This window comes from Adiantum capillus-veneris, chromosome 10 (assembly GCF_014529385.1).
Source record: "Adiantum capillus-veneris isolate H3 chromosome 10, ASM1452938v2, whole genome shotgun sequence".
NCBI lineage: Eukaryota > Viridiplantae > Streptophyta > Polypodiopsida > Polypodiales > Pteridaceae > Adiantum > Adiantum capillus-veneris.
Genome location: NC_140940.1, coordinates 104,339,009 through 104,627,366, shown reverse-complemented (window position 1 = coordinate 104,627,366; position 288,358 = coordinate 104,339,009). Strand labels below are relative to the sequence as shown.

Genomic DNA, 288,358 nt, shown 5'->3' with positions numbered 1-288,358 from the left:
AAAGTTTCAAGCCAATTGGTGTAGGAACATGGATTGCGATCCATGAATCCTTGTGATATTTTGACGAGAATTTGATAACATTAGGTCCGATGACAGATCATTGGATAGACACTTTTGGTGAAAAATTGACATTGAAAACTCATTCAAATCAAGGAACTGGAAAAAACCTTCAATCCTTGGAAATTGACCAAAATTTGGGTCTTTTTGAATTTTTGGAATCCAAACCAAAGAATAAGTGAAAATCTAACCTCTACAGGGTGCAAGCATATAATTGATTCATACTCAAAAGTTGTCAAACATCCATGTCCTCTTTGATTAGCTGGAGCTAAAATTTGAGCAGTAAGTAGCTGACAACATTTGGGACAACTTTTGTAAATGTCATCATAGCAAAGAACAACAAAAAGTTGACCAAATCACCAAAAGACCAACTGCAAGTCCAAAATACCGCAATGCAGATACAAAAATTTTATTTTGATCAAGAATTTTTTTTCCAAATCCAAAAATAAGTGGTGGGGTAGACTCCTTAGAATGCTGGTAATCTCCTAGCCAAGTTTGGGGTCGGATATGATGGAACATGGATCGCGATCCATGTCCCCATGTTGATCTTTTGGACAGAGACTATACAGCCTTGTAGCAGAGACCGATACAAACAAATTATCCAAAAGCAAAGGTATCAAAAAACCTTAAATCTCATGATTGCATGGCATTAACATTCAATTTCTATGACTTGGGGTAGAAGGTTTATATACACCGAGAGTCTTTGTAGGCTTTGTGGTTTTAGGAAAAGTCAAAGTGTTGACATCATTTTTTCTTACAAAAAAATGATTCTTGTTAAGGATTGGGTGAGCATTGAACTCTATATGACCTATGGGTAGATGAATAGTCTATATAGAGTATGGAGCTTGCATTATCGACCTCCTTTTTGGTTGATAACATAAACAAAGTTGCAGATGTATATCTTGCATATTAAGGCTAACATGTGACTATTTTAAGTAATGTAAATAATCAACTAACAAATGCTTTAAACAATTGGATCAATAAGATAATTAGATTTGGATCTGATTTGGCTAAAGTAAGATATCATTTGACATATATCTCAATCGCTGGGGCATGCGTGTATGGTGTTGTAATTGAGTCCAAGCTTGCTCAAAATATTTTTCACTTCATTTCTTGATGTAGGAAGGACATTGTTTGAGGCTAAGAACTTTTGAGATAGTAGCGTGCAACATTTTGAGCAAACACCACATACAAATTAAGTATTAAAACATTAAAAAATAATACAATAAACATCAACAAACGGAGAAAACATTTACTTTAATAGTGCCAAAATGGATGTATTACTCTAAGCATAACAATTTTGGAGATTTAGAATAAGCAAACTCGTGCTTAATCGTTACAAATTTGTGCCTTTGTGATTTGCTCAAGCACTTTCGCTCTAAGAAAACTTTCATTATTACACGCTTCACTTGCTTTGTACCAATCATGAATAAAATCATCCATGCCATCATCGTCATAGAAAAAATCATTCTTTTTGTCAAAATGCAAACCATATAGTTTCTTTAATCTCTCATGGCTATTTGGATCACTCTTACAAAGGAGTTTCATGCACTCAATTGACATATGTGAGATTCCATGAGAAGGTAGACACACATCATTTTTAACATTATACTTTGGAATCTATCACATAGACACAATTATAAGCATTTTATATAAAAAAATCAAACTTCATATCTTGTAAACATACTAGCATTTACGGAGGAAACAAATTGATTAAGCAAAAACTAAATAGTATCAAATATAGACGTGTAAATTTTAAAAAAATTGATAGATAATCCACAAGTGTACATTTTTTATATACATTTTTACATATTCAATCTAGAGGTGGAGGTGCTCTTTTTGGCCTACAAAATCCGTAGTTCACCAATAGTTCATCACTGGTACGTAATGATCGATGGCATTTACAATAATTATCTTGGAACATCTTTTCTCACGTACTCCAATTCATGTCCATTTTTGCATTCCACAAATGTGCAATTGCTTCTTGCATTCCTTCCTTGACTACTATTAATTAAATTAGCTATGTTTTCATGATTATATGGTCTACTATACACATAAAGACTTTGAATTTCTGCATGGGTAATGCCTCTATCTGAAAGGGATGCTGCATTGAGACACAAACCATAAGTTGTCATGCTATGGATGTAGGAACTGATGACAAGGGCCCCATCCAATATGGGTCCACAAAAAGCACATAAGGGTCACCTCTGAATGTGGTGGGACTTGTAGATTTTGTGCAATAAGTAGGCCGTGTCCTCCATTCAGAAAGAGGAGCTATCATGTTAGGAGCACCCCAAAAGCTAAAAACCTCTCCATCTCTAGGAAGAGATGTTCCATGCATGCCATCCCCCATAGTGTCTCCAATTATACATCTGCACTAAAGACAATAGATGATTGGGAAATTCATAATCGCCGCGAGTCTTGCTCTCAAGACCGAGAGGCAAAGGTTGTCGCAAGATGTCCATTTACAATTTTTGGATTGCATGACCATGATGTGTGTGAGAATGACAAGTAGCTTGATCATAGATGGTATCCTCATCATCAACTAGAGATGCATGTCTCTACGTGTGAAATATTATTTATATTATTGACACACATAGCTATAAGAATTTAAATAAATATGAATTAAAATAAAGAATACTAACCATAGGTTGATCTCGGTGTGTGAGCGTTGGTGCATGAGCATAAACACCCCAATCCACCTCATGTGAATGACATTGATGTCACGGCCTTGGATGTAAGCCTTGACATCTATCATAACAACATGGAATCTGTTCCTCTTTATAATAAATTTGAAGACGCTCTCTTTGAAGGCTCTTAATGTCCCATCATATGAGAGTGGTCTCCATGGCTATAACATGGACGCGATGAGTACGAGATAAATCTGAATCTATATAAAAAAGAAGAAGTTAAATTTAATTTGACTAGATTGTAGTGTATGTAGAATGCTCTTGAGTGTGTACTTTTTGATTCAAATCTTGTTGTTGAGAGAGAGAGAGAGAGAGAGAGAGAGAGAGAGAGAGAGAGAGAAGAAGAAGAAGAAGAAGAAGAAGAAGAAGAAGAAGAAGAAGAAGAGAATTTTAGCGTCATAGGAGACTATCCCAAGAGACCTTAAAGATCTATCTAGACAAGAGGCTTGTGTGTGTGTGTGTGTGTGTGTGAGAGAGAGAGAGAGAGAGAGAGAGAGAGAGAGAGAGAGAGAGAGAGAGAGAGAGAGAAGAAGAAGAAGAAGAAGAAGAAGAAGAAGAAGAGAATTTTAACATCGTAGAAAACTATCCCAAGAGACCTTAAAGATCTATCTGGACGAGAGCCGCGTGCACGTGTGTGTGTATGTGTGTGAGTGTGTGTGTGTGTGTGTGTGTGTGAGAGAGAGAGAGAGAGAGAGAGAGAGAGAGAGAGAGAGAGAGAGAGAGAGAAGAAGAAGAAGAGAATTTTAACGTCATAGAAAACTATCCCAAGAGACCTTAAAGATCTATCCGGACGAGAGCCTTGTGTGTGTGTGTGTATGAGAGAGAGAGAGAGAGAGAGAGAGAGAGAGAGAGAGAGAGAGAGAGAGAGAGAGAGAGAGAGAGAGATGAAATGATATATTAACGTCTTCAAAAGGCCAAAATGGCCTATGAGATAGAAGAGTTTAGAAATGGTGAATCGGATACAATGTGTGTGTAAAAGGCTGAAAAAATAAAATCTAAAAAATTAAAATTGAACTCAGCTAAAGTGAAATGGAACTGAGCTAAAGTGGTTTTTGTTTCATGCTTGATAGTTCATGTATATCATGGTTGAGCAAGAAGCAGCCTACTGTTGCCACTTTGAGTTGTGAGGCTAAGAACAGGGCACTCTTCACAGCTACAGTTGAGTGTGTATGGCTCAGACGCCTTGTGGCTGATTTGGGTGTTGGACAAGACACTACGCACACTATCTACACTGGCAGTTAGAGCACATTGGCAATTATGAGAAACCCAATTTTTCATGCTCGTAGAAAGCACATTGAGGTGCATTACCACTATGTCAGGAAGAGGCTCTCAGAAGAGAGATCAACTTGGCTTATGTGCCAATAGGACAGCCTTGCAGATCTTTTCACAAAGTCATTGTCTCGTGAGAAGTTTGCAGATTTCTGCAAAGCTTTGGTATTACTCCCCTTTGTGGACTGATCCTGTCCTCAGAGCATGGCACTTCCCTTTACTCTATGTGCCAGCTCTCCTTCACCACATCACTCCAGGGGGGATTTGTTACCATATACACGTGGTAGTGATGTGTGTGAACACACTTAGGACCGTTGGGGAATTTTTTCCTTCACTAAGAGGTTTTCCCCCCCGTGCATTATATATAAGCCCATCACTCTAGGGCTAACTTATCTTTCCATTGCACACTAAGTAATACACTCTCTGTTGTGTGCCTTGAGCTTTCTTCATCTTCTCCAAGCTGTGTCTATTTTCCTACAACCCTAATTCCAACAATTGGTATCAGAGCAAGTTGCGTCCTCCCAAGCTTAGTCGCCAGCAGCTCCAACACACGCCTGCTCACTTTCTCCAATTTTTGTGAGCTTTGGCTATTTCATCATTTTGTGCAAATTTTTGTCAGTGCCATTTTTTGCATAACAGGTCCGTTATAGTCTTTGATAGTTTGTGTTATATAGCACGTGTTGTTCCTACTTTGTTTCTCCTCTTTTTGGGAAGTTTTCACATTAGGTGCAAGCATTTGTCATGGCGACAACAACAAAGATGTGTTCAAGCTACTGAGGACAGATTGGATGGGGACAATTACCCTATGTGGACTTACATGATGCAACTTATTTTTGTGTCAAAGGGTGCCGAGAATATTGTACAGGGCATTGATGTACGTCTTGGACGTGATGATGTAGGCGATGTTGAGGATGTTGTAGTCTTGCTGCAAGGATTATTGTAGTTAGATTTATTTTGCCTACAACAGAACAAGCTTGTTGGGATGTAAAAGATGCACACACTCATGCATTGATTGTGTTGTCTATGAAGAACACTATTGCTCCTCACATTCATTCAACAAAATTTGCAAAACAGGCTTGGGATATTCTGGCTGGTCTTTATGCAAGTCGCAATGAGGCAAAAATTGCATTGCTACGTAAAGAGCTGGAGTCAAAGATTATGCATGAGGCAGATGATATTGACACTTTCCTTACTGGTGTCAAGGATATCAAATGAGCAACTTATTTCTGCAGGTGAAGTCATTTCAGATAGTTCCCTTGTGTAGATTGTTCTTGATGCCTTGCCAGATTCTTATCAGACTTTTGCTAGTACTTGGAGACTTATGACCCTAGGAAATCCTGAAGTTGTCAAGTTTGATGCATTATGCACATTGCTATTGCAAGAGTCGCTTTCCAGAAAATATACGACTAGACTGTGTGAAATTGAGTAGGCCTTTATTGCTGCTCAAAGAAAAGGTGGTAATAGCAATGCATCCACTTCTTATGGTTATTATGCGAGTGGAAAATCGCATGTTCCTAATGCTTCTGCTGGCAGCAATTCGTCTTTTGGTGATAAGGGCAAAAAGAAGATGTGTTGCCATTATTGTAAAGCTAATGATCACTTGATCAAGCAGTGTCCTAAGTTAAAGTCCAAAGAGGCTAAGAAGAAAGAGGGTGGTTCCACTACAAATGTTGGTTCCACTACCAATGCAACTATTATTGAGTCTCCTGTGAAAGGAGACTGTGATGTTGATGTTGATGCAGAATGGGCTTTTAGTGTAGAGTGTATCTATAATCTTGCTATCCATGATGGATGCATCTCAGTTGCTACAGATTCACATGTGTGGTATTTTGACAGTGGTGCTACAAAGCACATTACCTCACATCGTGATTTTTTCACCTCTCTCGAGTCTGTCCCTCATGGGAGTTCAGTCACTTGTGCCAACAATGCCTCTTATCTAGTTCAAGGTGTTGGAACGAGTGTGCTTACTGTTGCAAATGGCAGTTCTTTTACACTTGCTGATGCAATTTATGTACCTGGGGTCAAGAAGAATCTTTTAGCTGTTTCTGCACTTGCCAAACTTGGACTTGTAGTCAAATTTGTGGATGACAGATGTACGGTACATGATCTCAATTTCGATGATAAAATTGTTGCATCTGGAATATTTATGTTGTGGGATGTATAAGCTCACTTTGTACGACAAATGTGGGTAGAATTTTGCAAATGCAATTGTGGATTCTAAGGCTATTTCAAATGGAAAACTTTGGCATGCACGTTTTGGGCATCTAAATTTTTCCAGGCTCCGTTTGCAAAAATATAATATGGTTGCTTCTTTTCCACCTCTTGAAGCACTTGTCAAACATGTTTGTGAAGGCCGTATTTTGGGTAAGATGCAACATTCAAAGTTTCCAAAGAATGGTTTAGTTAGGGCCACATGTAGGTTGTAGCTTGTGCATAGTGATGTTTGTGGGCCCAGGCAAACTCCATCCTTGGGCAATTACCTTTGCTTTGTGACTTTCATTGATGATTACTCCAGGCATGCATGGGTGTTTCCGCTTAAAACGAAGTCCAAAGTTTTTATGTGCTTCAAACCATTTCTGGCTACGGTTGAAAATGTCTCGAAATGTACTATGGGCACCCTCCGTTCCAATCAAGGGGGGGGAGTATATGTCTCATTAATTTAATGAATTTTTGACTAGTCGTGGGATAAAACACCAATGTACAGTGCCTTATACGCCTTCGCAAAATGGTGTTGCTGAGAGAAAAAACAGGTCATGTACAAAAATGACATGATGTTTGGTCAAAAGTAAAACTTTGCCGTGTTTGTTTTGGCTTGAGGCCCTAATGTGTGCGAATTATGTACTAAACAAGTGTCATGTGAAGTTTATTACTCCATATGAAGCATGGCATGATAGAAAACCTTCTATTGAGCATATGTGTGTTTTCGGTTCTTTGGCATATGCTTTGGTGCCACAAACACAATGCAAAAAATTGGATGGCAAGGCTGTCAAATGTATTTTTGTTGCTCAAAGCAAACATTATAGTTTGTGTCATCCACAAACAAAGCGTATTTTGGTTTCACAAGATGTTATGTTTGTGGAAGATTCTATTCAACCGTTGCTGTCATGTACTAGAGACAATAATGTAAGCTCACATGACATTTATGACACTTTGTTGCCTCTTTCCAGTGGTGGAAGTTTGAATGTAAATTCCAATGAGGAAAATGTACAGCCTATGGGGGTTTCTGAAAATGTTACATATCAGCCTATTACTGATGCAGATGTACATGATGTACTTGATGAGGAAAGGGTTGAAAATGAGCGAGCTAGAGGAATGCCAAAATGGATGGTGCATACATTGCGTGACAGTGAATTGGATGCACCTTTGTCTAGTTGCACTTGTTCAGGCTCTTGCCATGCATCTTATGAAACAGATTGTTATGCTTTGGCTATGTCTAGCTTGCATGATGTTGAGGAACCTCTGTCTTTTGATGAAGCACATAATTCAAAAAATTGGATGGCTGCCATGCAATTAAAATATGATGCACCTATAAAAAATGACACATGGACTTTATGTGATTTTCCTCCTGACAAAAAGGCCATTGTTACAAAGTGGTTTACAAGTTGAAATGCAAACCGGATGGTGAGATTGATCGCCATAAGGCTCGACTTGTTGCAAAACATTATGCACAACAAAAAGGCATACATTATGAGGAGACTTTTTCTCCCACTTGTTGTATGACTACTGTGAATTTTCTATGTTCACTGGCAGGTCATTTTGATTGGGACGCACATCAGTCAGACATTGTTACTGCTTTCTTGAATGGTGAGAAATTTGAGGACGTTTATGTAATGCCTTGTGGATTCAAAGGCTATTTCAGATGAAAACCTTTGGCATGTGCATCTTAATTTTTCTAGCTTGCTGTGTTTGCAGAAATCTTATATGGCTGCTTCTTTGCCACATCTTGGAGCACCTTCTAAGCATGTTTGTTGAAGGCTATATTTTGGGTAAGATGCAACGTTTAAATTTTCCAAAGGATGGTTCAATAAGGACTACATGCAGGTTGCAACTTGTGCATAGTGATGTTTGTGGGCCTATCCAAACTCCATCCTCAGGAAATCACCTATACTTTGTGACTTTCATTGATGATTACTCCACGCATGCATAGGTGTATCCGCTTAAAGCTAAGTCCAAAGTCTCAAAGCAATTTCTAGATATGGCTGAAAATGTTTCTAAATGTACTTTGGGTACCCTCCATTTAGATCAAGAGGGGGACTATATGTCTCGTGAATTTAATGCATTTCTAGCTAGTCATGGGATAAAACACCAATGTACAGTGCCACATACATCTCAACAAAATGTTGATGTTGAAAGGAAAAATATGTCACTTACAGAGATGGCATGATGTATGGTCAAGAGTCAAGCTTTGCCACATTCCTTTTGGCTTGAGGTCATCATGTTAGCTACTTACGTACTTAACATGTGTCCTACAAAATCTTTGCAGCCTATGACTCCTTAAGAAGCATATCATGACAAGAATCCATCTATTGATCACATGCACATTTTTGGTTGTTTAGCTTATGCTTTGGTGCCACAAATGCAGTGCAAAAAATCGAATGATAAGGCTATTACATGCATTTTTGTTGGTCACAACATTGAAATCAAAGGCTATAGGTTATACCATCTCCAAACAAAATGTATCATGGTTTCACGAGATGTTGTGTTTGTGGAAGATTTTGTTCAGCCTTTGTTATCATGTAACAAGGACAATAATGTAAGCTCACAAGACATTTATGACACTTTGCTGCCTATTTTTTATGGTGGAAACTTGAATGTAAATTCCAATAAAGCAAACGTGCAACCTATAGGGGTTTCTAAAAATTTTACATATCAGCCTATTAGTGATATAGATGTACATGATGTACTTGATGTGGAAAGGGATGAGAGTGAGGAAGCTAGAGGAATGCCAAAATGGTTGGTGCATACTTTGCGTGATAGTAAAATGGATTCACTTGTGTCTAGTTGTACTTGTTCATATTCTTGCCATGCATCTCATGTGTGAGATTGTTATGAATTGGCTGTTTCTAGTCTATGTGATGAGAATGAACCTCTTTTTTTTGATGAAGCACATAATTCAGAAAATTGGATGGCTGCCATGCAATCAAAATATGGTGCACTTATAGAAAATGACACATGGACTTTATGTGATTTGCCTCTTGGAAAAACGGCTATTGGTATGAAGTGTGTTTACAAGTTGAAAAATAAGTTGGATGGTGAGATTGATCGCTACAAGGCGCGACTCATTGCAAAAGGTTATGGACAACATAAAGGTATAGATTATGAAGAGACTATTTCTCCCACTTATTGCATGACTAATATTTGTTTCTATGTGCATTGGTAGCTCACTTTGGATGGGATGTACATCAATCAAACATTTTTACTGCTTTCTTAAATGGTAATATATTTGAGGAAGTTTATGTAATGCAGCCTCGTGATTTTGTCAAGAAAGGACAAGAAGATAAGTGTGCAAATGTAAAAAAGATTTGTATGGGTTGAAGAAGTCTCCTCATGCTTGTTATGAGAAAGCTAGCACTCATTTGTTTAAATGAGGATTTTGTAAGAGTCCAACAAAAAACACTTTGTATGTAAAGCGTGAGGGTGATGTATTTGTCATCGTTATTCTATATGTAGATGATTTGCTGAATATGGTCCAAATGAGACACACATTGCTGAATTCAAGACCGATTTGAATGCTACTTTCAAGATGAAAAACTTAGAGATTTTGGATCATTCCTTGGGCATTTAGTTTAAAGTAGTGTGATGGTGGTATTGCCTTGTGTCAAACAAGCTCCATAGAGACATTACTATGTATGTTTGGCCTTGAGGACTATAAACCTATTGCTACTCGAATGGAAACATGTTTAAAATCAAGCCTTCATGATGTTGGTGATCCTACCAATGCCAAAGTGCTATTGAATGCCTTATTTATGTATGCAATACAAGGCCATATATTCTGTTTGCAGTCTCACAAGTTAGCAAAATTATTCATAGCCCACGGTCTAAGCATTGGTAGGCTATCAAGTGGACTTTTAACTACTTGAGTGGCACTTTACATCTTGGCTTGTTTTATCCCAAGGGAGGATCGTTGCCACTAGATTTACATGCCTTTTTTTAACTCAAATTAGGCTTGTTGTTATGACATGCAATTGTTCACAAGTGGTCACTTTGTTTCATGCTCAAAAGTTCATGCATATCATGGTTGAGCAAGAAGCAACCTACAGTGGCCACTTCCAATCGTGAAGCTGAGTATAGGGCAGTCTTCACAGCTACAATTGAGTGTGTATGGCTTAGACACCTTATGAATGATTTGGGTTTTTGGACAGGACACTACCAACATCATCTACACTGACAAACAGAGTGCATTGGTAGCTGTAAGAAACATAGTTTTTCATGCTTGCACAAAGCATATTGAGTTGCATTATCACTATGTCAAAGAGAGAAACTCGTCAGCAACAAGAGAACTCAACTTGTCTTATGTGCCAGCAGATGAAAATTTTGTGGACCTATTCACAAAGGAATTCCTTTGTGAGAAGCTCAAAGATTTTTGCCACAATGGGCTTACTCCCCAGTGTGGATTGATCATGTCTTCAGGGCATGGTACTTCCCTATACACTATGTGCCAACTCTCATTCACCGCATCACACCCATGGGGGATTTGTTACCATGTATGAGGTAGTGATGTATGGGAACACACTTAGGACCGTTGGGGCTTTTTTCCCCTCACTAGGAGGTTTTTTTCTTGTGCATTGTATATACACCCATCATTCTAGGGCTAACTCATCTTTTCATTGTGCACTAAGCAATACACTCTTTGTTGTGTGCCTTGAGCTTCTTCATCTTCTCCAAGATATGTGTGTTTCCCTTCAACCCTAATTCCAACATTTATTTTGAGAGAAGAAGCTAGAACAAGTCACAAGCACATCAATGAATAGAGAACTTTTGAAATGTCCCATAGATGATCCTTTGTACTTTAGTGTTCAGTAAAAATAAACATATGGTGGCTTGGTGCTTTTAGAATAGTTCATTTTCTTCCAAATTTGCAACTTCAATGAGTTAACTTTTGTACTAAAATTCTATGTTTAATTTCACATCACATAAGTATCAATCTTGCAGGTAAAGAAAGAGGACCATGAAATTTTATTTTTGGTCTTACATCAAACCCCTCTTCCTAATATAATTGATAGAAAAATGAATTGAGGAGAGGTTTTGGCCCTGCATGGAAGGGAAGACTATCAAGTCCAATGGCAGCTTGCAGGTGACCTCAAAATATTGAAGTGTATGTATAATTGTGGAATGGGTGCTATGGAAGGTCTCCATGATTTCTTTGCATGGATATTGCAAAGTGTGATGAACCCAAAGTGGTGGAGAAAGGCTCCTACTTGTCACAATGAAGATCCTAATTTTTGTCCAATTTTGCACATTCCACTTGTTAATATCCACATTTATAATATGCATGCTCTTTGCAAAATTGTGGAGAAGTTAGTATATCTTTACATTGGGTTTGCTTGGAAAATCAAGAAGTCAAGTGAGCAGCAGGTGGCTCTAGAAGCTCTTGAACTAGTATTGTCAGATATGGGTCTCCATGGAGGCAACATCACCATCCATCAAAACAAAAAAAGATCAATCAGCAACAAGGACGTGCCTTGCAAACGAGATAGTCAATAAGAAAAGTGAAGAAAACCAAGCAAGATAAAAAGATGAGAAAAAAATTCAAGCAAACAACCTTAAGCTTTCATAACACACCTTGTAAGCATTAAGGCTCTTACCGTGATATCTCTTGAATATAGATAACAACTTGGAAGCAAGATAGCACAAGCCATAAAGACTATTATAGTTTAGTTTCCTTGAAGAGAAATTATCCACCTACATTAGACAAATGGATACACTTACTACCACTTTAGATACATTTTTCAACATTGGCTAACTCAGAACTTCGGGGGATTCACCATGGAAAACTTATCGCACCACATAAGTGCAGGGGAGGGGTTTTTTTTAAAAGTTACATAAGCGTATAAATTAGGGGCAGGCCCCCATTAATTTATCTCCCAAGCTTAAAAATATGGGAGGGGGGGTATCACATTTACGGGGGGGGGGGGACTGACCCGGGTTGATTACTTGTAACTATTGGTCACTAGTGTGCACTAGAACTTGGATGAATTTTGGGGAAGTTTTTTATCATGTCACACATCAAATTTTGCATCAAGTTGGTCATAGATAAGGGTTGATTTAGAGCAGGTCCTCAAGGGTTGATTTTACACCTTCTTTGGATGGGTCAAAATTGGACGAGTAGCTAGAGTGCATGGTAATCGGGCACATAGTTTGAAATTCAAACTATGACACATTGAGGGTACATCTAGTTATCAATAGAAGTGGTTCCTTAGTACATTGGCAGTATCTATGCTGCACACTCTTTGACTATTTTTACTCAGTTAGATCATGTGAGACCTAAATTTTATATGTAAGATAGGGGTATGATAGTTTTCTTCAATGGTTGTTATATATGCGTAGAAAGGGGGGTCATATTCCCTAATATGAGTCGTATATAGGGGTTTTATCAAAGTTGTTCGCTCGCAAGTGGCGTCCTCTTTTGTATATAGAGTGAATCCCCCGGGCTCAGAACATGCTCACCCATATTCATTCTAATTTAAAACACTTTGTGTGCATGCACATAGTCTCGTGACAATGAGACTTTCTATCCGTCACAACTAAAAGACTAGCGGTAGACAACCACATGGGATCCATAATCTTTCCCTTCATATTATGCACACTCTAGGCTTTAGGAATAATATCTATGTTACTTCATACAAAGATGATAGTCAAAATTGTTGAATTGTTGATCTACTAAAGTAGTAATCAATTGTTCTAGGTGCTCACCCTCCAAGGGAGATTCAATCTCAAAACTACCACATGTAGAAGTACTACACCAATTTTTTTTTTTTGGCTAATTCCTTGGGCTCATAGTGTCATGCATTGTTGCTACATTTTTTGGAGTTCAAATAACATGCACCCTATATCATGTCATAGTCCACCTATTGCAATGCTTCTCGAGTTTACAAATGAGTTTCCAAGCTTCTTATATGAGACTAAGATTGGAAAAGCTATTTTCAATTTGTTTGGCCACCAGTGTTCATTTTTCAATGCAAAATCAAACCTTACATGTTTGCATCTAGCATCAAGGTGACATGTGGCAAGCTGATATCATAATACCTTTTTTCAAAAGTTCACATTGCATATAAAAGAAACTAGGAGAATACACCGGGTAACCTTATGGACCCTTTGAAAGCATTTCCTTAGGTTAGGATTCATAGGCTTACAAAATACACAAGAGCGTTGGTGTTGGTGTGATATAAATAGTAGATGTGCAATTGTTGTTTGCTGCATACATGTGGTGAGGGGTATTGAGGATCTCACTACTTCTCCCCCCTCAATTTTCCTCCTTTATTATGTGCACTTAGTGATTGCACCTCTCTCTCTCTCAAATTAATGAGTTATAATCAAGCATGTGTGGAATTGTAACATTAATGTGTTTCTTGTTCATTATAGATGAATGCTCAATCATTGCTTTTTCTTTCTAAAAATAAAGGATAAATTTAACTTTTGGCAAGTATAAATGGACTAAGTTAATATCTGCAAATAAAGGATAAATTTAACTTTTGGCAAGTGTAAATGGATTAAGTTAATATCTGCAAATACATAAATGTTAGAAGCTATGCATCAATAATGGATTTTCACATGAGAAACACATAATTATTTTAAGCAAAAGTTGTAGTTTCCATGAAAACCCTATGTAAAGCTGCGAAATCTTCTCAATGATTCTACACATTGCATGCAATGTGCACCGGTGGACATTTGAGAGGGAAACATCTGTACGTCTTAAAATTTTGGATCTTTAGAGTGTCTAGTTTGGGACTTGTTCCAGCTAGTTGGACTTGGCTTGTTTGCTATACCCATACAATAGATACAACGGCTTTTGGCATTGGCACCCTTTTCCATATTGTACATACACTTTAATGTCTTACCTATCACCAAAATCTTTTGTAATTATCACTTGCAAAAAAATTGTTCCCTTGGGTGTCATCCCAAATGAATCTTTAAAGTACTAGGATCTCAAAGTGGGCTATTGAATTATAAGAGTTTCAATACTCTTTCAAGGTAGAAAATAGTGTGTGTTCACAATTGGCAGAAACTCTTACTTAAAGAGTGCATGAGAAGGAGATTAAAAAACATGAAGTCAAGACCCTACCGTTGCCACCACCCAAAAGGCATACCTAATGCATTTCACTTGGTTCTTTAATGGATCTGTTTGATGAGGTATAGGTACATCAAGAGGAGGGCTAGTGCTGGTCAACTCAAATGGAGAAGATATTAAGAAAGAGAAGGTCAAAATACCAAATTTTACCAACAACAATGAAGCAAAGTACAACATACTACTCTATGGCTTGAAGATGTGTATAAGTTAAGGGATATAAAATCCCATGGTAAAGGGGATGCACTTCTCATTGTGAAGTAAATTTTAGGCATTTGGGCATGCAGGAATGAAATCTTAAAGACAAAAGTTCATGCCATCCGTAGGTTGTTTAATCAATTTGAAGATATACAATTGTATTATATTCCTAGGAAATAAAATGAGGATGCTGATTTACTTACACAACAAGAAGTTACATGTGTTGAGAAAGAATTGCAAGTCATCATGGTAGCAGCAATTCTCAAGAAACCGGAATGGAGTCACTCACTTCCATTGTTGGCTACATTTTGGAGAGCAAGTTTCCAAAAGGCCTCACAAAAGCTCAAAAGAGAGGGCTCATGAAGAAGACAAGTGTTGGGGTATGTGACACATTCGCACAACCACAAGTGAGAACCCTCTCTACATTCGAAGCCTACACATTTGACATCATTGCTTACATCATCTATTGCTCTCTCTCAACTCTATAAGAGAAGCCTAAGCTAGATAGTTTGTATCCACTTTTTGCATCCCCGCTCATTACCATCACTCTAGCCAATTTTGTACTCACTTACATGTTGGTTATGATTTGCTCATTCCATTAGTGTCTAATACCATATACATGTGGTAGTGATGTGTGTGAGCACACTTAGGACCGCCGGGGCATTTTTTCCCTCATTAGGAGGTTTTCTCCCCCGTGCATTTTATATACGCCAAACACTCTAGGGCTATCTTATCTTTCATTGCACACTAAGGAATATACTTTGCGTTGTGTGCCTTGAGATTCCTTTGTCTTCTCCAAGGTGTGTATGTTTTCTTGCAATCCTAATTCTAGCAATTGGTATCAGAGCAGGTTGCATCCTCTTGAGCTTAGTCGTCTAATTAGCTCCAACACATGCATGTTCACTTTCTTCAATTTTTGTGAGGTTTGGTGAGCATCAGCGAGCTTGGTCAACTCAAATTTTTTGTTTAGACTCATTTTGGCCTCCATTTCCCTATAGGCAAATAGACAATTCCTGGTTTTGAGGATGTAGGCAATGTTGTAGGTTTTGGTGGTAGGAATATTGTTCCTAGAGCTGTTTTGCCTACAATTGAGCAAGCTTGTTGGGATGTAAAAGGTGCGTAGGCCCATGCTTTGATTGTGTTTATTGTGAAGCACACCATTACTCCTCACATTTGTTCAGTAAAATTTGCAAAGTAGGCTTGGGATAATCCGGCTGGTCTTTATGCAAGTTGAGATGAGGCAAAAATTGGATTGCTACATAAAGAGTTGGAGTTGAAGATTATGAGAGAGATACCCCTCCCCAGGGGTCTATGCACAAAATATACAATTTTACACTTTTATACAATTTTCAATATACATTAGAGTTGCGGAAGAATTTGCATAGGGGAGGAGTTCTCAATGCCCAACCAAGCATGGAATTTAGGCCATGAGCCGGACTACATCCAGAGTTACCTAGCGACTAGTGCTACCCCTGAATGGGTGTTATGAATGAAAGCGTACTCAAGAAAAATATAACATTGTGGAGGGTGAATATATGTGTACATCACGTTGCAGGAAGAGAGAGAGAGAGAGAATATAGTGGAGGGTGAAATAGAGTGCACAGAGACATAAGAAATTGACAACAGAGAATCTTTAAATGCCCATCTAAATGGAACAGGAAACCATGTATTAATGCAATTACAAAATTTGGGTATACCATAACATCAAAAAGTTTATGACAAAACAACTACCAGATCACCGAACCCTGTGTAGGGATCAATCGGTCCACCCATCCACTTCCGCTCTACTATGGACAGAGAGAATTTCACTTCGCCGAGAGAAGGCCAGAACACCTCAAGCCTGAGCTAGACATAGGTGAGGCCGCTCCGTCTCCCTCCATGAACCCGAGCTCTGAAAGGATCTCAAATACCAGCAGGTGGTAGGGTATCAACACCAACCATACCAGTTTAGGCGCCCCGTCTCTTTGATGCCCAGCATCGGGTGTTTAGGCGAAACCGTGGAAAGATCCTCGATGTGTTATCCGTGTAGGTCATTCAACCCCCGACGCACTAATTGTGTAGATGAGCCTAACAAAAAGAAGAAAACCTAGGCAACACCTTCGATCCATCAAAGCCCCAAGTCAGTGACCCTTTAGTCTAAGGCTAAGTGATATAGGTGATCCTAGTCTTGTAGCAACGCTGCTATGAGAAACATAACACATGAGTCCAACCACAATAGCTCTTCCTAGATGCACAACAATCCTTTTCCAAACAGTTAGACTGTACAAGGTCTCTACCCTTACACGTCTACCATAAACCATCTTGATCACTTCATGATCCAATCCAAAAGCCATAAATCATAAACCATCCTTTTCCAAACAGTTAGACTGTACAAGGTCTCTACCCTTACACGTCTACCATAAACCATCTTGATCACTTCATGATCCAATCCAAAAGCCATAAATCATAAACCATAATCTAATCCAAAAACCATAAACCATAAACCATAATCCAATCACATCACATGGGTGAGCTCTCCACCCTACTTGGGTGAGGCACGACCAATCCTGCATAACCACTTTAGAACATAACATGGCTGCAAAAATTTTGGTAGTATTTTCGACAGCATAACCCAATCTAAAAAAAAACACCATAAGCCACACCGGCTTCCACCATAAAATATCAACCATAATCCATGAGGGAATCTCAGCCCTTAACCATAAATCATAATCACACTGAACCAATTCCCACACTTGGAGTTTGACACATCCCCTGCAATCAATCGGAGTCTACACACATATGACCCTTGAGATGTGATTCTTTCATGCATAAAAGAGTGCGACCAGTGACTAATCATGATATAAAAATCCAATTTTGACAACATCCAACCATGCAAAGTTGATGCATCACATCTGCACTCCACCACTCTAGCACATAGAGCTAGTTTTGACCTAGAAAGGTGGAAAGCAATCATAACCATGCATATGAGGCATTCACATAATCCATGAATTTCCATACATCATATAATAACATTCCAACACCATAAACATGATGCAAAACAACTCCGCCCTTTAGGTCAACCATAAACCATAACTTCACACGTATGCAAAAACAAATTTTTGACATTTTTGGGAGCATGCAAAACATGCATATGAAAGTGTTTGACCTCAACCCAATGCATCAAGTTCAGCTATATAATATAGACTATCACTCCATCATGTCACTTTGACCATATGGTACTCACACAACAAACGTTAACCCCAAAAGAAAGTCACTTTATTCATGCCTGCGTATGCGGTTCGAAATGTTTAACCATATACTCCCATGTAAGTTTAGGGCCATATAATAATTGAAATCAACTCACCAAAACAAACCATAAAACATATCAAAACGGCTCGGTTAACTCACGATGTCATATGGTATCCCCCTTTGATAGCACTCCTACGCGTGTAGGTTAAACTGATAATAGAGTGATTAATAACTCGCATTCTTGAAGAGATAACGGAGACATAAATACATTTATCATCAAGTTTCATGAAGATTTTCAATTGATTAAGAGGTTTTGCCCATCCAGTGAATCATATAGGAGTTAAAATTTTTGGTTAAGTGTAGTGGGCAGCAATCTGTTTTTTGACCATATCTCTTAGCTCGTGCGTGTTTCTCCCGTGACACATAAGAGAGGAAATGTTCTAAATGATGATGTGTTTTATCTATGGTATAAAGGGTTCGAGCTGATTCATAACGGTTTGTGATTTATGACCAAAACAGTATTCCTATCGCTTCTATGATGTGAAACGAAAAGCACTTTTTTATACACGCGCGTGACCATAACACATCATGTACATAAATCAACGTGTAAAACATGATGAAACAATCCTAAGGCAACCTTGTATGTACTTGGTTAATCCATTCATTCATGCACTCGTATGCAAAAAAACAATTATCGAGAGGGTGACTACGCAGAGAAACAACATAGAGAGAGAGAGATGATGGCTATGGAGTTTATGGTTTCTCACTGTGCTTTAGAATCGATTAGGGGTTGTCGAAAGGCTTCTTGCTTTGCCGCAAGAGAGTGGTGATGAGAGCTACGTAGAGGTATCCGCCATGAAAACTTCTGGAGAGCGCGTACATCGTGAAACGAGAGAAAAGATAATAAGCAAATAGAGCGAGAGTATCCTTCTTCTTCTTCTTCACGAGAGAGAAGAGTTTATGGAGATGGTGATGAAGAGCTTGCACCACTCTGTATAATAGATAAGTAATTCTGACGTCAAGGCAAGAGAGCTTTTGCGTCTGAGAGTGTATCTATCTCCCCAAGTGAAAGAAGAAGGTCTTTATATAGGCTCTCAAGGCCAAAAGCACTATCTAAGAATAGACTGAGCAAGGAGAGACAAGTTCGTTGTTTGGAGGTGATAACAACATACAAGTGCCCACCCAGTCAAGGCGCCCGTTGGGTCAGCCGGCCAAAGTTTTGATGTGGTCACATTATAGATCCGATGTTTAATACATCAAACCCTGTAAAAGGCTAATGACAATCGTCTATGTCAAGTCTAAGTCAAAGATGTAATTTTTCCAATGATGTATGTAAAGGTCCATGAGAGGTTGGCCGCCGGCCACTTTAGAAATCCCTAGGTATATAATACACTAAGGTTAGTGGGAAACGGAGATTATTTTTTGAAGATAAGTGACTATTACGTTACGCACAGAGAGCTGCCTCTTTGCTCAAACTTGTAATCATCGCTTCTGTGGCTACGGTAGTTCAAATTCACTTTTGTTTCTTGCATTGTGTTCCTCTTACTCTGCTCTTTCATTCAAGTGTAAGCATTCAAGATTCGGTGAAGGTTTCAAATGCATCCGTTTAGGCCTTAAATCGTTGTTTTGAGTGTTTATATGCATATTTTATGTTGTTTTGACCCTAGGAGAGGCTTTAGGGACCCAAAAACGACCCTTTAGGATCATCCGTTTACTATTTTTGCGTACTGTGGGACGAACGATCGCGATCTTTGTAACTCTCCAGAATGCTATGACAGTGATAGGGTATGTTCTTGATAGTCCCCTGTAGCTTCCCTTCAAGTTTCGTGCGATTCCGATATGATTTGCATGGTAAACGGGCGTGATGACTGTAGAGCTGTGTAGAAGGACATAGGCAGATTACTTGGCTTTAGTGTGTTTGATTTGCTTGTAGAGTTAGTAGTTGCATCTCTTCGAGTTCGATTCATTAGGATTGACACCCTAGTGAGTTTCCATGCTTCATCCGAGTCGCTTCCTCTGTATCGAGAATTTTATGTTGATGCTTGAGAGCTATGCTATGGACGTCCATCGCGGCGACCCGCAAACATTGGCGCCGTTTCCGGGGAATGAATCTTAGGTGATGAGTGACTGAGTGCGTATTCAGAGTTTTCTTATTGTTCCAAAAGATAATTTCCATTCCATTTACATTTCAGTGAAGCATTTAGACAGGGGTTTAGTGCTTAGTGGAGTCTAGGTTCGGGGGACTGGCTAGATCTACTCTTGAGAGATATAGGGAGTTGTGAGTGAGGTTGCTTTAAGCATTTTTTCTCTTCAAATTTCTTTGTATCGATTGAGTACTGATCCATTATCCGTCTTTTATTCTGTTTGTTTTGTTTGATTTATTTTCTTATGTTCTTTCATTTCTGTACTTAGGAGTAGGATAAGTAAATCACATTCTAGTCAGATTTGGGGCAAAAGATAGAGTCAAAAACACCAGAAAAACCATAAATTTAGCAAAAGGACCATAAGACTATGAAATTAGAGAATCTGACCAAACAGAGTTGACATTGATTCAAATCAAAAAGTGATAGCACCAAACACTGGGAAATACTTGTCAGAGAGAGCCTGTAAAATTTCATCAGATTTGGCCCAGGTACTACGATCCCGATCGGTGTACCTCAGTGTCAGAACTGTACAAGATTTGACATGTGCCTTCCTAATAAGATTCTAAACAAGTTTGTCTAAAGCAACCACACCCAGAAACATAAAAAATAAAGAAAATCAGGCCACTTGGACAAAACCAGCTTAACAGACCCAGAAAGTGCAAAATCTTGGCTTTTAGTGATCCAAATGCAAAGTGACTTGGGGAATAGCCTTAGAACACCTGTGTCTACAAGCACAGCAAAATTGGTCTGATTTGGCCTCTGTACTACGATCGCGATCGGTGTACCTCAGTACCAGAGTTGTACAAGATTTGACATGTGTCTTCCTGATAGTATTCTGAACAAGTTTGTCTAAAACAACCATACCCAAAAACATCAAAAATTAAGGAAATTAGGCCACTTGGGTAAAACTAGCCTGACAGACCCAGAAACTGTAAACTCTTGACTTTTGGTGATCCAAATGCAAAAAGACTTAGTGGATAGCCTTAAAACATCAGTGTCTACAAGCATGCCAAATTTGGTTGAATTTGGGCTCCAAAGTACGATCGTGATCGGTGTACCTAAGTGCCAGATTTTGACCAGATTTCATTTGTGGGATCCTCAGGTGTATACAAACATAAAAGTCTAAAGGACCTAGAGCCAAAAACCACAAAAAACTGGTCAAAACCATCTGAATACAGATCCAGGTCAAAAACTGCTAAACTGGCATAGAAATTGACTTTCAGTAGACCAAAACACATCAAAACTAGGAAGAAACCATACAGAGGGATAGCCTGTACACAGGACAACCCCAGATAGCTTTCAAATCCCAAAACAAACACCAAAATCAAGTCAAATTGACAGATTCAGGAAATTAGGCACTTCAGACCAAGAAACTGTAAATTCTTGACTTTTTTGAGTCCAAATTCAAAAAGATTTGGCAGGTAGTCTTAAAATAGCCTCGTGAACAAGCTGGTGAAGTTTCATCCAATTTGGGCTCCAAACTACGATCGCGATCGGTGTACCTTAGTCCCAGATTTTGACCATACTTTACCCACACATACACCTAGGTTATATAAGATACCAGGAGTTTTCAAATTTTAAACAAAAATCACCAAAATAGCCAAAAACATCAGACAGTCAGGAAACCACTGCAGCAGACCAAGATCTGGTAAAAAGTTGACTTTTTCTTGTCCAAATTCAAAAAGATTTGGGGAGTAGACTGTACACATCATTGTCTACCATATCCACAAGTTTCATCCAATTTGGGCTCAAAACTACGATCGCGATCGGTGTACCACATTGACATTTTGAGTTGAGACTTGGTGAGTAGGTAGCTGATAACTAGACAAACAACTTTCTCAAAAGAACCAGGGTCAAAAAACCAAAAGACAGATGTCAAATAGGGCAAACACTGATCACTGATCCTTCAGACCAAAATTTTGAGAAAATTCAAGTTTTTGTGATCCAAATGCAAAATGGGTTTGGGAATAGACTAATCATACCCATGTCTATCAACTAAAATTTCATGCAAAAAGGAGCTGGAACTACGATCGCAATCGGTGTACCCCAGTGACATTTTGGACTTAAAATTTATGAGTAGGTAGCTGACATCTAGTGCAACATATTTTCCAAAAAGAGCAAGGTCAAAAAAGCAAAAGAAAGTGGTCAAAAGTCCCAGTTACACAATCAGGCCAATAACCGCAAAACCACCTGGGATTTGGGTTTTCATTGGTCAAAACATCTCGAAATTCAAAAATACAAAGACACTTGGTATTAAGACATCAAGGGCTAGCTACCGTGCAAAAATCTTCCAAATCTGTGACATGGGGTCAATGATCGCGATCGGTGTACCTCTACGTAGTGGGGGTATCTGCCTTCATAAGTTTGTAGACCTACTTGAGTACATCCCAAATCTCAAGTTTGAGTGAAAAATACCCTCTGGAAGCCAAGATACAAGCCAAAGTTCCTGTGTGCTGGTCCTGAAACTGTTTTGAGTGTTGTTTCAAGTACAATTCACCAAAAGTGCTCTAACTTTTGATAGACAACTCCAAATTGAGTCAGGTATAGCTAGGAAGAAAGCTTGCAGGCAATAGCTGAATTTTTAGAGCTGAATTTTTCTAGGTTTCCTAATTCCAAACTTTTAGGGTACCCATAACCAGATTCCAGAGACCAAAAAGTCACAAATTCCTGACTTTTGAGAGACTTGACCAGGGGCAAAAAGGGATTGTGTGCACTAAGCCAGGGTGTTCTTATCAAGGACCATCTTGAGAGTATTGAGTGAGGCTTAAACATGACAACTCATCCATCATTAGGGTTTCCCACTCAACTCAGAGCTATGACACCTACACAAACAGCCAGAAATACTGCAACACCTATAACAAGAGGGTTGAGACAAGACCATGAGGCTTATCAATCATATCAAGCCAAACCTCAAGGCATGGCTCATGGATATTTTTCAAGTGATCATGTAGCTCCAATCAACTAAAATGCAGGAGTTTGAAAGAGCAAAAGTGGAAATTGCTGGAGATTTAGAGGAGAAGCATCCTCTAATCAACAAACCCAACGTGAGGTTCATCAAAACCAATGAAGACACGAGAGTTCTAACGGATTACACTTATGATGGCCTTTATAGGTTACCTATTGGGGATCAAAACAACTTCTACAGATGTTTAAATTCCATCATTGAAGAGTTGACAGACTACAAGAACCTCTATGCCTTCACATACACAGATGACCAGGGAGTGCAAGTTCTAATGGTAGACAAGTATGGACGAAAGTACAAACTTATCAGCCCAATTGAGCTAGAAAGATATACATACATGGGTACTGCAATCTCTACTTACTACTTTCAACCGAGTGTAAGCGTACCAGGGGTTTTTGAGACTGATTTGCAAGAAGCTAACATTGAAACTATGGGATCAAATGGACCTCAAACATCCAAAATAGCTATTCACGGGAGTGTAGCTCCTACCTCATTGGGTGGAACCAAGAGACCACCAATTAGACTTACAAATCCATCAACATTTCCAAAACATGTCTCAAACGGGATTCCACCAGGATTTGCTCCAAGACGAGAAGAAGGAACAAGGGATGTCTTTGTGGGAGACCCCAACACGCTAAGATACATGGTTGAACCAGAACCAATGAGACCATATCAATTGGCCAAACGTGTCACGAAGAAGTATGATGGAGTAAGGGATCCATATGTACATGCATCCTTGTTCAAACAAGTGTTAAGAGCCGAACAAGTATTTTATTTTCATACACAGTATGAGGGATTTGCCTTAACCTTGGAAGGGATAGCATTGAATTGGTTCCAACCGTTGGACAAAAATGCATTCTCAAACGTTGAACAACTGTTGCAAGAATTTGTTGTGGAGTCCTCTAAAAGGGGAATCAAGCATAACACAGTGTCCTAAATCTATGCATTCAAGCAAAAAGAAGATGAGAGAGTGAAGGAAGCATCGCTACGCTTCAAACAATATATAGAGAGATGTCCGGAATGCGAGTTACCACAAGATGAAAGATTATCAATTCTCTTCATAGAAGGTTTGAAAAATAAAACTCTCAAGAAATATTTGCACTTAAAAGGATGTACTTCCTTTGAACACGTCACGAGAGAAGCGTTATACCTAGTTGACAATTGTAAAGCCTATGGCGAGGAAATCGGTGATACAAAGATCACTATGGATAATGCTACTTTAGCATTTGGTGAAACCAACACAAGGCAAGTGGTTATGTCTCAATTAATGACCAACCTAGATGAGCTAGCAGCGCAAGTAGCACAACTAATAAAATGGTGTGCCATTGAGCAAAAATGGACCAATCATGAGATGAGTGAGTGCTACTATAATCAAACCTACACGAGGGGGACACTATTTGGACATCAAATATAAAAACAAATGCCATTACCAAATTATCCATTATTTCAAAATAGGGTTGTATCAAGGGCTATACAAAGAGCTGAGGTATCACAACCTAGGCTAGGGCAAGAACCTATGAGAAAACTCTATTCATTGAATGAGGACACTCTGATGTTCATAGCTAATCAAGAGTGTAGACCAGAGACCATTCTTGCTAAGCAAGAACAACCATCAATTGTGCCATCAGTGACTCAAAAAGATAGACCATGCTACAAGTGTGGAGGTAATCATTGGGCCAAGAATTGTTCTCGTGTGGAGATAATTGGATATTGTTTGGAGTGTGCCATTACACACGTTGTTCTAATTGTTCAAAAAACCCAAACAAACAAGGGAAAACAACAATGAATGTTGTGGGAGTGTTACCTTCTCCAAGTGGATCAGAGGCAGAACCCAAAATTCCTGTGAAGGTAGTGACTAGAGCCCAAGCAAAAGAAAATGCTGAGGACCAAGCTAATGAGGAGAAAGATCAACAACCCAAACAAGGGGAAACAACTAGTGGGTCAGTGAGGACTGGGAGAAAATCCTGGAAAGCCAAAAGAGACAGAATTAAAGCAAAAACAATTACAAATCAAACTGCACTACAAATAGAATTACAAGAGACAAAGGAGCAGTTGAAACAGGAACGAGAAAACGAAACGGGGGCGAGCGATAAGAAACTAAGGAAGGCGTCTTCCAGAGGATCTGTGTTGGTAGACAAAGTCCTAGAGCCATTAGATGTTGCACTGGAAGCATATGAGGCTAGATTGAAACCCAACCAAACCCTAGAGCAATGAGGGATGAAATATCCTCATGCTGAGGTAGAGACTGAGAGGTTGAAAATGTGTAAGGAATTGGTAAAAACTGCACATGCAATGATGGAGCCTGAAGCACCAATTCCACCTCCAGAAACAAAACCAAAAAATGTTGGATTTGAAATGCCTAAGGCAAAGGTTGTTGAAACATTAACTCAAAGAAACATTGAGCTAGAATCACAAAAGGATGTGCAAGCAAAGACTGCAACACAAGAAACCAACAACCTAGAAATTCAACTAGATGATCAAGTAGTGGCCAACACCACTAATGATACAAGGTCAAGATCACAATTTATGGCACCTATCCCAGAGATAGATGAGCCATGGCCAAATGAATTGTGGGAAGAAATTAGAAGTGCAAAAGATGGAAGTGCGACTTTCCAATCTGCACCCATAACTGAGGTCAATACAGGGCATGAAGTCTATCAGGGAGACATTCAATCTCTAAATGGAGATGCAGGGACGGAAGTTTCAATTGAAAGCAAACCAGAGTCCTTGAAGACCTTACCCTCATACATAGGAGAACATGAGGCAGACTCAGAGACTAGAGTGGTGCCATCTCAGAGGAAAGCCATATCCAAGATGATGGATACAAAGAGTATGCAAGAGTTGATGTCAGCTCCAATATAGTGCACCATTACTCTATCTAAACTGCTTAAAATTAGACCACATGCATGGGATGAAGTAGGCAACAATTTGGGGCAGATGGGATTAAAGATACCTCTTCAAGATCTACCCTCAAATGAACAATCAAACAAAACTCAACAAGAAAGTGCAAACGCTAAACCTGTGCCAATAAACAAGGTGAGGGAATATTGCGAAGGAGAAGAAGGAAACACCACCTTACCTGTGGAACACAAAGGAGTTAAAACATTGGCTATACTTGATAGTGGGGCTGGAGTAGCCATAGCCACAAAAGACATTTGGGAAAAATCGGATAGACCAGCGCTTAGGAAAACTAGAATGAAGCTGCAACTTGCAGATGGATATAGGGAAAAACCTCTGGGTCTCCTAGAGCAAATATTGTGACTTCTTGTGGAATTGAATATGAACATACATTTGCAATAGTAGATTTTGGAAAAGGGAACAATTTTGATATCATTTTAGGAAGACCTTTCATGCGTCAACTTAAGATGGTTCAAGATTGGGGCTATGACTATATCTACTTGAGACATAAAAATATCACCACAAAAATAAGCATAAAAGACCATAGCTATAGAGATGTGAATAGAACTCCTTTAGAAGAAATTGACTCTACTATAGTCAATGGGAAAGAGATACCTGCGTGGCTACAAAGCAAACAAGAACTTTGGATGTGTGGTGCTTCAAAGTGTGGAAGCTTAGTGAAGGAGGATTGCATCCTAGAAAGATCAATGGACGATGAAGCTTACATACCGGAACCCTTTTCAGAGCAATTATTTGAGCCATTTGGATGGACTCAAATATTGGCAACCTTGGATGTGTGTGTAAATGAGCTAACTCCAACCAAGTTTTGTAATGAAGAAGGCTACGACCTAGTTTCATGTTTTATGTTGAAATTGTTGAAGGAAGCTAATGAAGTTTGTGAGTGTGAAAGCAGAAAAAGTGAGACAGATAGCTACATCCTAGAGCATGAGGCAAAATTGAAAATGAAGGAAGCAGAGCAACCACAAGAATATGTCATTATTGACATACCTAAAGAAACAACAAAAGATGTTTCAAGGAAGCCGACTCTAGACAAAGTGCAATTAAAAGTAGATGAAGGAGAAAAGCTTCCAAGTTCAATGGAAAATATTCAACAAACACAAGATCAAAAGAAGAATAGGGACAAGGAAGAAGATGGACTATTTCCTACGATGATCAAATTCAATTTATGCGGACAAATAGGGCTCAAGGTTACATGTTCGGTCGTAATAGATCCAGAAGCAACAAAGAATCTAATGACTTATGGAACGTGGATCATGATGGGAAATCCACCAATCAATGAGCTAGAAGAAACAATTCACACAAATTCAAAAATGCCGATTCCTAGCTTTGGAGTGGCAGAAGCTGTACTCAAATTGAGTACCAGGGAGTATAAAGATACTTTCCACATAATCAACTCCCATCATATCAAAGAGAGTCCGGTCCTGACAGAAAGCTGGAGGAACATCTTCTTTCGACAACAATCAAAAGCTTCAACAACAACAACAACGGTAAGACTTCATGAAGCTTCTCAAATCCATGCAGAGAAGAAATCACCAACCATCGAGGAAAAAGGTAAAGCAAAGGTAAACATTGAAGTATATCAACCTCGCCAGAAAACTTTACCTTCAACGAGCTTCCATAAAATTTCCCACGAAGCCTCTACGTCAAGAGCCACACCATCAACAATGGAATGGAAACCAAAGCAAAAAGTCTATCCACCAAAGTTTCCATCAGAAAAAATCATCCAGAAGAAGCCTAAGAATGTCAACCAAGTGTTGGTATCCAAAGTGCACTTCCAAGTCAAAGACCTAGTCTGGATACATGAAGCACGAGTTCAACCACTACAGCAAAAGGTGACAGGGTGGGTAGCATCAAATGAGTCAATCATTGCTCAGGGCTACTTCCAAGGAAACGCTAATCTGTGGGCCAAAAAGCCTAAAGTAACAGCCTGGACCTACCCACCTCAATCAACGAGTTCTACAAGGAACAAAACGTGCTATCAATGGAATACAAAATACTCAGGCAAGCGAAAGAACACCAACAAAAGGCAAACAAAAAGACCTTCGAAGCGGGCAATGCGACAAGTTTGGGTACCAAAGCCACTCGCTAGTCAAATTACCCAACGCAAACAGGTGAATCAGCGAATAATTTCAGTTAAGCTACTCGAAGTACAAGGATTTTATGAAGGTAACACACAAATATGGTTACCAAAAATTGTAGCTCAATCGGGAACAATGAAGAGAAATCAAGCAACACAAGCTCCTACCCAAAGCAAGCAATGACAACCAAAAGCCAACAGAAGCCAATTACAACCAAGGCTGCTGCAATCTACAGATGGATACCTTGTCATCAATTACAAAAGCAAGGCTTTTACAACAGAAATCATTAGGTTTGGATACCAAAGCCTAGTGTCCATCAAATTGTAGAAGAAGGTAAAATGCCAAAGACGGTCACACAAGGACCAAAAACAAGATGGGTTCCAAAATTGCTAGTGGAAACTCAATCAGAATCCACACATCTCAACAATCGCTTCTCATGGAAATTAATGCAAAGGCTACATCAAGCCCTATCAGAGCTGAAGGACTTGTTTTACAAAGAAGTATCAACATACAACAAGCAAGTCAAGAGGAGCCAAAATATGCCAACCTACTTGACAAGATGGTGGCATCCAAAGACCAACACAATGATAGAGGCCTTAATCTCAAGAACTTATGGATTTGGTTTTCAGGCCATGAACAGTTATGTCCAAGTTGACATTAAAAAATACATGGCATAAAAGTCAAGAGTCGGGCAGCTGAGCCACTAAATGAGCAAGGCATTAGTCCCAAAGCTTCAAGTAATATTCTCTGTGGTCTAAGAGTCTTAGCTATTCTAGGTACTGCTCAAGGTGGAGGAGTTGAGCATATTTATGTTGTGTCACTCATGCCGGTATAGGTGAGCATAAGAGTCCAAGTCTATGTATTTTAAGTTTGGTAAAGTGAAGAAGAGAGTCCAAAAGACACTCACGCACTATACATAGTGAGTAATGAGTGGAGAAGCTTCAACATCAAAAACCCTTCTTGGAAATGTGGAAGCTATTGAGATGTCCTTGGATATCACATGTGCTACATTTGTTCCTTGAAGCACCCAACAACTCATTTTTCACACCGCATGATTTTCTTGAAAGAACTCTTGTGTGCATATAGAGTGTCCCATAATTGGCACTTGCATTACGCACTCTTACTTTATTTCTCCCAAGCACTCACCTTGCATGAACAGGTACTCAACTTCCAAGTGTTCAACCCCAATAGAACGTATACCAAAGGCATTTTTTCCCACTGGGTTTTTTCCTTTAGTCATTCAGGTTCTAGACCCTAATTTAGAAACACCCATCACTATTCTATTGTATATATTCCTTCCATCAAATGAAACCAATAAAGAATTTGCTACACGATCTCCAAAGAGATAAAGTGGGGCCACATTGTTCTCAACTACGCTTCGACAAGAGCAGCTCTAATCTTCAGAGATACCAACAAAGCTCTATCGACAAAGTGGCAAAGAAAATCAAATTGGAGATGCCAGTGCACACATGTCAAAGTCTCAAACATTTTGAGATATGAGCTCCAATAAAAAGTCAACTGCACCAGGAGGCAAAGTATCCAAAGAAGTAGGTATCATCGACCAACTGCACAAATGGAAAGGTAAAGCAGGATGTGCAACAACATGCACAAATGCCTCATCCACAACATCCAAATCACAAAGAACACATGTTCATCAATCAAAGGCAAATGGGCACCCCATTTAACAAGCAAAACATGCTAGATATAACTCAATCAAGGAAGGGGGGAGTCTCATCAACAAGAAGACCAGACTACAAATGGTCGTATCAAGGGACGACACAAGCTAGGAAGGGGGGAGTGTTTGGAGGTGATAACAACATACAAGTGCCCACCCAGTCAAGGCGCCCGTTGGGTCAGCCGGCCAAAGTTTTGATGTGGTCACATTATTTTTCCGATGTGTAATACATCAAACCCTGTAAAAGGCTAATGACAATTGTCTATGTCAAGTCTAAGTCAAAGATGTAATTTTTCCAATGATGTATGTAAAGGTCCATGAGAAGCTGGCCGCCGGCCACTTTAGAAAGCCCTAGGTATATAATACACTAAGGTTAGTGGGAAAGGGAGATTATTTTTTGAAGATAAGTGACTATTACGTTACGCACAGAGAGCTATCCCTTTGCTCAAACTTGTAATCATCGCTTCTGTGGCTACGGTAATCCAAATTCAGTTTTGTTTCTTGCATTGTGTTCCTCTTATATGCTCTTTCATTCAAGTGTAAGCATTCAAGATTCGGTGAAGGTTTCAAGCGCATCCATTTAGGCCTTAAATCGTTGTTTTGAGTATTTATATGCGTATTTTATGTTGTTTTGACCCTGCTAGGAGAGGCTTTAGGGACCCAAAAACGACCCTTTAGAATCATCCGTTTACTGTTTTTGCGTACTGTGGGACGAACGATCGCGATCTTTGTATCTCTCGAGAATGCTGTGACAGTGATAGGGTATGTTCTTGATAGTCCCCTGTAGCTTCCCTTCAAGTTTCGTGCGATTCCGATATGATTTGCATGGTAAACGGGCGTGATGACTGTAGAGCTGTGTAGAAGGACATAGGCAAATTACTTGGCTTTAGTGCGTTTGATTTGCTTGTAGAGTTAGTAGTTGCATCTCTTCAAGTTCACTTAATTAGGATTGACACCCTAGTGAGTTTCCATGCTTCATCCGAGTCGCTTCCCCTGTATCGATAATTTTATGTTGATGCTTGAGAGCTATGCTATGGACGTCCGTCACGGCGACCCGCAAACATTCGTGCACGTTCGCGGCTCACTATTTTTTTAAAATATTTTTTAAAATTTATTTATTTATTTATGAGGACATGGATTTTGATGCGCGATTTAGAGACTCTAAGAAGAAGCTTGGCTTCCAAGAAAAGAGTTCTAAACTAAGCTCCTCCTCTCTTTTCTAAAAGGACTCTTTCTTTCCTAAAAACAAGCCTTTGCTTTTGGTGGTCAACTCTCCCACTGTTGGACGGATACGCCGCGACGGACGTCAGCACAGCGAGAACTCACCTAACATATAATGTCATCTAAGGACGAAGCTCGACCCGCAGGCGCGTGGAAGCAAGCATAAGGTGTCAACCTTTTACACTCGACCGACTCCTAACTAATTCCTACAGAGGTCTCTACCAATTGTCTAAGTCACAGCCTTCAAGAGTGCATAAGAGGAAACTTCCTACAACGCTTTCTAGAGCCGAACACCCATCAAACAATCTCGAAACACCATAGAACTTGAAGGAGACCCTACTAATACCAATAGGTTGCTCTCCCTAAAGTCTATGAACCAAAATCCCAACCCAAAACACATGGTGCAGAAACATGTAGGATGTCTGACCAAAATCTGCAGGTCTTCATTTCCGAAATCTAAAGTGCCTAATGTGTAGTTCTACTCAATGTGAATGCATGGATATGCTGCAATGAAAAATCGGACAATGTATGCTCACCCAAACACTAGATGAAGCTCGTAGAAGGAGCTCGCAAAACCGGACCGTACGCGCGCAATGTAGGTATCGGCGCGTAGCTCTCGTCGGGGGCAACACGTTGCACTTCTCCGCACTCGATTCTGACCACCGGAGCACACGTAGCGTCAAGATGAAGCTCACACACGTTCTCTCGTACACAGTACGCTCACTCACAGACTTCAAAACTTGTTTTAAAAAATGACAAAAGGGTCTTTCATTAAGGTCAAAAAGTGGTATATATACCTTACAATTTCTCAAACCCTAGCATTCCAAAATCAACCATCTACTCAATCTAACTATCAAAAGTGGGATACAATCTGGAAACTTCTGTAAGTCCCAATATTTACAAGGTGAAAAATCAGGTTTTCCTCAATGAATGAATAATTACAAAAAGAATAATCTTCCGAATAGTTAGATGCCGTGGGGTGTGTACAACTTCTAATACTCCCCCCCTCCTTGCTCATGTCGTCCCCGACATGGCCGCTGATCTGCTTCTTTATCGTATCGTTTCTCACATGTTTAGCAATGATTCATATCTTGCATGCAGGTTCATCATTGTCGGGCCAAAAATGTCAGTGTTGATGGTGAAGAAGCATGTGTAGAACGCTTCTTCAAAAGCCTGGAGGTGATAGGATGGTAGAAACATTATCCTTTGATACAAGGCATGTATCACCTCCTTGGAAGGCTGACCAGACAGATCATAAGCGCATCTGTATGTATCTTGGAAGAGAAAGACGCTGTCGGTCACCTGGCCTGGCTTGAAAGTCTTGAACACTGCTAAGATGGTTCTACAGATTTTCCTCATCATAATGCATGTAAGGTCAGGTGAGCCAGTGAACAACTTTATGGCGCCCGTTAGGGTTTTCACCATGTATTGGACACTTATTCTCTCACCTGCCTTCAAGCCCAACAACTTAGGGTAGTTCAGCCAAGTGGGTTGGCTCCTTTGCAATATTTCCTGCGCTTTCCACGTCCTAATCCTTGGTAGAGGACAAAAGCTGAGGTTGTCTCTGATATATTTCGGTGCCTCTACCAAGTGGATTAGGTATTGTGGGTACTTTGTAAGCCAGGCCTTCCTCCACTTTGGCTGAGAATCAACAATGAGCTTGACCCCTTCTGGTTTTGAGGTATCTGCATTGTAAAGGGGTACGGTTTCTCTGATCCGCTTGTTTATGGTAGCTGCCTCATATTTTAGCAATGGATATGGGAGAGAGGGTTGAAACCACTCACGCTTGAGGTTTCTGGCGTCGATCTTCTGCATGGTCATAGTCTTGAAGACCCTCTGCTCCCACTCCAAGGCTTCCTTTGTGGTTTCTCTGAGGTCCACCTCTATTGCTTTACGCAATTTTTCTTCCTCTTCCTGTGTTAGATCCTGTGGCTCTTGAGAGGATCCTTCTAGGATTTCCTCTTGCATAGGCGTGTCCACCGGATCTGCCACATTTTCTAAGTCAATGTCCTCATTGGCCACTGGCCTTGTGCTCTCTGGCTCTCCTGCTTGCTGTCCTTTCAACTCCTCAATTTGCCTCAGGAGTTTTTGTTTTTCCGTTTCCGCTTCTTCGCCCATATTCACGAGGAGGTCATCAAGTTCGGCGTTTATTCTTTCCGCCTCCTCGAGCTTTCTCTTCATGCTTTCTACTTCCTCTTGTAGGGATTTTTGGCCTTCTTCCATTCTCGTTTGCATGACTATAGATCCTTCTGCCATCATCAATCTCTACTTTTTCTCTAGAGTCAGCTCTTTCTGAAGTTTTTGCATTTGCTCTTCATAGAGTTGACTCTCAGTCGTGACTTGAGTTGAGCTAGTAGCTTTGACTCTAGCAGGTGATGCTCGCAGCCTCTAGATGGTCTGATCTTTTACTTTGAGTTGGTCCTTGAGCTCAAGGACCTCATCTTGGCTTGCTTCTTGATCTATCTCTGCTCTTTCCTTGGCGTTTCTCATGTCTTCTACTTCTTTAGATTCTTCTGCCAGCTGTAGTGTCAAGTTATCTCTTTCCTTCTCGGCATCTAGCAATGATTTGCTGAGCTGCTGACACTCTTCTTCAACTGCTTGCATTCCTTTTGCGGCTGCTTGATTGGCTTCCTCCATTGCCTGGCAGCTTTGTAGTGCCCTTGCTAGGCTGGCTTGTAGCTCATCTTCTCTCTCCTTTTGCCTTTGGCTTTGTCCTTGCAGAGCATCTACTTCCAGCTTAATCTTTACTTCAGTGGCCTTGAGAGCTATCATCTCCTTTTCTGAAGCCATGGATTGCGCTCTCAATGCGGTTAGATTTGTCATCAACACATCCCAGTCGTTGGAGGGCGGGTGCAGGTCCACTGTATCTGTGGCAATTTCCTTTAATTCAACTAGCCTGATGCCTTGCATCTGTTCTTTAGGCCCTGTCCTCGCCAAGTTGAATGCGACTGTGGCGGCTTCTTCCTTCGTGTATCCTGAGGCTAGCAGGTCCAAAAATGCATAATAAGAATCTTCTAATTCTTTTTGCTCGCTTTGAGGCTTAGCCTCTTCTTTTGGCTCCGGCTCTTGTCCTTGCTCTTGCTCTCCTATTTTTCGTTCTTCTGCTTTGTCTTCAGCCTTCTTATCTTCTAGTGGAGGGCTGCTAGGAGGTGGCGAGGGCAGTGGTGAGGGTTGTGGGCTGGGTTTAGGGCTGGATGGTAGAGATGCAAGTTTGCCCTTTAAGTCCCTGTCGGCTTTAGTTTTTCTTTCTCTGTCTTGGATTTCTTGCTCATCTAGCAGTTTCTGCCGTATTTGCTGTACTTCCTCCTCTATGAAAGGGACATGTGGAATGTTCTCTGATGCAGCATCAAGAATCTCAAAATTCTTGATATAGTCTTCAAATCGGTCCCTTTACACTCTTCTGGATGATCCCGACATAGACTCTAGAGAAGGCTTCCAGAGTTCACTTAAATCACCCTTGAGGGCTCTCTCTGCTCGGAAGCTCTCCATCAGCCTCTCTAGTCTTGCCGCTTTTTGTGACCTTGTTTCTTTGGAAGGCACTTGGGCAAATTCCTTCTTCCCTTTCTTTTTCTCGGGCTGCTCCTCTTGAACGGGCTTTAACCATCTTTTTAGTCTTGTTGCCACCCTTGGTGCTCTTTGCGGCTCATCTTCCTTGTCTTCTTTTAGCCTTAGCTAGTCGTTCTGAGACGGGGGGTCAGGCCACCTTCCTTTTGCGTGTAGTGCCCCATAAATCACCTTGGTGATTAGTTCTCCTGGACCTATATAGGTTGGCTTCTTTTTGCCCATCTTTACTAGGTTGTCATGCATATTGCCCACGTGAATGTCGTGGCAATTGCACTTGGCGACATCCTGTACTTTTTTGGCCTCTTCGTGCACATGTGGAAGTACTCGTTGTATAACTGGCTCATGATTGCCACTCTTGGGTTGGCAATGTCTTCAAAAGTGTAATTCCCCTTCTTCTCATGGTACACCTTGACCTCATCCCTTCTTTTTGTTACACTATCTCCCTAGAACTAATGCAAATGGGGATTAATAAGCCTAGGTATGAGCCATCGACTCTGATACCACATGAAAGAGAACTGCACTATGGTAGAAATATTAATGAGATGTTCATATTGTGGTCAGTATGCTAATTACACAAGAGAGATTAGAGAGAGAGAGAGATTGATACTGTTGGAATTAGGGTTGCAAAAAAAACACACACAGCTTTATCACCAAAATTCCCAAATGAAGTGCTGCCAACGAAAGCATTAGGAACAAAAGATTTTTCACTCGCAGAAGAACCATGAGAACTGGTTACATTGCTATTACCACATTTTTTTTTAGCAACAATAAAATCATATTCAACTCCACATTGTTTAGCCCTATTTTTCTGGAAAGTGGCTCTTGCAACAACAATGTGGATAATGTATCAAACTTGACAACTTCAAGATTTCCTTGGGTCATAAGTCTCCAAGTACTAGCAAAAGTCCGATAAGAATCTAGCAAAGCATCAAGAATAGTCTCCACAAGGGAACTCTCAAAATGACTTCACCTACAAATAAATTGCTCATTTGTATCCTTGACACTAGCAAGGAAAGTGTCCATTTCATCTTCCTCATGCATAATGTAAGATCCCCAATTTTTGGGTCTCTTCTAAAAATAAGAAAATAAACTTTCAATATCTAATTTGTCGAATTTTGATTGACAGTATTGGATAGTCATAATTATGTCGGGATGTTACGGTGTGGCGTAATCTAGCTACGGTTTTCATTAGTTGGTTAGATACTACTCGGATGGTCAAATTTGATGTAAAAATTGAATGGTAAGTGGGTGTTAGAAGCTGTACACACCCCACGGCATCTAACTATTCGAAAGATTATTCATTTTGTAATTATTCATTCATTGAGGAAAACCTGATTTTTCACCTTGTAAATATTGGGACTTACAGAAGTTTTCAGATTGTATCCTAGTTTTGATAGTTAGATTGAGTAGATGGTTGATTTTGGAACGCTAAGGTTTGAGAAATTGTAAGGTATATATACCACTTTTTGACCTTAATGAAAGACCCTTTTGTCATTTTTTAAAACAAGTTTTGAAGTCTGTGAGTGAGCGTACTGTGTACAAGAGAGAGAGTGCGAGCTTCATCTTGACGCTACATGTGCTCACGTGGTCGGAATCGAGTGCAGAGAAGTGCAGCGTGTTGCCTCCGACGAGAGCTACGCGTCGATACCTACATTGCACACGTACGGTCCGGTTTTGCGAGCTCCTTCTACGAGCTTCATCTAGTGTTTGGGTGAGCATACATTGTCCGATTTTGCATTGCAGCATATCCACGCGTTCACATTGAGTAGAACTACACATTAGGCACTTTAGATTTTGGAAACGAAGACCTGCAGATTTCGGCCAAACATCCTACGTGTTTCTGCACCAGGTGTTTTGGGTTGGGATTTTGGTTCATAGACTTTAGGGAGATCAACCTATTGGTATTAGTAGGGTCTCCTTCAAGTTCTATGGTGTTTCGAGATTGTTTGATGGGTGTTCGGCTCTAGAAGGCGTTGTAGGAAGTTTCCTTTTATGCACTCTTGAAGGCTGTGACTTAGACAATTGGTAGAGACCTCTATAGGAATTGGTTAGGAGTCGATAGAGTGTAGGTTGACACCTTATGATTGCTTCCACGCACCTGCGGGTTGAGGTTCATCCTTAGCTGACATTATATGTTAGGTGAGTTCTCGCTATGCTGACGTCCATCGCGGCGTATCTGTCCAACATTGGTGCCGTTGTTGGGGACGAAAACCTTAGGTAGGTGACCGAGACTAATCCTTGAGGATTGGGATTTTTGGCTTGCCAAGAGTCTCATTTTACATTTAGATAGGATTAGAGGGTGGAGGACTCTCTAGGTCTTAGAGGGAGTCTAGGAAGCGTGTGTCTGGCCTAGATCCTCCGACTTAGGTAGACCAAGGTAGTTTTAGGTAGTAGTCGAGTTCTTGAGTAGGAGTGGGAGTGGTAGAAGCGGTGAGAGGAGAGCTTGAGAGTCCGGAGAGGCCAAAAAGCAACCAAAACACCATTATCACCATTTCACATGATAAGTAGGACATCATGATTCAGTATCTAGAGCATTTCATGCATGTACACTTGCTTGGTAAAGTCATCACAAGTTTGTAAAAGACGCAAAAACACGCAAAAGTGTGTTTGAAAGCCTAATTGAAGTCCAAAAGTTACTGTGAGTGTTTCTGATAGATCTACAGAGCATTAGGAGCATTTCTGTCAGAAAAAAATTAATTTTAAGCCAGGAGACATCCTACGTGTAGGATGTCTACAGGCTAATCTGGTGGGAATTTTGGGATTTTGAGTTGACCAGTGTGTTCAGAAGGTAGGGTTTACCCTAATTTCAACTGGAAAGTGAAAATTTGACCATATCTTGACACGATAAGGCCAGATAGACTGAAATTGCCAGACATCCTACCCAAATTGTGCCAAAGCATTATTTTGAGACCAAAACCATAAGATGGTTGCATGAGCATGTCTTGCATGATATATTGAGTGACTGAGAGGGTTTTATCTCATTTGGGTGAGAAAATTGGGTTCAAAGCAGACTTTAGCACTTTTGACTGAAACAGGCAAGAACAGCTAAAATTGGGGACTTTTGAAATCCAAACCAAAATCTAAGCATACCACTGGGTTGCTGACATCAAGGGGAAGCTGTGGGACAAGTCTGGGGTCAAACAGGCCAAAAAGACATCCTACACGTAGGATGTCTTCTGAGTGATTTTGGACTTCAAACCAAAATTTGAGTATACCAAAGTGATCAGGAACTCAAGGGGAGCCTGGGCTTTGAGTTTGAAGCCATTCTGATGAAAAAGACATCCTAGGCGTAGGATGTCTAAAGCAAGAAATTGAAGCCAGACTTTGATAGGGAGCATAGCCAGGTGTTGTATAGCCTAAGGCAAGCCTCCTAGTCAATTTTGGTCCAAATTGGAGTTGATTAGACTGATCAATATCAGCAACAGGCTGTCGGAACAGATTTCTGACTCAATGACCAGCTAATAGGTGTCCAAATCAAAATGTAAAAGCAGCTGTAGGCTCAGCACATCAAGGGGAAACCACAATGCAAAAATCCAAGCAAAACAAACCAGGAGACATCCTACGCGTAGGATGTCTATTGGGGCATACTGCAAAGAAACTTTGACTGTGCATAGACAGTGAGATTCCAATTGGCTTAAAGGTTCCAAAACTTCTTTCAGAAGTGAATTTGGACCTTGTTTGCCCATTTGACGGAGCAAAGACTGAATTCAAACTTTTTCGCGTAAATTGACCAACATCCGAGGGAAGTACAGTTTCAGATTTGCGACCTAATCCAGAACATCAGCAATGTATAAAATACAGTAGTGGTTGAGATTAACTCTCCAGTTATACCAATCATTACTAAGATAACCTCTAGCAGATAAATGCTTTGACTCGATTGCCGAAATTAAAACGCTTGTGTACAGGTATATTCAGCAACAAAGCAAGAAGTTGTGTAGAAACTGACACTTTGCCAAGTGAGTGATTGGATTTGTGATAAATTGCATCGATAAGTTTGATGAATTTAAGATCAGGAAGATACATTGTTAGAGACCAGAAGGTGGTAGGTGACCAAGGTAGCTTAGTGTCCACTGAAGAGAGTGTAACTTAGGCAAGGCTAGATCCGCTAGCACCGATTATTGAGGAAGGTAGTGATACTGTCACTTCGTTAGACAAATCTTTCTTCATGATGGGTAGTCAACAGCTAGGAGGTTTCACCTATGATGGATCTATGCGAGGAGGAAGCACCTCCCAAAATCGTTTGAATGATTCCAAGCTCACTGTGATCTTCTTAGAGGGAACAAACTGGAGAGAAGCCCTCGTCTATTCTGACTATCGAGGATGCAAGTGCATTTGTATCGAGGAGAGGCTAGCTCAAAGATTGGAGATAATCCGAGTATATGATGATGGAGATAGAAAAGGGGAACCACTATCTAATAGTTAGTAACCCTGAAGATTAGAACAAATATGGAGATAACGTGGGGAAAGGAAATATGGTTTCAGAAACTCAAGAACCGCCACCAAACATTGATCGGCCCGGAGCTATTTTTATGTATGATAAGAACACAACCAGGGTTCCAACTTATAACGAGAGCTTGGGAATCTACAAGCATGAGAGTGAGGGTATAGTCTCTTACTTTCGCAGCAAAGAACCATACGTAAACGAATTAAGCAAAGACAAGGTTCTTTACTTATTCTCTTATGAAACTGCTACGGGGAAGGGTATAGTTTTTGTTGATAGATACGGACGAGAATATCAACGTATTCTCCCAGAGGAGGTGGAAAGGGAAACATGTCCAGGAGCATCAGGATATGCCCCTGAAGAAGTGCCAAGAGCCACCTACACCCCAAGCAAGTCAACGAATCCTTTTTCAGATGAGTATGACGCTACCTCACATTCCACCCGACCGCCAGCATTCAACAACCAAGACCAACCGGCAAACCAGCCATCATTGCAGGCATGGCTTCGACAGAGTGCAACTATGGAACCAGACCTAAACCAAGATGGTTATCAAGCCGCACGAGGGCTAAGGGATTTTCAAGAACCACCACTCTATTCAAGGTATCAGGGAGAGAGTAAGCCAAAGACTCAAGGGTCAACAGAGCCTAGAGGACCACCCATAGAGCGAGTTCGAAGAGATGAACCACCTCCAGTGAGAACCGTTAGAAATTATGGCTTAGGAGCACCACTGGGAGAGGAACCAGCCTATTACAGAAGAGCTGATGAGGTATATCGATTAGGACTTGGAGATCCAATGATGAGGTTTGTAGACCATCGGAGAATTAGACCTTCTCAAGTGCAAAAATGGGTAAACAATAAATACACAAGAAGCAGAGACCCAAGAGATCATGTAGCAGCCTTTGTGCATGTAATTAGAGCCGAAGAGGTGTTAGACTTTCCTACCCAATTTACAGAGTTTGGACTAACGCTAGAGGATGATGCTGCCACTTGGTTTGACTCTGTAGAGTGTAGAGACTTTGAGTCCATGGAGGAAGTGTTTGACGAGTTTATCGAGGAATTCTCACAAAGGGGAATAGCTCATAATACCGTCTCACAGATCCATAAATTCAAACAGAAAGATGGAGAATCTGTACGAAAGGCAGCCCTAAGACTAAAAAGATATGTTAAGTTCTGTCCTGTTGAAGAACTGCCAACTCAGTCCAGACTTATGTTGATATTCATCCAAGGACTAAGGAATGTGGATCTCCAGAAAGACTTACATATGAAGAGGAGCACGACATTGAATGAGTTGACCAAGGAGGCTCTTTACCTTGTGGACAATTGTGCAGTCTACAAAGAGGGGGAGTTCAAGGACCTTGATGACAATTCGTCTTCACAACAAAGTGGAAGCAAGTCTTCTAAGACAACACCGAAAGGAGAAGTAGCTGTAAACCAGGAGTAGCTTGTAGATGAAGTTCTAAAAAAGATCAACTTGTACGCCAAACCCCAGGCTAAACAGCCCAAGTGGTGTGCTATTGAATAAAAATGGACAAACCATGGGACCGAGAAATGTTATTATAACAAGGGGTATGTGAGAGAGAGACCTTACGCTCCCCAAGTTTCGGTAGCTTCTCCTCAAGTTCCACCAATGTCTAGATATCAAGCAGGCAACCTACCAGGACTTGTAGGTGTAGAAAGACCACAACCAGTGTTGGGACAACAACCACCCCTACCAGGATTACGACCAGTTGGTATAAGATACACACCAACAATAACTGAATCAGAGGATAAGGCTTTGGTGCCTATGCATGCATATTATGAAGATCCCAATGGATATGCGGCAAACCCTGTCTATTTTCCACCGGAAGAAACCTCGACACCAGAACCATGGAGTATGATTGGAAATACAGGACCACCAACTGCTGCACATGCAGCAGGAGAAGGAAGATATAGCTTAGATGAACGAACACTGATGTTCATAGCCAATGGAGGCATGGGCGGACAGAGACATGCTTACCAACAAAGAGGAGCTCAAGGATGACCTCAACAACCCAAGGGACCCTGCTACAAGTGTGGTGGAGACCATTGGCTGAGAGACTGTCCTCATGATGAAATCATTAGAGTCAATGCGTATTGCCCAGAATGTGGAATTACTCATTTGATTCCCGATTGCCCTAAAAACCCGAGCAAAGGAGCAAAAACCACCTTGAACATGTTAGAAACAGTACCTTCCAGTGGAGGATCGGAAAATGAAACAATCATACCCATCCAGGCGGTAACACGAGCCCAAGCTCGAAGAAGGAACCCATAGTTGAAGGACCAAAAACCGACGCCCAAAGTTCAGAAACAAGAAATCAGAGAAGCACTTGGAAAGCTAGAAAGGCGCGTAGGAAAGCCAGCAAGGAACGAGAGCAAACAGCTCTATCCGAGGAGTTAAAACATACAAAGGATAGATTGGAGTGGTTAGAGGATCTAGCTAGCTTAGGCTCACACACCACAACAACCATAGCACCCAAGGAAATAGCAGAGCTCAAAAGTGCAGGATCAGGAGGATCTGTACTGGCAGACAAGGTAAATGAGCAGTTGGATGCGCTTCTAAAAGCTTATGAAGCTCGACTTAAAAAGAACCAAACCCAGGAGCAAAGGTGGATGACTTATCCATATGCAGAAATAGAAAAACAGAGGTGGGATATGTGTAAAAAGATGATCGAAACAGCTCAATCATTGATGAAAGACCCGCTGGGTAAACCTGCAAATTGGCATGAGGCACCAGCTCCAACCCCTATCCAACCAACCTTAGAGAAACATGTAGAAACAAAGGAAAGACTCACTAGTGCCTATGAGTCCAGAGGAGAGCCTATCATAGTGCCAAATACCACAGATGGGACAAGTGACGGGGGTTCCAGCCTAAAATATTGGCAGAAATGGGTAAGGACTATAACGGTCTAGACGATCTGTGGAAGAAAATCCGTGAGGCCAACAAGGCTAATAGGATGAGTAACCACATGAATAGCACGAGAAAAGAAAAGAATGTGATCTTACCTCCTATTGAAGAATTTGAGGCGGGATCACAAATGAACTTTGAGATACATTCACAAGGGGGAGACCAAGGATCAATTAGTTCGGGGCACAGCCAACCAGACTCGCTGAGAACTTTACCCTCTTACCTAGGACAGTATGAAGCAAGTCGAAAGTGAGAGCAATCCCATCTCAAAGACTTTCTTCTAACAAAGTGATGGATTCACAAGGATTGATTGAGTTGTTGTCCACTCCGGTGGCATGCACAATCACATTAGCAGAACTCCTAAGGTTACGACCAAACATGTGGACCACAGTAGGTAAATGCCTAGAAAAATTTGGAGTAAAAGACCCCAGCTTGAGGCTTCAGGAAGGGATCAGAGAGTTGGACAGGTCTCAACTAAACACTAGTCCAGTACCATTGAACAAGGTTGGAGAGTATTGCTAAGGGGAAGATGGAAACACCAGGCTACCGGTAGAATTCCAAGGAGTAATTTCCAAATCTATTCTCGACAGTGGAGCGGGAGTTGCTATCGCCACCAAAGAAATATGGAAAAAATGGGGAAAGCCAGCTTTAAGGACTACCAGGATGAAACTGCAATTGGCAGATGGGTTCATGGAGAAGCCTCTAGGACTCTTAGAAAAAGTGATTGTCACTTCGTGCGGAATCGAGTATGGGCATACATTTGCAATAGTCAATTTCGGCAAAAAGAAAAATTATGAGATCATCTTGGGACGACCATTCATGAGACAATTGAAGATGGTCCAAGATTGGGTTTATGACCACATATACCTCAGACATGGCGAGACAACAACGAAAATACACATGAAAGACCATAGTTACAAAGATGTGAACCAAACACCTGTGGAAGAGTTTGATTCAGCTACAGTAGTAGGATCAGAACTCCCAACATGGTTAGGGTAACCAAAAGAGCTATGGATGTGCGGAGCTTCACATTGTGGAAGCTTAAGAAGAGAGGAATGCATCTTAGAAAGAGCGATAGAGGACAAGGAATATATTCAGGAACCTTTCCCTGAAGATTCCTTGGAACCTCTCGAATGGGAACACATACTAGCAACATTGGATGTCTATACCATTACAGACAGTCCAACAACAAAATTTTGCGATAAGGATGGCTATGATGTGTTACCCTATTTCATGGTAAGCGTTATACCAGGAGAAAAAGAGACGGTAGAACCACCACAACAAGAAGAGTTTTACAACTCCTCTGAACATTAGGAAGTAAATGATGATGCAGATAATGAGTGTTCAGACACCTCAAGTGAGCGTGGAAATGAAACCGAGAATATCAAGTTTTATGATTTTGCTAATCAACACCCTAGACGCCAAGAACGCTATAGGAGGAAACAAGCAGGAAACAAAACAAGAGAGAACCTGATGCCCAAGATAAAAGGTAAAACTCACTATTTGATGCTTGTAAAAGCAGAGGATTGTGTAAAAGATCACATATCAGGAAGATTCTCAAAAGATCGAAAAGAAATAACGCAAGAGGAAATAAAACAGGTACGAAAAGCTAAAACCGAAACAAAATCACAAAAATCTCAAAAATAAAAAAAAGAAACAACAAAAGACCAAGAGTGGAAGAAACTGGAGCGTAAACAGAAATACCAAGAACTTAAACGGTCTTTACATGAGATATGGACTACTGAAGAAGATAGTAATGGCAAAGGGGAGTCAGAAAAGGAAAACATGAATGTACCATCACACTATCGGAAATTTACTATCCAGGACAAAAAAATCATCATGACACAACTAGTCAGGGAAAGAACCAACCAAGAATCTTACGATGGGCCTGAAAATTCAAAAAAGATAGACCTCACAGAACCAGGTGAAAAGCCTCAGCTAGTCTATATAGCTAACGATTTAGAGCCTGAAGAGGAAGAACGGCTAACACAACTTCTCAAGAAGTATAAAGATGTATTTTCTTGGTCCTATAAAGACCTCAAAGGAGTTGATCCATCGATATGCCAACATACAATTCCTTTGAAATCGGATGCAAAACCTAGCAAACAACGTCCTTATACATATAATGACACATTCGCTAAACGAATCAAAGAGGAGATTGATAAACTGATGGAAGCTGAATTCATCTATGAAATCGAACATACAGATTGGGTGTCACCCATTGTGGTAGTTCCCAAAAAAGAATGGAAAACTGCGAGTGTGTATAAACCTCAAAAAGGTAAATGCAGCCACCATAAGGGATAAGAACATGTACTTGAGCGAGTGACCGGGAAACGGGCTTTTTCCTTTCTGGATGGGTTTTCAGGATACAACCAACTGGCAATAGCAAGGGAGGATCAACACAAAACAGCGTTTGCCACAGAATGGGGGATTTATGCTTATCGAGTTATGCCATTTGGCTTAACTAATGCCCAAGCCACTTTCCAAAGGTTAATGACTCACGCATTCAAGGAATACCTAAGAATATTCTTAGAAATTTACATGGATGATCTTTGCGTACACTCTCTTCTACGAGAGGAGCATATCGACCATTTGCCAAAGGTCTTTGAAAAATGCAGGATGTATCGAATCTGTCTTAACCCAAAAAAGTGTGTATTCATGGTTAAGCAAGGCCGCATCTTAGGACACATTGTCTCAAGAAATGGCATAACCACATACCTAGACAAAGTCAAAGTCATTGTAGACCTACCCAGGCCTACTAATGCGAAACAAGTGCAATCCTTCATGGGACACTGCGGATATTATCAAAGATTCATATACATGTATGCGGTTATCGCACAACCTCTGTATCGTTTGCTAGTCAATTTTGATTGGACCGAGGAGTGTGAAACTTCAATTCAAAAACTGAAGGAAAACCTTATATCAGCACTTGTACTGAAAGCATCAGATTGGGAAAAGATATTCCATGTTCACATTGATGCTTCAGTATATGCCATTGGAAGTATTCTGGCTCAACCTGGAGACGAAACAATGGATTTTCCGGTTTGCTATGCGAGCCGACAGTCAAACAGTGCAGAAAAGAACTACACAACCACCGAGCGTGAAGGGTTAGGAATGATTTATGCTATAAAGAAATTTCGGCATTATTTGCTCGCAAATAAATTTGTGTTCTTCACAGATCATCAAGCTCTTTTGTATCTGGTAAATAAACCTTGCAATACAGGGAGAATCATACGCTGGTTTATTATATTGCTAGAATTTGACTTCACAGTGGTGGTAAAAAAGGGTAAAACCCATCTACGAGGGGATCATCTTTTAAGGATACACAACGGGGAAGCTCCTGAAGGAGTAGATGATGACATACCAGATGCTTATCTTTTCAACATTGAAATGGTACCCAAATGGTCTCAGGAAATTGTTAGCATTCTTTCATTGGGAAGTGGGTTTGATAATACGGAATACAGATCCAAACAGCAAACAATTTGACAAACAAAAAACTTCCAGTTGATAGCAGGACGGCTGTATCATCTTGGATCAGACCTAATCCTATGATTATGTATAAATACGGAAGAATTTGAGTGCTACCTTGAAGAGGCACATGTCCAAGATTGTGCATTTCATTGTTCAACAGTGAAAACACACCAGAGAATGAAACAGTTAGGGGTTTATTGGCCAACTATGTATGCGGACACACATTCTTATGTTACCAATTGTACTATATGTAGTGACAAAAGACCAGTGGATCACGCAACTTTGTTTCAGGTAAACATAGCACCTGCATGGAGTCAATATATCATTGACTTCTTAACCACTAGGATGTTCCCCGAGAACATCACAAGAGCATGGAAAAAAGCTATAGAGCTGGAAGCTCGTGACTTTCAGTTAATTGGGAACCAACTCTATAAGCGAGGAAAGGACAATCAACTTAGAATCTGTGCAACCTGCTGATTCTAGAACATGCACATAGCGGAATAAGTGGAGGCCATTTTTCGGGTGATAAGACGACAAAAATTGTCTTAACCGCAGGAATTTGGTGGCCTACATTGCACATGGATGCTGAAGAGTTTGTAAAGCGTTGTGACGCATGTCAACGCACCAAGGTGCCAATAAAAAGAGATGAGATGCCATTACGGCCAATGATGGGAGCAAGAGCATTTTCAAAATGGGGCATTGATTTTGTGGGACCTATATCACCGCGTGCATATCGCACCCATACCCAATATATCATAGTGGCTACGGACTATCTCACTAAATGGGTCGAAGCCAAGGCAACACAAAAAGCGGATGCACGCACCATTGCACAATTTTTGTATGAGAATGTTTTTGTACGTTACGAGTTACCAATAGAAATTGTCAGTGATCGTGGGACACATTTTCCTAATGAAGTCATCGAATATCTGCTAGAGGAATTCATGGTCATACATAGGAAATCTGCACCATACCATCCACAAGCCAATGGGCAAGCTGAGGCCACAAATAAAACACTATACACGGTTCTCACTAAAAAAGTTTCAGAATCAAGAACATATTGGGATCATCAGCTACACTCAACACTATGGGCATACAGGGTAGCTTACAAAACATCAATCGGAACAACACCATACAACATGGTGTTTGGACTAAATGCTATACTACCCATAGAGTTTTTAATTCCAACTCTACGAGTAGCAAAAAGCTTAGAATGGACAGGGCATGAGCTCTCTTCAAGAATAAATGATCTTGAAAAGCTAGATGAACTCCGCTTACGAGCCGTCGCTTCAATCTATGCTAAAAAGAGAAGACAAAAAGAATTTTTTGACAAACATGTGCGCACTAAAGAGTTCAAAACAGGTGATTACGTACTTGTTGATACCTTGAAGCAACATGCCAAGAAACTTAAAAAGCGAGGGATGGGATCATTTGTGATTAGTGATCTATCACAAAGTGGAGCTGTCAAGCTTGCTACATTAGCATGTGAAAAAATGCCAAACTGGATTAGTGGATGTCGATTGAAGAGATATCACCTACCACTCACACAGGAGATGCTCCAACAAATTCATCAAGGAAAACAAAGAATGAATGAAAAACAGAGAATACGAGAGGAAGCTCAAGCAGAAGCACAAGAACGCATTGCAAAAAGAAGACTTCTGCGACAACAACAACAAAGTGGACCACCATTGCGAATCAATGCCATTCGACTGACGAAGTTGGATGAAGAAACATTGGAGCCAATAATTGCGGTGAAAGTGGGCAGCAATCAAGTTGAATCGACAGCATGAGCTCAGGCAAATTTGATCTCTTACGGATTATACCAACAGCTCAAAGTCACAGGTCAACTTCATCCTACTCCTCAAGTGTTGGAAAGTAGCACATCACACCCGTTGAAAACATAGGGATGGACTATATTGCATGTACAGATAGATCAATATATTTACCCACACAAATTCTATGTGGTAGAGGATGAAAGCACACAACACCCAATGATGGTGGGACAACCTTGGCAAAAAGAGTACAATGTGCAGATAGATTGGAAAGCAAAGGAAGTCAAAATTCAGCATGCACATGAACAACAGGTGATAGCCTTTGCTCAACAATACCAGAATGATCAGCTGCAAGCCATGCAATCACTGAAAAAGCCAAAAGCAAAAATGCCATCAAAGAACAACCGGATACCCGAGACCAACAATCAGGTAAAAGCCAACCATGCTAATTACAGACATATGAAGTCACCGGCCGCAATGCAAAGATCTAGGTTACCAAAACAAAGGAAACAAGTATGGATGCGGAAGGACAGAAATGCCATGGCGGACAAACAACAATGCAACAACAGAACTCCAACAAAGCACAAACCAAGGGCATAAAACAGATATGGATCCCAAAGAAAATGCTTAGCCATAACCCAAATGTCACTCACATTTGGATACCAAAAGAAAAGCAAAAGGAACTCCCTTCAGTACAAGCAACAACGGAAGGCAGACAACTGCATTTGAACAAGGAAAACCGACTTATGTGGGTGCCAATCAACAACAAACCAGAGGCAAACAAGGAAGGGCCAAAACATCTAAGAAAACGGCAGAAACAAAATACCAATGGAAAGAAAAGGTAATACGGCCCATAGTCATTCTGGCCCAACCAATTCTCTCCTTAGAAATAGCTACGGCTCTATCAACAGTGTTGGCAGAGCAAGTGCCTTTTGCAAAAAAGACAATTAAACAGAGAGCAGTAGAGTTACAACTGTTACTTGCAAAGAAAACAGGAAACCTCGACGGCGAATGCCAATAAGCATCTTGCGTATTCCCTTCTCTTGCACAACATTAATTTTTCCATGCATTGACCGAGTATGCATAGTAGGGCCACATTAATCGGCCAAGCATTAGCACAACTTTTCAACCTATGCACGACACATACTCCGAGGCGATGCCTTGTCATCCGGGAGGACTCTGGCTAGGAGGGGGGGAGGCATTCTCATGGCATTCTCAAATGCGGAACCAATAACAGAAACAGCAAAAAAGGGCATGATTTTCGACTATTTTAAGGGTTATTGTTTGATTGCGAAATTTTCTGGAGTAACCCAAGTACATATGCCCTTATACAACAAGTATCTATAGGCATATGGGGCCAAACGCCAAATCAAGCCCCTAGGTGTGTATATAAGTAGAAATAGCCATTTTTCGGACAAAATATTGGTAAAACGGAGAAATCCGGCCATAAAAATTGCATGCAAGTGTATATAATGTTTTGCGTTGATGTTTGTGATTTATTATGTTTTTTGGGGATTTTCTGGGTTCTCGATTTGCTATTTTCCTTTTAATTTTGCTAATTTTCGACAGAAAAACTTCAAAAATACTAAAAGCAGGTGAAAAACAGTCGTAATGAAAAACAAAAAATATGGGGATGATCAGTGACTATAGGACAACCTATGGTACAGTAGGGGTGCAATTATGAGACTGGAGCGAAAAGCGTGTTTTGGCCAGGTTTTGATCGAAATGCCAAATTTCTGGTAAACAGAGCAAATGGAGTCCAAATCAAGAAATTTTTGAGCCTAAACCGCATCTCGCAAGAAGATAGGAGCACATGTCAAATTTCATGAAAAGTGGTTCGGGGACCTCCATTATAAGAAATTTTCACCTCATTTTTACCTCATTCTCACTATTTTAACTTTGTGGAGAGAGCTTCTGCCACCTAGAGCAGACCGACCTTCCAGCAGCTTATACAACACGCACGACTACCTGACGAGCTCCAGACATGAGAGGTAGGCTCACCACCTTGAGCTTTTCGCGCATGTTTGTCATTATGTCGCAAAAACTAGCGTAGGGGTCACACACAAAGCGGGCGGTAGAGACCTACAAGTAGAGACGGCGGCCTAACGGCTAACCCAAAAGCAACAAGACTTCATCGGCAGATTACCCTAGCTTAGGAGACCAGTCCTGGATGTCCAAAGGTAGGAGAAAACCATCAGGAAAAACCCTCATTCCCAGAAACCCGCAAGAGGCCACCAAATGGGAAATCGGCGAAACGGCGACCAAATGCTACCAAAATTCATGGGCAGGAGCATCTTTACATGCTCGACAAGTCTATATGACCCGCATGACCAAAAAGTGACCCGAGGCGGCACTAAACTTCAGAAACGGCATAAGACACACAAAGCGTCAAATTGCTCTTGCGGCCAAACCGCAAGTCCGTTTGCCACCAAACTTCACGAGCGGCTTTCCTAGACCATCAACAACCAAGTTCTATGGTGGTAGACCACCACAAATCATCGAAGGTATGTAAACGCAACCACGGGTGCTTCTAAAGCGACAAATTGCCAAATGAAGCTCCGGTGAAGCCAAAGTCGACAAAAACCATATGGCAAGGATCCCCAAGGGATCGGGAAGCTATGGAGACCAACATCAAGAAATTTCATCGCCAAAAAGCACTCCAAAAGTCAGAAAACGGCTCGGAGGCTCTGAAGTCCACACAAGGACTTATTCTCTATCCATTTGACTTTTTTGTTGAAATTAGGCTCAAAAGGGACTTAGGGGGACCAAGGGCAAGCACTGGGAGCAGCATCCATGAAAAAATCACCAGGAAACATCCTACACGTAGGATATCTCAGGGGCACTTCTGGGCACAATCTCCAACACTTTTCATCATGCACATTTTCTGAATGACATTTACAAGCTATCCACCAAGTCTCATCACATTTGGACAGAAATTGACCTCATATGCATTAAAAAAATGCAAAGTTAGGGCATAGAGGCAATAATGGACCATAGACCTACCAAATCTTGTCCAAATCCAATGAAACTTGCACAACACATTCACCAACACATCAACAACCAATCTGTATGGTCAAAAGCAAAAAATGATGAAATAGACATCCTACACATTGTCGTGTTGTGGCACGTATATAGTGGGAACATGCATTAAACGATTTATCTTGTGACTTTTTGACGCATAAGTATACTTCATATAATACTCATATGCATAAATAAAAGTTTTCTACCATACCTTAGTATTACCTTTGAAGTAATATAAATGTACATTACTATTAGAAAGTACTGCAAGAGAAGTATCAATGATTGTGCCTCTTTTTGTCTGGGGGAAAAGCATTTGTATATTTCTTTTAATATCTCAGCTATACCCTACCATATATAAATTATTTTATTCTTTTCACATTTATTTAATAATATAACCCCTCAATAATGCATACCTTCTTGGATACATACAAGAGGGAAGGGCCTACTAGAAGACTTTATGAAAAGGAAGATCCAAAGCTTCTTGGACCATCCCAATTTGAAAATCCCGACCTAAGAGCGTGGAGAAAAGGCCAAAACCAAGTCAAGCTCTTTTAGTAGGCAAATTTTTCCTTTTGAATCATGTCAATCCGAGTTACAGGTCAAAAGTTACAGGGAAACCAGTGAAAAACCCTCTCACAACTACATTGCAAGAAGAGATGGTAAACAGGTGAATCAAGTGAAAAGAGGTAATCTTGGTCTTTTTCCATAAAATAAGATATTTGGAGATAAAAGACACAAGCATGTGAATGTGACACCTCAAAGATGCCTTGAAGGACAAGACACACAAGTTGGGACCCCCTGCTGGAGCCACACAGAAGATGCCTAGGTCGGGCCCACATACATCATGCACCCACATGGAGCCTCAACGACCAAAAATGCTGAATTTCATGATATTTTGAGTCCTAATATTGCCCACTTTAAGAAATATCCAAAGAACATTTGATTTGGGCTAACTCTTTAGCCTAATCAAGTGATTATGTAAAACATGGCTCCCTCACCTATAAAAAGGGCAACCTTCTCTTCATTGGGGGCAAGTTATGAGTGAGTGAGAATAGCTCAATTCCATAGTGACACACTCATCTTAGTGCCATACTTTCTCTTGAAGAAAGGCTGAAGTCTTGCCTCATCTTCTCTCTCCATTAAGGTCGTGGCGATTGCTCTCATGTAAGATATATGTTGCTAGTTTTTCTTTCATTTGCATATCTAGTCCAATACTTGTCTTTAACTCCTTCTCTATCTCTCATTATTTATCTTTAATACCACCACCAAACTTAGATCTATCTCTAATTCTATCTTTACTCCTCCTTTCATCTCTCTTGTTGTGTCCTAATTGTTTCATTGGAAGGTATTCAAGTAGCAATCTTGTCAATGTAACGGGCACAACGTTCTTGCGGGAAACAATAATGTGCACAAGGTTAGTAACCATATCTTCATCTTTCACAAGCACCTCTCTCTCTTAAGGTTCTCATTCTCTTCCACACACTCTAGAATCTCCTTGCTACAGGTACTTCTCTCCCCGCAGTATCCTTATTGCCTAAGGGCAACAATAGGGCTTGGGAGAGAAACTCTCTTCTTCTTCTCCTTTCACTTCTTTCACACCTTTATCTTTGAACATACTAAGTATATCATCGATGAATAACCATAATCCACATAGAGGCGATTTCTTTCATTTCCATTCTGTGCAATCTATTGGGGTCAACATTTGGATTAGTCGAAAGATTCACTTTCAGCAACGCATAGTGTTTCTATTTGGTCCTGAAAGGCTCAACGAAATACTTCTCTCACCAGATCCCATCATACTACCTATTATTGACTATAACTTCTCTTTTGATGTGAGTGTGGTTATTTTATTATGAATCAAGAGGATTTGTACTCACAACTAATCCCCATTGCTAGACAAAACATATACATTATAGTAAGAACAAAGCTACAGTTCCAAAGAGCAATCCGCAGCTTATTTGGACAACAAAGATTAAATATCATTAACTCATCCATTAACCCTTTTATCCTACCCATGATACGATATGATCGTAATCTCGATGTTTTCATTTTTGTTTTGTTCTGACTATCTTTCATGAGTTCTCTCTATCACGTGTGTGTTTGTAAGGAAAAGTGAGCAGCTTCTTTGGCTACATTTCTTCTTTAGCTCTAGAAGCTATGTTATCTACATCTTAGTTCTTTCTCATAACCCTTGAGCTTCCTCACAAACTCTCACAGCAAGAGGCCCGGTGCCTTCCTGGCAAGACCGCCTACTTCTTGACAGTGTAGGATGTCTATTTGACTTTTTTGACCAGCAGGGGATGTTTGATCATTCGAGATCCAATCACTTCATCATCAGGAGCCCATGTATCAAGTTTGAAGCCATTCTAATCATTTTTGACCCCCAACACCTTCAAGATACACTTTTTGAGCCCAAAAACACCACACATGCCCTTACAAGCATCAATCCTTGTCCAAATCCAAATCCAAGGACATGGACATGGCCATGTTCCATAGGCCAAGGACTACCCACAAGACAAGTTTCATGTCATTTCGATGAAAAAGACATCCTACGCGTAGGATGTCTCCAGCATAAATTTAGCCTTCTGTGCAAAGAGTGACATCATGGGAGCCAATACCATGGTGCAATAAGCCCATATACCAATTTTCAACCCATTTGGACATCAATTGCTACCTATGATGGACTTTCTACCCAAATTGTGACCTAAAGCCTTAATCACCCCAAAAATCCACTTTTTGATATCCAAATTCAAATCCAAGCATATATCCATGTTCCATGAGCCATACACTACCAGCATATCAAGTACGAACCAATTCTGATGAAAAAGACATCCTACGCGTAGGATGTCTAGATGAAATTTTTTGGCCAGATTTGCACTATGAGCACATGCACAGCTTCACAAGTTCCTTTTAAGCTTTATTTTCAATTTTCAAGTCATTTGGATAAGTAAAACTCAGTTTTGCAGCTAATATGAAAAAAACACTAACTTCGGACTATCGAGTGCAACAGGATATATGGCAGCCGCGAAGTCGCCGGCAAAGAAGAAGAGACCTAAAGATCTACCAAGGAGTGTTCAAAGACACTGAAGGCAATGTTATAGAGCTACCAATGCTGCTGCGAGAACTCAATGACTTCGTACAAAGCAAGATGGCCGGATACTTGGAGAAGATTGATCTCCACAACTACTTTGAAACAATACCGGTAGGGGTGGACATCAAGAGAGTCTGGGAGTTTGTGACAACCATCAAAGAGGATGGAGTGGCCAAAGTATGCCTAGTTCTAGATCTTTCACTTGTTTTCATGTCGCTTTTTATTGATCTTATTGCACAAAAAAAGTCTATTTTATTTGGGTGAGATGTTCAGCTGATAGACCTCTACATAAGCTTTCAAGAAACCCCCTAACCTCTCCTATTAGCCTTGATTAATGTTCCTTATTCCTTGCTATTTTTGGGTGTGTGTAGCCTCCCAACGTCTACAACTTCAAGATTACATTGCCTAGTTTTGAGAGCCATTGCACTTGGAGAGTGGAGTGGTCATGGGTGAATTAACCACTCACCAAAAAGGCTTTGGCACAACAGTAAAAGGTTTGAACTCAAGACACCTAGCACCCAAGGCAATTATCTCAACCTATACACCAAGCCACTTTGGTAGACTATCGAGTGTCAACAAAAAGCAGAATTAAATCAAGACCTATAGCTAGTGCTATTTGCGACCAACTTTAGCACCATTTGCACTATGCTACCCCAAGGTGTCCCCATGCCCTTCCTATCCACAAACCCACACCATAGCTACAATGTGTCTACTCACGGTGTACCAACCCCATAGCACCTTAACTCTACGCTTTCTTGTCTCAGCATCATGAGCACCTATCTACAAGTTTTGTGGTTGCCTAGTCATCAATTGCTATGTCCAGTAGTTTTTTGTTGCCTTGTGCACTACACACAATAATTTCTTGAAGTCATGATCTACCATGTCTCATTGGTGGATGTTCTTGCTCCCACATAGTAATGATATTTTGAGGCATCCCCAAGAACATATTTTTTGAAGCCTATATCTTAAGGAACTTATCACATAGAAATTGAGAGACTAGTCCCTCTTTGAAGGTCTTTCACATAGTTTTGAAGAAGATAACTTGCACAGAGTTTTAAAGCATATTTGTCAACAATGCAAAAATAGTTGGGAGGAGTGTTACATTTTTGAGAAATGATTAAAGAACTAGGCGGCTTGTTCATCCATACTTCAAGAAGGACATTTTTTGAAGGCCATCATCAACAAGCTTGTGGATTTTGATTTGTATGACACACATTTGTACAAAGCACTCACACACAGTTTGCATACACACAAAGTAGTATGTTTTGCATGACATGCCACCTTGGGTATTCAAGATCACTTTTTGATGACTTAATCTAATCGGAGGAGAAGCAACAACAACAAACAGGATGGCACCAACACTTTGCAGTCAGCATCAGCAACAAAGCACAACAGCAAGTACATTAACTATTTGCAATATGACTTCATCTTTGATCTTCTACATTGAAAAAGGCCCCATTTGTATTTGAACTACCACCTGGTTGCCTACCATTCTCCAGGGGAGGTTTATTTGACATACACCCTTCTATTGAATTCTCAAAGGACATGTGTCTTTGATCCTACACCCAAATGAAAAATCTCTAGGAGGATGTTTCTACTTTGGTCCTACACACTACTGTTAAATTCTCTAGGGGAGGATATTTTTGTACTTTTGGGTCTACTATGACACACACAAGGAGGCTTGTTAGGGTGTGTGACACATCGGCACCACCACAAGTGAGAACCCTCTCCACATTGGAAGCCTACACATTTGACATCACTACTTACATCATCCAATGCTCTCTCTCAACTCTATAAAAGAAGCCTAAGCTACACATTTTTTATCCACTATTTCCATCCCCACTCATTATCATCACTCTATCCCACTTTGTACTCACATATATATTAGTTATGATTCTCTACTTCCATGAGTATCAATCAATCTCTCTCTCTCTCTCTCTCTCTCTCTCTCTCTCTCTCTCATGTAATTAGCATACTAGTCACATTATGAAAGGCTCATTAACATTTTCACCATAGTGCAATTCCCTTTCAACAAGTTTGTATCCCTTCCTAGAAGGCATCCTCTATCAAAGAGGAAAGGATCAATTGTGCAAAACAATACCAAAAATATCAACCGTTCTAGGATTTTTGCATGAGGAAGCATGTGGCGGTCATTTTTCTCAAGAGCTAACCATGAAGAATATTTTTCTTGCGGGGTATGTTTGGCCAAGGTTTCATGTGGATGTTCAACATAGGTGTAGAACCTATCACAATTGTCAGGTAAATGGAAATAGAAGGTTGGGTGCATGGTCCAAGGCAATTGGTGCTTGCAAACGGGCCTTTCAAAAAATGGGGTGTTGATGCTATGGGTCCATTGTCTGGAACTAAAAATGGAAAACTCTACAATATAGTGGATGTACAGTACATGACTGGGTGGGTGGAGGCACAAAGCGTGGCGAGGGTAAATGAGAGTACGGTTAGCAAGCTTATCTATGCTCATATTTGTTGTAGATTTGGCATACCTTTGGAGATTGTTTTTGATCATGACCCAGGATTTATAAAAGATTTATTGATAGAAGTTTGTGAAGAGCTTCATATTTTACATCATCATAGCACACCCCACTATCTTTAGTCAAATGGGTTAGTGGAGAAGGCTAATGGTGTTGTTCCAAGAATCATAAAAAAGATAGTGAAAAAGAAGACAAACTTGTGGGATAATGTCTTGGAAAGGGCATTGTGGGCTTATCAAACCACTTATAGGGAGGCCACATAGTTCATGTCATTTCACTTGGTCTATGGTCAAGAGGCTTTGCAACAACTTGAACTCAACATTCCAGTAATGCGGCTCCATCAATGAAAAGGTCAAGGACAAGGGTATCAAAGAAGGTGAGCTAGTTCTAAGGTACAAAAATTGACTTGATAAAAGGTTTGATGTCAAATTCAATGCCAAGTGGCAAGATCCGTAAGCCTTTAATTCAAGCTACTTTGAGACCATGGATCTAGATGGCAAGGAGGACTCTAAGAAGGTGAATGGATATCCTCAAATAAATCCATACTCGAGTTGCATTGTACCACTGGGTCTACAAAAGCAGGACCAAAGTGATACATCATCATGTAAGTTTTGTTGTCTGACTCATGTGTGCAACTCAAGTAAAGATGCCAGTGGGCTACAAAGCAAAGATCATGATGAGCCAAAAAAGATCACCAAGAATCTGAAACCACCTTCATTGGAAGAGAGGCTTTTTGATGGTACATGAATGGGCCATAATCCAGGGAAAGGGATAAATGAAAGCTGTTTTTTGGCTATCCATATTTTTCATAGTGAGCTACCTTGCCCAAGAAAAATCACCTAAACATTATGGCCATCATCAATTTTCACTATACATAGGCGTGTGTGCATTAAAGAATTTATCCATATCCTAAAAAAAATATGCGTTAGTTACGTATCTCGCTTGGTGAACCAAAAAAAGGTAAATTTTATAAGAAACTTTTTTGCGTGTAAATAGTTTTATCAAGCATCATGTCGAGTTTTTCTTCCATGTACCCTTTCTCCACAACATTCATGGCCCTACTGGAAAAGTAGATGGGTCGTATCCTGGTAGTGTGGTGATCTTGTTGTAGAAAAACAACATCATTTGTTTCCTTTCTAGCACTAGATCTAACAAACAATGTCTACTCTTAACAAGGAGGTATGAGCGTTGGTAATTCTGACAAAATGTCACATAAATACTCTTAAAGCTCATCTGACCATGTAAGCTCTACTTCTTGTGACAATTTTTGGAAGGAGTGAAGTAACTCCAAGGCTAAGTGAATGAAACGTGACATGAACTTCACCTTTTGAATGAAGAAGATAACCTCCTTGAGACAATAAGAGCCTTTGCCTGTGTAGTAATTAAAAAACACGAGAAATGGGTGAATGCAGTGTGGAAAGTGGAATTATGCCTACGGATGCGTGGACCCAATTAGTCAGGTCCTTTTCACAAGTCTACTTGTTAGATAAGAATAAGTATCATATCACATATAGGACTTTATGAATGGTGGTGGTGCCTCTTAAATGTTGAGAAAAAATGTGTTGTTTATAGACCTTAGGTATGTCAATGAGATTTTATTCTTGCAATATAGGCTCTAGCTCCCATCATAACCTTTGATTTATCAACCTAGCTTGTGGTGTATGATCCTTACATTCATGATCACGAAGGATAGATGACTTCCTCTCTTCTATTGCTCGTATCCTTGCTTCTGCAAATTGGAGCAAGGTGTCATCAATAGAACTTGAGAAAATGAAGGTCAACTAGCAAGTCATCCTAATCATAAGTTGGGGACCTAACAATTGGTATTGGAGCAGTAGTACTAGTCTTCTAATGGGGTACAAAAGTGGCTAGAGTCCTAAAGTGACTCATGCCTAGATTCTAGTATTTAAAGCATAACTTTTGCATACGACATAAAAACTTCATAAAAATTCTTGAGCCCCTTGTTAGGATGTGTCTAAGACTCTGAGAGTCATGTTTGTGTTAAAAATGCTAAAAATAAAACTATTACTTTTTTAAAAAGAGCCTTCTTGAAAGGTCCCCAACCTACTGACTCTAAAGTCGTGATGGTGTCCTTGATAGGTCTCTAGGTCTAATAAAAATTAGAGTGTTTAAGCAAGAAAAATCTAGGGAACATGCCCTTACCATTGGCAATGGATTAGAACTATCGCCCTAGAGAAAGACCTAGTCCTATCTTGCAAGCAAAAACGGGACAAAATCTAAAACACCTAAAACTCTTCCAACCCTATATCCTCTAAGGAATCCTCTTCCAACACTTTTTCCCTCTACGGCATGAATGAGAGCACAATTGTTGGTAGACTCCTCTTCCACTAAAGAAGTTTACTAAACCTTAATACTCGAGAATGGATAGTACTCAACTAATCGGGTCCACCCGTCCATGATCAAAAACCTTAGTCAATCCCCACTTATTGTCCACATTCACACATTACTCTTTATTCTCTAATTAATATCACATTCTTTTAACACTTAAAATAATGGTTCCTTTCAATTTCCAGTAACATCGATTCCTTAAAACAAGTATTAAAAACATTCTTTATCAGATATCTTTAAATTTAAGACAAGGTACTATCAACCAAAACATTGACTATAATAACCATGACCAATACTCTTCTTGTCTCAAGATCACCTAAGGGTGAAAAATGACACCCATTCGTTATTCATAATTTGGGTTGAAAAAATATCACCTAAAATTTTGGGGCGCCCATACACCAAACCAATTGCCCATACAATTAGGCAGCACCCCTAGGATAAGAAAATAGTAATCTAATTTATGTAGAAACATCAAGACATGAATAGAGTATAAACTCATCGTTCATGGGGGATGGACAACTTAAAAGTGGCCTTATAGCCATCCTTATTTATCACCAAAAGTGAAAATATACCAAGGAATCACTGTCTTAATAATGATCAATTAGATCTTTCCTAGTTCAATCAAACTAACCAAAAAATTTCTTTCTTAGTTTATCAAAAAAATTCATGATGTTTCTTGGAAGGTATCCTTCCGTTCTCAGCTAATTTAATATTTCCTAAGTACCTATCTACTTCTTAATAGATGTAATGCTATAACTTGAAAATGATTTAGGATACTTTTAAACTTGATTCATAACCCTAATAACCCACCTAGGATTGGTCTGGAATCTGGTGAGGCTGGGGGGTACAAACACTCTCATCCGTTAGAATGCTACTTGGACTGACCTCATGGTCGTGAGTGGCTCTGACCCTCTTTGTATTGATATCATCCTCTGATTGTTAATTTGCACAAGTTCTTGTGGGGACCATAGTATTTATTCTCATAAAAGGATGCTTAACCATGAGGTAAAGTATCAAAACTCAAAACTTACTATAAGAATTTCCACGATACATTTCCATCAATTAATTTAATTCCAATTTTTCAGGAGTCTAAGTCTTTTTTTGGATTATAGTGTTATAAATAGTTTCCTTTTTGTGTGATATCATTATCATGGATTCCCGATACCTTGAATATATGGATTCACACATAATCAAAAACTAATCCGCTAATTTTTCCCTTTGGTACATAGTTGTAGTTACTTTTTGACACAAAAATTTCTAAACTAAATATTTGGGCAAGGTATTTTTATCCTAGCTTCCTCATGGTGTATTTAGGATCTAATAATTATCTTATTACTTTTTGGGTTAATTTTCTAATTTCTCTCTTTTAATTATTATAAAAAAAGATCATTTTAACTTAATAATTGGTAAAATTAGATACATGATAAAGATATATTTATCCCAGCTTTCTAACATGTATTATAACTTTGAGCGTTATCTTAAAAGTGTCTACGTTGATTTGCTAATTATTCCCTTTATTTTTTTTACTAAAAATAGAGAATTTAGAGCATAGTAATTAGGAAGCTAATTAACTAAATCAAACATAATTATTACAAGTTTTTGATAGTGTAATATAGCTTTAAAAAATACCTCATGAACATCTAAGCTAATTTACTAATTATCTCACTAAAGCTTCTGCTAAAATTAGAGAATTTAAGCAACACTAATTAGCAAAACTAGTTATCTAATTAAAATATTTCTATCATAGGTTTTTAACAGAGTAATGTAGTTCTAAAATGTATTTCATTAATTTCTAAGCTAAATTACTAATTATCTTACTTATTCTCTACTAAAATCAAAGAATTTAAGCAATAATAATTAGCAAAACTAACTATATGATTAATATATAATTATCACAAGTTTCTAACAATGTAATCTAGCTCTAAAAATTATGTGATTTACTAATTATCTCACTTAATTTTCTATTAAAATCAAAGAAAATGAGCAAAACTAATTATCTAATTAAGATACATTTATCACACATAACACAATAGGGGCACCACCTAGCAAGATATGCGGCTAGGATGCATACATATATACAATCAAACATGCCATGGAAAACAAATTCAAGATCCATGCCCAAGTGTGGGATGGGGTGGTTGGAAAACAAGATGAGAGGAATGGTGAGTGAGCGAGAATGGGTTTGCTACTTGTGCATGTACTAAGGAAGATGAGGAGGTAAGGGAGACATGCAAGTATGCTCACTTCTCATACCAAAGGTGGTAAATCCGCACACCTTAAGATGCAAGTAGCAAGATAATAGGAATATGAGAGGTAGAGATTGTGTGTGTATGGTGGCGAATCCGCACACCTTAACATGAGCAAAATGGAAAGAACAAGCATAAACCATACTCACAATGAAGTATATCCCAAACGACACAAGGTATGGCACCAAGATGGAGTGTGTTGATTGATTGCAAAAGATGAATACAATAGGTAGCATAGGGAAAGAAGATGAGAAGGGCACAAGACCGTAGGAAGCATAATGGAGGGACGGGAGTTGATGGCGAGGAATATCATTAGTGTAGCCATCATTCTTCTTCTTGAAATCATGTCTTCAATCCTTTATTACAAGTGTGTGGAGATATGGTGCTCATTTTGTGCATGGTGATGGTGATAGTGATGGTGTTTTGATTATGTGATTATGATTCATGCTACTTGCATGTAGCACAAGGGTGTGTATGTGGGTATGGGATAGTGTGCATATGGGGTAGTGTGTGTGTGTGTGTGTGTGTGTGTGTGTGTGTGTGTGTGTGTGTGTGTGTGTGTAGTGTGTCCCCGTTTATAGAAGAGAAGGCCTCATTTTATAGGCCAAGAGAGTGATTAGGGAAAAGATTATGAGCAAGAGGAGTTATTACAGAGTAACCTCACTTAGAGACATTCCCCCAATGAGAGAGCTTTGTGTGCCCTTCTTATTGACCAATTTCCTCCCAATCACCTTCATCATGGCAAGCTTTGTCTCCATGCCACCTTCCATAGCTTGAGTCCAAGAGCTTTCTTATGATATTTGAGAGAATCTTGATAAAATAAGAGAAAATAGAGCAATAATGGTGAGAAACCTATAAGAAATTATGTGTGTGGAGTAATCATGACTTCTTTCCATGTGCACAGATAGGCTCCACCATTTTGGCCAGCCTCCCAAATTGTAGCTCCAAAAATTATAAAAAAATATGGACCAAAAGATCAACTCAATGCCTACAACTTTGCTTCTGGAAACGTTTTCCAATTGGAAATAGAAAAAGTAGAGAAAAATCCCACAAAAATATGTGTTTGTCTTTTCCCTTCCAAAAGTCTTCCAGGTGGTCCCCTCTTGACTTCAGTGCAAGCCTTGTGTCCACAAGTGATTTATGCTTGAATTTGATAATATTTTGTTGACTCCAACTCCATAATGCATAAGATTCTCATTCCCTTTACTATTGACTTTTACTCTTCACCTGTAGTGATCATCGGGTAGAATCAACATCCATTGATTTTTTCTTTTCATAGGGTTTGTTCCTACCTCTCCTTATTTTGAGATCCAAATGTGTCAAAACCATAGCTATGTACAAAATAAATACATAGTTTTTTTTTTGTGATTTTCATGCATCAAGTGCATACGAAGAGAGAGGTGGAGAAAAATTTGAAAAACGGACCTCATTAGCCCTCCCCCTAAATGCCTCTAGCTCTGTACTAGATTCTTCTTCAGTTGAGATGGAGGAGTCTCCCTCCTCATGTATTTCCATCATAGGTGCTTGACCAAACCTCAAAAAGTATTGCTTCAACCTCCATCCAATGACACATGTTTTGTGGAGCCTACCATCTGCATTTATTAACCGGTAATTGCCTTTGTTGTAGCGCTTTCTAATGACAAATGGCCCCTCCCATCTGAGTGAAAGATTTTTATCCTTTTGAGTGTCAAACCTGTTATCATACCTTAGGACCAACATACCTTTCTTGAGACCTTTTTCCCTAAGTCCCTTGTTGAAGGTAAGTCGATGTTGCTCTGCCTGTGCTACATAATAGTTGATAGCATCTTCTCTGTCTAGTTGGAGCCTCTCTAGATAAAAAATGTGGTTGTGGAGATGAGAATTAGGGCGTTCCATTTGCCCATCTAGCACCTTGAGACTAGCATAGTATACTTCAATGGATAAAATGGCCTCCTTACCATACACCGAGTGATATGACGTGAACCCAATGGATGTGCAAAATGAAGTGGGATAAGCCCAAAGTGCAGCCATAAGATGCTTGTCCCAATCACTTTTGTGATTGTTTACATGTTTAGTGCTTATCTTGCAGACCATACCATTTACCTTTCCACCAAACCATTGCATTGTGGGTAGTAGGGAGTTGAGTGTCGTCGTGAGATACCCAGCTTCTCCATCAGCTCTCCTACCAGGTCTCCTCTAAAACCTGGTCCCCTGTCAGAAATTATTTCAAGAGGAGTGCCAAAATGGAAACAAATGTTTTCAAATACAAACTTAGCCACTTCCTTAGCTATAATCCGGGTGGTAGGACTTGCTTCACCCCACCTGGTCATGTAGTCCACACCCATGATGATATACAATTACCAGATTGTTTCCTTGGCAAAGGTGCAATGGCATCAATTCTCTATTTCACAAACGGTCCATATGAGATTATAGGAGTATGTGGCTCATACGTGAGCCTCCTATCACCAGCCTTCTGACACTCTTTACATGTGTTACACCAGTGATGCACATCTCTCTATAAACTAGGACACACAAACCCGGCTTGTAGAACCTTCCTATTGGTGATGTCAAGTGCAAAGTGCCCTCCACAAACACCATCATGGAAACTTGTAATTAGTTTTGTGATTTTTCTAGAGAGAGGTACACGCCTGAGAATTTGATCCTTACCCTTGCAGTAGAGGTCGTTATTGATAAGGTAGTATTTTGTTGCCTTGCGCACAAGCCATTGCTTTTGGTCCTTAGTAAGATCTTTAGGACACTTTCTTCTGTCCAAGAAACTCATGATGTTAGGCATAGCATTGCTACCTTGGAAGAGAGGCAGATTCAACTTGATAGCATCCACCACTGGAACATCTTGTAGGTTCTCTCTAGCTAGAGCATCTGTTTCTTGATTTTCTACTCAAGGGACATGATGTAATTGTACAACTTGAAACTTCCCCAAAAGTTCCTTAACCTTGCACAAATGGCCTAGCAAGCTATGATTTTTACAAGCCCAAGTTCCTTGTATTTGTTTTGTTAAAATCATGGCATCACCAAATACATTTAACCGTTGAATACCTTGTGTCACACACCACTCTAACCCAAGAGTTAAGGCTGCATATTCTGCTTCATTGTTGGAGTGGGAATCCAATAGATGCCCAATGGAGAATACCTTTTCCCTTTGTTCGTTGAAGACGATGATGCCCGCTGCAGCTTTTCCATTGTCCTCTTATAGGATCCATCAAAGAAAATAGAATGAGCCCTCTCTATCTTAGAAAATTCCAACAATAGGTGTTACTTCCTTGTCACTAGTCTTGATTTTCAGCTTCTTTTCATAGTGGAAATGGGTGAAAATGCCTCCTAGACTGGCTCTTGTGGAACTCTTTACTTGCATTGTGTAGTCAAACTCTTGCAACCTTGTAAGCCATTTGGAGATCCTAAAAGAAACATCCATGTGCTGCATTACATAAGGAAATACTTCTTCCATTGTTAAGATTATGAACGGTCTAGAAAATAAATAAGATTGAAATTTGGTGGTAGCAAACACTAATGCAAGCACCATGTGCTCCCCTACCGAGTATCCCTTTTCTGATGGAGTCATCATGCAACTAGAGATGTAGATAGGACACCTGAAAGAAGTTTGAGGATCCTTTTGCATCAATACTGTCCCAAGTGTGTCATTGTCCACACTAGGGTTTACATAAAATGGCTCATCCCACTTTGGAGGTGCAATGGTGGGAAGTGAGGCTAGAATTTGTTTTACATCATTGAACTCCTGTTCATTTTCTTCACTCCAAGTGAAGATCTCTTGATGGGTAACTTGTTGTAAAGGGAGAACCATTTGAGAGAGCAGGTGAATGAACCTACTCAAATACCTCACCTTTTGAAGAAAAGAGACCAATTGCTTTGTTGTGGTGGAGAGGTAAAAGCCACCAAGGCTTGAACCTTGCTTGGGTCAACTTCAATGCCCTTGGCAGAGATCACATGGCCAAGAAGAGTAACCTTGCTTTCACCAATGTGGCATTTCTCCACATTGAGTTGGCCACCCAAAGCTTGCAGCCTAGCTAGACCTTCATAAACTTTCTCCAAATGAAGAGAGCGGGAGCTATAGATACAAAAGTCATCAATAAAACACGAATTGATTTTCCAAAGAATGACTAAAAAACAAATGTCACATAGCGCTGAAAAGTGGTCGGAGCATTAGTGAGACCAAAAGGCATAAGTTTGTAAGCAAAACATCCCCATGGTGTGATAAAGGTTGTCTTCTTTTGATCTTCAGTGATGCTAATTTGGAAGAAGTAGCTTGAGTAGCCATCAGATACCGTGTAGCACTCATGTCTTGCCACCTCATTGAGAATCTCATCTCGAAAAGGAAGAGAAAAATGGTCCCTCTTTGTGGTTGCATTAAGGGGCTTGTAATCAACACAAACCCTCCACTTATCATTCTTCTTTGGTGTGACTACGACTAGAGAAACCCACTCTGAGTCTTCAATATGGTAGATGAAACCTGCTTCTAGTAGTTTCCTCACCTTGTTGAATTACTCCTAGCCATCTGAGCTTCTGTACTACAGGTTTACTTCCCTCCTTGAGCTTAATGTGATGTTGAACTACTGTGATGCCAGTGATTTTATCATATTAATCAATGAAGAATGTGGTAAATTTACTTAGCATCAAAATATAATCTTCATGCTCCTTACAACACAACTCACTAGAGAGCATTCGATGTAGCTTACTTGCTTCTACGAGAGGTTGTATACCTGGTGTCTCTCCTTGGTTTGATGATGATACATAATGTTGATCCATCCTCTTAGGGTCCTTGAGAATGACCCCCATCACCTCAATGCTATTGTCGCTTTCTTCAGTTATTGTTGACTCCTCCTCCGAAGTGGTTGAAGAGTCACTACTAGAAAACTCATCCATAGAGGTTTCTAGATCCATGTCGCGTTGCCGACTTGTCTTCATGTTGTAAAGTATTGGCTTCCCTTTTGCATCCTTCATTTGGATTATGCCGGTGGCCCAGTCCTACTTAGGTTTCATAGCCATAAGCCAAGGCCTCCCTAGAATGATAGGATAGCCCTCCCCTTTGTGTGGCATGACAAAGATGTCCACATCTACCTCGGTGTTGAACGACTTTATCCTAACTGCATTTATAACACCAACACATTTAAATTTTACATTATTTGCTATTTTGGCTTGGCATGGTGCCGGCCAACTCACCTCTAAACCCAAACAGTGCATCATTTTTTCACTCATGATGCATATTTGTGTGCCACCATTGATGTAGATATTGGAGATGTGTTGCCCTTTGATGTGAGCATCCATCACTGGTAGTATGTCAACTAGACTTATCTTAGAGAGATAGCCCCAACTATCTTTGGCTTTGGTCTTCTCGTGCTAACCATCTTTGTCCATTGTCTCCTCACCCTAGGTGATAGGTGGAGTAACTAGGGACAAGTGATTTTTGGGCCCTGCATTGAAACATCTTGAACCAAATCATATGGTTTAGAACATTCACCCAAAGAGAAATCTACAATGTCAATATTACATCGTGACTTGGACGGCTTTTTGCTAGATTCCCCTTTAGTTTTTATCTTTTCTTCCTTTTGGGAAGATTCACCATGCCTAGCAAGCTTTACCCCCATGGAATCTACTCCTTTAACTTGGTCTCACCTTTCACTACTCCCTTGATATCCTCCTCCACTTTCTCCTTTCCCTTACCTTCAAGACTGATGACACTTATTGCTTGATTGCCAACTGGTGGTGGGGGTAAGGGTGGATTGAGAGGTTGTGGTGGTGGTGGATGTGGTTGAATGGGTGGTTGTAGGATTTGCATGGGTGATTCTTGTTGTGGTGCCCTCAGTGGTGGTGGTCTTGCTCTCGCTGGTGAAACCTGATTTTGTTTGGCTCCTCTGTTGAAATTTTGTCTCCTTGGGTGTGGGTAGTAATACATGCCATGGCCAACCTCCCCACAATTGTAGCAGTGGTATTCTTGGTTTTTCCTTTGTTGTCCTCTACCTTGATCTTGATTGCAATTGTGTGCATGCCCTTGTTGCACCAAATGCATAGATAGATTCTCAAGCTGAGTAGTAATGCGAGTCAACAGGTCTTACTGCTCTTCTGATGCCTCTTGTGGTTCTGTTCTGTAAGCGCCTGTTGCAGTCACTGGGGTTAGTCGGATTGAGTTTGATTCCTCTAAATCATTGACTCTTGCTTGCATGCGCAACTTCTTGTCTTTAAGGTGACATACTTCCACTGCCAACTCATATGCTGTAGGGAATCTCCCCTTCACCTTCTCTTTAAGCGGAAACCACAAGCCATCAATGAAATGGTCTTTCTTCAAGAGATTAGGTGCTCCTTCACCTTCCTCTAGTGAGGCAACGCATCGCTCTCACAAATCCACAAACTTGGATTCATAAGTGGCATACTCTAGCAGACTTCCCTGCTTTAACTTTGTCAGCAGCTACCATAACTTTTCAGAGGTTGTGCCTCCACCAAACCTCTTCACAAATGCAGCATGTAATAGGTGCCATGCATCCTTAGTAGCTTGGGGAAAACATTGTACCAAGACATGGCCTCTACTTTCATGAGTAGAGGAAAAATTTGTAGCTGTGAGGCATCGTCATCCTCGTTGGAAACCACACAAGCGATGTCAAAGTTATCCAAAAAATTGGTGGTGACGTCTTCTCCCTTCTTGCAACTGAATGTGGGAAAAGAGACACTTGCCATGATAGTAAATTAATGAGCAGACAATTACAAACTTTTTTTTTTTTGGAATGACTTAGTGATTCAGAAAGGTTTATACATAGGTGAAAAACTTGAGCAGGAGCTAAGAAGAGTGCAAGGCTAGAATAGAATAAAGATGCTTACATCAAAAGAGTGGTAGTAATCAAGAAGGGGCAAGATGATGGGACGTGGGGATCTAAGGATTTCATCAAGCATCTCTACTTAGAATAGGAAAAAATCCTTTTGTTGGTAGAATATCTTCCTATCAATGTACATGTTTACATGCATGTGTTGCAAGAAACAAAAAGGAAAGACTTTTGGTGGCCTATTGTTATTATCCATGTTGTGTGTAGGGCAAGGCTTTGACCACTAGATTTGCATACCTTAAGTGTTGACAAGGTGACACCTTCAACACACGCCTCTACCTCTTGTTGAAGTCCACATAATCCTCCATATTGGGTTCAAAACAGACTGGGCAAGAAGAGTCTACCTCAATTGGCTTTCCATTTTGCATGCGGCGATGACGCTTGGATGGTCATACTTGAAGTCTTGAACTCTTTAGGCCTAGAGAGAGCGTATGCCCACTTGCTTCCACCAAATGCTTTAGGCTTTGTGGCTTCGACTTTGTGGTTGATATAGTTGATGACTCTTCTCTGACGGTTAGAGAGAAAACACTTGGTGCTACACAAAATCTGACTGATGTGAAAGTGCTTATGTGATTCTCAAAAGAATAACTCACCATTCTTTCTTCATTGTTTTTGTCGGCACTCATTGATAGAATGCTTTGGTTGATAGTAGTGATGACATTTCGTAGCCCGCCCTCTTGATGCTCTTGATTGTGATCATCACGAGCAATCAGAGATGGTAAGCTTACCTCTTGGATATCGACAATGCTATAACCTGGCATTAGCACTTTGATGAAGGCCTTGAGTGCTTCTATAATCTCCTCTTGAGTCCTCCGGTTTGAAGAATCTTGAAGCCTCTCATCCATGATTGATGGCATGCATGGTTACTCTTTGTTGAATGCAGGTCTTTGCAAAGCCCTCCTCCATGGGGGCACCAAATGAGAGGCGGAAGTGCAAAATAGACCTGGTGGACTCTACACCAAGACTATGCACAATGGCCTCATCGTGGAAGATACACAATATGGGCACCACCTAGCAAGATATGCGACTAGGACGCATACATATACACAATCGAACATACCATGGAAAACAATTTCACGATCCACGGCCAAGTGTGGGATGGGGTGGTTGGAAAACAAGATGAGAGGAATGGTGAGTGAGTGAGAATTGGTTTGCTACTCGTGCATTTAGTAAGGAAGATAATGAGGTAAGGGATATATGCAAGTATGCTCACTTATCATACCAGAGGTGGTGAATCTACACACCTTAAGATGCAAGTAGCAAGATGATAGGAATATGAGAGGGAGAGAGAGTGTGTGTATGGTGGAAAATCCACATACCTTAACATAAGCAAAATGAAAAGAACAAGCATAAACCATACTCACAATGAAGTGTATCCCAAACGACACAATGTATGGCACCAAGATGGAGTGTGTTGATTGCTTGCAAAAGATGAATACAATAGGTAGCATAGGAAAAGAAGACGAGAAGGGGACAAGACCGTATGAAGCATAATGGAGGGGCGGGTGTTGATTACGAGGAATATTATGAGTGTAGACATCATTCTTCTTCTTGAAATCCTGTCTTCAATCCTTTATTACAAGTGTGTGGAGACATGGTGCTCATTTTGTGCATGGTGATGGTGATGGTGTTTTGATTATGTGATTAGGATTCATGCTACTAGCATGTAGCACAAGGGTGTGTTTGTGGGTATGGGATAGTGTGCATATGGGGTAGTGTGTGTGTGTGTGTAGTGTGTCCCTGTTTACAAAAGAGAAGGTCTCATTTTATAGTCCAAGAGAGTGATTAGGGAAGAGATTATGAGAAATAAAGAGTAACCGCACTTAGATACATTCCCCCAATGAGAGAGCTTCAGGTGCCCTGCTTATTGACCAATTTCCTCCCAATCACCTTCATCATGGCGAGCTTTGTCTCCATGCCACCTTCCATAGCTTGAGTCCAAGAGCTTCCTTATGATATTTGAGAGAATCTTGATAAAATAAGAGAAAATAGAGTAATAATGGTGAGAAACCTATAAAACATTGTGTGTGTGGAGTTGGATAATCATGACTTCTTTCCATGTGGACAGATAGACTCCACCATTTTGGCCATACCTCCCAAATTGTAGCTCCAAAAATTATAAAAAAATATGGACCAAAAGATCAACTCAATGCCTACAACTTTGCTTCTAGAAACGTTTTCCAATTCGAAATGGAAAAAGTAGAGAAAAATCCTACAAAAATATGTGTTCGTCTTTTCCTTTCCAAAAGTCTTCCAGGTGGTCCCTCTTGACTTCATGTGCAAGCCTTGTGTCCACAAGTGAATTATGCTTGAATTTGATAATAGTTTGTTGACTCCAACTCCATAATGCATAAGATTCTTTTCATAGGGTTCGTTCCTACCTCTCCTTATTCCGAGATCCAAATGTGTCAAAACCATAGCTATGTACTCCTCAATTGTTATCATGTTCTCTAAATTCTCTCTCTTGCAAAAGTATTGTTCATGCCAAGTTGACTAAATACTGTGTTTATGTTGCTACCGTCAATTATGTTATGCCGCTATGCTCACAAAGTAATTTCACAAAAGTACTCTCTTCAATTTTTGCTACTCTCAAGTTAATAGGCCAACACCATTACATTGGTATCAGAGCATTTGGTTTCTCTTTTCTTGCTTAAGAAGAGAGGTTCTTAAGTAGCCTTGATTTTGTTAATTATATTAGGGTAAGTGGAACTGGGATCTATTATTGGTTTTGTTCAGTCCACTATGTGGGATATGGTGCACACCTTGGGAGATTTAGACTTATTTGAGTCTTTTTAGACTTGCCTACGACTTTGGAGACAAGGGCTTTATGGAGTCCTCCAAGCTATACCATGTAGCCATGCACTTCCAAAAATCAGCCCATCACCGGTGGGCTAGCCTTCATGGTAGTAGCGAAGCCCCAAAGACGTGGAAGACTCTACAAGTTTCCATCATGAAGAAATAACTTGCAAGCAATGTAAAGGACAAAGTGCTTACCGAATGGTGCAGCTTGAAGCTTCTCTCTCATGAGTCTATCCACAAATATGTAGACAAGTTTTGGGATTTACATCTCAAGGCTACTGTCTTTCAAAAGATAGACTTTGCCAAGCAAAAGCAAGAGTTTTGTGTGGGATAACCTGAAGAGATGAACGAGTATGTCAACTCTCAACGGCGTAGTTCTATCACCGAAGTAATGCATGACACTATGGTTGCTTCACACATCAATTTCCAACAAGGGGCTAGATGAAATGTCAAGCCCATGGAAAACAAAGTGTAATGTACCCAACATTTACCCTTATAAATCATTTCAGATATTTTACAAAGTAACTGAAATTCTAAATTTTGTGAGTCATCATGAGTTTATCAGAGCAATCGGATCAAGAATCGGGTTCAGAATCTATTTATTTATGATCTTTCTTTATGTGGAACCATAGGTTTATGTGGGAACCTAATCTATGTGTGAAGAAAAAGCTTGGAGATAGTATTTTTAGGAAAGAAAGAGAGGTGAGTCAAAATTAGAACACTTCTTTCTTTCTCTCTTTCAAAATAGAATGGGAACTTGTAAGTATAGAGCTTTTTAGAATCGCGCATAGGATTCGCGTACCCAAAAATAAAAAAAAAATAAAAAAAAAAAAATATATATATGTGTGTGTGTGTATTTTTTTAAAGAGACGCGACGACGCACGAGCTTTTTTTTTCTCCTATTCTTGAAACCTCTCAGTATTCTTAGCACCCCGTAGGGCCTATATAAAGGACCCTTCTCCTCTCACTTTGAACACACACATCTAGAAGCTCTCTTGCAACGACGCGCCGGAGGAAGCCTCTCTCTCTTAACCCCTCACCTTCAAGCCATCTCCATCTCCAATTGTCGACGTGCCGTCACCAGATTTGTGAATCACCGATTTGTGGACTCTCTCTCTCTCTCTCTCTCTCTCTCTCTCTCTCTCTCTCTCTCCAACTACGCGCTTTTTTTTCTCCATTCCGAAGCTATGGCTCCGAAGCGTGTAACACGAAGTTCCAAGGACGCCCATGCCATTTCACCACCAAGGAAAGTGGAAAGGAAGGTGTCTACTCCGAACAGAGCTCATGCGGAAGTATCAATCGAAGAAGAAGTCGAAGCCGTCCAACCTCTAGCACAGGAGTTAGCCGCACGTGCTCCAAATCCGGTAAAACAAATTTATAATTCTGCAATGGTATTCATGTTTGACTTGGGAAGCTAAGCATAGGGAACCCCTTAAACCGTCCGAACAACGTGATTCTATCACATGAAACACACACATGTTTTCATAGACTAGTGAAAGGACTGTTTGATAAATTGTTACTGTTTGTTGGATTGTTATTGTTTAATCAATTGTTATTGTTTGATAAGCGGTTTCTGATTGATATGGAGAATTGGTTGATCATGTTTGATGAATCATTAATGAGATGAATTGTTGAAAGAATATATTTTGTTCTCGCGAGTAGCGAGATGATTCCGCGGATAGTGGAGATTAAGCTGAGGTTATCGGCTCTCTATTGTTCCTCGTGGTTAGCAAAATGCCTCGCGGGTAGCGGGATGTCTGATGATTAGCAAGATGCCTCGCAGTTAGCGAGATGCCTCGCGGGTAGCGGGATGCCTGGCGGTTAGCAAGATGCCTCGCTGTTAGCGAGATGGGAAGGTTGCGCAATTCGCGGTTAGCGAATAAATCCTTTGCAAAGGCTCTGTGGTTAGACAGAGAAAGTCCGCGGGTAGCGGCAAAATCATGAGAAATTGGAAAAGTTGTTTTTGTTGAATAATAGGGTTGCCTTCATTAGCATTGTTTGGATTGTTTTGGTATTGTTTGAAGGGCTGTATAAAAGAACCAGTGTTTGGAATTAATTAAGGAAAACTGTTTGTATATGTAAAACAGTGTGGAAAAAAAGTGTACGTGTGGGGTGGAAAGTGGGGATTGGCTCAAGTTGCCAGCCAAGGATGGGTGGACTCGATTAGTTGAGTACTTTTCACTATGTCTCAGTGAGTTAGAGATTTATCTCATGTCATATTTTGGATTTAAGGATGGCGGTCGTGCCTCTTAAACGTGGGGAAAAAGGCGTTGTTTTTGGATTCCTAATATGTGAAAGAGATTTCTTCTCTTATAATGTAGGATCTAGAGTCCATAGAACCTTTAATCTCATCGACCTGGCTTGTGGCGTAGGGTCTTGCAACTACGAACACATTAGGTAGAAGTCTTCTTCTCTTTCGTTGCTCGTATCCTTGCTTCGCATTATCGGAGTAGGAAGTCCTCAACGGATTTAGAGGATAAAGAAGGCTATCTTCCAAGTCGCCCCGATCTTTTAGGATGGGGACCTGACAGTTGGTATCAGAGCATAGGTTAAAAAGATTTAGTTGGCTACTTCAAGCTTCTTCATGTGTATGGTTTTCTATACCCATTATGAGACTCACAAGGATATTACAATAAGGTAGAAGTATCCTCACTTTTTCTCGAGATGAGGACATCTCGAATCCTTAAGTTGGGGAGATTGTAATGTACCCAACATTTACCCTTATAAATCATTTCAGATAATTTGCAAAGTAACTGAGATTCTCAATTTTGTGAGTCATCATGAGTTTATCAAAGCAATCGGATCAAGAATCGGGTTCCGAATCTATTTATTTATGATCTTTCTTTATGTGGAACCATAGGTTTATGTGGGAACCTAATCTATGTGTGAAGAAAAAGCTTAGAGATAGTATTTTTAGGAAAGAAAGAGAGGTGAGTCAAAATTAGAACACTTCTTTCTTTCTCTCTTTCAAAATAGAATGGGAACTTGTAAGTATAGAGCTTTTTAGAATCGTGCATATGATTCGCGTACCCAAATAAAAAATAAAACAAAAAATTATATATACATATATTTTAAAGAGATGCGACGACGCACGAGCTTTTTTTTTCTCCTATTCTTGAAACCTCTCAGTATTCTTAGCACCCCCTAGGGCCTATATAAAGGACCCTTCTCCTCTCACTTTGAACACACACATCTACAGAAGCGGAAGCTCTCTTGCAACGACGCGCCGGAGGAAGCCTCTCTCCCTTAACCCCTCACCTTCAAGCCATCTCCATCTCCAATCGTCGACGTGCCATCACCAGATTTTTGAATCACCGATTTGTGGACACTCTCTCTCTCTCTCTCTCTCTCTCTCTCTCTCTCTCTCTCTCTCTCTCTCTCTCCAACTACGCGCTTTTCTTTTCTCCATTCCGAAGCTATGGCTTTGAAGAGTGTAACACGAAGTTCTAAGGACGCCCATGCCGTTGCACCACCAAGGAATGTGGGAAGGAAGGTGTCTACTCCGAACAGAGCTCATACGGAAGCATCAATCGAAGAAGAAGTCGAAGCCGTCCAACCTCTAGCACATGAGTTAGCCGCACGCGCTCCAAATCCGGTAAAACAAATTTATAATTCTGCAATGGTATTCATGTTTGACTTGGGAAGCTAAGCATAGGGAACCCCTTAAACCGTCCGAACAACGTGATTCTATCACATGAAACACACATATGTTTTCATAGACTAGTGAAAGGACTGTTTGATAAATTGTTACTGTTTGTTGGATTGTTATTGTTTAATCAATTGTTATTGTTTGATAAGCGGTTTCTGATTGATATGGAGAATTGGTTGATCATGTTTGATGAATCATTAATGAGATGAATTGTTGAAAGAATATATTTTGTTCTCGCGAGTAGCGAGATGATTCCGCGGATAGCGGAGATTAAGCTGAGGTTATCGGCTCTCTTTTGTTCCTCGCGGGTAGCGGGATGCCTGGCGGTTAGCAAGATGCCTCGCGGTTAGCAATATGGGAAGGTTGCGCAATTCGCGGTTAGCGAATAAATCCTTTGCAAAGGCTCTGTGGTTAGACAGAGAAAGTCCGCGGGTAGCGGCAAAATCATGAGAAATTGGAAAAGTTGTTTTTGTTGAATAATAGGGTTGCCTTCATTAGCATTGTTTGGATTGTTTTGGTATTGTTTGAAGGGCTGTATAAAAGAACCTGTGTTTGGAATTAATTAAAGAACACTGTTTTTATATGTAAAACAGTGTGGAAAAAAAGTGTGCGTGTGGGGTGGAAAGTGGGGACTGGCTCAGGTTGCCAGCCAAGGATGGGTGGACTCGATTAGTCGAGTACTTTTCACTATGTCTCAGTTAGTTAGAGATTTATCCCATGTCATATTTTGGATTTAAGGATGGCGGCCGTGCCTCTTAAACGTGGGGAAAAAGGCGTTGTTTTTGGATCCCTAATATGTGAAAGGGATTTCTTCTCTTATAATGTAGGATCTAGAGTCTATATAACCTTTAATCTCATCAACCTGGCTTGTGGCGTAGGGTCTTGCAACTACGAACACAGTAGGTAGAAGTCTTCTTCTCTTTCGTTGCTCATATCCTTGTTTCGTATTATCGGAGTAGGAAGTCGTCAACAGATTTAGATGATAAAGAAGGCTATCTTCCAAATCGCCCCAATCTTTTAGGATGAGGACCTTACACAAAAATAAAAATGATGAAAAGGGAAAAACCAATGCTCAAAATTCTTCCCAAGGCACTCCCAACAACAACAACAACAATCGGTCCAAGGAGAAGGGAGTTTACAAAGGCAAAAAAACACTCTCTGCTGAAGAGCTTGAAGATTTTCGCAAGGACCATAAGTGTTTCAAGTGTGGGAGCAAGGACATGGCTTTCATTCTTGCCCCAAGAAAAATGCTTGCAATGAGACTCCTAGGGCTTCCACCATCGAAGCTTCAAAAGAGGATGATCATTGCCTAGGATCATCACTTTTCTATGCTTGGGGAAAGGTAAGAGAGCATGATGCCCTTATCTTGTTTGACCCTGGCTCTACTCAAAACTTCATATCATTGGAGTTGGCCACCAAGATGGGAGATATTGTAAAGGTTGACACATATTTCAAGGGACATCAAGCCTTCGTTACTCCCTTGATTGGGAAGTTGAGGCTTCATGTCCAAAGCTATGTCAACAAAGAAGATTTTTTCATCTCTCCTCTCCAACATGAGGATACTATTCTAGGGGCATTGTGGTTCAACTGCATGGCTACCAACAAGAAATTCCCTAAAAGGAGAATCTAATTTACCTATAGGGAAAAGAGCATGTATATAGATGCTAGTGAGTCTTGTTGTACTATACGACTTGTAAATCCTCCTGCTTTTGATAAATCAGATATCCCTATGGACTTACCCCCAAAACAAGGGGATGATGACCATCAAATTGAGCTCCTTCTAGGAAGCTCACCGCCTAACAAGCCTCCTTATTGAGTCTCTCAAGATTAGCAAGAGGAGATCACGAGGCAAGTACATGAATTGGTAGACAAAGGGACGGTGAGGCCTAGCTACTCCCCCTTTTGTTCTCTAGTACTTTTAGTCCATACCGTATGTGTGTGGACTATCGAGTACTAAACCATATCACTATCAAAAACAAATTTCCCGTGCCTCGGGTAGAAGATCTGTTTGATAAGCTACAAGGCTTTACCTAATTCAGTAGGATTGACCTTAAAAGTGGCTATCATCAAATAAGGATAGTGGATGAAGATATCCTAAAGACTGCATTTCGCACAGTGTTTGGTCTTTATGAATATCTAGTCGTGCCTTTTGGCTTGACTAATGTGCTAGCTACATTCAATCGTCTAATGGAGAAAATTTTTAGACCTTACCACAAATGCACTGGACTGTTCTTTGATGATATCATCATCTACTCCAAGTCTTCGGAGGAACATAAGCAACATCTCCAAGTGATTTTTCAAGCATTGAGGGAGAACAAGCTTTTTCTCAACCAAAAGAAAAGAAAATTTGTCCTCCAAGAGATTCAATACCTAGGTCATATTATCTCTCAAGATGGTATCTGTATGGATCCATCAAAGTTAGAGGTAATAAAAGCATGGCCTAATCGGGGATATGATCCTTAGATGGTGAGTGACCTAGTGCATATTTAGCACTAGGTTGGTAACCTAACAGGACATAAAAGTGTCCTTTCAGGGTTTTGAAAAAAACCTCCAAAACCATAGTAGATCCACTCATTTTGTAAAATCCTTTCATGAGGTTATAGTTCAAGGCCTACTACACATGGAAAAAATAAGAAACTTGTAAAATTTCTTATCGTTTGGTCACACCAAGCCTCCAAAGTTGACGGACTAGTACATTTTCATCAAAACAATCATTTCTTACGTTTTGTTGCATAAAAATAAGATTAGGGGTTTTTGTAGGACTTGAGATGAATTCCCTAGTTAACTTCAATGGGTTGGTGATCAGAACATATGATTGCTTCTCACTCACTATTTTTTGTTTTGCCAAAAGAAATAGGTACTAAAAAGTTGAATTTTTACCATTCTGCAAACCTATCATCAAAGTTTCTATAGCAACGCTCAATACAAATAATATATCCATGTTTTCTTAGTTCCCTATTGTCCTTTAGGTTCATAAGGATCCATGGAGCATGTCAAAAGAATAATACATCTCTTACCAAGGGGAATCTTGGGGACAAAGATGAAGTGCTAAATATAGCAAACATGAAAAAACTGGGTTCAACATTATGAGTTGTAGAATCCCATAGAAAGTATTCAATATCTAGCCAAATTTTGATCCTTATGACTACATATGGTTACTACCTACAAAATGCATGTAGTTGTCACAAGAAAGTAATAAAAATTGAAAAAGCTATACTTGATATACTAGAATGTTTCGTTTTCTTCTATAATTGAAAAAATCAACCATCGTTGTCTACTATGCAAAATAGGGTATTAGGTGCCCCAAAACTCAAGGAATATTATCTTTATGTTACAATATGCGACATAGAAAATCAAAACTGCATTTGGATATCATGAAAGCCACCAAAAAAATCATAGAAGAGCTAAAATTGGCTAAAAAACAGGATTTGACAATTTTTGTAATTTGGTCATAACGTACAACTTTAACATTTATTTCTCCCTAGAAGCATCAGTACATGTTCAGGACTACTAAAGATAGTTCTCTAGAATTATAGACCTCACAAACATGAATTCTAGAGTGGTATAGTTGCAAAAAGTTGAAAAAAGCCAAAAACAGGACTCGTTTTTTCACACAGTTTAGGTTGTGAAATGTTGTGCAAGGACAAGGTTAAAGATGGAATTCATATTCCAAAAAAATGTCGAGTTTTTTTCAGCTCATGAGACAAATTTCTAGACAGATAGCACCTCAAAATCCATTTTGAAACTCTTGACATAATTCAAGGAAAATGGTCACTTAACAGGACATAAAAGTGTCCTAGGACATAAAAGTGTCCCATTACCAACCTAGTGTTAGAGCGTTCTTTTTTTTGAAGATTTGTCTTCCATTCCATTTACACCTTAGCAGTGAAGCAGCTAGACACGGGGTTTAGTGCTTGATAGAGTTTAGAAGTGGAGGACTTGCTAGATCTATTCTTGAGAGGTAAAGAGGGCTGTGAGTGAGATAGCCAAAAACATTTAGTTCTTCAATTTTCGCTATGCTTTCAGAGTGCTGTTCCATTTTGTGTTTTGACTTTATTTTATATCCATTTTGTTTGTTTTTGTTTCACGTTTCATTTTAGTACTTAGGAGTAGGCTAAGTAAAAAATACCACTATCAAATGGGTTAAAAGGTTGAGGGAAAAAAGGGTGAAAACCATATTTTGGCCAAAATGACCATAGCTCTGAAATTTTTAAAACTTGATGGTAGAGATCTCAAAAGTGATCCAAATTCAAAAAATTGTGGATCTAGGCCATCAACATACTCTCTAGAAGCAATCTGGAAAGTCTGGCCAAATTCTGTGGAGGAACATGGATCGCAATCCATGTACCTCAGCGACCACCATTTTTTATGAAAAGTGATCAGCGACATTGTACATCATTGGGAAACTTCTCTGATAAGTTTGCTTAAATGAAAAATTCAAAATCACATCAAAATTGGTTGTTAGGGCAAAAATAGTAAAACAAGCATTTCATACACAAAATTTGGGATTTTTCAACTTTTTGGCATCCAAATTCAAAAAGGGGTGAGATTTGGCTTCTACAAGGAATAGAGAACCAGCAAAACAAAATTTATGAAAAAAATGTTGTCAAACATGCGATCCATGTACCTATTGACATTTGGGGCTGATATTTGACAAGTACATCCTTGATAACTAGTGGAACAACTTTGTAAAAAGGGACCATAGCCAAAAATTGAAAAAAGTTGATCAAAACACCAAAATTTTGCAAGATAGCCAAAAACCGCAGGACAAACATAAGAACTTGCTTTTGAATGAAAAAAAGTAGTTCAAATCCAAAACGTTTGATACCATAGCATCTAATGAACATGCTGATCCTAATGGTACCAAGAAAAGTCAATTTGGCTTCAAAACATGGATCATGATCCATGTACCTTTTTTGAAATTTTGCACCAGAACTAGACCAGTATATAGGGGATACCATTTGGAACAACTTTCCCAAAAGAACCATATGAAAAAAAGTTGTAAAAAGTGGTCAAAAGAGCCAAAAACAGAACATTGTCAAAACTGTCACAGTAACTGTAGAAGTCAGTTTTGGTTGGGTTGCTCCCTATCTCTATAACTATGATCTTTGACACTAATTTTTGTAGTGACCTCTTTGTGTCTCAAGTAGATATAGTCATAGCCCCAGTCTTGTACCATTTTGAGACGACGCATGAATAGTCTGCCCAATATGATATCAAAGTTGTTGCTCTTGTCAAAATTCATTATGAAAGAGGTGTGCTCATACTCTATGCCACACGAGGATACAATGATTTGTTTTAATATTCCAATCGGTTTCTCCATGTATCCATTTGCTAATTGCAATTTCAATTGATTTTTTGTAATAACAGGCTTTTTCCATTTTTTCCATATTTTTTGGTTGCAATGGAAATTCCTGCCCCACTATCTAATATAGCAACCGTCTTTACTCCTTTTACTAAAGTGGTAAGGTGATGTTTCCTTCTTCTCCTTTACAGTAGTCACCCACCTTGTTTACAGGTACTGGCTTTATCTGTGGCTTCTTAGGCCAGGTGTCATCCATGTTTTTGTCCGCAAGTTGGGATTTTCAACCCCATGTTTTCCAGGTTTTTGCCCATTTGGCCGCATAGATGTGGTCTAATTTTTAGTAGCTCTGAGAGATAATGTGTGCATTGTATGGGACAAGACATCAATTCGTGCAAGCTCTTGGTATCCATCATTTTTGGTGTGGCTTTCCACTGAAAAGGTACCATTTTAACCTCCGATGTTGTTTCGAGTTCTCCTATGAAAGATGGAAAAGACTGTAGAGGGTGTGGTTTACTCTCTTCACATGCGACCAGGGGAAGAATTATACTCCACGACTCAAGAGGAAAAGGAGGTACCCCTGCTTGGTTGCAAAGCAAAGCACACATTTGGAAGTGTGGAGCACCAAAATGCGGGAGTCTTAGAAAGGAAGATTGCATCCTAGAGTGTTCAGTAGAAGATGAAGTTTACATTAAGGAACCATTCCGAGAGGAGTTATTTGAACCCTTTGGATGGGATCAACTACTGGCGACTCTTGATGTCTTCTTAAATGAGGTGACCAACACCAAATTTTGCGATCAAGATGGCTGTGATATAATTCCCTTATTTACGATAAAGGTGTTGAAAGAAGCTAATGAGGTTGGTGAGTATGAAAGTTGAAAAGGTGAAACAGATAGCTATGTCATGGAGCATGATGCCAAAGTGCACATGAAGGAAGTAGAGCAACAAAGAGAATATGTCATCATTCACATATCTGAAGAATTGACAAAATTTGTTTCAAAAAAGGACTCCAAAAACAGTGCAAAAGAAAGCAGATGAAGGAGAAAGTTTCCAAGTTCAACGGAAAATCTTCAACAAATACAAGATCAAGACACAAACAAGAATAAGGAAGAAGATCAACTGTCTCCTATGAAAATAAAATTTAGCATATGCGGAGAAACAAGACTCAACATCACATGTTCAGCTGTGATAGATCCAGATACGATGAAGAATCTAATGACTTATGGAACGTGGATCATGATGGGAAAGCGACCAATCAAAGAGCTAGAGGACATTGTGTACTCAAGTTCAAAAATGCCGATTCCTAGCTTCGGAGTGGCAGAAGCTATACTCAAGTTGAGTACCAGGGAGTATGAAGGATACTCTCCACATAATCGACCCCCATCACATGAAAGAGAGTCTAGTCCTGATAGAAAGGTGGAGGGACATCTTCTTTCACCCACAAGGAAAATTTTCAACAATACCATAAAAAGCCCCAAAGACAACGCAGCAAAGGAACAACCAACCATAGCAGAAAAAGGTAATGCTAAGGTACACTATGAAGTATATCAACCTCGCAAGACAACTTTACCCTCAACGAGCTTCCATTAAACTTCTCTCCGAACCTCTACATCAAGAGCCAAACCAGCAATAATGCAATGGAGACCAAAGCAAAAAGCATATCAACCAAGGTTTCTATCACAAAAAAGCATCCAGAAGAAGCCGAAGAATGTTGACCAAGTGTTGGTATCCAAAGAGCACATCAAAGTCAAAGAACAAGTTTGGATACATGAAGCTCAAGTTCAACATCAACAACAAAAAAGTGACAGGGTGGGTAGCATCAAATGAGTCAATCATTTCTCAGGGCTACTTCCAAGGAAACGCTAATATTTGGGCCAAAAAGGCTAAAGTAACAGCATGGTTCTACGCACCTCAAGAAAGAAGTTCTACAAGGAGCAAATCGAGCTATCAACAGAAGACAAACAACTCAAATAGGAGAAAGAAAAACCACAAAAGGCCAAAGAAAAGACCTTCCAAACAAGCAACATGACAAGTTGGGTACCAAAGTCAATTGCTAGTCAAATTTTCAATGAAAGGCAGGTGAAGTAGTAGATGATTCCAGTGAAGCTACTCGAAGCACAAGGATTTTATGATGGTAACACTCAAATATGGTTACCAAAAGTTGTAGCTCAATCCGGAACAACCAAAAGAAATCATGCAGCACAAGCTTCTATCGAAAGGCAAGCAATGACAACCAAAAGCCAACAGAGCCAATTGTAGCCAATACTGCTGCAATCTACAGATAGATACCTCATCATCAACTAAAAAATCAGGGCTTCTACAATGAAAAAAATCAATTATGGATATTGAAGCCTAGTGTCCATCAAATTATAGAAGAAGATAAAATGCTAAAGACAATCATACATGGACCAAAGACAAGGTGGGTTCCAAAATCGCTCGTGGAAACTCAAACACAAAGAACCCACACACATATTCAATTGCTTCTCATGCGAGATAAAGCAAAGGCTACATAAGTCACTGGACAAGCAAGTCAAAAGGAGCCAAAATATGCCAACCTACTCCCAACAAAATGGTGGCATCCAATGACTAGCACAATGGAAGAGGCCTAAATTTCCAAAACTTATGGAATTGGGTTTTTGGCCTTGAACAGGTAAGTCCAAGTCTCTATTAAACATACATGGCATAAGATTCAGAGTCGGGTAGCTTAGCCACTAAATGAGCAATGTGTTAGTCTCAAACCTTCACGTAATATTCTCTGTGGTCTAAGCGTCTTAGTTATCCTAGTTACTGCTCAAGCTAAAAGAGTTGAGCATAATTACGTTGTGTCGCTCATGCTGGTACAAGTGAGCATAAGGGTCAAAGTCATTGTAGTATAGTGTTAAGTGAAGGAGGAAGCCCAAAAGAAACTCACACACTCATCACATGAGGTATGAGTGGAGAAGCTTCTACATCAAAAACCCTTCTTGGAAAAGTGGAAGCTATTGAAATGTCCTTTGATGTCACATGTGCTACATTTGTTCCTTAGCACCAATTAAATCCCTCTTTTGCACTGCATGTTGGTGTTTCAAAATTTCTCATATGCATAAAGCGTGTTCCATAATGGCACTTGCATTAGACACTCTTCCTTTGTTTCTCCTAGGCACTCACCTTGCATGACAGGTACTTCAAGTCCAAATGCTCAACTACCTGGTTATCTAGGTTTTAAGACCATCATCTAGAAACCCTCATCATCAACTTCTTGTATATATATCCCTTCTACATCAACAATAAGGAAATGGCTACCCAAGTCATTTGTAAAAGAGAGAAGCAATTGTAGGTCTCCATATGCTTCTCCATATGCTTATCAAGCATCTTTTATCTTGAAGGGTGACAACAAAGCTCCATCAAAATATGGCCAGTTAACAAATGGCCTATAATGACAAGAAATGATGACATCAACAAGAGATCTCTCAACAACAAAACATAAGGAGATCAACAATGTTGAAGCTAATGAAGTATTTCAAGTCAACCACAAAGGCAAACACATCAAGAGAAATCTTCATGGCCAAAAAGGCACCAACAGGAAGAATGAGAAACATATGTAAAATTCCCTCGAAAATTGAAGTCCAACACACACAGAAAAAAGAACACATCAAATATGAAGAACTCAAGGAAGGAGGGAGCGTCATCAACGACAACACACTTTCCAAGCTAAAGACCAACCTTGAAGACAAAGCTGAAGACAACCCTGTGACAAGAATGCACAAGGTCGTGTCAAGGGACGACACGATTTAGGAAGGGGGGAATGTTAGGAGACAAACCAAACGGGCACCCACCTGGCCGGACACATAGCCGGACACCACATTTGTACTCTATTATTGTTTAGTGATACTCTGTGTAAATCCTGATTCCAGAGTAGCAGGTCAATTTCTTGAGTTGTAATGCTGTCATGACATTTGTAGAAGTCCATGTGAAATGGCCACTGGCCATTTAGAAAGCCCTAGGTATAAAGGTCAATAACTTTAATGTGAAAAGGAAGCTTATCTTTAGAGAAGAAGGGAGCTTCAAAAACGAACGCTCAAGCTACGAAGCAACTCCAACTTGTGATCATCGCAACTAATGATTGGGTAATCTATTTTCAATTTCAGAATGTGCATTGTGTTCCTCTCTCTTTGCTCTTTGATTCAAGTGTAAGCATTGTCAGTTTTGTTGAGGTTTGCGACTACGCATTGATGAGCCTAATCATTAGGTATGAGTTCTTAAATCATTGTTTTTAGTCATTTTGACCATAGGAGAGTGTTCCTAGATAGGGCTAGGACACCTAGGTCTAGAAATCCTCCTAAATTTTTCATGACGCAAGCCAAGCTTTCCGACAAACAAATGAGGTGGAAAAATTTTCTTTTGCAATTTAATTTGCATATTGCTCACATTGTTGGTAAGCACAATCAAGTGGCCGATACACTTTCATGACGACCAAAAGTTAACGCAGTGTCTATAGCTACTCACAATGATCTATCTTCTATGATAGATGAGTATGCTACTGACCCTAAATTTAGAGACATAATGTCAGCCCTTGCTTTGGGGAAGAACGAGGAACCATTCACCTTGCATGATGTTTATCTTCTCCACAACAATAGGCTATGTATTACCCATTCTCTTTGTGAGAAAGTTATGTATAAATACCATGCTCCTCCCTATGCGGGGCATAGAAGAATTCAACCTACTCTCCAAGGAGTAGAAACGTACTTCTATTGGCCTACCATAAAAGTGGACATAGAAGAGTATGTTTCAAAATGTTTAGTATGCCAAAAGACTAAGTATGATTGAGGGAATAAACCAGGATTACTCCAGCCATTTCCTATCCCACATTCACCATGGGAGAGTATATCCATGGATTTCATCTTTGGATTACCCAAGTCTATCCATGGGAATACGGGAATATGGAAAATAGTCGACAAGTTTAGCAAGCAAGCACACTTTATTCCTGTCAAAAAGACTATTAAGGCACACCAAATGGAAACTCTCTTCATATCACAGATTTTCAAACACCATGGATTACCATAATCCATCATGTCAGATAGAGATCCTAGAATGACTAGTAATTTTTGGAAAGGTCTCTTTGAAAATCTAGGAACAAGATTGAAGTTCTCTTCGGCCTATCACCCACAAACGGATGGCCAAAGTGAGATAGCCAACCTTATGATACTCGATCTACTAAAGAATTATAATACAAAAGTAGATCAATGCTCACAATGGGAAAAGTACTTACCTCTTGTAGAGTATGCCTACAATAATATTGTACATACCTCTACGGGAAAATCAACTTTTGAGATCATAGAGGGAAGACCAAAAAGTCCCTTGCTACTTAAAGTACATGCGAAGATCTTTGCTATTGATGAGTATAGCGCGTGACCTACAAGACATTAGGAAGAGGATAGGGGTCTAGGAGGGCCACTTTATTTGCTATGAGATTCTGGAGGTGATTAGCGTTTTGAAAAATAAGTTCATGCCATGTGTGCAAGAATGGTGGGTGTGTAAGAGAGGTGTAAGAGTGGTCAAAGGATGCACCTTTCCCCTTAAAAAAGGGGAAAACAACTGTATGATTTTCGGACTTCTATAACTTCTATATACTACCTCCGATTTGAGTGGAGATTATAAATCCATAATTTACATGTCGAGCTCTTTCCATAGATATGTTACACGATATGGTTTTGCCCGCTAGATTTTGAACTTCATTTTGGGGGGTAATGTGAATTCAAATAAACTAGCCGTTTTGTCTGTTTGAATCAAATAACTTTTCTTTGATTGATTTCTTAATACTAGAGGTTTGACTCCCTTAAACTTCCAAATAAAGAGGCCCTCATAGACCCCATTCTCTTCCTAATGATCTTTTCAAAAGATTAAGGAGGCTATATCCATCTCTCAGCAAAGGCAAAAACCTGCTACTGACAAGCGCATAAGAGCCTTAATGTTCAAAGAAAATCATCGAGTCTTACTTAAGTTTCCTTAGGCTCGATGAAGTAAAACAACGAGCAAAAATCCTACGGGCCATCAAAAGTATGATGCTAAGCTAGCAAAAAGATACTATGGTCCTTTTCAAATCTTGAAACCTATCAATAAGACGGCTTACCAACTCAAGTTGCCCAACCATTGGCTCATACACAATGATTTTCACGTGAGCCTTCTCAAGCCCTACAAAGGAGATCCACCAAGTGAACCAATTATTGAAGACCTTCCCGCAGTTGAAGACCAAGAAGAGGTGCTACAACCCAAAGCTATTCTTTGGCATGAAGACAAGGTACTACAACATGGTAAGATTATCCGATGGTATCTTATTAAGTTCAAAAACTATCCTTTTGAAGATGCTAGATGGATGCAAAGAATACAGCTTAAGGATAGTATGAACCTTGTCAATGTTTACAATGCTAAATTAGAGTAAGAAAATGTACAAATTTCTTTTAAATGACCCATGTTTTTGTCTTATAAGACTAGTTCTCTTTGATTTGTGCACAAATTCAAATAGTATGCATGCTTAGAATCATGTTTGTGATGACGACGTCTCTCAAATACCAAATAGAATTTGTCACTCTACTTTGGGAGAATGAAATGGACTAAAGATTAGATGTGCTTGCCGTAGTTATGTCTCCCAAGCACCAAATGGACTGGTCATCCATCTTGGAAAGTTGTCGTAGGGTAAAAAGGGATCCTCTACCCGCTAAGTAAGATTGACTAATGACCAAGGCTTTATCTCTTCTACCTCATAATTGAGGACGACCATGATTTCAAGAGAGAAATAATTTCATAAAATCTAATATCTAACCAACCCAAATGATTTTCTCATATTCAAATGATCATTTAATGTGGGAGAATAAACGGGAACAGGGTTATGATATAGACATGTACTTATAGATCTATCTCAACACGAGGCCAATGGTAATGGGACCCAAATGAGAGATGGTTTATCAAAGAGCAAGGCTAACCAATGGAGCATAAAGACCTTAGGGTTAGCTTCATTGAAGACCTCCAATAATTAGTGTAAAAGTCCTTTGACCTTAGGTTGAGATGGGAACCCGACCCAAGCTTAAGGTGCTTGAGGTGCTTGTCGTGCTTGATGACTAAGGTGCTTGAGGTGCTTGATGATCGAGATGCTTAAGGTGCTTGAGGTGCTTGTCGTGCTTGATGACTAAGATGCTTGAGGTGATTGATAATTGAGATGCTTAAGGTGCTTGAGGTGCTTGATGACTGGGATGCTTGAGGTGCTTGTCATGATTGAGATGCTAGGGTTGTACTTGAGGTGGGAACCCGGCCCAAGCTTGAGGGGCTTAAGGGCCAAGCCTGTGGTGGGAACCGAGCCCAATGTTGAGTGGCTTGAGGTGTGCAAAAGTCAATACCAATCCCTACAAGGAGGGAGCGAGCCCTACAAGAAGACAGATGAGAGAGAACACACACACACACACACACACACTCACACAAGACATGATTGGTACAAAGAAAGAAAAAGGGACACTTGTCAAGTTCCTCCTCATGTTGCCCTCATGGTGTGCCTGAAGCCTATTGGCTGGCCACCCAAGGGGTCCAATGATAATTTAGAAGATTTAACTAATTGTTTTTACATTTATCAAGTCGTCTCTCTCAAAGGGGAAAGGGCGACACTTGTTCCAAGGCTACCCTTGCTACTTGATTTACCTCCTGCTTGTGATTGGCTAGGCTTGGAGGGGTCCAATGAGCTTCAAGAATCATCTACAAGGGGGGGTTGACCAAGGAAGCTAGGGGCCTGCTTAGGGGGTATACTCTTCCACACACACTTACACACACTCTCATTGTGTGAAGTGCAAAGTGCAAGAGATCCCTCTCCTTATCCAAGCAAGTAGAGAGGTTGAGAGCCTACACCAACACTCTTGGCTATGGAGTGCAAATCCAACCAAGAGCCATGCTTCAATGCTTAAGCTTGCCATCTTCTCCATCTTCATTACTATGCTATTATGTATGCTAGCAAGAAGAGTGATGATAAGTGAGGAACTAGTTCTTTCTCCTATGAAATGTTTCTTCTTCCTCTTCCCTACCCTCATTCCCTGCTAGCTCTCTCCACCTTTGAAGGTGTTTGAGGTCTTGGGACTGAGGCTTGGGATAGTTAATGCTTTCTTAAAGTTTATGTTATGCTCGTGATGCATGAAGATTTCCATCTTCATTGCATCATCTAGGTCACAAGGAACACAAAGATTGTATTGTAGTGAGTCTCTCTTGATGGGAGAAATCATAATACAAATGCCCATTGGAGGTAGGACTAGCTCCACATCAATCCGGTCCTCAATTGTTGTCATGTTCTCTAAATTCTCTCTCTTGCAAAATTATTTTTCATGCCAAGTTAAGTAAATGCTATGTTTATGTTGCTACCATCAATTATGTTATGCCACTATGCTCACAAAGTCATCTCACAAAAGTACTCTCTTTAATTTCCGCTACTCTCAAGTTAATAGGTCAATTCCATTACATTTGGAATCAAAGCCATTTCTCCTTTAGAATTTGTGGTGCCCAACATACACATTGTGGTGTTAGAGCGATTGTTACCTAATGATTTGGTGGTCTATAGGATAGACCAATTGTTGAAGTTGGAGGAGAATAGGTATAATATCAGTTTTATGCTGATGCATGAGTTATAGAACAGAAAAAGAATGTAGTTCAAGATATTCAATGAAGGTGATTTGGTGCTGATGTTCAATTCTCGGCAAGGGAAACATAAACAAAGCTATGATTATAGTGGATGGGACCCTATCTTGTTCAAGGAAGTTCGAGTGAAAATGCATTTCCTTTGTGGAATCTTGATGGGGCTATAGTTTCAAGTCTGATTGATGGATTAAAATTGTGGCACTATGTTGGGACGATGCCCTGTACTCATGAGGAGATTGAGATGACTGGCTAGATCTTGATAATTATTGTAATAATGCTGGCATATAATCATGAAGGTGGCATTAAGTCTTGTGTGAGGTACCCAAGGTATGATGAGTAGGATTTTGTAATGAGTAGGGTAATTATAACAAGGGATGGTGGTTCATTAACTTTCACATTGTGAATCCGAGACCCGATGCATGGCATGCGGTGTTTGACATGCAAAATGAATACTATATAAGTACGAAGAATTCTTTAGTTCCACTTCTACTTACCATTTCCCTCTATGTTTCCTATCTATGTGCTCTATTTAGCTCTATGCACTTCTACTTGTTGCACAACTTATCGTAATTCACCGCTTTCTTTGTGCAATTCCTTGAGCTCTTTGTATACAACCACCACATAATGGCACCACTTAGCGTAATTCAATGCTTTCTCTGTGCAATTCCTTGAGCTCTTTGTATACAACCACCACATAATGGCACCAACTATGGGGTCTACGAGCATGAAGGCTATCCACACCCTCAATCATCAAATGATGAATGAAGGTTTGGCTAGAGAATAGAGGATTGCTGGAGTATACATTGATTAACTGGGTGCAGGTACAACACCATCCCCGTACTCTTTTGATCATGCAAGAGTTAGTAGCGAAGGACATCCAAGAAATTGTGCATCTTCATGGTGAGCCCCATCAATTATCGACACAATTGGTATAAGAGAAATTTTGTCTACTTCCCACTAGTGTGACTATCCCTGTAGAGAAGATGACTATGCATGATATAATTACTGCTTATGGGAACATAACCAACAACAATTTTTGTAATGGATTTGGCCTATGAACTTTGAGAGTAGTGGAATTAGGGAATTAGATAAAGCACTTTTGTGAGGTTACTTTATGAGCATAGCGGGTGAACTTAATTGATGGTAGCAACATAAACATGGTATTTAGTTAACCTGGCATGAACGATACTTTTGTAAGAGAGAGAGTTTAGAGAACATGACAACAATTGAGGACCGGATTCCATACGGAGTCGGCAATAGGTATTTGTATTATAGTTTTTCCCATTAAGAGAGACTTGATACAATACAATCTTTGTGTTCGTTGTGACCTAGGTGATGCAATGAAGATGGAAAGCTTCATCCATCACAAGCATAACATAAAATTTGTAGAAAGCATTAACTATCCCAAACCTCAGTCCCAAGGCCTCAAACACCTTCGAAGGTGGAGAGAGCTAGCGGGGAATGAGGGTAGGGAAGAGGAAGAAGAAACATTCCATAGGAGAAAGAAATAGTTCCTCACTTATCATCACTCTTCTTGCGAGCATACATAATAGCATAGTAATGAAGATGGGGAAGATGGAAATCTTAATCATTGAAGCATGGCTCTTGGTTGGATTTGCATTCCATAGCCAAGAGTGTTGGTGTAGGCTCTCACTTATCACAAGCTTGGAGAAGGAGGTGGAGTTCCTCTACTTTCACCAAGTGAGAATGAATCCACAAAATGAGTGTGTGTGTGTGTGTGTGTGTGGTGTATATCCATTCCTCAACACATCCCTTGCTTGCTTGGGGCGAGTTCTACCTTTTTCTCATACCTCAAGCTCATTGGACCCCTCTCCCCCTAGCCAATCACATGCAACATTCATTTCAAGTACATGGGTAGTCTTTGGACAAGTGTCCTCCTTACCCCTTAGAGAGAGAGAGAGCTTGAAAATATCTACATATTTGCTGGATGGAACTAGAAGCTCATTGGACCCCTCTTTAGCCCAAACCAATAGCATTCAAGCACACCATGTGGCTAAGCATAGGGAGAGTTTGACATGTGTCCCATGTGCCCCTTTAGAAAAGGGGTGCCCTTTGGGCGAGTGGGAGGTTAAGTCAAAGATTCCCCTAAATTTGGGGCTTTCCCCCCCTTTGTAGGGTCTCTTTTTTGACTCAAGCACCTTACTCCCCATGCATGGGAATCTTCTCAAGCACCTTACTCATTAAGCATGACAAACACCTCAAGAACCTTAGTCATCAAGTAGAACAAGCACCTCAAGCACCTTAGTCATCAAGCATGACAAGCACCTCAAGCACCTTAGTCATCAAGCACGACAAGCAAGTCAAGCACCTTAGTCATCAAGCACGACAAGCACCTCAAGCTTAGGTCGGGTTCCCACCTCAAGCTTAGCCCTAGCTTGTTGCCTAAGATCAAAGGAATCTTAACACTAACCATTGGAGGTCTTTAATGAAGCTAACCCTAAGGTCTTTTAAGCTCCATTAGATGCACGTTGCTCTTTGATAGACTACCTCCTTTTGGACCCGTATTGAGATGTAACCATCTCTCCTCTTGGTCCCCTGTTGAGATAAGTCTAGAAGCACTTATTGCACGTTGCTCTTTGGTAGACCATCTCCTTTTGGATCCCTATTGAGATGCAACCATCTCTCCTTTTGGTCCCCTGTTGAGATAGGTCTAGAAGCACATGTCTCTATTCTAACTCTTGTTCTTGTTTATTCTCCCACATTAAATGATCAATTTAATATGAGAAAATCATTTGGGTTAGCTAGACATTAGATTTTATGAAAATTTACGACTACATGGGTGTCAAGTGTCTAAGTACAAGAGGGCATTTGATGGGTGCTGGAAGGAGCATGGATGATGACCAAGGTCTATAATATTTCTTGTGCTGCTGATGCCATGGTCTCTACTGCTAAGTCGCCTGGGGTGTAAATTGGGCAGAGGTACTCATCCATCAATTATTTACTAAAGCCAAAAATGTTATTGGTATGATGGATGGAGGGAAGGCAGTCAATACCAATGTAGGATAGATTTGCAGCTCCTCTTTCTAGAGCAAGGGTTCAAGGGCCCTACCTTTTGGGTTTTTTACCCTACTACCACATACATGCCTTTGCCTGTTGTCGATGTGTCGATGAATTCACCGTTGATTACTTCCAGACAAGGTGAATCTAGCCAACTGGGAACAGTGGGTTGTGGTGTTACTTTTGCATCTGGTTCTGTTGCGGCCACCACAATAACCTAGTTGTCATGCTAACTGGTGGCTGAGTTCTACTTGGACTTGGCTACACAAGGGTGGCTACACATGGGTGCATAGAGGCTCCCTTACATCTATATAAGGAGGACTTCTCTATGAGCCATTACAGAACACACACACATCCTTATTGAAGGATAGCTAGACCCTTGTATTCCTACTTGCTCTAGTTGTCTAAATCACCATCTGTGCTCTACCTTGAGAGTGCATGGGTGGATGATGCTATCATATTGTAATAAGTGCTAATCTAGATTTTTGACTTCTACTAATCTATTTTACATCGTTTCATATTCATGTAATCACGTGTTTTTTTGTGTGATCACAATGTCAATTAACAAAATTCTCAATTCACAACTCTTCACATTCACAAAGAGCATGTGACCTGAAGGCTACCAGAAGGTCAAGTCATTTTTGCCCGTTGGGCAAAAACCCTGGCTCCTTGAGGCACTCTGAGATAATTCCCTAGCCCTCGGAGCCCTCTGGGATACAACCTTGGCCCTCCATGCAACATGAGGGGCCCTCCGAGAAGCATTAAGTGCCCTTTGGGAAACATGAATACACCAAAAAAAGTTATATATAGGAAAAAAATAAATCAAAATAGTGTGAAATTGGTGTAATGATGATGAGTGCTCCATTCCAACAATAGAATTAAGTCCCAAGCACTTGCACCACCTAAACCCTCCACGAGGATTCTTCCTACCCAAATCTGTTTTTAGGCGGCGGATAGACACCCAGGGGAGGTAACTAGTCATAAAATACAAGAATTCTAGTGTGGTGCTCCATTCCAACAATAGAAATGATCCCCAAGCACTTGCACCACCTAAAATCTCCATGAGAATTCTTCCTACCTAAACCTGCTTCCATGCGGATAGACACCCAAGCGAGGTAACTATACATGGACATTCTTATAGGAAAAAAGGACGCAAAAAAATTACAGGATAATACTCAAGGATAAACCTCAAGTTTGAGCTCTAGTAAGGACTCTAGTGAGTGTTCCAAAAGGGGTTCCTAAGAGGATGGTCCATTGTTTATATAGACCCCTCCAAACTTGGTGCCTCTTCAAAAATTTGGAGGCAATTTTGAGCCCTCCATGCTACTAAGGGGGCCTGTCAGGGCCCGTTGGGCAAATTGAGTATCCCGACTGGCAAACAAAAATTCTCAATTTCAACAAGTCAATGTGAATTTCATGTTATTAACATTCTCATGGGGTGTTAACAACATGAGTTATTACCACTTTAGACTCCCATGGGGTGTTATTAACACTCCCATGGAGTGTTAATAACATGAGTTATTACCACTTCACACTTCATGTAAATCCGTGAATGAAATCCCTAGCTAATAGATCCTATTGTGTTTTGCATTTCTTACGCGGTATTAGAGCACTAGGTGCTCGTATCTAAGAAAATACAAGAAGTACTTGTATTACTGTGAAATATCAATCATGTCAGCATCTTCGAGTGCTTTTGCCAGTGCTACTCCGCTTTGCATTCATCCACCAGCCTTCATGGAAGGCAAGCTTGATGGCACCAACTACACATTGTGGATTTTGTTTTTTTGCAATTTTGGATTTGTATGAATTGCTGGATGCAGTGTTGGGGCCAAATGGTGCTGAACCGGAGCCCATGGAAACAACTTTGTATAGTGGTGCATCTTGACATATGACTAGTAAGAAATACTGGTATAGTTCCTAGAAGCCTCTACAGGAACCCAACAGTGTAGTTGCCAGGAATAATGCAAAATGTCCAGCCAAAGGGTCTGGGACAATTTCTTTTTTAGAAGATACAGGTGAAACTAAGAAACTCTATGATGTGTTGCATGTGTCTAAAATAAAGAAGAATTTTCTCTCAATATTTCTACAATCACTGATTGTGGTCTTGAATTTCATTTCAAGAAAATTGAAGCATAAAACTTGGATTCTAAAGGAAACATAATGGGAAAGGGTGTAAGATGTAAAATCTTTACAAACTTTCTACACTTAAGATAACTATAGGAAAAGGTACAACTCCATTATTGAATGAGAGATTTGGTCACCTAAGCATTGATGTGCTAAAAGAGATGCAAAAATCTGGGATGGTGACACACATGCCTCAAATATCAAATATGAATGACGTATGGAGGCTTGTATGATAGGCAGGCAACGAAGAGAGGCATTTCCATGAGAGAGTAGTAATCGAGCTCAATATCCTCTAGAGTTGGTACATGCGGATCTTTGTGGTAAAATGTCTATGTTTACTTTGGGTGAATCTTTTTATTTTTTGCTGTTAGCTGACAAATTTAGTAGAAATATGTGGGTGTATTTCATTCATGAGAAGTTTGAAGGTTTTGGAAAATTTAAAGTGTGGTTAAAGCTTGTAGAAAATGAAACAGGAATAAAGGTCAAGAAGCTTCGCACAGATAGAGGAGGAGAATTCATCTTAAATAAATTCAACAACTACTCCAACGAGCATGGCATCAAAAATCACCTTACTAATGCTTACACACCACAATAGAATGGAGTTGTGGAACTTTGCAATTGAACTACGATAGAGATGGCAATATTCATGCTCAAAGCCAAGGATATGCCACATTCCTTTTGGGCCCAAGCAGTAAATACAATAGTTTACATCCTCAATCAAAGATACACAAAGGCTTAGAAAGGTAAAAAATCTCAAGAAGCCCATTTAAGTAAGAAACCTTTGGTTTTGAATTTCAAAACTTTTGGGTGTTTTTGTTATGCACATGTTATTGATTCCCAAAGAACTAAGTTAGAAGCTAAAAGAAAGAATTGTGTATTTTTTTGGATACAATGACGAGTCTAAGGCATATAGACTTTATGACCAAAGGCAAAGAAGATACTCCCTAGTCATGATGTGGTATTTGAAGAAGGGTCACATTTGGTGGAAAAACCAGGTTTGTCAAACAAAGAAATAACTCACCTTGTGCCATATCAAAGTCAGGTAAAAATTCAAGAGGAGGAGTTGTTTGATGATGACAACTCAAACATATCTAGCCAACCTATTGTAGCATTACAAGAAAAGCCACTACCAAGGTGGGCTTAATAGCTCTTCGATGATCAAAATTCTCAGGTTCACAATCCTCATGAAAAGGAGGGTGGTTTGCACAACACAAAGGTAAAAGAGAATAGAGGAGAAAAGAAGAGCCTCCAAACGCATGGTCAACATGGCTCTAATGACCAAAATTATAGGCTCTATCAAGGAGCTAGCCTCCGTGGATGAGGCCATGGTTGATTGCTTCTTTCTAAAGTGGAAAGAAGCAATGTAGTCAGAGTATGACAACATCACAAAGAATGACACCTGGGAAGCAGTGGACCAGCCACCAAAGAAGAAGGTCATCGACATCAAATGGGTTTAAAAAGTCAAACACAAGACTGATGGCTCATTGGAAAATTAGAAAGCAAAATTAGTTGCACAAGGTTTTTCACAAGTTGAAGGGTTTGATGTGAGTGAAATCTTTGCTCACACAACTCAAATGGACACTATTTGCCTTGTATTTGCTTTTGCTGCAATCTTTTTGTGGGTCGTACATATAGTATTTTTCTTGTTTGAATAGACTCTCAAGGAAGAGCTTTATGTAGAGCAACCACCAGGGTTTGAATCGGCTCATTCAAAAGGGAAAGTTTGTAGGTTTAAAAAAGCTTTATATTGCCTAAAGAAATCACCAAGAGCATGGTATGTTAGAAAAGATAGGCCTTTAAAAATCCTTGGCATTAAAAGAAGTGCTTCCAAAGCAAATTTGTATGTGCTAAGAGAGAATGGAAAGAAACTCATTCTTATCTTGTATGTAGATGACCTAGTTATCACACATGATCTTGAAGAGCTCATTCAAAAAACTTGCAAGAGTTTGAGCTCCAAGTTTGAAATGATAGACTTGGGATTGCTACATTATTTTTTGGGGATTGAGGTTTGGCAATACACAAAGAGCATCTTCATCTCTCAGCAAAGTATGCAATAGAGATAATCAAAGAATTTGGGATCATAGATTGTAAATCTATGAGCACTCCGATGGAGGTAAATGTGAGAATTTCAATGGTAGATTCTTCTCCCTTGATCGACATCAAGACGTACAGGAAGCTCATGGGAATTTTTTTTTTCTTCTGTAATACTAGACCAGACGCTTGTTTTGTAGTTGGTGTTTTGAGTAGGTCTTCCAACCAACCAAGGAAATCTCATTAAAAGGCGGGCATGTTTGTTCTAAATTAAGTTAAAGGTACTTTGGGCTACAACAATTTCTATGACATTCACACAAACACTCTAAGTGGGTATTGTGACTCTGATTGACAAGGAGATTGTGATTCTAGAAAGTTAGTTTCTAGATTTTGTTTCTAACTTGGTTATGGAGTGTTTTCTTGAATTAGAAAGAAGCAACCAACCGTCTCTCTTTATTCAATGAAAGCAGAGTATAGAGCTGCTTGTTTTGCAGCTTGTGAAGTAATTTTGTTCAAGAGAGTTCACATGAACTTAGGTGTTCCTGTGAATTTGGCAACAACGCTTCAATGTGACAACCAAAGTTATATGGAGATTTCCATGAAACCTATCTTCCATGCATACACAAAGCATATTGAGGTTCATTATCATTATGTTCAAGAGATTATTGAGGATGAGATTGTGGAGCTAGAGTTTTGTCATGTTGAAGATAATTGTGCAAATATCCTCACCAAAGCTCTTTGAAAGACCAAATACTTTGACACCTTCATCAACTCAGAGTTGGCGAATGACCAATGTAAAGCATCTTTGGGGGTTCATTGAGGAGAGGTGCTAGTATACTTGCAATGCCCACCTGACAATTTTGCCCGCCACAATGTATGTTGCATAGTTAGTAAGGCCCCCATATGAGGAGAAGCCAATAGTGGACATATATTTGCTGGATTCAAGCTTGCACGTTGATGAGGTATTTATTTGTGATCCTGATGGTATGAAGAAAATTTAGGGCAAATTCTTGACGGAATACCTTGGCTAAACAATGACCAAAAAGTAATTAAAAAATGGCTAGCTGGTGGTCGATAACTCAATTGTTGGTGGCTAGTGGTTTGTCGTCTTTGGCCGGTGGGGTGTGTTTGGTGGCCGAATTTCAATGGCTGATGGTCAACATTCAATGGTCGGTGGCCGAGTATCATTCAGACTGGAATATTCAGACAACAGAGGTGATGAGGATATCCTTTGTGAATTGGATAAAATAAAGCAAGGGAAACTATCGGTCAAAAGTTATGTTGAGAAGATCAAGGAGCTAACCAGACAGCTGCAAGAGCCACCATCAGAATAGAGGTTGCGAGCATGGTTTTTAAACGGTTTCCATAGTAGAAAGCTTATGGAACAGGAGGTGCCCTACACCAACAAATAAATTCAATGATTTGGTGCAGCGAGCCCTGAAGCTGGAATAGCAGGCACAGAAGGAGAGAAGTCATAAGAGGAGGAGGTCCAGTGGTAGCAATGATTCCACTAAGAACTTCGATTCTATCAAGACATCCAGTAGTTCTAAAAGCAACTCAGATGAAAAGAGCAAAGACAAGGCTAAGAAAGGGTCTTGGTCTAGAAAGATTGATGAGATGGCCAGGAAGATTGCTGAAATCAGCCAGACCAGACAACCGGTTAGAAGAATGGAAACTTGGTGTTCAAGGTGCAAATATAAAGATCATGTTTCCAACGAGTGTCCACAATGTACTTATTGGAAAGCGTATGTTCTTTTATGGAACAATTGTGGCATTTGCATTCATCACTTCAAGAAGGGAAAGATTTGTTCGTAGTGGAATTTACAAATGCTGAACCAACCAGACTAGAGACAACTAGTGTACCCCAAGAGGAGAAAGCCGGTACTAGCAGAATTGGTACTAGGTGCGGCAGATACCTAGGAGGTACTGGCTGGGACTGGGGTCGTGGTAATTTCTAGAACAGAAGTTTGAATTGTTATACTTGTGGTAAGTATGGGCATTTTGCGGCTTAGTGTCCAGAAACACCTAATACTATGGCTACTGAGGCAAAGGATCCAGAGCCAGTTCTTGTAAGAGCAGTTACACACAGTAAAGGGGTGGTTATTGAGGAGGTTTCAGATCAGCCAGTCAGACCAGTTGGTCTTGAGAGTAGCAGATGGGCTCAACAGAGAGAGGTGTGGAAGCAAAGGGTAAAGGAAAGGTACTTGATGAATGGAAGGAGCAGAGGAAACTGGTGGCTAAGATCACAGGGATTTAGCCAAACAACTGCCAGAGTAGCCTAAGAGTTCTGACGCTCGAGTCATTATGAAGATACCAGCCCAGTCTTCTAAGAAAACACAACCAGATCAATTAGGGTCTGGAATTCCTGAGACCATGTTGGCTGTAGTACAAGGATTGATGGGAGGTCTTGCAGATGACAAACCAGATAAAATTGCAAATGAAAGCAGTGGACAAGGCAAGAGTAGTATCGGAACAGAAGAATGGCATTGTGCAGATAATCCTGATTCTCCAAGTTCTGAGAATGACTCTGATAAAGAGACAAAAGACATTCATGTCAAGATCTGTGACAAATTCAGAAACTCACAATAGAGTTAGATGACATTAGAGAAACTTTTCCTGAAGTAGCGAAATTCATCAGACAGCGAAGGAAGGCTAAGGCGGAAGCGAGGGCGGTTGATTTGGCTGCTGCTGTCAGAGTTGATGAAGTACCGGTCATCCAGGTAGACTATAAGGTTAGAAAACAGTGGGAATCACTATCTGGTGTAATACTGGATGGGGGGGCAGGAGTAAATATCCTGGGGGCACACCTTCAGCAAAGAATGGATATTACAAACCTGAAACCAATACCTTTCAAAGTATGAATGGTGGATCATCGGGTGGTGAAGACAATAGGGATGATAGAGAATATGCAGATACGAGTAGGTAAGGAAAATTTCAGGACAAGTTTCCTAGTATTAGACATGCAAGGTGCATATAGAATGCTACTAGGCAGGCCATGGTTGCGAGCAACACAAGCTATTCATGACTATGCCAATCAGACTCTGACGATACAAGGTGCAAGTACCAGAATTCAGATTGAGATGAACAACACTAAGACCTGGAAAAAAGAGCTGCGATTAGAAGAGCTTTGCCAAAAATATAAGGTGAAAAATATTGAGAGGATGCTAGCGGCAATCAATATCTTTCCGTTAGCTGAAATAGATTTAAATGTAGTATTATTGGATAAGGATCAAGCGAAAAGGAAAAAGAGATAGTTTTCAGGACAGTTTACCGAGTTAAATTTTGAAGAACAACCAGTTCAGCTATCCGGAAGTTCAAATGAATTAGTTGATTCTAGTACACCAGAGGCTTCTGTACCAACTCAATCTAAAGAAGTTACTGAACATCAAAACAGTAGTTTGAAGAACAGAGGTCCGTCTTGGAACTATGCTGAAAAATCAACCAAAAGAAAGGGTGGTGGGCCTAACTAGTTGTTTCCAGATGATCAAGAAATAGAAGAATGGAATCTGGGTTCTGAGAAAAATCCCAAAATGATTAAGGTTAACAAGCATTTGAATCCAGTAATGAAAGAGAACGCACGACACATGTTCTAGCGCTATAAAGATGTGTTTGCATGGGAACATATTGACCTCAAGGGGGTGGATCCAGAGGTATGTCAACATTGAATATCGTTAGAATCTGATGCCAGACTAGTGCGGTTACAACGCTACAGGATGAATCCAAATTATGCTAAGAAGGTTAAGGAAGAAATTGACAACCTTATGAAGGCTGTGTTTATTACTAAAGTAGCGAGTAGTGACTGGTTATTTCCAGTAGTGGTGGTACCCAAGAAAAATGGGAAACTGAGAGTCTGTGTGGATTACCGGAAGCTGAATGCTCAAACCATCAATGATACCTTTCCATTACCATTCATTGATATGCTGCTTGATGAAATTGCAGGGTATGAAATGTATAGTTTCATGGATGGTTATAGTGGCTACAATCAGTTACAGATTGATCCTGAGGATCGAACTAAAACTACTTTTATCACTAAGTGGGGAGCGTTTATGTATCTGATTATACCGTTTGGCTAATGCAATGCCTCAACGACTTTTCAACGATGCATGATGGAAATATTTTGTGAATTTCTCCACCGATTACTGGCAATATTCATGGATGATTTCACTGTATATTCTGTGGAGGATAAGCATTTACTTTTTTTTGGAAATGGTTTTCCAGCATTGTCATGAGAAGAGGATATGTAGAAATCCATTTAAATATGTCTTTTTGGTTTGGAAAGGACAGCTGCTAGGACATGTGTTCAACAGGCCAAGGAACCTACAATGCATCAGAATTGAGTTCTTTCCTGGGATACATATAATTTCTATAGAAGATTTGTGCATTAGTTTGCTACCCAGGCATTACCTTTATATGAGCTCACAAAGAAGAACAACAAGTTCACTTGGACTGCTGAATGTGAAGAGAGGTTTCGGAAATTGAAGGATGCTATTATTAATAAGCCGCCGAACTGGGAGGTCATTTTTCATGTACATGTAGATGCACCAGGGCTGGCAATGGGAGCTATATTAGCTCAGCCAGAAGAAGGACTGACTATCCAGTATATTTTGCAAGCCGAAGGTTCAGTCAGGCTGAACAAGGGTATACAACTACTGAACGTGAAGCCTTGGGAATGGTTTTTAGTGCTACTAAATTTTGGCATTATTTGCTAGGAAAGCTATTTCATTTCTATGCGGATCATCAGGTATTATTGTTTCTGATCAACAAAGTTATTATCCAAGGCAGATTGATAAGATGGATGATGTTCCTGATGGAATTTGAATTTTGCATTTTTCATAAGCCTGGAAAAAACCATTGTGGTGTTGATTTCCTATCCAGGAGTACGGATGGTTAGTTTGAAGCATCCCTAAGAGATGAGCCAGTGGATGCAAAATTGTTTCAGATGACGGTTGAGGAAACAACAGATCCAGAATTGTTTGATGTGTATGAGTTCCTTTCTAAGGGAGGAGTCCCAGAAGGCTGGACTCAGAGTCAAAAGAAGGCCCTGACTATTAAAAGTCTAAAGTTCACACCCATTGGTGGATCACTTTATAGACTGGGGGTTGATGGGGTTCTTTGAAGCTGTGTGCCCATGGAAGGGAGAATGCAAGCTATTTTCGAAGCACATGATGGAGATTGTCAAGGACAGTTTTCCACTGATGTTACTTACAAGAAAATTTTATAGGCTGGACTATGGTGGCAAACTTTAATATCAGATGTCAAAAGTTTCTGTAAAACCTATGATATATGCTAGCGGATGGGCAGACCCACGGTAGTGGATATGACTCCTTTAACTCGAGTACAGCTGCTGGGAGTATTTATGAAATGGGGTTTGGATTTCATGGGGCCATTCAAGAGAATTACTCCACGGAAGAACAGATATATATTGATGGCCATCTGTTATGTTACCAAATGGGTGGAAGAAAAGGCTCTTCCTGACAATACCACTGCTATGTTTCTGTTTGAAAATATTATCAGTCAATACGGATGTCCTGTTGAGATTGTGTCTGATCAGGGGACCCACTTTATAAATGATACTATGGATATTTTAATGGAAATGATATCAGTCAAGCATCAAAAATCCACACCATATTATCCTAGATGCAATGTGCAAGCCGAGAGCAGTAATAAGACCATCAAGACCATTCTCACTAAAATTGTGCATAAGGAGCCATACTAGTGGGATTTGAAGCTCCAGACTGTTCTCTGGGCATATAGAAAAGCTTATAAGGTCATTACTAGACTAACACCATTTAGAATGGTTTATGGCACTGAAGCTGTTGTACTAATGGAATTTGTCATTCCCAGTCTAAGGATGGCAGTTGAGTATGGATTGGATTTCAATCATAATCTTAAACAGAGACTGGAGGAGTTGACACAGTTGGAAAAATTAAGACAATGGGCTATGCTGGACAAGAAATTGTTCAGCAAAGAAGGAAACACTGGCATGATCAACGCATAAAAATCAAGGAGGTTCAGAAAGGAGATTTGGTTCTACTTTATCAGTCGAAATTGGGACCTAAGAAACCAAACCTAAAAATAGCTTGGTCTGGTCCTTATGAAGTTGATTGGGTTTTCTTCAATGGCACAGTAAGGATAAAAGAGTTATCTGGATTATTGTTGCCTGGTGTTTATAATGGGGCTAAAGTCAACAAGCTATATTACTCGAATGTGAAAAAAACTTCCAAGGATAATGATACTGGTTTTCTGGGAGCTGAAGGTCAAGAGAATTCAGAATCAGTTATTTTGAGTCTTTTTTATGTGCAACCAGTATCAGAGCCAATCAAAGGGACATAAACAACTTGGCACGACAAAACCATGTAAACACAAAAATCTGTAAAGTGTCAGGGCCAATATCAGTGTTTGTAAGGAAAAGGGCCAGTTGGTGGACCATCAATAGTAATCATTTCACTCTTCATCCTGCTCCTCTTCATCCTTCGCCTCAAAAATTTCATTTTGCTTTTCAATGTAGTCCAAAATGGCCCGATCTACCAAAGCATTGTTATACTCAGAGAGCGTATCATGAAAATCACTTTGCATTGATTCCATGCGTGCTTGCAGATTGTCCATATTGAAAATAGCATTACCCTCTGGACTCAAAATGTCAACCAAGTTATTGTAAATATATTTATCTGTTAAAGAGGCTTTTAATGCAGTATGGCTCGTCAGTAGAGAGTTGAACGCAACTCTCTTCATTCTCAGCATAGTTTCAAATCGGTGAGCAGCCCTCCTAGATTCCGCCCTTTCTTCATGTATCTGCTGCTTCTCAGACTCAAGCGTTGACAACTTGTTTTCCAATGTTTGAATTGTCCTAGCTAATTGATTTTCAAGAATGATGTGTCTCAGGGATTGGTCCCCTATATCCTATTTCAACTTCTCAACCTACTGCTCACTGTTCTTCAGTTCAGCTTTGAGCTTGGTCACTTCATCAGTGGATGCTGAAGCATCCATCATTTGTTCCAAGGCAAGGACAATCGTAATCCAAGATGACTGGATTAACATTGAGCAACCATCATTGATTGTTGCTGGGTCAGATACAACTGGCTCATAAACCAAAACAAGGGCCATATATGGTAGTGTGGTAAAGTCAGGTTTATGCATGATCAACCGTCCTTTGAGAGGATGAGTCTGCAGCTTCTGTAATTTGTCCTTCTTGGTTAAGGCCAAAGCCATCTCATTGAAAGGGATTGTAGAATTACCAAGTGGACTGGCAGGTATCGAACCTTTTCCCTTATCAGTGTGGGTGATAGACTGCTCAACACTGGCCTGCTCTGGTCCTTCTCAATACTAAGGCTGCTCGAACTCTGCCCCCCTTGCTGGCTGGTCCCAACTGGGGTCTCTACTAGAAGCTGGTCTGACTGGCCAACTGAAGTCTGGCCAACTAGAGGTTTAGCAGAAGTAACAAATTTGGCCTGACTTTCCAGCTGCTTCAAGAAAGCATTACTCTTGGCCAGTGTGGTTTTAGGTCGCTTATAACTCCCAGCCTCCGCCTGTGTGGATTTTCTCTTATGACCTGTGAAAGCCAATTGAGTTTCTAGAGTCTCCTCATCAGACGATAAATCAACATTGTTTGTGGTTGGACTAGGCTTTTGGCTCCAAGCCAAATCCGTAGCTGGTCATGAGCGTCACGAGAAGCTACCCAGTACAGGAACTGCCAGACATACCAGGCTTTGAAAACCATCTGGGACTTCAATTTTTCCGTTTGCTAAAGTACATTATGTGACAAAATCTGGCATAGATTTATCAAAGCTGTGGAATCTAACTTCTTTGCTAGTAACATGGCAAACAACTTCTCTGAAACATAAGTAGGGTTATTCATCAAACTGATAGCTTCTTCCATGAACCTATAAGCTACTGGGACATCCAGTCTATCTACTAGAATGCCTTGTGCACTGGCCTTGCATTTCTTCTTGGCTACCTCATCTTCCTTCAATGCTGCACTTAACTATTTTGCAGTAGCAACAGTTGGCTTTGGCTCATTCGACATTCTGAAGGCAAAAGCAATGTTTTCTGGAGTTGCGGACACCTTCCTACCATGTACTACAGCGTTGACATCATCCACATTCAAAGAATCAAGAACCTGTCGGATGATTTCCGTGTTGAACTCAATTGTTGTGGCTTTCATGACCACATGTAAATCCCACAGCCATAGCATTACCTATGCTTGCTCAGTAAACACATACCTCTGTGTTTTACTGTAGGGAATAAGTGGTAAGGAGGCTTTGGCAGCAACTACAAGTGTGTGGGTTTTTGCAAGACTTTCCTGCATCTTCTTTGATAATTTCTTCCTACCCATGCACTATGAAGACGATGAGTGTGTAGCAAAAGAGGACTTACTTGAGTGCACATAAAAAAGCCTCAAAATAACTGATTTTGAATTCTTCTGACCTTCAGCTCCTAGAAAACCAGTATCATTATCCTTGGAAATTTCTTTCACATTTGAGTAATATAGCTTGACTTTAGCCCCATTATAAATACCAGGAAACATTAATCCAGATAAATCTTTCAGCCTTACTATGCCATTGGAGAAAACCCAATAAACTTTATAAGGACCAGACCAAGCTATTTTTAGGTTTGGTTTCTTAGGTCCCAATTTCGACTGATAAAGTAGAACCAAATCTCCTTTCTGAAACTCCTTGATTTTTTATGCATTGATCATGTTAGTGTTTCCTTCTTTGATGAACAATTTCTTGTTCCAGCATAGCCTGCTATCTTAATTTGCCCAACTGTGTCAACTCCTCCAGTCTCTGTTTAAGATTATGATTGAAATCCAATCCATACTCAACTGCCATCCTGAGACTAGGAATGAAAAATTCCATTTGTACAACAGCTTTGGTGCCATAAACCATTCTAAATGGTGTTAGTCCAATAGTGACCTTATAAGCTGTTCTATACGCCAAGAGAGCAGTCTAGAGCTTCAAATCCCACTGGTGTGGCTCCTTATGCACAATTTTAGTGAGAATTGTCTTGACAGTCTTATTACTGCTCTCGGCTTGTCCATTGCATCTGGGATAATATGGTGTGGATTTTTGATGCTTGACTAATAACACTTCCATTAAAATATCCATAGTATCATTTATAAAGTGGGTTCCCTCATCAGACACAATCTCCACAGGACATCCATATCTGCAGATAATATTTTCAAACAGAAACACAACAGTGGACTTGTGGTATTGTCAGGAAGAGCCTTTGATTCCACCCATTTGGTAACATAACAGGTGGCCATCAATATATATCTGCTCTTCCGTGGAGTAATTCTCTTGAATGGTCCCATGAAATCTAGACCCCATTTCATAAATACTCCCAGCGGCTGTACTCGAGTAGAAGGAGTCATATCCGCTGCCATGGGTCTGCCCATCCGCTGGCATATATCACAGGTTTTACAAAAACTTCTGACATATGATATTAAAGTTTTCCACCACTGTCCATCCTGTAAAATTTTCTTGTAACATTAGTGGCAAAATGTCTTCCATAATCTCCATCATGTGCTTCAAAAATAACTTGCATTCTCCCTTCCATGGGCACACATCTTCGAAGAACCCCATCAACCCCCAGTCTGTAAAGTAATCCACCAATGAGTGTGAACTTTAGACTTTTAATAATTGGGGCCTTCTTCTGACTCTGAGTCCAGCCTTCTGGGACTCCTCCCTTAGAAAGGAACTGATACACATCAAACCATTCTTGATCCGTTGTTTCCTTAGCCGTCATCTGAAACAATTCTGCGTCCACTCGCTCATCTCTTAGTGATGCTTCAGAATAACCATCCGTACTCCTGGATAGGAAATCAGCACCACAATTGTTTCTGCCAGGCTTATGAAAAATGTGAAATTCAAATTCCATCAGGAACATCATCCATCTTATCAATTTGTCTTGCATAATAACTTTGTTGATCAGAAACAATAATGCTGATGATCCACATAGAAATGAAATAGCTTGCCTAGCAAATAATACCGAAATTTAGTAGCACTAAAAACCATTCCTAGGCCTTCACGTTCAGTAGTTGTATACCCTTGTTTAGCGTGACTAAACCTCCGGCTTGCAAAATATGCTGGATAGTCAGTTCTTTCTTCGAGCTAAGATCACTCCCATTGCCAACCTTGTTGCATCTACATGTACATGAAAAATGACCTCCCAGTTCGGTTGTTTGAGTACCTGCTTATTAATAATATCATCCTTCAATTTTTGTAAGCTCTCTTCACATTCAACAGTCCAAGTGAACTTGCTGTTCTTCTTTGTGAGCTCATATAAAGGTAATGCCTGGGAAGCAAACTGATGCACAAATCTTCTATAGAAATTAATGTATCCCAGGAAAGCACTCAGTTTTGATGCATTGCATGTTGCCTTGGTCTGTTGAACACATTGAATCTTGTCATTGGCCATTTCTATACCATTTCTGGACACTACATGTCCCAACAATTGTTCTTTCCACATTTTCTCTTCTCATGAAAATGCGGGAAAACCATTTTCAAAAAAATTAAATTCTTATGCTCCACAGAATATACAATGAAATCATCCATCAATATTGCCAGGAATCGGTGGAGAAATTCACTAAATATTTCCATCATGCATCGTTGAAAAGTCACTGGAGCATTGCATAAACCAAATGGCATAACCAGATACATAAACGCTCCCCACTCAGTGATAAAAGTGGTTTTACTTCGATCCTCATGAGCAATCTGTAACTGATTGTAGCCACTATAATCATCCATGAAACTATCCATTTCATACCTTGCAATTTCATCAAGCAACCTATATCAATGAATGGTAATGGAAAGGGATCCTTGATGGTTTGAGCATTCAGCTTCCGGTAATCCACACTAGCTCTCAGTTTCCCATTTTTTTTGGGTACCAGCACTATTGGAAATAACTAGTTACTACTCGCTACTTCAGTAATGAACCCAGCCTTCAGAAGGTTGTCAATTTCTTCCTTGACCTTCTTAGCATAATTCGGATTCATCCTGTAGCATTGTAACCGCACTGGTCTAGCATCAAGTTTTAACGCTATTCGATGTTGACATACCTCTACCTCCACCCCCTTGAGGTCAGTATGTTCCCATGCAAACACATCTTTATACCGCTGGAACATGTGTCAGGCCTTCTCTTTCATTACTTGCTTCAAATGCTTGTTGACCTTAATCATCTTAGGATTTTCCTCATAACCCAGATTCCATTCTTCTATTTCTTGATTATCTGGCAACAACCAGTTAGGCCCACCACCCTTTCTTTTGGTTGATTCTTCAACACAGTCCCAAGATGAACCTCTGATCTCCGAACTGCTCTTCTGATGTTCAGTAACTTCTTCAAATTGAGTTGGTACAGAAGCCTCTGGTGTACTAGAATCAACTAATTCATAAGACCTTCTTGATAGCTAAACTGGTCATTCTCCAGAATTTAACTCGGTAAATTGTTTTGGAAACTGCTCTTTTGCCTTTTCACCTGATCCTTATCCAGTAATACTGCATTTAAATCTATTTCAGTTAACAAAAAGATATTGATTGCTGCTAGCATTCTCTCAATCTTCTTCACCTTATTTTTGGCAAAGCTCTTTTGGTCGCAACTCTTTTTTCCAGCTCCTAGTGTTGTTTGTTTGAATTTGAATTTTGGTACTTGCGCCTTGTATCGTCAGAGTCTGATTGGCATAGTCATGAACAACTTGTGCTGTTCGCAACCATGGCATGCCTAGTAGCATTCTATATGCACCTTGCATGTCTAATCTAAGAAACTGGTCTGGAACTTTTCCTTATCTACTCTTATTTGCATATTATCTATCATCCCTGTTGCCTGCACCACCCGATGATCCGCCATTCGTACTTTGAAAGCTGTTGGTTTTAGGTTTGTAATACCCATTCTTTGGCGAGGAAGTGTCCCAAGATGTTTACTCCTGCCCCCCATCCAGTATTACACCAGAAAATGGTTCCCATTCTTTTAAACATTATAGTCTACGTGGATGACTGGCACTTCATCATCTCCGACAGTAGCCAAATCAACCGCCTTGGCTTCCGCCTTAGCCTTCCTTCACTGTCTGTTGAATTTCGGTGCTTCAGGCAAAGTTTTTCTAATGTCATCTAGCTCTACTGTGAGTTTCTGAATTTTGTCACAAAGCTTGACATGAATGTCTTCTCTCTCTTGATCAGAGTCATTCTCATAACTTGTAGAATCAGGATAATCTGCACAATGCCATTCTTTTGTTCTGATACTACTCTTGCCTTGTCTAGTGCTTTCATTTGTAGTTTTATTTGGTTTCTCATTTGCAAGACCTCCCATCAATCCTTGTACTACAGCCAACATGGTCTCAGGAATTCCTGACCCTGACTAATCTGGTTGTGTTTTCTTAGAAGACTCGGCTGGTATCTTTTGAGGGAATCGAGCATCAGAACTCTCAGGATGCTCTAACAACTGTTGGGATAAATCCTCTGTGATCTTCACCGCCAGATCCCTCTGCTCCTGCCATTCATCAACTACCTTTTCTTTACCCTTTGACTTCCACACCTCTCTCTGCTGAGCCCATATGCTACTCTCAGGATAGTCTGACTGGCTCATCTGGAAACTCCTCAATGACCACCCCTTTACTGCATGTAACTGCTCTCACAAGAATTGGCTATGGAGCCTTTGCCTCTGTTAAGTATGGAGCCTTGATTTACCCTTGTAATTTTCTGTGGTAGCGCACATTTGTAAGGCCCCCATTATGAGGAGAAGCCATCGTGCATGAAGGAAAATCACTCACTGGAAACCAAAATTTTCACGGACAAGAATCAGGGGCAACTTTAAAGGCCTCAGGGGCGGAGGCCCCCGAGACTTTTTTTCGCCGGAATATTCCTTTTCTCCGAAATATTATGGATGGACGGCGGCCGGAAAGTGGTCGGAAAACAACCGGTCGGTTGGCCGGTGGCCGGTAATCAATGGCCGATGGCCGGTGGCCGGTGGTCGGAAGTCAATGGCCGGTGGCCGAATTCAAAAGCGGACTTGTCTTCTCAAGGGCGGCCACACATGGGCGGATTGGAGGGTCCGATTTGGACTTATTCGCACAAGGGTGGCTACACATGGCTGTCTCTCATAAGAGAGGGCAGCCCTTTTGGCCTATAAAAGGAGGCCATTTCTACACACATTGCATAGTGTGAAGTTGATGCAACAAGGTGAGTGTGAGGTGGTGAGAGTGAAGCAAGGCGGAGCTCCATTAAGGGTATGATCCCTTTGTAAACTACTTCTTGTTTTGAAGTACTAAAGATATTGAGTGGCTGCTTTCCTGTGGACGTAGCCCACATTGGGTGAACCACGTATATCGTGTGTACTCTCTCTCTCTCTCTCTACTCTATAATCTCGTGTATGTAAATCTGTCTCTCTCCATTAAGTAATCTACTCAATTATCTATTTAGCTACGTCTTATTTCCTAACAACTGGTATCAGAGCAAGGTTTGCTTGTAGCTAAATTATCTCAAGGAAAGATTTCCTTGAATTGAGTGGGAGTTATGGCGGAGGAAGGGAAGCTCAAGATTGAGAAGTTCAACGGCAAAAACTACCAACATTGGAAGATGCAGATTGAAGACTATCTCTACCAGAAGGACCTCTATTTGCCACTAGGAGGTCTTGCGAAGAAGCCCGCAACAATGGCAGATGAAGCATGGATTGTCCTTGATCGAAAGGCACTGGGAACAATCCGGTTAAGCTTGGCATCAACGGTGGCCTTCAATGTTTTGGAGATGAAGACCACGGAGGACTTGATGAAGTCACTTGACGACTTCTACGAGAAACCATCGGCATCCAATAAGGTATTTCTTATGAAGCGCTTGTTCAATCTAAAGATGGCAGAGAATGGTTCAGTTGCAGAACACCTAAATGAATTTAACACAAACATAAGTCAACTTCGATCAGTGAAAATCAATTTCGATGACGAAGTGTGAGCTCTCCTTATACTATCATCTCTACCGGATAGTTGGGACAGCCTTGTGATGGCTGTAAGTAATTTTATCTCTGGCACAAATACTCTTAAGTTTGATGATGTTGTGGGTGTTCTCTCTTAAGCGAGGAAATGCGAAGGAGAAGCACATGAGAATCATCAAGTGCTGCACTATCAGTGGAAACAAGAGGAAGGCTTAAGGAGAGGTTCAAAAACCAAAAGGGTCGTGATCACTCAAGGCGGAGCAAGTCATGCACAAAGTCAATTCTTGAATGTTGGAACTGCGGCAAGAAGGGCCGCGTCAAGAAGGATTGCTAGTCCAAGAGGAAGAAGGAGACAGAGTCTCAAGACAACAAGCCAACATCGGAGGCCAATGTGGCAGGTAAAGTAGAGCAAGATGCTCTAATTATCTCATTAGACAATGTGTCTAATTCCTGGATAGTAGATTCCGGGGCTTCATTCCATGCGACACCACACAAGCAACATTTCCAAGACTACACCAAAGGTAATTTTGGGTATGTATACTTGGGAGATGATGAAGCTTGTGATATTGTCGGCAAAGGCACAGTTTCTGTCAAAACTGCTAATGGAAATGAATGGAAGCTTAAAGATGTTAGGCATGTTCCTTCTCTTCGCAAAAATTTGATCTCTACAGGACAATTGGACGATGAAGGTCACAACATTGCATTCGGAAACAAACGGTGGAAGATCTCAAAGGGATCTTTGGTGGTTGCCAAGGGAGAAAAAGTCGGTACACTTTACTTGTGTACTGTTAGCACGCAACCTTCAGCTTGTGCAGCAACTACAGAAGTTGACAGTGCGGTGTGGCACTACCGACTTGGGCATATGAGTGCCAAAGGAATGCAAATCCTTCAACCAAAGAAGCTTCTACCAGGTTTGAAAGAAGTGGACTTAGAGTTCTGTGAAGATTGTGTTTATGGTAAACAAAAGAGGGTAAAATTTCAAAAATCAGGAAATGAAAGAAAAAATAAAAAACTTGAGTTGGTTCATTATGATGTTTGGGGTCCTGCAAGTACACCATCACTGGGTGGCTCATTGTACTATGTAACATTCATAGACGATGCGACTAGAAAAACATGGGTTTATGTCATGAAGAATAAATCTGATGTATTTTCCATATTTCAAAGGTGGAAAGCCTTTGTGGAGAATGAAACAGGTACCAAGGTTAAATGCCTCAGATCCGACAATGGAGGCGAATATTGCAGCCAAGCTTTTGAAAGCTTTTGTGCTAGCAATGACATTCGGAGGCAAAGGACAACCCCAAGGACACCTCAACAAAATGGGATTTCGGAAAGGATGAACAGGACAATCATGGAACGAGCACGAAGCATGCGGCTACATGCAGGCCTACCGCTTGAGCTTTGGGCGGAAGCTGTAAGTACGTCTGTGTACTTAATCAATCGGTCACCCTCAACGGCATTGGATGGGGGAGTTCCAGAAGAGGCATGGACAGGTAAACCGGTGAATTATGCATTTCTCAAAGTGTTTGGGTGTGAGGCTTTCATGCACATAGATAGAATCCTAAGATCAAAGTTAGATGCAAAGTCCAAAAAGTGTTTCTTCATTGGCTATGGAGAAGGAGACTTTGGGTATCGCCTATGGAATCCTGAAGATGGTAAAATCTTAAGGAGTAGGGATGTAATTTTTAACGAACAAAATATGTACAAAGATTACTTGGAAAGAAAACAAACAAAAGAAACACGTGATGAGTACATGGAGCTTGAGGATGGTGAAGACTCAAGGACTGCAAACGGTGACAATGTGCAACAACGTCAACCAAATGAGGAGCCTCAACCTATTCCCCGAAGATCTACAAGAGCAAGTAGACCTCCAGAAAGGTTTGTTCCTTCCTTCAACCATCTCTTGATCTCAGATTCTGGAGAGCCGGAATCATATGAAGAAGCTATGCAACATGAATCCAAAGAAGAATGGACGAAGAGCATGCAAGTGGAGATGGACTCACTACATTGCAACCAAACATGGGAGTTGGTTGAGTTGCCTAAAGGTAAGCGGGCACTTCAAAACAAATGGGTGTACAAGCTAAAGGAAGAAGAAGGTGGGAAGAAAAGGTACAAGTCTAGGCTTGGGGTAAAAGGTCTTTCTCAAAAGAAAGGTATTGACTTCAATGAAATATTTTCTCCTGTTGTAAAAATGAACTCAATTAGGCTTGTCTTAATCCTTGTGGCTGCTCATGATCTAAATCTCGAGCAAATGGATGTAAATACGGAATTCCCTCACGGTGACTTAGAGGAGGAAATCTACATGCTTCAACCAAAGGGGTATGAAGTACAAGGTAAGGAGAAAATGGTTTGCAGATTAAAGAAGAGCTTGTATGGTTTAAAGCAAGCATCAAGACAATGGTACTTGAAGTTTGATCGATGGATGTTGGATCATGGATTCACAAGATGCAACTCGGATCACTGCATCTACACGGAGAATTTGGGAGATGGGAAATTCATCATCTTAATGTTGTATGTTGATGACATGTTGATTGCAAGTGCTAACATGCAGGACATCAAAGACCTAAAAGAGGAGCTGTCCAAATCTTTTTCAATGAAAGATTTAGGTGCTGCAAAGAGGATACTTGGTATGAAAATATCAAGGGACAAGACGAAGAAGACAATAAAGCTATCTCAAGAAGATTACATCAAGAAGGTACTAGAAAGGTTTGCAATGCAAAATGAAAAACCAGTTTCTACACCTTTGGCTGGTCATTTTAAACTAATGAAGGATATGTGTCCAAAGACACAAGAGGAGATAGCCTATATGTCTAAAGTTCCATATGCTGCAACGGTAGGTTCTCTAATGTATGCTATGGTCTGGACAAGCCCAGACATTGCACATGCAGTGGGAGTTGTGAGTAGGTTCATGGAAAACCCAGGTAAAGAACATTGGCAAGCCGTGAAGTGGATACTTACGTATCTAAAAGGGACAACAAAAAATGCTTTGTATTTTGGAGGAACTGATATTTCTCTAGAAGGGTATGCTAATGCAGATATGGCAGGTGACAAAGATACTCGAAGGAGCACTACTGGCTATGTGTTCACGGTTGGAGGCACAGCAGTAAGCTGGGCTTCAAAGCTGCAGAAAGTGGTTTCACTTTCTACCACGGAAGCAGAGTATGTAGCAATGACGGAGGCAAGCAAAGAAATTCTGTGGCTTCATAGATTCTTAGAAGAGCTTGGATTCAAACAAGACAATTGTGTCTTGTACAGTGATAGCCAAAGCGCTATCCATCTTGCGAAGAACTCAGCCTTTCATTCAAGGACAAAGCACATTGAGGTGAGATATCACTTCATACGCACTCTTTTGGAAGAGGGACAACTAAAGCTAGGAAAGGTGCATACAAGTGAAAATCCTGCAAACATGTTTACAAAGGTGGTCAACAAGGAGAAGTTGAGCTTTTGCTCATCTTCAATCGGCATTCAAGGATAAGAAGCCAGAATGGAAAGCAGTCATAGGTTTGGTTTGGAGATCAGTCTCCAAGTGGGAGATTCTTAAGTATGGAGCCTTGATTTACCCTTGTAATTTTCTGTGGTAGCGCACATTCATAAGGCCCCCATTATGAGGAGAAGCCATCGTGCGTGAAGGAAAATCACTCACCGGAAACCAAAATTTTCACGGACAAGAATCAGGGCAACTCTAAAGGCCTCAGGGGTGGAGGCCCCTGAGACTTTTTTTCGCCGGAACATTCCTTTTCGCCGGAATATTATGGATGGACGGCGGCCGAAAAGTGGTCGGAAAACAACCGGTCGGTTGGCCGGTGGCCGGTAGTCAATGGCTGATGGCTGGTGGCCGGTGGTCGAAAGTCAATGGCCGGTGGCTGGTGGCCGAATTCAAAAGCGGACTTGTCTTCTCAAGGGCGGCCACACATGGGCGGATTGGAGGGTCCGATTTGGACTTATTCGCACAAGGGTGGCTACACATGGCTGTCTCTCATAAGAGAGGGCAGCCCTTTTGGCCTATAAAAGGAGGCCATTTCTACACACATTGTGATGAAGGAAATTTGGAATGGCGGCCTCTACACCAAAACAAACTCCATTGCGCCACAAGGGAAATGAGATAAGGGCACCACCTAGTCTTGGAAGCGTGGGCTAGGACTGCTACACAAAGAGAGAGAGAGAGAGAGAGAGAGAGAGAGAGAGAGAGAGAGAGAGAGAGATCACTATGAATGAAGCATTAACCTTAGTGTGTGTACAAGGAATGGATGACTTCAAACACTCCCAACACAAATAGCATGTAGATTACCAAACAACCACTCAAGGATTATCCAAGATCACATCAAGCACTCTCACACATATATAAAAGATTTCTCTTAATTAACATAAGTAAGAGAAGGAGAGGTTACTAGCATGAAACAATTTGCACTCTAGAATGTGCAAGAATATAGTGAATGAATGAGCTTATGGGCTCATGGTGAGTGATACAAAGACTCAATGGGGCTGAGGGAGGCTTGAAATTACAAAGGGGAAGGCCTCTTTATATAGGAAAGAGAGTGATTAGGAGTGAGGTTAAGATCCAAGTGTAATTTGTACAAATGAAGCTTGATTAGGGACATTCAACCAATGAAGAAGCTCCTTCCAAGTGATTTGTTGACCAATTAGCTCCATCATCACTTGTGTTGTCTTCACTCCTTCCTCCATAGCTTGAGTCCAAGAGCTTCCTTATTTTAAAATGTAAAGAATCTACATAAAATCAATACATATCTAGTAATAATAGAAAGGGGTTGAATGAGAACTTATGAATTACAACAAGATTAAGCATGACTTGAGAGGTGATTAGAAGAGGAATTTTGATGGGTTTTTGAGCTTGAGAGAGAGGAGGGTGAGAAGACTAATGGCTGATTTTTAGAGAAGGTCTCAATGTGGAAAAGGAAGGGTGTGTGTGTGTAAAGGTAGAGGGGGTGGTCTCCACCACAGTTGAAAAAACTGGCGTCCGCCATTTTGGCCATATCTCCTAGACCGTAGATGCAAAATTATAAAAAAAATATGGCAAGAATCTCCAGCTCATCAGCTACAACTTTGATGAAGACAACTTTTCTTGGATCGGAGTGGAAGTATTTTTTAAAAATTCAGCAAAATCATGTGTCTGGTTCCTTCCTTTACCAAGTCTTCCACTTGGGTCCCATTTGTTTGAATCATCATATGGCTCCAAAGCCATGATGATATGAGCCACTCATGACCCTTGAATCATGGGTGCATGGCTCCACAACCACATCATATCTTTTCTTTTCACATTTACATATTTTCCCTTCCCTTTACCACTAGGTTCTCCTTCTACCTTTCACCTCCGGTGAACTAGTCAAGAAAAAATTCCTATCAAATCATTTTTTTAAAATTTTTTCCCAAGAGGTTGTTCTCACTCTTTCTTTTATTGTAAACCTCTAGAAGCAAGGAAAACCAACAAAATATAATAAACAGAAATTTGTGATAGGCTCGGATCAATTGCATAGTGTGAAGTTGATGCAACAAGGTGAGTGTGAGGTGGTGAGAGTGAAGTAAGGCGGGAGCTCCATTAAGGGTATAATCCCTTTGTAAATTACTTCTTGTTTTGAAGTACTAAAGCCATTGAGTGGCTGCTTTCCCGTGGACGTAGCCCACATTGGGTGAACCACGTATATCGTGTGTACTCTCTCTCTCTCTCTCTCTCTACTCTATAATCTTGTGTATGTAAATCTGTCTCTCTCCATTAAGTAATCTACTCAATTATCTTTTTAGCTACGTCTTATTTCCTAACAGCCTCAGTAGACGTAGTATTAGGTGTTTCTGGACACTGAGCCGCAAAATGGCCATACTTACCCCAAGTAATTCAGACTTCTATTCTGGAAATTACCACGATCCCGTCCTCGGCCAGTACCTCCTTGGTATCTGCCGCGCTCAGTACCAGTTCCACTGGTATCTGCTTTCTTCCTTGGGGTACACTAGTTGTCTCTAGTCTGGTTGGTTCAACATTGGTAAATGCCACTACAGACAAATCTTTCCCCTTCTTGAAGTGATGAATGCGAATGCCACAATTGTTCCATAAATGACCATACGCTTTGCAATAAGTACACTGTGGACAGTCATTGGAAACATGATCTTTTAGATTTGCACCTTGAACACCAAGTTTCCATTCTTCTAACTGGTTGTCTCCTCTGACTGATTTCAGCAATTTGCCTAGCCATCTCATCAATCTTTCTAGACCAAAACCCTTTCTTAGCCTTGTCTTTGCTCTTTTCATCTGAGGTGCTTTCAAAACTACTAGAGGTCTTGCTAGAATTAGAATTATTAGTGGAATCATTGCTACCAGTGGACCTCCTCTTCTTGTGACTTCTCTCCTTCTTCGCCTGCTGTTCCAGCTGCACCAAATCATTGAATTTCTTTGTTGATGCGGGCACCTCGTGTTCCCTAAGATTTCTAATGTGAAAACCATTTAAAAACCATGCTCGCAACCTCTTTTCTGATGGTGGCTCTTGCAGCTGTCTGGTTAGCTCCTTGATCTTTTCAACATAACTTTTAACTGATAATTTCCCTTGCTTTATTTTATCGAATTCACAAAGGATATCCTCATAACCTATGTTGTCTGAATATTCCAGTCTGAAAGCCTTCAACAATTTATTATATGATCGGAGTTGGCAGGCTAGATAATGGTAATACCATTTTCGTGCTGCATCTTTTAATGTCCGAGGAAAGTATTCCCCCCAGTCATCTTCATCAATATTTTTCAACTCAGCATACTGTTCAAAAGCTTGAATATAAACATCTGGATCATCTTTCTTTTCACCCTTGAACATTGGGAAAGAAATTTTCAGTGAAGAAGTGTAATCATGTCGATCAACATCATTTCTGCCTTTTCGGACCTTAGGAACTTGACTCCGTCTTGAAGACTTCTTGTAATGGTCTATATCAGCATCCCAATCAAATTCCTCATCAGTTTCAATTGTTGTCTCTTCTCTGGCTTTCCTACTGGAACTGTGGCGACTACCCTTGTTGGCATTGCCCCCTTCAGGCTAGAATGCTGAGAGTCCTTAGCCTCATCAACATGACTATGCTCCTCTTCAGCCTCAGTCTCACAACCATCCGGTCCTTCTTAGGATCAAAATCTTTTTCTGACTCCTCAGGAATAGGGTCAACACGATGTGATTGTTTTCGACCACGACTAGTTTTGGGTGCCATGTCCTCAGTAGAAAATTCCAACTGGGAGAGAAGAGTGTACTAGTCAACGAGCAATCAGCTCTAGCCACCGTGATCACCTAAATGGAATTGGAGCTGATCTCTTTAGATTAGCTGATTCCAGTGTTGGAATTTAGAGCTACTGGTAAGTTGTCAGTTCAGTTAGTTAAACTGGAATGGAGATTAGAAACTGGACTGAAATAGTTATGTGAACTAATTAGTAGACTGGAATGAGAGACAAACTGAAAAACTAAAAAGGGTTTTAGATTCATAGTATAGAGATGATCAGCACAAGGTATAACTGACTGAAGCTCAAGTATTTACAGTTGCAGTACTGATTACAAAATGAAGTTACAAGTGAAGAGATTGTAGCTGATAATACTCCAAAGCCTAAACCAAGAGAACTAAAAAGTAAGGAGGTAGAGGCAAGAAGCCAATTACAATGTGATGGTTCTGTTTATAGCCTTCTAGAAGCTATTGTAGTAACTGTCGGTAATTACTGCCATGTGACTGCTTCAATGTCCGACGTTCTAGGAGACAATTCCTGCCTGCTGAAGCTGTCTTCATCTTCCACACTACACATTGGCGCATAGAGGCTCCCTTACATCTATATAAGGAGGCCTTCTCTATGAGCCACTACGAACACATACACAACCTTATTGAAGGATAGCTAGCCCCTTGTATTCCTACTTGCTCTAGCTATCTAATTTTCCATCTAAGCCTCTACCTTGAGAGCACATGGGTAGATGACATCACATTTTGTAATAAGTGCTAATCCAGATTCTTGATTCGATAATCTACTTTGCATTGTATCTCTCTTTACTCTCATTGCTAATAGATCCTATTGTGTTCCGCATTTCTTGCAAATAGTCCCCAACTAAAAAGTGGAAATAGGAGATGCTTGAGAGGGGGCTATAAACCTTGTCGGCAACATAGTCTACGATTATTGGTATAGGGAAAAATAAGGATGTGGGTGTTTGTATTGGTCTCTGTGCCCATATCTACTTCTTGGGTTACTGTGGTAGGCTCTGTACCAACTATGGCTATTGTAGTTTCTACCCAATCTACATTTGAAGGAGTAGAAAGAAGCTAAGACCCAGATACCAACTTCAAGCACAACATGTTACCAATTACTTGAATTTCATGTGTTAAGGGAATAGGCATTGGTAGGAGAAACACCAACAGATGCAAGTCATTTTTGCACAACAACAACAGATTTTTGAGTTAACAAACTAGAATTAATTGTTGACAAGGAGACTTACTAAAAGGGAGAAAAGGATGCATCAGACCGAGTCACGTGCTTTCTTCTTAGAGCACTGCAAGGAGCAAGTGCGGTGCCAAGTTTGTGAGGTGACTAAGGTAGACACTGTGGTTGAAGAGCGACATGAAAAATTTTCAAGAACTATATTGGAGGATTTGGCTCGGCATTGGGCGTGGACTACTCTCGCTGAAGATGACATGTCAAAAGGCCAGCTCCGATATGCTGCCACTAAAGGAAGATGATCTGGACACAGTGGTGTCACTTTTAATAGAAGATATCAAAGATCATTGGGAGGGGGAGATTAAGAAGTGGTAGTCCACACTCAAGTCTTTCTCTGAGGTCCCATCCACTGCTTGCACAAGAGGGTCATCCGAGTGGGACATCATTCGGCTCGGTTGATCGGGGTAAGCAAAAGCTTGATGATTCTATCCCATTTCATTAGTGAATGGCTTTCTCAAACCTTTAGTGAACTCCCTGAGAGTTGATCTCATGTGTCATAAATATCATCCTTAATTCACTTTGCCACAATATCTGAGCCTTCATACCTCAATAAAGTCTCCTTCTTCTGCTAGATATTAGCCCTTAGTACTATTGGCTTACTTGTGATGGCAGTTGTATTCTTCAAAGGTATCCTATCAAGTACCACCTGCAAATCAACAATGTAATCATACAGATACTCTCTCTATGTACAAATGTTGCTATCACTCTATGTTTGCAAAGCTTCTTGTCATGATGGGGGAAACCTCCATGGGAGGCATCGGTAGCCCTCCTCTAAGTTTCAACCTTCCTCTTCAAACCTCCCACCCTGCTGATACACATATTGAGCACACTCTCACCAAAGCTAGCCCATGCCACCTTATTGACTATAAGGTTCTTCATCATTGCATGGCACCTTTCAAACACATAGCATTGCACAAACTTACTTGTAATGTCCCCGCATGATGGGGTGGCTTGATAGACTTTATGATACAATAGTCACTACAATCATTGACCGAGTGGGGTTGCGCATAATTCAAGTAAATCTTTGATTTCTTTTGATACTTCTACCTAAACATTGACAACCACTAATCGATAGGGAGATAATCATCATTGAGGTCCTTTGGGAGCTCTCTCCAGACTCAAGCCGTATTCCTCATGTAGGTCCTCTGTTGTGTAGCAAAACCTAGTGAGTAGAGGAATGATTCTTCCATTTTTTTTAAAACATGAAATGTGAAAAGATATATCACACATGCTAGACATGCCTTACAGGCTTCAAAGTGGTGACATATGGTACCAATCTTTTTACTTTTATTCCAAATTCGATACGTTATAGACTAGTTTCAAAGCATGCAACAACTCAAAAATCCGCCTCCTACAATACATAATTTGGATTTTTGACTTGTTCAAGGTCGTGGCACATTCAAACATAGTAATGTATAGAATTAATTTTCACATGATGCATACTCTGCTAAATACTACAAAAATTGATATTATTTAGTAGCAAATTTTTGATTGTACAACATGCAAACTACACAAGCCTACCGTATCAGCAGAGCAAGCTGTCGATACGAAGTGACTGTAAGTGAGGCTCGACACGACTTTTTTGCAAATGGTGCTACTTTGCTCTCTCCCACAAGTTCAAACATTTGCCACTCCAAACAATAATGAACCAATCACCTTACGTTTCTTTCACATGTATCGTCACACTTCTAATTTTGTCTTTCTTTGGCTTCAAAATTAAAGAAAACCTTTTCTCAAACTAGTGAATTTTTTTCAAAATTCCAAAGGCTACGTGGTCAAAGTACCAATCACGTGGTAAAAAAATGGTCCTTTTTTTATACCACCAAAGCTTGCTTTCAGACTTACGTGATCAAGCATCAAATTGGCCATTTATCAAGGTCATACACTTTATTCCCCACATCGTTCAAAATTGGTGTGGTGGCATCCTGTCACCTTTTGGTTTTAAGAGTTCTAAAGAAGTACGCTTGATTAGAACCTTCAGGTTTGAGATAAGTCTTGCTAAATAGTCTTCTTTGAGCTGCTATTAGCAAGATCTGCTTTTAGTTCAAGCCATCTCTTGTGCTTTGCCTCTATGGACATCCTTGCTAAATAGTCTTCTTTGATCTTGCTATTAGCAAGATCTGCTTTTAGTTCAAGCCATCTCTTGTGCTTTGCCTCTATGGACATCCTTTCTTGCTTTCTGTTAGTTAAATCTTCCATTTCTTCTTTTGTGGCGCTTGTGCTCCGGAGCCTTCTTCATCAATGAAAGAACAACTCCCCTTATACTACCTGAAACTCACTGTGCTACCAATGATAACCCTCAGTGATCCCCTTGGGCATATACATAGGCTATGGAATCATGGTGTATACCACATGATACTAAGCTAAGCTTTGATACATATATTTTTGGAATGGGACACTAATGGTAATGTTTCATACACATCTAGAAGACACTTAGATCCTAAAATTTTACCCAATGTTGTTGAAGAAATAAGTGATGGTTTTGCCAAGTCATAAACTGCTGGCTAGAACGATTATTGCTATGACTCAGGAGAGTGACAAGTCATTGCTATGCTGTTGCAAGAATTCAAAATGGTGTTAAATTTGAGTTCAAAGGTAGGTCTTTAAGGTCATAGAAACAACAACGAAATTCTATGATATGAGAAAAGTAGAACTCTTTCTTGACTTTAGAAAAGCAGCACATTGTTAGACAGGTTTGAATTGTGTGGTATTGTAACATATCAAGAGCTTAGGGATTGGTTGAATTTTTTTCTTCTCTTTTTCTTTTTTTGTTTCTTGTATTGGTTGAATTCTTTTTTTCTCCATCGAGGGTTCGAATTGAACCCCATAGAACTAAGACACCAAACGTATTTCGGCGAAATATAAGTTTCTTTTTGAAAATATTTTTATTTGAAAATGCCATAATTGCACATAGCTGAAGGTAAAAATACATCCGCCATGTATAGTGATGGACTATATTAAATCCAAAAACCAAAATAAAATTACCAAGACCATTTCTTGGTTTTCCTTTATAGAGAGAAAATGTTCTAGTTATCAACTCCCACAATGGTAGATAATCCATGACACAACTCTCTCTCTCTCTCTCTCTCTCTCTCTCTCTCTCTCTCTCTCTCTCTCTCTCTCTCTCTCTCTCTCTCTCTAGCACATTAATCGGACATGTGATTATCGCGTCTGAAAAGGGATAGGGTTGGAAAGGGGGATGCGATCATGGAAGAGTGTCTAGAGACCTAGTCAATGCATTCACGTCATTGTTTCATTGAAACCATACCATTACTATATATATGTATACGTAGATATGATACGAATAGAGAACGCTAGCGACTCAGCGAGGTGCGGCACACAGAGAGAGAGAGAGAGAGAGAGAGAGAGAGAGAGAGAGAGAGGGAGATTTTATTATCGTCCTCGGAGGTCAAATATGACCTATGGGACCAAAGTTACATGTGATGTAGTATGTGTATGGCTGATGAGTGACTCTCGATGCTCCAAAATTTTAGTGATGAGAGTCACAATGGAGAGCCCACACTTTGGCTGGGAGAGGAAAGTGTGTAGGTCTAAGTTATGGCTGAAAATGTGAGAGAAGCAAGTTCGGATGTGATCAAAAGCTGAGCACTCTAGTAGTGTGTGGTACTCAAACTCTCGAACTTGCATTGAGCATAATGTGCACAATCGATTTGACTCTTCTCCATTGCCCCAATGCCCTATCTCGCATCGAAGGAAATGGGAGCTAAGCTGAATTGCTGTGATAGTGCGTATCGCGGACAAGGGAATAGGCTCAAGCATGTAAGTGTGAGTACGGTTTCCTCTCTCAGCGAAGAACATGGTTTTGTAGCTGGGGGCAATATAGGTGGTGTAATGTATGAAGCGTGACCCACCGGATTTCTCCCAAGCCGTAATACATTGGCGTTGTAGAAAAGCTTCATTCACTTGAGAGTCAATTGAAGCATCATGTAGCAAGTGTAATGCAACCCATCTCCCAAACCACTTATTTATGTCTTGCATCCATCCCGTGCTCTAGATCTTGCTTTTATGCGTCTTTTGAACTTTTTTGCTTGCTTCCCATGCAATTGTAGGAAGTCGATGTGAGGGGTTTTGACGCATATTTATCATGTACTCCACAACCCTTTCCTGTAAAGGTGGTGGACCTTTGTCCTGGTTGTGCTGCCAACCAGTTTGACCTCTCCCAACAGGCGTTCTCTCAAATTGCAAACATTGATGTTGGAAGAATCAACATCGAGTACAATCAGGAAGTTGATGTTTTCTTAGACTCGTTTGTAGTACATGAACTTGATAGAGAATTCTTTGATGGATGGTTCATCTTTAAAATTATTTCAAAAAAAAAGTTTTGGATGCTCAAAAACATCAAAAGCAAACAATGTCTCCTAGTATCAAACAAGCCTTTCTTGAATAACATCTAGTTACCCATATTCACTTCTAACTCAATTATAAAATTTTGAACTTTAGTCTTCTTTTTATTTTTAATTTGCAACTCTAAATTAGCATATTGAGCCGATAAATACGATATATTTTTATAATCTCTTTTCAAAGTCTGAAATGTATATGGGAATTATGTTTACAAGAAAATATTGATAATTTGAGAATTAAATATTGATAATTTGAGATACTAGTATTGTCGGCGGCCTCTCTTTCTCTCTTCGTGGAGGCCTTCTCTCTCGTCTCTCGTTGAGCAGATTGGATTCAGAGCGGATTCAGAGCACACTGACCGGACTAAGGTGGGAGTGCCACATGGCCGGGGGAAAGGGGGGATCCCTCCCCCTTTTATAATAGTATAGATATATGTCTAAAACCTTGCTTGGCCACAACATACCTAGTAGAGCAAATTAAAGGAAACTCGTGTGCTTGGTGATTGTTGAAATGGGCATGTTTTTCAAAATAAAGCTCACCCACAAATGGCAATAATGCGTTACGTTCTCATCAATTGATGTCAAAAGAGTTCCATACATTTCTAATAATGCTTTCTCCCATCACATTCTCTCTCTTATTTTTTTAAATAAAATCTGTGACTCTATTCATTCAAGAACTAACAAGCTCTTATACTTTGATCCCAATGTAGGGTTTAGGAAGCTGAAGAGAAGAATAATTTTCCATGAAATTTACACAATAAACTTAAGGCAAGAATAATTTTCCATGAAATTTACTTTATTATATTCCCCACATCGTTCAAAATTGGTGTGGTGGTATTCTGTCACCTTTTGGTTTTAAGAGTTCTAATGAAGTATGCTTGATTAGCAGCTTCAGGTTTGAGGTAAGTCTTGCTAAATAGTATTTTTACCTTCTTACTTCTTTGAGTTGCTATTTAGCAAGATCTGCTTTTATTTCAAGACATTTCTTGTGCTTTGCCTCTGTGGACATCCTTTCTTGCTTTCTGTTAGTTAGATCTTCCATTTCTTTTTTTGTGGCGCTGCTTGTGCTCCGGAGCTTTCTTCATCAATAAAAGAATAACTCCCGTTATACTACCTTAAACTCACTGTGTTACCATATGATAACCCTCAGTGATTCCCTTGGGCATATACATAGGCTATGGAATCATGGTATAGACCACATGATACTAAGCTAAGCTTTGATACATATATATCTTTTTGGAATGGGACACTAATTGTAATGTTTCATACACAGCTAGAAGACACTTAGATCCTGAAAGTTTACCCAATGTTGTTGAAGGAATAATTGATGGTTTTGGCAAGTCATAAACTGCTGGCTAGAATGATTATTGCTATGACTCAGAAGAGTGACGAGTCACTGTCTATGCTCTTGAAGAATTCAAGATGATGTTAAATTTCACTTCAAAGGTAGGTCTTTAAGGTCGACATAAAAACAACAATGAAATTCTATGATATGAGAAAAGGAGAACTCTTTCTTGACTTGACTATTGCGAGGAGAAAAAGGAGCACATTGTTAGAAAGGTTTGAATTGTGTGGCTATTGTAACATATCAAGAGCTTAGGGACTTAGTTGCATGGATAAACCTCTCTTTTTCTTTTTCTTGTATTGGTTGAAATTTTTTTTCCTCCATCGAGGGTTCGAATTGAATCAAGGTAAAATACATCCGCCATATATAACGATGGACTATATTAAATCCAAAAACAAAAATAAAATTACCAAGACCATTTCTTGGTTTTCCTTTAGAGAGAGAAAATGTTGCTCATATCTTAGACTAGTTATCAGCTCCCATAATGGTAGATAATCCATGACACCTCTCTCTCTCTCTCTCTCACACACACAGTGTCTCTTCTCTCTCTCTCTCTCTGTCTCAGTGTCTTTTATATTATAGAGTACAAAATGTCTTAACAATGTTTAAAGGAAAAAAAGCCTATGCAAAGAGACCATGTTTTGGCTTTATCTTGCAAAATAAGGCTTTGCAATCTATTAAAAAATTGTAAAATTTTTAATTGTATAGTTGTATTTTTTGTTGGGTTCAAGATTTGTTGGGGGTTAGATGCTTGTGGTTTGTTACAATGTAAAAAGTTCTCGTTTTACGCATGCGCACGTGCAGATGCATGCTTGATTAAAACGAGGAAAATGGAATATTTCTTTTTATCACCCAAGTGTGGTAAATTGGTATCCCATCTCTCTTTTGAACACGGGGTCTTGAGTTCAGCACTCGCGGATAGGTCAATCAAAATATTAACTCTCTCTCTCTCTCTCTCTCTCTCTCTCTCTCTCTCTCGCGGGTGTGTGTGACTAATCGGACATGTGATTATCGCGTCTGAAAAGGGATAGGGTTGGAAAGGGGGATGTGATCGTGTGAGAACCGTAGTGTCTGGAGACCTAGTCAATGCATCCACGTCATTATTTCATGCAGACCATACCATTACTATTACTATATATATGTATACGTAGATATGATACGAATAGAGAGCGCAAGCGACCTGAGAGAGAGAGAGAGAGAGAGAGAGAGAGTTTTAAGCTGCAGGTGATGGCTTCTATGGCAAAGAGCTCAAAGGCTGCGTCGACGTTAGTGCTGCTGCTGCTGGTAGTGTGCGTTGTAACGTACGCTCCCCGCAGCACCTTGGCCGCCTCCGGCACTGCAACCTACTATACCGTCTACACTCGTACGCGCTCTACCTAAGCATGCATGGAGAGAGAGAGAGAGAGAGAGAGAGAGAGAGAGAGAGAGAGCAGAGTGCACACGCGCACGAGTGTTCTCTCAGACCATAGAGAGAGAATGGTTTCACTCCCTCCCTCCCTCTCTGTGGTCGATCTTGAATAATAGTTCTTGAGTTCAAGACTCCTGGGATAGATCTTTGAGGTCTCTTGGGATTGTTCCATTTAAAACTGCCCTCCCTCCCTCGCCCCCTCCTCCTCCTCCTCTCTCTCTCTCTCTCTCTCTCACATGCACACACACACAAGGAAGGTAAAAAACTTCCACCTTTGCATGCTTCATGTGATCTATATTAGTCCCACAATGGATTACATAATATTTTATATTGCACGTTTGCAATGCTCATAGTTGGGTAAAATGCTCATATTTTGCAATGCTCATAGTAGGTAAAATCGTTAATGTCTAAGCCCGTGCGACCCAATTTGATTCCCACAAATTGGCCAATAATGTCATCATTATGCAAGGATGAGCCCATTCAAGTTTCTATCGCAACACCTAATATAGACTGCAATGGCTAGCTATACAACTATTCAAGTAGATGGCGGGGATAAAACTAGCTCATATGCGTAAGTATGACTATAGGAAAACATGTGGCTACATGTCAATTTATCCTCAAAATATTTATCGCGTATATTTAGTAGCAAGAGTCTATAGACTCCAATGGCTAGCTAGACAATTGTTCAAGTAGAATGCGGGGGTAAAACTATCACATAAATTTAGCAGCAACCTAGTAACATTCCATGATTTATTACTTCATTTTTTGAGTGTCTTTTCTTCTCTTATATGTGGATTTCTTTTGTATTTGGTGTGAATATGTGGCATGTAGCTTCTTCATGCTATGGATTTGACACTAGCCCGTTTCCTGCTGGACCCCTCATTGCTGCTGCAAGTAGTGCTATCTTCAACAATAAAGCGGCGTGTGGCAATCTGTATCAAATTTCATGCACCGGAAATGGGTGCACTGGTGGTGGGCCCATCACTGTAAAGGTGGTGGACCTTTGTCCTGGTTGTGCTGCCAACCAATTTGACCTCTCCCAGGAGGCTTTCTCTCAAATTGCAAACATTGATGTTGGAAGAATCAACATCGAGTACAATCAGTAAGTCGATGTTTTCTCAGACTTGTTTGTAGTACATGAACTTGATAGAGAATTCTTTGATGGATGGTTCATCTTTAAAATTATTTCAAAAAAAAGTTTTGCATGCTCATGAAAAACATCAAAAGCAAACAATGTCTCCTAGTATCAAACAAGCCTTTCTTGAATAACATCTAGTTAATCTATCTACTTCTTGCTTTGGAAATTATTTCAAAAACTGGATATGCTCATTCATAATTCATCCAATAGACCCATATTCACTTCTAAATCAATTATAATTTTTAGAACTTTAATCTTCTTTTTATTTTTAATTTGCAACTCTAAATTAGCATATTGAGCCGACAAATACGATATATGTTTATAATATCTTTTCAAAGTCTGAAATGTATAAATATGGGAATGCTTACAAGCAAATATTGATAATATGAGAATTAAATATTGATAATTTGAGATACTAGTAATGCCGGCGGTCTTCGGCCACCTCTCGTTCTCTCTCTTCGCGCAAGCCTTTTCTCTCTCTCTTGTCTCTCGTTGAGCACACTGGATTCAGAGCGCACTAGCCGAACTAAGGTGGGTGCGTGGGGGGGCTCCCTTCCCCTTTTATAATAGTGTAGATATTTGTCTAAAACCTTGCTTGGCCACAACATACTTGTGCTTGGTGATTGTCGAAATGGGCATGTTTTTCAAAGTAAAGCTCACCCACAAATGGCAATAATGCGTTAAGTTCTCATCAATTGACGTCAAAAGAGTTCCATACATTTCTAATAATGCTTTTAATTACCTAATAATGGAAAGAACCCTAAGCAAGGGCATGTATAGTTTCACACCTTAGTGGGGATTTCTATTTTCTCCCATCACATTCTTTCTCTTATTTTTTTCCCTAAATTCTGTGAATCTATACGTTCAAGAACTAACAAGCTCTTGTACTTTGATCCTAATGCAGGGTTTAGGAAGCTGAAGAGAAGAATAATTTGCCATGAAATTTACACAATAATCTTAAGGCAAGTATTGAATAATCGAAAACCAGCCTTGGCATTGTGCATGCTTATGCTACCATCATAAATTCCTTCATCCTAATGTGGAAATGTCATGATCAAGATTGTATCTAATGTGATTGGTAGTTATTGATAAAAATCTATGCTCTCTCTCTCTCTCTCTCTCTCTCTCTCACACACACACACACACACACACACACACACACACACACACACACACACACGAAATTATCTCTTAAATGTAAATTACCCATACATATGAAAACCTCATGAAGGACCAGTTAACACCATCAAAGACTGTGTGCCAAATATTCCAATTGCAAACCATTGTGTGTTTGCATATGCACATCGTCATTTCATAAAAGTAGATTTGTTAGTAACCACAACATATAGAAAATGCTTAACTACAAGCTACTTACTGTTAAAATATATGATTTTCTCCATACCACTCTTCTTACAAAAATACTCATTTAGTTGATCTCAGCTACTTGCTACTTAAGTACAGGCTGCTTAGTGTGAAAATATATTATTTTCTCCATACCAGTCTTCTTACAAAAATCCTCATTTTGGTTGATCTCAGCTACTTGCTTCTTAAGTACAAGCTACTTACTGTGAAAATATATCATTTTCTCCATAGTCTTCTTAGAAAAATCCTCATTTTAGTTGATCTCAGTATTTAAGAAAGATTCAAATATAGCTAGACAACAAGCTACCATACGTAATCACACGTGACCAAAGATTGGCAAAGATGGGCATCAGAAATTGTCCAAAGATATGTAGCAAAGATTGAATCCTTCTCAAATCTATCAAAGAAAATGAGAAATATGAAGGAGTAGAGAGCTTACCTTTATGGCTAGTACCACCTCATCTTGCATCAATTTATATATTTTATGTCTTATACACGCATGCCACACATCTCTCCTTTTGGTGGCACCATTTATTAACTTTTTCACTAGCCAATATATGCTTGTTGACTAAGTTCATCCCCCTAAACCACCTCATGAGTGCAACAATTTAGCACTACCATTCTCTCCATGCCGCATGTTGGTGTCATTGTCAAAAAACTACTAGCCTTATTTCCTTACATCATGAGCTTTGATAACTTGGGATTGGTCAATGGCTTCAAAAATGAATAATATTACAGCACACATAAATTTCCCAAGTAGGAATCTCCTTTTTTCCTCCACCAGTGCTAGGAAAGGAGGGAGAACACTATACATATACATATCTCTACAACTATACATTATTGAAAATTTTACACCCCTAATGGATAGGAGGGTAACAACCATCACAGATAGCTTGTGAGGCTTTGTTATAATTTTGAGTAACACAAACATATATAGATCTTACAAAGTGCACATAGAGATTACACAAGGAGGTAGATGATGTAGTTGAAGCGTTGTTTATTGCTTGGCTTATGCCCATTAATATGCATTGGGTTGTGCCTTTTCAACATACCTCTTGAATTAAATTATAGTCTTTAGAAATATGAAATCATTTTACATTTTTAATTTCAATAGCCCTCCTTAATGTGATTGGTTTTCTGACACCTTGAGGAGTGTTGACTTTGAGCATCATAATTCATGCCTATTTGTAGAAAGTGGATTAGTCAAGATATTTACCCTATAGATAATGGAAAAAAACCCTAGTAAGAAATCAAAATAGCAATTACGGTAATTATTGGATACAATTACTATGCTAATTTGTATAGTGCACAACCAGCTAGAGGCCTAGTTGGACACTTATAAATAGGGCCCATTACTCATTTTACAGGTGACTGTTTTGGCTATTAGTCATTCTAGAGTCTAGTTCTACTCTTTATACTCTTTGGCATTTTCTATGAGCATTACTTGGCTCTCATGGTTGTACTTGATACCAAATGTACTCTTATTATATACATTCCATTTCTAGTCTTATTCTCTTGCTTCAGTTTCCAATTCACTCATTCTCTGCTAGTATATCTGAAGTCTGCTTGTCTCTAATTTAGCTAACTCTAACACTCCAACCTAGAATAACTGTCCGAAGTGACCAAATCATTCTATTTTGGCGATCAAGGTGGTGAGCTAAATAGATCTTGACAAAGTATATATCTTCTAGTTGGGGTTTTGAGCTGGCTGAAATTCAATCATGCTACCCAGAAGAGTCGAACATGGCCAAAACCATTACGAGATTCATGGAGGAATAAGATCATGTCAATACCATATTGGAGGAGTTGGAGGGAGGCTCAAACATTGACATTAAACTTGGGAATGAGATGGATGCAGACTTGGACCAGAGAGACACTAAGGAGCTGGAGGACTCCTAGCATTTCGCTCAGCGTCCAGGCGAAGGCATTTAGAATGAATACAGAGGCACTCTTGCTCATGTGGATCTTAGAAGAAGGATAAGAGTAAGTGTTAGGTTATAGGCCAAGTGTTCGGGCGCCCATTTTTGTGTAACTGGTGGTGAGGCACATATGAGCTGCATATAAACTTCTTAGATCATGGTGCCAGAGATGATATCCCATCTTTTCGTCCACACCATATCCAATGGAGATGCACTTTTATGATTTGGAGTCCAGCTTTTGTCTAAGCGCTTTTGGCACATGTGAGAATGTCTCACATCCAAATACACCTAACCTGTCATAATTGGGCAGTTTTCCCGTCCACATCTTCTGCGTAACCTTGTACTTTAGTGGTGTACAAGGTGACTGATTGATCAAATAAGCAGCCGTCATAACAAATTCTCCCCAAAATTCTTGAGGTAAGTTGGCGTAGACAACAAAGAGGAGACCCGTTCTTGAATGGTTCTATTCATCCTCTTAGCCATATTGTTCTGGGCAAGTGTGTAAGGTGTGGTAAACTGTCTTCTAATGCCTCATTTACTGCAAAAGTCCTTGAACTCAGAGGAGACGTATTTGCCTCCATTGTCACTTCGCCAATCTTTAAGCTTTCTACCCTCTACCAAGGCTAAGAACTTCTGAAAGACACTAAAGACGTCGCTCTTTTGCTTCAAGAGATAAACCCACACCTTTCTAGTAGAGTCATTTATGAATGACATGAAGTATAAATATCCCCCTAGAGACTTGACTGGTATAGGTCCGCAAAAATTGCTATGAATGAGATCTAAAGGACTTCTTAACTCCTTGTCTAAAGGCACTGATGTCAACCTAGTTTGTTTGCCATAGATGCAATGCTCACATAAAGAGAAGTTAGAGTAATCTAACACAGGGATATAACCAAAACGTTGGAAGAATTTCACTCCCTTCTGACTCATATGACCTAACTGGCTATGCCACAACTCTGTAGAAGGTATCTAGGCGACTACACAAATAGAATTCTCTTTCATGGAAGAGACATAAAGTGAGTACAATGAGCCAGACTTTTGGCCTTTAAGCATGACCAAATTTTTGTTCATGAGAAAATATGCTAGTGTAACCCAAATCATCCAGTTGTCATCAAATTTTTTCTTAATTTGGGTACATGTCTGACATCCTACATCATAAACCCAATGCCATTATGCATAGAAAAAACTAGATGCTGCCCACACCTCATATATCAAGCTCAAAAGAATTGCCTAGCTTCACTATGCCATGTGTGGCAGTGTATGTAGAAAACCACTCCTTGTGAGGATTCACATGAAAGCTAGCACTCGAGTCCCTAGGGGATTCACTCTATATACAAAACAAGATGCCACCTGCAAGTGCACAACTTTAATAAAACCCCTATATATGACTCATATTAGAAAATATGACCCCCCTTTGTACGCTTATACGACAATCAATAAACAAAACTATCATACCCCTATCTTACATATAGAATTTAGATCTCACATGATCTAACTGAGTAAAACTAGTCAAAGAGTGTGTAGCATAGTGAATCACAACGTACTAAGGAACCACTTGTGTTGACAACTACATGTACCATCAATGTGTTTTAGTTTGACTTTCAAACTATGTGCCCAATCAACCTGCAGTCTCGCTACTCGCCCCCCAAATTCTGACCCATCCAAAGTTGGTGTAAATCAATCTTTGACCTCCTCCACATCAACCCTTATCTATGACCGGATCATTGATGCAAAATTTGATGTGTGACCTGATAAAAAACCTTCCCAAAATTCATCCAGGTTCTAGTGCACACCTGTGACCAATCATTTTACAAGTAATCAACCCAGGTTAGTCTCCCCCCCTCTCTCCATAAATTTGATGTGTGACCTGATAAAAAATTTCCCAAAATTCATCCAGGTTCTACTGCACACCTACACCTATGACCAATCAGTTTACAAGTAATCAACCTAGGTTAGTCTCCCCCCCTCTCCCCATAAATATGATACGCCCCTCCCTTATTTTTAAGTTTGGGAGATAAATTATTGGGGGACTTCCCCAAACTTATACGCTTATGTAACTTGTAAAAAAAACCCCCTCCCTTGCAATTACGTGGTGCGGTAAGTTTTCCATGGTGAATCCCTCGAGACCTGAGTCCACAATCCTATTCTGCACATAGCACTCGTCAAGAGCTAATAGTACATTAGGACTCAAATCCGGTGTGAAAATCAACACATCATTTGGAACGTTAAAAACTGTCTCAATGGCTGGAGATTCAACCACATTAATCTCTTCAATTTTCATATTACTTTTAGGTTTGTCAGACTTCGCTTTCTTCTTGCCCTTTTCACGCTGCCATGTGCAACAATATTTCTTCAAGTGTCCCTTTCACGAATTAATTTCCAACAAGGGGCTAAGAGGAATTATAGCCCATGGAAACTAAGGACCAAAATGAGCCTAGAGAGAAGAACAATGCTCAACATTCTTCTAAAGGCAACTCTAGCAACAACAATAAAAATGATAAGGATAAAGGAGTCTACAAAGGTAAGCATATACTCTCTTTTGAAGAGCTCGAGCATTTTTGCAAAGGCGACAAGTGCTCCAAGTGCGGGGATCAAGGACATGGCTATCACACTTGCCCCCAAAGAAATGCACACAATGCACCTAGAGCTTCTATGGTTGAAACTCCAAAAGGGGATGCTCATTGCAAATGATCTCCCCTTTCCTATGCTTGGGGAAAGGTGAGAGAGCATGATGACTTTATCCTTTTTTACCGTGGCTCAACTCACAACTTTATATCAATGGAGTTGGCTACTAGATTAGGCATACATGCTTATGAGATGGGAGACACTATGACCGCCGATGGGGCTTTCAAGGGATAAAACACCTCCGTTACTCCCTTGATTGGGAAATTTTGCTGCAAGAAGGGCATGCCATTACATACGAGAGTCAAAGACTCAATTCCGACGAGCAAGTATTGGGCATATACAAAAAGGAGATACTATCTATTCTACATGTCTTAGACTCATAGAAGCACTATGTTTTAGGGACTCCGTTCATCCTACGCATGGATCACCAAAGCCTCAAGTACTTCATGACACAAACCAAGCTCTCCAACAAACAAATGAGGTGGGCAAATTTTCTTTCACAATTTGATTTTCATATTCCTCACATTGCTGGCAAGCACAATCAAGTGGCCGATGCACTATCATGATAGCCAAGAGCAAATACAGTATCGATAGCAACTCACAATGATCTATATTTTATGATAGATGAGTATGTTACTGACCCCAATTTTAAGGATGTGATTTCAGTCCTTGCATTAGGGAAGAAAAAGGAACCATTCACCTTGCAGGATGGTTATCTTCTATATGGCAATAGGCTATGTGTTACTAACTCACTTCATGAGAAAGTAATGTATGAATCCCATGCTCCTCCTTATGTAGAGCATAGAGGGATTCAACCTGCTATTCAAGGAGTAGAGACCTACTGCCATTGGCCTACCATGAAAATAGAAATACAAGAGTATGTGTCAAAATGTGTGATATGCCAAAAGACGATATGATAGAAAGAAGCAACCTGGATTACTCCAGCCATTGTCCATTTCTAATTCACCATGGGAGAGAATATCCATGACCTTTGCTTTCAGTACTCTGACCAACTAAAATGTATTTGATAGCCTTATCATCTATTTTTTTATGTTGCATTTGTGGCACCAAAGCATAAGCCAAACAACCTAAAATGCGCATGTGATAAATATATGGCTTCCTATCATGCCATGCTTCATAAGAACGCATAGATTGCAAAGAGAGAGAGAAATGCATTAAACTAGCCAGAAATGCATTAAACTCATGAGACATAACCCCCCCCCCCCCCCCCCCCCCCCCCCCCCCCCCCCCCTCCCTTCGCCCATTCATGTGAACAGAGGGTGCCCATAGTACAATTTGAGACATTTTCATTCGTAGCTAGAAATTGCTCAAAGCACATAAACATTGTGGACTTAACTTTAAGCGGATATACACATGCATGCCTGGAGTAATCATCAAAGAACTTTTAAACCTTGAGTAGTAATCTTTTAGGGATAAGATGCATTGTTTCAAGCTTCAAACTCATTCATCTTTATCACCTCATGCGAAAGAGTCAAGTATCTTACCTTCACTTCTTGTTTAATCTCCCTCCAACTCTTAGAATTTTCCAATACTCCCATGTCATGACAATGTTGTTTCCACCGTATTTTTGCTTCCCTTTAAAGGCAAAACATTGCTAGCATTGCTTGGTTTGTAGGTGCAATCTTTGCAATAGAGAAGTGATATTCCATAGCTTCAATCCATACCTCCGCATCCTTCTCAATATCATTGTCCTCTCCCTAAAAAGAAGGTGGTTGTAGTTGCTTGAGTAAGAACTTCTTCTCTTGAATTTCCATGTAAATAGCATCATTTTGAGGGTTTTCTAATATAGGAGTGATTTGAGGGTACCCCTAGAGCGTACATATATATTAAAATATAATAATAACATCAATGTTTATAATAACTCAAAACACTAAGGTATTTTTCACACTTAGACTTATCCAATCCATTATAAGTTCAATCACTTCACTTAACCAATAAAACAATTTTTTAAAAAAAGGCTTGATCTCATACTCATAAAATCATAAAAATTCATGTAGGGTGGTTTAACATATTAGAGGTTTCAATCATAACTGTGATACACATCAGCTAGCATGTTGTAATATTGAAATGGGTCAGGCCATGGGTGTAGAAAAGAATACATAGGAGGAAGCTCAAGGTAGCCAATCAAAACTCTTTTCTTGAAGGTCATCCAAGTATCACTACAACAAAAAAAGGTGTCCTCGACGCAGGTTTCGATGCGGTCCGTCGAAATACCCGTCCCTATGAAAACATCGAAATAGGCATCGATATATGTGTCGAAAGGCACTGTTTTGGACGTGTATTTCGACGTGCCTATCAACGCATATTTCGACGAGCATATCAGAAGAATTTTTTCTTGGACAGAGGATAGGCAGCCTGGCCTGTGCCCAGTGAAAAGATGGACACAGCCAACAGTCAGACTGCCTGTCCTCTGCCCAAGAAAGGGAGCATCACCAAAATCAACAGTGCTCCCGTAGAAATTTCGGCAGAGTTCCCTTTGTTTTAACATAAACTTTAAAAAAAACCATATGTATACACCTCCTACATGATATCCATGTAGGATCTCACATGAGATTTAAGGCAAATGAAAGAAATGAAATGAACTTTGTGCAAAACCATAACCAAATTAAAACCATAACCTGCATAACGAAGTTTGTGCAAAACCATAACCGGCCATAACCATATTGATCAAAACCATAATGATAACAATAACCATAAACAAAACAATAACCATAACCATAACCATAAAGTTAAACATAACCATAATCATGTCTATACAAGAACAATAATCATAACCATAAAGAAAACAATAACCATAACCATATCTAAACAATAACCATAACCATGTCTGAACAATAACCATAACCATGTCTATACAAAAAAAAGACACAAAAGCGTGTGTGTGTCTCACAAAACATATATATGGAATCCAATGATGACTACGCGTCACAACCTGCACATAGGACAAGTCACAAAATTAGTATTGATATTACTTCACATATACTTATTTAATTAGATCAACTCACACATATTAATGTCTCACCTCAATCGATCAGCGAGACTCTAAGGCCTCCCAGTCTAGAGGCTCTCCTGAGGCAGCAAGATCATTCAATACTTTATAAATACCTCTGTGGTATCCATCTATCTCCTCGTGGCGTGTCGGAGCTCGATGCATGGCAAGATTCTACGTTTATACAAAAATCAAAGTAATTAAGAATACATGATTCATCGCGTTTTAAAAAAACGCCATAGCTAGGATTGGATTGGAAACTCACAAACTCATAGTGGAAGGTGTCGAAGCCTCCGCTGCCAAGATGAGATATCCCCCTGGTCATCTGTCGTACCTCCACGGCCTGACGCTGCTGTCTGAACCGCGTGTCTGCTGTCCGCTCATCCTCCCTGATCTGCTGCCAAGTCTCGTGTGGATGCCCGAAGGCTTCGGCGAGCCGGTCCTGAAAGCTTTATGAGCTGCATCTCGATGATGTTTCATGGTGTCCTGTGCAACACCGTTGATCCACCTCCTCGGAAGATCCTCTGCACCCGAAGCAGGCTGATACTCTCTCATGATGGTCTCCACTATATAATTGATTTTGTTGTGATCCTGCTCAAACCAAGGCGTCAGAATGCTGGTCAAAAACTGCAGCTCCTATCTCTCTCTCTCTCTCTCTCTACTTCCCTATCTCTCTCTCTCTCTATTTTCCTCTCTCTCTCTCTCTCTCTCTCTCTCTCTCTCTCTCTCTCTCCCTCCCCCTTGATCTCTCTCTCTTTAATTTCTCTTTCTTTAATTTTAATTTCCTACGCATACATTCTCTCTCTCTCTTTAATTTTAATTTCCTACGCATACATTTCTCTCTCTCTCTCTCTCTCTCTCTCTCTCTCTTTAATTTCTTACACACATACACACACACATTTCTCTCTCTCTCTCTCTTTGATTTTCTACACACACACACATTTCTCTCTCTCTCTCTCTCTCTCTTTAGTTTCTTACACACACACACACACACACACATTTCTCTCTCTCTCTTTGATTTCCTACACACACACATATTTCTCTTTCTCTCTCTTCCTACACACACACACACACTTCTCTCTCTCTCTCTCTCTCTCTCTCTCTCTCTCTCTCTCTCTCTCTCTCTCTCTCCCCCCTACACAATATAATAGTGGTATATTGGATAGGGTGATGGGTTTTTTTTTCGACTGGATTATTGGCTTATTTAATTACTGCCTAGCATGAGATAGTTGAGATGCTTACACTTATGGTAATTTGAATTTGGCTTACTCACAATAGCATAATGGATCCTGCTGGCATTCCAATATGTTTTAAAAGTTGTAATGGCCATGTATCCGAGGAGTGTCCGTGGGTATAGTTCCGATGTTTTACTGGGTATGTTGAATTAAAGGAAGGATCGGATCCTGGCCGCGGTTTGATATAAGGTAGCTTATGCTATCTTATGTTGTCCTAGCTAATTTGCAGATTGAGTTGCCTTTCTTTCTATGGATATTTTGCAGACTCTTTAGCTTCGGTTGCGGACTGTTGCATAACTCAATGTATCTGTCAAGGAGTAAGGTGTGATATAAAGTGTAGTTTCGGGCTGTTAGATAGCTCTTCTCTCTTAGTGTGAGGGGTTTGATATACCCTAACTCTTAGCAATATCTGGTAATGCTGTGTTGGATCAGTGGTTGGACTGTGATTGATTGTTTAACTTCGTGAAGTTCCTTGCCGATGATAGATATATATAAAGGTAAGCTATCTTTTGTTGGTCTTGACTGGTCTTTTTTTGCCAACTGGTTTATGCCGACTCTTGGCATTATCTGGGTCTCGGATCATGTACGACTGTATGAGGTTCCTTATCGTTGACTGATATATGTAAGGGTAAGCTATCCTATGTTGGTCTAGTGTGTCTGATTAGATCCGACTTTGTGAGGATCCTTGCCATGGATTGAGGTATGTAAAGGTGAGATACTCCTTGCTGGTCTTGACTGGTTTTTTGCCGACTGGTTTTTGCCGACTCTTGGCACTATCTAGTAGTGGTATATTGGATAGGATGACTCGAATTTTCGACTGGATTGCTGGTGAATTAAAATGCTGCCTAGACTGAATGGCTGGTGGTAAAATGTTCTTATTTCTTCTGATTATGGTCTAGGATCATTACTGTGGGGTTTTTTTTTTTTTTTGGAAAAGAAGCTATAGCTCAAAGATTGCTATAACTTATTAAAATAGGTTTTCGGAAATCTTTTTGATGGTGGAAGTACTGGAAGAAAAAGACAGCCATGCCAATGATTGTTTAATCTGATTGATAAATCTGACTTCACACTAACATAAGAAACAATTGGAATAGCATGAACACTATTCTGGGCTATAAAAACTCCACTTAAAAGTACGGAAGGAAAGAATTCAACTTGAACTAAAACTGAAAAGTTTTTTCAAAATTTTATAAAATTTTACTAAACCTTAGCAGCATGATTTTTTCTTTTTTGGTACCTTGGTGACATGGATGACAACTAGGTCACCCTAGTTACTTGCAATGCTATTTGGAAGCTAACGAATGGTTTGTTTTCTTACTGTAAATGTAGGTAAGGGTGTCCTCTCCTTGGCAATTGATTAAGAAGATGAAGTCTTGTACTTGTAACTATTGGACTATAACAGGACCATCCTACCCTTTAATGGCCTGTTACTATGATGTATTTGCTTTGGATAAACTGTCGAAAGAAATACATGACTTTGTACTTTATCTGTATGCCAAGGTCTTTGTAGAATATCTCATGTGTTATGTATACTGTTAATAGTTAAAACTAACTCTCTCTCTCTCTCTCTCTCTCTCTCTCTCTCTCTCTCTCTCTCTCTCTCTTTCCTTCCTGCGCACACACACACACACACACACGATGTAGAGAGAGAGAGCGAGAGAGAGAGAGAGGTTGGGCGGGAGGGAGAGAGCTCATAATACCTGTGCACCAGGTTTCGGCCAAGAGAAGATCTGAGCGTGTCCCATGCGAAAATGACCGCCTGCGCGCGGATTTTCTTTTTTTTCCCGCAATTTTTTTCATCAAAATATGCGTCGAAAGACACGTGGGAATACCTGTGGAAATACGCGTGGTAATATTGATTAAGAAGATGAAGTCGTGTACTTGTAACTACTGGACTATAATAGGACCATCCTACCCTTTAATGGCCTGTTACAATGATGTATTTGCTTTGGATAAACTGTTGAAAGAAATACATGACTTTGTACTTTATCTGTAGGCCAAGGTCTTTGTAGAATATCTCATGTGTTATGTATACTGTTAATAGTTAAAACTCTCTCTCTCTCTCTCTCTCTCTCTCTCTCTCTCTCTCTCTCTCTCTCTCTCTCTCTCTCTCTCTCTAAAAACGCAGCCGTTTTTTGACTTAGTAGACAGCAGTCCACTCTTTTGATCATAACTTCTTCATCCGAACTCCGATTTGGGTGATCTATAGCCTCAATCGAAGAGCACAAAGTCCTCTACGCATTGATGTCAATACAGAAATTTTCAGAATTATTGAAGGTGTTTCTGTAGCAGCATTTCCGAAGTGAACAGGTTCAACAAAATTGATTCTCATCTCCTATTTTACATACAATGTCTTCCGGCACTCGCAAGGGTTCTTCTTCTTCAACAAGGTCCACAACCATTGTGGAAAATGATCCAAAATCTCTTAAGTGTGTAGATAGCAACACAACCACCCAACCAACGACATTAGAAACCATGATCATGGTGTACTTGGTATCATTGCAAGAGACCGTAAACAAACAAGGCGAAGACTTACGAGCACTTGCAATGGAGAATGGCACACTAAAGGTACTTGTGGTTGAGAATGAGAATCTCAAGAGGACACTTGAGATGCAAACAACACGTTTGATGCAACTTGAAGAGGAAGTCAAGAAATGTAAACGCTCTCTTGTGGACTTGAATGCTTTGAAGGAGCGGATGAGCAAAGTAGAGCATGACCATGTATTGAAAGAGGAGAAATTTGACACTATGAGCCGGGATGTATGCGACATGAAAAATGTATGCACAAACAAGTCTTGGGCTGATGTATGTGGTAGCAATGTGGTTTCTAATTCCTCACTCATGTAAGCTATGGTTCAAACAAAGAATGTTGAGAATGTGGATGTGGAGGAGTTGAAGGAACGGGAGCGACGTTCCAAGAACATTGTTATTCGTGGAATTCCCAAAGAGAAGTTAGAGACACCTCCTTCTCTTGCCATTGTTATTGAAGATTTCTTCAAAACCCACTTTGGCATGTCCGGAGTTATGGTCTATGGAGCACATAGAGTGGGGAAGCAAGGAGCTCCTCGCTCGGGAGAACGGCCAATTGTATGCACCATGCCGGATGAGACCAAGCGAAAGATTATCCTTGATAATAGTTGGATCTATTTGAGGGATACAAAATGTTTTGTATGTGAAGATCGCACTATTAAGCAACAAAATATGCGTCGCAAGGCATATGAGGAAAAGAATAATAAAAACAAGGAGGTCTCTCAAGCAAATAGGGATGCGTGACCTATGAGACCGAGTTACAATTGAAAATATGCTTTTGGAATTGTAATGGATACCCATGGAATGCGGGGGTTGGCATTGATGAACTAACAAGCAAAGCCGATGTTGTACTTCTTGTTGAAACTTGGGAGCATGATACACAAAGGATTAACGGCTTGGAGGATTACAATGTACATTCATTGATGTGGTCAAAGAATCTCAAGCAACGCAGAGGACGAGGGTTAGCATGTATGGTTAAGAAAGGATTGAAATATTTTGTATCAATTGTGAAAGATGACAAGTACAAACGTTATGTATGGCTGAAAATTATGACACCAAAAAGAGCACCCATTTTTGTAGCTAGTTGCTACATTCCTCATCATGATTCTCCCTTTTATGCTTGCATGGATAGAGATCAACCATTTTTTGATTTGGAAGAGGACATTTCTTATTTCAAAGGTGAAATTGATGTTATTGTATTTGGGGATATGAATGCTTGCACAAAAACATTGCAACATGATACTCAACAATTTGATATGCCATACATTTCAAGGGAGTTGGAGGAAGTTCACTTTTATGGTCGTACTTCAATGGATGAGAAAGAGCCGGATCACTATGGAAAGTTACTTTTACACATGTGTAATAGCACGGGTATGCTCATTGCCAATGGTGTATCTTTGTGGAGTGGAACCAATGGATTTACATGTAGGAGACATAATGGGGATAGTGTGATTGACTATATGCTACTCTCTGAAGCCATCATGTATTGCATAAAGAGTTGTATGTTTGGTCAATGGACCCCGGAATCCGACCATCGCACCTTATGTATTGACCTTTCATGTGGAGAAGCAACTAAGCATGATAATCTCAGCCAAAGGAAAGAGAAGTTATCACTATGTATGGATTTCAAACGGGCACCAATGTACATTGAAATGGTTGAGCAAAAATTATGGATGACAAAGCTTCAATGTGATGCACCATTGGAAACTAAATGGAAAGCTTTCAAGAAAACTATTTTTTCTTGTGCGGAAGAATGCTTTGCCATAAAGCATCTCCATGGTATCAACAAAGATAGATCACGCAAAAGGTGGTTTGATAAAGAATGTCAAGATGCTCGAAAGTCCTTGATAAAGCTGGATGCAACTATGGACAAAGACAACTATCAAAGTCATTTGCATACATACAAGGCATTGATTCAAAAGAAGAGAAGAAGTTGGGAAGTAAAGCAACAAGAATTTCAAGTCCAAGAAAAGGCACATGCATGTGGAAGATTTTGGAGAAACTTGAGAGGCAAGCGGGTTGAGAATTTTGGTAACTTGAGTCTAGTGGATATGTACACACATTGTAGGCAATTATATGAGCAAGAAAATATTGAAAAAATGCCATTTTATGGTTCACTCCCATGTATGCCGTCTTTTTTTACTATTGAGGATGTATGCGGTGGGCTTGAAAAGTTGGCCACTCGCAAAGCGGGAGATCTTCAAGGTATCAAGCCGGAGATGATCAAATGGACGGGAGATTTTACCCATGAGTGGATGTGTGATATGTTCAACCTTGCACTTCAACATGGTATGCCTTATGATTGGAGTACTAATTGGGTTAAGCCTTTGCATAAAGGAGGGGATGTAAAGAATGTAAGCAACTACCGAACTATAATGATTGGGTCTCTTATGGCAAAGTTGTTTGGGTGCATAATGGAGATGAAATTGAGTGATTGGGCTGAAGAGAATGACAAGCGTGCAAAGGGACAAGCGGGTTTTCGTCGATGCCATAGCACCATTGATCATCTTGTCACTCTTCGTGTTCTCATGGAGGAAAGTCGGTTGAAAGGCAAGTGATTGTATTGTTGTTTTGTGGACTTTAAGAAAGCCTTTGATATGATTCCACGTAACAATTTGTGGAGAAGGATGGAAGAACTCCAAGTGCCAAGTGAGTTTATACTTGCGGTTTCTCGAATCTATGAGAAGGTGATTTGTCAATTGCGCATGGGAAGAGAAATTTCAGAAATTTTTGTAAGCACTGTTGGGGTTAAACAAGGATGTCCATTGTCACCAACTCTCTTTGGTCTATGCATCGATCAATTGGAACAAATGGTACTTGACTTTATGCAAGAAGAAGGCATTGAAGAGGTCACTATTTGCAATGCGGTAATCATGCTTTTGTTGTATGCGTATGATGTAGTGCTTCTTGCACACACTTTAGAAGATGCACAAAAGCTTATGGTTGTCCTTGAGAACTTTTGCTTGCATAGTGGGCTGATTGTAAATGAATCCAAAACAAAGGTTATGCTTGTGAAAACCAACCATAAGGAGAAGCCATGCATTGTGTACAACAACGAGACACTTGAAGTTGTTGAGAGCTTTAAGTACCTTGGCCTTGAGGTTCCATCCAATCACAAGTGGCATGAATGTGCTATGTGTCATTTAGAAGCGGGAAAGAGAGCATATTGTGCATTTGAGAACATGTGTAATGCGGGAAACATCAAGTGTTGGGTTCTCAAGAAGTATCTTTTTGATGCATTGGTGACACCAGTTCTTCTTTATGGAGTTGAAGTGTGGGGCAGGAGCATCTCAAAGTCTACTTGGAAAGAGTTTGAGAATGTCCAAAAGCGTTTTCTTACAAACTTTCTCCAAGTTAAGACACAAACACCATATATGCTCCTACTTCTTGAGTCGGGATCTCTTCGAATTGAGGTTATGGGCATGGAAAGGGTTGTGGAGTACATGATAAAGATGCGTCAAAACCCCTCACATCGACTTCCTAAAATTGCATGGGAAGCAAGCAAAAAAGTTCAAAAGACGTATAAAAGCAAGATCTTGAGCACGGGATGGATGCAAGACATAAAGAAGTGGTTTGGGAGATGGGATGCGTTACACTTGCTACATGATGCTTCAATTGACTCTCAAGTGAATGAAGCTTTTCTACAACGCCAATGTATTATGGCTTGGGAGAAATCCTTGGGTCACGCTTCATACATTACACCACCTATATTGCCCCCAACTACAAAACCATGTTCTTCGCTGAGAGAGGAAACCGTACTCACACTTACATGCTTGAGCCTATTCCCTTGTCCGCGATACGCACTATCGCAGCAATTCGGCTTAGCTCCCATTTCCTTCGATGCGAGATAGGGCGTTGGGGCAATGGAGAAGAGTCAAATCGATTGTGCACATTATGCTCATTGCAAGTTCGAGAGTCTGAGTACCACACACTACTAGAGTGCTCAGCTTTTGATCACATCCGAACTTGGTTCTCTCACATTTTCAGCCATAACTTAGACCTACACACTTTCCTCTCCCAGCCAAAGTGTGGGCTCTCCATTGCGACTCTCATCACTACAATTTTGGAGCATCGAGAGTCACTCATCAGCCATACACATACTACATCACATGTAACTTTGGTCCCATAGGTCATATTTGACCTCCAAGGACGATAATAAAATCTATCTATCTCTCTCTTTTTCCTACACACCCACACACACACTTTATCTGTAGGCCAAGGTCTTTGTAGAATATCTCATGTGTTATGTATATTTTTAATAGTTAAAACTCTCTCTCTCTCTCTCTCTCTCTCTCTCTCTCTCTCTCTCTCTCTCTCTCTCCTTCGCATGCGCGCACACACACACACACGATGTAGAGAGAGAGAGAGGTTGGGGGGGGGAGGGGGGGAGAGAGCTCATAATACCTGCGCAGCAAGTTTCGGCCAAGAGCAGATCTGAACGTGTCGCAGGCGAAAATGACCGCCTGCGCGCGCATTTCCTTTTTTTTTCCCCAATTTTTTTCATCAAAATATGCGTCGAAAGACACGTGGGAATACCTGTGGAAATACGCGTGGTAATATTGATTAAGAAGATGAAGTCCTGTACTTGTAACTACTGGACTATAATAGGACCATCCTACCCTTTAATGGCCTGTTACTATGATGTATTTGCTTTGGATAAACTGTCGAAAGAAATACATGACTTTGTACTTTATCTGTAGGCCAAGGTCTTTGTAGAATATCTCATGTGTTATGTATATTGTTAATAGTTAAAACTTTCTCTCTCTCTCTCTCTCTCTCTCTCTCTCTCTCTCTCTCTCTCTCTCTCTCTCTCTCTCTCTCTCTCTCTCTCTCTCTCTCTTTCCTTCCCGCGCGCGCGCACACACACACACACACGATGTAGAGAGAGAGAGAGAGAGAGAGAGAGAGAGAGAGAGAGAGGTTGGGGGGGGGGGGGGAGCTCATAATACCTGCGCAGCAGGTTTTGGCCAAGAGCAGATCTAAGCGTGTCGCAGGCGAAAATGACCACCTGCGCGCGGATTTCCTTTTTTTCCCCCAATTTTTTTCATCGAAATATGAGTCGAAAGACACGTGGGAATACCTGTGGAAATACGCGTGGTAATATTTACCTTTCCACACGTATTTTCACGTGCATTTCGACGCCCCTTTCCACGTGTATATCGACAAACTGCAAGTCCGTTGAAAAACACGTGGAAAGGTACGGCCGTCGAAATATTCTGCGTCAAAATCTTGGTGTTATGTTGTAGTGTATGATTGTTGCTAGGAACTTGATTAGCAAGGATTATTGATGTCACTTTGTCATAAAGCCATTGATTATGGATTGTAACTCCATCAATGGCCATGATGATGGTCGATATGGGGCTTCTTGAAATTGGAAGTGTTGAGTCAGCTTCAAGTTTTTGGTCCACTTCATGTGCTCGGATGGAAAAGGTTGATCCACAAACCCAATAGACATATATATAACGAGGTGCAGGTGGATCAAAATTTACATGAGGTACAAAATCTTGTCAAGAATGAGAAACACTTTCTCTTGAAATGTGAATCTTGGTGATTGGAAAGCAGTGTCAATATACATTTCTTCAAAGAGAGTAAAATCGTTTGTGTCCATAAATTTGTGTCACAAAACAAACAAGATAATAGTGTAATCTATGTATTCATGCATTCAACCTTAAAAATAGTGTATACTGTTGAGAATCCAAACTTTTAACCTATTGCTCTGATACGAATTTTAAGCTCCCCAACCTAGTGATTGGGACAACTTGATAGTTGGCCTTCCTTTATTCTCAAGTTCCATTGACAACACCTTACTCTAATTCAAAGAAGAAAGGATATGAGCAATAGAAGAGAGGAAGTCCTCTACCCTTTGTGGTTGTGGATATAAGGGTCATACACCACAAGCTAGGTTGATAAATCAAAGGTTGTGATGGGGACTAGTTCCTATATCACAAACATAAAATCTCATTCACATACCTAGGATCTATACACAATGTCTTTTTCCCCATGTTTAAGAGGCACAACCATCATTCATATAGTCCTAGATGTGATATGAGATTTATCCTTAGCAAACAGGTAGACTTATGAAATTACTTGACTAATTGGGTCCACCCATTCATAGACATAGTTCCATTTGGATATTAATATCCCACTTCCACACGGCACTCACCCATTCCTCACGTTTCTAATTACTACCACATTGTTTCACATGTACAATCAGGGTTTTTTCATTAATTCCAGGCACGGGTTTTTTCACATAGGCATTCAAACATCACTTGAACACAATTCTTTCTCAAGTAGGGTCTAATGAAGACAGTACTACATTTTAACAAAAAGAATTATCCAATAATATGAATTTGTTGCTACCCTCAGACATTTCTCTATCTAGATAAATGAGACTTTGCAATGGTTTTCTTATTGTTAATCTCAAAGTTGGCAATCAAAACTTCCCTATTGCACTACCAAGGATACTTGCTCATTGGAACATGTTAGCGATACTAATAACCACATCTTACTCTTCGCTGACCATGGTATTTTCTCGCTAATCGTGAGCTCTATCTAGCAAGAGCATTCCATATCAATATCTTCTTTTTCTAGGGATAACTTTCCACAGTGATCAAATAACTTTACCCTAAATCAAAAAATTGTTTTGCCAAATTCTTTCAACTTGAGTTACGAAAACACATGCTTGCCTCTTCTGATGATAATCACATTCTTGGTCAATTTAGAACATCCTAGACTTCTAGTATTAAGGTCAACTTATGAATGCACATGTAATGGAAATGGCCTATGAACTTTGAGAATAGCGGAATTAAGAGAATTAGCAAGAACAGTTTTGTGAGACTACTTTGAGAGCATAGAGGGTGAACTTAATTGACGGTAGCAACATAATCATAGTACTTAGTTAACTTGGCATGAACAATACTTTTGCAAGAGGGAGAGTTTAGAGAACTTGACAATAGTTGAGGACCGGATTTATGTGGATCCGGTCCCCCCTCAAATAGGCATTTGTATTATAGGTTCTCTCATCAAGAGAGACTTGGTACAATACAGTCTTTGTGTTCTTTTTGTGAACTACATGATGCAATGAAGACGGACAACTTCATGCATCACGAGCATAACATAAACTTTGTAAAAAGAATTAACTATCCCAAGCCTTAGTCCCAAGGCCTCAAACACCTTCGAAGGTGGAGAGAGCTAGCGGGAAATGAGGGTAGGAAAGAGGAAGAACAAACATTCCATAGGAGAATACTCATCACTCTTCTTCCTAGAATACATAATAGCATAGTAATGAAGATGGAGAAGATGGGGATCTTAAGCATTGAAGCATGGCTCTTGGTTGGATTTTCATTCCATAGCCAAGAGTGTTGGTGTAGGCTCTCAACTTCCCTACTAGATTGGAGAAGAAGATGGAGATCTTGCACTTTGCACTTAATACAACGAGAGTGTGTGTAGGAGATTATACCCCTCAAGAAACCCCCCTTCTTGCTTTGGTCGACCCCCCTCCTTCTAGCTCATGCTTGAAGCTCATTGGACCCTTCCAAGCCTAGCCAATCACATGCAAGAGGCATATCAAGCAACGAGAGTATCCTTGGGACCAATGTCCCCCTTTCATTGGACCCTTCCAAGCCTAGCCAATCACATGCAAGAGGCATATCAAGCAACGAGAGTATCCTTGGGACCTATGTCGCCCTTTCTTGGACTTGATAAATGCAAAAAAATTTAATTCAATTAACTAATTTATCATTGGACCCTTTGGGAGGCCAACCAATAGGATTTAGGCACACCATGAGGGCAGCATGGGTAGGGGCTTGACATGTGTCCTTGCTGCCTCTTGAGGCTTGGGATATCCTTGTGTGTGTTTCATGCATCACCCAGGTCACAAGGAACAAAAATATTGTATTGTACCAAGTCTCTCTTGATGGGACAGCCTATAATACAAATGCCTATTGGAGGGGAGACCGGAGGGGAGACCGGCTCCACATAAATCCGGTCCTCAACTGTCGTCAAGTTCTCTAAACTCTCTTTCTTGCAAAATTATTGTTCATGCCATGGTAACTAAGTACTATGATTATGTTGCTACCGTCATTAAGTTCACCCTCTATGCTCTCAAAGTAGTCTTCATGCATCATGAGCATAACATAAACTATCTAAAAAGCATTAACTATCCCAAGCCTCATTCCCAAGGCCTTAATACCTTCGAAGCTGGAGAGAGTAGAGGAAGAAGAAAAATTCCATAGTAGAAAGACGTAGTTCCTCACTTGGCTCTTGGTTGGATTTGCATTCTATAGCCAAGAGTGTTGGTGTAGGCTCTCAACTTTCCTACTATAGCTTGGAGAAGGAGATGGAGCTCTTGCACTTTGCACTTCAAACAATGAGAGTGTGTCTGCGTGTGTGTGGGAGAGTATACCCCCAAGCAAACCCCCTTCTTGCTTTGAAGCTCATTGGACCCTTCCAAGCCTAGCCAATCACATGCAAGAGGCATATCAAGCAACAAGGGTAGCCTTGGGACAAATGTCTCCCTTTCCCCTTTGAGGGAGAGGAATTGATAAATGAAAAAAAAAATTCAAATTTAATAATTTATAATTGAACCGCTTGGGAGGCCAACCAATAGTCTTTAGGCACACCATGAGGGCAACATGGGTAGGGGCTTGACATGTGTCCTTGCTGCCTCTGGCTTTCCTTGTGTGTGTATGTGTGTGTGTGTTCTCTCTCATTCCCCTAGCTTTAGGGCTCACCCACTCTTGAGTAGGGATTGGATTTGACTTTTTGAACACCTTACCCTCAAGCACCTTAGTCAGTAAGCATGACAAAGCACCTCAAACGTGGGTAGTGTTCCCACAAGCTCCCTAGTCGGCAAGCACGACAAACACCTCAAGCATCTTAGTCAGCAAGCACGAGAAGCACCTTAAGCACCTCAGTCATCAAGCACGACAAGCACCTCAAGCACCTTAGTCAGCAAGCACGAAAAGCACCTCAAGCTTGGGCCAGGTTCCCACCTCAAGCTCACAGTCACAACTTACCTAAGGTCAAAGGACTTTTAACACTAACCTTTGAAGGTCTTTAATGAAGCTAACCCTAAGGTCTTTAAGCTCCATTGGGCTAGCCTTGCTCTTTGATAGATCATTTCTCATTTGGGCCCCTTTACCATTGGCCTCCAACAACCTCATTCTTTGGTGCTAGAGGTGGACCCGGGGCGGACCCGGGGCAGTCACTTATCAAAAGACTCCTATATCATGTGCGTTCAAGAGGTAATTAATAATACCCCAATATACATACTATACTTACATTGTGAGCCTATTTAAAAAACCCCCACACCCTCTGTATGTATACTTTTTTATACATTTTGGTCTTTTAATAATACTCTCTGGTTAACTCACGTGATACCATACACATTCTAAAAAGTGACCGCCCCGAGGAGGTGGAGGACTCACTGGAGGTTCAAGCAAGGGCATTAGAGCTTTGCATTCTCTTACTTGGTGGGGCCATCACTCATGTAGGACAACAAAAAGATAAAAGGGTGTAATACTAGAATCAATCAGAACCAAATGGTTGTTAGATACAACAAAAGAGATAAATAAATCATTTATAAATAGGAACATGACCTACTGCAAGTTCTATGCATCTATCTATCTACGAACACTTCCTATCACCTACATAACCTTATGTGGGAGGGGATTCATGCTTCAAACTCCACATCCAAGTGATTGAAAAGAGGGTATCTAAAGAGAAATAATAAAAACATGGAGGGTGATTGAATTCAAGAAAATCACACAAAAACAATGGATTCTAATACCTAATTACTAGTGCATGTTCCCACAATACACCCACATACATGCATGCTTAGCTAACCCTAGATTTTCTTTTAAATGATTCTTTTTCACATGGTTTAGCTTAGGTAGACAAAAAACTCAAGATTAATACCATACTATTTTGAGGATATAGACAACAAGGAGGTTAACTATATGATTAACTACATTGTGGTTAAACGCTGTCCTGACAAACAGACAAACAGTGTTGGGATGGGTGACATTCCAAAAAGTTTTGAGCATGGTAAAAAATTTTCCCTTGTGTGCACTCAATGGCACCAATGAAGCCTTTGTAGCTTCATTGACAAGTATGCTAATGACTATGCCTTCGTTACCACCTTGGTCAATCGCCTTGGAGGGAATCGAGGACTATGCCTTAGTCACTGCCTTAGTCAGTCTCCTTGGAGGGAGTCGAGGACTATGCCTTTTCCACTGCCTTAGTCAGTCTCCTTGGAGGGAGTCGAGGACTATGCCTTGGTCGCCACCTTAGTCGGTCATCTTGGAGAGGTGAAGGGGGTATTGTTGGGATGGTGTGTTCTCACCACCGCACATAATTTTTGTTGCAAAGTTTTATTTCTCTTGCTCTCTGATTGTTTTGTGCTTTCCCTCTATCTCTTTATATAGGCTTTTGGGGGTGTGTTATTCTTGGTGCATGCTTTTCAAGCTCTTTCCTTGTGTATCACTTTTGCCAGCTGCAAGTCCCTCCCGTCACTGATTTTTGTGTAGTCAACTATTACCGACCTCTATTAATAAAAATAAATTAATAAAGTGTATGAGGATACTACTACATTAAGCCTTAGTGATGTAACTCCCACGTGGAGGATTAAGCCTATGTGATATGTTTTCATATTTACAAACATTGTAATTGTAATTGTAGAGGTTTGACAAAAAGGCACAACCCAATTATATTAATGAGAACAAGCCCATCAATAAACAACACTTCAACTACATCACCTACCTTCTTGGGTAATCTCAACATGCACTTTGTAAGATCTTTGTCTCTCTCTGGTACTCAAAATTATAGCATGGTATCATCGAATAGAATGTGAATGTGCATAGCCACTCTATGCAACAAGCCTTAAGGCACACATAAGATGGTCCAGAATAGACTACAGATGGCTCAATCTATTCCCCACTATAAGGTGAAAAAATCAAACAAAAAGTACTACCATCGATGTAGATGATTCTCAAATTACAAAACCTACTTGACCTTGTAAATGGCACCTATGTGTGTCCTGTTTGCGGGTCGCCGTGACGGAGGTCCATAGCATAGCTCTCAAGCATCAACATATTTATCAATACAAGGGAAGCGACTCAGATGAGGCATGGGAACTCACTAGGGTGTCAATCCTAATGAAGTGAACTCGAAGAGATGCAACTTATTAACTCTACAAGCAAATCAAAATCGTTACCACCAAGTAATCTGCCTATGTCCTCTTACACCGTTCTTAAGTCATCACGCCCGTTTACCATGCAAATCATATCCGAATTGCACGAAACTTGAAGGGAAGCTACAGGGGATTATCAAGAACATGTCCTATCACTGTCACAGCATGCTAGAGAGGTACAACGATCGCAATCGTTCGTCCCAAAGTCAGCAAAAACAGCGAACAGATGATCCTAATGGGTCGTTTTAGGGTCCCTAAAGCCTCTCCTCGGGTCAAAACAACATGAAACACGCATATAGACACTCAAAACAGTGATTTAAGGCCTCAAACTCGTAGTTGAAAACCTTCACCGAATCTTGAATGATTACACTTGAATGAAAGAGCAAGAGGAGAGGAACACAATGCAATATTCAAATCTGAATTTGGATTACCGTAGCTGCAATGGCGAAGATTACAAGTTTGAACAAGAAGGAGCTCTCCAACGTACGCTGTCTTCTCAGTTCTCCATTTAAAATATTATCCTCAAACTTACAAAAAATGACCTTTATAGATTAGTTCTTTACAAAATGGCTTGTCCGGCCATAAACTCCCAAACTTCTAACTGGATCTCTAATATACAATTGCTCCCATAAGAATAATCATACATCCTTCGACAAATTCCCGGCTTAGAGATGCTTCATTACAAAAGAATTTTACAATGATTTCTCAGAAAAATGTGATCGTTCTCTGGAAAAGGCCGCTTGTTGCTTCGTCCGCCAAACACTCCCCCCTTCCTTATCCTTGCACGCCCTTGTGCATGTTCAGTGCTTTGGCCGTTGATGTGGCTCTAATGAAGCGAGTGTCGCTGAAAAACTTCTTGTGTGCAGGATGGCTTCCAGGGCTTCTTGATGCTGTCAGAATGGATTTTTTGCTAATGTGTGCTGGTATGCTATGTACCTTGCCTTGAGGTCCTTCGCAATGGGATGGAAAATCCTTGAATCCATTTCGAAGAATCCTGTGACGAAGTCCTCTTCCAATGTCTGCAAGTAGTGTGATGGCAGGTACATTAGCCTAGAGTACATGGCCATCAAGATGTGCCATGGCGGCGAATCCTGTAGATTCCAGCAGATGCCTCTGTGTCCTTCCAAGAACAGATTCCATGGATGATCGTCGCCTTCAGTGTCTTTAAACACCTGGATGCAGGTGACAATCATCCGGGCTATCTTTACTAACATATGGCATGCCAAATCACGGACATCCCGGAGCAAAGTAACTATTGAGTTCAGAGTCCTGACCATATAAGCCATCGTAGGGGGTTGGTGCCCTATCAGAACTGGGTAATTTAGCTTGTGCTGCCTCGACCCCTTCCATGTGGTGAAATCTTTCCAAGTGCATCTTCGAGGGACAGGGCAGAATGTAGGATCTATTTGTATATGTTGAGGAGCATTGTGGTAATTTGTAAGATCCTGTGGCCTTTTTTCCAACCACTTCTGCCTCCACTTGGGGTGGTCATCAACAAGCACCTGATCTTCTTCCACTGTGAGTGCAATGCCCTCGTAACCCCCTTCTTTGTTTCGTGGCAAGGCAGGCCGCATCTTTTCTTTCCACAAATTTGTTTCATGGCATAGCAGAGGAAACGGGAGGTATTCGTGGCCAAATCCTTCCACCTGCTCTTCCGGTTGTAAGTATGCCAGGGCGGCTGACTTCAGTATCTTCTTTTCATAGAGCATATACTCCTTGGCTGGCCCGTCTGGCATGTCCTGAATGCTTTCACTGAGTTCATCTCTTATGTCGAGATCGGGCCCTTCAAATTCCTGCTCCTATTGCCCTTGGTGTGATGTTCCAGGCAAATCTGGCGCTTGTTGTCCAAGCAGCAGTTGCGGTTGAGTCTGGGCTTTGTCTGCTTTGATCTACTATTGGAAAAGCAGATCTTCTTTTTCCTTTAGCAACGTGTCACCAAACTGTCTCTGAATCTGTAGTTTAGCGCTTGCTTGAGCTAGTTGCTACTCCACTTCTTTTAACTTTAGCTCGTTTGCCGCTGTCTGGGCCACCATCCCTAATACGAGCAGTTGTCTTTGAATCCTTTCTTGCTCTAGCTCTGCTTTTAGCATTGCTATTGTGTTTACTGATGTGGCATTGTCAGATGTGGAGACCAATGCCCCAGCAGGTTACTGATTAGCCATTAAAGTCGTCAGAGTGCCCTTGACAGTGCTGTAGGAATTGCTAAGCCTTTGGAATCTTGCACTCTTGTAGGCAAGCTTCTCTGTCGCTTTCTGGACTCTTGCCGTCAGCTCTTGGCACTCCTTCTCTTTGGCAGTCAGGTCTGTCCTGATGTCCACCAAATCTTTTATCAGAGACTGAGCCTGTTGTCGCTCAAGGTCTCTTTCCTCCATTGTGCGTTCTAATCGCGTCCTGAGGCTCTCTAGCTCTTCTTGCCCTGATTCTTTCTTTTATCGGGCTTCCTGTACCTGCCTTTCTTTCTCACTCAACACCACATGCTGACACTAGAATTGCCGTTCTAAATCCCGCAGAGTTTGCTTGTAATCAAATCCAGCCACTACTTAGCATGCTTCTTGGTATCCGATGGATTCTGTAGGGGGTAAAACTTCCTTTTGCGAGGTTGAAGGGGGAGGAGTTGGCTGCTTTTTGTTCGATGGAGAAGGGGGACGAGGTGGAGATTTTGGTGAGGACGGAGGTGATTTTCTAGGCGAGGGAGGAGGTGATTTGGGCGAGGGAGGAGGCGGACTCGATTCTTCTCGCACATGTCTCCTCTTGGAAGTCCCTTCACCTTGTTGCAAAGCAGATGCTTCTGCTTTTCTTTTCTTTAAAATCCTGATTATTATTTGGCGGGTGAGATCCGTCGCCCGTCGCGCTTCTAGATTCCTATCTCTGTGGATCTTCTTAAGCTGTTCCGCCTGATTTTTCTCATCAGCCGCGTCTTTCTCCTTGGTTCCTTCAGTGGACTGGGAAGAAATGTGCACCTCCACAGCCTTTTGTTCTGCTTCCAACCTTTGCTTCTCTGCCCTTAGGCGAGTTGCATTTTCAATCCTTTCTTGCCTTTCCCTTTCGAGTCTTCTTTTTTGTGCCTGTTGTGTTTCAACCGCTTGAGCCTGTCTGTCAGCCCGCAATTTGGTTCGTCTTTCTTCGACTCTTTTCTGGGCTTCCGCATATGCTTTTTGCATGTCCGACTGTGGTATTGCACTTCTGTCTCCTCTTTTTCTCTCGAGCGGCTGTGTTGAATCTTCCTCCTCACTTTCCTCAAACTCTGAAGGCACTTTGTCTTTAGAATCTTGAGACTTCACTTCGTCATCTGTCTCCGTTTTCTCTTCATCACTTGAACTTTTATTGGTGGCCTTTGCTGAGCGCGAGGATGTCGCGCCAGGGGTCCTCGTCCTTACGGAATGTGCAACCAGCTTAGCTTTCTGGATCAAGGCCATTTGTGAGCTGGCAGAGCTGGCAAATCTTCGATCATTCCCAAAGCCTGGTATGCTATTCTGGTTAGCATCGGCCCTGCACTCATGTAGGTTTTGTTTTTTGCCGAGCTTTTCAAATTTGCTTCAATCAGATTATCCAGAATACAAGAACCGTAGTCGCAGTGAATGGATCTATTTTCTGTTGTCGCTAGAGCCATGACTACGGCAATGTGCAGGATTGGCTCTGTGTAGCGAGGAGGCTTTTGAACTCTGAAATGCTGAGATATCAATCTCATTGGCAATTCCAGCTCCCCGTATATCATGTCACTGTATTTGTATTTGTTCCCCTTCGCTTTGACGAATGCCTTCTCATTGTCCAGTGACTTTGTCTTTGTTGCTAGCAAATTGTGTTGCCCTGGGAGGAAATGCAAGGCTTCATTGATGATTTCCTTCATGATCTTTACTTTAACCTTTGACCCATCTTTGTCTATGAGCATTGCCTGCCCATCATATTGTATCGAGCTCATGAGCTCGTGGGCCCTCAAGTAATCCGTTCCCCATGGATGTAATCTGAAAAATTGTTCCAGTGTACAGCTTGCATTGCCTCTATTACCTCTGGCCATTGGTGGAGATTCCATATCTCTCGTGGCATGATAGTTGTCTTTACCAAGTCACCATCCGCATCCTTAAACTTCGAGATGAATATGTGGGTAGGGATTTGAGCAAGTATTTCATCCGAGATGTGAGCCTTCTCATTTGTGGCGAGCTCCTCCACTTCATATGGTGCTGCTGTCCACTGCCTGTCTCTCTTTGGGCGAGGCATTCTATGTCAGTAGAATCACAAGCTGTCAGGGTTTTCCCTTCGCAATCAATCGCATTCAGACTTTTAGTAAAAAATAGTTCAAAAGTTAAAACTGATCATAACTTGAACAAATTTCATCCATTCTTGTCCATATTTCACCAGTGGGACTAGGAAGACTAGAGTTATGACTGATAAAAATATGAGCCAATTATGGGTCTGAGGTACACCGATCGCGATCGTAGTACAGAGGCCAAATTTGGATTTGATCATATAAGTGGGTTGCTGATAGTTGGAGGGTCATTTTGATCCACTTTGTGTGTCATTTGAACCACTTTTGAGTTTACAGGTCCCATTTCTGGGTTACAAGGGAGTTTTGGACTAGATTCTTTTATGAGTTTTTGATGTCCAATTGGCTTGAAACCTGGATGGTGACTTGAACAAGATGTGTACAAGGGATCTGATAGGTTTTGGTCAAATTCTGAAGCTGAGGTACAGCGAGCGCGATCGGTGTTCTGGGCCTGTTTTTGGTGAAAACTAGATGGTCATGAACTCCTATGCCTGCCTAGCCCACTGATGATTTATTTTCAAGTTTGGACTTAAAATGAACAATTTAGAGCAATTTTTCACTGTTTGACCATATTTTACTAAGTCTAACCATATTTGGTTTTCCTGATAAATTTTGGTTGGATCTTGGAGTTAGTTGAAGTTAGTTTTAGAGCTCCCACTGCTTCCATGATGTTCTACTACCATCAGCCTACTCCATTGTCTGATTTTGACCTTATCAAGCACTTTATGCCCTGTCTTAGGAGGTTTTCCAGATTTGTGCATTTTTCAAGCATTTCTTGGATATCCATGTGATTTTTGAGCATCCTTAAATGACCTTTTGGTTTTGGAATTGGCTCGTCTCCAATTCTAGCTTTGTGTGATCATTCGAGACTGAAATTACCATATCTGTACTTGTAGGAGATTCTGAGATCCATCCGAGGTTTTCTGCAACTGTCCTGACTCTTAGTCGGACAAGTGTTCCTTCCCAACCATCCATCATCAATTTAAACCAGATTTTGGTAGTTGTAGATCAAATTTTTCCTTTTTGGTTGTGTTTGACAAATTGGGCCCATTCCATGAGAAAAATTTGTGCATTTTCCTTGAAAATTCAAGAGAGTGTACTTTTAACTGAGTTCCAAGCCTGGGCCAAACCAAAAGTTGCAAAACGTGCATCTAGGGGCACCGATCGCGATCATACCATGAAGGCCAAAATTGGTTTTGATAACAGCAGGTTGTAGGCGAGGCCAAGGGGAGGTGTTTTGCAAGATCTGTCCCAGTTTTTGTCAGGGAGGTACACCAATCGCGATCGGTGTACCACCACCAAATTTGGTTTTGACCACATGGCTTTGTTCTTGACCTTGTGGGGAGCACTTTGATGTGTTCTCTGGCTGAAAAAAGTTTTGTATAGATGCCTCTAAGGGCCCTCGACCTCTTTGACCCTATCCGACTTTGATTTGATCCATTCACCCGTTTGTGCAATGATTCGCGCTTGCATGCATAATAGACTTGATCTTTACTTGATAGGGAACATACCTGTGAAATCTAGTGTGAAATGTTGGCTCCGAACGTCCGTGCAGGGTAGAAATGTGGTAGCTCGCTCTAGGTCAAAAAAGCTCTCTCCTTCTCTCTCAAAAGGTGAAAATGAACAATGAGCTAGAATTTGGCCTACCTGACCTATATCTTCCCGAGATTTTTGTGACACTAGGTTGATTTTTCTCACCTTTGATCCCGATAAAATCTGCATACCACTTGTGGGTCGAACCGTTTGTCATTCTGGTGTGGTATGACCATTTGATGTAATTTTGGCGAAATGTAGTCATGATCATTGAGGTCGAAATTTGACATCTTCAGATTAGCTTCATATATTCCATGCTTGATAACCATATCATGATACTTCGGGGTTTGCTTCCAAAACTTGATTCCGACACTTGTGAGCGAGATTTTTTAATTTTTGATGTTTTATTAACGAAAATCAACACAATAAAATGAAAATACTTATGAACTGGCGAAAATTAGCCAAAATTATTATACTCACCCCTAAGCATATATTTTCTCTAGAAGCATCCCAATGCTCCGGATTTGTCATTACAACTCATTATTATGCTAGTCGGATGATACAAAAATACGTAAAAAAATGCCAGGTTTTGATCGAATATGTTCAAAACTGAACTCTAAATAATGAAAAAACACACACATTATGTACATATATACACATTGGACCCCTTAATGTCCCTGACTGTTGCTAGATTCATCACATATATACACATTGAACCCCTTAGTGGCCCTGACTGTTGCTAGATTCATTAATTACTCCCCCCTTCCTTGTCTGAGTCGTCCCGGACGAAGGGTTGGTGCATGTGCATGGGTCTTGAACTCTGTGTCTATGCATGGCCATGTAATGTGGCCCTATTCTGATGTTTGAGACAATGCGGTGGGTAACAATATGCTGTGCAAGATGTGGGAACCGAACGTAGTTTTCAGTGGCTTTTGATGGCGAGGGTAGCTGTTTATGAAACATGAGAGCTTGCAGTTGAATTGCTCTTTCCTTGATTGTGGGTGTTGTGTTGGCAACTATTTTTGGAACCCATTTATATATAGTTTGTTCCATCTTTACAGATTCTGCTTTAGTTTTCACAGGTTTCCATTGCCATTTGGAAGATTCAAGCTTCTTGTACTGAGTTTTGGTTTTCCTTTCGATCTCTGGCATTGAAACTCTAGTGTTATCCTTTTTTGGTTGCCATTTCCACTTTGAAGTAACTTCTGAAGGTTTTGGAGATGATGTTGCTTCTGTCTGGAGTTTGTCCTTAGGTAGCCATATCTTGCTCGGTTTGTTGGTCAGCAATGATTTCTTTATCCAGACCTTCTGAATAACCTTTGGGGGTGTTTTTGGCTGAATAGTCGGTTGCTTATTGTCGATGGGGATACTTGGCCACGAGTGATCTGTTTTGGCGAATGGAGTCATGTACACGTTAGAGTCGTGTGTGTACCTTAACGCATGTTCTGACCATTCAGTGAGACTGCATTGTACGTTCTCATCCATGGAACTCCCAAGCATATTGATTCTCTGATTTCTCCGTCTTTCATTACGAAAAATTGATGAGGGCAACTATTTCCATCAAGATTGATTGGTAAGTTTACTATCCCCATTGTTGGCATTGTTGCACCGTTTGCTGCTTGTAGATCACGTGTGGATTGCACGATGGGTTCATTTGTAAGCATCCTGTAAGTGGAGAAGTTGACTGCATTAACTCTTGCTCCTGTGTCAATCAATGCTCGCTGATATTTTCCATGCGGGAGTCTGACATTCATGCGAACATCGATTCCCGTTTCCCATTGCTCATCAGTTTGAATTATAGACAAAGGAATTTGGGCCGTATTTGTTGGTTGAGGAAGTCTCTATTTTCATTTTAAGATCCTGATTTTGGCCTCCTCCTGCGCTTGAGCTTTTGTTTCCTTTGCTTTGTTCTTTAGCTCCTTCACAACGTGTATCTTGGCAAGCATCTCGGTGGTGAGTGGTAGGTTGTATTTCCTTAGTCTGCAACCACTAATCCAGTTAGGCATTTCCTCTCCCTCTAATGTCGCAAGTTTAACGACACCGCTAGATGATATGTCATGAATCACATAGGGTCCATTTCCTCGCTTTTTGAGTTTCAGGGTATACATTAAGACGTAATCCCCAGTAGCAAATTCCTTGCTGATAACATGTTGATCAAAGAATGATTTCATGTTTCATTTTTGCGCGTAGATTGATGCAACGGCTCTCAATCTAGTTTCATCCAGTTTTTCTAGGACATCTACTTGATTGGATAATTCATGGCCTCGGCTCTCGGAATTTTTGTTTTCTTGCAATCATCACATTGTTTCACAAACTCTTCAGCATCCATGAATAGTGTAGGCCACCATATGCCTGCAATAAGAATTGCTTTGGCCATTTTGTCAGCTGAGAAATGTCCACCAGCTTGTCCGTTGTGTGCTTGCTCTAAGATAGGAATGTATTCCTCTTCAGTCGCGCACATTCTCAATTGATTGTCTTTTTCCCTCTTGTAAAGAGTGTCCTCAATCAGTACATAGTTTTCTGCCTCTTTCATGATCGTTTTGATTCATGATCTAATCATCCCCTTAGGCAATATCCTAGTGGTGAGGTATTCAACAATGTAGTTACTCCATCGGGGTGCTACCGATAATCTGAATAGAGTCGCGTGCTCTATTGGCTTTTGAAGTGTGCATTTAACGGAAGATTTGACATGCATATGAACACTATGTCTCATTTTTGGCCAATATACACCCATTCTCATCAATCTCTGATACATCTATGCATGCCCATTGTGAATTCCCATTGTTTGTACATGAGCTTGGTTTAGGTACAATTCCTGTTCACTCGATTCAACACAAAGCCTAAGGATTTGATCCGATCCCTGTTTGTATAGCCTGCCCGCCAACATTACCAATGATCTGGATGTTGCAATGGTAGATGGTTTTCTTGTCATATTCAAAGACCCGATAGTCAGCAAAGGAATTACGTCCTCGCTCCATCTTGGAACCATTTCTATGTTGAAAAGATATGCATCTGGCAAATCATCATTAACTCCTACAGGGTTTTCTCCATGCATCATTCTAGATAAATGATCCGCCCTTTGGTGTGTAGTTCCTTTCTTGACCACTACCGTGAAGTCAAACTCAAGCAGTATGATGAACCATCAAACAATTCTCCCCGTACTGCAAGGTTTGTTTACTAAGTACAGCAGTGCTTGGTGATCAACGAAGAATACAAATTTATTGGAAAGTAAGTAGTGTCTAAACTTTTTCACTGCATAGACCATACCCAATCCCTCCCTCTCAGTTGTCGTGTAATTCTTCTCTGCATTGTTCAATTGTCTACTGGAGTAACTTATTGGAAAATCCATGTTGTTCTCTCTAGGTTGTGCAAGTATGCATCCTATTGCATACGCTGACGCATCCATGTGGATGTGAAAGATCTTTTCCCAATCCGGAGCCTTCAAAATGGGAGCGGAAATTAATCTCCGATTCAACGTTTGAAAAGATTCCTCGCACTTCTCTATCCACTCAAATGTAGTTATCAGCGCATAAAGTGGTTTTGCAATTATAGCGTATGAGTAGATAAATCTGCGATAATATCCACAATGACCCATAAATGCCTGTACCTCTTTCACCTTTATTGGTCGTTGTATATCAACAATGACGCTGATCTTCTCCATGTCTGTCGAAATCCCGTTTTTGGACACTATATGTCCCAATATTTTGCCATGTCTTACCATGAAGACGCATTTTTCTGGATTCAAGAAAATCCGATACAGCCTACATTTTTCGAACACCTTGGTCAAGTGCTCTATGTGCTCTACTCTTACAAGGGAGTGAACACACAGGTCATCCATGTAAATTTCTAAGAACTGTCTTACATATTCTTTAAAAGCATGACCCATCAGCCTTTGAAACGTGGCTGGTGCATTTGTGAGGCCAAAAGCCATTACCCGGAATGCAAAAATACCCCATTCGGTTTCGAAAGCCATTTTGTGCTGATCCTTTGACTTTATTGCGAGTTGGTTGTAACTCGAAAAGCCATCTAAGAAGGTATAAGCCTCTTTGCCTGCCACCCTTTCTATTACATGATCAGTAATGGGTAGGGGATAGTTGTCTCGAATTGTAGCAGCGTTTACTTTCTTGAGATTGACGCACACTCTCAACTTTCCATTTTTCTTCGGGACCACCACAATCGGTGAAACCCAATCGGTGTGCTCAATTTCGTAAATAAACTTTGCCTCCTTAAGTTTATCTATCTCCTCCTTGATCTTTTTTGCAAACGTTTCATTATAAGTATAGGGACATTGTCGGCTGGGTTTGGCGTCGTTCTTAAGGGGTATTGTGTGTTGACAGATACTTGGATCCACACCCTTAAGATCTTTATATGACCATGCAAACACATCTCTATACTGTTTAAGAGTAGCTACCAAAAGCTTTTCCTCTTCTTCAGTAAGATCAGTGGCAATATATGCAGGTTTTGGATTTTCTCCTAGCTCCACTAGATCTATTCATTTGGCTTTCTCAGGACCGTCATACGATGTACCCGATTCCTTCAGTTCTCTCATTGGTTGTTGTACTATGATTTTCCTATTTTGTATGGTATATTTCTTATAATGGGACGGTGCCTCCATCTTGTCAGAATTGGTGTCCTCATTTGTTTCAAAGTCAGTCGTCCATATGTCTTTGAGTGTTCGCTTAAGCTTATTGTACTCTGTTTTCCTCTCTGTTTTAGTCATTCCAAACTGTGTTTTCCCCCCTTTTTTGCGACTTAGTCGTTTGCTTCTCGTTTCTGTTCTTCTTGTTGTTTTTCCGCGGTTTAGTCTTGTTAAACCGGCCAGTGATCTCATCTTTGATACAATCATCAGCTTTGACAAGCTTTAGATATCCCGTTCTGTCATCGACAAGAGGCATCGGATTATGATTTTTCATCCTTGATTTTTTAGTTCTCTTGGATTTATACCGCTCCTATCGACTAGGTTTTTGGTTAGGAAACTCGTAAAACCTGTCCTGTCTTGACCTGTATTTCCTATTCGTCTCTGATGCACTTGATCTTTCATCATCAGCCTCTATCAGTTGGATTTCATCGTCCAGTGATGGAAGGTCACAGCATAGTGAATCCGTGAATTACTATCTGTTTGAATCCTATCATTCACTACAGATACCTCATCAATTATTCTTTTACACTCAGTTTCACGTGGAGGTTCTTCTTGTTCCTCGCTCTCCAATCCCGACTCAAGGATAACGCTAGCCATTTGCAACGTTACTAGGTCGTATCCTTCTTTGTCACAAAATTTCGTAGGTGTGCATTCGTTAACACATACGTCCACGGTTGACAATATTTGAGTCCACCCGAATGGCTCAAATAAATGTTCTGGGAAAGGTTCGGAGAAATAAGCTTCGTCTTCTACGGATCTTTCCAAAACGTATTCCTCTTTGATTATCTCTCCGCAATCAGATGCTCCACAAATCCAGACATGCGCTTTCGTTTGCATCCATGCAGGCATTTCTTTTTCATTTACGGTGGTCGAATTAAACTCTTGCACTGGTATTTTTGCCATGTCTCTATAGCTGTGATCTTTCATGTTGATTTTTGTTATTAGCTCTTCGTGCCTTAGGTAGATTTGGTCGTACCCCCAATCTTGTATCATTTTGAGTTGACGCATAAAAGGTCGTCCCAAAATAATGTCAAAATTGTTCGTTTTTCCAAAATCCACCACAGCAAAGGTATGCTCATAGTTAATTCCACACGAAGTTACAACTATTTGGTCCAGGATTCCCAATGGTCTCTATACATACCCATCTGTGAGTTGTAGTTTCATTCTCGTTTTCCTGAGAGCTAGACGGCCCAGTTCTCCCAGATTTCGCTTTGTAGCAATCGCCACTCCCGCTCCACTATCTAGGATAGCTATCGTTTTTATATCCTAATATTTAACAAGTAATGTTGTGTTACCTTCCTCTCCTTCGCAGTAATCTCCGACCTTGTTTATGGGCATTGGTTGGGCTTTGGGTTGACTTTCCCGTTTGTTTTCTTCTCTTGGAGGGTTTGTCGAAAGAGGAATCTTTACTCCCTTGTGCTCCAAATGTTTCCCCATGTCTTGCCATAAGTGTGGTCTGACTCTCAAGAGTTCAGACAAGGTGATTGTGCATGTTACAGGTGTCAACAGCATATCTTGAAGACTCTTTGAGTCAACCATATGTGGAATAGTTCTTATCTGGGATGGAACTAACCTTATCTCCGATTGTGCCTCATGTTCACCTATAAATGACGGCAGGGTTTTCAAGGATTGGGCTTTGCTTTCCACCGAAATCTCCGTTCTCACATCCCCATACAACGATTGTATATCGGCTAGACAAAATCCGTTATCCATGTGAATTTCACGAATTCGAGCAGATTGTAATGTCGCACTTCCATTCTTTCTGTTTCTAATGGTTTCCCATAAGTGTTGTGGCCATTGTTCTTCAAATTCTGGATTTGGAATCATTGTCATTGATTTAGCATCATCAGTCGTGTTTGGCACAACTTGATGATCCAGTGGCAATACTGTTTCAGGCCTAGGTTCGTTTACTTGTTTTGGTTCATCGATTTTTAGTTTTTCTTGCTCTTTGTGAATCAATACTTCTTGTTCTGGGGTTCTAGCTATCTCCTGTTCCATCAACGCCTGGACTGTCTCAATGAGGTGTTTACACTCCAAACGCTTCGTTTCCACTTCTGGTTGAGGATAAGTCAACCATCTCTTCTCTAAGGTTTGGTTTGTTTTTAGCCTTGCTTCATATGCTTGTAATAGAGCATTTAACGGCTCTAGCACTTTGTCAACCAAGACAGATCCTCTTGAGGAAGCTTTCCTCGGCTTGTTGTTGACCTCATTTGTCTTACTCTCTCTCTCTCTCTTGTTTGAGTTGTTCCTTTGTTTCATGCAACTCGTTTTGCATGGCAATTTGCGTTTTCAACCTTCTTGTTTTCATCCTGTCTCGTTTTGCCTTCCAGGATTTTCGCTGAGTTCTAACGAGTAAACTCTCATTTTCTGTTGGTATCGGCAACTCGACCTTTTCCTCCAAAGGTTCGTTTTTTCCTAATTCCTTGGCTTGGGCTCTGGTTATCGCATTGATTCGGATCATGGGATCGGTATCTGACCGCTGCTAGTACTTGGTATCACCCCCACAATATTCATAGTCGCTTTTCCCTTGTTGTCCGGATTCTTCGGGCAATCTGGTAATATGTGATTTGCCTTTGAAAGGAAAGTTACGCTCCCAATGATCCGTACTTCCACAGCTATAGCACTGTCCAATTGGTGGTTGATTTTGAGGAGGTGGTCCCATAGGTTGTCCTGCTCTATTAGGATATCCTCTTGGTTTGTAATTTTGGTTCGCAATGAACATTAACGGTCTCTCGTCTACCAAATATTGATCTCTCGAAGGTTGTGCTACATACGTTCGTGGTGCCATACCCTCGCTATTTCTCCATGGTTGATATGTTTCATCTGCGTATATTTGTGATTTGGGTTTGGTTGCATAAGGCTCATTCGGTTCCTCGTAATAAGACACTTGAAGTGTACTATTCGTTCCTGGTGATGCTTCAGAAGGTTGAGCGTATCTAATCATGGCCCTATTTTCCTGTGGTAATGGAGGTTGTTGACCCAACACAGGTTGAGGTCTGTCTGCTCCTGCTACCAGATTCATATTTGGTCCAACTTGATACCTTGGAGGAGGTGGTTGGGATGGTCCTACTGGAGGTCCATACGGTCTTTCCCTCACATAATTTTTGTTATAAAAACACTCTTCAGTGCTATGATTCGTCCATTTCTACTCTATGGCACACCATTTCAGTACTTGTCCACTCGCAACTAGAGCTTTCGGCTGTTGTGTGCACCATGGTGTCGGATGATCCCCCCCGTGTGCGTCACACTTCCTCGTCTGAGACTGTCTCATCACCGGATTTGATCTCTCATGTTGTTGCATTCTCTTTGTTACCTCCTCTATCAATTGATCAGCTGTCGGCATCAAGGACGCCTGAGAATCTTTCTTGGTAGAGGGCTCGCTCTTAATTGATGAAGAGCCACTGGCTATTGAATCAGTATCCTCGGACACTTCCCCATATGCTTTGCAGTTGTCGACAAGATATAATGCTTCCCTTGTAACCTGCTGAAATGTGCTACAGGCCTTCAAGTGAAGGTCCTTTTTCAAGGTTTCATTCCTAAGTCCTTTCACGAAAAGCACAGACAATCTCTCATCCTGCGGTAATTCTCTTCTCGGGCATCTCTCAATGTATTGCTTGAATCTCAAGGTTGCTTCCTTCACTTTTTCATTCTCCCTTTGCTTAAAAGCGTATATTTGTGATACAGTATTATGCTTTATACCCCGCTTTGAGAATTCTTCTGCGAACTCGCGCAATACATGTTCAATATTCGGACAAGTTTCAGGGTTTAAAGGTTGAAACCATGTTAAGGCCGTCCCTTCCAAGGTCAGCCCGAATCCCTCATATTGAGTATGGAAATCGGTGATCTGTTCCGCTCTTAAGACTTGCTTGAAGAGCGATACATGGGCATATGGATCCCTCGAGCCGCTATACTTCTTTGGCATGCACTTCGCTACTTGGGATGGTCTGATCCATCTATGGTGTGCGGTCAATCTCATTGCTCCCATGTCTCGACTTAATCGTTCTCATACATCAGGGAGGTCGTAGGTTGCTCTCGTTGGCTCACCCGCCCCTAATCTACTACTAGGAGGCAAATGTGATGGGATGGCTGCAAATGTCGGAACTACAGCCTTATGTGTAGAGATAGGAACCGTACTACCTCGATTCGTAGCCATCGATTCTCTGGAATGTAACGTTCCCATGGGGCTTGGCATCGAATAATGAGGTCGACTAAAAGAATCAGCTACATGAGTCCTCCCTCCACCTGCGGTCAACGGTTCTGGCACAACAGTTATAGGTGCTGCCTAAGAGGGCTTGGAGTGACATAGTACTGGCGAAGTGGTCCCCCAAAGTACTGGTGAAGTGGTCCCCCAAAGTACGTATATCCCTCCAATTCTTTTTTATCAATTGCTGCATATCGTCTTCCATACTTGTCATATGCGGCAATTTTCATTTCTACTCCCTCGGTGTAGGTGAAGACATAAAGTCTTTTCCGCTCAGTCATCTCCCCGACGTAGGGTTCCTCGCATCTATAATAGAGATCTTGCTCTCCATTATTATACTTGTATAACCCCAAGTAGACATTATCCGTGTTGATTCTCATCGTTTCGTTTTCTCGCCTTAATTTCATACTCAGTAAGCTCATTATTGGAGCCCTTTCCTCATGTTCCTCGTCTATTTTGGCTTTTGTGCCCATCAATACCCACTTTTCTACAATGTTAGGATTTAGTACTACCAAATACATGATACCCTCGTCATCTAGGTACCTGTCTCCGCTATAGCTCATAGGCACTAAGTCCGTGAACTCGCTTGGTCTATCTTCTATTTTCACACAGTAGCGGTCCATACCATCTTTGTATATCTTGGCACCTTGCTTGTTGTCACATTGATACTTGGTGAACAATAGCTTTAGTGGGGCCGAGGGGTGTGATGGTCCTGCTGCCATGTTTTCTCTCCCGTTTAGCTTTATTTGCCCCAAGTGTTCTGTGAAGGACTCGGAAGATCTCTCTGAAGAAGTGTCGGAAATGACTTCTTCAAGGATCGGCTCTAACGGTCGCACTATCCCTTGGTTTACACTCTCCTCCGTTGATGCAACACTCGTTTGATCCGCTAAAATCACGTGTCTAGTGTTGATTTGTTTTCCCGATCTCAAAAACATGAAGAAAGTGAGATTTACTGACTGAATCCAAACCTCTTACCTGGAGATGGAAAGATCTTCCAATTCTGGCAACTGCATGGACTATTACTTGACCGGTCTCTGCCAATGAATACACTGGATGGCTATGAGATCACTGTATCATTTCAACTGTTAGCAGATTCAACACTTCAAAATGTTCTCAACACAATTTTGCTTGCAGATTATTGACAGTATGTCCAATTTGAGTTTTGAAAACTCCTGGTATCTTGTATAACCTAGGTCTATGAACAGGTCAAAAATGAGCTGGATCTGAGCCAGAGGTACACCGATCGCGATCGTACTTCTAAGCCCAAATCAAATGAAACTTCACCAGCTTGTTCACTAGGCTATTTTAAGACTACCTGCCAGACACTTTTGTAGTTGGACTCAACAAAGTCAAGTTTTTACCAATTCTTGGTTGGATGTGCCTGTTTTCCCAAATTTATCTGTTTGACTGGATTTTGATATTTGATTTGGGATTTGAGAGATACATGGGATTGTCCTGTGTACCAGCTATCCCTCTGTGTAGTTTCTTCCCAGTTCTGATATGTTTTGGTTTACTGAAAGTCAATTTCTAAGTCAGTTTAGCAATTTTTGACTTGGACCTGTATTCAAATGGTTTGACAGGTATTTTGAGGTTTCTGGCTCTAAGTCCTTTAGACTTTTATGTTTATATACACCTAGGGATCCCACAGATGAAATCAGGTCCAATTCTAGCACTTAGGTACACCGATCGCGATCGTACTTCTGAGCCCAAATCAGACCAAACTTGGCATGCTTGTAGACACTAATGTTTTAAGGCTATCCCCAAAGTCTTTTTGCATTTGGATCATCAAAAGCCAAGATTTTGCAGTTTCTGGGTCTGTCAGGCTAGTTTTACCCAAGTGGCCTAATTTTCTTGGTTTTTGATGTTTTTGGGTGTGGTTGCTTTTGACAAAGTTGTTTAGAATCTTATCAGGAAGGCACGTGTCAAATCTGGTCCAAATCTAACACTGAGCTACACCGATCGTGATCGTAGTACCTGCGCCAAATCTGATGAAATTTTATCTGCTCCCTCTGACAAGTGTTTCCTAGTGTTTTGTGCTACCACTTTGTGATTTGAATCAATATCAATCCTGTTTGGTAAGATTTTCAGAATTTCAGAGTCTTATGGCTTTTTTGGCCAAAGTTATGGTTTTCTGGTTTCTCGACTCTAACTTTTGCCCCAATTCTGATTGGAATGTGATTTGCTTATCCTACTCCTAAGTACAGAACTGAAAAAACATAAGAAAATGAATCAAACAAAACAAACACGACGGATTTCGGGTGAAATTTCAGTACTCAATCGAATTAGAGAATTTGAAGAGCAAAAATGCTTCAACACACTCACTCACAGCTCCCTAAATCTCCTAAGAGAGGATCTAGCCGGTCCACTGGCTCTAGACTCCACTAATCTCTAAACCATTGTCTAGCAGCCTAACTGACGTGTAAAATGGATTTGTGGATTGATCTTTTTCAAGGAGTCTAACTGCGCACTTGGTCACTCATCACCTAAGGTGCATTCCCCGGCAGTGGCGCCAATGTTTGCGGGTCGCCGCGACGGAGGTCCATAGCATAGCTCTCAAGCATCAACATATTTATCAATACAGGGGAAGCAACTCGGATGAGGCATGGGAACTCACTAGGGTGTCAATCCTAATGAAGTGAACTCGAAGAGATGCAACTTACTAACTCTACAAGAAAATCAAACTCGTTACCGCCAAGTAATCTGCCTATGTCCTCCTACACCGTTCTTCAGTCATCACGGCCGTTTACCATGCAAATCATATCGAAATTACACGAAACTTGAAGGGAAGCTACAGGAATTTATCAGGAACATGTCCTATCACTGTCACAGCATTCTGGAGAGGTACAACGATCGCGATCGTTCATCCCAAAGTCAGCAAAAACAGTGAACAGATGATCCTAATGGGTCGTTTTAGGGTCCCTAAAGCCTCTCCTCGGGTCAAAACAACATAAAACACGTATATAAAGACTCAAAACAGTGATTTAAGGCCTCAAACTCGTAGTTGAAAACCTTCACCAAATCTTGAATGATTACACTTGAATGAAAGAGCAAGAGGAGAGGAACACAATGCAATATTCAAATCTGAATTTGGATTACCGTAGCCGCAATGGCAAAGATTACAAGTTTGAACAAGAAGGAGCTCTCAAACGTACGCTGTCTTCTCAGTTCTCCATTTAAAAGATTATTCTCAAACTTACAAAAAATGACCTTTATAGATTAGGTCTTTACAAAATGGCTTGTCCGGTCATAAACTCCCAAACTTCTAACCGGCTCTCTAATATACAATTGCTCCCATAAGAATAATCATTCATCCTTCGACAAATTCCCGGCTTAGAGATGCTTCATTACAAAAGAATTTTACAATGATTTCTCAGAAAAATGTGATCCTTCTCTGGAAAAGGCCGCTTGTTGCTTCGTCCCGCCAAACATGTCCAATGCAGACAAATACTTCCACAATAGCCAACACACGGGCAATAATTGATTGGAAAAAATAGGACCTCAATGTGAGGCTAGAACTCCTCGTTCAAATGGAGGATAGTAAAAAACAAGCTATGAGAACATTGACCATTGGACAAGAAATCGAGATTAGACTCCAAGAAGATTATGAGCACAAAGCCATTGAAATCCAGATTATCAACCTAAAAAAAGGTTTCAACATGAAAATGTATGATGAACAAGACACTCCAGACTTTATTGAGTCTTGGCGACTCTAGACGATTCTCTTTGGTCTTGACTTGTCTACAGGTTTACAAGAAATGTGATTACTTATTGCATTTTCATCTACTTTACTACTAAATAAACAATGGCGCAACAGTACCAGACATTCTTCAAGAGTTATTCTTTGTAAATCGGTATCCCCATCAAGTGACTACTTGCCATGTATGCTCGCCCTTCTTATAAATCATCTCATACGAACATTCTCATCATCATGTTTTCACCAAAAATCGTCATAGTGCAAGTCAAAACCTAAATATCCTTCCATATCTAGTTTTCATCTGACAACATTGTAAAATTTGTGGTAAAATATGTCATCTAACCTCTAACTACTGGCACAAAAATAAATAGAGAATCTCGTCTCATAACTAGGCTCGTTATGCCTTAAATCTAGCTTCATCTTAACCTTCCCCAAGACATTCAAATTGTTCTACTCCCAACTTAGTTAATAAATTTGATGATAGTGCTAGCTTTGCCTTTATGGTTGTTCATGAATTTTACATTAGTTTTGACACCACCTAGATTCTTGACACCGATGCTACTTGTCATCTTACCTCTCCTCATGAGTGGCTTCAAAACTATCATATTTGTGTATTTCCACACTAGTTGTGGCACAACCTTACAAATTTTTCATGACCATTGACTAGTCAAATACATTCTTGTTGTTGACCATACATTTGTTGTCTTGTGTTCCAAAGTTGGATGGCTATATGGCACTATTGCAATGTATTTTGAATGTAGCATATGGCACAAAAAAGGTTAGCTCAAAGTCTAGGTTTTGATTCAAAAGGAACCATTCCATTGTGTGAAGGGGATGTATCTTTGGCAAGTTATCACATCAAAAGTTTCCTTTGTATCCTGAGTTCACTTCACATACACTACAACTCATCCATAGTGACTTGTGTGGTACAAGCCACTACAAGTCCTCCATACTGACTTGTGTGGTCAGATCCAAAATTCATTGATATCTCATATCTACTTCATTCCATTTATTGATGACTATGCATGCTTTACTATCATAACCTTTTTAAAAGACAAAAGTAAAGAATACATTTTTCATTCCTTCAAAAATAGATAGACACAAGGGCACTCTCCTTCTGCATCAATTAGAACATGTAAAATAAATCTTGCATCATTTTGTCATGTCTAGTTGTACTCCGTCACCTATACTAATGCATGTAGAATAAGCTCCAAAGATAGCCCTATTTTTCCTCGTGTGATAAAGTAAAAATGAATCAGTTTTGTTATGCTCCTTATATAGGCAATACATGCTACCTTGTTCAAAGCACCTGCTTAAATATTAGCTTTAACTACCTTTCTCAATTTATAGATAACCCCAATACACGACATTGAAAAAGATTTAAACAAGCTCTACATTATATTAATAATATATAAATGATTATGGAATTTTTTATCACCATCTTAAATCATGAAGTCCTACCATAACCCTTGAGGGTTGGTTTGACTCCAATTGGGGGAGAATGTTGATACAGGAAGCCCTACTTTGGGATACTTTATTAAGCTTACAGTTGTGTGATTTTTTGGAATTCAACGCATTGTCACCTTATTTTATGGTGAAGCTACCATAACCCTTGAGGGTTGGTTTGACTCCAATTGGGGGAGAATGTTGATACGGGAAGCCCTACTTTGGGATACTTTATTAAGCTTACAGTTGTGTGATTTTTTGGAATTCAACGCATTGTCACCTTATTTTATGGTGAAGCTAAGTACTATTAGGATGTTTGGTACCCTCTTGTTGTATGTAGTTAGCATTACAATTGGGATGGGATAGCATGTAATGTTTAATTATGGTGTTTTTTTTTTATTTACTAATTGAGATTGATACTCTATAGATTAGAATTCTAGGAACTGAGGAGAAGGCACCAAATAATATCTCTCGACCATTTATAATTGCATTGTGTTTTAGTTAAATAAGACAATATGGTTTCATTGTATAAATCTAGTGAGAACTCACCCTATAAAGGGTCATGCAAGAAGTGATAGCCACAACTAATGTACTAAAGTGTAAAGAGGGGCCTCAAATACTTGGCACCTGAAATAAGTTTCATAATAAAATTAAATATACTCAACTCCATAAGAGGTATCATTGCGTTTGGTGGCTAGTATTTTAGGCGATTCTTGTGCAAGATTCTCCTCTCTCACTTATGCTAAGCTATGTGTGCAAAAATCATGTCTACATCTCCTTCTCTTACATTCTTTCACTATCTAGTCTATTTTGTGTGTGTGTGTGTGTGGTCTCCTTGTCTATTTGTGTGTACTTGGGTCTTGACAAAGATGGTTAAAGGTTGATGGTTACGTGTGTGAGAAAAGATTGAATACTTGAAACTTTCATTCTCCCAGATTCCCAACACTAGTATAAGATCCAAGTTCAATTACAAATTAATTGGTAAATAAAAAAAATTTATGTTTATCAACCATCACAATTGGTATGCCAAGAATTTAAATCATAGCAAACACCAAATTTTGATGGTCCTATGAAGATACGGGTACAAAAGCGAGAAGAAGCGGGTTTTGAAAGAGTTGAGAAAGTATGCCAAGAATTTAAATCATAGCAAACACCAAATTTTGATGGTCCTATGACGATACGGGTACAAAAGCGAGAAGAAGCGGGTTTTGAAAGAGTTGAGAAAGATTAACGGAAGAGAAAAAAGTTCTCAAGTGGACTGGAGAAGAAGCTAATCAATTGCATTTGCATGGCGTAGAAGTGCTACCATGAGAATTTAAAAGCTTAAGAGATCTAATTCCACTTTCTTAAAGAAATCCAAAGATTTCAATTGAAGTACTAGTGAGTCTGAAACTCAACTTGGAAAGACCTCAGAGATTTACCCCAACAACTCTCAAACCTCTCATGCCTAAGAGGGAATTGGGAATCATCAATTGGTAGGATTTGGTCTCCTTTGGCTTGTCAGCTATTTATCGCAGGAACTCTCCCTTGTACACATTGTCACATGTGAGATCAACCTTAGCCAATTCTTGCAAGACCTATAGCAATAGTTTTTCCCTAGCCTTGCCAATTAATCTTTTCTTCTTGCTCGCAGCATATAAAGGCTCTAGGCAGTTATCATCTCCCTCTCGCCTCAAGGGGTGCATTATTCAGTACCCCCTTATATAACATGCATTTGTGGGGTAATTTAAAACAACCTTTTTTAACATGTTTGAATATATAAAATGACCCCCTTATTTTAGGAATTTTCCAAAATAGAATATAGAAACCCCTTATTTGAATGTATCTATGTTAAATTGCTTAATTTTTTTGCATTTTACAATCCTCCTGTTGAAATCACGTGGTACATTAACATGATTGCATAGTGCATCCCTTGAGCCTCTCACACTTTCACACTATCATCCTCAGTCTTGCTCACTTCCAACCATTTTTTTCACACCTTTTTAGTTCAAGAAGGTGTGGTCCTCATTCAATCAAAAAGGAAAAAACTATTTGGCCATCCACGAAATTTCAATCTCAAAGTCCCTTGGCTCGTCGCCATTCCCAAATTAATTTGGGTACCCACCAATCTTAACCATCTCTCTTTGATCACCCAGCCTGCTACCTTTTGGCCATGGAAAATTTTGATCGGCGGCCTCACTTAAAAACATTTTGGCCGACCAATCTAAAAAACTCTTAGCCGCCCAACCTCAAAACCCTTTTTGGCTTCCTATTTTTAAAATGTACTTCGTAGACCACTGATAAACTCTTTGGGAACCCCAATCTAGCCCCTTTTTAACTGCCTCATTGAATTTAAAACCCCCACTCTTCTTGAAGTGATAGATTTTGATCCGACAATAATTTCAAACATGCCCATACACTTTCCAATATGTACATTGAGTACATTCATCCGACCTGTGATCTCTAGATTGACACTTTGAACACTAGGTCTCCAGCTTGCAAACTAAGGGTTTGGTGTTGGAAATTTCTACTATTTTCTTTGACATTTCCTTGAGCATCCTTGTCCATGACCCTTTCTTTTTTCCTTTAGCTTGATCATCCGAGTTGTTATGTCTAATGAACTCGAATTGAAACTCGATTTTGACTCCTTAGTTAATGTGTCACTTGCAACGGAATTAGGCTAGTAACATTGATTGTAGCGGAATTAAAATGACCGTAGTGAGAATTTCATTAAGATAATTCCTAATGAAGATAGATAGGGAGTGCTTAATTGAAGATAAAAATATAAGCATTACACCTAGTTAGCTTGGCATGAACAATACTTGTAAAAGAGAGATAATTAGAGAAATTGACAACAGTTGAGGATCGGATTTACTTGGTGTTGCTCCCCCTCCAAAAGGCTTCTGTATTATATGTTCTCCCATAAAGAGAGACTTGGTACAATATATTCTTTGTGTTCCTTGAGACCTTGTTGATGCCATGAAGATGGTAAGATTCATGCACCAATATTATGACCAAACTTACGTGAAATAGACATAAACTTGTCCCCGGCGTCAATCCCAAGACCTCAAACACCTACAAAGGTGAAGAGAGCTGGTAGGGAGTGAGGAAAGTGAAGAGGAAGAAGATGTAACATACAAGAAAGAAGTATTGTCCTCACATACCATCACTATTAGAGCATAGCTTAGCATAGTAATGGAGATTTAAGAAGATGATGAGCATGCTTTGAAGCTTGGATCTTGCTTGGATTTGCATACCATAGCCAAGATATGTTGGTGTAGGCTCTCTACTTCTCAAGCTTGGAGAGGAAGATGACTTCTTTCTTAACACACAATGAGAGTGTGTGTGTGTGTGTGTGTGTGTGTGTGTGTGTGTGTGTGTGTGTGTGTGTGTGTGTGTGTGTGTGTGTGTGTGTGTGGGTGGGTTACAAGCATGAGAGAGAAAGAGAGATATGGGTTGACCTAGCTAGAATACACTAGCTGGAAGCGCATTGGCCCAAGATTAGGGTTATCCAATGAAAGGCCTTGGACAGATCAAGCAAGGGATGTAGCATTTAGACAAGTTTCCTTGCTTCCCCCTTTGAGAGAGAGCTTGATTTATTAAATAATTGAAGCTAAATTCTTACTGGCTCTCTAGGTCAATTGGCCAATAGGAATTAAGCTTGCACATGGTTTGCTCAATTCTCATTGGACCTCTTGGTAGACTGCCCAATAAGAATAAAAGGGACATTAATTCCCATTGGTCATTTTCATAGGCCATCCAATAGCATTCAAGCTTAATTAGGGGTAACTTGGCTTTGGGCATGACATGTGTCCTTTATGCCTCATGTAGAAGGGTGACTCTTTGGGGGGGGGGTGTATTCTCGATCTCTCATGCTCCTAGATGTAGGGCTCGCCCCCTCCTTTGTAGGACTTGTGTTGACTTTTGGACTCAAGCACCTCAAGCACTTCAAGTTGGCCAAATCTTACCTAAAGATTGTAGGCCTTAGGACTTTTAACACTAACCTTCGGAGGCTTTAATGAAGCTTAGCCTAAGGTCTTTTACATCCCCATTAACTTTACATTGCTCTTTGGTAGACCTCTCTCCATTTGGACCCTTATTGAGATAATCTTATCTCTCTTCATGGTCGCTGCTAAGAATGGGTCTAGCAGCACGTATCCATATCCTAACTCTTGTTCCCATTTATCTTCCCATATTAAATTATCAATTCAGTATGATAAAATCATTTGGGATAGGTAGATATTAGATTTTATGACATTACCTCTCTCTTGAAATCATAGTCGTCCTCAACTATAAGGTAGAGAAGGTAGTCCATGGTTTCCTATAGCGGATAAAGGATCCATTTCTATCCTATGACATCATTCTAGAATGGATGAATAATCTATTTGGTGCTTAAGAGACTTAGTTACTGCAAGCATGTCCGCTCTTTAGTTCATATCATACTTCCAAAGTAGAGTGACAAATTTTACTTGGTGTTTAGGAGATGTCGTCTCCACAAACATGATCCTAAGCATGCATATTTCTTAAATTTGTGCATAGTAAAAGAAAAAGAGAGAGTCTTATAAGACAACCATTTTTTATTTAAAATGCATTTACACTTTCTTACTCTACTGTAACATTCTAAGCATTGACAAGGTTCATATTATCCTTAAGGTGTGTTCCTTGCATCCATCTAGCATCCTTATAAGGATAATTCTTAATTGAATAAGATACCATCCAATAATCTTACCATGTCTTAGCTCCTTGTCTTCATGTTGAAGTATGGATTCGGGTTGAAGCACCTCTTCTTGATCCTTGATCTTTGGAGGGTCTTCATGTATTGCTTCTGTTGGTGGCTCTCCTTTATAAGGCTTGAGTAAGCTCACATGAAAAGCATTGTATATGATCCAAGGTTTGGGAAAATTTAATTGATAATCCATCTTGTTGATTGCCTTAATAATTTGAGAAGGACCATAGTATCTTTTTGCTAACTTAGCATAATACTTCTGGTGGCCCATGGGATTCTTGCCTGTAGTTTTCCTTAAATGATCCTTGGGAAACTTTAGCAAGACCCAATCATTTTCCTTAAAATCTTAGGCTCTCATGTGATTGTTAGCATTAACCTTTTGCCTTTCTTGTGAGATGGATAAAGCCTCTTTAATCTTTAAAAAATGTTCTTGTAGATCTCGGTTATACCCATCAGCAGCAGCGAAGATATTCCCATGTACCTTAAGTAGCAAGGGACTTTTAGATCTTCCCTTTATGACCTCAAAAGGTGCCTTCCTTGTAGAAGTATGTACAGTGTTATTGTATGTATACTCTACAAGGGGTAAGTACTTCTCCCATTGGGAGCATTAATCTACTTCCCTGACATAGGTTCAATAGTAGATCTAGAATCGTAAGGTTAGCTATCTCAATTTGGCCATCCGTTTGTACGTGACAGACCAAAGAGAAATTAAACCTTGTACCTAGGTTCTTAAAGAGACCCTTCCATAAATTATTTGGTGTTCCTTAACACTAGGTTGGTAACCTAACAGGACATAAAAGTGTCCTTTCAGGGTTTTGAAAAAAACCTCCAAAACCATAGTAGATCCACTCATTTTGTAAAATCCTTTCATGAGGTTATAGTTCAAGGCCTACTACACATGGAAAAAATAAGAAACTTGTAAAATTTCTCATCTTTTGGTCACACCAAGCCTCCAAAGTTGATGGACCATTACATTTTCATCAAAAAAGTCATTTCTTACGTTTTGTTGCATAAAAATAAGATTAGGGATTTTTGTAGGACTTGAGATAAATTCCCTAGTTAACTTCAATGGGTTGGTGATCAGAACATATGATTGCTTCTCAATCACTATTTTTTTTTTGCCAAAATAAATAGGTACAAAAAAGTTGAATGTTTACCATTCTGCAAACCTATCATCAAAGTTTCTATAGCCACGCTCAATACAAATAATATATGCATGTTTTCTTAGTTCCCTATTGTCCTTTAGGTTCATAAGGAGCCATGGAGCATGTCAAAAGAATAATACATCGCTTACCAAGGGGAATCTTGGGGACAAAGATGAAGTGCTAAATATAGCAAACATGAAAAAATTGGGTTCAACATTATGAGTTGTAGAATCCCATAGAAACTATTCAATATCTAGCCAAATTTGATCCTTATGACTAGATATGGTTACTACCTACAAAATGCATGTACTTGTCACAAGAAACTAACAATATTGAAAAAGCTATACTTGATATACTAGAATGTTTCGTTTTCTTCTATAATTGAAAAAATCAACCATCGTTGTCTACTATGCAAAATAGGGTATTAGGTGTCCCAAAACTCAAGGAATATTAGCTTTATGTTACAATATGCGACATAGAAAATCAAAACTGCATTTGGATATCATGAAAGCCACCAAAAAAATCATAGAAGAGCTAAAATTGGCTAAAAAACAAGATTTGACAATTTTTGTAATTTGGTCATAACTTACAACTTTAACATTTATTTCTCCCTAGAAGCATCAGGACATGTTGAGGACTACTAAAGATAGTTCTTTAGCATTATAGACCTCACAAACATGAATTTTAGAGTGGTATAGTTGCAAAAAGTTGAAAAAAGCCAAAAACAGGACCCGTTTTTTCACACAGTTTAGGTTGTGAAATGTTGGGCAAGGACAAGGTTAAAGATGAAATTGATATTCCAAAAAAATGTCGAGTTTTTTTCAACTCATGAGACAACTTTCTAGACAGATAGCGCCTCAAAATCCATTTTGAAACTCTTGACATAATTCAAGGAAACTGGTCACTTCACAGGACATAAAAGCGTCCCATTACCAACCTAGTGTTAATAGTCTTTTTGACAGGTATAAAATATCCTTGTTTGCTAAACATGTCGACTATTGTCCATATTCATGTATTCCCATGGATAGACTTGGGCAATCCAAAGATAAAATCCTTCCATCAAGTAATGTTTCCACAATTTCAAAGCATGCACAATAGCTAGAAATTCTTTGTCATAAGTGCTATAATTGAGCTCATTGTGCTTTAAATTTCTACTTTCATATGCAATGGGATGATTATCTTGCATTAACACATCTTAGGATCCACAGAGATTCTTTTGCCAGAGAGAATGTAACTCATATATTTAATCTTAGTGTTGAAGAATAAGCTTTCCTCAAGATTCAAGTTCCATGCAAAAGTTTAAAAACCAAACCCAAATGTGCATAATGGTCTTTTTTATTCTTACTGAAAACCCAAGTGTCATCAAAGAATACCACAACACAATATTGATGCTTCAAAAAGATGCATTTTTTATGCGTGAAAATGTAGCAAGAGCATTCGTTAAACCAAAAGGCATTACAAGGAATTCATAATTACCAATTTGTGTTCTAAATGCAGTTTTATGAACATCGCTTTCCATAATACACACTTGGTGATATTCAAAGTTAAGATTTGTCTTACAGAAAATGGATGCGCCACTTAAATTATCAAGTTAGTCATCAACAAGAGGAATAGGAAAAGGATTTTTTATCGTGATTTTATTAGGTGCTCTGTAGTCAATGCACAAACGATAAGTATTATGTTTCTTTTTTACCTAAGAGAGCTGATGTACCAAAAGGTGAGCTACTTGGCTTAACTAAACCACTATTTAATAATCCCTCAATTTTATGTTGAACTTCTCTTTGTTCAATATGATATTGATGATATCATGCTCAGCAAGGTGCTCCACTCCTTGGAATCAGCTCTGTTGTGTGATCTTCCACTCTACAAGAAGGTAATCCTAAAGGTAAATCTTTAACAAAATTTCTTTATATTTCATCAAAAAATCTACTTGAGAAGGAGCCAATTGGTGTTTGTGTGTTTCAATTTCATTAATCTAAACCAAAAATTATTTTTTATCTTTTTGAGCGAACCTTTTTTCCTAAGTATGACTAAGAAGAGGTTCTAGTTCTAGCTTTTGGTTATCTTGTAATGTGAAAGAATTTTCATTATGTGTAACGATGAGTGTATACTTATCATAGTCAATCTTTGGATTAAAATGATGTCTCCAAAGCATACCCAAAATTAAATCTTTGTTTTGCAATGGTGCTACTAAGAAATCTTGTGATTCAAAGAAGTCTCTTAATTGGTATTGAAAATCTTTTACCATATACACAAAATTTATTTTGGTACCTTGGAAAGATTCTTTTACTTCATAATTCATGGGAATTGTATGAAATTTCAACTTTTGTGCAACTCGTGTAGAAATAAAATCATGTGTGCTCCCATCATTATGTAATAACTTTAAATCATCATCACCAATCTTAACTTGCATACATAGAAGACTATGTAGCTGTTGAGAAGTAGGAGTACCTGTACGATCTTGGTAGTTTGTTTTGATTCATTAAATCAAAATAAATTTAAAAAACAATTGATTGAATAATCACAACATATAAAGAGAAAAACATAAACAAGAATCAAAACACAAGGCACCATATTGTGTACCAAACATCTCCCTCAATAAATATGATTGAGTATTTTCCTTTTGTCTCTTTATTCATATCATGGATGAGAAATTACAATATGAAAGATAATAGAGAATAAACTATGCAATCAAAAGAGTGTATGCCATGATTAAGAGATAAAATTAGCGTAAAAGAGGGCAAAAGTGTATCTTCTACAAGTTTTTTTTGATGGAAATTTTGATGGATCCATTGACTTTGAAAGGGGAGTAAAACTACAAGTCACCTGCTTAGGATGCTCTTGGAGTGCTCGTCTTTCTCATGCATAGTCAATAGGATGATTCATACTGAAAAAGTGTGGTGCACACACTGATGCAATTTTAAGGTTTTCTTTCTCTCATCATGCATGCACCTAGAAATAGAAGTGGCTACTTTTCACCTTAACTCTAAAAATAGTAGGTAAAGGAGAGTTTATTTTCATTGCTTATTTTGAATGGTTTTTGAGATAAACAAAGTTGATAAAATGTCAAAAAATAGTAATAGTGATAACAAGATCTCTGGAAAGTAAATCGTAGATACAACCACATCATAACAGAAGCTATGAATACATTCTTTAACTATTGTGATTACCAATAGGCAACATAGTTGTGAGTAATAAAGATGCTCAGCTTTAAAAAGTGCAAGAAAATCTCATGTCTGTATTTCCTTTTTTAGAAGATCTTTCCTATTCTTTGTGCTACCTTACTTTTCTTTACTGTCCACAAATACAAACACTTCAATGTTATTGAAATCCCTTCCTTTCTTGTCTTTAGAGGACAAAAAATCAGTTTCTTGACTGCAAAATTTTTTCATTTCCCCATCAAGCACTTTTTGCTATGGAAGGGCTCCCCCTCTCGCTTTGGACAAACCAATAACTCCCACATCTAGGTGACACCAGTGAAAATATAATCTATAGAGTAGAAAACATTATTGGAACCATCTTCAACACACATCTAACAATTGCATCTACATTCAACCACGGAGGTCAAAATTCAGGGAACACATGTGATTGAGTGCATCTTTAAAGAAAGACATATGCACATGGTATTCGTAGAAACATGTATATATATCCTTCACTTGACAGAGAAAGGTTTAAATAATCAAAAGTGTGTAACTAAATTTTTCACTTCGGATGAAGGGCTTTGAATCTACAAAACAACTCAATTTGTAAATAACCAAGTCCAACTATTAGAGCCGCACATGCCTTACGATATGCCACTAGCTATATAAACATGGATATTAGCCCTTCATGTATACAGTGTGTATGCTAGCTACCATAGTCAATATGATAGTTATCATGGAGTGTATGCTACTAAGAATACATGTGTATGCAAGGAAGCATGGCCCATATGCTAGCTAACATGGGTTGTAGGCTATCAAGCATGAGCAATATGCTAGTTATCATGGAGTGCATGCTATCAAGTATGCCATGTATGCTACAAATCATGGACCATATGCTACTTAGCATGGCGTGTAGGCTATCAAGCATGAACAATAGCTAGATAATATGGAGTGTATTCTAGCTAGCATAGATTGTATGCTATCTATTGTGGAGTGTATGATACTAGGCGTGGCGTGTATGAGAGAAAGAATGGCCCATATTCTAGTTAGCATGGTATGTAAGCTACTAGCTATAGTGTATATGCTATTTTGCAGGGCGTGCATGCTAGCTAGCATAGCCCATATGCTACTGACCATGGAATTTATGGTACTAATCATGGTGTGTTTTCTAGTAAGCATGGCATGCATGCTACTTAGCATGGCCCATATGGTAGCTAGTATGGCATGTAAGGTACCAAGCATAGTATAACATGCTAGTTACCATAACATGTATGCTACTAATCATGGCGTGTATGCTACCAAGCATCATGTGTATGCTACTATGCATGTAATGTAGACTAGTCAAGATTTCATATATGCAAGGAAGCATTGCCCATACGCTACTTAGCATGATGTGTATGCTGCTAGGAAGAATGACATATATGATATTGAGAATATAGTATTTTCTTATAATTACTAGGGAAATATGATATCAGTAATAGGCACAAGGTAGTTAGATTATATTGTATGTGATCAATAACAATACTCGTACTAAATAGAATCTCTTTTATGATCCTTAGCATAGCACAGATGGTATACATATGGCTCATCAATAGATGAATAGGATGTTTGATGTGGTTGTTTCTCCCCAATATTTTTTCTATGAGCATCCATCTTATTGGGAGAAACACGTGACTCAAATTTTTAGAATGACTAAACTAGTTTCTTCAATTCCTCAAAGATGAATGCTACTAGCATTATATGGCACACATAATTCCTATGCACATTATGTAGATCAAGATAGAAAATTGTACCAAAAGAACGGAGCAATATTGGAGAGGCCTACATACCAGCTCATAAAATTATGCCCTTGCTAGATCGAGAAGGATGGTTTACTATGAGGAAAATATCCTTTATTTTCAATCCTTACTAGAGTTGAATGACATTACAAGAGTGAATCCAAAAATCTATCCAAAGCAAACTATCATCCAAGCTTCAATGTTATGACATGACGAGCACATATTATGACCAAGAAGGATGTAGATATAGACAAGAGTTTACATTCTATGATGCTTTAAGCTCTAAATCCATAGAAGCTCATGTCATGGGAGACCCACAAGATAGACAATATCAAGGGGAAGATAACATGATTTATAGCCTAACCTGGGAAAACCTATATCTTTTCCACATGTTATAGCGCGGAAAAACATGTCATGTTTCAGGGAGACACATATGAAATTTTGCAAAAGTTTTGCAAATGTCAAATTGACAAAGCAACACACAATATATCTTCACAAGCCCAAAAAATAAGTTCAAATAAAATCCAAACTTGCTTAAGCCCTACCCTAAGAGAAATCATTAGTTTGTGATCACCTAGAAAGGCGGGAACTACAACCCCATGAAGTTTAGCTCTTATCTATACTAGAAATTGCAACATCAATTAGAAGCCCTAGATCTTCTAGCCAACCCCTTTTTGAAGCAAATTCCATAACTAGAGTATATGGTGGTTGGAAGCTACAAGTTGAAACAAATTCCTTCAGGTTTGCTAGCAAATGCGTGTATGAAGATCATCAAGGAATAAGTTTTTAGTTGACTTCTAAAGTCAAAGTCAAAGGCAAAGTCTAACTAGCCCAATAGTGTTCAAGCAATTGCATGTAACCAAGTTCACGTATGCATATCGAGATGCACATGATAATGAATACCAACAAATTCATGGCCTTATACAAAACCCTATAGATGGCAAGTCTAAAGTTAAAGATTTTTTTGAATTGCAACAAAACCTCAAGTTGCCAGAATAGATTTTAGATAGCTCAAAATTGGCAAAAGAAAGAGCTCAAAAAACTACAAAAAAGTCAACACCAAAATCACCTTCAAAGAGACAAATTCTACCATAAATTACATTGGATCTTCTAAGATGAAAAGCTACCCAAATGCAAGCATATAAGGCATAACAATTGCAAGCAAAAGGTGCAATATGATCCAACATCTACTATAGCAAATCAATCAAAGCAAAGAAGTTGCAAAAAAGTTCAACCACGTGAAACAACTACAAAAAGAGCAACCAATATAGAAGGAACTCCCAAAAAGATCAAATGCAACATCATTTGTCAAAATGGAGATAAAGTGTCTAGAGAAGCAAAGTTAGATTTTGAGCTAGACAAGAATCTCATGTCTTTTTGCGCGTGGCAAAAATGTGGCCAATTGTAACTAGATGATGCTCCAAACTTCATTAGCATGTATGGAAATAAACAAGAACAATTCTTGGAAATCATTTCCACCACCACTCAAATAGATTCCTAGATTGTGAAAGCTCAATTTCATGTTCTGATAGTAAAAGATGTACACGATGACATTGTTTTGGGAATGACACTAGTCCATAAAATTCTAGAGATACATAGTTCTAAAGATATGCCATCTTCAAAGACACCCAAGAATGAAGATATCCAGAGTTGTCACCAACGCAAGAGGAACAAAATTCCGTGAGTACAATATAGGTGGAAATTGATGCCAAGGTAGAACTTATTGAGGATGCTTCAACTCCACCCAATAGAAACTCAGATAAGTTTGAAGCAGACCAGGTAGCAACAAGTGTTGTTCAAACACAAAATATAACAACCACAAAAGCTACTGAGAAGGAATATCCATCAAGAGAAGAGGTGACACATATCGAGGCGTTAGAACACGAGGAAGCAACTAGAACTTTGAAGGTTTGTCAATCACTACTAACTAAGTCAATAGATATAAGTTCTAGAGGAACACAAACTCTCAAACCACCTTCCCTAGAGACCAGTTGAAGCAAGATGGAACCATGATAGAAGGAGAACATGTGTCCTCATTAGAACCACCAACCGCAATTGCCATGTTACTTAGCAATGCAAATGGAGAAAGTGTCAGATGCATCGTTCTATTGGATAGAAATGCAAAGTGCAATATGGTTTTGGATAAAATATAGAGAATCCTCAAGATTACTCCATGCAAGCAGGATACCAAAGAAGTCCTACGTATGGTCACAAAGTCAAGAAAAAATGGATGCTCCTATCCAAAAGCATGAAGAGAAAGCAAAATTTCAAGCGATTCTTTCAAGAGACATGATATAGATGTCATCCTTGGTCATCAATGGTTAGACAAACACAAGACCTACAAAGAAGACACAATGCTATAATTATTCTCGTTAGCAACTATTATAGGTACCGCTAATGCTAAATTCAAAGTTCTAAGTGTCACAAGAATCATCACCATATCTTACAGACAAAGGTAGAGCTAAAGTGGACCTTCCAATGACTATCATAAAAGATGTTATAGCATATGTATCTACATCAAAGACCCTTGATGGATCTGTTCCCTCAAGCGATTCAAGTTCTAAAATGTCTCCATCATTCAGTAAATCAACCAAAAAGTCAATGGAGCAACCTAGGAAAGCAAAGGTATATCAACCAAAGTACTCATTTAAGAAAGAGAAGGTCAATGAAGTGTTTATCTCAAGCAGTCTAGTAAAAATTTTTTCATAGCATATTGTTTTTAATGCATTTTTGTGTGTGCATATAGAATGTTATGTCATTGGACATATGCATTAGATACTCGGTTTTTTCCCACCTATGCATGTTGAGTGGACTACAACAAGAAAAAAAAATTTCCATATTGATACTATATTATTTTCTACCATCTTCTTCATTATACATCGGCAAATAATATCTTCAGTACTTTGCTAATATTTCCCATGCTTATATAGTACTCCAATAATGCACTTATTCCAGAGGCACTTTTTTCTCAATGGATTTTTTCCTTTGATTATCCAAGTATTAGACCCTAATTTAGATTCTCATCTCTCTACTTCTCTTTTACATACTTTTGATAAATAATGAGCAAATCTTGCCATTATACTACTACAATTGCCAATACAGTAGCATCGACTCACACCAGAGATCTTTATAAATTTGAACCTTCAAGGTGCTACAATGAAATGAACCTTACCAACAAATTCATTGACCAATGAAGACAATATAGCCCATCAACAACCAATCAACAACCTTCCAACCTCCACAGTGCACACCTATGCACACTAAAATCAAAACTGGGGGATGTTAACTAGGCTTGCATCAATTAATAGGATTCTACTAAAGTCCCAAGCCTAACTAATGCACATTAACACTAGAATGGTAACAGGACACTTTTATGTCCTTGGACACTTTTTTGTCCTGTTAAGTGACCATTTTGCTCGAATTATTTGAAGAGTATGAAAATGAATTTTGAGGTGATATATATCCACAAAGTTGCCTTATGAGCTGAAAAAAAACTTAGCATTTTTTTTTGAGTATCGATCTCACCATTAACCTTACTCTTGCACAGCATTTTTGAACCTAAACTGTGTGAAAAAACGGGTCCTGTTTTTGGCTTTTTTTCAATTTTTGGCAACTATACCACTCTAAACTTCATGTTTGTGAGGTTTAGATGGCTAGAGGTTAGGCCTTCATAGTTCTCAACATGTTTTGATTCTTGTAGGGAGAGCTAAGTGTTAAAATTGAAAGTTATGACCAATTTACAAGCATTACATAATCCTGTTTTTTGGCCAAAATTAGCACTTTTATGATTTTTTTGGTGGCTTTCTTGATATCCAAATTCAATTTTGATTGTGTAAGTGTAATGTATAACATAAAGCTAATCTTCCTTGAGTTTTGGGGGACCTAATATGCTATATAGCATAGTATATGATGATGGTTGAGTTTTTTGATTGCTGAAGAATACGATACATTTTAGAGTAGCAAGTATAACTTTCTCAATATTGCTAGTTTCTTAGGCCAATTGTGTGTATTTTGTAGGTAGTATCCATATCTAATCATAGACTATAAACTTAGCTAGATATTTAGTAGTTTCTATGGGTTTCTAGAGGTCATAATGCTAAACCCAGTTTTTTCATGTTTGTTGTATTTAGCACTTTATCATTGCCCCCAAGGTTCCAATTGTAAGAGATCCATTATCCTTTTGACATGCTCCATGGCTCCTTTTGAATCCAAAGGCCCAAAGGGAACTAAGAAAACATATCTATGGTATCTGTATTGAGCGTGACTATAGAATCTTTGATTATAGGTCAGCAGAATGGCAAAAATGCAACTTTTTTGTACCTATTTTTTTTGCCCAAAAAAAAAAAGTGAGGTAAAAGCAACCATATGTTTTGGTCACCAACCCATTGAAGTTAACGGGGCATTTTATCTCATGTCCTACAAAAATCTCCACTCTTATTTATATGCAATCAATCGCAAGAAATTGCTGTTTTGGGCAAAATACATTGGTCCATCAACTTTGGAGGCTTGTAGTGACCAAGAGATGAGAAAAATTACAAGTTTCTCATTTTTTCCATATGTAGTAGTTATTGAACTATAAGCTCATGAAAGGATTTTCCAAAATGAGTGGATCTACTATGGTTTTGGAATTTTTTCCCAAAACCCTGAAAGGACACTTTTATGTCCTATTAGGTTACCATTCTAGTGTTAAGGATGTATACAAAGAAGCAATAAAGATCAGAGTTACACATTTTTCCAATAAGACCATGTATTGTAATTTCCCAATTTATTCTTAGTTAACTAGGCTTGCATCAATTAATAGGATTCTACTAAAGTCCCAAGCCTAACTAATGCACATTAAGGATGTATATAAAGAAGCAATAAAGATCAGAGTTACACATTTTTCCAATAAGACCGTGTATTGTAATTTCCCAATTTATTCTTAGTCTTTAAAATGATTATGATGTGCTACGAGCTCAATAAGAGTTTCAAGTTGTAAAGAAGATGTGAGTAAGGTGTTCCTAGGTAGCAAATATAAATAAATCTGGAGCCTTGAAGAACTTTTGTAATAATTATGATGTGCTACGAGCTCAATAAGAGTTCCAGTCTATAAAGAAGATGTCAGTAAATGTGCCTAGGTAGCATATACAATAAATTTGGAGCCTTGAAGGCCTTTTGCTCTCGGAAATCACACATTTTAACCCTAGGTATAAAAGGCAATGTGTCAAAGGATTTAGAGTTCTCAGTATCATTTGCTGAGAGTACCTTGAGAGCTCATGTGTTTCCATTTCGTAGCTAGGTAGCTCATCACTCTAAAATGGAATTTATATGGTGATCATTGGAGCTATGCTACAATGGATCCCCAACGTCAGTTGACACTCTGCAATTTTATTGCTAAATCCTTGATCTTCAAGTACTCGGCCTCATCTAAGGTACATAAAGACTTACAATTCTTAGAGGAAATAACTAATCAATTGAACCAATACCAACCAGATTTAGTAGGTTCTAAGCTTAATTCTACCAAGTCCAAAATAACCCTTGAGGTCCCACAATATTTTTTTCTACTTCAACCCACTGTTAGTTGGCTTTTCAAGCTTATCTAAGAATTTCAGAACTTGAAACTCTAAAGACCACCAAAAAACCTCCTTGATGATCCTTTAGAGAGTGAGATAGGTCAAAAATCCACCCTGGTGAATAGTTACGTTGTTCCTAATCAAAACACAACATGGGTAGTGGAAAGTGTTCACAAACACTGATTTTTTCCCTTGTTTTCTTTGACGTGAGTGTCAACTTTTAGACTCTAACAAAGTCCAACTCATCAATCACTCATAAAAAACTTAACCTAATCCTACAAGGTCCTTGGCAAGTACAACCACTCCTAAATCACCTCTACATAGTTTAAGACGACACTCCTTGAATATGAAAATTTTAAAAGATGATGTTTTTCTCCATGTAAACCTAGAGGAAGTAATGGACAATGCTATCCACATACTAAGGTTTTTCATAGTTAGACCACTTATGGCACCAAATGTGGGTGTTCTGTCAAGCCTCATCCTATTTTGTTGTGTAGATATAGCTTGAACCTCAACCATAATTGTCAATTTGTGGTATGAAGCTGACATGGCTAGATATAAGAGGTTTTCAGTCTCTTGAAAAACACACTCAATTTGTTCTACTTTAATTGCTACAACTAGTTGTCTATCAGAAAAAGAAATATAGTCCTCACATTGGTGGCAAGTAAATCATGACAATCACTAAGATTTCAAGCTCTAATCATCACCAAACTTCTAGGGCAAGTAGATATGGTTTAGCCGCACATGCTTAGGGTCTCATATCCACCCTTAGACCACTTACGAAAAAGTTTTCTTATTATCAGTAGGCCTATTTTGGCCTAGTCAATTTTGTTCTAGATTTGATGCCCTAGTACTTCTCCTATCCACCCTTAGACCACTTACAAAAAGTTCACTTATTATTAGTAGGCCTATTTTGGTCTGGTCAATTTTGGTCTAGATTTGATGCCCTAGTACTTCTCTTATAGCTAGAATTTAATTTTTAAGTTTAAATGATGAGTTAGGTGTTGATTATCAAGATGATTTAACGACAAAAATTTCATCAAACCATCGCAAGAAACTTGAGAGAGAGAGAGAGAGAGAGAGAGAGAGAGAGAGAGAGAGAGAGAGAGAGAGAGAGAGAGAGAGAGAGAGAGAGAGAGAGAGAAGCATTAGAAGAAAGAGGAAGAGTACACAGATTTCAGAGACAACAACATGCTCTTCATTATTCAAAACTTGGATTTTTTACAAAAACTGCCTTTTATACCTTAATCAAAGATCTGTGGCCAAATATAAATGATCTCATAGCCCACATGTAGATAAAGTTAGGTTGATACAACTTGGAAGTGTTGGGGTAAGATGTTTAGCTTATAGTCCCAACCCCTAAATCTAAGCATACTAACCATTCACCCTTATGTGCATGCATACATCCCACTACATGGATTTCCCTAATTATATGCTTCTTTATAGTCACATGTTATTCACTATAGCCATACGGGAAATCACTTTCTAGCATTAAATGCCACCTTTCCACTCTGAGCCTATATAAGGGCATATTGCTTAGCTTGTATTTGGCTCTTCTGCATCCTAATCAATAAAGCGAGTCTATTTTCATTGAGTGATCTCTCTCTAATTTTTTTGCTCCTAATTACTATGAAACTCTCACTACCATAAATTTAAGTAACCCTTTTTTTCCTTAATCAAACCTTACAAGTGGTATTAGATCTTGTAAGTAATTAGTATCTCCTAATTACATTAATTAGATCCCTAAGCTAGATTTAGTGCTCTCTCTTCCTAAGCACTAAATCAATTCATAATTCTTTTAGGATTAAATTAGTATGACTCCATTCTAGTCATCTCCATCATTGGTTTTGGGAAAGTCTACACGGCCACTACCCTCGTCGATGATTACCAATAATTGAAATGAATTATAGTTGTGTGTTTTGTTTTCTTTTACTTGTCATTTGACTTGCTTGATAATTTAACACAAGCACCAAGCACTGGCACCTTGATTGATCTTGCATGATTTTGTGCTTTATTTTTTCTCACTGCCAAGTTACTTTGGTAAGACCACCCCCAGACCACCCTACACACAATATTCACCAAAAACATTGATAAGTTCAATGGTGTCAGATTTCACACCTAGCAAACAAAGGTCAAAGGAGTTCTTATGAAGAAAAAGCTTTGGAGCATTGTAAAACTGCCATCCAGTTTGAGGGAAACCTTGACATGAACCTTGAATGCTCAACAACAAGCCAAAGATGAGCAAGCGCTTGGATTCATCATCATGGCACTAAAAGATGGATTCATCCCCATCACATAGATGATGCTACATCCGCTCTTCATGCTTGGAAAACCTTGGAGTTTCTTTTTGGTGCTCGAGGTAAGCATTCCAAAATGAGCCTCAAAATTCAGCTTTAACCAAAAAAGTCCTAGAGATTCCAAAGGTAAACTACACATAGTGGAAGAAGAAGAAGAAAAAGGGTAAGTCAACACTGTCTATTATGAGGCTGTATTGTAATGGGTTTTAGACGATTTCCAAAACCCAAAGTTTGGAGGTAAGACCTACCCTCTCTTGTATCAGATTCCACCTTATGAACCATATTCAGTTACCCTAAGTAACCCAATTAGACTTGGTTAAAATCCATGCACTTTGTGTAAGCTTCAGCTTATAGGGGCATATGTTGAGGTAAGCCATTTAGCCTACAGTCAATGCATGACCAACCCCTAAAGCCAAGCATACCAACCATGCACCTTATGTGCATGCATACATCCCACTACATAGATTTTCCTAATTATGTGTTTTTTTATAGTCACATGCTATTGACTATAGCCACATGATATTTGAACCTTCTCCCACATGTGATGGAAATCACTTTCTAGCATTAAATGCCACCTTTCCACTCTGAGCCTATATGAGTCCATATTACTTAGCTTGTATTTGGCTCTTTTTCATCCTAATCAATCAAGCGGGTCTATTTTCATTTAGTGCTCTCTCTCTCTCTCATTTGTTTGCTCATAATTATTATGAACTCTCACTACCATGAATGCAACTAACCCTTTTCGGCCTTAATCATACCTTACAAAAAGCACTTAGACCCTATCTGTTTGGCTCATAATTGCACATATAGACTTGAAAATTATCAAAGTACATAGCTTTGAGGCTATATATGTACAAGTTGGTCAAAAAAATATCAATGGCTCATAAATGTAGATTCTGGCTCATAAGCTAGACGTGTAGCCAATGTTCTTCTTTGTTGAAGCCTAGTTTTCAGAGCCACGAAAGGAGCTACCCTTCTTTCCTTTTCCCAAAGAGGAAAAAGGAAGGAATTCCACTTTAGTTGGGGCACTCATTGGTGAAGATCTTGTCTCATGGTAGGAGATGCTATTTTCAATGGCAACATCATGTGCACGAGTGATAATGTCTCCCTTTAAAGTCTAGATTGGTTGGTGGTTCTTTGATTCTACTAAATTGTGAAGTTACTCCTACTCTCTTTTACAAATGTTGGGTTTTTTTATTTGATGAGTTCCAGTTGTTGGATGCTTGGATACCACTTTCCTTGTGTGAGGGGGCCAAGTGGTGGTGGCACCCTATCTGGACATTCCAAAGTTATGTGGTAAAGTATTGGATTTCTGAGCTTTCCTCTAAGAAGCCCACCTTTATGGATTGATGCCTTGGTTTGATGAGAGTAGGGTTTTTTGTGGGACACACTTTGTCTCACAATGGTGATGAACTTACAAACTCTCATGGTGATGACAAAATCCATTCTCTCATATAGAAATGAGAAAGAGAAGATGGAAAAGAGAACAAACATAGTGTGCATAACTCTCCACTCAACCTTTGCTTATATAGGAAAAGTCCTTGCCCTTCTAAAACTCCTAGACCAATTTGTGAGACCTTGACCTTGAGCCGCCACTGGATCATTACCCATTGGCATCCTTGTTCCACACTTGGAACTTTCCTGCTTATAAGAATCCCCAAGTGTGGCCTGGTTTCCTAGCTACTTTCCACAATCCATGGCTAATCTTGCAACTTTTTTCCTTGTGTCCCACAATCACACTTAACATGCCTAACCATTTAGCTTACTTAGACGCTTTCACTTGGTCTATCTTTATAATTGAAGCCTTGTCCAAAGACCCTAGATACTCATGGATCTTGTAATTCATTGACTTTACACTACTAGTCACTTTGTAAATTTCCAGGTTTTTACCAAATGTCTGATATTTTCTTGTAATTATTTTTTATTTTTAAATACAGCATCATTCACATAGTGCGTGAGTATTGCTAAAAAAAATATGCCCACCTAAATTAGAAACATAGACATGCTATAGCATTAGAAACAAGAAATTATTATTTCCAAAAAGAATCTCTTTGAGTCTTCAGTCTTCAGTCTTCATGTACTTCCAAAATACAAGTGGTGAATGTTTCCACCCATATTAAGGTTATTTGCAATTAGAGATTCTATTATATTGTTCACCAAACATGGTACCTTCTTATATTCTCCTTCAAACATGTTTTTAAGGCACATATATTGAACTGTAACTCTTGCGACATTGTCCTACTATAGTGTGAAGGGTAAAATAAAAATAAACCCTTGCGAATGTCTGTCTTTTGAAAGAATAGGGTTCCCTTTAGATCCTAACACTTATCATAGGGTTCATGATAGTTTCATTCATTACTACAGTATCAATTAAGTGATAGGCATCATGCTTTTAATGTTCTACCATAAAATTGAGGTCCTTTTTTTGTGAAAATGAGATGGCATAGAGGGTACTTTTTCAGTTGCATCCATAAAAGTAGCAAAAACATTCATTACTCTTACGTGATTCAATTGTCCATCTAGCTAATTGTTATTCTTCTCACCGTGCTAAAGAAAATTCAATAAAAGTCCAAAAGATAGAGTTTATATTTCTCCTCTTCATATTCTAGTAGTCAAACATACCATAGTGTAGCTATTTATTGACCGTCCTAATTAAAAAAAAAAAAATAGGATGGACAACAAGTAGAAAATAATTTATTTCAAAAGTATTTCAATCAAAAATTCTATTTGAAAAGGCTTTCTTCCAAACAAAATAAGCCATCTATCACTCATCATCTGGCTTAAAAACTCAATGTATATAATACTTTGATAGAGAAATACATAGCATGCCAATAAAACTAATATTAAGAAACCATAATGAGTTATTCATCGTATTAAAGAGAACTTGTGTAAGCACACAACATAAGGCTAAATTACATAACTGAGGGTATGGGCCCTCTCTTGGGTGTGGAGTGGCTCCCCTATTAGCCTAGTCTGCTCAGATGTCATAGCTTTGCACGAGCATGGCAAGAATCTGTAATTTTTTTGGCTATGATGATATAATCTACTCACCATTGTGAGTTTTGAAAAAAAAAAATTGTCATTTATAGGAGTGTAAATCAATGTTATCAATGCATAGGAAAAATACAATAAGTTGAAGTAATTTAAGATGGACCATCTTTCTCATAAAGTTGCCACCTCCAACTACAAATACCTAGAAAATTGAAATTAAGCACATACAAGAATAGGATAGCCCTTTGCTAAAGTAAGCCATCTTTCTTATAAAGCTACCACCTCCAACTACAAATACTTAGAAATATTGTAATCAAGAAGATACAAGAATAGGATAGCCCTTTGCTAAAGTGAGCATAGGCAGGCAGCTAATTTTCTCATTGGGTTCCAATGATGTCCACTTATGCTTTGCCATGATGAGATGATGAATATAGAGGGACGTGCTCATTCTTGCAAAATCAATTCCTTTGCAAGCATGGGGGCCAATTCCAAATGGCACATAGGATAAGGGTTGTAGTCTCTCCTTTTGAAGTTTTCCAATCTCAAACCTCGATGGATCAAATTTGCTTGGATTTTTGAAGTATTCATCATTTTGATGTGTGGCAGCCATGGTATAAAAAATCTACAAACAATTAAAAAAAGGCTTAATTCATTCAAAGGCTTTATGTATGTGCGCGTGCGTGCGCACACACACACGCACATAAATAATGAAACGAACAAAAAAGAAATTAATTATTTATGTGCGTGCATGTTTGTAGTGGCAGACTCTTGGGGGGTCACCTAAAGGAAATTATCTATGCCATGTTTGTTTGCAGGATATTTAAAATTAAGCCCCATACTTACATTCTATGAAACGATCCCTTTCACTTGAGAAACTTGCATATTTTTTTGCCAAAATACAACAAAAACATGTGAATGGAATCTTGTAGTTTTATAATCTGGTGAGAAAACATCATAGAGATTGATGTTTCAGGACATCTGTCTCTCGTGAGCCATGAATGAGTCGCTACTCTTTAGGTTGCATCTAAATCAATATGTTGACAAGTAGAGCCTTAGGTTAGGATTTTTTTTTCAAGTTTTCTTATGGGTAGATGTTGAAAAAAACTATTGTTTTTACCAATTTAAGATACCTTCACATCTTAAATTGGGTAGAGCTTTTTGATGTAATCCTGTTTGAGATAATAGTACATACAATTCACTTTCACAAGGATTCTACTACAAAAAACTTTCACATCTTTCCATCTCCACTCATTGGAAGTTAATTTCTACATTTTTCCATGGATTTCCATATAAATCTAGTACACTACAAATTCTCCTTCCTTCAATATGTGGGTTTTGCTCAGTGTTTGGTTTTCTCAAAAAAAAGTTCTCAATCTTTGTTATTCCTCACCTCAACGATGGAATACTTTTTGAGGTTTACATGTATCTTCTTCTGAATAGTACAATTTAGTTGCTTAATACACACACACACACACACACACACACACATATGTATACAGTACATCTCTATAAAAATCCATTGTACACTCTTTGTAGTACCATTTTGCTTTTCCAAGCCATAATGCATACCTTCCGCTTGCATCTTGCCCTTGTGTGCGTATTTTGGTACTAAGAGCCTAGTTCTTGATTAGTGTTTTAATCAAGCTCTAAATTCATTGATATATGAGACTCAATAACAAAGTTATTCTATGAGTTGCAAAGCCTATTTCTTTAGTATAATCTACTTAATTGTCTCATTGTTGTCCTACTCTACTATACACCAAAGGCAAGGTTGGGTCGCACGGTCAAATGGTCATCTTGCTGGCACTATGAGATTATAGCCATAGACACAAATCCTCTATAAATTTTTTCATAAATTCTCATAGGGATTCCCACATGAAGTCTTGCAATATATTCCTACCTGTTGACCCAGATTCAAGTAAGATCTTGATGACATTCTTAAGCAGATTAGTATTTATGGTGACTAAGTCTCTTGCACACTTTTTAGTAGTTGTAGAAGAAGCCTAACCATCTTCACAATGGGAAATCCCCTATTTAAAACTTGATCAAGTATATCGGCATAAAGTTTTATTTAAGCTTGTAGCATCCACTTTTTATCTTGATAATTGATGGTAAAGCATCTATTCCCTCTGATAGTCAAATGCATGGGCTTATTGAGATCCTCTAGCATGATAAAATGGAAGCCATTAAAAAGGTCTATCATTTTGTACATCTTAGTTGTGTACATATAGGAGGTAATGCTCTCTTTAGAGTTGGATTGAAAATTTCTTGTTTAATAATGATTCTAGATACTAGACATCGAAATTTCCAAGATCAATTCCTTGGCAGGATTGAAAGTAACCTTGTAGATGGTCCAATCTACTTACAAGTAAGGCCTAATTATAATTTGTCCCTTGAAGAACCATATTTTGGTGAAGCCTTAACACTTGCTATTAAATTAACTGGATGTAACCTAAAGCATCTAACCCCTAATGTAGAAATTTCTTCTTTTGTATGAGGAAGAACAACAAATTTTTGTTTTCCAGCAATCTATAAAGGTAAACTAACATCCAAATTAAAAAAAGTCATAAAGGAAAAATAATAATTATGCATTCAGATGATTATTCACAAGTGTTAAAATGTGATCAAATTGCTTGGTCAAAGGTCAAATTGCCAAAAAAAAATTGGGCATTTGAAGTACAACCTACTCTAAAATCAGGATTAGTAAATAGAGTTGCTAGCATAGATAACTTAGACTCTTGTAAATACATGATTTCTTCAAAGAATCTAGTTGCATCTTCTTGCAAAAGTCTTTATCTAAACCTAGCGCATCAAGGATAAAAGATTATCAGCATCTAGAAACCTTTGAGTCTAATGAAAAAACCTTTTGTACACATTGTCAAAGACTCATGGACAACACTACTATATCATCCTCTGTATATTGTATTTAGTTTTGAATGATTAAAGACAAATAATTTCTTAATTTTCTAGATACTAAAATATTCATTGCTCCTTATGTGACAATGCTTGATTAGACAAAAGCTAGACCTGAAGTGCTTCAACGTAATTATCATATTATTCAATTGCATTTGCTGGAAAGCCAAATGATTGAATTGTAAAAGTTAGTTTCTGAGTCTTCTCAAAGACTAACAAGCTTGCAAAACAAAGTTCACAATTTGATTGAAGCTCTTCATTCTTTTGTGCATAATGATTCAATTCTTTCGTCATCATCTTCTGCAAAATTACCGTACTTCTCATTCGTCAAGCCCTCTATACATTCCAAAATTAGTCATCTGAGAAACAATTGCTTTTGAATGTTATGAAATATGATGAACTATTATTTAGCAATTTTGGCAAAGAGCCACGAAAAGAAGATTGGGAATCCATGGAGCGGCTTTTGAACAAGCTGCAAAGTAGCTTGCCTACTCCTGAGTTTGAGGCGGGGAGCTATTTATAAACTATTGTTTGTTGTCACAAAAACCACAATAAACTCATCGACAACACATGCAAAACTCCCTCCAAAGTCCCAGTTGGTGTATCATTTGCATCAATTTATTATGCTCGGGAAGATAACTTAGTTGAACCTAGAGGGTGTAAGGTTTTCAGTTCTAAAACCTTAGAAATTGTACAAAGCCTACTAAATTTAACTTGGTTATTGAGAAAACACTGTAGAATGTTCCAACTATGGCTGATATTGGTATTTTTTGATTCATAACCAGAGCTTTACTATGGTTAGAATTTTTCAGAATGAAATTTCGATAAAATCTGGAAAAGTTACGGGCTCTGAAAAGTTACACCAAGAATTTAATTAGTTAAGTAAAATTGGATGGTTTCAGTAATTATCATTGCTAAAGACTTTTTTATCCTAAGGTTCTAGAAATTGCGGATATTTCCAATTTTAATCATTAAAAATCAGAGAAATTAGTAGAAGTCGATTCTCGAAGCTGGTGGGGCTATGTGGAACCTGCCCGAGACAAAATTAGCAGCAGGTGGCACTAGTTGAAAGCTGGGAGATTGTTTGAGGTGCCAGAACATGCCAGAAATAGCCCAAGAGCCTTGGTAAATTATCTCTCATCTAGAGGGACCTCTATGCAAAAATCACTAGAGAGCAAAGCTCTAGTTGGTTAATCAACGGTAATTAGCACTAACCTTTTTTTATTAGTAAAACTATCTTAACTTATTTACATTTTTCTTAATTGATTGAAGATTAAACTTATGTATACTCTAAAATTCTCTCCTAATTCAAAATTCTTTGATGACTATTGAGATTAAGCTTAGGAACATTAAGCTAATTAATTATTATATTAGATTAGGACTAAAATTACTCATTTTAATCTTAAATTAATGATATTTATACTAATCAAATTTAGATTAAGATAAGATAATAATCAGAGCTATATTAGACTTTCATTATGCTAGGAAAATTATCTTTTAGTTTTTTGAGAAATTTTTATAATTATTTAAGCAGTATTACATTGTTTTCAAGAGAAAAATAAAGATAAAAATGATCAAATTAATCCAAAAAGCTTTGAGATAATTATCAGAGAAAAAATACATCTTAAGAAACCCATGATAATTATCTTAATCTCAGATAATTAGTTTAACTAATTATCTCAACAGAATTACATTATTTTTAAGAAAAATTATTATCTCAATAGAATTACATTATTTTCAAGGGAAAATAAAAGCGAAAAAATAAAAGGGGGAAAATAGAAACTAATCCAAAATGCTTTGAGATAACTATCAAACAAAAAACACATTTTACTAAACTTGTGATAATTATCTTAACCTCAGATAATTAGTTTAACTAATTATCTCAGGTGAATTATATTGTTTTCAACAGAAAATAGCAAAATAATCCAAAAAGCTTTGAGGTAATTAACAAAGGATAAACATATTTTATGAAATGGGTGATAATTATCTTAACCTTAGATAATTAGTTTAACTAATTATCTCAATAGAAAAACACTATTTTCAAGAAAAATAAAAAGCAGAAAAATAGTAAACTAGTCTAAAATGCTTTGAGCTAATTATCAGAGATGGAACTTATCTTAACAAACCTGTGATAATTATCTTAATCTCAAATAGTTAGTTTAACTAATTATCTCAACAGAAAACCACTATTTTCAAGGAAAAAGAAAAAAGAAAAAATAATAAACTAATTCAAAAGATTTGAGATAATTATCAAAGGTAAAACTCATCTTAGAAAACCCATGATAATTATTGTAACCTCAGATAATTAGTTTAACTAATTATGTCAGTACAAAAATATTGTTTTCATGGAAAAATAAAACGGAGAAAATAGCAAACTAATTCAAAGAGCTTTGAGATAATTATCAGAGGCAAAATAGATCTTTAAAAACTCATGATAATTATCTTAACCTCAAATAATTAGTGTAATTAATTATCTCAATAGAAAAACACTGTTTTTAAGGGGGAAAAAGAGAAAAATGGCAAATTAATCCAAAAACCTTTGAGATAATTAATAGAGGTAAAATACATCTTGAGGAACCCATGATAAATATCTTAACCTCAGATAATTAGTTTAGATACTTATTTTCACTAAAAGTAACCGACTTTGTGTATAAACCGGGAAAGGAAATTAGTAAATGAATTTATATAATTACCCAATAATTATCAAATATTGAAAATCACTCTTGAAGGTTGGAAAAATTACCTTAGCCTAAATAATTAGTATAAAAAATTACTGTCAGCTAATTTTGCCTAAATTAGATCATATATATAGGAGGAAAAAGTTATAAATGAATTTTATGAGTTAACCAGAAAAATCTTAAAGATGGAACATATCGAATTCTATCTAGGATAAATAATCCACTAACAGATAGCTAACTCATAATTTACTGAGGCAAAAAATAGGATATTCTTGGAATATAAAGTAAGGAGAAACCCAATAAAATAGCTCCAATAACTATATGATAATTATGGGAGAATACTAATAGTACAAGGAAGTTACAGGAGAAATATCTCATCCAATAACTAACAAGGATACCTATTTATTCCAAAAATCCTTATTTTTGGGTAAAAAAGAAGAAAAGAGATTATTCATTTAATTCTCTAATCGATTAAGTCCTTTTATAAAGGCTGCCAATATGGCTCCAAAGAGAACCAAAGGAAATCCTCTTACCGATGAAGAGGATACTATCAACAAAAGAAATAAAGCCACTCATGACCATGAGGTTAGGCCTAGTCATAGGCCTACGGAGTAAAGTCTACAGGCACTAGCGCAGCAGCACATGGCTGACCAGTCAAGTATTAAAGTTCATTTCTAAATTAACATTGCATACGTAAGGGTTAGGAAGGATTAACTAGTCGTAAATGGAAGGTAACTTCCAAGAAACCAACGAGCGATGCTTGTAAATAGGAAATAAATGATTGGGTTACGACTGATTGACCTAGGAAAGAAATGTTTGATCATCCTTAAGACAGCTTGTCTCAAGACACCTCTGATTCCTTGGAATATTTTACTGCAGGTAATGAGTAATGATGGCGATTCTTCCATGGGTGAGTCGGTTTCCTCAGTGCGCGTGGAGTCTTTACCCCGTGCTTGTTTGTGGTTGTGGATATTACTTAGGATATCGAGTTTATCCTAGAGGAACCGCCCGGTTGTATGGGCAACCGGTTGGCGTATGGGTGCCCGAACTATGGGTGATGACTTTTTCCACCCCGATTTTTATAAATAATGAATGGGTGCCGTTTTTTCACCCCAGTATAGGTGGTCTTGAGACAAGCCAGTACTGGTCAGAGATACTCCAGAATGACAGTACCTTGTCTTAAGTCTAAAGATGTTTGTTTGTTAAAAGAATGTTTTCAGTACTGTTTTCAAGTGCTGTCTTAATGAAATTCAGTTATGGAAGTTAAAAGAAATCATTGTTTTAATTGTGACAAGAATGTGGTAGTAATTAAACAACAAAGCAACATGTGTGAGTGCGGGGTGGTAAGTGGGGATCGACTAAGGTTGTCAATCATGGACGGGTGGACCTGATTAGTCAGGTAACTATCCATTCCCACGCACTAAAAACGTTTAGAAACTTCTCCACTTGGAAGAGGAATCCACCAGCGGCTGTGCCCTCACATATGTTAGGGGGAAAAAACATTGGCTAAGAAAACCTTAATCCGAATGATGGAAGTTATAGGGCCGGAACAGTTTTTCCTTTATTCAACAAGTTGTCCCGTTTCCACTGCGAGACAGGACTAGGTCTCCTTCTGGGGCTATAAACCTAAAACATTATCAATGATAAGGGTGAATTCCCTGGAATTCTTCTTGTTTAGGGACTCAGATTTTATTAGGCCTAGAGACCTGTCAAGGGTCCCATCCCGTTTTTGGTGTCGGCGGGTTGAGGGAGACCTTACAAGTGGTATCAGAGCAAGGTTTAACAAGGTCCTGACCCTAGGATGAAAAGTTGACAAAATAGGCACAACAAGTTATATTGCATTTTTAATTATAGTATGTTGTGAAATGAGAATTCCCCTATCAATACAGGAAAATATCCGCCAAGCTTACCGAAAGTTTATGATTTTCAACATCATATTCGAGGCTGCTTGCAACTCCATTAATTTTTATTTCGCAAGAGCATCATGCAATTATTAGATGAAATGTTTTCCCCTCCTCCTACATGGGGAATCAGTTGGTCACAGTTTGGCGGAATTTTTCTGATTGATGCGGGACAGATAGAAGGTTTGGCACTCAATTTGAAGAGACTCAAGTGGGCAAAAACACTTCGGACCATTGAAGTTTTCTTTTTCAGTGGGACTGAAGATCAAGATCAGACCATTACTATAGATGGAGTAGAAGTGTCACAAAATCAGTGGGTATATGATCAAGTAGCCAAAGTAATATACCCAGGTAGGATCAAACCCATGAGGGTATACCCTAAATTAAGGGGACCAAAAGATGTTATATTTTTTGATCCCCTATCAAACCCACCAGTGGTTAAGAGTATTTTGGTATAGAGAGTTACATCTTGTATATAGTATGAGTCCATCTTGTATATAACATGAATCCATCTTGTATGTAGTATGAGTCTATCTTGTATACAGTATGAGTTAGTGATTGTATTAACTCTTGTATATACCATGGTTTTATGAAAATGACATGCTTTCTGTAGTTTAAATGGGATGGTTATAGTAATTGTCGGATTTCTGTTTTCATTCAGAATTTTGAAAGTATATAAATTCAAAAAATTACATGACAACACAAAATTACTTTTTATCACTAAAAGATCTGCATTAATTAAAAACCCAGGGTAGTGAAAAAAGCCTCTACACTCTCACCCAGGAGAAAAACTACTACTAAAACAGGTTCAACTCCCAACTTTCAAGGGAGAGGGAACCAACTTAAAACGTGATGCCGAATCCTGGCTCGACGCCATGGATGATTATTTCTTGGTAGCAAGAACTGCTTCAGAAAATCAGGCAATGCTAGGAATGTTTCGACTCACTGGAGATGCAAAACTATGGTGGAAATACTATAGAGATAACCCTTCCATTAGTCCATCGTGGGAAAGAATGAAGCAGGTAGTGAAGGAAAGATATCTTCCTCTGGCTCATCAAGCTATCAAAATGAATGAATTTTTCGCCCTCAGACAGTTAGGGCTTACTTTAGAAGAATACTACACCAAATATATGTCTTTATGACGTTATGCACCACCAATGACAATGGAACAATAGATTGCTCGTTTCTGCCCGGGTCTAAACAAACCTTTAAGTACTTGTTTAGAAGCTATGAGATCGACCACATATATTCAAGATTCTCTTCTGAGAGCTAAACATCTTGTGACTAAAGGAAACCCCTCTGCAAGGAACTATTATAACTACAATAACTTTAGAGTAAGAACAAGGGGAAATTACAACCAAGGAAATCAACGAAGGGCAGTGTCAGCTGCAGCCACTATAGAGCAGACTTTTCCAAATATCAGATGTTATGGATGCAATTGAATGGGGCACTACATGAGCCAATGCCCCGAAGGGAAAAATCCCCTAGTTGTTGTTGGAACCACTCCTCAGACTCAGATAGGACAAGGATATAATCAAAGAGGTAGAGGAAATAGAGGACGAGGCAGAGGAAGAGGTAGAGGAGCCAGAGCTTATGCTGCAGTAGGAGAGCCAACCTTGCTGTAGGAAGAAGACGAAAGAGCTACTCTTTTTGCCGCCATTGATAACCTTGGAGCTCGGCAACAATATGCTGTCATCCAAACCATTGCAAACAGAGAAGGTGAAAAATTTGAACTACTTAAAGATTGTGGCAGCACACACTCTTTTTTCTCCCCTAAATGTTTAAGGAAACTTAAATTGAACCAATATCCCACCAAGAAATTAGTGATAGAACTAGAAAATGGGAAAGAGGTTCTATCTCAATTTACAGCCAGGGAAGTTGAGTTTGAACTGAGAGGAACCCTTACTAGTAGGAATCTATGACGGTATTCTAGGAATGGATTGGTTAATAAAAACTCAAGCCCATATTCACTGTGCTCAAGGGAACCTATCCTTCAAAAATCACTAAGGTGAAGAAACGTTAGTACAAGGATCAAATGGGAGGCCTAAAGCTCAATTAGTTAAGGCTAGTCGACTTCTGAAGGGGTTACGCAAGGGGCAATAGATCTTTGTAGTAAAACTTAATAAGGTTGATGATTCAAGGGACAACACAACTCCAGAATGGCTTAAGGAATTTTCGGATATATTTCCAAAAGATCTCTCAAATTTACCTCCTCCAAGGGACATAGACCACAAAATAGAAACCTTTCCAAGTAGTGAACCAATTTCAAGAAGACCCTACAAAATGTCCCTCCCTGAAGCTATTGAATTAAAAGAACAGCTTCGTCATCTTATTGTACAAGGATTCATAAGACCAAGCATTTCCCCCTGGGAAGCGCCTGTTCTATTCCAAAAGAAGAAGGATAGATCTTTACGTCTCTGCATCAATTATAGGGGATTTAACCAAGTATCGGTAAAGAATAAGTATCCTATTCCTCGCATCGACGAATTACTTGATAGATTACATGGATCCAAGGTATTCACAAAAATTGATTTCAGATCAGGTTATCATCAAATTCGGATTAAGGAGGCAGATATTTACAAAACTGCATTCAACACCCGATATGGGAATTATGAGTTCATCGTGATGCCTTTTGGTCTTACGAATGCTCCGGCTACTTTTAACCGTCTCATGCAAGATATATTCAGAGAATGTCTCGATGATTTTGTTTTGGTATTTTTCGACGATATCTTGGTATATTCCAAAGATGAAGAAGAGCATTAAGGCCATGTACGTAAAGTACTTCATCTTCTACACCAACATCAATTGTATGCCAAGATGAGTAAATGTGTATTCTTCACGCCCGAAGTTAGCTATCTTGGATTATAATAAACCCTGAAGGAATCTCTGTAGACCCCGCAAAGATTAAAGACATAATAGATTGGCCACAACCCAAGACGGTCAGTGAGATTCGGGGATTCTTGGGCATTACAGGATGGTATAGAATCTTCGTCAAAGATTATGCAGTCATCGCCGCACCCTTGACGCAGCTACTTAAAAAGACAGCCAAACTTACATGGGAAAAAGAACAGGAGGATTGTTTCCTCAAACTAAAACAAAATCTCACATCATCTCCTGTACTCAAACTTCCTGACTTCACTCAAGAGTTTGAAGTAGTAACAGATGCCATCAGTCTTGCGATAGGAGGAGTCTTAAACCAAGAAGACAGACCAATCGCCTTTGCTTCTCGAAAATTAAGAATCCACGAGGTGAATTATCCAACTCATGATCTGGAACTCCTAGCCATCATCCATGCTCTTAAACTTTGGAGGCACTATCTTCTAGGAAAAAAGTTTCAATTAATCACTGATCATCAGAGTCTAAAATGGATTTTTTCACAAGCAACACTCAACATGAGGTAGAGAAGATGGATAGAACTCTTACAGGAATATGATTTTGAAATAAAATATAAACTAGGAAAAGAGAATGTGGTTGTTGATGCCCTTAGCCGTAAGGTTTTTCTTGGGGCCATTTCCACAGTCGACAATTCAATCCTAAACAAGGTTAAGGAAGCCTCCCTGGAAGATGAGGATTATCAAAAACTCCTACAGGTTATCAATCAACAGGACCTTAAAGAGAAAGAGAAAGACAGAATCAAGGATTATTCACTTGAGGATTGGCTTCTCTATTATAAGTATCGGCTTTACATTCCTAGGAATCCAACATTCAATGAGTTAATCCTTTATGAAGGACACAGCGCTCCAGTTGCCGGCCATCCTGGCTATGCAAAGACCCTTAATGCCATAAGAAAAAGCTATTTTTGGCCAGGAATGAAAGGGGATATACTTTGCTACATCAAACAATGTCTTTCTTGTCAAAGGATTAAGGCTGAACGAGTAATGATGCCAGGAAAACTTCAACCTCTGGACATTCCTCAAATGAAGTGGGAACTCATTAGCATGGACTTTGTAACAGGCCTTCCTACTGTTCAAGGGAGTTACGACTCCATTATGGTGGTAGTGGATATGCTGACTAAAGTATCTCATTTGATGACTGTGAAAACAACTTACACTGCATCAGACATAAGCCATTTATTTATCAAAGAGATCTTTAGATTACACGGACTTCCTAAGAGAATAGTCAGTGACAGAGATGAAACATTTACTTCAAAGCTTTATTTGAATCCTTAGGTACCCAGCTATGTTTCAGTACAGCCTATCACCCTCAGACAGACAGACAAACAGAAAGAGTAAATCAAGTTATTGAAGACATCCTTAGAGCCTACTGTAGTAGAGAACCCCCAAAATGGATACAATTTCTTCCTCTGGTGGAATTCACCTATAATTCATCATTCCATAAAAGCATTGGGATGTCACCATTTAATGCTCTTTATGGGCATGAATGTATATCACCCCTAAACTTTTCTGACCCTACTACAAGAGTAGAAGCTTCAAAACAAATGTTGGAGGAGATGGATGCCCAAACCAAAGCCATACGACAGGACATTCAGGCAACTAAGGACCGCCAAAAACATTATGCTAATAAAAAACAGTCTGATCGGTTTTTCAAACAAGGGGATAAAGTATTCCTTACGGTACGGCCAAAGAGAAGCAAATTATCCTTGGGAAAATACAAAAAACTAAGCCCCAGTTATTGTGGACCTTATGAAGTGATTAAAGTAATCAGTGATCAAGCTTACAAATTAAAACTACCTAAACACCTCAAGGTCCATAATGTATTCCATATCAGTCTTCTAAAACCCTACATCCGAAATCCCAATCACACTCTAGACGATGAACAAATTGTGATGCAGAAGCAAGGAATTCTTGAACTCCAACCAGATTGTATTCTTGATACTAGGGAAAGAAGTTTGTGAAACAAAGTAATCAGGGAACATTTAGTAAAATGGAAGGACAACCCCATTGAAGACGCCACATTGGAGGACCAAGTATCACTTCTCAAATATTTCCCTAATTTCGGTTGAGATGAGGACATCCCGATTCCTTAAGTTGGGGTGATTTAAGGTTTCCAGTTCTGAAACCTTAGAAATTGTACAAAGACTGTGAAATTTAACTTGGTTATTGAGAAAACACTGTAGAATGATCCAACTATGGCTGATATTGTTATTTTTGAAACCCTAACCAAAGCTTTACTATGGTTAGAATTTTTCAAAATCAAATTCCGATAAAATTTGAAAAAGTTACGGGCTCTGAAAGGTTACCCTAGGAATTTAATTAGTTAAGTAAAATTGGATGGTTTTAGTAATTATCATTGCTAAAGACTTTCTTATCCTAAGGTTCTAAAAATTGCAGATTTTTTCAATTTTAATCATTAAAAATCAGAGAAATTAGCAGAAATTGATTCTGAATGCTGGGGGGACTATGTGGAGCTATGTGGAACCTGCCCGGGACAAAATTAGCAGCAGGTGGCGCTAGTTGGCTTGCTTGAGGTGCCAGAACCTGTCGAAAACAACCCAGGGGCCCTGAAAAGCTATAAAAAGAGGGACCTCTATGTAGAAATCACTAGAGAGCAAAGCTCTAGTTGGTTAATCAACGGTAATTAGCACTAATGTTTTTTTATTAGTAAAACTAAGTTAACCTATTTATATTTTTCTTAATTGATTCAAGATTAAACCTATGTATACTATAAAATTCTTTCCTAATTCAAAATTCTTTGTTGATTATTGAGATTAACCTTAGGAACAATAAGCTAATTAATTATTATATTATATCAGGACTGAAATTACTCATTTTAATCATAAATTAATGATATTTATACTAATTAAATTTAGATTAAGATGAGATCATTATCAGAGCTGTGTTAGACTATCATAATGCTAGAAAAATTATCTGTTAATTTTTTGAGTAATTTTTATAATTATTTAAGCAGAATTACATTGTTTTAAAGAGAAAAGTAAAGGAGAAAATGATCAAATTAATCCAAAAAGCTTTGAAATAATTATCAAAGAAAAAATACATTTTAATAAACTCGTGATAGTTATCTTAACCTCAAAAAAATAGTTTAATTAATGATCTCAATAGAATGACAGTGTTTTTAAAAGAAAATAAAAGGGGAAAAATAGCAAACTAATCCAAAATGCTTTGAGATAATTATCAAAGGAAAAAAACATCTCAATAAACCCATGATAATTTTTATAACTTTAGATAGATAGTTTAACTAATTATCTGAGCAAAATTACATTGTTTTTAAGAGAAAAGGAAACGAAAAAAATAGCAATCTAATCCAAAATGCTTTGAGATAATTATCAAAGGAAAAAGACATCTTATTAAACCACTGATAATTATCTTAACCTCAAATAATTAGTTTAACTAATTATTTTAGCAGAATTACAGTATTTTTAAGAGAAACTAAAAGGAGGAAATAGTAAACTAATCCAAAATGCTTTGAGATAATTATCAAAGAAAAAATACATCTTAATAAACCGGTGATAATTATCTTAACCTTAGATAATTAGTTTAACTAATTATCTCAGCATAATTATATTGTTTTTAAGGGAAAATAAATAGGAAAAAATAGCAAACTAATCCCAAAATCTTTGAAGTAATTATCAAAGAACAAACACTTTTTAGAAAGCCGTGATAATTATCTTAACCTCAGATAGTTAGTTTGACTAATTCTCTAAACTAAAAAATATTGTTTTCAAGGAAAAATGAAAAAAAATAGTAAATTAATCCAAAATTCTTTGAGATAAATTTCAGAGGTAAAAAGCATCTTAACAAGCCCATAATTATCTTAACCTCAGATTACTAGTTTAATTGATTATCTCAATAGAAAAACGTTGTTTTCAAGAGAAAATAAAAAGGGAAAAATAGTAACCTAATCCAAAAAGATTTGAGATAATTATCAAAGGTAAAACTCATCTTAAAACATTTGTGATAATTATCTTAACCTCAGATAATTAGTTTAACTAATTATCTCAGTAGCAAAACACTATTTTCATGGGAAAATAAAAAGAGAAAAATAGAAAACTAATTCAAAAATCTTTGAGATAATTATTAGAGGTAAAAGACAACTTAATAAAGCCGTGTTAATTATATTATAATCAAATAATTGGTGTTAATCAATTATCTCAATAGAAAAACACTGTTTTCAAGGGAAAATAAAAAGAGAAAAATAGTAAACTAATCTCAAAAGCTTTGAGATAATTATCAGAGGTAAAACTAATCTTACAAAATCTGTGATAATTATCTTAATCTTAGATAATTAGTTTAACTAATTATCTCAGTAGAAAAACACTATCTTCATGGAAAAATAAAAAGGAGAAAATAGCAAACTAATTCACAGAGCTTTGAGATAATTATTAGAGGTAAAACACATCTTAAGTAACTTGTGATAATTATTCTAACCTCAGATAATTAGTCTAATTAATTATCTCAAAAGAAAAATAATATTTTTAAGGGGAAAAAAAGGGAGCAAATGGCAAATTAATCCAAAAACCTTTGAGATAATTATCAGAGGTAAAATACATCTTGAGGAACTCGTGATAAATATCTTGATCTCAGATAATTAGTTTAGATACTTATTTTCACTAAAAGTAACCGACTTTGTGTATAAATCGGGAAAGAAAATTAATTATTTATGTGCATGCATGCTCGTAGTGGCGGACTCTTGGGGGTTCACCTAAAGGAAATTATCTATGCCATGTTTGTTTACAGGATATTTAAAATTACGCCCCATACTTACATTCTATGAAACGATCCCTTTCAGTTGAGAAACTTGCATATTTTTTGCCAAAATACATCAAAAACATGTGAATGGAATCTTGTAGTTTTATAATCTGGTGAGAAAACATCATAGAGATTGATGTTTTAGGACAATGCAAAGAGATACAAATACTCGTTGTCTCTCATGAGCCATGAATGAGTCGCTACTCTTTAGGTTGCATCTAAATCAATATGTTGATAGTAGAGCCTTAGGTTAGGATTTTTTTTTTCAAGTTTTCTTATAGGCAGATGTTGAAAAAACTATTGTTTTTACCAATTTAAGATACCTTCACATCTTAAATTGGGCAGACCTTTTTGATGTATGCTGTTTGAGATAATAGTACATACAATTCACTTTCACAAGGATTGCTCCTACAAGAAACTTTCACATCTTTCCATGTCCACTCCTTGGAAGTTAATTTTTACATTTTTCCATGGATTTCCATATAAAGCTAGTAGCACTACAAATTCTCCTTCCTTCAATATGTGGGTTTTGCTCAGTATTTGGTTTGTTTGGAAAAAAGTTCTCAATCTTTGTTATTCCTCACCTCAAGGGTGGAATACTTTTTCGAGGTTTACATGTATCTTCTTCTGAATAGTACAATTTAGTTGCTTAATGCACACACACACACATGTATACAATACATCTCTATAAAAATCCACTGCACACACTTTGTAGTACCATTTTGCTTTTCCAGGCCATAATCCATACCTTCCGCTTGCATCTTGCCCTTGTGTGCGTATTTTGGTACTGAGAGCCTAGTTCTTGATTAGTGTTTTAATGAAGCTCTAAATTCATTTATATATGAGACTCGATAACAAAGTTATTCTATGAGTTTCAAAGCCTAGTTCTTTAATATAATCTACTTAATTGTCTCATTGTTGTCCTACTCTACTATACACCAAAGGTAAGGTTGGGTCGCATGGTCAAATGGTCATCTTGTTGGCACTATGAGATTATAGCCATAGACACAAATCCTCTATAAATTTTTTCATAAATTCTCATAGGGATTCCCACATGAAGTCTTGCAATATATTCCTACCTCTTGACCCAGATTCAAGTAAGATCTTGATGACATTCTTAAGCAGATTAGTATTTATGGTGACTAAGTCTCTTGCACACTTTTTAGTAGTTGTAGAAGAAGCCTAACCATCTTCACAATGGGAAATCCCCTATTTAAAACTTGATCAAGTATATAGGCATAAAGTTTTATGTAAGCTTGTAGCATCCACTTTTTATCTTGATAATTGATGGTAAAGCATCTATTCCCTCTGATAATCAAATGCATGGGCTTATTGAGATCCTCTAGCATGATAAAATGGAAGCCATTAAAAAGGTCTATCATTTTGTACATCTTAGTTGTGTACATATAAGAGGTAATCCTCTCTTTATTGTTGGATTAGAAATTTCTTGTTTAATAATGATAGAACTAGACATAGAAATTTGCAAGATCAATTCCTTGGCGGGATTGAAAGTAACCTTGTAGATGGTCCAATCTACTTACAAGTAAGGCTTAATTATAATTTGTCCCTTGAAGAACCATATTTTGGTGAAGCCTTAACACTTTCTATTAAAATAATTGGATGTAACCTAAAGCATCTAACCCCTAATGTAGAAATTTCTTTTTTTGTATGAGGAAGAACAACAAATTTTTGTTTTCCAGCAATCTATAAAGGTAAACTAACATCCAAAGAAAAAAATTCATAAAAGAAAAATAATAATTATGCATTCAGATGATTATTCACAGATGTTAAAATGTGATCAAATTGCTTGGTCAAAGGTCAAATTGCCAAAAAAAATGGGCATTTGAAGGACAACCTACTCTAAAATCAGAATTAGTAAATAGAGTTGCTAGCATAGATAACTTAGACTCTTGTAAATACATGATTTCTTCAAAGAATCTAGTTGCATCTTCTTCTTGCAAAAGTCTCTATCTAAACCTAGCGCATCAAGGATAAAAGACTATCAGCATCTAGAAACCTTTGAGTCTAATGAAAAAACCTTTTGTACACATTGTCAAAGACTCATGGACAACACTACTATATCATCCTCTGTATATTGTATTTAGTTTTGAATGATTAAAGACAAATAATTTCTTAATTTTCTAGATACTAAAATATTCATTGCTCCTTATGTGACAATGCTTGATTAGACAAAAGCTAGACCTGAAGTGCTTCAACGTAATTATCATATTATTCAATTGCATTTGCTGGAAAGCCAAATGATTGAATTGTAAAAGTTAGTTTCTGAGTCTTCTCAAAGACTAACAAGCTTGCAAAACAAAGTTCACAATTTGATTGAAGCTCTTCATTCTTTTGTGCATAATGATTCAATTCTTTCGTCATCATCTTCTGCAAAATTACCGTACTTCTCATTTGTCAAGCCCTCTATACATTCCAAAATTAGTCACTCTGAGAAACAATTGCTTTTGAATGTTATGAAATATGATGAACTATTATCTAGCACTTTTGACAAAGAGCCAAGAAAAGAAGATTGGGAATCCATGGAGCGGCTTTTGAACAAGCTGCAAAGTAGCTTGCCTTCTCCTGAGTTTGGGGCGGGGAGAGATTTTTAAACTATTGTGTGTTGTCACAAAAACCACAATAAACTCATCGACAACACATGCAAAACTCCCTCCAAAGTCCCAGTTGGTGTATCATTTGCATCAATCGATTATGCTTGGGAAGATAACTTAGATGAACCTAGAGGGTGTAAGGTTTCCAGTTCTGAAACCTTAGAAATTGTACAAAGCCTGTTAAATTTAACTTGGTTATTGAGAAAACACTGTAGAATGATCCAACTATGGCTGATATTGGTATTTTTGGATTCTTAACCAGAGCTTTACTATGGTTAGAATTTTTCAGAATCAATTTCCGATAAAATCTGGAAAAGTTACGGGCTCTAAAAGGTTACACTAGGAATTTAATTAGTTAAGTAAAACTGGATGGTTTCAGTAATTATCATTCCTAAAGACTTTTTTATCCTAAGGTACTAGAATTACAGATATTTCCAATTTTAATCATTAAAATTCAGAGAAATTAGTAGAAATCAATTCTGGAAGTTGGAGGATGAGACAATTATCAGAGCTGTATTAGATTGTCATTATACTAGAAAAATTATCTTTTAATTTTTTGAGTAATTTTTATAATTACTTAAGTAGAATTACATTGTTTTTAAGAGAAAAGTAAGGGAAGAAATGATCAAATTAATCCAAAAAGCTTTGAGATAATTATCAGAGGAAAAACACATCTTAATAAATATTTGATAATTATCTTAACCTCAGATAATTAGTTTTATCTCAGCGGAATTACACTATTTTTAAGAGAAAATAAAAGGGGAAAAATAGCAAACTAATCCAAAATGCTTTGAGATAATTATCAAAGAAAAAACACATCTTAATAAACCCATGATAATTATCTTAACCTCACATAGTTAGTTTAACTAATTATCTCAGCAGAATTACATTGTTTTTAGGAGAAAAGTAAAGGGAGAAAATAGCAAACTAATCCAAAATGCTTTGAGATAATTATCAGAAGAAAAAAAATCTTAATAAATCCGTGATAATTATCTTTTCCTCAGATAATTAGTTTAACTAATTATCTCAACACAATTATACTATTTTCAAGGAAAAATAAAAGGAAAAAAATAGTAAACTAATCAAAATGCTTTGAGATAATTATCAGAAAAAAAAATATTTTAATACACCTGTGATATATATCTTAACCTTATATAATTAGTTTAACTAATTATCTCAATAGAATTACACTGTTTTTTAAGAAAAAATAAAAGGAAAAAAATAGCAAAACAATCCAAAATGCTTTGAGGTAATTATCAAAGGAAAAATACTTTTTAGGAAATCCTTGATAATTATCTTAACCTCAGATAATTATTTTAACTAATTATCTCAATAGAAAAACACTATTTTTAAGGAAAAATAAAAAGCAAAAAAATAGTAAACTAATCCAAAATGCTTTGAGATAATTATCAAAGGTAGAACTCATCTTAAAAAACCCTTTATAATTATCTTAATCTCAGATAATGATTTTAACTAATTATCTCAACAAAAAAACACTTTTTTAAAGAAAAAATAAAAAGGAAAAAATAGTAAACTAATTCAAAAAGCTATGGGATAATTATTAGAGATAAAACTAATCTTAAGAAACTTGTGATAATTATCATAACCTCAGACAATTAGTTCATCTAATTATCTCAATAGAAAATCATTATTTTTATTGGAAAATAGAAAGAAAAAAATAGCAAACTAATTCAGAAAGCTTTGAGATAATCATTAGAGGTAAAATACATCTTAAGAAACTTGTGATAATTATATTAACCTCAGATAATTAGTTTAATTAATTATCTCAATAGATAAATATTGTTTTTAAGGGAAAAAAGGGAAAAAATGGCAAATTAATCCAAAAACCTTTGAGATAATTATCAAAGGTAAAATACATCTTGAGGAACCCGTGATAAATATCTTAACCTCAAATAATTAGTTTAGATACTTATTTTTATTAAAAGTAACCGACTTTGTGTATAAATCGAGAAAGGAAATTAGTAAATGAACTTATATAATTACTCAATAATTACCAGAGATCGAAAATCTCTCTTGAAGGTTAGGAAAATTACCTAAGCCTAAATAATTAGTATAACAAATTACTGTCAGCTAATTTTGCCTAAATTAGATCATAATATAGAAGAGAAAAGTTATAAATCAACTTTATGAGTTAATCAAAAAATTGTTTAAGATAGAACATATCAAATTTCATCTAGGGTAAATAATCCACTAATAGATAGGTAACTCATAATTTACTGAGGCAAAAAATAGGATTTTCTTGGAATATAAACTAAGGAGAAGCCCAGTAAAATAGCTTTTATAATTATATGATAATTATGGGAGAATACTAATAGTACAAGGAAGTTACAGGAGAAATATCTCATCCAATAACTAACAAAGATACCTATTTATTCCAAAAATCCTTATTTTTGGGTAAAAAGAAAAAAGAGAGATTATTCATTTAATTCTCTAATCAATTAAGTCCTTTTATAAAGGTTGTCAATATGGCTCCACAGAATATGATAAGGAGATAATTAATTGTTAAGCATAAAAGAATGAAAATCTTCGATCAAATTTTGAATTTACTTTTTCAATATTGTTAGTCTTTGAGAACGCTCAGAAACTAAATTTTGGATTTTGATCATTTGCCTTTTTAGAATATGAAATTTGTAATAGAAATGGTGTATGAACTTTGAGAATAGCGGAATTAGAAGAATCAAAGAGAGTATTCTTGTGAGATTACTTTGAGAACATAGAGGGTGAACTTAATTAGTAGTAGAAACATAACCATAGTACTTGATTAACATGGCATAAACAATACTTATACAAGAGAGAGTTTAGAGAACTTGACAATAGTTAAGGACCGGATTTATGTGGAGCCGATCCCCCCCTTCAATAGGCTTTTGGCATGAACAATACTTATACAAGAGAGAGTTTAGAGAACTTGACAATAGTTAAGGACCGGATTTATGTGGAGCCGATCCCCCCTTCAATAGGCTTTTGTATTATAGATTCTTCCATTTCAGAGAGACTTGGTACAATACAATCTTTGTGTTCCTTGTGACCTAGATGATGCAATGAAGATGGAAAGCTTCATGCATCAGGAGCATAACATAGACTTTGTAGAAAGCATTAACCATCCTTAGCCTCAGTACGAAGGCCTCAAACACCTTCAAAGGTGGAGAGAGCTAGTGGGGAATGAGGGTAGGGAAGAGGAAGAAAAAACATTCATAGGAGAAAGAAATGGTTCCTCACTTATCATCACTCTTCTTGCTAGCGTACATAATAGCATAGTAATGAAGATGGAGAAGATGGCAAGCTTAAGCATTGAATCATGGTTCTTGGTTGGATTTTGCATTCGATAGATAAGAGTCTTGTGTAAGCTCTCAACTTCTCTACTATCTTGGAGAAGGAGATGGAGCTCTTTCACTTTGCAACTCACACAATGAGAGAGAGAGAGAGAGAGAGAGAGACAGAGAGAGAGAGAGAGAGAGAGAGAGAGAGAGATTTTGTAGGAGAGTATACCCCCAAGCTAGTCCCCCTTATTGCTTTGGTGGAGCCCCTCTTCTAGCACTATGTTGCACATGATTGGACATTCTCAAGCTTGGTCAATCACATGTTCAGTGCATATCAAGAAACAAGGGTATCCTTGGGACAAGTGTCCCGCTCTCCCCTTTGAGAGAGAGGACTGGATAAATGCATAGATAATTAATTAAACTAGCCAAATAATCATTGGGCCCTTTGGGAGGCCAACCAATAGGCTTTAGGCACACAATGAGGGAAACATGAAGAGGATCTTGACAAGTGTCCTAATTGCTTTGTACTAAGTTTTTCTTGTGTAAGGGTGTGTGTTTTCTCTCTCTATACCCTACAACGAGGGATCCCCCCCCCCCCCCCCTTGTGTAGGGATATGCATTGACTTTGTGGAACACCTTACCCCTTCAAGCACCTTATTCATGGATCACCTTAGCACCTTAGTCATTAAGCACCTTAAGCACCTTAGTTAGCATGACAAGCACCTCAAGCACCTTAGTCAGCAAGCACGACAAGCACATCCCTAGCTTACCTAAGGTCAAAGATTTTAAAACTAACCTTTGGAGGTACGCAACAAGATAACCCTAAGTTCCTTAAGCTCCATTAGCTAGCCTTGCTCTTTGACAGACCATCTCTCATTTGGACCCCTTTACCATTGACCCCGTAATGAGATAGATCTATAAGCACATGTCTATATTCTAACCCTTGTTCCCATTTATTCTCCTACATTCAATGATCAGTTTAATATGAGAAAATCATTTAATTTGGTTAGATATTAGATTTTATGACATTACCTCTCCCTTGAAATCATAGTTGTCCTTGACTATGAAGTAGAAGAGATAAAGCCTTAGTCATTAGTCAATGTTTCTTAGCGGGTAGAGGATCCCTTTTTACCCTATGACATCATTCCAAGATGGATGACCAATCCATTTGGTGTTTGGGAGACGCAGATGTTGCAAGCATGTCTGCTCTTTAGTCCATTCCATTCTCCCAAAGTAGATTGGCAAATTCTACTTGGTGTTTGAGAGACGTCATCATCACAAACATGATTGAAAGTATGCATACTCTTTAAATTTTAGCACAATAAAAAGAGAATTAATCTTATAAGACAAAAACATTGCTCATTTGAAAGAAATATGTACATTTTCTTACTCTAATGTAGCATTGTAAGCATTGACAAGGTTCATACTAGCCTTAAGCTGTATTTCTTGCATCCATCTAGCATCTTTAAAAGAATAAATTTTTATCTTAATAAGATACCACCGGATAATCTTACCATGTTGTAGTACCTTGTCTTCATGTTGAAGGATAGCTTAGGGTTGTAGCACCTCTTCTTGGTCATTGATTTCAGGAGGGTCTTCAATAATTGGTTCACTTGGTCGCTCTCCTTTGTAGGGCTTAAGTAGGCTCACATGAAAAGAATTGTGTATGAGCCAATGGTTGGGCCACTTGAGTTGATAAGCCATCTCATTGATTGGCTTCAAAATTTAAAAAGGACCATAGTATTTGTTTTGCTAGTTTAGCATAATACCTTTGATGGCCCGTAGGATTTTTGCCCGTCGTTTGCCTCAATTGAGCCTTGGGAAACTTAACTAAGACCCAATCATTCTATTAAAATGATAAGTCCCTTTTGTGCTTGTCGGAAACATCTTTTTTCCTTTGTTGAGAGATGGATGATAGCCTCCTTAATCTTTTGGAAGGATTCTTGTAGGTCACAGCTATACTCATCGGCAGCAAAGATCTTCCCATATACTTTAAGTAGCAAGGGACTTTTAGGTCTTCCCTCAATGATTTCAAAAGGTGTTTTTCTTATAGATGTATGGAAAGTATTATTGTACGCATACTCTACCAGACGTAAGTACTTTTTCCATTGTGAACGTTGAATAAATTCTATAACATAGGTCTTTAGTAGATCAAGAGTCATAAGATTGGCTATCTCACTTTGTCCATCCGCTTGTGGGTGATAGGCCAAAGAGAAATTCAATCTTGTACCTAGATTTAAGAGACCTTTCTAGAAATTACTGGTCATTCTAGGATCTCTATCTGACACGATGGATGTTGGCAATCCATGGTGTTTGAAAATATGGGATATGAGAAGAGTTGCCATTTGGTGTGCCTTAATAGTCTTTTTGACAAGGATAAAGTGTGATTTCTTGCTAAACCTGTCGAATATTGTCCATATTCTCGTATTCCCATGGATAGACTTGGGTAATTCAAAGATAAAATCCATGGAGATACTCTCCAATGGTGAATTAGGGATTGGCAATGTTTGGAGAAATCCAAGTTGCTTCCCTCTATCATACTTAGTCTATTGGCATACCACAAATTTTGAAACATACTCTTGTATGTCCACTTTCATGGTAGGCCAATAGAAGTATGTCACTACTCCTCAAAGAGTAGGTTGAATGCCTCTATGCCCTGCATAGGGAGGAGCATGGGATTCATACATGACTTCAAGATGAAGGGAGTGGGTAACACATAGCCTATTTCAATGGAGAAGATAACCGTCCTCCAAGGTGAATGGTTCTTCTTTCTTTCCCAAAGCAAGGGTTGACATTATGTCTTTAAAGTCAGGGTCAGTAGCATACTCATTTATCATAGAAGATAGACCATTGTTGGTCGCTATAGACACTGCATTAACTTTTGGTCATCCTGAAAGTGCATCGGCTACTTGATTGTGCTTACCAGCAATGTGAGCAATATGAAAGTAAAATTGTGAAAGAAAAATTTTCCACCTTATTTGTTTGCCGAAAAGCTTGGTTTGCGTCATGAATTACTTGAGACTTTGGTGGTCTGTTTGTAAAATAAATGGAGTCCCCAATAGATAGTGCTTCCATGTGTCTACGACATGTAGAACAACTAAAAGCTCTTTTTCGTATATGCCCAAGACTCGCTCATTGGTATTGAGCCTTCGGCTCTCATATTCTATAGCATGCCCTTATTGAAGCAAGACCAATCCAAGGCAATCACCACAATCATCACATTGGACCTCAGATGGCTTTGAGAGATCCGGAAGCATAAGGACTGGTTGGGAGGTAAGCATAAGGACTAGTTGGGAGTTAAGCTTCTCTTTGAGTTGTCAAAAGCATTTTGCTCCTTAGCAGTCCATGAGTACTTAACGTTCTTCTTTGTTAAGTCATGTAATGGTCCTGATATTTGAGAGAATTTTTCTATGAAGCGTCTATAGTATGCACACATACCAATATGGCTTTGAGAGATCCGGAAGCATAAGGACTGGTTGGGAGGTAAGCATAAGGACTAGTTGGGAGTTAAGCTTCTCTTTGAGCTTGTCAAAAGCATTTTGCTCCTTAGCAGTCCATGAGTACTTAACGTTCTTCTTTGTTAAGTCATGTAATGGTCCTGATATTTGAGAGAATTTTTCTATGAAGCATCTATAGTATGCACACATACCAATAAAGCTTCTTAGCTCATGTAGATTCCTTGGATTAGGCCATGCTTTTATTACCTCTAACTTTGATGGATCATACCATCTTGAGAGATAATATGACCTAAGTATTGAATCTCTTGAAGGAAGAATTTGCTTTTCTTTTGATTCAAAAGCTTGTTCTCCCTCAATGCTTGAAAAATCACCTAGAGATGTTGCTTGTGTTCCTCCAAAGACTTGAAGTAGATGATGATATCATCAAAGAACACTCTAGTGAATTTGCAATAGGGTCTATAGATTTTCTCCATTAAATGATTGAACGTGACTGGTGCATTAACTGAAAGGCATGACTAGATATTCATAAAGGCCAAACATTGTACAAAACGCGGTCTTTAGGATAACTTCATTCACTATCCTTATTTGATGGTACCCACTTTTAAGGCCAATCCTACTGAATTACGTAGAACCATGTAGCTTATCAAACAGATCTTCTACCCAAGGTACGCAAAATCTATTTTCGATAGTGATATTTTTTAGTGCTTGATAGTCCAGACACATGTGGTATGTACCATCTTTCTTTTGCACTAAAAGGACTGGAGAACAAATGGGAGAGGAGCTAGGCCTCACCATCCCTTTTTCTACCAATTCTTGTACTTGCCTCATGATCTCCTCTTGTTGAGCTTGGGAAAATTGATAAGAAGGCTTGCTAGGCAATCAGCTTCTTGGTAGGAGCACAATTCGATGGTCATCATTCCCTTGATCTCGAGGTAAGTCAATAGGGATATCATCAATGAACACATCTTGGAATCCTTTGAGAAAATTAGACAAGTCTAACTCTTCTTGGTTTGTACCATTTACAATTTATGAAACATTAGGACTTTTTAGGGACTCTTTGACAAAAATCATGTAGGCAAAAATTGAGCTTTTCATTGATTTATCAGAGTAGGAGTATTTACAAGTGGTATAGTACGACAAGACTCACTAGCATCTATATACATGCTCTTTTCCCTGTAGGTAAAGTAGATTCTATTTTCAAGAAACTTCATGTTGGTAGCCATGTAGTTGAACCATGGTGCCCCTAGGATAGCATCCTCGTGTTGGAGAGGAGAGATGAAAAAGTCTTCTTTGTTGACGTAGATTTGGACATAAAGCCTCAATTTCCAAATTAAGGGAGTAACAGAGGCTTTCTATCCCTTGAAAGATATCTCAGCCGTTACAGTATACCCATCTCGAGAGCTTGAATGCCCAACTTGGTGTCCAACTCCATTGATATGAAATTGTGAGTAGAGCTAGGGTCAAATAAGATGAAGGCATCATGCTCCTTTACATTTACCCAAGCATAGGAGAGAGGTAATCCTTTGCAATGAGCATCCTCTTTTGGAGCTTCGATAGTGGAAGCTCTAGGAGTCTCATTGCAGGCATTTCTCTTGGGGCAAGAACGATAGCAATGTCCTTGATCCCCACACTTAAAACATTTGTGGTCCTTGCGAAAAGCCTCAAGTTCTTCAGAAGAGAGTTTATTTTTACCTTTGTAAACTCCCTTCTCCTTGGACCAATTGTTGTTGTTGTTGAAATTGGGAAGAATTTTGGACATTGGTTTTCCCCTTTGCATCACTTTTGTCTTTGCTTTCCATGGGTTTGATGTTCCTTCTAGCCCCTTGTTGGAAATTGATGTGCAAAGCAACTATAGTGTGGTGAATTACTTCGGTGATAGAGCCAAGCCATTGGGAGTTTATGTACTCGGAAATTTCTTCAGGTAATCCCGCACAAAATTTTGTTGCTTTTGATCGGCAAAATCTATCTTTTGAAAGACAGTAGCCTTGAGATTTAAATCCTAAAACTTGTCTACGTATTTATGGATAGACTCATGGGGGAGAAGGTTCAAACTCCACCATTCAGTAAGAAATTTGTCCTTTGCATCGCTTGCAAGGAATTGCTTCATGATGGAAGCTCGTAGAGTTTTCCATGTCTTTGGGGCTTCATTGTTACCACGAAGGCTAACCCACCATTGACAAGTAAACTTCTAGAAGTTCATAGCTACATGGTGTAGCTTGGAGGACTCCGTGAAACCCTCATCTCCAAAGGCCGCATTAGATTGTTGGATGAAGGCCAATACTTTGTCGGTAGCACCAAAGGTGCCATCATAGGTGAGAAAAGAGATACTCTTTCCTCCCTCTTTGAACTTCTTGAGCTTTTCCGACCTTCACCATGGAGGGTAATATTTGCAATGTCCTCCCCTCTTGTATTCTCTAGCCATAGCTTGCATTGAAAGAGGAGGAAGGTGGGGAAGAAGGAGAAGAGTGAACACTTTCTTGCCCTTTTCTTCCTTTGTATCCTCTCTTCCCTTTTGGAGTAACAAGGAGAAGGACTGTGGGTTGACTGTTTCCTCTTGGGAGGAGTCGCCGTACCGCCGTCTTCATGAAGCCACATCTTTAGAGGAACTAACGGGTCATTACTTTCTCGTTCTTTGGATTCCTCCTCTTGTATGGAAGAGAGTCTAATTTTGGGGTCCTCATGAAGAGGCCTCCTAAGCTCTCTCTCCTCTTGGAGAGGAAGAGAAATCCCATAAGCACGAATTTATTGAGTAACTTCGGCTTGCAAAGAAGGGTTTCCCATAGCTTGCTACAGCCTAGTAACAAGATAATTGACAAGCATGGGGGCATCATCATTAGCACCTCATGTGCAAAATCAAAGTTATCAATGACCATTCTACTTTCTTGGTTATTGTCAGCCATGCTAATTATACTTATGTATAGATTACTTTGTGTTGGTACCCTCAAAAACCTTAGTCACTACTCTTCTTTAACTTTGAAAATCAGTTCTCAAGCAGCCACACCCATGGTTTAGACACTATTGATTGCAAAGACTGGTAGAGAGGGTCTAACATTGCTTGGTTGATTATGGTTCCTATTGAGATTGCTCGTAGCTCAATAATGGTAAAGACAAAGGCAAGCCCCGAGAGGCTCCATTATTAAGAATATAGTTCCCCCTTCTCAACCAAGATAATAGATCCCTATCCCACTTACCCTATTGCAATAAATAGGCCCAACCTTTCATGGACAACTTTAGGACCTCTCTTCTTAAGAAAGAAAGGAGAAACCAATAGCTATGATACCAATGTAATGGAAATGGCCTATGAACTTGGAGGACAGCGGAATTAGGAGAATCAAAGAGAACATTTTTATGAGACAACTTTGAGAACATAGAGGGTGAACTTAATTAGTGATAGCAACATAGCCATTGTACTTAATTAACGTGGCATGAAAATTACTTTTGCAAGAGAGAGAGTTTAGAGAACTTGACAACAGTTGAGGACTAGATTTATGTGGATCCGTTCCCCCCTCCAATAGCCTTTTGTTTTATAGATTCTCCCATCAAGAGAGACTTGGTACAGTTCAATCTTTGTGCTCCTTGTGACCTAGGTGATGCAATGAATATGGAAAGATTCATGCATCACGAGCATAACATAGACTTTGTAGAAAGCACTAACCATCCCCAGCCTCAGCTTCAAGGCCTCAAACACCTTCAAAGGTGGAGAGAGCTAGCGGGGAATGAGGGCAGGGAAGAGGAAGAAGAAACATTCACAAGAGAAAGAAATAGTTCCTCACTTATCATCACTCTTCTTGCTAGCATACATAATAGCATAGTAATGAAGATGCAGAAGATGGAAAGCTTAAGCATTTAAGCATGTAGGATAGGTTGGATTTACATTCCATAGCCAAGAGTGTTGGTGTAGGCTCCCAACTTCTCTACTAGACTGGAGAAGGAGATGGAGTTCTTGCACTTGGCAACTCACACAATGAGTGTGTGTGTGTGTGTGTGTGTGTGTGTGTTTGGGGGGGGCGGGGGGGAGTATACCCCCCAAGATAGCCCCCTTCTTGCTTTGGTTGACCCCCTCTTCTAGCACTATCTTGCACATGATTGGACCTTGCCAATCACATGCTTAGTGCATAGGACTCGATATATTCTTTAAAAATTACCTGAATTAACTCAATTATCATTGGACCCCTGGGATGCCAATCAATAGGCTTTAGGCACACCATGAGGGCCACATGAAGAGGAGCTTGACAAGTGTCCTATTTGCTTTCTTTGTATCAAGCTTGCCTTGTGTGAGGGTGTGTGTGTTTTTGCTCTAGCCCCTACAATGAGGGCTCGCCCCCCCTTGTGTAGGGATATACATTGACTTTGTGGAACACATTACCCCCTCAAGCACCTTAGCCATGGAGCACCTTAGCACCTTATTCATTAAGCACCTCAAGCACCTTAGTCAACAAGCACGACAAGCACCTTAAGCACCTTAGTCAGCTAGCACAACAAGCACCTCAAGCTTGGGCTGGGTTCCCATCTCAAGCACAACCCTAGCTTACCTAAGGTCAAAGGAATTTTAACACTAACCTTTGGAGGTCTTTAATGAAGCTAACCCTAAGGTCTTTAATCTCCATTGGCTAGCCTTTGTCTTTGATAGGCCATCTCTCATTTGGACCCCTTTACCATTGGCCCCGTGTTGAGATGGATCTGTAAGCACATGTCTATATTATAACCCTTGTTCCCGTTTATTCTCCCACATTAAATGATCAATTTAATATGATAAAATAATTTGGGTTGGTTAGATGTTAGATTTTATGACACAATTTCATAGTTTGAAGTACTTCAGGTCTAGGTTTTGTTTGATCAAGCATTGTCACATAAGGAGCAATTGAAGATTTTAATAATATACCAAGGATGATGCAGAAGTGTTTCCCGTGAGTCTTAAACAATGTTTGCAAAAAATTTCCTCTATTAGACTCAAAGGTTTCTAAGTGCTATTAGTCATTTATCCTTGATGTGCTAGGTTTAGCTAAAGACTTTTGCACAGAAGAAGAAGCAACAGGCTTCTTTGAAGAAATCATGTTTTTACGAGAGTCTAAGTTATCTATGTTAAGAACTCTATTGATTTTGGAGTAGGTTATATATCAACTACCCAATTTTTTGGCAGCTTAACCTCAAACCAAGCAATTTGATCACAATTTAACATCGGGGAATGAACATCAATTTTTTGGCAGCTTAACCTCAAACCAAGCAATTTGATCACAATTTAACATCAGGGAATGAACATCTGAATGCATAATTATATTTTTCTCTTTATAATCTTTCTTTTCAATGGATGCTAGTTTACCTTCATAGATTGCTAGTAAACCAAAATTTATTGTTCTTCCTAATTTAAAAAAAGTAATTTCTACATTAGGAGTTAGATGCTATAGGTCACAGTGAGCTATTTTAATATCAAGTGTTAAGGTTCATTAAAATATGGGTCTTCAAGAGACACATTATAATTAGGCCTTACTTGCAAGTAGACTAGACCGAGACTTGACCGTCTGCAAGGGTACTTTCAATTCCACCAAGAAATTCCGTCCGCAAGGTTACTTTCAATTCCACCAAGAAATTGCAAATTTCTATGTCTACGCAACTGACGGGATCTCCATCGAAACACGACGTGCTTCTTTTGCATGATGCCGAGCTCCTGAGCTCCCATATGAGCTACTCCATGCCTCGAATGAGAGAGCACAGCCTCTGCTTGAGCGAGCTCGATCTCAGTGTCCTTAATCTGGGACATTTGCCCTACATGAACTGTCAAGCATGAAACAAAAACCACTTGTGGACACTCGCGTGTCAAAACAACCAGCCGAATCTGAGTTCGAAAAAGCATGTAAGTCTGGCAGCAATGATCCCCCCTTGGGATAAAACAATCCAAGATGTAAAGTGCCACTAAGGTAGCAAAAAATCCTCTTGACAGCCTGCCAATGCTTAGACCCTGGGCTATGCATAAATGCTGCGCAACTAACGGGATCTCCATCGTAAAAAGACGTGCTTCGTTTGCATGATTCCGACCTCGTGAGCTCCCATTTGAGCTACTCCATGCCTCGAATGAGAGAGCACAACCTCTGCTTGAGCGAGCTTGATCTCAGTGTCCTTAATCTGGGACATTTACCCTACATGAACTGCCAAGAATGAAACAAAAACCACTTGTGGATACTTGCATGTCAAAACAACCAGCCCAATTTGAGTCCGAAAAAGCATGTTAAGTCTGGCAGCAATGATCCCCCCTTGGGATAAAACAAGCCAAGATGAAAAGTGCCACTAAGGTAGCAAAAATCCTCTTCACAGCTTGCCAATGCTTAGATCTTGGGCTATGCATAAATTTGCTGACCTGTGAGACTGCAAACTGAATATTCGGCCTCGTGTTGCATACATAAATGAGGCGTCCAACATCAGTTTGGTAAAGAGTGACATCTACAAGATCACCAGCATCATGAAGACTCAATTTTAAACCTGTTCCATGGGAGTGGCAATAGGTTTGCAATCCTCAAGTCCAAACTTACATAGCAATGTCTCTATGTAACTTTTCTGAGACAAGCCAATACCACCATCACACTACTTAAATTGTATGCCCAAGTAATGATGCAATAGAACCAAATCTTTCATCTTGAAAGTAGCATTCAAATCAGCCTTAAATTCAGCAATATGTGCCTCATTGGGACCAGTGATCAGCAAATCATCCACATGAAGAACAACAATGAGAAGTACATTGCCCTCATGCTTTACATACAATGTGCTTTCTGTTGGACTATTACGAAAGCCTCGTTTTACCAAATGATTGTCAGCTTTCTCATACCAAGCACGAGGAGATTGCTTCAACCCATACAAAGCCTTCTTACATCTGCACACTTTGTCCTCATGTCCTTTTATGACAAAACCGTGAGGTTGCGTTACATAAACTTCCTCAAATATGTCACCATTCAAGAAAGCAGTAACAATGTCTGATTGATGTACATCCCAACCAAAATGAGCTACCAATGCACATAGAAGTGGGAGCAAAAGTCTCTTCAGAATCTATGCCTTTCTGTTGCGCATAGCCTGCAACAAGTCGAGCCTTATGGTGATCGACCTCACCATCCGGCTTGCGTTTCAACTTGTAAACCCACTTTGTACCAATGGCCTTTTTGCCAGGAGGCAAATTACATAAAGTCCATGTGTCATTTTCTATAAGTGCATCATATTCTGATTGCATGGCAGCCACCCTATTTTTTGAATTTTGTGCTTCATCAAAAGACGGAGGTTCCTCAACATCATGTAGGCTAGACACAACCAAAGCATAACAATCTGGTTCATAAGATGCATGGCGAGAGCCTGAACGAGTATGACTAGACAAAGTTGCATCCAATTTACTGTCACGTAAAGTGTGCAACAGCCATTTTGGCATACCTCTAGCTTGCTCATTTTCAGCCCTTCCTTCATCAAGTACATCATGTACATCTGCATCAGTAATAGGCTGATCTATAACATTTTTGGAAACCCCCATAGGCTGTACATTTGTCTCATTAGAATTTACATTCGAACTTCCACCATAGGCTGTACATTTTTGGAAACCCCCATAGGTTGTACATTTGTCTCATTAGAATTTACATTCGAACTTCCACCACTGAAAAGAGGCAAGAAAGTGTCATAAATGTCATGTGAGCTTACATTACTATCTCTAGTACATGACAACAAGGGCTGAATAGAATCTTCCACAAAAACTACATCTCGTGAAACCAGAATATGCTTTGTTTGCGGATGATACAACCTGTAACATTTGCTTTCAGCACTATAACCAACAAAAATACATTTGACAACCTTATCATCCAATTTTCTGCGTTATGTTTGTGACACCAAAGCGTATGCCAAACATCCAAAAAATGCGGCAAAGCTTGACTTTTGACCATACATCGTGCCATTTCAGTAAGTGACCTGTTCTTCCTCTCAGCTACACCATTTTGCTGAGGGGTATAAGGCACTCTACATTTGGTGTTTTATCCCATGATTAGTCAAAAATGCATTAAATTCATGAGACATATACTCCCCCCCTCGATCGGACCGGAGGGTGCCCATAGTACATTTCGAGACATTTTCAGCCATAGACAGAAATTGTTTGAAGCACATAAAAACTTCGGACTTCGTTTTAAGCGGAAATACCCATGCATGCTAGAAGTAATCATCAATGAAAGTCACGAAGTACAGGTAATTGCCGAAGGACGGAGTTTGCATGGGCCACAAACATCAGTATGCACAAGCTGCAACCTGCATGTGGCTCTAACTGAACCATCCTTGGAAACTTCGAACGCTACATCTTACCCAAAATACAGCCTTCACAAACATGTTTGACAGGTGCTTCAAGAGGCGGCAAAGAAGCAACCATATTAGATTTCTGCAAACGTAGCAAACTGGCAAAATTCAAATGTCCAAAACATGCATGCCACAGTTTTGCATATGAAACAGCCCTTGAATCTGCAACTGCATTTGCAAAATTTTGTCCACACTTGTCATACAAAGTGAGCTTATACAAGCCACGGCACAAAAGGCCAAATGAAACAATTTCATCACCAAAACTGAGATCATGTATTGTACATCTATCATCCACAATTTGACTACAAGTCCAAGTCTAGCAAGTGCGGACACAGACAAAAGATTCTTCTTGATCCCAGGTACATAAAGTGCATCAACAAGTGTGAAAGAACTGCCATTTGCAGCAGTAAGCACAATCTTTCCAACTCCCTGAACCGGATAAGAGGCATTGTTGGCACAAGTGAGAGAATTCCCATGAGGAACAGACTCAAGAGAGGTGAACAATTCACGATGTGAGGTAATGTGCTTTGTAGCACCACTATGAAATACCACACACATGTGGATCTGCAGCAACTGACATGCATGCATCATAGACAGCAAGATTGTAAGTGCACTCTGCACTAAAAGCCCATTCTACATCAACATCAACATCACAGTCTCCTTTCACAAAAGACACAACAATGGCTGCATTTGTTGTGGAACTAGCATTTGCAGTGGAACCACCCTCTTTCTCCTTAGCCTCTTTGGCCTTCAACTTAGGACACTACTTGATCAAGTGATCATTAGCTTTATGATAATGGCAACGCATCTTTTTTTTGCCCTTATCACCAGAATTTCTAGAAGAATTGCTACCAGCAAAAGCATTAGGAACATAATTTTTGCCACTCGCAGCAAAACCATAGGAAGTGGCTGCATTGTTGTTACTACCCTTTCTTTGAGAGGCAATAAAAGCCTATTCAACTTTGTGTTGCCTAGTCTTGTTTTTTCTAGAAAGTGACTCTTGTAGCAGCAATGTGCATAATGCATCAAACTTGACAACTTCAAGATTTCCTTGGGTCATAAGTCTCCAAGTACTAGCAAAAGTCTGGTAAGAATCTGGTAAGGCATCAAGAACAGTCTGCACAAGGGAACTGTCTGAAATGACTTCACCTGCAGAAATAAGTTGCTCATTGGTATCCTTGACACAAGCAAGTAAAGTGTCCATATCATCTTCCTCATGCATAATCTTTGATTCCAGCTCTTTACATTGCGGTTTGCATAAAGACCTGCTAGAATATCCCAAGCTTGTTTTGCAGATTTCATTGAACAAATGTGAGGAGTAATGGTGTGCTTCATAGACAATGCAATCAACGCATGAGCATGCGCATCCTTTACATCCCAACGAGCTTGTTCTATCGTAGGCAAAACAACTCTAATTGCAGCAATCCTTGCAGCAAGACCTACAACATCCTCAACATCGTCTACATCCTCAGAACCAGGACGTACATCAATGCCCTGTACAATATTCCAAATGCCCTTTGACACAAGAACATGTTGCATCATATAAGCCCACATAGGGTAATTGTCCCCATCCATCCTGTTCTCAGTAGCAAACATCTTGAACATATCTGTGTTGTTGTCAGCCATGGTAAATGTTGCACCTGATGTGAAAACTGCCCGAAAAGAGGAGAAATGTCACGTGCTATATAGCACAAACCGTAGAAGACTGTAAGGCACCTGTTATGCAAAAAACGGCACTGACAAAATTTCTGCACAAAATGACGAAATTGCCTGTGCAGACCTACCTATAGTTGAAACAGAGGCCGAAATGAGCCCGAATCAAAAATCTGAGCAGACTAGGCTCTACGAGTTCTCCCAAAATATATGTCGACCTACAAACGCTCGCCAAACCTCACTGAAATCGGAGAAAGTGAGCAAGCGTGTGCAGGAGCAGCTGGCGACTAAGCCCGGGAGGATGCAACTTGCTCTGATACCAATTGTTGGAATTACGGTTGCAAAGAAATGCACACAGCTTGGAGAAGACGAAGGAAGCTCAAGGCACACAACTGAGAGTATATTGCTTAGTGTGTAATGGAAAGATAGATAGCCCTAGAATGAATGGGCGTATATACAATACACGGGGGAAAAAACATCCTAAAGAGGGAATAATGCCCCGGCAGTCCTAGTGTGTTCACACACATCACTACCACATGTATATGGTAACAGTTGGGTTGCGCGGTCTAGAGCTTCATATTAGGGGAGATGAGATGCTAGATGATGAGTTTGTTAATGACTCAGGCATATACTTGCAGGGCCATGAGGCCAATCTGCACAGGTGTGGGCAGGCTCTTGAGGTGTTTTGTTGTGCATCAGGGGCACTGATCAAATTGAGGAAGACTGTGGATTTCTAGGTTGGCAGTGCTCCTACGCTTGATTGGTCACCAGGAGAGGACTTCATCTGGATCCCCCCAGGGACTTCTCTATGTTATCTAAGCTATTAGGTTGGCTTGGATTTGTCTCTAGAGCAGCAAACCACACCGTTCTCCTTTCCTTTAGGCAAAAAATGCTTCATTGGAGTTCGGTAAGGCTCTCTCTGACTGGCAAAGTTGTAGTGGCCAACCATGTGGTACATCATGTCTCGTTGGATTTAATCGTGAATTTTTTGTGGTCAGGGTGCGACACCTAGTCAGCCCAGGCCAAATTGTCATGGCAAGTCATCACCTTACCTTGTTCTCAGGGAGGGCTAGGGATCATCAACACAGAACGGTAGAGTAGAGCCCTCCTTGGGAAGCTTGTGGTCAAAGGACTCCTTCCAAGGGAGGAGCCCTAGAAGGAGCTATTGCTACACCAAATTCGTGCTCGCATCCCTTGTATGGGTGGCCCTTAGAGCCTGTCCATTTTTTTTACAGAGATGCACCAAGTTGGCCTGAGTAGCTATGAGCTTACTTAGGTCATGGGAGCAATTGAGGAGTGTCTTGGAGAAACACCATCCCACTTGCATGGAAGAGAACTTGAGGCAGACTCTTGTTTGGAACCCCATGGTTAGCACGTAGAGAGGCCACTTTGTGGTAGCAAGACTCACATTTCTTGGGGTCCATGGCAAAGGGCCCAGCCTGCACTCTCAACGATTGTCTATAGTTTTCAAACCTTCCCAAGGAGGTATAGAATATCTAGTTACGAGGCGGGAGGGGGAGGGGGGGTTTGCAGAGCATGTGGCATTATATTACAGATGCTATACCAGTTGAGTGGCATACCCCTTGAGGCAACAACTCCTAGATGGATGGGGGTCTTCATGCGGTTGGAGATCCTCATTGCAGTTAGGGCTTGCTTAGAGTCAGTACCCCAAATGATTTTGGAGGTTCAAGGGTCATCTACGCAGAGTCTTAGTAGAGGTACCATAGGTTGCTGAGTATTGTTTTCAGAGGATCCTATTGCGGGCATTTGTGGGAGGACATGTGTCATAGATACTGACCTAGCAAATCTTGAGTCAAGACACTAGCAGCTTCGGGCTTGGGAAAGTTGTTCTCTAGTACGAGCGTAGTGGGACTTGAGTGAGTGGTTCTTGCGAAATCCTTTCTCCTCATCCGATCACTTGGGGACTCCATTTTTCTAATACACAACTCGCTTGGGGCGACACATACTGGTAGCACAGAGTGAGGCTCGCCCAACTACACACTTCACTAGCAAGAGGAGGGTCTCACAGCGGAATTCTTGTCAAGCTTTTGGGGGCGGTTGTAAGACAGTAGACAATTGAGGCAAGTTACTATCTTTTAGTGGCTAGTTGCACACAGGGCCACAATAGTTGGGAGTTGGTTGGTACACAATGACTTCTCGACAGCATGTGTCAACCTCACTGTTTATGGGATTGCCCCTTGGAACAGTAGGTTTGGCTCCAGGTTCTTCGACTGATGCTAGTCCTTTCCACGGCCCGACAGTACACTTGGGGTGCTACAGCCTGGTCCACTCTCGCGGGCCCTTGTGCTCAATTTTGAGTTGGCTTCCACCAGGAGGATGATAGTGATTCAGGGGGGGTCGACCTACACTTCGGTCTGTCATAGAGCTCATCCCCCCATGAGTGGTGCAATGATGGAAAGTGGTGTTGGGAGCTCATATGAGGCCTCACACTTTGGTTCATCTGGAAGGCCTACTGAATTTGCATCTTAGAGGCTCACCCTATCCCACCAGCAGAGACTGTTCGTGACATTTGGTTGGAGCTGGTTCATACACTCAGGGATCAGTTTAAGAGACTTCAAGGTAGCTCCCACTATATATGAGAGCGCCGAGAGGCTTTGTTGCGACTTTGGCGCTTAGGGCCTTTCTTCACCATGGTTCACTGCGTGCCTAGATGGCACTGTCGGCCACCAGATGTGGCTCTTTTCTCCTCCCATCTTGTGATCTAGCCCTCATTGTACATACTTTGTTTTTTGCATTGGGAGAGTCTCCCCATGTTTCTGATGTAGCCCTCTCTCGCAGAGGTGGTTTTGTAGCCTTTGGGCAACTTTATTAACTAATGGAAGGATCTTTTTCTTGCAAAAAAATAGATTCTTCTTACTTATCTAAGCAATGAAGTGTGTGTGTGTGTGTGTGTGCGTGCGTGTGACATCTATGTCGCAACATTTTCATACTACGTCTTAGCTTGAAAGAGATCTTTTAGAGCTATTCACCTTAAGAGGGGTGACAAGAAGAAGAAGCAGCATCAGAGTTTGATCATCACACAAACAATCAATAGACATGAGAAAGTGAGAGAGAAGGGGGGGGGGGGGGGGGGGGGGGGGGGGCGCACAATTGATAGACTTTTTTGGTTGCAATCTAATGCTTTGCATCAACTAGTTTTACGGGATTGCAGCCACATGCCCACACCCGAATGTCATAGGAGATTTTAAAATATTTGAAATACCTTGAAAATATAAAATTTTTAAAATATCCCTACCAATTTTGGATTAAAAAAATTTAAAAAAGATATATCTTAAGTTTCTGAAAGAACCAGTTTCACCATTAAACTCATAAATATTGGTGGCCAACCTAGTTTTGTCGTCTCTATCAACGGAGAACAAATGTTCTAAGTTGTAAACATATTGCTTTGAGATATGTCTAGGCAGGGGGTGATTTTTGTGAGAAACATTTCAGAGATTTTATGCGTTATAGTGTCTTTTTGAACAATTGTAAAACAAACAAATACTCAATATCCCAATAAAATGCCTGTGAAAGACACCCCTTAAATGGGGAGATTAACAAGGGGGTATTTCTAATTTCGTAGAGATTTTTCTAAGGAATTTCCACGGCAGCCCTAAAATTAGAAGATTGCAACACCCTTCTAAGGGGATTTTACCCTGCTAGGGAAAGGCTAGAAAAATGCTAAATGGCAAAAATATGGTAGAAATAGAAAGGACCAAGACTCCTGTTGTCTTCGACCAACTCTAGAGAATCTATTTAAATGTAGATAGGAAGATGATCAAAAATTGATTGTGCTTGGCATAGTACAAAAGTTCCTTCTCCCAAGGGAGGAACACCGCAGCACAACCCGCCCCCCGGCTCCCCCGCACTCCGCGGCACTATTTGACACACTATATTGAATGAAGTGCAAGCGGTGGGATCCACGACATTGAAGTGAAGCTCGTCTCTTGCAAAGCTCGAACGTCGTCCAATTTTTCCTCGTTTAATTTTTTTGCCCATGTTTACTTTTTTGGTCCATGTTTACACAAGCAGTCCCACACGAATGCGTGGTTAGGGCGTCGGGTTGCTAACCTTGAGGTCCCGGATTCAAGGCCCCGATTGGGGGGTCATGGGTCAACATGTTGGCTTTTTTTCCCAACCGTCTATCCTCCTCAAGATTCCCACAGCAAGCTTGTAGCCATCGATCCCACTGCCCTGGGGTCATTAAGATATCATGTGTTAAACACTATCGCGCCCCCCTCCTCACAAAAAAAAAAGAGTCTCATCATGGATTAGTTCATCCATGTCAACTTTTTATAATGCCACATGCCTTCAACCCATCAAGATGCAAGAATACGTTATTGCATCTTGAAAAAAGCTAAACCTTTATCATCTACTACTAGGGGGTACCAGCTGAAGTTTATTCTAAATGAATGAGAATTATGAGTAGATGCTTGGAGAGATTTAGAGGAGCAAATGGGGAAAGCGTGCGATGTGTGGAGGCTCTTCCCAATTTGGGAATCGGAAAGATTTTTCTCTCTCCCTCTCTCTGTCTCTCCCTCTCTCTCATTGCTTGTGGCCTTGCCTCAGACGCTCTTGAGCCATAGTGACGCCCCGTATGATTTTTGGCGACACAGGACATCTATGAGAAGCATATGCTTTCGTGTGTATGTCTGCGCGTGAACACAACTTCCAGAGCCTCATGTCATTGCAAATGAGAGCCTCTCTCTGCCCGTCTGCTCTTTACAAACAGCTCGCCTCATATCAGTGACAGTCATAGCCGTCTGCCCTGACAGGGTTCTTTGTGTACGTGCGTTTGTGTGTTGACAGCGCTCAGCGTTGCGGAAGCACATGCGAGGGAGGAGAGTGTCGACCGGAAGCATGCGCACACCAGCAAGGTGCAAGCATAGGCGATTGCATTTGGAAAGAGGTCTTCACTTCATGCGGAGGCCAGCAAGGTGCAAACATATGCGATTGCATAGGCTACTAGGATGTACAAGGTGCAAGCATAGGTGATTGCATTTGGAGAGAGGTCTTGACTTTGCATTGCAAGAGGAAGGCAGGCGCAGAGCAGCGCTGGGAGGCACGGGCTTGGCAGAGGTGGGGGACAAGCCAGAGGCAGAGCAGAAGGGAGGAGAGAGCAGGGTAGGGAAAAGGGCGAGGGGGTATCTAGGAAAGAAATGGATATTTTCTTTTAAGGTGACCCCATAGCCCCAACCCCCCCCCCCCCCCCCCCCCCCCCCCCTTTACTCCCGCCACATGCGACGGCCTGTGTGTGTGTGTGTGTGTGTGTGTGTGTGTGTGTGTGTGTGTTGTGATGTTGGAGCTACAGGGCACGGCCGTCAGATGAAGAAAATGTTGACAAGTGGCAAGAAGGGATGTCTAAATCCCTTCCCGCTTTATCAATAGTATAGAAGTATAGATAGATAAACATCACAAAGTGTTCTTTGCTATGGTTTTGCTTTATGTGATGGCATATTTTTCCCTCACATTATCAAAGATTTGAGTGAGTACATGCCCAGGCACTCTTCGGGAAAGATTTGAGTGAGTACATGCCCAGGCACTGTTCGGGAAAAGTGTGCCTCAGCTTAGCCTTGAGCCGGTTGCAAAATCAAAGTAGCCGGTTGAGGGGAGGACAAAAAGGAGAAAATTCCGCTTAAAATGCATGAAAAATAGTGCAATTTTGCAAAAATATTGGCTAGTGTTGTAAAATTTCCTGTTCAAATTTGTCTTGGAGGGATTTTTTTATGTTTGTGAAAATGATTTTTCTCGAACATTGTGCCCAGGACACATGAAACAAAAGTGATAGCATCGAGCATAATGCCCTTCTACTTTATTCTTGGAAATCACACTTGCATGTTAAAAAAATGAGAGAGAGAGAGAGAGAGAGAGACTCAGGAAGTGCCATGCTAAAGTGCAAGATTAAACATATCACATATCCAACAGTGTGTTTTCTTGCTTGTCCATGTCAGTGTTTTGGAACTGATACCTTGAAGATCTTCTGCCTTTCTAATAACCAATTTCTTAAGCCCTCCACAAACATCTCCGATGGTACAGAAGGAAGACATACATGAAAGAGAACCGTGACAGAGCCTTTGCAAGACATGTGCTTTGCAACAAAGCATTCCTCCTCACACAAGAGAAAATGAAAAAACTTCCCACTTGCATTCTAGTTTTGGATCATTGAAGAGCATTTTCTTTCATCATATTTGCTCACTCATATAAGGATACATAGGTGCCTCTTTGGAATCTATGCAAATTGAAGATTTATAAGCCACTATTGTTGCTCTAAAAAATAGTTCTAGTTCAGGAACAATAGGGTAAAACCCCCAACTTAAGGACAGTGAAGTTGGAGGCCTCTGATCAAAGTCGGGGTGGCCCGTTTCATGCCTTGAAGGGCGCAATTGATAGCACAGAGCTTCGACAATCTACATGAATGACGTTGCATGCTCCAATGGAGCATACAAGAAATGCGCGCAAGTTTTTAAAAATGCCGTGTAACAAAATGTCAAGGGTAAAGTAGGACATACCCCAAGGGTAAATAGGGATTGGTGGCCGATAGGGATTGATCTAGAATTCGACGAATGTTAAAGAGTTTCAAGTCAATCGAGCTACCCAACTACCCACGCTTGCTTGTCCTTTCACTGACCCAGATATTGTCTTTATAATCGGGCGTTGCCAGTCCTTGTCAAGGGGTATGTCCCGTTATTGGGGGGTTTACCCTACATCAAGATCGAGGCACATCATCATCAAATGCATAATAGCCCAAGATTAAAAGAAAAATACACAATATTTTTGCAAGAAATAGAAGAAATCTTGGCAAAGTTGTACTTAAGTAGCCTAAGGTCCATGTCAACAAATCACATTTGCATCAGGGAACGAATCCCGCAATAATTGCTTTCATTACGCACTTCTATCCATCATAATTATTCAATTGCTACTTGTGGGTGTAACGTTACCTTACACTTTTGCGCTCAATTTTTCACTTCCTATATGTTATAACTGCTTTGCGCACGCCAATTGCAAGCCTGCTTGCAAGCTTCCACGCCTTTGGTAGTTGTGGACGTCTTTGGTATCTCCCCATGTCCCATCGCAACCACTGCTCTCACAATTTACAAAGGAGGAGAAGTAACAATTCTCTGCCACTAGCAAACCTCTTCGGCACTATGTCCCACAACCATGGTCAAAGGGGAAAATATCACATCAAAACACAAGCACGACACGGATGAAGGAACACGTGCAAAGTTTTTTGGGGGAGACAAAGGACGACCTTGTAGTAAGAAAGAAGGATACTGATGTAATATTTGTCAGTAGCATGAAGGGCTATAAACACATAGGATCCTTTGTAGCTTAGGCCATCAACCTAAAATAGGATGATAAGCATTGTTCAAAAAAAAGAGTTCATAAAGATGGCCAAATTTGTCGATGGAAATCAATGGGTTGTGGCCTAGAAACCTGGCGGAACCACGCACAATCACATGATAGGAGTACTTAAGGGTCAGAGTGGGGACACATCTTTCAAATTTGGTTTGAAATTTTTCAAGGGGTAAATACCTTTGGATAGCCTAGTAACACCAAGGAGAGGTATGGGGCCTCAACCAAGATCCCCAAGAAACTCGCCAACATCCAATTAGAGCACCCAAATAAGAGGCACACAATGGAGTCTTCAAGCACCAACAAAATGGCAGATGTGGGGCAGGGTTCACACATCGTCACAGTCGGGGGTCAGGGGGTAGAAAATCCTAGCCATCCATCAAGGTGACTTTATGATCCAGAATGCCTGCATGTAGCCATTGGATTTTTTACAGCTCTCGACATCCAGAATCTAAGTGTAGCCATCCAATGATTGCATGCAAAATGAGCACTTGTAATGATTTTTGACACGCCTTGTAGCCACACATCTTTTGCTAAGTCACCATGAAAAATTTCATTACATTTGAACGAGTCATGTCTTGCCAAATCAATTGTCGTAATCATGTTCCGACTATGACGGCTAAGAGTGGTCTATCATAGACCAAATCATGTTCTTGGCCCCCTTCCCCCCAACTGTGACGGTCGAGAATGGTCTGTCAGAGAGCTTTCCCTAGGAATAAGGCTCCCTCTCGACTCCCCACTAGTTGCCATGTGGTCGACTACATTCCTGGGAATGCTCTTTTATAGACCATTCCCTATCCCATCAAGTCTACAATGTATGAGCTAGTTCTTGGATAGGCTGAAGTTGCATAAGACGAACGCATTGATTCAGACAAGGATCTCGATCAAAAGCAAGTCTAACTCGGGGCATCGAGAGGAAGTGGTGAAGAAAGAGTCAGAGGCTACAGCAATGTTGGAAATAGGGTTGCAAGGAAATGCACACAGCTTGAAGAAGATGAAGGAAGCTCAAGGCACACAACATAGAGTACTATTACTGAGTGTGCAATGCAAAGATAAGATAAGCTCAAGGCACACAACATAGAGTACTATTACTGAGTGTGCAATGCAAAGATAAGATAGCCCTAGAGTGATGGGCGTATATACAATGCACGAGGGAAAAACAAACCTCCTAGTAAGGGAAAAATTTCCCCGGTAGTCCTCAATGTGTTCACACACATCACTACCACATGTATATGGTAACAAATCCCCCCTCGGAGTGATGCAGTGAACGAGATCTGGCACATACAGTATAGGGAAATGACGAGCCCTGAGGACATGATCAGTCCACAAAGGGGAGGAAATGACGAGCCCTGAGGACATGCGGTGAACGAGATCTGGCACATACAGTATAGGGAAATGACAAGCCTTGAGGACATGATCAGTTCACAAAGGGGAGGAACCCCAAAGCTTTGCACAAAGCTTGAACTTCTCATGAGAAAATGCCTTTGTGAAAAGATATGCAAAGTTGTCATGTGTTGGCACATAAGCCAAGCTGATCTCTTCTACTAAGATTTTCTCACTAACATAGTTGTAATGCACCTCAATGTGCTTTGTGAGAGCATGAGAAACTAGGTTTCTCTCAATCCCAATGCGCTCTGACTATTAGTGTAGATGATGTTGGCAGTGTCTTGTCCAACACCCAAATCAACCATAAGGTGTCTGAGCCAATGCACTCAACCGTAGCTGTGAAGACTGCCTTGTACTCAGCTTCACAACTGGAAGTGGCCACAATAGGTTGCTTTTTGCTCAACCATAATATGCGTGAACTGTCGAGCATGCAACAAAAACCACTTGTTGACGCTTGTGTGTCAAAACAACTAGCTCAATCTGAGTTTAAAAAAAGTGTGTAAATTTAGCAGCAATGATCCCCCCTTGGGATAAAACAACCCAAGATGTAAAGTGTCACTCAAGTAGAGAAAGGTTCGCTTGATAGCCTGCTGTCAATGCTTAAACCTTGGGCTATGCATAAATCTGTTGACCCATGAGACTGCAAACTGAATATTTGGTCTTGTGGTGCAGACCTAAATAAGGCATCCAACAGCAGTTTGGTAAAGAGTGACATTGGCAAGATCACTAGCATCATGAGCCAAGCTGACCTCTTCTACTAAGATTCTCTCACTAACATAGTTGTAATGCACCTCAATGTGCTTTGTGAGAGCATGAAAAACTAGGTTTCTCTCAATCCCAATGCGCTCTGACTATTAGTGTAGATGATGTTGGCAGTGTCTTGTCCAACACCCAAATCAACCATAAGGTGTCTGAGCCAATGCACTCAACTGTAGCTGTAAACACTACCTTGTACTCAGCTTCACAACTGGAAGTGGCCACAATAGGTTGCTTTTTGCTCAACCATGATATGCGTGAATTGTCGAGCATGCAACAAAAACCACTTGTTGATGCTCGTGTGTCAAAACAACTAGCTCAATCTGAGTTTAAAAAAGCATGTAAATTTAGCAGCACAATGATCCCCCCTTGGGATAAAACAACCCAAGATGTAAAGTGTCACTCAAGTAGAGAAAGGTTCGCTTGATAGCCTGTTGTCAATGCTTAAACCCTGGGCTATGCATAAATCTGCTGACCCGTGAGACTGCAAACTGAATATCTGGTCTTGTGGTGCATACCTAAATAAGGCATCCAACAACAGTTTGGTAAAGAGTGACATTGGCAAGATCACTAGCATCATGAAGACCCAATTTCAAACTTGTTTCCATGGGGGTGGAAATAGGTTTGCAATCCTCAAGTACAAACTTACATATCAATGTCTCTATGTAACTTGTCTAACACAAGTCAATACCACCATTACAATGCTGAAATTATATGCCCAAGTAATGATGCGACATCCCCAAATCTTTCATCTTGAAAGCACAATTCAAATCAGCACTAAATTCAGCAATATGTGCCTCATTTGGACCAGTGATCAGTGCAACCCGTTCAAAGCTTTCTTACATTTGCACATTTTATCTTCTTGCCCTTTAATGACAAAACTGCGAGGCTAGATTACATACACTTCCTCAAATATATCACCATTCAAGAAAGCAGTAACACTATCTCATTGATGTACATCCGATCCAAAATGAGCTACCAATGCACATAGAAAACTCACAGTAGTCATACAAAAAGTGGGAGAAAAAGTCTCTTCATAATCTATGCCTTTCTATTCTACATAACCTTTTGTAGTAAGTCGAGCCTTATAGCGATCAATCTCACCATCCGGCTTATGTTTCAACTTTGTATCAATGGACTTTTTGCCAGGAGGAAAATCACATAAAATCCATGTTTCATTTTCTATAAGTGCATCATATTCTAATTACATGGCATCCATCCACGTTTTTAAATTTTGTGGTTCATCAAAAGACAGAGGTTCCTCTATATCACATAAGCTAGAAATAGCCAAAGTTACAATCCGATGCATAAGATGCTTGGTGAGAACCTGAACGAGTATGACTTGGCAAAGGTGCATCCAATTTACTATCACGCAAAGTATGCACTAGCCATTTTGGCATACCACTAGCCTGCTCATTCTCAGCCCTTTCCACATCAAGTAAATCATGTACATCTACATCAAAAATTGGCAAATCTATAACATTTTTAGAAACTCCCATAGGATATACATTCGTCTCATTGGAATTTACATTCAAAATTCTACCACTAAAAATGGACAACAAACTGCCACAAATGTCCCATGAGCTTACATTATTATCTCTATACATGACAACAAAGATTGAACAGAATCTTTCATAAACACAACATCCTGTGAAACCAAGATACTCTTTGCTTGCAGATGATACAACCTTTGCTTTCAATATTATAACCAACAAAAATGTGTTTGACAATCTTATCATCCAACTTTCTGCATTGCATTTGTGGCAACAAAGCATAAGCCAAACAATAAAAAACGCACAATGACCAATAGATGGCTTTTGATCATGACATGATTCATGAGGAATCATAGACTGCAAAGCTTTTGTAGGACACCTACTAAGTAAATAAGTAGCATACATAATGGCCTCAAGCCAAAACAAATGTGGCAAAGCTCCATACATTGTGCCATCTACGTAAGCGACGTGTTTTTCCTTAGCAATACCATTTTGCTGAGGTGTGTACGGCACTGTAGATTGGTTTTCTATCCCACGACTAGCCAAAAATGCATTAAATTCATGAGACATATACTCCCCCCCCCCCCCCCAAATACATTTAGAGACATTTTTAGCCATAGCCAAAAATTGCTTCAAGCACATAGACGCTTCGAACTTAACTTTAAGTGGATATACCCATGCATGCCTTGAGTAATCATCAATGAAAGTCACAAAGTAAAGGTAATTGCCCAAGGATGGATTTTTCATGGGACCACAAACATCACTATGCACAAGCTGCAACTTACATGTAGCCCTAACTGAACCATCCTTTGGGAACTTTGAACACTGCATCTTACCCAAAATATAGCCTTTACAAACATGCTTCACACATGTTTCAAGAGGCGGCAAAGAAGAAACCATATCAAATTTTGCAAACACATCAAACTGACAAAATTCAAATGTCTAAAACGTGCATGCCAAAGTTTAGCATCTAAAGCAGTCTTTGAATCCACAACTGCATTTGCAAAATTCTGCCCACACGTGTCATACAAAGTGAGCTTATACAGCCCACGGCATAAAATATCAGATGCAACAATTTCATCACTAAGATTGAGATCATGAATTGTACATCTGTCATCCATAAATTTGACAACATAACCAAGCCTAGCAAGTGCAGATATAGACAAAAGGTTTTTCTTGATCTCACATACATAAAGTACAACAACAAGTGTGAAAGAACTTTTATTCACAGCAATCATCACAATCTTTCCAACTTCCTTGACCAGATAAGAGGCATTGTTGACACAAGTGACTGAATTCCCATGAGGGACATCCTCGAGAGAGGTAAACAAGTCACGGTGAGAGGTAATGTTCTTTGTAGTACCATTTTCAAAGTAGCACACATGAGCATCTACAGCAACTGACATACATGCATCATGGACAAAAGGGTCAAAAGTGCACTCTACATTAAATGTCCATTCTCCATCTACATCAACATCACAACCTTCTTTCACAAAAGGGTCTACAATAGTTGCACTTGTAGTGGAAAAAGCCTCTTTCTTCTTAGCCTCTTTTGCTGGGACATTGCTTGATCAAGTGATCGTTAGCTTTACAATAATGACAACGCATCTTCTTTTTGCCTTTTCACCAGAATTTCCAAACAAAGTGCTGCCAGCACAAGCATTAGGAGCATGTGCCTTTCCACTCGTAGAAGAACCATGAGAAGTGGCTATATTGTTGTTACCACTTTTTATTTGAACACTAATAAAGGCCTATTAAATTGCACGCTATTTTCTTGAAAATGACTCTTGCAATAGCAATGTTCATAATGCATCAAATTTGACAACTTCAAGATTTCCTTGGGTCATAAGTCTCCAAGTACTAACAAAAGTCTGGTAAGAATTTGTCAAAGCATCAAGAACCGTCTGCACAAGGAAACTATCAGAAATGACTTCACCTGCAGAAATAAGTTGCTCATTAGTATCCTTGATACCAGCAAGGAAAGTGCTCATTTCATCTTCCTCATGCATAATCTTTGACTCTAACTCTTTACACGGCAATGCCATTTTAGCCTCATTGCAACTTGCATAAAGACCAGTCATGATATCTCAAGACTGTTTTGCAAATTTAGTTGAACAAATGTAAGGGGTAATAGTGTGCTTCAAAGATATTGCAATCAATGCGTTAGCCTGCGCATCTCTTACATACCAACAATGAGCCTACTTAGGCAAAGGCAAGGTAGCTCTAGCAGCAGCAATTTTGCCACCAGAATCTACAACATCCTCAAGATCACATGTATCCACAGAACTAGGACGTACATCAATGTCCTATACAAGATTCCAAACTCCCTTTGACACAAAAACATGTTGTATCATGTAATCCCACATTGGGTGATTATCCCCATCCCATCTATCCTCAGCAACAAACATCTTGAACATGTCTGTGTTGTTGTCATCCATGGCAAATGTATGCACCTAATGTAAACACTGCCCGAAAAGAGGAGAAACGGAGCAAGACTAACACATGCTATATAGCACAACCCAAAGAAGACTGTAAGACACCTGTTATGAAGAAAACGACATTGATAAAAAGTTTGTACAAAAGGAAGAATTTGTAGTACTACGTGTAGTGGAAACAGAGGCCAAAATGAGCCCGAATGGAAATTTTGAGTAGAGCAAGCTCTACGAGCTTACTTGAAGTATTGGTCGATCTGTTGACGCTCATTGAAATCAGAGAAAGTGAGCAGGCATGCACTGGCGATAATGCCGACTAAGCCCGAGAGGACGCAACCTGCTTTGATATCAATTGTTAAAAATAGGGTTGCAAAAAAATGCACACAGCTTGGAGAAGACAATGGAAGCTCAAGGCACACATTAGAAAGAGAATGAGGTCTAGGAGGGCCTCTTTATTTGAAAATTTAAGGAAGTCAAACCTTTTATATTAAGAAAGTAATCAAAGGACAGCTTTTGAATTCAAACAGTTTTAAAATTTCCTTCCAAAATGGAATTTATAATCTAGCGGGTAAAACCACATCATGAAGCATGTTTATGGAAAGAGCTCGGCGCGTAGATTATAGATCTATGATCTCCGCTCAAATCCAAGAGCATATGTGGGAGTTATGGAAGGCCAAAAATCATAAAACTATCCACCTCCCTTTTTTGGGGGAAAAAGTGCATCCTTTGACCACTCTTACACATCTCTTATACACCCACCATTCTTGCACACATGTCGTATACCTATTTGTCAACATGTTAATCACCTCCATAAGCTCATGGCAAATAAAGAGGCCATCCTACCACCCATCCTCTTCCTAATGCAAAAAAGAGTAGTGCTACTTAGTATGCAATGGATAGATAAGATAGCATTGGGGTGATGGGTGTATATACATGCACAGGGGAAGAAACCTCCTAGTGAGGGAAACAATGCCCCGGGGCTCCTAAGTGTGTGTTCACACATCACTACCACATGTATATGGTAACAAACAGGCAGTACTCAATATGTGCTAAGTGACCCAGCTTAGGTGCTACCCTTGGCATGAAGATGGATGGGACATATTCCTTGCCCCTCCTACAAGCGCCTTCATCTCCTATGTTTTCCTTCTTGCCCCGAGAAGGAAAATCTTTGTGCATTCCCTCTTTTTCCCAATCTATAACATACTTATTATGTAACGAATGGGACTCCCGCTGCCTTTGGTGACGGTGCTACATGCGGTAGCATGAACAAATATGTTATATACAGTGCCTATATCTACACTATTTTCAGAGACATGACCTACTTCCTCTAGCTTTCTCTTAGGATTGCTTATATGACATTAAGCAATTTCATCTTTTTCTTCTCTCTTTCAACCTATAGTCCATACTCATTTTAGCCCTTGATGACAACACAATGTTGAAAGAGGACGCTCGGATACCCGGGTTGGGTGAGTTTGGGTGGTGATGCATGTACACGTAGGTAGCGTGCAGAAGAGAGAGAATGAGAAAATGCTTGTTGCAGGAGAAGAGGCTCGTTGCATTGAAAATGGTCCGGAGAAGATCGGGAGTGACCTTTTGGCATTTATTCCCAACAACCTCCCACTTGAAGGCCTAGACTATTGCCTTTAAGCTATGTAACTCCCATCATCTGTAGGAAATCCTCATGTTGTACCTTAGACAGAGTTTTGGTAAGAGCATCTGTAGGGTTCTCATGCGTGCTGAATTTGATCAATGTAACCAAACCATCATCAAGTATCTGGCTGTGATAAAATTGTAGTGCACATCAATGTGTTTGGTACACGCATGAAACATGGATTTTTAGCCAAAAAAATTGCACTCTAGCTATCACATCTGAGCACAAGCATGTCATCATGCAATACAAGCTCACTGACCAAGCACGCTAACAATATGGCTTCTTTGAAAGCCTCAATGACTGAAATATATGTTCTATCTCAATAGTAGAGAGTGCAATCATCCTTTGAAGTCTATAGCACCATGAAATAGCTCCACCTCCCACGGTATAAATATACCCATTAGTTGACTTACGGGTATCAACATCACCTTCCATGTCAAAATCACAATCTCCCTGCAATTTTAATGGACCCTTTCCATAACACATCCATTTTCTTTTGGTCCCTTTCAAGTACCTCATTATGGACTTTACAACATCCCAATGTGCTCTACCAAGATTATACATAAACCTACTCATTACTCCCGGCCCACTGAATAAGCAATGTCAAATCTAGTGGTAGCCATAGCATACATGGGAGAGCCGCAAACTGAAGCATAAGGTACTTCCCCCATAGCATTGGTTGCACCATCAGTTTTTGGACAGGGCGATCACTTGTACTATTTTTACATGTGACTGCAATGGCATGCTCAAAGGCTTAGCATCAGCCATATTAAACATGCGTCAGGTCAAGTACTCTTTCAATGTACTTTTCTTAAGACAAATACAACAGTTTTTGTTGCCTATCTCTCGTTATGCGCATGCCCAAAATATGTTCAGCTGAATCCAAATTTTTCATTGCAAAAGTTGAATTCAACTAATGTTTGAGAGTGTCAAGAGTGCTCTTGTTCTTCCTGACTAATAGCATGTCATCCACATACAATACAAGAATCACTTGGTTGTTGTCCTCATCTCTTTTGATGTATAAATAGTGCTATGCATGGCTGCGTAATTTAAACCCATGTTTCAGCATGAAAGTGTCAAACTTTCTGTACCATTGCCCTGAACCTTGTTTCAGCCCATACACACTTCTTTTGAGCATGCATACAAGGCCTTCCATGCGAAGTATGACAAAACCTTCCGGGTGCATCATGTACATGCCTTCTTTACAAGATCACCATATAAGAATGTAATGGAGTTTATATTTTACTATTTATTGCAACTGACAAGTAGAAAAAGAATTAGCAACTAATGGACTATGTGCAAGAATATGGCATTTTATATTTATTTTATTATTCAAGTTCTCTTTATGAGCTTTGGCCGTTTATGACGACCTACCAGTTTGTACTCACTGACCATTTAAGAAATCTATAAGTAAATGCGTGTAGGAGGGAAATACTCACTTTTGCATGGGGGGAGATTGAACCCAATGCTTATTTCTTTCTTCTCTCCTCTCCTCTCTTCTCTCTCATCGTGTCTGTGTAGCACTCCTGTAACATTTAATGGCCTAGCCTAACTTGTGTGTAGCGCAAAATAGCATGCACATAGTGAGCATTTCATTAGAATAGATTCCTAATGAGAATAACAAGAGTGCTTGGGTGGAGAGAGCAATAAAAAGTATAACACCTAGTTAGATATCATGAAAAATACTTCAAAAGAGAGAGAAATTAAGCTATTGACAACAATTGAGAACCGGATTTTCATGGAGCCGGTCCCCCCTCCAAAAGGCTTTGTATTATTGTTTCTCCCATCAAGGGAAACATTTTACAATACAATTCTTTTTGTTCCTTCAATACTATCTAGTGCAATGAAGATGGAAACTTCAAGAACTAAGCAACTGACTTATTAAACACAACATCAATTCCCTCACGATCTCAGACCCAAGACCTCACACACCTTCGAAGATGGTGAGAGCTAGCGGGGTATGAGAGTAGATTGAGAGGAAGAAGGAGTAGTCTTACGAGAAATATGTGCATCTCCTCACATAATCACTCATATTAGCTGCATAGCTTAGATTAGTAATTAGCATGGTAGAGGAGATCATCATGCATTGAAGCTTGGCTCTTGGTTGGATTTGCATCACAAATCCAAGAGTTGGTGGTGTAGGCCTCCCTTCTCACAAGCTTGGAGTAGGTGATAAGCTTTCCATTAAAGCTTGAGAAGGAGAGAGAGAATCTTCTTGCTTCACATATGAGTTTTTGTGTGAGTGTGTGTCGATAATGCCTTGAGAAAATCAGCCCCCTCTCTCTCTTGGTCGACCCCTCTTGCTATTTGCTCATGCTGCAACCCTATTGGCCCTTTCCAGGCTTAGCCAATGAGTATTAAGAAGCATAAGTGATAGCCTTCTGACATGTGTCCCCCTTTCCCCTTTTGTGAGAGCTTTAGGTAATTAATAATTGCAACTAAACTCTCATTGGACCCCTTTGCCTTTTGGCCAATAGGAATCAGGCAAGCCATTGGGCTGCTGAATGCTCATTGGACCCCTTGGGAGACTGTCCAATAGTCTTCTAGAGAGCTTAATTCTTATTGGAATTTGGTTCTTTTATTCAGTGTTTTTAAATTAATTAAACTAGATTTACTCTAGTCTAATTCTCATTGGTCCACCTCCATGGTCATCCAATAGGATTTGAGTACACCTTGTGGGCATCTGGGCTAGGGAGCTGACATGTGTCCCTCATTCCCTTTGTGTAAAGGGAGCTTGTGTGTGTGTGTGTGTGTGTGTGTGTGTGTGTGTGTGTGTGTTTCTCTCTCATCCCCTACTTGCAAGGCTCGCCCCCTCCTATGTAGGGATTATGAAGACTTTTTGAGCACACACAAAGCATCCAATTTTCCTGGGCCTTTGACCTTTAGACTCCACCTTTGAATTTTGGAACATTAGCATTTTGGAAGTCTTAATGGACTGAACCTTAGGGTATTTTAATCCCATTGTTGCACCTTGCTCTTTTGCAGATGGCCTCTCCTTTGGATCCCCATTTTCCCTCGTTTGGATCCCTATTGTGGCCGGTCTGCCAGCTTAACCAATATTCTAGCTTTTTCTCCCCTGGCACTTCCCCATATTAAATGATCAGTTTAATATGAGAAAATCATTTAGGAGAAATAGATATTAGTTATTATGACATCACCTCTCTCTTGAAATCATAGTCGTCCTCGACTATGGGGTAGAGAAGATAAAGCATATTCATTAGTCATTTTTCTAGAGGGTAGAGGATCCCTATGTTACCCTACGACATTGTTCTAGAATGGATGGCTAGTCCATTTAGCGCTTGAGAGCCTAAGCTACCGCAAGCATGTTTGCACATTAGTCCTATCAATCTTCCATAGTAGAGTGACAAGTTCTACTTGGTGTTCGAAAGACGTCGTCTCCGCAAACATGATCTAAGAATGCATACAACTTCATTTTTGTGCACAATAAAGAAAAAGAGAGTCTTATAAGACAAAAACTTTGTTCATTTTTAACAGTTGTATATTTGCTTACTCTTGGGAAGCATTGTAAGCATTGACAAGGTTTAGGTTATCCTTTAATTGTATGCCTTGTATCCATCTAGCATCTTCAAAAGGATAATTCTTAAACTTAATAAGATATGATCGGATAGTCTTACCGCCTCTTAGTACCTTGTCTTCATGTCGGAGGATGGACTCGGGCTGCAGCACCTCTTCTTGGTCTTCAATCTCCGGTGGGTCTTCAATAGTTGGTTCTTGAGGTGGCTCTCCTTTGTAAGGCTTTAGTAGGCTCACATGGAAAGCATTGTGTATGAGCCAATGGCTGGGCAACTTGAGTTGATAGGCCATCTCATTGATTGGCCTAAGAATCTGGAAGGGACCATAGTAGCTTAGCATAGTACTTTTGGTGTCCGGTAGGATTCTTGCTTGTCGTGTGCCTTAATTGAGCCTTGGGAAATTTGAGTAAGACCAATCATTTTCTTTAAAGGCTTGGGCTCTTCTGTGATTGTCAGCAACAATCTTTTGCGTTTGCTGTGAGATAGAGATAGCATCCTTAATCTTTTGAAAAGATTATTGTAGGTCTCAGCTATACTCATGTGCAGCAAAGATCTTCCGATGTACCTTAAGTAGCATGGGACTTTTTTATCTTCCCTCAATTACCTCAAAAGGTGCATTTCTTGTGGAAGTATCTACAGTGTTATTGTAGGCATACTCCACTAAGGGTAAGTACTTCTCCCATTGAGATTTTTGATCTACTTCCGTTACATAGGGTTTTAGTAGATCAAGAATTTGTTAGCTATTTCACTTTGGCCATCCGTTTGTGGGTGATAGGACAAAGAGAAATTTAGCCTTGTCCCTAAATTCTCAAAGAGACGCTTTCAAGAATTAATGGTCATTCTAGGATATCTATCCGATACTATGGACATTTGCAAGCCATGGTACTTGAAGATTTGTGAAATGAAGAGGGTTGCCATTTGATGGGCTTTGATAGTCTTTTTGATAGGTATAAAATGAGCTTGTTTACTGAACATGTCTACTATCATCCATATTCCAGTATTCCCATGGATAGACTTAGGCAATCCAAAGATAAAATCCATGGATATGCTCTCCCATGGTGAATTAGGGATTGGCAAGGGTTGAAGCAATCCAGGTTGCTTCCCTCTATCAAACTTCGTCTTTTGGCATACCACACATTTCGAAACATACTATTGTATGTTTGCTTTCATGGTAGGCCAATAGAAATATGTTTCAATCCCCTTTAGGGTAGACTGAATCCCTCTATGCACCCCATAAGGAGGAGCATGAGATTCATACATTACTTTCTCATGTAGTGAGTTAGTAATTAATGCATAGTCTATTTCCATAGAGACGATAACCGTCTTGTAAAGTAAATGGTTCTCTTTCTTCCCTAGTGCAAGGGCTGAAATCACATCTCTAAAATCAGGATCAATAGCATACTCATCTATCATAGAAGATAGATCATTGTGAGTTGCTATGGAAACCGCATTCACTCTCGGCAGTCTTGAGAGTGCATCGGCTACTTTATTATGCTTGCCAACAAAGTGAGCAATATGAAAATGAAATTGCGAAAGGAAATTTTTCCTCCTCATTTGTTTGTCGGAGATCTTGGTCTGCGTCATGAAGTACTTAAGACTTTGGTGGTCTGTTTTGCAGAATGAAAGGCATCCCCAATAAATAGTGCTTCCATGAGTCTAAGGCATGTAGAACTGCGAGGAGTTCCTTTTCATATATGCCTAGAGCTTGCTCAACAGGGTCAAGCCTTTGACTTTCATAGGCTATGGCATGCCCTTCTTGGAGCAAAATAGCTCCAAGGCAATCACCACAAGCGTCACATTGGACCTCAAATGGCTTTGAGAGATTCGATAGTGTAAGCACAGGTTGAGAGATAAGCTTTTCAAAAGCATTGTTCTTCTTGGCAGACCATGTATATCTAAAGTTTTTCTTTGTTAGGTCATGTAATGGTCTTGCAATTTGTGAGAACTTTTCTATGAAGCGTCTATAGTATGCACACATACCTATAAAGCTTCTTAGTTCATGAAGATTCCTTGGTTAAGGCATCCTTTTATTACCTAAAATTTTGATGGATCCATTTGGATGCCGTCTTGAGAGATAATGTGACCTAAATACTGAATTTCTTGTAAGAAAAACTCACTTTTCTTTTGATTAACATAAAGTTTATTCTCTCTTAGAACTTGAAATATTACCTGGAGGTGTTGCTTGTGTTCGTCTAATGAATTAGAGTAGATGATGATATCATCAAAGAACACTCCAATAAAGGTTCGGTGAGGCCTGAATAGCTTCTCCATCAAGCGGTTGAATGTGGCTAATACATTGGTCAAGCCAAAAGGCATGACTATATATTCGTAAAGACCAAACGTAGTGCGAAATGCGGTCTTTACAATGTCTTGATCAACTATCCTTATGTGATGATAGCCACTTTTTTGGTCAATCCTACTGAAGTAGGTGGGCCCTTGTAGATTATCAAATAGGTCTTCTACCCGTGGAACAGGAAACATATTCTTGATACTGATCCTATTTAGTGCTCTATAATCGACACACATTCAATATGCGCCATCTTTCTTTTGCACTAGTAATACGGGTTAGCAAAATGGAGATGAGCTAGGCCCAACCATGCCCTTCTCAACTAACTCATGCACGTGCCGCATAATCTCCTCTTGTTGAGCTTGAGAAACTCTATAAGGAGGTTTGTTAGGTGGTGAACTTCATGGAAGAAGTTCAATTGCATGGTCATCACTCCCTCGTTTAGGAGGTAGCTCACAAGGGATGTCGTCAATAAAGCCATCTTGAAACCCCCTGAGGAAATTGGATAACTCTAATTTCTTGTGAATGTGTATATTTTCTTTTGCTAAAACATTAGGTTCATTTTGAGAATCTTTAACAAAAATCATGTACACGAAAATAGAGCTCTTTATTGACTTATTGAAAGCTTGCGTAAGTACAATGGGTATGGTGTTACCCATTTGCTTAGCATCTATGTACATTTCTTTTTCCATGAACCTAAAGTAGATTCTTCTTTCAAGGAATTTACCATTGGCAGCCATGCGATCAAACCATGGTGCCCCTAAGATTACATCCTTGTGCTTGAGAGGAGAGATAAAGAAGTCCTCTTTGTCCACATAGCTTTGGACATGCAGCCTCAATTTCCCGATTAAGGGAGTGACTGAAGCTTCTTGCCCCTTGAAAGCACCGTCTGCCATCTCTTAGGTTTGTATGCCTAGCTTGGTGGCCAACTCTATAGATATAAATTTATGAGTAGAACCGGGGTCAAAGAGAATAAAAGCATCATGTAAAAGCTTGGTATTCAATCTTGGACTACGTTCTCGATTTTTTTTCAAATAATCAGGATTATGGAAATCAATACGGAAAAAGATAAGCATGCACATGTACTTAATTTCCCAAGTTTTTTAGAATTTCTATATTGGTGATTGTTATTATACGGCACCTGTCGAATGCATATGGATAGTTTTTTTTAAATATAAAAAGAAATTTTCATGGTCAAGAAAAGAATTTTTCATGAGAGTTTAATCCCCTTTTCGATAGCTAATGCATAACACTTTGCTAGATGTCGACCTTGATAGCTTTGTCAAACCTCTGTAATGATCTTATTATGTATCGACTAATGACATACGCCATGAAGGATAGGAGATGTGCCTTACATATTGAACTCGTAGAATATGTATATATAATAAGGGAAGAGATATTGGGCGAGATAGCTGAAATAGAAGAAGAAGTGACTGAGAAATTTTGATTTTGTAGAAGAACTCCAACGAGGACATTCATAGAAATCATCTTCTTAAGATAAATATCAAGAGGCTAGGAGGAGGAGAGAAAAGGGCCAAAAATATGACACAAAAAGAATGAGGGAGCAAATTCTTAGAGAACCTTAAGAGACAAGGCGTTTGCAATCATTAATGGATATCGGAACCCTTTGAGCAGCAACCAAATTATGGCAGTAGATGATTTTGAGGGCCAATAGAAGGCATGCGCACCGGTGCCACCCGGTTGTTGCCGTCGGTCGTGGACAACACCCTCAACAACACAGACCCCGCCATACTAGTCAACGACAGTGCCTACCAGTACTCACTCAGCACCGCCAAGATTCACCAGTTTTTCTTTCAGACAAAAACCCTACCGTCTTTTCGCCTACCCTTTTCTGTCATGCAAGGTGTCGGCCAACCACAAGCTTACTTTTTCTTTTTAGCACGACACACTGGCCATAAAATAAATCACTCTCCCCCTCCCTCATCAACAAGTATCATGCAAATGCCGGCTACCCACTGCCCACCCATGCAGTCTGCAGAGGCTCTCTCGCTAGCTCACTCTCACTCTCCCTCAACCAGCACACTGCAAGTTGCAAACCACTATCCCACTGCATGGTTCACTGCCGCCATGCAACTCCAATTGTTTTTTGTTAAGGCTAGCAAAACACACGCATTGAAAAAAATCAACCACAGGTGAATCTATCTCTTTCCGCTCTCTTTCTCTCTCACTACAGTCGTCAACCAACTCCATGCACTGGTCTTATTGCTCTCTCTCTCTCTCTCTCTCTCTCTCTCTCTCTCTCTCTCTCTCTCTCTCTCCTCCCCCCCCAACTAGATGCTATCAAATAACTCTCTCCCTTTCTCACTCTCACTCCATCGTCCACCATACAGTTTACTCGCCGCAAAAACATGAATCACTCTCATGTAGAGGTGCACCCACCATGCAGCCCACCTCGCTTCGGGAGACCTACAGTTAACCTTTCCCCTTCATCTCACTCTAGACCTGCAAGTCTTGCACGTGTTGAGGCCTTAGCATGGCCACCAAAAATAGCGTCAAACCCTAGTCCCATCCACACCTAATCAGGGTGCATGTACCCCTCAGCCTTCAATCAATACCAACCTCAAACCCCTGTTCATGACGTCGTGCCTTGCAGAGAGGAATCTCTCTCTCTCTCTCTCTCTCTCTCTCTCTCTCTCTCTCTCTCTCTCTCTCTCTCTCTGTCTCTGTGGACAACTGCTTACAATGGCGGGCATTGATGAAGCTCTCCAATGATCTCTATAATACTTTCTCGGACAGCGTCGACGCCATCCATCTCAGACATTGATGTTCATTTTACCATTTATTTTGTTTTGTACCCACACGTTGGATTAGATCCATAAGGATTGTATGAGTTTGATCCCATAGGCTTTTTGCAGACGGTTAATATAACATTTCATTTCGTTTCGCTATCTCTCTTCCCCCTTTCATTGGGACTCCTTACAACAACGGAACATCGAGGAAGCTCTTCGGCGACCTTTGCGATACTTTCTCAGACAAATGCCAGATGCTGAGCATCCGCCGGAATTGACGAGGATGATGATGATTTTAGTCTGACATTCTTAGACTTTTCCTTTTAGTCTTTCACCTTACTTCACTTTTTTTTAAAACCTAGGCATTGGATTAGATCATTAAGGATTGTGTTAGTCTTGTCTCATAGGTCATTTTGGCCTTTTGAAGACGTTTAAAATAACAATACATTTCATTTCTCCCCCTTGTAATTCCAATTTTTCCTTCGTTGACTATGGTTGCGTCTAGTTCTCCTGCTCAGCTATGTATGGTTCTAAACCGATAAAATTTTCAGTCTGGTATAAGTGTTACACCATATTTCTGTTCCTTCTCTTCTTGGAACCCCTCCTGCCTACCCAACAATTAACTACATCATGCATTCCTAACAAATTTTCTATTTTAATGCTCCTGCAGCTCAACAATGTGCTGCCAGGTAACAAAGGATACGCTAGGTTTGATCTTACATCATTAATAAACTCCTCCATCTCCATGCACATTAGTGCATCCCTTGAACAACTAATGGCTACATAGTTTATTCAAGTTGAATTGTCACACTTAAGAAGCATGGAAGACGTGCCCAAACTACACTGTCTCCAAATATTGTAATTTAATTGCATCTTCCTCTTATACTCCTCAACCTCATAACCATCAATCAAGCTTTAATTGATCTAAAAGTTCTTTATTAAGTGCTAGATTTTTGGAATACACTTTGGAAGATTCTAATTTGTATAGATCCTCATAACGACTACGAGATACCTCGTGCAAATTGCCCAAAAACTAGTGTGTAACGTTGGTGTTGTAATCTTGATATTCTTTTTTAGCTTAGTCTTAGACTAGGTAAAATTCTACAATTCGGAGTCAGTGAAACTTGTTAATATGGACCCATCTATGGTGTGCATACATCTAGCCATCTCTACCTTGCATCTCAATTCTGATCATCCACTTATCCTTCCTCAATTTCACAGATGAGCCATGTTTTTTTTTCAGTTATCAGTACATGTATATTGGCACTTTATCAACAATTTTAAGTTACAATTTTGTTAGTCATTGGGATATATTCCTCTAAATGTTGTATTCAGTGTTTTGCAAAGATTTGTTGCTGCCATATATCTAAATTGTTGCATATATTTTTATTTTATTTATTTTTTCTTTGTAAGTAGATAGTACGGTTGATTATTGTGAAATCTCTCCTCACACTACAATATTACAATTTTGTGTGCTTATTTTGTGGAACTCTGAAACTCTCACCTGACACATGGGCAACGTATTCTAACAAGGCATCAGAACTTCTCTCTTTAGTTACCTAGAAGGTTGCAGGGATGATGTTTGCACATACTCTACTTATGAGGCAGTACATTTCACTCGTCCAAATCGGTCTCCTCACCCTACTAGATCTTCGCACCCAATGATCTACATTATTTGGCACCAGTTCTAGATCAAGAGGGATGACATCATCATCATTTATGGACTTATGTACATCATTTTCAGCCCTATTTTCAACATGTTCTCTTGGCTGCAAATCATCTTCAAGTGTATACAATGGTTGTCCAACATTTTCTAGCTCAATAACCACTGGTTCATTGAGAGTTTCGACCCCAATGGTGATACTCTCTAGTTGTGGTGAGGCTACTAATGGTAATAACCACTGGTTCATTGAGAGTTTCGACCCTAATGGTGATACTCTCTGGTTGTGGTGAGGCAACTATGCCACCACGTTGGATGCTTCGCTGACGGCCTTCAAATTGTTCAATGAGAGGTTTCTAATGAAGCCATTCCATGGTGGCTGCATCTAAAAGTGGCCACGTCAAGATATACCCCTTCTATTTTAATATAGATATAAATAGAAATAGATGTGCTTCCCTACTCATTCCATTTCCTTAAAAGATAGCCTGTCAATTTAACCTCCTCAAACCCACCTAAGCCCACCTTCTTGGAAGCTTCCCTTAGTATCTTGCTAAATTCCCATTGAAAATATGAGCCTCAGAATCGTTGTCACATAATTATTTTGCTATCTTCATAGTGATCAGCACACCATCAATCAATTAAAATTGGTTGAAAAGGGACGAATTTACCCACCTTCCAACCCCTAGGAATGGTGTACCCGTTGTACTGGATGTCCTTGAGGGTTTCCTTAACGCCACCTAGTGCAGGGGCCCGCAAGCGCATGGTCTCTTGCAGGACGGCCCATGTGTAGCGCATGTTTGTGATGTCCGCCCAACTCATGCGCTCGCCTGCACTCTTCTGGGAAGCGATGCCTTCATGCTCTGGCCAGCCAAGACAAATAGTAGGGCGTTGATGTGGGACACGTGCAAGGAAGACAGACAGAACGTGCCAGAAAATAACAGGAGAGAGATAGAACGTGCCAGAAAATAACCTTGGACAAGGCGGTAACGGCAGCTGGGGTTCTCTTCAATGAACTTGAGGGCGAACGTGAGAGTAGTGGCTGCCGTGTCGTAGCCTGCCACGATAAGAGTCAGGGTGACGTCACGCAGCTCCTCCAGGCTGAGCGCGCACCCATTCTCATCGCGCGCCAGAATGAGCTGAGACAGCAGCTCCTCCGAAACCTCACCGTCGACAGCTGCTGCGCTGTTCTGTCTCTGCCGGATGGCGGAGTCAATCTGCCGCCGCAGCTGGTCTCTGGCTCTTATAGCCTTTCTGAACCTGCTCCCTGGCAGGTTGATTGGCAGGCCGGCCAGTCCTTCTGCCAACGACCGGAACTGCCTCTCCATTTCGCTCAGCGCCGGCTCCTCCTCTATCCCCAACAGCAAGCTGAACGCCACGTGGAACGCATAATTCCTCACACTCTTCACTACGCTTATGCGCTCTCCATCCTTCCACCAGGCCTCCACGTGCTTCTGCGTCATTGTGCCCGCCCTTCCCACCACCCTCTGCAGGGCCCCCGGCCCCAGACACCCGCTCAGAATCTGCCGCTGCCTCTTATGCTGCGCGCCGTGCACGGCCGGTGGCGCGTTCCAGCCCAGCAGTTCTAACGTGAACGACGGCCACGAGTTGCGCAGCTCCTGCCTGTTCTCGCCGTTCACCAGAAAGCGGTTGGCGTCTGCTCCCTGCACGACAACTGCAGGATGAAGAAAGAGGCTGGTCTTGAATATGGGCGACCGGAATTTGAGCGTCCGCTCCCTCATAAACTTGGTCGGCCCGCCCTGACGGAGGGAGGAGAGGAATTGCAGTGTTTCGCCGAGCCAGAGCAAGCCCATGGAGCCGGGGGGCAGCTGTGCATGCTGCATGCCTTGAATGTTCAAAGACGTGCGCCGAGTGAGCGATGCTGCGACGGTCATCAGTATGAAGAAAGTAACAACACAACCAATAGCCGCGGCCGCATTGAAGAGGTCGACTCGAGCGTATACAAGAGCTACGAGTGTGCCCACACTAGCCACATCCATAGCTCACCTAGCTCTTCTCTAAGCCGCAGCAGAATCCTCAGAAGAGCAACCTCACGCCCTCGCCCCTCCCCTTCCAAATCAGAGCCTCTTTTCATCCTTTCCGACTTCATTGAACGTCCCCGTCTGGGCCCTTCAAATTTCCGCATTTTTTGAAGGGTGGTTGAGGTCTCATTAAAGGGGAAAACTGCACGGCAAAAAGTAGGAAACCTTCACTTATGGCACATCTAATGTGACTTTTTCTTTGAGAAAAAGCATTGAATTATAAAAAGAGGGAGAAAAATACAAAAGTCTTTTAAGGGAGGTATGGGGTCATCATCCATGGAAAGGAACAAAGCCAGAAGCTTGTTTTGGTAGGACCTTCACTGCAAACACCCAGCTCAAGCTTATGTTTGTAGATGTCATGAAAGAACTTAGAGCACGTCTGCACCCAAGGGTGCTACCCCCGCTCAATTTTGGCAGCCTTGGTGCTACCTTCGTTGTCTTAGCATGCAAAACAACTCTTAAAACTCATGTGTGAGGTGCTACTTCCTTTGATCTAACTCTTATCCAACAAGGTGAAGGATCATGGTGGCCCGCTAGAAAGTACAATGCAAAAGTAAACGAAGGTTTTGTTCGTAGAAGTCATTAATTTTTTTAGTCTACAAGAAGAATTTTAAAAGGTTGCAGAGAGGGTGTATGATTAAAGGGGTGTATGATTAAAGGAGCAACAGATAAATGGGATAAGGAGACTAAACAGGTCAAGTTTGTTTGAGTGGGGGTCATGGAGAAGTTACTTGTTGACCCAATTTGGTGCAACTTGTAGTTTGTTTCTTTTTAGATGATTGTTGTAGTAAACTATGTAAAGAAATCGATGTGATGATCTCAATATATGCAAGAATTTTACAACTAATATCGCCATTGATACAACCTCAAAGTATGATCAAAGGACGTTGATCACAAAATTATTTTTAAAAAAATTAAAGAATGATAGGCCTAAGTAATTTTGTGTGAAAATTTAAATTTAGACCAATAATATTTCATAAAGATGACACTAATTTATGTGTTTTTTACTTATAATATTATCTTTGTCAACTGTTGCTTTTGACATGTGTAAGTGTATATATGAGCCATTTTACATGTTACTTCACAATCTATACTCTTTATAGGTAATGCAGCTTAAATTTTTCAAGGAATGAGACACCCTCCATGTGTCACTCATTGTTTCACTTAAGAGAAAACCTCTCTAAAATGCAAAAGGGAGAATAAAATTGCAAGAAACAACATGCAGCAGTTTCAGCTTTTGTCAGAATGTAAAATCAAAAGTACTACTTTTTCTTTAGTAGTAGAAAGTGCTTTAGTCATAGAAAGTCAAAAGACTTTCTTCTCTACATACAATAAATGTATTGTTTAAATGCACATAATAAAAAAGAGATAAATTTAGTGGAGATTTTATTGTTGGATGAGAATTTAATTTTTGAAGATATATTTGGTTTTTCTTTTCAAGAGGTTTATTTCAAGACCAATATTAATATATATATATATATATATATATATATATATATATATATATATATATATATATATATATATATATATATATATATATATTAAAGTTTTTATTTTTTTTAAGAGATTGAAAAAAAAAACAGTTCTTGTCGTGTCGACTTGGGATAGTTTCGCTTTGAGAAAATACATGCAAATAAAAGAGTAGTTATCCATGTTATTAACCATGAGAGAGAGAGAGAGAGAGATTTTCCTTTTGAGCATATAGGGCTCTGTCTCACCAAGGACACCCTTCAAGCCCTTCAATTTTCTCGGGGGGACGGGGGTTCACTTAATATTTATGCGACTATCGCGTGAGTACAGCAGAAGGGGTTATTAGTTTTTTTCTCACATTTTCACATACAAAAAGGTACCATAAAATGTAATTGGAAAAGACTGAATTATTTGTCAAAAATTCACAGATAAAGAGTTTAAAAATAGTCCTTGAACGCACGTGATATACAAAATTTATATTTAGTGACACACTAAGTCAAGATAATCTAGTTTTCTTAGAGTAATAGTGTATTTTCAAAAGGGTAGCTAACATTTTTCACCCATAGAAAACAAATAAAATGCCCAACAAAAATCAACCCTCACATTGACACCCCAAATAGAGAGAGAGATTGCCCAGTTAACGTATCTTCTACCAGTTCTTGGATATTTTGTTCTTTTTGTTTTTAAGAGTTCAACCATGGAAATGCTTAAAAATCAATAAATTCTCTAAATTTTGATAGGCAAAGGTGCCTATCAAAAATCAACCCCACACACACACACATAGAGAAAAATGTTTTGCTGTCGAACGAATGACGCAGCAAGCAGAAGGGAGAAGAGGAGAAAGAGAGAATAAAATGTTTAAGGGTGTAAGAACAATCTAAAAAAACACTAAAGTTACACAACAAGTCTTTAACACTTGAATATCTATGGAATGGAAGAGGAGAGAGAGAAAGAGAGAGAGAGAAGAAGAAGAAGAAGAATGATAAAAATTTTAATCCCATAGGAACAATCGCAGAAGATATATATGGCAACTTGGGTGAGAATAAAGTTATTTTTGTTTCATCTTCTCTCTCTCTCTCTCTCTCTCTCTCTCTCTCTCTCTCAGCGCGCACGCACGCACGTGCATACACACACACATCTTGAAAAAAGAAGAATCTAAAATGTTGTAGGAGTGATCCAATGAGATCTCAAAGATCTATTCGATGTTCTCAAGTTGAAGACCTTAGAGAGAGAGAGAGAGAGAGAGAGAGAGAGAGAGAGAGAGACCAATCATAGTCATCTATACTTTTCTTTACAGAGTTTGAGAAAAAGGAGTTTGCTCATCCTTTTCATGCATTGAATTGAGGTCATCACTTTAAACGTAGTGCCAATTTTTCAACTACTATACCACGATGACAAGTCATATATGTATGCACACATGAGCTCCATGCAAATTGCTATCCATCTAATGTGTGTGTGTGTGTGTGTGTGTGTGTGTGTGTGTGTGTGTGTGTGTGTGTGAGAGAGAGAGAGAGAGAGAGAGAGGGTTTGGGGAGGGGGGGACACAAAAGTTTTGAATGTCATAGTTATTGTACTATAACAACAACAAGAGGATTTAAGACCTATGTGACAAATCTTTGATATATATATATATATATGTGTGTGTGTGTGTGTGTGTGTGTGTGTGTGTGTATACATACATACATACATACATACACACACATATACATATACACACACAAATACACATATATACATGTGTGTGTGTGTGTGTGTGTGTGTGTGTGTACTCAAGTAGGGTATGATACTCATATTCTCAAAGTTTCAAGGAACCTAATGTGTACACAAAAAGAGGCTGTCCTACATTGCCTCAATGTCCAATCACACATTTAACAGAGCAACAATTAAGCCAAAATGGTTGGTATAGTATAGATTGTGCGCAAGGAAATAGGCTCAAGCTGGTTGAATACAATCTGCTCTCTCAAAGAGGAATATGGTTTTGTAATTAGAGGATAAAGATAGATAGAGATCAATGGAATGTATGACTTTACACCACATTCTTCAGTTTAACATAATGGCCAAAACTCCTACAAAAATAAACAATTGAGCAACCTTACTTTGCTTTCATTTCTATCACATTTTAAGATGCAAATGATGTGAAAGTGTACATAAACAAATAGTGTGCATTTTATCCTACTAAGCTTCTTACGTATTGTTGTGATTAGATGATGACGTAAACCATTGCCATGCTTGTGAACATAGATAGAGATCCAAGAGAAGCATCTAGAGAGCAGCATAGATGTAATCACATTCTTAATATTAAAAGAACGTCATCTCATCTCTTTGAAACTTGAAGCTTTTCTGGTACATTGAAAACTATGAGCCCTTATATTTTCACAACTCTATTCTTAGATATGAAAAGTTTTATAATTACACACTGTATAAATTATGGGCCTTCATCTTTAAAAACTTGCTGGCTTACCCAATTTGTACTTCTCGAATTGGTAGCACTTTTATCAACTCTAGGTAGACCAAGGCAAAGATGGTCTTCTTGCCATATAAGAAGTCATGATGTACACTTCTACCATGTCTTACTCATAAGAAAGATGCAAGGATAGAAGTAAGTAAGAGAGTGGAGTAGAGACATTGAATTGAATTGTGTTCCTATTGTTGAAACCAATTCTAGAACCCACTCCATTAAAAAAAAAAAAAAAACTTTATTGTTACATTGGTTTCATACGGCTTTCATCTTTTCACACCATGCTAATACCTAATCCGTATAATCAACATTGGTAGCATTGCTAAACCTAGATACACTAGAAGGAGGAGACTCTCTCTCTCTCTCTCTCTCTCTCTCTCTCTCTCTCTCTCTCTCTCTACCATAGTAGAAGTAGAGCACTCGTAAGTTTTTTGAACAAAGATTAGCACCTTATGAAAAACAATGTCTATGAGAAGCTCCCAAGCTTGGTATCAAAGAATGCTTTGTAGAATTTTACATATATTTATGTTTGTTAGAATCTTCAAGAGGTTGAGTAATGCATTACTTTTAGAAATGCAAGAGAATATATATGTAGGAATAGAGTATTGATAGCGATGTTTCTTAACCGCAGCAACGCGCGGATCACATACTAGTTTTAACAATATTAGGAAGGTCTAAATGTAATCCCTAATGCTGATACATGTTGGACTTAAGTAAGAAGGCAAATGCTACATTTTGATACTAACACCAAAAATTGAAAATTAATTCTTGCAGTTCTGCAATGAAAGGACAATTCAAAAAACTAGAAGAGTATATTTAAACCAAGTAGTTGAAAAGACATTAGGACCTTAAATGAAGGGACCCATTTACAAAGTAAACAAAGACAAAAGATAAATAAAGTCTCTATTAGAGACTTACAGAAGAGACAAAGTTACAATGATAGAAAGACCCTTTTAAAATATTAAAAAAAGATATAATGTTTACTTTATTTAAAGAAGATATCAGCGGCTCAAAGTTTGCACATTTTCTAGACCTTCCCCTATGGCTTTCTACAAGCCAAAAATTCTTTGGTTGGCAACAATATTGGAAAAGCATTTGTTTGTCCCTTTATGAGCCTGGTAGACTCTCACACCTCATGTGACTTCCTTGAAGCTCCTTTCCTCATTGTTTTAGATTGCCAACGTGGGCCTTCACCTTGTTTAAAATTAATATTTAAAATTAATATTGAAATCTTTTGATAGTGTATTTCCTCTAGTCCTTCTTTCTTTTCTCCTTGCTTCTTTGCTCATTGCCAGTGGTTGTTGAGTTTAATGTACGATCCAAGGATCCGAAAAATGATTTGATGGAGCCATTTTTAGATGCCTTCCACCACTTTTTGAGAAGGTGGAAACCATATTTGAGGAAAATTCTATATAAAATTGAACTTTTCAACTAAAAATGTTGAAATTTGAGTCGGTTTCAATCCTCCTTGTCAAAATGTGAGGTATTTTGATTTGAAGAGATTTTGGATAAAGGGAACCCACCTTTTCCAGAGCCTTGGTGCAATGATCGATCACCTTTATATCCACCTACCATGACAAAAGGGAAAAAATTAATTCAAAAGGTGGAGCACCTCATGCTTCACATTTCAATGGTTTTATGAAAGAATTGGGTGCCCGTTGTCTTCATACAAGGGCAAGGGTGGGCAAGGCAGTTTCACAATGTCTAGGGCTTATAGGTGATAGGAGGTAGAGGCATGGACACAAGCAAATTTGTCTCTCATCCATTTGCATCTTCATCATAGGGCGACATCCCTAGATCATGCCCTCTCTTACTCTTCAATCTATCTGTTGGTTCATGTGTGTTTGTGCATGTGATCAGCTTTAAGATGGGACAGGAGATGGCAAGCTAGCAGGATTGAGATGAGAGTGGAGCAAGCAACAAGCATAAGGAATGTGGCTATGTGGATAGCAGATGTACAACCATAGTTACGAGCTAAGGCAGCATGTTTTTGTTTTTTCTAAGAAAAGTAGAAATGTTAAATTAGATGAGAAAAAATTTAGGGTAGCATGTTGATAGAGCATAAAAGGAGGATCATAGTAAAGTGTGCTAGGATGGGATATACATTAAACATTTGAAGGGCAAAGACGTTCAAATTAATGAGCACCTCTCGACTAAATAGCAACCCCCTATGATTGATGGCAAAGCAAAGCAAACGGAACAATTAATAATATAGGTAAACAAAACAATTAACAAATTGTTGATTGAAGACTTGGAAACTGCAACGTAGACCTTTCCCAAAACATTTACTGCAAACCACCTTTTCCCCAAAATAAAGAAAATACAGTCAAAAAAATCCATTGATAGCTATGTGATTTGTTCTTCCAAGCAATCAATAAAGGAAAATACACACAGCAATCAATTATCTTGTGCTTTATTCTTGGTGCTAAAAAGGAAATCTAGGGTATGTACATGTTTTAACCCAACAATCATGCTACTAAACAACAAGGTGAAAGGCACAGATTGGGAGTTCAAAACAAAATAAAATGCAAACTAAGTAAAATATAGGCAGTAAAATAAAGGGACCATAAAACAAAAGAGTTTTTTTGGGGGCAAATCTCACAATGGTGAGTAAAGTATATTAATAAGAACTATAATTATGAGGGAGCGCAATATATTACGAAGTCTGCAGCTTGCAAGGACCAAGGGGGTGGAGAGGCCTAAGTTTGGCATGTGGCAGGGTGGATCTACGGCGTATCGTATTGTTGAAGTTGTGCGGCCGCTTGGTGGTGCGGTGATAGGTGCCCCTCGAGTGGAGGGCTTGCATCTCCGTCCAGGAGTGATCTGTCTTCTTCCTCGCCTTCTCCCTCTCTTTTTGGACCTAAGGGTGGGTGCCCTCCTCTCCCCTTGGTTGGGGGCATTTGGCAGCCATGGTTCCTATACATGCGGATTGGAGTTCAACTAGTACTGTGATTGGCAAGGGGGGAGCTTATGGCGAGAGCTCTTCCATTGGTGGCATCGATCGTGGCTGGCTCCGCCGCTTTGGAAGGCGCTAGGCTCGTCTCAATAGCATGTTTGCATGTGGTCTTACTACTCACTTTTGGAAGAGGTTTCTGTATTGCAACTCGTGTTGTTCCTTGATATCCTTGGTCATGGTGGTCTGGTTCGGTATCGGCGTCTTACAGAGCACTTGTCGAGGCAACATGCATGTCGATGGTAGTGAGTGCTTGTTCTTTTGGCTCTATATTATGGTATGGTTGGTCATATTTGACTATTTATAGCTTTTTACTAGATGGGAGTGATTCGACATGCTACTGCTGGGTTGTATGGTTATGTTTCAGGTTGGGACTCCTTGTAAAAGCCCATTTTTGTCTTTGTCTCTCTATGAACAGCTAGATGCTCTGGCTTGTATTTGAGCATGGCTAATCATGTGTAATTCTTTTTTGTTTTTGCTAATATGATCTAACTCACATTTGTGAGTTTTTCCACACAAAAAAAAAGAACTATAAATTATAGATTCGGGTCATGCTCGTGCCGAGAGCCATGACAACACTCAACAGCCAAAGATATATCGGTTGATCGGGGAGCCACCCATCTTAAGTTTTTTAATGCTTTCCTAGGAAGAGCTAGATCTAATAAGAAATTATAAAACTTTTTATTTTTGCAAAACTCAATTATAAAACCGTCTAATGCAATGGACGTTTACGAGGTCCTTAATTGAAAGGACTCTTTCACTACTTCACATCATAAAACAAACTCCTATGAATACACTCCTCAATCCCTTGTTCTTTAAGGCCTTTTTAAGAAAAATAAGAATGTTAAAAATCCAAGATTTATCGACGGAAGGTCAAGATATGATAATATTTTGGTAGCAATGGTCGGAATTGAGTATGCCGACTTCACCAAGCAAGAGTGTGTCTTGATCCAGCTAGATCTAGACAAAGCCTAGGATTGGATCATGTGGTCATTTATTGAAGATGTTATGAAAGGTGTGGGCTTTGGGCCTCTATTGTGTCGGCTAGTGAGCGCTTTAGGTGCAGGTAGTCATTCGGAGCTCCTCTTCAATGAAAGAATCGTAGGAGTGTTTGAGGTCAAGAGGTCCATCAAACAGGGGTGCCCTCTTGCCCCTTTGATGTTCACGGTCTCATCCCTTGGTGACAATGCTCAAGGATAGTGCTACAAGAGGGAAGATTCAAGGACTCTCTCTACCTGACAACAACCAACTTCTTTCTAAGCTATTTGCAGATGAATCATTACTCTTTCTTAAAGCATGCGCCCTGGTTTTTGTTACCATATACATGTGGTACTGATGTGTGTGAACACACTAGGACCACCGGGGCATTTTTTCCCTCTTTACGAGGTTTTTTCCCCCGTGCATTGTATATACGCCCATCACTCTAGGGCTATCTATCTTTCCATTGCATACGAAGAACACACTCTCTATTGTGTGCCTTGAGCTTCCTTCGTCTTCTCCAAGCTGTGTGTGTTTCTCTGCAACCCTAATTCCAATAATTGGTATCAGAGCAGGTCACGTCCTCCCGGGCTTAGTCGCCAGCTGCTCCAGCACACGCCTGCTCACTTTCTCCGATTTCAGTGAGCTTTGGCGAGCGTCCGCAGGTCGACAAATATTTTGGGCAAGCTCGTAGAGCTTGGTCTGCTCAGAATCTTGATTTGGGCTCATTTCGGCCTTCGATTCCACTACAGACAGTACTCCACAGGGTATTTCGTCATTTTGTGCAGAATTTCTATCAGTGCCGTTTTCTACATAACATGTGTCTTATAGTTTTCTACGGTTTGTGCTATATAGCATAAGTTGTTCCCGCTCCGTTTCTCCTATTTTCGGACAGTTTTCACATAAAGTGCAACATTTATCATGGCTAACAACAACGACACAATTGTGTTCAAGATGTTTGTTGCTGAGGACAGGTTGGATGGGGACAACTACCCTATGTGGGCTTATATGATGCAACATGTTCTTGTGTCAAAGGGCGTCTGGAACATTGTGCAAGGCATTGATGTACGTCTTGGTTCTAAGGATGTAGGCGATGTTGAGGATGTTGCAGGTCTTGTTGTAAGGATTGTAGTTGTTAGAGTTGTTTTGCCTACGGCAGAACAAGCTCGTTGGGATGTTAAGGATGCGCAGGCTCATGCATTGATTGCGTTGACTGTGAAGCGCACCATTGTTCCTCACATCCGTTCAGCGAAATCTGCAAAACAGGCTTGGGATATTTTGGCTGGTCTTTATGCAAGTCGCAATGAGGCTAAAATTGCTTTGCTGCGTAAAGAGCTGGAGTCAAAGATTATGCATGAGGAAGATAATATGGACACTTTCCTTGCTAGTGTCAAGGAAATCAATGAGCAACTTATTTGTGTTGGAGAAGTCATTTCAGACAGTTCCCTTGTGCAGACTGTTCTTGATGCGTTACTAGATTCTTACCAGACTTTTGCTAGTACTTGGAGACTTATGACCCAAGGAAATCCAGAAGTTGTCAAGTTTGATGCATTATGCACATTGTTGTTGCAAGAGTCATTTTCCAGAAAAAACAAGACTAGGCAGTTGAACAGGCTTTTATTGCTTCTCAAAGAAAGGGTGCTAACAGCAATGCAGCCACTTCTTATGGTCCTGCTGCGAGTGGCAAAAATACTGTTCCTAATGCTTCTGTTGGCAACACTTCATCTGGCAATTCTGGTGACAAGGCCAAAAAGAAGATGCGTTGCCATTATTGTAAAGCTAATGATCACTTGATCAAGTCGTGTCCTAAGTTGAAGGCCAAAGAGGCTAAGAAGAAAGAGGCTGGTTCCACTACAAATGCAGCCATTGTTGAGTCTTTTGTGAAAGGAGACTGTAATGCTGATGTTGATGCAGAATGGGCTTTTAGCGCAGAATGCACTTACAATCTTGCTGTCCATGATGCATGCTTGTCAGTTGCTACAGATTCACATGTGTGGTATTTCGACAGTGGTGCCACAAAGCACATTACCTCACATAGTGAATTGTTTACCACTCTCGAGTCTATCCCTCATGGGAATTCAGTCACTTGTGCCAACAATGCCTCTTATCCATTTCAGCGAGTTGGAAAGATTGTGCTTACTGGTGCGAATGGCAGTTCTTTCACACTTGTTGATGCACTTTATGTACCTGGGATCAAGAAGAATCTCTTGTCTGTATACGCACTTGCTAGACTTGGACTTGTAGTCAAATTTGTGGATGACAGATGTACAGTTCATGATCTCAGTTTTGGTGATGAAATTGTTGCATCTAGCCTTTTGTGTCGTGGGCTGTATAAGCTCACTTTATATGACAAGTGTGGACAAAATTTTGCAAATGTTGTTGCACATTCAAGGGCTATTTCAGATGCAAAACTTTGGCATGCACGTTTTGGTCATCTGAATTTTGCCAGTTTGCTGTGTTTGTAGAAATCTGATATGGTTGCTTCTTTGCCACCTCTTTAAGCACCTATCAAACATGTTTGTGAAGGCTGTATTTTAGGTAAGATGCAGCGTTCTAAATTTCCAAAGGATGGTTCAGTTCGGGCCACATGCAGGTTGCAGCTTGTGCATAGTGATGTTTGTGGGCCCATGCAAACTCCGTCCTTGGGCAATTACCTATACTTCTGACTTTCATTGATGATTACTCCAGGCATGCATGGGTATTTCCGCTTAAAGAGAAGTCCGAAGTTTTTATGTGCTTCAAACAATTTCTGGCTATGGCTGAAAATGTCTCGAAATGTACTATGGACACCCTCTGTTCCGATCGAGGGGGGGAGTATATGTCTCATGAATTAAATGCATTTCTGGCTAGTCGTGGGATAAAACACCAATGTACAGTTCCTTATACACCTCAGCAAAATGGTGTTGCTGAGAGGAAAAACAGGTCACTGACGAAAATGGCACGATGTATGGTCAAAAGTCAAGCTTTGCCGCATTCTTTTTGGCTTGAGGCCATCATGTGTGCCAATCATGTACTTAACAGGTGTCCTACGAAAGCTTTGCACTCTATTACTCCATTTGAAGAATGGCATGATAGAAAGCCTTCTATTGAGCACATGTGTGTTTTTGGTTGTTTGGCATATGCTTTGGTGCCACAAGTGCAGCGCAGAAAATTGGATGATAAGGCTGTCAAATGTATTTTTGTTGGTTATAGTGCTGAAAGCAAAGGCTACAGGTTGTATCATCCGCAAACAAAACGTATTCTGGTTTCTCGGGATGTAGTGTTTGTGGAAGATTTTGTTCAGCCCTTGTTGTCATGTACTAGAGACAGTAATGTAAGCTCACAGGACATTTATGACACTTTGTTGCCTCTTTTCAGTGGTGGAAATACGAATGTAAGTTCCAATGAGGCAAATGTATAGCCTATGGGGGTTTTTGAAAATGTTTTAGATCAGCCTATTACTGATGTAGATGTACATGATGTACTTGATGAGGAAAGGCCTGAAAATGACAGGCTAGAGGTATACCAAAATGGCTGGTGCACACTTTGCATGACAGTAAATTGGATGCACCTTTGTCTAGTCATACTCGTTCAGGCTCTCACCATGCATCCCATGCATTAGATTGTTATGCTTTGGCTGTGTCTAGCTTACATGATGTTGAGGAGCCTCTGTCTTTTGATGAAGCACAGAATTCAAAAAATTGGATGGCTGCCATGCAATCAGAATATGATGCACTCATAGAAAATGACACATGGACTTTATGTGATTTGCCTCCTGGCAAAAATGCCATTGGTACGAAGTGGGTTTACAAGTTAAAATGCAAGCCGGATGGTGAGATCGATCGCCATAAGGCTCGACGTGTTGCAAAGGGTTATGCACAGCAAAAAGGCATTGATTATGAAGAGACTTTTGCTCCTACTTCTCGTATGACTACTGTGCGTTTTCTATGTGCATTGGCAGCTTATTTTGGTTTGGATGTACATCAATCAGACGTTGTTACTGCTTTCTTGAATGGTGACATATTTGAGCAAGTTTATGTAACGCAGCCTCGCAGTTGTGTCATAAAAGGACAAGAAGACAAAGTGTGCAGATGTAAGAAGGCTTTGTATGGGTTGAAGCAATCTCCTCGTGCTTGGTATGAGAAAGCTGACACTCATTTGGTGAAACGAGGCTTTCGTAACAGTCCAACAGAAAGCACATTGTATGTAAAGCGTGAGGATGATGTACTTCTCATTGTGGTTCTTTATGTCGATGATTTGCTGATCACTGGACCAAATGAGTGACATATTGCTGAATTTAAGGCTGATTAGAATGCTCCTTTCAAGATAAAAGATTTGGGGTTGTTGCATCATTACTTGGGTACACAGTTTAAGCAGTGTGATGGTGGTATTGCTTTGTGTCAGAAAAGTTACATAGAAACATTGCTATGTAAGTTTGGACTTGAGGATTGCAAACCTATTGCCACTCCCATGGAAACAGGTTTGAAGTTGATTCTATATGATGTTGGCGATCCTGCTGATGTCACTCTTTACCAAACTGTTGTTGGCTGCCTCATTTATGTATGCAACATGAGGCCGATATTCAATTTGCAATCTCAGAGGTCAGCATATTTATGCATAGCCCAGGGTCTAAGCATTGGCAGGCTGTCAAGAGGATTTTCCGCTACCTTAGTGGCACTTTACATCTTGGCTTGTTTTATCCCAAGGGGGGATCATTGCCGCCAAACTTACATGCTTTTTCGGACTCAGATTGGGCTGGTTGTTTTGACACGCGAGTGTCCACAAGTGGTTTTTGTTTCATGCTTGGGAGTTCATGTATATCATGGTTGAGCAAGAAGCAACCTACTGTGGCCACTTCGAGTTGTGAGGTTGAGTACAGGGCAGTCTTCACAGCTACGGTTGAGTGTGTATGGCTGATTTGGGTGTTGGACAGGACACTGCCAACACTATCTTCACTGATAGTCAGAGCGCATTGGCAGTTGCGAGGAACCCATTTTTTCCTGCTCGCACAAAGCACATTGAGGTGCATTACCACTATGTCAGGGAGAGGCTCTCAGCAGGAGAGATCAGCTTGGCTTATGTGCCAACACAGGACAACCTTGCAAATCTTTTCACAAAGGCATTGTCTGGTGAGAAGCTTGAAGCTTTTCGCAAAGATTTGGGCTTACTCCCCTTTGTGGACTGATCATGTCCTCAAGGCATGGCACTTCTCTTTACTCATGTGCCAGCTCTCGTTCACCGCATCACTCCAGGGGGGATTTGTTACCATATACATGTGGTAGTGATGTGTGTGAAAACACAAGTACCGTCGGGGCGCCTGTGCATTGTATATACGCCCATCACTCTAGGGCTATCTATCTTTCCATTGCATACTAAGAACACACTCTCTATTGTGTGCCTTGAGCTTCCTTCGTCTTCTCCAAGCTGTGTGTGTTTCTCTACAACCCTAATTCCAACAGTTTTTAGAAAGACTTTGGAGATATTGCATATGTATGCCATAGCATCAGGATTGAAGTGCAGTATTGAAAAATCAAGATTGGTCTCTCTTACAGAGAGCGACTCATTTGACCCCTCTATGTGGTCTGGGGAATTTGTGTCAGAAGGGAAAATTTTTGTCACTTGGGAGCCCCACTGGGGATAGACGTAACCCACAAGGAAAAATTCACATGGGTCATGGAGACGATAAGTTGCAAGATGCATAGATGGGATTACGTTCCCCCTCCCTTCTTGAGTAGAGTGAAATCGATCAACTCATTCCTGCTCGCTTACATATCTTTCAATGGTCCGCTGCTCAAGCTTGCCAAAAGTAATTGGAAAGAGCTCATTAAACCAGTGAAAAGATTTGTATGGAAGAACAATACAAAAAACGGGACACCTTGGCAGTGGGCTTGCTAGGAAACAGTTGCGAGACCTCTCGATCAGGGTGGTCTTGGGATTCTTGATCCTAGCATCCATGCAGAGGCCGAGTGTGCTAAGTATGTGGTTGCACTCGCAAAGCATGACCAATCTTGGGATGTTATGACCCAGGCAATGATGGACAGGTCCAAGTTTTACTCGTAAGGTGGTTGGTGGAATGGACTTCAGGTAAGCAACAAAATGCTGGCCCCTCATTGGGCTTGCCTGAATCTTAGGGGGGGGCGATGGGCAAGCTCGCTCAAAAATGCAACACAACAACGGAATCTTTGGAGTGGGGAGAACTAGCAAGGTACTTTCACCACTCTATAACTCATTGGTCCCCTTGGCTCTCCAAGACGGGAAGCTTATTTGTAAATCCATACTAGAGGGAAGCTACGAGAAAGATCAATTACAGAGGCGTCCAACATTTGGGCCAACAGTTGGACTATGGCAGTAGCCGGTGTAAAAGTACATACCAAATGGCTCTCCAGTTCAACCTCGATGGGATTGAAAGGCTACTAATTAGCAGAGTTCTTGAAAAGATTGATAGCTGGGGTATGCATGGGTTTGAGTTCAGATTTGAGTGAAAAGTATGGCATTGGCCCAAGGACACACAATTGTTTAACCCTAAAAGAAGTATACCACACACTTATGGGGACATCAGATTGGTTCTCTTAGTTGAACAAGTAGTGCGGCATGAATTGGCCAGAATCAAGATGGGTGGCAGCCACCAAGAACATCTGGTGCCCGCGAGGAATCCCTATTCTCGAGCAAATACTTTCGAGCGAACAAGAAATTGAGCAAATATATATAATAGAAAAGAGTAGATCAACATTGCAATAGTTTAAATATTAAACATAGAGTAGAAATTTGAACCGGTCACATCTTAATTTTGTCAAACAAAAGAACCATACTCCCACATCTAATTCATTGGCACATACTCAAAAATCCACTCAAAACCTTAGATAATATGGATACCTATTCTTGCTCTTTGGATCAAGCACATCTTCTAAACCTTGTGCACTTAAGTTTTTTGATAGTTTGGCACATTCCAAGCTTCTCTCTATCATTTTCTTGTTTGAAAGAGGTGTGATTGTGTCAACAAATTGAGTAAGCTCACCGTCTTGAATACATTTGGTGTTGTCATCGTTCTCCATAGTGGACGAGCTTCTCCATGAAAAAAACTTGAGCAACTGTACGCTCCAATTGCTTCGCAATAGTAAATGGATTTGCAAAAGCACGAGTTTGTAGCATTGATGCAACTTTTTCTTCATTTGATCTCGACCTTCCTGATCCACATGGATGTTGATGCTCACCTAAATGTAACACACATCGGGTCCAACTATGATTATCTCTTGGCAGACAGTAATAAATTACTGCAGGACAGATGGCCACACATTGAGGCATTTCACAGCAATGGCTACATATTAAGGTACCATAGTCAGGTGTGAGTATGCCTCGTGGGGAATACTTTGAAAGGCAACCAGCCAATGAACCTGATTATATAATCCAGTCCTCAGGTAATATGGACAGTCAATGTTATGACAACACTTGGCAGGAGCTTCGACTGAATCAAACAATGCCAAGAAAAGTAGGACTAATACATGTGACATGTTCTATCCACATGTGACTATCATGTCTTTGCTCCATCCCTATCATTCCACTGGAGTCACTAGAAGGTGGCAACTCAAATGCAACATACCCATCATAATGTGCACGCAGCTTTTGAACTTGATTGTTATTTTTTGCTTGTTTTAGTGTCAGGTATAGGTTGCTCTATAAAGGCATTGAGCTTATGATTTCAAGTACGCTCAAAGAACCATGCTTCTCAAACTCATCAAATTCCAAATTGACTATTATTGGTGTAGACTTGTTTCTACTGCCATGTGCAGTAGCCTAATTTGCAACAATGCAAACCTTGAAGAACCGACAATGTTCGTGATTTAGAAGGAAAACCTCATCACCATGAGAAGTTTCAATGGCTTCCATTTTTACCTGATCTCCACTTAAAGTTAAAGAATGCAAATTGAAGGCAAAAATGTTGTCTCACAGAGGCTACAAGCAGGGCATATGTTCTACTTCAAACATGAGAAAAAGCTTATGGCCACCCTACGGTCCATAGATAGTGATATGCTTAGCCATTACATGAATCTATTTCAATGGAAGTTGGAGCGACTAGATCACAGTTCAAGAAGTATGGGATAATTGGGTTACGATGCAAGGTAGTAAATAAAATAACCCTAGCTCGCAAAGAAATAAGACCAAAGTAAATAATTGAAGAAGTTCTAGAGTGTGATTGTGGAGACATCCCAGGCATCGCACATTCAAGAACCATTCGTATCAATCATGTAAAATTATTATTTTTTTTGTCGATAGTCCACATACATACGGTATGTACCATCTTTCTTTTGCACTAAAAGGAATGGAGAACAAAAGTTTTAAGCTCAAATCAACTTAGATATCTTTTAGGGAAAATTATCGAAACACCTCTCTAATTTCAAAAATTCAAAAAACCTCAAATTTTAAGCCTTCTTAGCCAACTCTAATTTTTAGCTACGAAAATTTCAAGCCTTCTAATTCTTAGCTGCAACAATTTTTTTATTAAAAAAATTTACTATCATAATGGTTTTCAATGAATTTTGGAAAATTTGAAGGGCGTTTTGGGAATTTACGACAAAGTATGGGGGGGTATTTTGAGAATTTGACGAAGTTGAGGGATTTTTTGGGATTTTTCCTATCTTTAAAATAGTTTTAAAATCTAAGTTAAAATATAATCTCAAATTGCTGCACAGGGCTTCTAAGAGGCGATGAGAAGTCATTGCATAGGGGGAAAAACAGCGATTAGCTAGCAATGAACGAGGTTCGTTCACTGCTTCAGTGCGCACCGGCGTGTGCTCGTTGGTGTAGTTGCAAGATTGGAATATCGAGCTATTGTTCGATTGCTGATCTCGAACTACCATGAATTTCGTGTTGAGCTCCCACAGCTGTCCACCCAAGTAAGTACACAAAACATCTTTAATGTGGGCATTTTTGGCAGCCACGGTCAAGGCCAAAATGTGATCTTTCACTTATTGCATCACAAGTAGCGCAAATAGGCTATGTCCAAATTGAGTACTGCATACATAACTTTCGACACTTATAAGGTTGCCTCGGGCATGGCCAATGGTTTAAAAATATGTCTATCAGGATTGTCCCCAGAGTATGCATATGTCCCCAGAATTTTATCTGAATTCCACTCTTTACCCATGAGTATATTTCAAACATTCCACTGTTGTGCATCCTAATAGGAGTTTCCTCTCATGTCTAGTAAGATTGTACACCTCGTGCTAGAAAAGGTTACATTATTTAAAATAGATCAATTTCGTAGAGGGAAAATTGATGCCACCTCGTCATGGGGGGGGTTGGCTCTAACCAAACCTACATTGTTGCAGAGTTAGCACACACTGACATGCGGCCCTACCAACAGGTAAAATATTTTTTTGATGTAGGCTTGAAATTTTCCCTTGGTGTGTTCGCTCTGCTTAGCCCACTGCTGCTCACCATCCTTTGTGAAGGGATGTGTCATTATGTACATACAGATGTTGTGCATTGCTTTATTTTTTTTCGCTAATACAACGACATCTTTCAATGTGAGCTGTTTAGGTCATGTGTGCAAGTCGCCTTAGTTAAGCTCAGGCAATGTGTGCAACCAACCATTAAAGTTTAGCTTTGTCTTCAAAAGCAAGTGTTGTGATATGTAGGCCAATTCAAGACAAGGGGTTTTGATGGCAAGTAGAAATGGTACATTGGCTTGAAGAGGACGTCCTCCTGCCAAGTGTTTCAAAGTTTTACCTATCTGCAATCAAAAAGTCCTATGAATTTTTTGTATTTTTATAATAATGTTGAAATAAATAGATAATAAAATTCTTAAACGTTTTGAGCTGTCTATTTTTCAAATCTGAGTTTCTAAAATGCTCAAGTGAGGTATCCCATGGGCTATGGTATATTTTGCAATAATACTCTACACATAAACAAAACTCTGTCCAATATTTTTCATTCCATAACAATACTTTTAATGACCATATTGTCATGAATGTTTATGACATGAACTGATATTTTTTTAAGGATACTAAAAATATTGGATTGCTTGTTTATTTTTGGATTAGCCCTAGATCATATGGTCGTGCCTGGAGAGGGATAAATCTTTATGGTGTCTCTCAAGGTCAGGTGGACAATAGTGACCAAGTTTCCTCGGTTTCTGCTACTAACATGGTAGAGGAGTTCGAAACACAAGAAGAGGAAATTCTATCTATGGACATGGGACAGGGATCTTTACACGAAATCGATGAGATGCTAGCCCACGAAGAGAATGGCTTACACATAGTCCCATGGGAGATAAGGGACAAGGTTAGCGCAGCTGTAGAAGTGGAGGACGAGCAAAAAAATATTCATGCATAGAGGAGTGGATATGCTTGAGAGCACACGTGTTTTCTAAGCTACTTTGATTGTCCCTCAAATTCCCTTGTGCAGATTGATTCCATATGCAAGGGTGCGAGGGTTGAGAGACGACCTTAGTGGTTTGAAGTCTGCCTTCGCAAAAGAAGGCTATATGCCAAAAAAAGGAGCTTTCATTGTCTTTTTATTGACATGCAAAAGAGAGGAGAGCCTCGTGACTAGTATATTAATACTTTTTTATGTATGGGCTATTGTTCACATTCTTTGGATTTTGTTTGAAGTTTAACTTCTGTGAATACTCAAGATGAGATCAAAGCAACATGGGAACCTCTATGGAATGAGGTCAATGATGAATTAGAATGTGAGTTGAAAAAGAAAACAAAGTTTCAAGATCTTATCAATCACATGTTCTATGTTTGGGAAGGGAATCATCGTATTGTGGCATGTATGGAGGCAAATAAAGAAAGGTTTCCCACTTCAAAGGAGAAGCATTGTCGTGTTTTGTGCACTATCATAGATCCTACCAAAAGTGCTTCTGATTGCATTCCAAGCAGTTTGCAAAGAATGAACTTGTAAGTGTTTTGATTGTGCAAGCTTTGCTAATATTTAAGTTATTGTATGTTTGAATGCTAACATGGTATATTAATGCAGCATGAATACTCATGTTTTGGTTGCCACTCATCTTCGTGATGAGATCATTAATACCACACACATTTGTGCGGATCATGTGATGTTGATGGCGGGTTTCTGGAGCCAGGCCACGGGAACCAACCTCAAAGGGGGAGCTTCATAATGCAAGGAAAACAATTTTCAAAAAAAGTTTTTTTTTCTCTTTTTTGTCTGCAGACGACCACCACCACCACCCTCTCCCCACCCCGTCCCCCTTTTGCTCGCGCGTGTAGTGGGCTGCCCCCTTCTCTTTAGCACCACCCTTCCTCCCCTCCCCTCATCTCCCTCTCTCTTCCCTTAGGCTTGGGCCACTCTTTCTCTCTCTCCCCTCCATTATCACTGCAAGCCAAAGTTCTCATCTCCCCCCTCGTTCAACCCGTGCACAGTGCAGTAGAAGTCGCTCTCTCTCTCATTCACACACACACACACACCCCCTGGTCCACACACTCTCACCCTCTCTCTCTCACCCTCGTTTCCTCCCTCTCTCTCTCTCCCCGTCCATGAGTCGGCATCCAGGCACAAATTATCGCTCTCTCTCTCTCTCTCTCTCTCTCTCTCTCTCTCTCTCTCTCTCTCTCTCTCTCTCTCTCTCTCTCTCTCTCTCTCTCTCTCTCTCGTTTCCCCACCCATACACACACACACACTCACCTACACACCCACACACACACACACTCTCACCCTCAGCCTCTCCCTCCCCATCACCTGTTCACTCTCTCTCTCTCTCTCTCTCTCTCTCTCTCTCTCTCTCTCTCTCTCTCATCTTGTATTCACACCAGCATGTAAAAATCTCTCCTTCTCTCTCGTTCATACACACACACACACTTGCCGACACCCATACACAATTACATACACACACACCCACATGCTTTGCGCACACATAATAACATCTACATGCTTACACAATTACATACACACACACACATAATAACATCTACATGCTTACACAATTACATACACACACACTCACTTACACACACATATGTACACAGCACGCATACGTGCACGCACATATTCACACAAGTACATGCACGCCATATGCACGCACAAAAAGAAAACAACAAAGACGGACGACAAGATTCGACCAAACACACCAAAATCACGCAAAGGCAACAACGAATCAAGAAATAACGTCGAAGGCATGCCCCGATCGACCCCGAAAGTACCAGCATGTAGCATCTTGACATCAACAAAACACCAGTTCTGGCAGCATTAACCTCACACCAGCCACCCAAACCGTCAACTTGTCATATTTGTACTAAATTTTGCTTCAGACGGTGTAAATTTAAGACTTTAAAATGCAAGTGGATGGTTATCTTGCATAAGAAGTGCATTGATACCTTTTCCACTAGCATCGGTGACTACAAGAAAGAATGGTGTCCGTTGTAAATGCCCCGATATCCAGTCTTCTCTAATAACCTAGCCAACGGCTAGTGAATTGTAAAAAACTCCCCACCCCACTCTTACCTCCCTTCTCTCTATCTCCACCCTCTCAAGCTTTCTCACTAGAGAGGCATCTAGACTCTCTACATTGACCATTGAGTATTTGCAAGGACCATTAGTTAAGAACCACCTCTCAAGCCTATATAAAGAGGCCTCCACTAAGCACAAAGGGATATATAACACACTGGAGGCACCACACAGGCTCCATGCACTCTACGTTCCATACACCACTAAGCACATAATGCACCTCACAAGCTAGGGAGCTCACGGTGTCATGTGTGTTGACGTTTTAGCATTGGAAACATCCCCACCACCACCAGTCTCCACCCACACCATGGTTGATTTACTAGTCATGATCATCCCATGCACATAAAGCACTCATTATCACCCCGCAAGGCAGCATGACCACACTAGGATTGAGTGCACCGACATCATGCTACCCTGGTCCATTCTTGACACTAGTGATCGATGTCAGCGGTGGCGACTGCATCATCTTAATGTTTCCCTAAACTAACCTCCCACTAACGTGCTAACACCGCTAACCCCAAGGTTCGCCATGCACCATATGGCGCTCGCATTCCATCATGTACCCCCAGTGTCAGGAGCAAGGTTGGTTATTAACCAAGATCACCATTTGAAAGTATCATCACCATAAATAGATTTTATCATGATCTCTGAATCCATTCTCTCTTTAGCTTTGTTTTCCCCATACCCGTGGGATGGTTTTTCTCTGGTATGACATCTCACTCTTGTCGCCCTAGGTCATCTATGTCTACATCCTAGCCGCACTTATGCTAGGTGGTGCCCCTTACAGCTATAGGATAACCCCTCATTTGAGATGATGCTTGAGGAATTCAGGCTATGTGTGGTGTAGAGGACACACCACCTGGCACGTCATTTCCAAACATCATTTTCTTGGCGCCCCCATGGAGGATCCTTTCCTGAAACCTTTTAGTTTACAAGACTAAAAACTTACCCTTTGTGGATGGATGAATGGTTAGCAGGGTTTGCTAACTGGACGATAGAAGAAGAAGAGCTCCAAGCACAGTTGTATGAACTTCGCATCTCCATCGAGGCTCGTGTGCCAAGCGTAACGGGGATAGATTTACAGTGGGAAACACAACCAACATGTCATACTCAGTGGATATACATAGGCCATGTGCCAAGGAGAAGAAGGAGGAGGTCGAGACCATGTCCGCAACTTACAGCCAACCCACAACAACAAGACGGAGGGAGCTTTGCAAAATAGAGAGTCAAAACTATTTCTACTTCAAGAATTGGGTAACTCAAGTCATCAAGGTAATTATCACAGTCAGCTCCCAAGTCGCACCTAATGCTATAGCATAGATAACGGAAGCACATGCTCACGCTCTCACTAGAGAGACTAGGGATCTACTAAGTCTATTTCAGGAAAGGACACCACTCTCTCCTACAAGTTGAAGAGCAACTAAGTACCTCTAAGCTTCACATGAGTCGGTACAACCTACCTCAAGGCAGATTATACATTCTGATACGAGTACGTTCAATCAAGGTAATAATGGATTGGAAGGCTCACTACTAGCACATCATCAACAATATGCTGAGAGGGGGGGGGGAGGGGGGGGTAAGCGCTTCTTTGAGGTTCTGGCATCAGATCATCCACTTGTCCTACCTTTGGTATAAGGCAATGTACCATTTGAGATTTTAATCTATGTTCTAGTATAGAAAAGGTATACACACCTTCTTGTATTTTTTTTTTTAAACAAACACTTTTGGCTGTAAGCTAAGCAGTGTATCTTTCTAGCTCTCTCTCTCTCTCTCTCTCTCTCTCTCTCTCTCTCTCTCTCTCTCTCTCTCTCCCTCCGTAATCATGGCAAGTGTAGCATTTCCAACATTTAAAGGAAAGAAGGGGGAGGATTTGGTAGCCAATTTCTTAGATGACTTTGAATTAGCATGTGTGGTAAGCAACAAAGACACAGATGAGTCCAGGGTTAGAATCTTTAAGCATCTCATGAAGCTAGAGGCTAGGTCGTGGTACAACGCACTCCCACAATCAATTGAGGATAACTAGGAGCTCCTAAAAACTAATTTTAAGAGGCGTTTTTAGGGAGGCACCACTTCAGAGAAGTTATGGGACAAGTTGAGAGATTTGAAGCAGGAGGATCTTTTAAAGTATTCCACCTATGAGTCCAAGTTCGTGGATTTGTGGGAACAGTGGGTTGAGTCATTGGCAAGAGGAGAAGCTGTACTCGATTTCCTCAAAAAGGACCGGTTCACGCGCATGGCTCTTGGCCGCCGCTGAAGGAGAAGGTGAAGGGTAGATAGCCTTGGAGATTACTCGCCTTTAAGGATAAGAAGTTGCGGATGAAATCCAAAGAAACCGAGTCAAAAGAAGCAGGAACATCACATCAATGCCAACTATGACAACCACCACTCCACCACCACTAGCTCTTGGGGTAAGAAATGACCAACAAGATATGTTGGCCCACATTACTGATCAAATGCAGAATTTTTATGTCCACTTGATACAGCAAGGAAGGAATCAGGAGAGAGATCAAGACCTGGGAAGGATAAAACAGGGAGTATCACTACTACAACTGCGGAGAAGATGGTCATGGTATGTACTACTACCCTCAACAATCCTATAATAGAGGAGGTAGGAGAAACCAACTGTCACCCACTAGAGAGAGAGCACCTCCACCCCGAGCACCAGTCCCACCAACACAAATTCTATGTCCACCCCAGGCACCACCACAAGCACCCATTCCACCTCTTCCACTGGCACCACCACTTGATCGCACTGTAAGCATCATAAGCTTACAGGGGAAATGAAAGGCTGTAGTAGTGGATCCACCCAGAGTGAAGGAGAAAGACGAGGGCAAGGTGAAGGAAAACTTTGTAGAACCATTTGAAACCATGACTGTAAAGAGATCTAGGAGGGAGAAAACTGCACAAGCTGATGATGAGAGAAGCATGAAGGGAGAGACTAGCAAAAGGGCGTCAAGGCCATGTCAAAAAAATAGGCATCACCAAATTTTAGCTAGGAGAGAGTTCTAGGCCCTATGATCTAACATTGGATGTGGCAGAGCAAGGACCAAAGACTACATGGCCACAGCTATTACATCTTGCACCAAAGGTAAGGCGGCAATGGTCTAAAATGGTAAGTACAAGGCACTCCAAAGCAAAGGTACCCGAAGAAATTTTGGGTTGCAACATGGATGACATCCTTTCAGTCTCATCGACGCCAACATAAAGGGTAAGAGGGTTGAAAACACCTACATTGATTGTGGTGCACAATCTATGTGATGAGTGAAGCTATGATGCTCCGGCTAGGGCTCGAGGTTGACCGGCCTTCTCCATGCAAGGCAAAGATGGCAAACAACGCAAAAGTAAAATGTGCGGGTGTGGTAAGTGCCGTAAAGATAAAAGCCTTCAACACTGAAGTAGAAGTAGATATTTTTGTGATGCCAACTAAGGGGGAGGGCTATCCATTAATTTTGGGAAGGCCATGGTTGGTGGCCATGAAGGGAAAGTAGGAATGGGGCACTGGTCTTCTACACATGGTTGGTAAGAAGGGGGAAACAATCTACTTATACGACATGAGGACTAGCAAATAGAAACAAATGGACCTAGAGACATTAGAAAATGAAACCACTAGTGAGTCTTCCACTTATGAGGAAGAGACCACTTCCATCAATGAGAGTGACAGTTCCATCAATGTGATGGTCATTATCATGAAGGATCTACAAAGGGCAACTAGCGACCCGTCACCAGAAGGTCAAAGCAACAAAGAGGAAAATAAATCACCTGGCCTAGGAGAGGATAGGTTGAAAAGTATGTTGTCTATGGAATTGATAAGTGAATAGACAGATAAATTTTTACAAATTTTGATGGGATTCCCTAACCAGGTATTACAGCGGTGGAGCATCACATCAAGTTGAAGGAAGGGGCAAAGCCAGTTGTGCAGAAACTACGACGGTTGGAGGTCATACAAGAAAATGCACACCAGGAAATAATCGTGATTATTTACTTTCAGCTCAAATTTGACCAACGTTCATACCAGTGACTCATTGCATGTGTACAAACAACTTTTGTGAAGGCACAAAAGGTTTGGATCATCAAACTGGCAAAACATTGGGTAAAAACTAAAGTTTGTACTGACTTTTTGAAACATGAGTATAAATTGGGGAAAAATTTGTCCAAACTTGATGAAATTTGATTCATAGGCTTATATTGATGTGATAAACATGTGTACATGACCACTTGACAAAAAAGATGCAAAAAGTTGTCAGTTGTAAATAATCGTGATTATTTACATCTGCCCCATTTTTCAACTTTTTTGATTTGGTTGGCATACCACTAGCTTCACCATGTTGTAATAAGCCCACAAACCAAATTTGGTAAGATTTGAATATCTTAAGTGAAAATTGTGGCCAAATTTGTAAAGTCAGTCTGCGGACAGAAACTGTTAACAAATTGAGCAGTAATTATCCAAACTTGGTGAAACTTGGCTAGGGATCTTAAGTTTAGTTGCTTAACCAATTGGTATCAACATTTTGGCCCAAAAAGAAAAAAAAAATCCAGTAGTAAATAATCGCAATTATTTACATTTTCTCCAGAATTGAGAAATTTTGCACAATTGCATATAAAACAAGGTCAAGCACGTCATCAAGTAGACTCCACAAATCAAATTGGTGAAATTGGGATCACAAAATTGAGACTTAAGCCAGATTCTTGGAATCAGAGTCTGCGGACACTAAACAGTTGATAACTTGGACAAAACTTGATCGAACTCAACCAAACTTGTCCAGAGACCACAACAAGGTAATTCACTACAAGAGGTTGTGTGCTCTTGTGACGCTTTTAGCGATGAAAATACATTGGGTTTTTATAACCCCCCACGTCGCTAAGAGCGTCGATACGGGAACGTCGCTATAACAGTTTTTATAAGCATCTCTATATATAGTGACGTCTATAGCGACGATTATAGCGACGCTGCAGAGCCATCTATAGCAACGCTTATAGCAATGCTGCAGAGCCTTATATAGCGACGTTCATAGCGACGCCCGAGAGGAAAAAATTGGCAAGGCATCCAGTCATCAACCATATTGAATATTTCATTAATTGATTCACCTTTGAAAAAAAGTGGAAAGGTAGATATAGACCCAAAATAGTCACCCACAAGACAATATAACCATTAACTCCATCATCCATAGTACGTATTGTTTGCAATATAAAGATACAAAACTGACAAGCGTGAATTGATGAAAGTAAATCAATGACAATTGTACACATAGGCAAAATCACTTGATTGTTAAACTTTGCAAATGTAATAGTTACAAACCATTGTCATTATTTTAAAAATATACATGGTTTTCAAAACGACGTATAGAAGTCGTCTCATGATATATAAGCTATGACAAAAAGAAACTAATGCTATCTAGCTATGGCTAAACTGGCGTCGTCTAATCAGACGTCTCATCGCGTCCAAGCGGCGTATCTGTCGGATTCTGAAAAAAAAACAATAAGACAGCTTTTTGTAAGTATAAAGCGACGTTTATAAAACAATGCAACAAATAGAAAAGAATAAACCCTAATACTAACCATGCCGCCGCGAGAACTCAGAATGTCCATAAGGATGTTTAAGCCCTTCTTTCCTGCGTACTCACGCTCGTACGGTGTGGGATCACGTACTGTCATCGACCACTATCAAAACATACAAAGAATCCATTATGTTAGAATTTAAAAACCCATAAACCCTAAACTATCAAACATAGAGAGCAATGCGAAAACACTTACAAAATCGGCCTCAAATGATGCCCACCCGCCACTCCCCAAGTGGTGCGAGCTCCCTGCCTCTACTCGCGCTTTGGCTGCCTCCTTTTGTTGGTTCCACTTGTCGGGATTCTCGCGTGCTGCTTTCTTCGCATTCTTCCAATCTTCTTTGGCCAGCCAATCTGGTCTGTTCCACCCATGCTTGATTGCTTTTTGCACTTCGGAACACTTGTGCTTGCAGTATTCGCGCATTCAAACCTTCATCGCGTCTTCATTGAAGCCGTGTTGGAATGGGAAACTCGTCATGAAGCATGCTAATGACTCTGTCTTTTAAATCATTCGGTACTTCACTCCAGGTGTTTAGTATGTAGTGTCTAAACACCTGAGAGCAAAGACCGCGCATGCGTGAAATCGGCAAGCCCTCTCGCCGCCGCTGACGCGTGAACCTGGGTGTCCCGGCAGGGTCTCTAGTGGCATGCTGACGGGGGTACGGACGTCAGGTGTCTCCACTGGAATCTGAGCCCTGAAGCAAGGAGTGTCCACTGCAGTGACTCCTCGAGGAGTAGCTAGTGGTGTGTAGCCGCTAGGAACGGCAGTCAGCCGCACAAAACCTGGTGTCGATGGCGATGCCGTGGCTGGTGTCGGGACGAACAAAGAAGTGGAGGGTAAATAGCCTCGTCGAACACGAGGCGGTGTTGAAGCATCGGCAGCGGCATCCCCACAACAACCGCCACCACTAGAGCGTCGGTGCCTAGATGAGTGTGAAGATCGTCTCATCGACACCGAAGCTTCGAAGCATGATGAGGACTCCGAAACAGAGGGAGATGCAGATGGAGTAGGAACGTCTGATGGTGCGCCAGAGCGATGATGCTCCATGTACCACTGTCTCTGCTGGGGTGACAAAGAAGAAAGAAACTCGTCTTCATCCATACCTGCATTAAACACAACGAACATTTAAGCTTAATATTGAATGAATGGAGTAGAAAACATAGACAAGTAGATAGATAGAGAGAGAGAGAGAGAGAGAGAGAGAGAGAGAGAGGAGGAGGTGCTCTTCATCCCTGCTTGTGAGAACATACCTAGAGCATACGTACCTGGAGTGGACGCAAAGACCATTAAATACAATGACGTATATAAATACAATGACACAATGACGTGTTCTTCTTCTATTCAGCTTGAGTGATGGAAGAGGCAAGTCGATAATGCGGAATTTTCAATCGAAAGAGAGAGAGAGAGAGCACAATCAAAACTTGCAGTCAAAAAACCAGGTGGTGGAGTTGCATGTGACCATGGATTGCCCAAGATGTGAGCGCAAAATCAAAAGAGCGTTATACAACATGGAAGGTACTTAGAGAGCCAGAGTTTTTACAAAACGTAGCAAAATTGTTCAAATACATCCATATTCTTCACTTTATATCACCCGGCACAATCAAGCTTAGCCATAGGTGCCCCTTCTTCAACCACGGGGGAATGTTGTAGTTGACGATGACAACGGTACATACACTGTAAGATGTTGATCTTTAACCAAATGGATTTAAGCCATCCATAGCCAGGCCTAAGCGCAAATTCCGAGCTTCCCTGGCAAAATCTGACCATGTTCCATCATGTTTCCAGGCTGCGCAATCTGCAGGAATCCGTAGCACACTATCCGAAGATTTATTCTCCTCATGCCATGATGCTAGGGCGGCCATGGACTTACATTCGAAGAAATGCTTGATGCGAGGAAGCAGAGGAAAATGTCGCAAAACCTTTTACGGAATTTTTGTTCAGTGGAGATCTACTCGATATCTCTCGAAATCACATTTCGGACGCTTCTCCATGTCTATGTATTCCCCTCTGAAAAGAATGCAGTCATTAGGACAAGCGTGGATCGAATTGTAATCCATCCCAAGTTTCGCAAAATCTTTCTTACTTCCTCTCGGGAATCTGGCATCACATTATCAGCTGGCAGTATGTGCAGCTCTTTGAGCAATCTACACAACATAAAAATACGGTACAATTGTGTAAAAATCTATCAGATCATTATACATTTAGAGTTTTATTAAAGTAAACTAATTATAATAGATCACGTGAAAAGCACTGTGACGCTAGTGTCACTCTATCCAAACTTTGCCTGCATGTTGAGAAGAACCAAGAGCGCTTTCAATCTAGACACACGTGCTCCATTATACAATGGTGTATCGGCTTCACTTTTCATATCATCATAGATAAACCTTTCTAAATCCATGATCGTCTCGATCATTTCATCAATTTCAGGCTCAAACATTGCCTCGTTGGGAATGTGGTCTGCATGATCATCCCCTGAGCTATCAGAGGCTACATCTTGTGGCCTCACATATGCTGCTTGACGAAAGCGCTTGCGAACACGTCTATTGGGTTGCAAGATTGCTGCCTGTTGGCCAGCGTCACAATCCAACGAGTTATAATTGGCAACAGCTCGATCTATAATAGATGGATCGAACTCGCCAAATTCGCGAACGTGCTGCAAAGAAACACGTCTTGTCCGTCGTACAACATGCTTGCATTGATTACAAGGACATAAGATCCTCGTTGAGAGATAGGTGTGTTAGTTGGACAGCCCCACATCCTCGTCACTACTCATAATGAGGGTAAAAATCTTATAACCTAGACAACAAATTTAATCTTCTATTGGCATTCTTCGTCTTATCTCTCTCTCTCTCTCTCTCTCTCTCTCTCTCTCTCTCTCTCTCTCTCTCTCTCTTTGTTCACATTGTAAACTACCTCACATTCTCTACTCATGTCCAATCCCCGCACACCTCGGTCTAGAGGTGCACGGAGATCAGAACCACCAGGTTATAATCTCGTCTTTATTGTTCAATGCCTATATTTGTGGGTACAAGAAATCTACACACCCACGTCGACATGATAGTGCATGTAGTGGACAAAACCCCTTTGTCTCTTCTCTAGCTGTAGCATTTCACAGCATCTTAACATCTTTTTACAGTAGATCTTTTCACCGTTCGTCTAACTCTAATTTTTTTGCCGTAATCTCGAAGTTAGACTCTAATATCAAAACTCAATCCAAAATCTTATCTTAAATCCAACCTAATTGAACATGTGGTGATTCGCTCCATTGAATGGTAAAAGACATACCAATGGGGCTAGTAGTTGTGTAGATGTGAATTGGCCTTACATATACAAATACTTCAATGCAAGAGTTTAATACTAGCCTTGATGGGACAAAATCCTCCTCGAAGCTGGTCCAGCTGCCACTCCCCGTCTTGATGCAAACTCTTGCTGCGTCACTTTGCTGCCATCGCCTGTCTGGATTGGTTGTCCTCTCCTCCCTGGGGAGTGGCGGCTGGGCCAGCTTCGAGGAGGATTTTGTCCCATCACCTCCATCATGGATCGATGGGGTAGAGAGGTGAGAGTATTAAACTCTTGTATTGAAGTTTTTGTATATGTGAGGCCCATTCACATCTACACAATTGTTGTATGCGGCCCATCACTTGCTTCCCCTCGGGGGTCATAATGGTCTCATCGGACATACGATTGATAAGGTAGACGTATCACTTTGGCATGTCCCTCCCGTGAACTATAGCAACCCTGTCCGATGAATGCTCATCATCCACGCGTCTAGGTGACCCCGACGCAGTGTTCGAGTCACTCCTAAGCATCTCCGACGAAGTGATCGAGACACCGGCCACTCTCAAACGCGTAGGCAGCATAATCTTTCGGTGTACTCAAAATAAACATAAATCTAATTTAATCTAACTTAAATAAACCTAAATCTAATCTAACGTAAATCTAAATCTAACTCTATCTTAAACGATAAAAAGAGGAAAATGGTATAACCTTTCTATCACCCAAGTGTGGTAGATTGGTGATGCCATTTTCCTATTCAATAACAAGTAAATAACGTAAATAAACCTAAATCTAATCTAATATAACGTAAATCTAAATCTAACGTAAGTAAACCTAAATAAACCTAAATCTAATCTAATATAACGTAAATCTAAATCTAACGTAAATAAACCTAAATCTAATCAAACGTAAATCTAGCTAAAAATAAACATAAATCTAATCTAATTTAACTTAAATAAACCTAAATCTAATTTAATGTAAGTCTACATCTAACCTAATCTTTAACGTCTTTTGGGATAGTTTTCTACGACGTTAAAACTCTCTTCTTCTTGTGTGTCTGTGGGTGTGTGTGGGTGTGTGTGTGCCAATAAAAAGAGAAAAATGGTATAACCTTTCTATCACCCAAGTGTGGTAGATTAATCGGTTATGCCATTTCCCTCTTGAATAACAGGTTTTGAGTTCAACTCCTTGTCGGCTAGATCTTTAGGTCTCTTTAATTAGTTTCCTACGACGTTAAATTAAACGCTCTTCTTCTCGGGTGTGTGTGTGTGTGTGTGCACGCCAATAAAAAAGGAGAAAAATGGTATAACTTTTCTATCACCGAAGTGTGATAGATTGGTTATGCCATTTCCCTCATGAACAACGGGTCTTGAGTTCAACTCTTGTCGCGACCAGATCTTTAAGGTCCCTTGGGATAGTTTCGTACGATGTTAAGACTCTCTTCTTCTTCTTCTCTCTCTCTCTCTCTCTCTCTCTCTCTCTCTCTAAATGTGTGTGTGCATTCTTTGTTTATGCATGTGTGTGTGTGTTTTTGGTTTATGCATGCTCTCTCTCTCTCTCTTTTCCTCTCTCAATGTGTGTGTGCATTGTTTATGCATGTGTGTGTGTGTGTGTGTGTTTTGTTTATGCTTGTGCTCTCTCTCTCTCTCTCTCTCTCTCTCTCTCTCTCTCTCTCTCTCTCTCTCTCTCAAAAACACAATGTGTGTGTGTGTGTGTGTGAGAGAGAGAGAGAGGGAGAGAGAAAGAGGGAAAGGGAACATGAGAGTGAGGAGAGGGAAGGAGCATACCTGGCTCTCCTTCCTCTCCTCGTGTGTGTGTGTGTGTGTGTGTGTGTGTGTGTGTGGAAAAGAAAGAGAGAAAGAGGGAGAGCGCGCGTTACCTTGCTTGCTTGAGCGCGCGCCAAAAACTCAGATCTGAGATCTGAGTTTTCAGACGCTCTCGGTTATTTTTTTTAGCCCTGACGGCGTCGCTATGAGCGTCACTAAGTTACTTGTAATTTAGCGACGCCCATAGCGATGCCTATAGCGACGCCGTGGTTTTTCACATTTGAGCGTCGCACTGCGAGCGTCGCTACTATTAAGTACCTCTTGTAGTGATTACTTGGCAAAACAAGCCTAGAAAGTGTAGAAATTGAGAAAAGTAAATAATCGGGATTATTTACTTTTGAGCCCCAAAAACAAGATTTTGGACTTTTGAGCTTGTATAGTGTATGACATAATACAAGGCCATTGTCCAAGTTTGGATTCTATCGGATCAAAATCAATACATGATAACTCAGTTTTCAGGTTGCAAATTAGTCCTTTAGCTCTTTGTAAGGATAGAATTTGGAATTCTCATTTGCTGACTCACTTAGCTCAGATTGAAGAACCAGGTTGCATGCAAAGAATTGGGATCTTGACAGGAGCAAGTCAAGTGGAAAAATGGATAACAATCTAATCTGCATGTTACGTTAATCAAGGCCTAGATTTTCATCATTTTAAAGGCTGTAATCAATTCTGACACATTCATGCTAGAGTTAATCAACTCTTGTGAGTTTAAGAGCAATCAACTGCCAAAAGTACTTTGGCAAAGGTAGTCTTATCAAACCAGAGCAGGAAATTTTTTTGCTAATAAATACCAAAATTTTCTAGGAGACAGTTTTTACAGCACCAACCGACATGGACTCATCTCGAGCTGAGAGTTCAAGTACAGTAGAGCAAGCCAGTAGTAGTGGTAACACAGGTACAAGTACAAGAGAGCAAATTTTACAACTAGATGGCTACAATGGAGATAAAGTCTTATATGCAGATTTAGAAGGCCATGGATATCTAATGAGCAGCAAAAGTAGCACAGGAGCAAAGATCTTATTGATCAGAGTAAAGCCATATTTAGAGAGCTCCCAAATGTTCACAGACTTCAGTGGAGCCAGGTATTGCAAGCTCAAAGATAAAGTGCAGATAGAAGTTCAAAAAGTCAACCCAAGTCTTTATCTAGAAATCTGCACAAGCCAGCAAGACATACAGTTAGTGCATATGCAATCAGGGTCATTGTACATGGACTATAGTGGTTAGACCTATAATCGAGAACCAAAAATGAAAGATCCAACGAATCAACCAATTGAAACTAGTCTAATTGGAGAACCAAGCCAAAGACGATACAAAGGTCAAGATGGAGTAGTCTATAGCTTGATGTTCAGTGTTTTAAGAGAAAATGCCAACAACTTGGCCAGCATAGAAGTAGAAACTTTTCAGCTAGAGCTTGACATGACAAAATTGATTGAAATACCACCAGTCATGGCGTATTGCTCAAATTGTGGACGAAGAGGTAGACATTTTTCTGAAGATTGTCCAAGAAATCCAAACAACAAGGACACATCAACCGCCAAGCAAGTTACAAAGAAAATTGGAAATGCAAATACAATGTAAGTGCATTTAATTTGTTATATTTAATGCAATCAGATGATTCCGCATTACCATTAGAAGCACCAATAAAAACACTGCAAGTTCAAAATCAACATAAAGATACACAAGCACCTGGAAAGCTTAAAATTGATTCTTTGAACAACAAATTCCTTCATGAATTTGGTCAAGATGTCAAGATCTCACCAAAGGTTGAAAAGATTTTTATGTTTGCAAATGATTCTGCATCCACTAACACAAGTGTGCAATCATTCATGAGTCTAAGGGACACATCAAACATAATGATGCTAGCTTTGTATGGTACACATAATTCATATCCACACTATATAGACCAAAAAGGGAAACTGTACAAAAAAAATCAACATGTGTTTCAACGGCCTACATACCAGCTCATAGAAGTGCTTCCAGTGATAGATCAGAAAGGATGGTTCATTTCAGAGAAAAGAATCTATTATAGCCCATCCTCTCTAGAGCTGAAGGATATCACCCGAGTGAACCAAAAAATCTGTTTAGAGCCGAACTCTCCTCCATCGGAAATCAAGCTTCGCTGTTGTGACCAAACGAGCATATATTTTGACCAAAACAGTCGTAGATATAGACAAGAGTCTAGCATCTATGATGCCTTGGGTCCTGAAACCAGAGAAGCTCATATCATAGGAGACCCATGGGATAGACAATATCAGGGCAAAGATAATGCTATCTACAGCTTGACTTGGGGAAGATTTTGTCATGTTTCACATAGATACATAGAAAACTATGCAGAAGATTTGCAGATGCCAAACATAACAGTGCTACCCAAAGTGTACCTTCACAATCCCAAAAGGTGAGACTCAACCATAGCCAACCAGTTTTGAGCTCTCACAATGAAGCAGGCTATCACCCTAGGAAGGGGGGAGCTGCAAATTCATCAAGCTCAGCTCTAGTACCAGAAAATGCTACACCAATTAGAAGCCCAAGAACTTCTAGCCAGCAGACCCCTTCAAAGCAAAAACCATTGGAAGATCATATGGTTGATGGAAGTTTTCCATTGACCCAGAAACCATCAAAATCTGTAGAAAAATTCTTCTATGAAGATCATTAGGGACAAAAGTTTCAGTTAATTTCCACGAGTCAAAAATCAAAAGCCAAAAAGTCCCATAGTGTTCAATCAGTTGCATGAGACCAAGATCGCATATGCATATTGAGATGCAAATGGCAATGATCCTCAATAGGTTCATGACCTTGTACAAGTCCCCTACGGATGATAAACCTGAAGTCAAGGACTATCTAAAGATGATGCAAAGCCTCAAGATGCCAGAACAGGTGACAAAAATGTCAAAATCAATGAGAGCTAAAGTCCAAAAGGATACACAAAGGTCACCACCAAAATCTCCTCTGAAGAAACAGATTTTTCCAGACAATACAATGGACCTTTCAAGGTCAAAGGTTACTCAAATGCACGAGGACAATGCTCAACAATTGTGAAAAAGTGCAGTATCACAATCATACGCATCGACATCAACGGAAGCAGATGATCAAAGCAAAGCCAATGTAGAAAAATTTCAACCCACGGACACCACCACCACAAAAGCACTCAATACAAAAAGAAATCCTGAGAAGATCACGCGCAACATTGTTGGTGAAAACGAAGAAAAGCTGTCAGGAGAAGTAAAGCTAGATTTTCAACTAGACAAAAACCTCATGTTTTTTTGCACTTGGAAAATATGTGGACAACCACAGTTGGAAGATGCTCCAAAATTTGTGAGCATATCTGGAGACAAACGAGCAGAATGCTGGGGAATCACCTCCACGAACATTGAAGTAAGTTCACAGATCATCACAACTCAATTCCACGTGATCACAAAAAAGATATGCCAGACAACATCATAATGGGAATGCCAATGGCCGAGAAGAATTAGAGATACATAATTCAATGACGATGCAGTCTTCAGAGACAACAAAGAATGAAGAACAAGACTGGTCACCCACAGGTGACAGCACAAAGTCCTCAAGCACAATTCAAATGGAAGATCTTAATGAAGATGATTCATCTCCATCAAACAGAACTTCAGAAGAGATAGAAGTAGATCAAGCAACAACAAGTGCATATCAAAAAGAGTAGAGAATGCCATCAAAGCTTGAAGTTACAAAAAAAATCAAAATTGCAAACACCATGGAAGAAATAGTGAAGTCCAAAGATCAAGACATTGCCAGCTGAATCAGCTGATGTAAATCAAATTGGAAAGCAGAGTCTCAAGCCACCTTCCATAGAGACACAGTTAGATCAAGATGAGACCTTGACAAAGGAAAAACAAAAATCTTCAATAAAGCCAACAATGAGAATAATTATAGTTCTCAATAGTACAAAAGGAGCGAGTGTTAGATGCAATGATGTGCTAGGTAAGGACGCAAAGTGCAGTATGGTTGTAGACAACATTCACAGCATTCTCAATATTACTCAGGACAAGCCAGGTAACACAGACATCATGGGTAAGGCTACAAGTCAAAAAGACATGGTTGCTACCCTTAGCATCCAAAACCATGAAGAGCAGGTAAAGTTTCAGGTGAAGCCTTCAAAGGAAATTCTTGCAGATGTCATCCTTGAACATCAGTGGTTAGACCAACACGAGGCCTACAAAGAAGATAAAATGCTGATACTCTCTTCTTCAAGAGGTCACCAACAGCATTTACAGGTACCATTGATGCTAGATTCAGAGTTACAGAAGTCAAAAGAATCAAAGACAAATCTTGCAGACAAAAGTAAAGCTAAAGTGGAACTTCCATCAATTAGCAAAGAAGATGTGATAGCTTATGCCTCTACATCAAAGAATCCTCATGGATCAACTTCTTCATGCAAACCAGGCTTTCAAAACTTAAAGTTAACTGCTGACCCAACTAAAACCTCTAAGGAGACACCCAGAAAAGCAAAGATATATCAGTAAAAGTACTTAATAAAGAAAAGGAAAGTCAAGCAAGTGTTTGTTCCAAGCAGTTTAATCCAAGTTAATGATCCGGTTTGGATTAAGGATGGAAAATCAACACAGATTGACAAACATATGGGAAGGATAGCATCACAATGGAGCTTAAAAGAACAGGAGTACTATGGAGATAACAGACAAATATGGGTACCAAAACCGCAGGTTAGAGCATATTAAGTAGCTTCAAGTCCCTCCCAAGAAAGAAGGCCCACAAGGTATCAACCTCGACAATATCCTAGGATACCTAAAAAGCAGGTATACAATAGAACAGCATTGAAAAATTATAAAGTCTACCACAACTCACAAGAGGATACAAAACAAAGATGGATCTCAAATAATCTTCCTCTTAGACAAGGATTCTACACAGGTTATACAAAGATTTGGCTACCAGTCAACCACAAGCCAACTGCAACTACACTAGACCTGCATGAAGATCTCAAGACCTCAACAAGACCTAGAGAGAAGAAAAGTCAACAAAGGAGATACAAAGGTCATCAAGAGATTTGCATTCCTAAGTCTTCCAATGCTCCAAGTCAAAAGCCAGATGCCGACAGCCAACAGAGGCCTACAACAACATCAAAGACTCCTATCAACAGGCCCAATTGGAGAATCAAACAAATAATGGAGTCTTCACAGTCAAAGAAGGACAACCGAACCAATGAGAATGCACATTTAAAGATGATTAAACAAGTATGGTAAAAGAA

The 288,358-nt window shown here is 39.7% G+C and overlaps 3 protein-coding genes across 7 annotated transcripts; 2 read left to right on the top strand and 1 right to left on the bottom strand.

The window, feature by feature from the left end:
* The first annotated feature begins 99,779 nt into the window (after window positions 1-99,779).
* LOC147449395 (uncharacterized) lies at window positions 99,780-100,819 on the top strand. Its single transcript, XM_086521559.1, has 2 exons — window positions 99,780-100,146; window positions 100,383-100,819. Exons 1-2 carry the CDS (start codon window positions 99,780-99,782, stop codon window positions 100,817-100,819), a joined length of 804 nt encoding a protein of 267 aa, XP_086377685.1.
* A 22,906-nt stretch (window positions 100,820-123,725) lies between these two features.
* Window positions 123,726-136,728, top strand: LOC147449394 (EG45-like domain containing protein). Of its 2 annotated transcripts, XR_015189432.1 has the most exons (4): window positions 123,726-123,918; window positions 124,795-125,065; window positions 126,006-126,063; window positions 136,582-136,728. XR_015189432.1 is itself a non-coding variant. In XM_086521836.1 (3 exons), the coding sequence occupies exons 1-3, from the start codon at window positions 123,783-123,785 to the stop codon at window positions 126,010-126,012; spliced, it is 414 nt and encodes a 137-aa protein (XP_086377962.1). In that variant the 5' UTR covers window positions 123,727-123,782; the 3' UTR covers window positions 126,013-126,211. The 2 variants fall into 2 exon arrangements, 1 of the variants encoding a protein (XP_086377962.1); XM_086521836.1 differs by lacking the exon at window positions 136,582-136,728 and having other exon boundaries at window positions 123,727-123,918; window positions 126,006-126,211.
* On the bottom strand, window positions 133,822-252,197 carry LOC147449393 (taxadiene 5-alpha-hydroxylase 1-like). Of its 4 annotated transcripts, XR_015189431.1 has the most exons (5): window positions 251,093-252,197; window positions 250,795-250,982; window positions 134,283-134,608; window positions 134,051-134,191; window positions 133,822-133,960 (listed from the first exon to the last, which is right to left on the bottom strand). XR_015189431.1 is itself a non-coding variant. In XM_086521833.1 (3 exons), exons 1-3 carry the CDS (start codon window positions 252,117-252,119, stop codon window positions 190,668-190,670), a joined length of 1,524 nt encoding a protein of 507 aa, XP_086377959.1. In that variant the 5' UTR covers window positions 252,120-252,195; the 3' UTR covers window positions 190,497-190,667. The 4 variants fall into 4 exon arrangements, 3 of the variants coding, with proteins under 3 accessions (XP_086377959.1, XP_086377960.1, XP_086377961.1); XM_086521833.1 differs by lacking the exons at window positions 133,822-133,960; window positions 134,051-134,191; window positions 134,283-134,608 and adding an exon at window positions 190,497-190,976 and having other exon boundaries at window positions 251,093-252,195; XM_086521834.1 differs by lacking the exons at window positions 133,822-133,960; window positions 134,051-134,191; window positions 134,283-134,608 and adding an exon at window positions 231,178-231,522 and having other exon boundaries at window positions 251,093-252,196.
* Window positions 252,198-288,358: the final 36,161 nt, after the last annotated feature.

Coding starts and splice junctions, on each gene's coding strand:
- LOC147449395 (XM_086521559.1), top strand. CDS start 99,780: ATGGGCAGACCCACGGTAGTGGATATGACTCCTTTAACTCGAGTACAG. Junction 100,147..100,382: donor CAATGTGCAAGCCGAGAGCA/GTAATAAGACCA, acceptor AATCTTAAACAG/AGACTGGAGGAGTTGACACA.
- LOC147449394 (XM_086521836.1), top strand. CDS start 123,783: ATGGCTTCTATGGCAAAGAGCTCAAAGGCTGCGTCGACGTTAGTGCTG. Junction 123,919..124,794: donor CTACTATACCGTCTACACTC/GTACGCGCTCTA, acceptor TGTGGCATGTAG/CTTCTTCATGCTATGGATTT.
- LOC147449393 (XM_086521833.1), bottom strand. CDS start 252,119: ATGGATGTGGCTAGTGTGGGCACACTCGTAGCTCTTGTATACGCTCGA. Junction 250,983..251,092: donor CCGTTACCGCCTTGTCCAAG/GTTATTTTCTGG, acceptor TTGGCTGGCCAG/AGCATGAAGGCATCGCTTCC. Junction 190,977..250,794: donor CCATTCCTAGGGGTTGGAAG/GTGGGTAAATTC, acceptor AATTGTTTGTAG/ATTTTTTATACCATGGCTGC.